Here is a 288,358-nt window from a genome sequence, read left to right on the forward strand (position 1 = left end):
TCTGATCTGACCAGATATAGTGGCTGTTCTCTTGGCAGACAGACTTTCAAGATATATATTGCATAGGTTCAGTGAAGAAAAGAGGAGTTAAAGCAGAAGTAGGAGTAGTGCAACTGCTCATCATGATGGTCACCATAGCCATGTTCCTCAGGCAAGTCCAAAAATGCAGGCAAGCTTTGCTGACTTCTATAATGTGTAATCAGCCACAGATGGTCTGCGGGGCACATCCACCCAATTTCGCCCCTTGCCAGTGTGATGTAGTGGTTTGAGAACTAGAGTTCAAATCCCTGCTCAGCCATGGAGACCCACTGGGTGATCTTGGGCAAGTCACACTATCTCAGCCTTAGAAGAAGCCAATGGCAAATCCTCTTAGGACAAATCTTTTCAAGGAAACCCCATGAGGAAGTTGCCTTAGGGTTGCCATAAGTTAGAAGCAACTTGAAGGCACGCAACAACAAAGTCACTGCACCTCTAGTGTCTAACAAAAATGGAAATGACTACTGTGGCTTGGAAATCCCCTTCCTTTTTACTAAAACTAATATCAGAAGAACAGGAAAACTTGAATGCACTGAGGTGTCAGATGCTCTACGTTCCTGCAAATCAAAAAGTCCCAGTGCTCCAGTTCTGCAAGACCTGCTTTCACTACACTGCTGTGGCTCATTTTTGAGATGACGATGCAGATGGTGGCAAGGGAGGAGATGTTGCACAGGAGGATGCAGAAGGCTGGACTGGGAAGTCATGTTAGACCTGCAGATTACAGTTTCTCCACCCAGGAGCAATATGGGTGCAGCTGCAACAACAGCTTCACGGAAAAAAATCAGAATTACATGATCACTGTCCTGGTAACACAAATGTAAGAACCAATGCAGGGCATCAATTGGGTCCAATGAATGTATGCACAGATTAAAAACGAGAGATTCTGGCATCTTTCTGGGTTGGGTAGAAGAGGGTTGTCATGCCACCAGGTATCCAGCAACACCTGTTGAAAGTCCCTCTTTTATACAGTCGTTAAAGGTACAAGATCTCTCTCCAGTTTTCACTCTAGCAGCCTTACACAGTAGTCTGTTTTGTGAAGCAAATGCAGTATGCAATCATAACCCGATATATAGAAGATAGACAAGCTAGACTGCTATTATCTGCATTGAGTTAGATTAGTCCCTTCCAGCTGTAGAATTCTATGACTGTGTGACTAACAGTGAATGAAATCCTTCCCAGCTGCATGCTAACTGTTGCACAAATAGACCATTATTTGTAGGGCCTTCTAGAATCTTCCGTGCTGCACATGGTTCTGTTACCCTTGCCAGTTAATTGGATCCCAAATACCCCCTTTCTGGTGTCAGGTTTCTCCCAGCCAGTTGGAATTGGCCCTTGTCCACAGCCTTGAACTGCCAGTGACCCTATCAATCATGCAAGCTTGACTCTGTCTACACAGATTAGTGGGGGGAAAACCATGAGTGGTTTGGATTTTATCCAAAAGGAGAAGCAAATAGCAGATTTCCACACTATTACAGTGAGAGAGTCTCAAGACTTACTCAAATATCTTGGAGCTGTTAAGGAAACAAAATCTTCTCAAACAAAGGGTAATGAGATGCCAGCCCATACTGCAAGCTCAGCAAATGCAAGGGGCCATATAGAAAAAAGTACATCCACATACCACAGTATCTTTTATTTCTAGTCTACACCCATCTTCAATAACAGTTCAGGCAGTGTTTATATATAGATGTACCCATTAATGCAGGCAACTTTTGAGTAAGCCTGCATAGAATTGCATTGCAAGACTTTCTTTTATTAAATGGTTACTCTGCGTATATGATGTTAGCATCCTTTTTTAAAAGAAACCTCAGGGCATACTCACTGCCACCCTGCTTAGCCCTTCCAGGATCAGACAGAATCTGGTGCCTTTAGGGTATTTAGGCAATACACTTTAGCACTATAACAATGTTAGCAAGCTCTGCATACTTAGCACTGTATTTCAGAGTCCCCATATTTCATATGTCATATCTGAAGACAGCACGTTCTTGAGAGATCGATGCCCTTTCAGGAACACTAGGTCAGGTTCCCAGGAGAAAAGGAGTGTGATCCCAGACATGCGCACATCCAGGTCTTAAGATAATCAAACCTAAATGATTGTACTCAAGGTTCCTTCCTTCCCCCAAGTCCTCTGCATTTCCTTGAAACAAAAAGGATCTCCTTACACTCTAAACAGTAAACCAGCCTCTCTGCCCTGTTGTGCTTCCAGCCAAACTTCCCTATGCATCCATCTTGGGGATGTTCTGATCCAATCATTGTTTTTGTCACACTAAAATTTAAGCCATCAACCAGTCTGGAATCCCATTGTTGGCTCCTAGGAAAGAACATCCAGCCTTTGTTACCCGATAAGACAGCCCACGTTTGGGACAAGATTTTAGGTACATGTATGGGTCTCAGAAACTTAGCTTCTGTATGCTCACAGAACACATATAGTCATCCCAGACTGCCCTCTGTGTATGCAGCTGAGCAGCCCTCAGACCTCCCAGTCAGAGCCACTCCAGCTATCTGTGGTCTACTCATTGGACAGGTCATTATCATCTTCCTGCAAACCCCTCAAACTCTAGTTTCCATATGTCCATCTAGTTTCCATATTTTGGTTAGCTCTGAATGCTGTGTGAACTGCTATTGTCTCTGTGTGATTGCACTCGGCATTTTTCTAAATAAAACCCTCTTAATTCATCCCAGATCTGGAGTTCATTCCAGTTATTATTGGTACAGTGCACCTGCGTCATATGTGGGCATGCCTTACGCATATGCTGGAAGCCACGCTGGAAAAAACCCTGGCATGAAGAAGTAATGGGGTGTGTGCTATGCTGTGGGCATGAGCACCATTACTTCTAATTTACACAGGTGGTGGTGGTCCAGAACGGATCCCCCGCGTAAGGGAGGGGCCCACTGTATAAAGAGGTACAAATGGTTTTAAGGTGTACACAGCCTCTTGCAAAGCTAATTTTGAAGTAACACTGATGGTTGGTGGAGACCCCACTATCTCCCTCTCACTTTTCTTTGGGAAACAAACCCCAAAAGGAGGGGGGGACCACTTAACTTGGTAACTGGAAACTCAAAAGAAGAGAAATGATAGCTGGGGGGAAAAGATAGAACTTGAAACTGGCAGGAGTTAGATAGCAAGATACCAACCCCTCCTCCTCGACCTTCAGGCCGGCTAGGGTGGGTGAAGGGGAGATCACCAAGAGAAAGGGCAGCGGAGGTAGCAGTATCATGGGCTGGGAGCCAGGTTTCTGTGAGAGCGAGGAGACTGAAGGATTTGGAGAGAAAAAGTCATGAATTGCTGCTGCTTTAGGGGCAGCAGAACGACAGTTCCAGAGGGAACAGAAGAATGGAAACAGGGAGACACTGTAAGTTGACAGACAGCATGAAGATACACACACATCAGCCTACATCTTGAATCTTTCAATTGTATCCAGGAAAACAGCCATGTTGATCGATATTCCCTGAACTACAATTGGCCCTTTGACTTTTGCGGACTGGATTATTCACAGATTTGATAAACACATTCTCTCTGGGAATCTCTAGGTCCTCCAGGACAATTCTGCAGAAAGTTGACCACAAAGTCATGCTGGAGGACCTAGAAATTACTTTAAAAAACATTATTCTAGTCATTTGTAGATCCACCAGATCAACTGTACGGGCAATTATTGCTGGATGTTGACCACAGAGTTGCACTGGAGGGCCTAAAGATTCCTAGAGGTTAAAGGGGGGGGGTTATTTGTGGGGTTTCCTCCCACTTTCATTGGGTCCTGTGCCCCTAACCTCAGCAAATGTGGAGGGCCCACCGTACAGAGAACCAGACCCCAAGCTGCTTAGGGCTTGGCATATAAAGGGCAGTACATTGCCTTCAGTAAAGCATCGTAAGAGCCGCATCGTTGGCAGTGTGAATAAGCTTCCAAATCTGTATCGTTCAAACGGAGTGAGGTGGCTCCATTTTATCCAGAAACGATGGCATGTGTGAATAACACAAGGGTTACAATGACTTGAAGAGATTTGCGAACCCAAAACAAAATGGGAACAACAAACCTGACATGCATCAGCGTGGCAATCCACATCTCCTCAGGGCAAATAATGAGTGTGGATGTCCCCTTGGAAATTCAGAGGAAACCTTTGCTTGAAAAAGAAGTGGGGGGCAAAGGAGGTCCTTTCATGCAGGTAGAAGACAACTTGGTGCCGACATGGTTGGAAGGTCCCTCTCTGTGTTTCCCCAGCTGTGGTTCTAAAATGGTATTTTACTTTAATATTTTTTAAAAGCAGGGAGTGACAAAACACACTCTTCTTTGTCAGGGCCCTGACGCTCCTGGGCTGACAGTCATCCCAGCTCCATTGTGGCTTCTCCTCAAACAGCTCCTGGGAGCCAATCTGCATTGCTATGCAAGGTGCCATCCTGTCAGCCATCAACACACACCAGCTTTCATTCCCCAAACTGGATGGACAATGGCAAACAGCAGGAGGACAAAAGCTCTCAGGGAGGGAGGGAAAGGAGGGAGAGAGGCAAACTGCTGGAAAGCAGCAGCTGCAATTGCCATTGAGAGAGAGAGAGAGAGAAACCAGCTTCATTCCTTAGGGCCTTTTCAACTTGGGTTTCTTACAGGCTCCACTTTTCGCCATCCCTCCCTCCACAGCCATAGTTTCTCAGCCTCTGCCCTTAAATCTCCTTGATGCACAAACTGGGAATGGCTTGGGATTGAGCTGCTGCTGTGTGACAGTTAACAGGCCGTCCTTTGAGACACAACAAAAGTTAGAGACACAACAAAACTTAACCCATTTTGAGTCTGACGATTTTGGACTTTTGGGGGGCTGGGATGTAGAGGAGAGGGGGAGAAGCAGGAGTTTCCAAGAGTGGTAAGCAGGCAAGAGGCCTACTTTCAAGGTGAAGAAAGTTGAGAAAAGTGGGTGATTTCCAGCCCAAATCTAGCCTGGCTGTTTCCTTCTCTCGAAATACATCAAAGTGTGGGAAATTCACTAAGTCTGGCTGGGAGGTGGGGTTTTGCACAGACAAATGAAAGAAATGTTTTTCAGCTTGGAAAGAGAACAGAAAGCTATTGTGCTTATTAGAGTCTAACTTATTAGAGTCAGCAAACAAAATAGTTTGTTTAGGCTACCATCTGTAATTTTGTTCTGGAAGGTAGCTCCTTCCTTCACTTGTCCTTGGATTTATCTGCCCCCCCCCCCCCCCCGGCCCATTTGCACACTTAATTTTTCTCACATTACAATCTGGTATCTGCTTGGAGGGAAGAGCCCAATTATCCCTGGCTAAAATGCTCCAAGTGTCAGCTGTTGTTGTGCTGAATCTAAACTCCTCCTAACCTAGGTGTCTTAGAAATTACTCAGGTCTCTCTCTCACCTTGGTCTAATTTTATGTTGTCATTGGAGCTGTAACATGGCAAAACTCACCTCCTCCCCCATCCCTTTTCTGTCCTCTTTTCTCCCTTCTCTTTTGGTTCTTCTGCCGGCAGCTTTTAGCCAACAGATCCATTCTGCTAGCCTGTCACTCTGTCAACAATCCCTGAGATCTGGCAGAAGATGCAGTTTATACTTAATCATAAACTTCTATAGCCATCGCATAGAGTTAGGACTTCAGTCTTGTCCTTTAACTCATTTTCAGACAAACAGATATAGGATTGCAATATTTGGTGGTTGTTTTTTTTGTTTAGTTTGGTTTGCTTCTGGTTCTCTCGGTCAATATTTTAAATAAAGTATTTTCCAAGCTTGGGGGGGGGGGGGAGGCTGCACCCACACAGCAGAATTAATGCAGTTTGACACCCTTTGAATTCCATGGCTCGGTGCTATGAAATTCTGGCATTGATAGTTTTGTGAGATATTTAGCTTTCTCTGTCAGAGAGCTCTGGAGCCACAACAAAGCAGTGGCCTCACTAGGGGTCTGTGTGTGTGTGTGGGGGGGTGCGGACTACACCAGGTGACACCTGAGAAAAGGGGTGACACCCAGTTGGGCCCTCCTCCTGCTTTGGAGGGTGCGGTGCTGCGGCCAGTGCCTACCCCTTCTCTTCTGCCCTGGTTCTCTTGGCCAAGGGAGACAAGGCAGCAGAGAAGGAGGGGAGTGTGTCCTTTGCCTGCCCCTCACACTTTCATTGGTGCTGTGGCTACTTGTCGCTGGTCTTGGCAGGTTGGTGGCTGGGCAGGGCAGGCCACCATCACCCACCCGGCACCCAGTTGGGTGACACCAGCTCTAGGAATGCCACTGCAACAAACTAAGATCCTGTAGAATGAAGCCATGACAATTAAAGCAGTGTCATGCTGCATTAACTCTGCAGTGCGGCACTAGTTTAGGTTTATAGAAATAATGCATTGCACTGCTATTAATACAGTGCCTTAACAATGCAAACTGTTGGCAGATACAATAACAGCTGGGGAAAATAATGCTTTTTTATTACAGCTCCTAGAAAAATAACTTTCTCAACCTCTGAAGAAGTGATCCTAATCTTCCATAGGACTCAAACAGGGCCCATGACAGAGGTAGCCCAGTTAAAGCTGGCCAAGATGTTCAAGGGTCAGCTGAAGTTGTGCCGCCAACAGGGATTCTAAACTTTCCCTTTATAGCTCATTTTCCACCCTAGGAGCCTGAGAGACAATCCTTGCCTACATTGTGATCCTTACAAAAACCCTGGGAGGTAGGTTAGTTTGAGGAAGAGTGATTGGCCCAAGATCACTTTCATTGCTGGGGAGAGTCTCCCCAGTCCTTGTGCCAAACTAGATGTTATTCATGTTGTCAGTTTTTCAGGGTTGTTTTTTTTTTGGGGGGGAGGGCAAAATGGAATGGGGCTATCAAGGATGGAGATGAGGGCATTAATCCCTACTTCCCATTGTAAATAGCAAAAATACTGCTTCAATTTTGACTGGGTTAACTGCCCCCTCAAGCCAGCTCCCTTCAAGGCACACAAGATGAAATGACTTGATACCAAGTCTGGTTTGGCTCCTTGTCTGACAATCTAACTACTGCATTTCGCTGCCAGACTTAGGGAAGATAAAAATGGATGAGACATATACTGCTCTTGAAGCAAAAATGGAGATAAATGATCACAGCTGTAATATAGGTCATTTGGAATGATGGTAGTCCAACACATCCAGAAGACACTGGGTGGAAGAAAGTCCGTTTGGCATTCTGTGAAGACTTTTAACTGTGACCCTTACTGATCAATGAGCAGATCTTTAAAAAAGTAAAATCACTTCTAAAAGCTTGTGAGCATCATCACAAGTGGCTTTCCATTTGGAGAGAAAGGACACATGGAATACACCAGCAAAGGGAATGCCTGCTGTGACATTATCTAAAAGATGATTATGTGTGTTGTCTAAAAAATCAAGTTTTTTTTAAACATGAAAGAAAATTAAAAAGTTCTCATGATGGAATTTATTCAAGTTTAATAAAATATGCTGCCACCTGTTGACTGTGTTGACCTATACCAACAGTCAACATAAACTTTCTTGAAAGGCATGGCATAAACCTAACAAGTAACCAGAGAGTTACTGTATTGTCATACAATGGTCAGGTATAGTCTCACTGGGGGTTCATGGAAGGGTTAACAAGCTCTGCTACCTAACAATGAAATAAGTTAAAAAACCGAAAGCAGTTTTGTGCATTTTGCAAATGAAGTAACATAATGGAGCTGAATAATCTCTGAGCACATGCAGAATGTGTTCTTCTTTTCCTTCTGCCTTTTTTTTAGGGAGGAGGGAAGGGGATGCACTTGGACACAGGATATGAAAGGAACACATTTGCCATCCTTCTCAGAACAATGGGTCCAGATGGTAGGAGATGTAATTGATTTTGAAGAGCATGAACATCTGTAGAGCGTGTGTGTCCCCCTTATCCTAACAGGTCACTCATTGGAAAAGAATACCCTCTCCTCCTGGTGTGTACTGCATGCAGAAACCAACAGACAAGCCAGTCATTTACTGTACAGATAAGGGCACCCCAAACTTGGCTTTCACAGATCGGGGGAGAAAGCAGGACAAACTGCAAATATCCAGTGAATCTGTTGTTAAGGAAAGACTGTGGCTCAGGATATATATCATTTGAACTACTGGTAGTTTGAGAAAGAAAGCCTATATATATATATAGTGAAACTCAGTCTGTTACATCTCATTTATAGATGGAGAAGTTTCAGAAATTAGATATTTAAAGCGCTTTTCTTCAAAAAACGTGACTCAACAATTGGTAAGTAAAATTCAGTCACACATGAAGGAGACCAAATTCTGACATGGTAAAACAAAAGAAGTGAAAAGCTTTTGGGAAGATGAAAAGACTACCTTTTACCAGCTCTGCAACACATTTGTAGAAGGCAGGAGCTATATGAGACTTTTAAGAACTTTGCATTTCTAGAAGCAAAGACAGTTGATGCTGAACCCAAAACCACAGCCTTCCAAACAAACGAGCAAACACAAAGCAAATCTCCACAAAACAGAAAACTGCTGGTAAACTCAATTCATTTAGACAACACAACTTTTTACCTGATTTGTTGTTGTTAACTGCCCTTGAGTCGACCTCCACTCACAGCAACCCTGTGGATGACACATGCCCAAGATCCCCGTCCTCCGCTGCTCTATTCAGGTCCTGCAAGCTTGGGCCTGTGGCCTCTTTAACTGAATCTATCGGGTGTGTGGTCCTCCTCTCTTTGTACTGCCCTCTACCTTTCCTAGCATCATTGTCTTTTCCAATGATGCCTTCTCATGATGTAGCCAACGTACAATAGCCTCAATTTAAACATATAGCCGTGTCAGTCTGTAAAATCAGTATGTAGAGAGACCTTGTAGCGCCTTTGAGACTAACTGAAAGAAGTTGGCAGCATGAGCTTTCAAAGATTTAAGTCTACTTCTTCAGATGCACTCCTTGGTGGAGTGAAAAGCAAGTAGCAAGTAGCAAATGAAGTGGACTTACTACTTCATTTCCATACACAAAGGATTTTGAATTTGAATTGAAATTCTCACATACCAATATATGTCTGTCCTTGGTTTCTACTCCCGTATATACATCTGAGGAAGTAGACTGAAGTCTACGAAATCTCATGCTGCCAACTTCTTTATTTCAGCTAGTCTCAAAGGAGCTACAAGATCTCTCTATTTATTTCCTCCATCCATGGCAGAGATGGCGACGGGGGAAAGAGAGACAGGTGGCATTTGGTGGCTCTGATGGGCAGACAGCTTGGAGTCCTGTCCTTCTACCTTCCCAACCAGCCCAGCTATATGATTTTTCTTGCCTGGTATAAAAGTAATTTGATTTTAGTAACTGAACCAATCTGGGAGCAGAATTAATGGAATCAAGTGTTTGCAACTGATGAACTAGAAAATTTCATAGAAAAACAAAGGAGAAATAGGAAACAATTTTGTGTCATCCAGAGAGAACAAAGGCACTCAACACAGGGCATGTAAACTGTTTTTCACTTCTCCACCAATGAGGTAAACCCAGTCCAATTTGTTTTGCTTTGTAATCTAAATTCTTCTTCAAAGAGCTCAGGAAAGCACATCAATTTTCCTATATTTACTCCACAACAGATGTATTTGGTAGATTAATTTGAGACCCATAGACACTCAATAAGGGACTTCACTGCTTAACAGAAATGCTCTTCAAACCATTCTTGGTTCTTGCCATACATTAGCAATAGTCTGGGTTCTCATTGTTTTCCCAAGTCTTGACTGTGCTCACCATCCCATGCCTTCTTCTGCACAAAACAAACCTGGAAGTGGGACTCCAGCCATATCCAGTTTGAATGTTTCCCTTTCTCCCACTTTTCAGGCTAATCATAGGAAGAATTGGCTTCCAGATTCACAGAACTTATCCATCTCTGCTTTAAGGGATTAGTGTGTTTCGTGGAAGCAAGCAATACTCAACCTTTATAGTATCTAAGTAGTCAGGGATGGGTGGATGATCCTTTGAAAAGGGTACTTTAGCATTAGCCCTTAGAAGGCCTAAACAGGTGGACAGGATACCACAGACAAACCTCATGGTATCCCGCCTGTGCTTCCAACCTGGGTCAATCCCTTGGCAAGCACAGCGACAGGCAGGTGTACACAAATTTGCTTGCCACCATGCCGTGGATCTGCTGCCACCATATGGCCCTTATCTGCCACCATCATTGTGTCCACTCCAAAGGCCCCTGCTGTGGCCTATAAGGGTGTCTGGCTATACCCATGTGGCCAGGCACCCCCTTCCAATGTCATTGGCTGTGGCAGTGGCCTTCAGAGTGGATGTGATGGCAGCAGCAGGTTAAAGGCATGTAGGCCTATGGGGTCAGCTGGCCATCACAGTGTTTTCAGAAACTCCACCCCAAATGCCTGGTCTTTTTGGCCTGCATTAATGGCCCTTTGGGCTGGGGTTGGTCTAGGGCTGTTGGATTGACATGTGAACTTGCTGATCCTGGTCCAGGGAGGAAAATGCCAGGCTAGGGTGAACACAGACAGGCCTTTTGGACTGTGTACAGCCCCAAATATTTAACATATGTGATTCATAGTTTCAATTGAGCATATGAAGGTAATTAACCAATCTTTTGGTTTGACATCCCTTGGAGATCTGACAATCTAACATGTGGCACACGTTTTATTCTGTTGCCCCAGAGATATTCAATTTTGGAAACTAGGACATTTTTAATATTTGTAGTCCATTGTGTCCCCAGACAGCTCTGGACATTTTCCTGTCCTTGCCAACAGTGTGCTTGGCATATCAAATCAGACAATGCAATTTTCCATTGATTTAACATTAGGTGCATTTAAACATTGTCACAGAAAAATACCAATATTTGAAGGCTTTCAATTGTCTGACTATGGGAACCAAAGTTTTATGTTGACAACACTCTGTGATGTTGGAGTTCTAATCTGTGTGAAAATGTAAAACCAGAAAAATAATTTACTATGGATTTGTTCATTAGAGGAGCCGTGACCTTAAGAATGTGGTCTGAAATTAATAATCTGAAATTATTACTATTAAATACATATCACCCAGGAAAGAAGCAGCAATCTTTAAATTGAGTCAGCTTAATTGTAAGATCACACTTCTGCTTTTAGACATGGAAAATGTCACAAGGTAGAGGGGCAAGTGGGGGAGGCTTCTGATTCAGCTAGATCCTTATCTCTGGGTAATACGCTTGATGCTCTGATTCTATTCTCAGTTGAAGGTGGAGTGGAGATGCACTTTACTGCTACTGCCTTCTTCTTTGAACTTTATGAAATGGAAGATAAAGTCCTCATCCATTTCTAGTGCAATTAAAAAACCTTCCCTGCTCAAGGAAATGCCATCCACACAATTGCTTAAGAACATCAACATTTATTTATAACATGATATAAAAGAAATGAGATATGAACATTTGCATTTGAACAATAGTAAGTGGCTTCTTATAGTTACACTGGTTGTGCTCATTGTATAATATATACACAATGAACATAATTACATTTGTACACAAAATTAACTGGGAACTGAATACCTGCTTATTGCTGTACACACCCTATTCCAACAGATGAAGAGCCCAGTACCTCAATATCCCTAACCCTTCATTTAGTTTAAAGAGGAAAAAAGTAAACACTAACCTTTATGTTTATGTGGGGAACAGTATGGCAGTAACTGACATTGCAATTTGACCAAGAAATAATTACGGAGTAGAAATAGGGCACACATGAACTGAGAAACAGCAAAAAATGGCACATTTTAAATAGAATAAAACATTTACAAATCAAAAGGTGAAGACAATACATGATCCATTTTAAAACCAGAAATGAGGTTTAAGTGATCTGTAAAATAACCAATGAAGAAATCTAATAAGGAAGCAAACTTAATTGATGTCATAATTGAAAACCTTACACCAGGGAAAGTCCACAAGTGAAGGTACTGATTGTAGGCCGCACATTAAAACAAACTCTTAAGCTATATTGATGGCATTCATAGCAACAGCAGACTGGTGTCAGAAGAACAAATTCCAAGTTGTTGAGGGTACCATGGGGGTATTTAAAGCTCTCTTGGAATAAACATTTTCCATGAAGTGATAAAAACGATGCTCTGTGGCCAAAAGCATCAGAACTATGAATTTCATAGATTTCATAAAATTGACTGTACACATCTCATTCCCATAGGCCCACGGTGTAAGTCAGCCATGAATTGTTTCCGCAGAAGCTGGGAGAGCTGAAAAATATGAATAGATGTTTCTGTTTATTTCAAAGAAGCCACTGGAAGAGTCACATTATTCTTTGTAACAGGTGAGAAGTAAGAATAAGAACTTTCTGCATACTCTGATTTACAAATAGCTGGGTAAGCCAAGACTAATAGGGAAAGGAAGGAATTCACCATTTCAATTACAGGGAGAACAATATAGAGAATAAAATACAGCAGAGAATTAGACATTTCAAACCAAATAAGCTAATAAAAATGCAGGTCACTTAAAGAATATTGCAAATGTGAAGACAAAGGAAGCTGCTACAGCAAAACCTGAGGCTCTCTCAGTTTACGGATGAAGTTTAACTGTGATACAGGAAGGTGCCCAATTACTCTACATTGGGCTTTGCTGCTCTTCTCAATCTAATGATCACTCAGGTGCAAAACCTGTTAAAGAGCTGTACTACTTGAGACTCTCTAGACAGAATGCTCCTTCTTTTAGCACACACCAAAAGCCCCCAAACCAAAAATCTTTATACACATCAATAACTAGAAAGTAAAAATTAACATACAAGCCGTCCTGCTCAGCATCTCATTTCCAAAGGGTCTGCCATTGAGCAGGGATATTCCTAGTCTTGTTGTCACCTGCTGCTGGTGCAAGCAGGGGGAGAGGCCTGCCCTGCCCTGCCCCCAGCCACCCAAGGCACTGAAGGGGGGGGGGCAAGTGTGCATGCAATCCCCCTTCTTTGCCTTGTCTTTTCTAGATTGCTTTAGCCAGCCAAGGCAATGAGGAAGTAGAGGGGTAGGCACACACACACTTCCCCCCCCTTTCCCACGCCAGACTTGGTTAGCTTGCACAAGCCAGCCAATGCAACAGGGAAGGTGGGAGGGGCAGATGTGTATACGCAGTCCCCCCCTCCTTCTCTGCTGCCTTCCTCCCTCTGCAGAAAGACACAGGGCAGCACAGAAGGAGTGTGTATTGGCACCACACCCTCCCACAACTGGAGGATTGAACCAGGTGTCACCCCTCCTCTCATGTGTCACCTGATGCAGTCTGCATCCCCCATACCCCCTAGTGATGCCACTCTCGCTGGGAGACTAATATTCAAAGCATTTGTTTCATCTCAATTTGAAAGCCCGCAAACATCTTCATGGCTTGTGCAATTCCATATTAATATGTAACAGGAGGAAATGCTCACTTAATTGTGCTGAATCTAAAGCCAATGTCACTGAATGACTCCCAGATTAAGGCATCAGGGTACTGACATGTGAGGAACAGAAGTTTGCACAATATCCCAAATTCAGTCAGATCAATAACAGCAATGGTCAAAGCACAATTCCTGGAAACACACTACTACTTACTTCTCTCCACAGTAACAATTTCCTGATTCTTGCTTTTAACTTTGTTTTACTATGATGTCAAAGTCTGGTGCCCCTCCAAGAGCAAATTGACCTCTGCTTTCATCAAGCCTCAGTTAAACTATGTGCGATCCTTTTCTCAATCCTAGCTATTATAGAAGCAACTAAATGACATTTGTCTAGTTCTACTAGAAAATGTCACCATTCCTTCAAAGAGTTATTTTTTAATGTCTGACTCAATTTAAACCTTTACATTCTTTAGAAAAATACCATGAAATCTATAAGTAATTCAGTGTTTCACTAACTGCATTCTCATTTCAGTTTACAACAGTTAACCATTTTAAGTATAGAAAGATGGTGGCTTTTTGTATTATAGAGTATTCTAGCGATCTTGAACTAGCCAACAGACCTGTTGTATGACCCAGGTTTAGTCTCTGGAACCTTGTTCTAAAATGCTCAAACAGGAAATGATAGGACAATCTTGAGATGGAACAGTAGCTTCTTGCTAAGAGTGCCTGAGCATTCCAAATTTTACTTGGACACAAACTGATCCATTACTTTAGATGTCTGGTTATTGGCCTCACACTGGCACATGTGACATTACTGGTCTTAAGAACATTCTTAAGGAAACTTCTTTCCATCAAAAGTTTTTTTTAAATAAAATCAGAGATGTAGCTATTCATCACAAGAAAAAATAAATTTAAATGAAAGAATACTAAATCAAACCTGCTGCTGTTGAGTTTCCCCTTGAAGTTTGTGCAGGCATCTCAAAGGAAGAAAGAGTATCCTCTGGAAGCTCCTGAAGGCTAGTTTCTTCACTCTCCTCTGTGCTGCTTTCAGGTTTGTCATTTACAACTGGGGCCTCACTCTTTAGGCTAAGGGGAAATATTGAAGTTTAATGTTTCCTCTAACTGCTACTGGGTGAACTGATACAGCATAAAGAATTGAATGGAACCTAAGTAATGTCAAGTGGTGTTTGGCACATAATAGGTGGAATTCACAATCTCAGTTATGAATGAGTATCCTAGAGTTATGCATCCATAACTGATTCATATTCATGATTTCTATGTATTTACAATTGTGAAAATAGTGTAGGGATTATAAAGGTTCCTCAATGCTCTTTTACTGAGCAGCAGCCACTATGAGTGACAGAGGTCTATTCTCCTGTCAATCAGGATTTCTACTCTTCTCCTACAAGTGATCTTTGGTGTCAGAAAGACCTGTAACAGGTGTCCTGCTTCTGATTGTCACACCAGAGATCACTGGTAGGAGGGAGTGGGAATATCAAATGTTACATCCTGACTGAAAGGAGAAGGGACCTCTGTTGTTCATAGTGGCTGCTGCCCGGCAAGCCAGGGCTTGGGATGATAGGGTTGAGATAGGAGATGCCAGTGATTTATTGAAGTCTTTTACTCCAAGTTTCAAGTCAAGTCTCAAGTCCTTGCAAGATACTTTCAAGTCAAATCTCAATTCAAGTCTCAAATCTGGGAGCCAATCTCAACAGTAATAAAGGAGGTGGTGGAAGTGTGTGGGGATGGGGCCACTGTAGCAACTAGAGTCTGAGTCAATTGACTCATGTCTACATGATGAATAAGCCAGCAAGTCCGGTCATTGCAGTGACTTGAATCCGAGCCAAATGGCATGAGTCTACACCAATGGGAGATGCTAAGTAGCTGATCTAGAATGAACTAAATAGCTGATTTAGAATTTTGGCCAAAAGCATTAGCAATGATTTATTTGGGACATTTGTGCCATCTTCCTGCACTTCTAGTCCTGCAGACTGACATGTACAGTCCTCCCTCCATATTCGTGGGGGTTAGGTGAATGAGACCCCCTCAAATATGGAAAAATCGTGAATAACTCCACCCCCCACTCAGAAGCCAATTAAAGGGATGGGTGAATGAGGAAGAGGAGCAGGGCTGCACACACCTTTTTCCCCCACCCTCTGATCCCTTTAATTGGCTCCCTGCCCCTTCTTCTCCCCGATCCTTTCCTTTGGCATCGCAGGGAGAGGATGGGAAAAAGAAGGCAAGAGGTGCCTTGGCCCCTCTGAGACCCTTCTTCTCCCCGATCCTCTCCTTAGGCATCCCAAGGAGAGGATCGAGGAGGAGAAGGCAAGAGGTGCCTTGGCCCTTCTGAGACCCTTCTCCTCCCTGATCCTTTCCCTGAGCAGCCCAAGGAGAGGATTGAACAGGAGAAGGCAAGAGGTGCCTTGGCCCCTGAGACTCTTCTCCTCCCCATCCTCTCCTTGGATTGTCCATGGACCTGATCAGGGAGGAGAAGGGTCTTGGGGGGGTGGGAAGGTTGCCCAAGGAGAGATCGGGCAGGGAAACGGAGGAGGAATGCCCACATTAGTGGCTTTGACCTCACAAATAAATCAAAACCGTGAGTTTCAAGACCAAGAATATGGAGGGCTCACTGTAATCATATTACAACAATGTAATAAAATCAAAATACATTTTTTAAAAAGCAGACAAAACACAGTGACACTGGCAAAACTTCAAAGGCTGGTAAAAACCTGGGAAGTAAGAAATTTTTTGATAAGCACCAGAAAGCCAGTAATTCAGATAGCTGGTGGACATGCCTCAGTAAAGTTTTCTGTCTCCTTTTTTTCTATGGGATCACTTGGCAATTTCCTCTATACCATCTTAAAGTCAAATTTACATAGGAATTCTTTCTACAGAACTTTTTCATAACACAGGCTAGAATAGTCTGTTTTCTTTCATGGACCAGATAAATGGTGTGTAACAGACTAATAATAATAATAATAATAATAATAATAATAAATTTTATTTATATACCGCCCTGTGGCGAACCAATCCGGGCGGTTTACAACATTAAAATAACATACAGCATAAAAACAATATATTTCCCTCCCCCCTTAAAAAGTTATTAAACAACATATCTAATTTAAAACCACAATAACTAGTTAAAATAACAGTAAATTAAACAAATAATACCAACCTATAAACCACTGCAACTTCAGTTCTAAAGAAAAGGGGGCTTTGGAGACATTACTGAGGAGGGGGAAATCTTGAGATCCTGAGGCCGGGATATTTCAGTCTGGGAAGGCCTGCCTGAAGAGATCCGTCTTGACAGCCTTTTTGAAGCTGTCCAAAGATGTTAATTGACGGATCTCATCCGGCAGGCCGTTCCAGAGCCTAGGGGCGACAACAGAGAAAGCCCTCCGGGAGGTCGCCGCAAACCTTGACTAAACTGTTGTTCAATTTTTGTGAAACCATTTTAACTGTTCTCTTTGGGAAAAAAACCACACAAAATAGTTAATAATTTAGTTACTGGGTCAAAAACAACTTGGACAATTTTAAAATAAATGAAGTGTATTTGAAAGCTGTTATGCAATACATTTTAGGCCTATCTGTAATACTTAGTAGCTACATTCCCAGCCCATCACTTGTTTTTTAGTAGATCCCAGAAACACCTGCTCCAAACAGTAAAACAGACAGGATCCTTGCTACCATCTGTGTGAAGGCACAGCAAAGATGCGGGAACTGATGGTTTGATAATTCTCTGCTATGAAATGAAAAGGGATGATGGATTCAGGAAAGGACTAAATCACCTTCCTAAATTTGAAAAGGTGGAATCAATGTTAGATTAACTACAGGTTAGACTACAAATCTCCAATATCTTCTGCTGCTAATATGCCAGGCTTATTTTACCTGCTGTTAGCATCTTGTGTCTCTTCTGTTTCCATTTGCTTTTCAGCAGCTTCCTCAGTATTCTCCTCCTTTTGGTCTACCATATCTGGGGACAGCTGATCATCACTTTTTGATAACTGGAATGTGATAGAAATTAATTAAAATACAAATGACCACTGTTAATTACTCATGTTACTAAGTGAAAGAAGGCAAATACTGTATATAGAACAGTTTTGTTCATAAAAATATATTGATTGTAGATTTACTTTGCATTGATATTTTAATTTACCACCGATTAAGTTAACACAGTTTTAGAGGTACCAGTAGGTTCTATTGAACCATCCCAGTTAATTCTGGAGGGGGAAAAGTGCAGAGAAAGCAAGCTGCTGAGGAGGGGGGAACCTTCTTCATGGGCAGTTAAAACAATACCCTTGTGATAGTTTCATGTCTTTTCCTCAAAATAAATAAATAAATAAATAAATCATGACAATGATCACCATCAATATAATATATAGTCCCAACTGTAAATTAAAGTATGTTTGTGTATTTAGTTTGCTTTTCCGCATTTTTCCCAACTTAGTTTTGGCCAACTTTGTATTGCCTTTCCAACCCCATTAATATATACATATTCAAACAAAACTTGTGAAGCCGTGACCAGCAGTTTGAAAGTTTACTACTCAATAAGAACAATACAATAAAGGAAGAATTTTAGAAAAAGAACTATGAAATTGTTTATAATTGCTCAAGTCAAATCATAATTCTGGTTGCAGTGCCTGAAATCTATCTTGATATTTTGTTCTGCTAAGGAAAAGGCAGTACCTGAGTAATAAAGCCAGCATTATGTTCATTTGAATGATCATTTTCTTTCAGCCAAGGTGTGTTTTCTGCACAGTTGTGATGATTTTGGTCTACATCATTCACTCTAAGAGCATACTCTAATTCATTGGTAATGAATACAAAATCATCCTTCCTTTGGTTCTGCAAAAAAGATTTTGTGCACTGTGAACAAAAAGATGATCCGCAGTACTATAATGAAGACAGATATAGGTTGGTTAGAAGAGATGTACAGGTTGTTAACATCCTTGTAAAAATGAGCAAGGAAACCAAGCCCTCCCTCCAGTCCATCGGCCTTGGTCCAGGCCTCGGAGGTAGAGAAGGAACTGCTGGACCTCTTACCCTTTCCCGCCACCACTCCCTTCTCCTTCTGTGTCATGTCTTTTTAGATTGTAAGCCTGAGGGCAGGGAACCGTCTAACTAAAAAGATTGCATGTACAGCGCTGTGTAAATTTACAGCGCTTCATAAATAAAGGTTAATAATAATAATAATAATAATAACAACATTTTGCATCAGAATATTTCTATGCATGAGGATAGCCACTGCAAACACCATACCTACAGCACAGAAAAGTATAATGATGAAACTTTTCTATGCTCCAAACAAATGAGACTTTCCTAATTTTTTTAGAGGAGGCCCACAATGATTAATGTGAACATATTAAAGGTTTGTTTCAGGCAAACAATAGGTCCTCCCTAACTTTTATCATAGTCATGTTGACAGGATGCTCAGAATCCTCCAAAAAGTCTGAAGGAGCAGAGGGGGAAGATTCTTACGTGGGGCGCAAGGACTGGTCTCTAGGACTCCTCATCCATCTAAGATTAATGAAGTATTGCCAGAAATAATTCAGTTATACTCTATGCATAAACTCAGAGCCAAGCTGTTCCACACTGATACAACACAAATGATACAACACCAGATACAACACTATTGATCAGTTCCTTGGACAATGCATTGTACAGGAATCTATCATCAGCTGCTACCTCACTTTAATATAGCTTTTCTCTTGTCAAGAATTTTGCTATGAAAGAACGCAAACATATAGTGTACCTGGGAGAACTTAAAAGGATTCTCTCTGACAAGGGATGGGCTTTGTGATGGAGACAGATCTGTGACACCAATGATATTCAGTCCTCTCTTCTTTTCTTTCAGACAAGCCTGTTGGTGTCTCTTTATTCTTTCCATCTGCTCCTCCACAGTCATTCGCGGGCGAGTGCTCTCTGCCAAGCACAACTGTTCCACTGCACTTCTAGGCCTTTCCTTGAAAGGAAATAAAATGTATTGTAAAAACTCATTTTCAAAAAGAAGCAGTATTTGGGGAATAGGCCTGTGCTGCTGTTAAAACCTTACAAACTGGTACAACCTGAAGTACTTAAAACTAGTTACTCAGAGGGTAAGGCTGTGACATTTATGTCATGAAAATTATCCATCCATATGTTACACTGGACTGTGAGAAATCCCATAAACATTACTGCCTCTACTCACAATGCATCAATTAAAATACTGATTTCATTGGAGAACTACAACTTGATCACTATAATAATGCTAAAATAATTCTCATTCAGATCTCCAATACTGTACAGAAGAGGTTGCACTGATATCACAAAAACATTATATTTTGCTTGCCATTTCTCCCTGTCTATCACATCAGACTAGACAATTTCTAGTCAGATGTCTTGCATGTTAACATTGTACCTGTGTAGTTCTAACATGGAGGGTGAAATACCACTAAAGCTGCTAGGCTTGGGCAGCAGGTAGAAAGGGTGTGGTGAACTTTCTGAGGATCCTCTCTGCTCTGATATTTAGTATTCCAAAGGTTCAGCTACACCCTTTTCTGTAAGATTTCAAATGCAGTCAAATGATAACAGGGAACCAAGAGCTTCTGATGATCCAGAGACCAGGGCTTTCTAAATTTTATGTCTTTAATTATATAATCAGCAAAATGCAAATTCACACAGAACATTACAGAAAACATTAACCCATAATAGTAATTTAAGAACAAATCCTCTTTTAAAATAGCATTAGGTCTTCCCATTCCTGCAATCATCAAACTCCTTGTGAATTCTATGCAAAGAAGAGGTTTCCATGATGTTCTTACACAGTACTAAATACTGGTGGTGTAAGGAACACACTTTGCTGCACTGGTGTGATATGCTATGCTGGTGGGGCATCAGTGATAGGAAGGAACTCAGTTTAATAGTTTCAAATACCATTCTTGTATCAATCTTCTTTGTTTTCCTTAAAGTCACATATGATGCTATCGTTGAAGATTCTGGAGTTGGAGACTTTGTTCTGGGAGGCACAACTCCAATAGGAAAATGCGAGCCTATAAAACAATATCATGAAATTAAAAGTATATTTATTTATAAGGTCATAATACAATTATTATATTATTAATTTTATTTTCTTATATCCCACTTTTCTTCCAACATAGGGACTCAAAGCGGCTAACAGCAAATTTTAAAACAATACAATTTTTAAAAGTACAACATATAAATATAAAATTAAAAAAACAATTAAACCATTTTAAAAGCTAAAACAGTAACGTTGAAAATACAAAAATAAATTTAAAATACACAACATTTAAATCCAAGCCCTTATCAGCTTGAAAAGGCCTGACAGCATAAGAATGTTTTATCTGCCACCAAAAGGATAGCAGGCATGCAGCCGTCCTGGTCTCTCTAGGGAGAGAGCAGTCACTGAGAAGGCCCTCTCTCTGGTTCCCACCAAACAAGACTGAGAGAGTGGTGGGACAAAGAGAAGGGCCTCTCCGGATGATCTCAAAACTCTAGTGGATTCTAAAAGGGAGATATGGTCCCTCAAATAACCCAAATACTAAATGCAATTAATGAGAAAAGCATATTTTGCAGTTATGTTAGAATCTTGTTAGTATTCTACCAGATAGTGTTTAGTGTTGTAGTATAGTAGTTGGGGATGATGGGGCTTTAGCTGCAGTTAGAATAGTAGATAGTGATGTTTAGTGCATAGCAGGGCCAGGTGTCTTATCTGGTGGCCTTGAGGGCCTGGCTCTCAGAGCTGGGAAGGTGCTTTCAGTTCTGTGGGAACCAGGAGGGGCTTTGCTTGGAGGGGATTTTGGCTTTTGGGAATTCTGTTACTTTGTCTATGGGAGGGGCGTGGTTAGTCTCAGCTAAGAAGCTGAGTGAGGCACATGTCTGATTCTGGATCTATCAATAAAGTGCTGTTGATTATATCAATCAAGCTGACTGGTTGATTGTCTGGGATTCTGGGTGCTAACTCTGACAAGTTATCAGATTTCACTACCTGTCCAGTAGAGTCACTGGTAACACCGTATTTTTATAATATTTTAGCCTGCCATCTAAAAATCATAGCTGGTTAGTAAACCATGATTCTGGATTGATGACGCTCTCTGTTAGTGCTGCTGCAGAGTACTGGTGCAACCCCTCTCTTTTAGATCAAAATGTAAATAGCACAAGGTTGATGCCAAGGAGCATTAGATTTCAGTTTCTGTAACATTCAGTTTCAGTATTTGATGCTGTCTTACTGACCTTGCTCTGCCAGCAGAGTAACAGGAAAGACAGATGGTGATGGATTCGCTGTAGTAGTTGCTGAAACTGGGGCAAGCATATGGATTAAGCAGTGACTATGCAACTACAATGGTTTGGGGGTTTAGATGGATTAACTATAAAGTAAAAGCGTCACTTTTCTATCATGCTGTTAGGCAATTATTTGCTGACAGTTACACCGGTTTTCTTGTTCCTGTTTTAAAGAATATTTTCTGTGATTTTAAACCTCTGAATTGTGATATACAGTTTGTGTTATCAATGTTACAAGCTCTTATCAGAACAGTTGAAGCAGGACAAATATTAAAAATATACACTGTATACTATCTAGCCACCCCCTCCCCCATGAAGATGTTGGACATTTTTTTGTTTCAGAGTAGTATTTTCAAATAATTTTAAAAGTCCTTTTTGAACAGGTGTCTTTGTAGCACACCTCACTATAACATCTTAAGAGTGCTTTTCACAGTATTTTCATTTTAAAGAGTGTCTTGTGTCTTATGGCATGAAGCAGAGCTACCATTCAAAGAACACAAGCTTAGAGACCACCTTTCAGGCAGACTGAACTCTTTGTACAATTCTTTGGTTCTGAATATAGATAAAATGAAATCTACTGGTCATTTACAGTAGAGTCTCGATTATCCAACCTTCGATTATCCAACATTCCGGATTACCCAACGTCGCTGCTCAGTGATTTCTTTACATTTTCAGAGGACTGAACTGTTTATACAGTACATATTGTACATCATAATGTTGATCAGTGATTTCTTTACATTTTTAGAGGATTGTTTATACATTACAATGTTATTCCTATAACGTTACTGCAACGTTACTTTTACTGTTACTGCAATAAAACTTCAATACGTTTGCAATTCATAGTGATTTCAAGGCTTTTCTTGGACCCTCCGGATTATCCAACATTTTCGGCTATCCAACTATCAGCCCGCCCATTTATGTCGGATAATCGAGACTCTACTGTATTTCTAATGCCTTGCCCTAAAGAAAAGCTCATTTGACAATGACAGTTTTGCATTTCTTGTATCACTGAAGCAAATGAAAAGTCTACAACAAGGTTGGGCAAAATGACCCCTAGCACCCTTTTGACCCACCATGGCACCTCCAACATTCAGAAAAACAAAACAGTCCCAAAACTGCAAATATCCTTCTGAAGCTTCTAGGGGAACAGTTGCCCTATAAATAGGATTTTCCCCCAGGGCTTTTTTTTTTGCTCCCAAAGACCTCTTTTTAAAAAAAACAAATTAAAGAAATCAGAAGAGAGTGAATAGGTGTGGGTGCTGCCTGTGAAGGTCCATGGCTCTGGAACCTCAGAAGCTGCCAATGGTTCAAAACACACTGCAGAAATAATCCAGTTTGAGACCGCTTTAACTACCCTGGCTCAATGCTAAGGAATTTGGGGAGATGTAATTTTGTGAGACATTTAGCCTTCTGTGTCAGAAAGAGTTCTGGTGTCACAATAAACAACAGTTTCTAGGATTCCCTAGCATTGAGCCAGGGCAGTTAAAGCGGCAGTGTGTTTTGGACCAACCTCTATCCTACAAAGTACATGAGATTTAATGTTTCTCCCTCACACTTTTAAACCAACTTCTGATGCACCCAAAAGGGCCATCAGTCATGTACTCATGATAGATACCTAGCTGGTGCTGCTACAAAGGCAAAAATCACTGGAATTATACTGGAAAAGTAGCCAGTTTATTCCTTCCATTTATGCAAACAGCATACAAAAACTGGGCCCAGGGACTATTAGCAAGGCACTACTAAAATCTTAGTTTTAGTGGAATTCCTAAATGAGTAAATCAATGGGCAAAAAAAGATTTCTTGCTATAAACTATTAACCCACAAAGAAATTTATCTGCAGTATCCCTACATAGTGCTTTCATAGTAAAGATAGTGTGGAGACGATAGGTAGGAACAATTCACATTAAAAATAAATCACTATATATTATAGCAAGAATACAGCAAAGGAAGGGAAGAAATCCAATTTCATACTTAGAAATGAGTTTTAGAGGTACTGAAGCTCATTCCTTTTTAAATCAACAGCACTCACCTATGTTTTACAAAGTAAAAGAGAGGAATGCAGCAAAATAAACAAAGAAAAAAACATAACAATGTATTTATAATTTATACAATTCTACATTGCCTTTCTCACAGTATAATAGATACAGTACAAAGATCCATTACAATAAAGCAAACCAAGCCCCTTCATCCTACAGTAAAAATATTAACACACCTTGAAGAATTCTGTATAAAGCTATTTTTTATTCCTTGTAAAATCCTTTGGTCATGACCAAAGTCTTGTTTCATGCCAGTTTTTTTTTTCTTAAACAGTGCTATTTTGCCCATGCTTAAGGCAGTGGCAAAATCAGCAAGGGTGATTGTGAGTAGTGCTTTCTGCATCGTGATGCTCAGCCACCTTTCCCTTGTTCACTGATCCTCTTTCCTTCCCCTAAGAACACATCTTGGCAAGCAGAAAAAGACAAGTTTTGGACTGCACAAAGAACACTGAGAGGGGAGAAGGCAGTGCATATTTTAAGAAGAAGAGAAGACTCATTGCTCATCAAACATGTAACACAGTCACTATGTCTAAATTGTCACTATGGAAAGAAATAGAAATAAGATTTATCTCTTGTCTGTAAACTGTGGCTATAACTGTAAACAAAACAAAACAAAACAAAAGCTGGTTGTGGATTCCCCCAGGGTCCAGAATGTGGAGAGCTGAGAGAGAAGAGCTACTAGAAATAAAATTCTAAACAATAGTTTTAAGAGTCTGCACTGCTTTACATTAAACATCTCTCAATCTTCCTGCACAACACTTGCAATAGCTTTGCTGAAGTGTATGCACACAATCTGTTGATAACTGTTGGGGTATGAAGGTGATTAGCAGAGTAAGCATACAGACTAATGTTTCCTACATGACCATCAACATCTTTCAAAATAAGCTAATAGGATTTATTCTGAGCATTCTGAGCATTCAGCTCGCTGCTTCTTCTGCCACAGGCTGATGGAAAGACAATCGTGTTATTAAAGTATCAATTCTGTTTCATTATATTGTTGAAACACATTGCATCCATTGGCCTAAACTGACTGTATCCTCTAGGTCAGGAGTGCACAGAGATCTGACATAATCAAAATCAAAATAGTGAGTTTCATTCCCCACCCCCAAAGAGTGTGCTGTAAAATGCACTTGTTTCAGAAGGTTATACCAAAGTAGTTGGAGTGATGCAAAGTGATGCGGAGTGATGCTTCATTATAGGCTTCCATCCTTTTTGAGATTAAGATCTCATTCAGTCCAAATCCCTGCTCTGACAATTGTATACTGTACAATTTAGTTTAAAGAAAACTTCAGTTGAAGGGATGCAACAACATTTTTGGACACTTGCTCTGCTGCTGAGATAGCCTTACTGCAACATGTTCCTTCCAGAGTTTAGTCTACTCCTCCCCTCCTTAAAACTGCTTCCTAATGAATTACAAACCCTTCAAATGTACATGCACCTCAACAAGTTTTGAAAAATCAAATAGCAATCATTTGTGCCAAACTGAAAGGCATAAAGAAAACCAATTAGTTATCTGAAATAAATTGGACTCAGGCTTGACTCAAACAATGAAGCTACTGAAATGACAAATCATTTGAAACTTGTCCTACATGAGAAGTTCTTTTGGCTCTTTTACTGCATCCCCCTTCATATATTTGGAAATTATCACACCGGGCTTTTGCTTTTGCTCAAATGGCTACAATTCTGATAGCATGGTAAACAAAACAGGATCTGCATGAGAATTGTTCCACATAAACAATATTCCATACAGAGCAATCTCAGTATGCTCTGAGTGACTTGGTATGCTAGTTGTATGTACTGGTCAAAGACCGAATAAATTTATATTACTATTACTATATTACTAGTTGTATGAGTCAACTGAACTAAAAGAGAAGACTCTCAAGATGTGTCCCACAGAACCTCTAAATGTATTATCTGTGGCCAAAACGCTAGTGGAAGGTCAGAGTACAAACTTCAGCCATGAAGCAGAATACTTCAGCCATGAGATGCAAGAGATGACAGTGAGCAACCAAGTGAAAGAAAAATGATTTAACTAAATGAATAAATATGGTTCAATCATTTTCTATCATACTTGTTCTAAGGACTTTTGAGACTTTTATTTCTGTTAGGAAAAGGCTTACCCCCTCCCCCTCCCCCAGCAAGATTACTCCAGTACTAAATGATTTTGTCATTAAGACATTAAGTTTTTGGATTGTGTAGTGCTATACAACAGTTATATTTTTAATCTATAACTGTTTTAACTCTTATAATTGTTTAACTGTTTTTTAAATTTAATATTTATATAGTTTAATATTGTACTGTTTTTAAGTGTATTGTTTTACACTTGTTGTTCACTGCCTTGAGTCCCTAAACTGGGAGAAAGGTGGGATGTAAGAAAATAGTAACAATAACAATAACAACATACTTCTAAAGTAACAATTTACACCTCTTTTAATTTGGTCATCAAAATATGTTCAAAAGTAAGCAGCAGAACTCTGTCTTTGAACTAAATTTTCTTTCAGTATTGCTCAACAAAGGAAAGACTTTGCTGTATATACCTATGTATAAGTCAACCTTATACATAAATCAAGGGAAGATTTTTGAGGCCAAAATGGATTTTGATATGACCCATGGATATGTCAAGGGTAAAACTTAGGGGCTAACACCATTTTCCTGACTGGGCATTCAAAAAGGCCTTTCACCTTTACACAGAGAAGGGGGTGGTTCCTTTTTTGATAGCAGTTAAGGTCCAGTACAGGTGTCCCACCTTTTTGACAATCCACTCTGTCAACTATTCTAAATTACTACCCAGTACCATATATTCCATGTTTAGTCTGCCCTTTCGACCACATGTCAAACTAAGGGGTTTGGCAGCTCTTTGGCAACAACTTTTATTTGCTGTAAATTTGAATCCACTCATATGAGAAACAGTGAGAAGCTGCTGCACACTCTAACCAAGGAGCAGTCAAACACACACCCAGAGCAAGGAAGAATGTAAGGAGAAGCAGTGTCTCAGAGAGAACATGACACCCCATGCAGCTGCTGCTTGGGTTGGTCCCTTGCTTGGGTTGTCCTTGCTGTTCATTGGTGCTGCTGCAGCTGCCCAGGTACCAGATCACAGGTACCAGTACTACCAGTGGAAGAATATCCATCCCATTCAAAACAGGCTGTTGTCACTTCCCTCTCTCCTCTTTTACATTTGTTGTTCTCTGTGGATCCCATTCAGCAGCTCTTTTTGGCACATCCCTGCAGCAGTGCCTCCTTCTGCTAAACACTTTTCCCCACTTGGTGTGTTTGAACTTGTTTGTCCATGTGTGCCACAAACAAGTGCTGCTCTTCCTGCCTCTATTTCCCCCACAGTGTCATCTCCTTGGGGCTCAAGACAGTGTGCACTCATAGTAGTAACTTCCTCCAGTTCCTCCTATCACTTCTCACCCAATCCCAACCCCCCATGAAACATAGGTTGTTGTGCCCAGACCCTCTCTAGCTTCAGAACCGCTCTTTTGAACCCTTTTAATCAGAACCCATTAACTGGCCCATGGATAAGTCAACCCAGGTTCTTTGGGTCAATCTTTTGATTAAAATTTATAATTAAAATGTCTCAGCATACACTAATACATACAGTAGGTAAAATGCTTCCAACAAAGGCTTGCAATAGCCAGTTGACAGGATTTCAATGAACTGGTAATAACCTCAGGGTAAAGAATATCATTTGCCTAAAAGGCAGAGAAAACTTGACAGTTATAACATTTTTTTTAAAGGATGCATTGTTTTCCAGTTTTCTGACAAATCTAAAAATTCTCTGGGGTTGCCTTTAAGGATGTTCTAGCAAAATAATTCAAGAAGCTATATGAACAAAGACAAGGACAAGGACAGAAGATGAACAATTGTTTGAAGGAATGATGTACGCAGAACATGAGAGTTACAATTAGACACAGCGTCAATATGGACTTCAGGGCTGATTCTCAGTTATCTGTGCTTTTCTTTCTTATTGTGAGTAACTGAATGCCTTCTCTGGTCACAAATTAAATTAAATTTTACTGTTGTAGCCATTTCCTTTTTGATAAGGAAAAAGTTATTCTATTTGTAAAACTATAACTAATTGTGTCATCTCTCAGAGTGATTTCAGAACTTCACACTGAAAAATAAAAACAAATGATTTTGTGGCAAAAAAGCTTCTTACTAACCTTTAGTTGCAGAAGTTTCTGACTCAGAAACTGCCTCTGCCTTTTCTTCCCCATTGGATTCATCAACTTCTGCTACAGTTGTTAACTCAGGCTCACTTTTATAAAGGCGGTAATCAGGACCCTAAAAGTTGACCATACCAAAGCGTACATTAAATCATCTCAGCAAGGTATACCAAAACGGAACAGTAAAATGGTTGTCCACAATATACAACAAAAATGATGTGAGGTTCCAAAACACCTTTTTTATTTTAAGGGTCCATGAAAACTCAGATTGCCTACATTCTGTGTGCAATTATTCCTGATTACTTTTCTTTTTCAAGTCAAAAAGGTTCTCCTGATGTGTGTCCACAATGTCAGTATATATTTAGAAAGACAATGTATTAACTCACTCTACAATTTTACCCTCTGATTGTCACATGGTTTAAATCTAACCCTAGATTGGATTAGAAGAAACATTATAAAACAAATCTTGTTCTTTCTGTTTACAAATTACAGGGCAAATGCATGCCAAGAGGCTGGATTACTCCAGACAAATCATTATCCAGAACCCATTTTCAAAGCTTTGCAAATTACCCTCAGATTATAAGTGAAAACCTAACGACTTGTTTTCTCTTATTACATAATTTAGAAACATTGGAAAAGTATGTTCTTCCCATTCCCTTTTCTCCCAATTAAATATGAAGTATTAAATGCTGGATGGAATGACCTGTTCTTGATTGCTTAATTCTGTTAAGTAATATGTAAAATATTGCTCTAAATAAAAAAAATGATTTTGAAGATTGTTTCAGAAAATGCTTTTTAAAAAGCATTTCAACCACATTCAATGCAGCAAAACCTCAAACTACTTCTGCACTAAAGATATATGAGGTCACAAAGACACTGACATTTTATTTGAACCTAACACAAAGTGCAATCAAATCTGAGTAGCTGGGATCACAGACATTCACAGATGAAAACTGATGAAAACAGAAATGGCGAACACTAATAATACAGCGAAAAATAACAGCTGTATTAAGAAAAAAAAATACCATAACATAAACATAGCTAAATGTCAAAATAAAATGGAAACTGTGCAGGGGGAGGAAAGCTTGATGAACACTGTGGCAGTTGTGGCCACTTACACAGTGAGCTCCGTTTCTTTGGTATCCTTGAACTTGGTGAATCTTCCTTTCTTCGGGTAGATGTACTGGGCCCCTGCTATAACAGAGCAAGGAGCTGCTATCACTGGGCAGAGGGGGGATTATGGGAGGATGCTCTGCAAAGTCATAGGACCGAGGGAGTGGAGGACGAGGTGGGACTACTTCCTCTTCCTAAAGATTGCAGAACAGTCACCTTATTTAGACATGTTCATCCATCACAAGAATTATAATTTCTTTCAAATATTTCACAGCAGCTATATTACATTTGGAATTAAAGGGACACTGCTGTTGTGAGAGGGACAGAATGAAATCTGAACCAATACTAACTTGCACAAAGACTAAATATTTTCCACCATGTAAATGTTTTCACTTTCCCTTCAAATATGTACCAGGCCACCTCAGCAAACCAAGGCACTTTATTTAGCAAAGAGTCAACTTTCTGTATAAACATTTCTCTATCATATTTTTTTCTGGCCAATGATCGACTCTTTCCTTATACTTTATGTACTTGTACACCACTGTTCATATCCATTTTTATAATAACTATTTACCCAGTTCTTATGAAATAGTTAAAACATGTAATTGCTTAACTTGTACCCAATTTCTTTATACACTGGCCCATATGTGTAGTAGACAGTGTCCCTTTAAAACTGCAATTTCTTGATGTTATTACAGGCCCAGAGATAATGAGCACTCTCAATTCCAAGTATTTTCAAGCTGGCATTCAGACTTTACTTAACTTGAGGCTGTTTGTACAAACACATGTGTAAAACAGCATTTCTTCCTATGTGAAATATGTGTAATGGGGTGGGAGGAGTGAAAAGTTCACATTTATGGGGTAAGAGCCTGGATAAAGGGAAAATCAGAAATGAGAAGATATTATGAATTCATAAGAATGAAAGATCAAAAAACAAACACAGAAATTGTCACTTAGGTCTCAGCCTTTAAAAGAAACTCAAGTTATACAATTTTCTTATCTAAATTTATCTAAACTTCACTTACCTATTTAGTAATTATCTTATTTAAATTAAGTAAATACAAATATAAAGAAACTTTTTAAAAACTGACAAATAAGAGCTTCAACCAGAAAATGATTCTTTAAATAGAATCTTTAAAATCCTAAAAACCTACCTCATTTTTATACTTTGATGAAAAGGCCTTTGATGTTACAATACCTGTTTAAAAACAAGAACATGCATTTTACAGTGAACACTGAATTATATCCCTGCTGATAACATGCAATTTTGCAGTGATTAGCAGATCATATACTTCATTTTCAACCAGTCAGAAAGCAACAGCAACCACTGCAAATTTAATCAAAGCAAGAACTAATATATTTATTCCTCATACTCTTCACCAACCCCCTTCTTTTCCACTTCTAGTGAGGTCAACATATTAATTTACCTGCTTCTGTGGTGCTGTTTCTTTGCTGTTTATGTTTACTCAGACCTTCCATGACATCCTGAATTCGCCAAAGCTCCTTCTGAATCTGAGCGCGCTGTATACCGGCTGACTCACTCTGCCAAAGATCAGTGTTAGAACTGAGAGTGGGTATCTTCAATAAGTTTTTGAAAAGGTATCAAGATTCACTATCTTTAACTAGAAAATGGTACACTTGGTTCTAGACCCACCTGAACTTCCCCAAGCTGCTCCAGCTGTTCCTGCATGTGGTTCTTTGTGACTGTTACATCATACTCCAGTTTGTCATATTCCCGCCAAGCCCTTTCAAGCTCCTAAAGATATATATATATATAAAATATATTAATGTAGTTCTAAGGCTCCAATGATTGTAGGAAATCTTTGTTGGGGTACAAAAGACTGGGATGATATGGAGGAAGCTTGGAGCACTTCTCCTTTCATAAATGTACTTGTACTCATGGTGCCACTGACATGGGAAGTAAAACTTTATAAACTCCTTTAGAGGCCAGTGAAGTTTGGCCTCCCACTGAAGTGGAATAATGATTTTGTGATCCCTGTGAATAAAAAGCAAGTAACTGCAGTGTGAATACTTTGCATTCTTATTTTATTTGAATACTAGGCACCCTCTTTCAATAAATGAAACTATGATCACCTCCCAGCTTTATGACATTTTTCAGCATGTTAGTGAAAAAAACAGCAGTAAACAGATAGAAGTGGCAGATGGAAAGGCTAGTGATCAGACCTATTCAGATAAGAAAGAGCAACATGATTTGGTGATTTAAATGTTTCTGTGCCTCCTTAGTGGTGAGGAAGGATCAGTTTAATGCCCCCTCATGACATGGAAGAACTATGAAAAGTCCAGTCCCTATACATCTTTTCAGATATTTGCAAATTTATAAGTGATGAAGGTTTGAGCAGTTGTTATGCAGATTTCTCACTGTTAGCCATTTTCCAGAATAAAGACATTTTGTTTTTCCATGGTACTAGGCTTCCCATATCCCGCCTGGGGGCGGGACTTTCCCGATTTGGGGCGGGTCCACATGGTCCCGCCCCGGTTTGGCCCCGCCCCCGGGACTCCCCCCCCCCAGCGAGTCCTGCAGGCTTGGCTGGGGCTTGTAGGACATCTGTCTTCCAAGCCCCAGCCATGCCCTGGGGGCTCCTCCGCAATCACGGAGTCCTCCAGGCTTGGCTGGGGCTTGGAGGACGTCTGTCTTCCAAGCCCCAGCCATGCCCAGGGGGCTCCTCCGTGATCGCGGAGTCCTCCAGGCTTGGCTGGGGCTTGGAGGACGGCTGTCTTCCAAGCCCCAGCCATGCCCTGGGGGCTCCTCCGTGATCGCGGAGTCCTCCAGGCTTGGCTGGGGCTTGGAGGACGTCTGTCTTCCAAGCCCCAGCCATGCCCTGGGGGCTCCTCCGCGATCGTGGAGTCCTCCAGGCTTGGCTGGGGCTTGGAGGACGGCTGAAGCCAAGCCCCAAACTTCTGCCTGGCTGCCTCCGTCTCGGGGGGGGGGGGAATCCCGGGGGTGGGGGCAAAACGGCGACGGAGGCAGCCAGGCAGGGGTTTGGGGCTTGGCTTCAGCGAGGCCCCATTCCCTTGCCTGGCTTCCTCCGTTGGCGACAGAGGCAGCCAGGCAGAGGAAAGAGCCTTTCCTCTTTCTCCTCCTCCTCTTCTTCTGCCTCCTTTTCTTCCTCCCCTTCTTCCTCCTCCTCTTCTTCTTCTTTCTCCTCCTCTTCCTCCCCTTCTTCTTCATCTTTTTCCTCCTCTTCTTCTTCCTCCTCTCCTCCTCCTTCTCCTCCTCTTCTTCCTCCCTTCTTCCTCTTCCTCCTTCTTCCTTTTCCTCCTCTTCTTCATCTTCTTCCTCCTCCTCTTCTTCTCCATCTCTTCTTCTCCTCCTCCTCTTCCTCCCCTTCTTCCTCCCCTTCTTCCTCTTCCTTCTTCCTCCCTTTCCTCCTCTTCTTCATCTTCTTTCTCCTCCTCTTCTTCTCCATCTCTTCTTCTCCTCCTCCCCTTCTTCCTCCCCTTCTTCCTCTTCCTTCTTCCTCCTCTTCTTCATCTTCTTCCTCCTCCTCTTCTTCTACTCCTCCTCTTCCTCCCCTTCTTCCTCTTCCTTCTTCCTCCTTTTCCTCCTCTTCTTCATCTTCTTTCTCCTCTTCTTCTCCATCTCTTCTTCTCCTCCTCCTCTTCCTCCCCTTCTTCCTCCTCCTCTTCTTCTTCTCCTCTTCCTCCTTCTCTGCCTTTTCCACTCTTCGTCCTCTTCAATGCCCAAATATGCTGTTTGGAATGGGCGGGGGGAGGTTAGCCAGAAAGGGAAGTACATTTCTGCCATCTGTCTAGGAACAATGCCAAAATGTCCTCCATTTTGATCATGCATAAGAAACATGCATTTATATTAACATTTTTTAAAAAAATCATCAATTTTTTGCGTGTCCTCCATTTTTAAAAAATGTGTCCTACATTTGAGAAAATTTTGTCCTACTTTTGTCCTACATTTGTCCCAGTTTGGAGGTCCAGAATTATGGCAACCCTACATGGTACTGTACCAAATGACCAAAATGACCCCTGCTTCTTCCCAATGCACACTAGTAAATCATGGCAAGTTGAAGTAGGCTAGGTTGCAATAAAGAATAAACCTGTAGACAGCCAATTTAAAAAAAATACCTGCACAAAGAACTGCCACTTAACACACCACTGAGTTTTATTAGCTGATAAAAATTGCATTACTTACTGCAGTAGCTCGAGACACTTCTCGACAAGTGCTAAGGAGTCCATTCTGTAAATCATCCCTCTGTAAGATGACATTTTGTATGGCAGCTGGATTTTCTGCATTCATTTCTATCTCTTGACTGGCCGATAGCAAAGCTTGCTCAAGCGTGTACTAGGGTAATAAAAGGAATAATTTTTAATGTTCTGCACGAACGAACCGATTTTCCTTTTACTTCACTTATCAGTGTTCTGATAATAAAGCGTGCAAAATAACATCCAACTGGGATAATAAATATAATTATCCTACTTTTTCTTTGTGCAGCTGCTGAAGTTTCTCTTCAAGGGCTTGTACCACTTTGTCTTGTTCACATAATCGGCTAAGCTTAGTCTAGTGAGGAGGAGAAGATGGTGATAATTAGAGCCAGTGCTTTGCATATTGACAATAGTGGTGCAGTTTGTTTATTTTAACCACACAGAGACACACCAATATATCTAATGCCCAAATTATGCATACATCATACACAAATTATAGACAGAAATCAGAGTAAGGCACCTTGTTTGACACTCTGAGCCAGCAGGGGCCTATGTGCATGTAATGACTTGCTTGCCCATTCTCCATGATGTGTAGAGAGCATTAGGTTCCTTACATCTAATGAAGGATCTACAGTACCTGTACAGTGCTTCTCTGAGAAGGAGCAAATTCTCTATGAAGGGAAATATATGCACACATAGGAACTCTGCAGAAGGCCAGATAATGCCTAGTGTGGGGCCATACAAGAGACTGTAGAAATAAACTTTCACTTTAAGCTCACTTATTTACAAAAGTCTTCTGCAATAGCTTATTTATAAAGAAAACAGGGAAATCATTCTGGTAAATCAAGTGAGTGGGTAGCTATATATAATACAAAACTGTGCACTACTGGCACACTTGCCATGAATGTCAATTATTGAACACGTTACAAAACTCTGTGTAATATTGTTATTGAAGATCTTATGGGCTAAAATGCTGTTCAGTACTAGGAGCAAGCAGTTATTCCAAGTTGTGGAGCAACACATCCTCATACAAAGATTACTTCATATGCGTTTGCTACTGTTTACAAATGAAATAATTTATTTTTAAGTAAGGGTCTGGCCACCTAGTCACATAAATATGTGCCTCAGAACAGTTTATTTTTTGTGCCCTATTCTTGAAAAGCAGGGTTCAAAAGTTTCTGATCTCTCATGGGTAGCTGTGGATGAGACTCTACATATTTTACAGCCTTTCAAACACAGACAACTCGGAGTACATTTCAACTCGGCTTCAAAAAGTCAGAAAAATGTGACAAACCAATGTCATCTTGATCTGCAGCTATTTTTAAAAAAGTAAAACATAACAGTTTAAATAAAACATACCAATCCAGCAGACAGCAATATAAAAGTACTTACATCAATATCCAGCTCTTCTGATCTGTATTTGTACAGAGTACCCCTACATTCATCTTGTGAGAGCTATAACAAGGAAGAACACTGCCATCAAACTTCTTCACTAAAAACATGCAGTACAATGTATAGTCTAAAGTTAATATTTAATTAAGTATAAATGATTTCACATTGATATGCTAAGTCTGAATGCATTTAATTGACAAACCATATTAAACTCAGTTTATAATGGAATGCCAAATATGGATTGCCAGATGGGAATATACATCCATAACTATTTGTCTTACAAGGAAGTTAACCAAAGCTGAGACTGGAATCACAGTCCATTTGTTATCTTCAGAATTCATAAAAATTATATAAATATAGTTCTGAGAATAGTCCAAACATGCAAGAACCAAATCAAGCAAACAAGGAGTGGATAAATCAGCTTCACTGATAACAAACAATTTGGCACCATACAGGTGGAGAATAATGAATTCATCTCCATGTGAGAATTCTGAAGACAGAGCCCCATCTTTCATTTTTTTAATTTTTCAGAAACACTCCACAGGAGTTACTTGAGACCCCCCCCCCCAAAAAAAAAAAAAAAAAGGATGTTATCTGTTCAGAGTCACAAGAATGGAAAACATGAACACACTGGCCTTGATATGCAGCTTCAGTTACTTTACTGCACCCCTCTCAGCTTTGTTTCAAATAAAATTTAAACACAACAGAAATAGCTCTATACTACAAACTAATTTATCCAAATGGCTGGAAGATACAGATTATTTCTACAAATTATTGGACAGAGAAGTAACATTTATGCAAAGTTACACTGAAAGCTGTGTGAGGGAGATACAGCCAACTTAGACAGTGGATATTTGGGCAATTGTGGTTCTGCTGTGGCCTGGAGAAATCATTTCTGATTTCTAAACACCTTAGGAACTTTAGATTTATTAGATTTGCCAACCTTGTTTCACTTTGTATAGCTCTGCTTTTGTTTATACCTTTCTCCTTATAAATTTGTGCTAAACGGAACAGCAGATAACACAATCATACTGGAGTTGTGAAGACAAGAGATTGTCAACACATTAAATTCATACCACCTCTAGCTTTTAGACTGCCTGTTAGCAAGAGTTTTAAAAAAATATGACACAACTATTTGAACAATTTTCAGAAGCATAGCTGTGTAAAAGCAAACCTGTCTTATCACACTACAGAGGCACAGTGTTATGATTTCACTTTAACTGCTATAGCAACATCCTATAAAATTCTGGGGTTTGTATTTTGATGAAGCACTAGAGCTCTCTGACTGAGAATTCTAAATATTTGTTCCTAAACTGCAAATCCCAGGATTCCACAAGAAGTTGCCATGACAGTTATAATGGAGTCATAGCGCTATAACTATGTAGTGTGAAAGGATCTTTGTAGTGTGCTCATGAATGGGAAATTGGCTGCATACAGTTGTGGTATCCCCAATCTCTTAAGCATGGTGAGAAGATTGGGAACAAGGTGCAAGGTTTTCTCTGCCCTGTTGTTTAACCAAAATGTACTAGATCTGCATCAACAGAAAAGATATGCTATAGTGAAAAGGAGCACCCGAGTAAACAATTTAAGCCCAATGTGTGCAAACTCTAGTCAAGAGACAACCTGTTTAGTGCCACTAATATGCCAATGCAGACATAACATTACAACATGTTTAAAGCAGACATGGAAGGTCAGAAAGGAGAGGAAGAATGGAAAACCCGCTCCCAATTGTTACCTTTGTACTGGGCCACTGTAACGAACATTTTAAACTTTTTCACATTAAAATATACTTGTTCACTACTCACACATTAATCTCTCTCTCTCTCTCTCACACACACACACACTGTTGTATACAAAATAAGATTTTACACTGTATTTTTGCTTTTAAGGGAGAACTACAAATGAGAGGATGAGGGAAAGGTTTAGCCATACAAGCATTCCAACTGCAGAAGAGACCCTAAGAAAACTTTTTAAGTGTTTCATTTCAAGGCATATCCTCATGCAAATGCATTGGGTGATAATCTGAAAGTATGCACAGTGTATTAAAGCCATAAAAGTAGCCTTGCTTTGAAATGAACATTTAATGGGATGAATATCAGAGGATGAAAAAGCCACAGCACTTTTTGCACGTCATGAAGTTTATAAATTTTAATTTGGTATGACGTTTAGTACCTAACAGGACTTTCTCATTTTGAAACTCACTTGAATATGTACTATAGATTCCATCTTGATAGGAGAAAGAATTGAAGAATGGAAATATCTTTTTAAAAAATAATTAAAAAACCATATATGCTCAAACATGGCCTATGTAAACCTGGCCAAGGAAAAGATGAGAAGAATGTAGTTATTTTTAAGAATCTCACAGTCGATGTGTAACATTTCTGAAGTTGCTTAGGCCCCCAGTTCTCAGGTTCAATGTGGTTATAAGCAATTCTGTAAACTTTACCAAATTTCTCACATTTCAGCTAAAAAAACTATTTTTACATTGAAATATCTGCTGATCAACTACATTCCTTGAGACAAATTAGAATCTGCTTATTTAAAACTGAATTTGTCTTAAGCACAAATGTAGAGACATGTTCCTTCTAATCTTATTTTTTTCTGTGAAAGATTGTCTGACAGAATAATGATTTCATCCACAGCTGATTCACAATGTAACACCAAAGCACAGCTTAATGTTACTTAAGAAACCTAAAGTTTTTAACTCTATTGGAGCCCTGGTGGCGTAGTGATTAAATGCCTGTACTGCAGCCACTCACTCACAAACCATAAGTTTGCGAGTTCAATACCAGCGAAAGGGCTCAAGCTTGACTCAGGCTTGCATCCTTCCGAGGTTGCTAAAATGAGTACTCAGCTTCTTGGGGGCAATTATAGCTTACACTAAACCGCTTAGGGAGTGCTTAAGTGCACTGATAAGCGTTATGGATACTTGCTATTGCTATAGTAAGTTTCTAGTAGCGTAAACCCAATGAATCGATGGGAGTTTGGAAAGTCAATATAAATCCCATTGATTCATTATGAGTCAATTGTTTGCATGCTTGTTACTCTCTCTCACTTCAATTCACCTTTCTGGTTTACAAAAAAAACACAGTTTTCACTTATACTCAAAACAGCAAGCCACATGGTTCGATGCTATATGTGAACTGAACTAGGGTGAAAGAAGTCAATTTTTCAATTCCTTTGTATGCCTGGAGTCACAAGAGGTTACTATTGGCTCTAGAACTGCAGACTGAATAAGCAGTTAGTTTGTAGAATATGACAAGAGACCAAAACTTTCAATCACTCTCAGTAATTTATAGACTCTTCAATGGGGAACTATGGTGTGCCTCTGAAAAGTTATTAGGTTTCTCAGTTTACAAGATCAGTAATGAAAGACATGTATTTTTGTGTTGGTAGCCATATACCGATCTTGCTCAGGTATGGAATAGTATCTAATTAATTCACATTCCCAGTTCATATGGTTGGCACATTTTCTTATTAAATCAAAGTATGTCCTACAAAATGCCCCAGGAACCTCTATGATGACAAAGAGACTCTGCTGCTGATGGTTCATAAGGTCCATGGCATAGAAGCAACATAAAAAAAAGTCTTACCTTCTAGGAAAAACTATGTATTAAAAGACAGAACGGAACTCTTTCAATTGAAAATAGCAGTGAAGATATAATTTAATTTCAAGATCCTAAATTTTTAAAAACAGACAGACTGGAATGTTTACAGGGTAATCATGGCAGACTGTCACTGAAACTATAGCAATGAATGGCTCAACTGACTTAAAGTACCCAAGACAGTTTCTTAAACAAACAAACAAAAAACAAAAAACAGGCAAAGCAAAAACTCAACACTATGAAAGATGAAGAAGAAAGCACTTAAGATATCTCATAGATATCCCATAGCAGAATCGAACCAATAGACAGGCCAAAGATTTTATCCTATGATTCCCAAATGCTCTAGGATCAAGATAGCTGAAGGCTTGATTCATTTCAAATCACACTGTAATAAAAATGTATTTAAAATACTGAACATCAGGGCACTGACTCAAGAAACAGTGCCACCTGGTGCCAACACAGTAGCACTGACTATCAGAACTTACATTTTAATTCAAGAATTTCTCATCTATAATTGTGGAAGATTTTGTTAGGACACAGGAAGCCTCCAGATACAGAATCAGCCTGCTGGTCCCTTCAGCTATAGAATTGTCCACACTGCCAGCAATGCTCTGGAGTTTCTGATGGTGTTTTTCCCAACCCTACATGGAGATGGTGAAGACTGAATCTAGGAACTTTTGCATGCCAAGTGAAGTACTCTGCCACTGAGTGAAGCTGGATCTTCACAAGGTATGGACAGCTGCAGTACTTGGGGACACAGGAAATTAGGCCTGATAGTGAGTCAGATCACTGGTCTATCTAGCCCAGTAACATCAACTCTGACTGGCAGTGGCTTGACTGGGTTTCAGGCAGGATTACCTCCTAGCCCTATTTGGAGATCTAGGTATTACCTGCTGGTCTCCCATCCAAGTTTTAATGAGGTGCGATCATACTTAGCTTCTGAAATCAGACAACAATGTTTCACAGAGGTATGGTGGCATATTTCTAATTACTGTACATTATTTTTTTAAAACCAGAGCTTGCATATGCTATTGGGGTGAACTACAACTCCTAGAATATCCTCAGCTAGAATTTTTCCATTCTAAGCTTTGATTAAAACAATTTGGACAGAGGGAGTAATGAGACAACAATACAAAACTCTGTGCAGCTGAAGTATGTGTTACAACTATTATGTAACTCCCACAATTCTGATGCAAAGCTACAAGTGCTTGCTGTTTACAAGAAAAACCAACTCTTCATCACCTTGAATTAAATATATCTAATTTAATGTTTATGCAATAGAATTATATGGACTGAGACTCAGGATCAGGCTAAGTGGCCTTGCAGCTCATAGTAATTTGCTATCATAAAGGTCTCAAAGATACAGAAAAGGTGGTGGTAAAATGTCTTACTTCAAAGTGATGTCGAAAATCTATTACCTATCTCATTTTGGTAAGATGACTGCCTCTAGCTTCAATGAAAGAGAACACAACAAGATCTTTAATGCATTTTCAAAAGAAAATCTGACAACACTGAAACGGGACTGGTAAAGGGACAACACTCTAATCTTCTTTGCAGCCCTCCAGAAGTGTCTATCCTTCCATTAGGAGTCCATATTGACATAAGCATGTATGTGGCATCCAGAGAGGTGTTTTTAACATAAACACAACTCCTTGGTTTATAGTTAATAATGATGGACAATGACAGGCACTTCCTGTGGTGGCTGCTTGAAAGTATCCCCATGCAGTGGCTCTGCCTGCATGTGGGGCTGATCCTCTGTAGGCTCTAGCCATGCAGAGAGCACAGTGCTACCATGCACCTCCCCATTTTCATGATTTTCCAAGCAGTTGCGGGAGTATGATACTGGTAACGTCAGGCTCACCATCAGGCTGGGGCTTCCACACATTATAGGCGTCCACCATGTGGCAAGCTGCTGCCTGTTACCAAATTTAAAAATAAGTTATTTGTGTTTTGCAACCCACATAAAGTTTAAGTATCTAGCAATCCAAAACATGCAATGCAACTCAAGTAAGGAAGCTTCATGAATTCATGAACAAAGATTTGAAAAATCTTTTAAATCATTTAGCTCAGAACCTTAAAAGCCACCAAAAGCTCTGACTTGTGAAGAGTGAATTATTTGTGGATTCAAACTTGTGATAAATATGCAAATATTTGCCTTAATTTTTTTGTTTTAAAGCACAAAATGTTCTGGCATTGACCCTCCTACACAATTTACATACCTGTTTTCACCTGCCTCCCCTTTAACTGACTGTCTGAATTGTTCAGAGGGCATTTTTGAGCTGTTTTCTATCTCCTGGGAAATTTCAGAATGGAAGTTAGTGACTCAGGAAAAATGGCAAATCCTGCAAATATGCTTTACCAATCTATATTTAATGCTGATGAAGATGATTTGCTGGAAGGCTTTTTCTTCAAGAGTTTGGAGGGCAAAAGTGGTAAACACCTGTGCTTTCAGTTCAATTAAGACTCTAAGTCTTTCTCTAGAGGTAATGTGCATTCAAAAATTATCAAGCAGTAGCACTGAAGACCTTTCCAGAGTTAAACAATTAAATACAGTGGGCCCTTAGTATCCACTGGGGCTTGGTTCCAGGATTCCTTGTGGATACCAAAATCCATGGATGTTCAAGTCCCATTAAATACAGTGGCATAGTAAAATGGTGTCCCTTATATAAAATGGCAAAATCAAGCTTTGCTTTCTGGAAGTTATTACTTTAAAAATATTTTCAAGCAGTGGATGCTTGAATCCAAGGATAAAAAGTCTATGGATACTGTAAAATGATGACAAAATTTCACCTTTTCCAACCTATGAAATATGAAACCAGATAGCTAAAGAAAATGAGAACAGTATGGGCTCAATCCATTTGTTAACTGCCCTTGATTTATAGAAGCAATGAAATTTACTAATTAAGTAAGTTACACTAAGTTCCCATTGGTTCAATGTATTTACTCTCGTTGGAACTAACAACTGGATTTGGGCCTATTTAGACCTATATAAGTGTTTTTTATGTTTTTCATTGCAACTTGAAGAACCTTTTTACTAGAGAGTTTAACTTTTATTTTGGTCAATTGAATGGTACAAGTTTGGCTGTAACTTGTAGATGGGATCTTTAGCATCTCAGTGAAGTTTCCTCCATCTTAATAATACTGCACACTATTGCTGTTGTTTTAATTTGTGTGAATTATTCACTATGGAAAGCAAGGAAAAACATGCTAACCTAAAAGTTAACAAAGCACATGTTTGAGCAAAGTTGTAATGGCAGCGAGATCATTTCATCACAAAATTATTATGCAAAGGAGACATCCATTTGCTAATACTGTGGACATTTTTTGCCCATGCTGGAAAGATTACCAAGTCTTGTCCCAAGAGTGTGTCTTTTATATTTAACAGCTTGCTTAGTGTAGAAAAATCTGGCAGATCTAGGTTCTCTCATCACAGCTGCAATGACAGAAGTTACATCTGCCTAGTTCTCTGTGTCATGCATCAATTACCAGGACAAGGAAAACTTCTCCAGGGACAGACATCAGTGACCTTACATGCTGCTCAAAGCTGGAGTGAAGAGATTCACTTGGGTTAGGAGCTGGAGAGCTCTTCGGTGAAAAAAAAATGCCATTACTAAAAAGGGGTAAAAATTAACATCATGACAGCATTTTATTTCACATAGAGTAAAATCTGTTGACATTGCTACAGTGTTCAGGATAAATTATACTAATGGATTTCTAACATACATGTTGATGTTATATTTCCATTCAGCACATTTCCCCTCTGCACATTTTAATCATGACTTGAGACTGACTTTGTTTGCTGTGACTTTCTGAACACGCTGCCCTTAGGAGCTATAACCCCAGATCAATATTGTGATCCTTTTTAACTCCCAAGGGCAAAAAAGCAACTGTCCAGGGACCTACAATTAGTAAATTCATTCCTAAAATGAGAAGCTGCCAGAAATGACAAGGTAACACTGCTGGCATGCTTTTGCAATACACTCATAATGAAGACGTTCCTTTAAAGAAAAAAGAAAGAAAGAAAGAAAGAAAGAAAGAAAGAGAAAAAGCGGATTGCATAAATCCATGCTAAAACATATTGTTGGAAGCTTGTTGGCGTTTTTATGAATTTACTAGATTAACCTGCGAAAAACAACAATTTCCCACATATTGTGAAACAGATAAAAACTTATTGAAAGGGGTACACTGAATATTCAATGACAAGTACGTTCAGCAAAGCCATGCTAGCAATACTGCAACATTTTATCAAGCACAGATGACTTGTGGTTTTCCAAAACAAATAGGAGGAACACTAATGTTATGGGTAAATTGGAGGGGACAACCAAAAACTGTCACTTGAGGAAAAATTTTGCAATGATAAAAAGCAATTTCATTCACTATCCAAGACCTTACTTGATGGTACAGTTGTGGTCTAAGCGCCGAGTTCTCAATCATAGTGTGAACCATGATGATTAAAGGTTCATTCTCTTTCATCTATTTCAAATCAGGAGGAGCATACAGCAAACATCAGTTTACAGCACGGCTAGATTTGAAAGACGACACTGTAAATATAGCCTCTACTTTAACTGTTTTTTGTAAGTGTAGCAGTTAATACTTCCTCTCATGGTTAGAAACTCAACATTTGAAAAAGGATGATAAGGCCAAACTTGGAAATCGATGCCTTTAAACCAAAATGGCCTACAACCCACAGTAGGTTTAGAGCAATTCATATCACTAAACATTTTAGAAATGGTAGTTAGAATTATTAAAACATCACTAGGAAATGGATAAAATGCACAAAGTGCTAGCTAGCTTCATTAAATTATTCCCACCAACCAAATAAACATATACAATGTAAAAAAACAAAACAAAAACAAAATTGTCTTGAGGTAGCTACTGGGTAAAACCAGTTGTTTTTGGAGCCAATCCAATGAGAAATAAGAACAAACAGCAGCCTATCAATGTACTGGACAGATGGTTGAATTCTGTACAATTTTTTTCTCAATATGAAACCATTTTTTCCTCTGAAAACTTGTGGCCTGTTACAGACAGCCAAAATAAAGCTGCTTCGGGTCTCTTTGGAGGTATGCTATTTAAATGATGCATGGGTCCTAAGAGTCTGGAGGTCACGCCAAAGCCACACTCCATTCCTAAGCACTGGAGTGCAGCTTTGGTGCAGCTTCTGGATTCTTAGGATGCATGCATCATTTAAACAGCATACCTCCAAAGAGACCTGAAGCAGCTTTATTTTGGCAGTCTGTAACAGGCCTGTGTTGGGTCAGGCTAGAGCAGTGATTCCCAAACTCTAGCCTTCTAGGTTTTTGGACTTCAGCTCCCAGAATCCCAGACCATTGGTCAAGATGACTGAGGCTTTTGGGTGCTAAAGTCCAAAATACCCAGAAGACCTGAGTTTGAGAATCACTGGATTAGAGCTATGGGGTAGCATGCAAGAAATATGAATATTGCATAACTAGAGTATTAGCCCAGACTCGAATCCAACAGAAACCCAACAAAACTGTTTCTATCAGCAGAAATTACAACAGCTATTTCCTTTCCTCACTGCAGCCCCCCATGTCCCCTGAAAAACTGCTCCAATGAACTTGGCAACTCCATGAAGACAGGTTTTAGACAGTGCTGAGGGCTGCAAGGGGGAAAGGAAGTAAGTTCTACTGCACTGATATTGTAATGCGAGCCCAATGTTGGATTTAATTCCAAGAATTGTGCTTATTACATATTTTCAGTGTGACCTGACATGGATCTATGCTTGTATAGTTCATGAATGCTCATCTGTTAATAGTTTTCTGAAATATTTTATGACTTGCAACATAACACTGTAATGCAAGAAAACAGCGTAACATTAAATTTGCTGAGAATATACAGCTACTATATGCACTTGGCTCCAAAATCCATCTTTTTGCATATCTCTCACAACTAATTTTCACAATTGCATTATAATTATTTGTATCAATTGCTTCTAAAGACTATGTTTAGAATGGCTATCTGCTGATAAAAAGAAGCCAAGGACAGATCTGAGAAGCAACTACCAAAGTTCATTGCTGAAAACCTCCCATTCACTTAAATAGGGTTTGTAAACTCCATTAAAATGAAAGGCACACATATGTGTGGGCCTTTAAGATAGGCTTATGGATGTAGAGCTTTCCAGATGCTGTTGGACTGCAACTCCTATGATCTCTGATCACTGAATTTGTTGGTTAGATCTGATGGGAGTTTTAAACCATCATTTGAAGGGCCACTTTTTTTCCTTACTCCTGCTTTAAGGCTTCAGAGCAATAGGAAGGATCTATATACATTTAAATCATTTCAGTGAAATTTCACTAATTTACATTTAGTCATGTACTGTGGATTGCGAACAGCTTTTGCAAGTTGCTCTTCCCACAACCCACTAACGTACCAATTTATGGAGCAAGAGGCTAATCCTAGCTTTTTATAGAAGCCTCATCACGAAATATTATAAAAACAAAATAAACTTTCAGATGCAATATGACGGGGACAAAACTGTGGAAACAGGAATTACCCTGCAGGTTCCCATTTTGCCATGGATTCATTTACAGCCATGATGTCATAGCCTAGTGGACCTGTAGCTCTTGCCAGGACGCACATGTGTAGCCCATTTTTTCCTTGTATTCACTAATCATGAATGGAGAATTATCTAATTGCTAGTTCACTAATTATGAATTGGAGGAATTTCTTCTACATGAGAGGTCTGACAGAAATGACTGGCTACCATTTCAAAACCATGTTAAGCATCTTGCAGGCAGCAGCACAGTGTAAATATAAATTCCTGAATAACAAAGGTTGTCCCACAAAATTTATCTAGTGTCAATTATAATCCACATGCTTTTCAGAAATAAATGATATACATTCAGTCAAGTGCCTGACATTTTATCCATACAGTGGATTTCCAAAATTATTATTAGTAGAAGTGGAGAAAGATTAGTTTTAGAAAAACCTTTAATCATTTACATCAGTTACAGCTACTCTACTATACACAACAGGAAAATTAAGATTCTAGCTGTCAAACAGAAACAGAAACAACAATAACTATACTATTATTTGAAAGACAGGCTTTTTCTGTTTCTACAATTTATTAGTTTCAATAGGGATTCTGTGAGATAATTTTGGGGATAGTGAAACAATGTGGCACAGAGGCATGTGTGAAGATAAATGCATCACTGCAATAAACTTTGCAGGGAGCAGGAAGCCTTTAATACAGCCCCGTATGTTCTGTATTTCCATGCATAAGCAGGGTGCCTGTTTAACTTTATGAACTACTGTAAAAATGTCTGTATACCAAGATTAACATTTTCTTCTTGTGGCTATAAGTAGCAACAACAGAGTAAGAGATCTTTCTCAGGATTATACTGAGTTGGTCTTACAATTAATCATAGGCCAAAAAAACACTGCAGAAATAATCCAGTTTGAGACCACTTTAACTCTCCTGGCTCAATGCTAGGGAATTCTGGGAATTCTGTGTAGTTCTGTGAGACATTTAGCCTTCTCTGTCAGAGAGCTCTAGTGCCACAACAAACTACAGTTCCCAGAATTCCCTAGCATTGAGCCAAGGCAGTTAAAGCAGTGTCAAACTGGATTATTTCTGCAGTGTATTTTGGCCCATAATTATAATTTACTCAAGGATACTTTTCATTTGCTTACAATTACCTGGCACCCAAAAAAGGTAGAAGCTGTAGTATCAGATTTAAACATTTAGTCTACCCAAAGATTAACATGAATCCAGCCTCATAAACTATTATACAACAAATATAATAATCTAACTGATTCAGATCAAACTCTGAGCATGAAAACTAAAACTTTAAAAGTTTGGGTAATACATAGAATAAACTGGTTAAGGACACTTTCAGAGAAAAGGAGACTAAAGCATGGCTTATCATTATATGTGACTATTGTAACCCGTGGTTAAAATAATCCAGGGCATTTGTGAACTTCATTTCACAATATGTGTTTATGTTCACAGCCCATTCCCAATGTCTTATAGAGTCCCACATTCCCTATTTCAAAACATGTGCTTCACATAGTGACTCACGCAATGCTCAACTATCTTTAGGACAATATTAAATTAAAATGTAAAAGATCTGGTGTTTGCAGCAATTAAAAAGCATGAGCTTCCTCATAAGGCAGCAAAAACAGGCAATAAACACAACTTTGTGCTACTATTTGATGGACAAATATCCCATCCTCTGCACATTTGCCATGGATGGCGTGTAACATTATGAATATTACGTGAAGTAAAATTATGTATTCTTAACTTCAGGATGGAGATAATGGAAAAAGGCAAGTGTAGAAAGCACTCTCAACCCATCTGTTAAGAACTGGGTAGGTATACAAGATAGTAGCCAGATACTGCATTTTTAAGGCTTAATTTTCTGCAGTTTTTTCTGTGATGGAAACAAGTATTTTCTGAAAAAGATTACTATGATAAGAAGTATATTGTTAGTATTTTATTTAGAATGTGGTGACAAGGTGAGCAAAATCTAGATGTTAACTATTGTGATGGAACTGATCTTTTTCTAAAACTCGTGTTTTAAAATCCAGTTTGTATTTCAAATTAAAAGCACCATGTATTGTAAATGACTGAACCTATTCAAATATGGGATCTCAAATAGCACATTATTTTTATCAGACTGCCTATAGCAGTAGGACAAGATCAGTAAGAAATATCAATTTTCTTAGTAACTAAAACCATACAATTAAAAATTGTAAAAAAAAACCTCACACTCTTATTAACTCATTATAATATTTTAGTCAGAGAATTAAAATATAAAAGATTAATGATGAAAATCAGAATCAAATTGTAATTAGACATACATCATACAAGAATAAGCTATGAATCCCACCTGATGATCCAAATATATGGCATTTCTTTGAAGGTGATGAGAAAGAATCTCATTCTACGAATCAGCATTCAAAGAGAAAGGAGGGAAGAAAAAGACAGATACAAAGTTGTGGAAAAGTCAGTCAGAAAAGAGAAAGAACTAAATATTTTAAATTCAATCAATTTTAGATTATACTTGCACATATTTTCACACGCACACACACAAGCAGTTGTGAAAATGATCGGAATTCAAGAAAGGATTAAATCACATTTTGCATCTTCCTTGAATTTAAATTAACAGTTTGAAGAGCTAATTACTACTTCAGTACTACAAGCAAAAATGCAACCGAAGATCCATTTGGTTTAATAAAGCATTAGTTTGTAGTTGCAGATTTAGAAATTTTAGGAACAAAGGCTATTTCTTAAAATTCCAAAAATGAACAAAAACCATAATGGTCATACTGAATTTACACAGACAACTATAAACCCTTTGATACACCTGTGCACATCTCCTGCTTTTCAATACTGATTGAAAGTTACTTCAAAAATGAGAAAATGAAATTTGTATGGTTGATCACAGTTATTACTGCTCTTACCTACTCTGTATTTCTTTGTAATCTGTGCAATTCACAAAATTTAGACTCAGCTAAAGTGAACTGTATTTGAATGCATTCCTGTCTGAGTCACTGACTGTAATGCATTCTCATAGCCACATCAGAACTCAAAGGGTTAATAGTAGACCACCACAAATGCCAGGAAAGAATGATACTCTAAAACGCTACATTAGAGGAAGTCAGCACCACTGATACAATGCAAGCTTGGATTAATGAATGGCTAAAAATTAGTGAAGATGGCATATGACAAACATTACTTCATAGCTGACCTTTGGGCTGCTGGCCTCAAGTTTTAGTTGCATGAGTTGTGCTAAAGTGTGTTCCCGGATACTACTCAGTTCGGCTTGCTGCCTTCTCAGCTTTATAAGCAGCAGCGTGAGCTCCTCTGGCTGAAGGATTATCGTGTGAGAAGCCAAAGAGTGGAAAATAGGTTAATCCTTGTCCTTAACAAGACTTCATATTTATACTCGCATTTGTTAAGGCTGCTGATATGGTTAATCCTAGTTCTGATCAAGACTTCATATCTACACTCGCATTTGTTAATGCTGCCTGTTATGCTACATCCAAATTGCATTCAATGCTTTGAAGAAAGGGATCCCACAACACTTCTGTTTAGAATTTGACTAAATTAAGATGGGAGCAATAAGAATCTTAAAAATTACAAAGTTTTTGATGCTCAGATGGCATGGTAAGAACTTTATGTGTACATCATGGTAAGCCAATGCTTAGTGTGACACATGAGCAGGACAAAATTACTGAAAGCCTTGGTCTCATGTGTCCATCCCTTCCTTCTGTACATAGATGGAAGGAATAGTTTATAAGTTTTTGCTTTTGCCTAGCTGTGATTTGTCTTGCGGTCCTGAATGAAAAACTATGGTTAACATGAACTCTGGCTATTTTCAAAGCAGGTCAACTTCCATCCATGATTTTTGATGGAAAATTGTTTGAAATTGATCATATTAGTCTTGGCCTATGAGTGAGTAAAAGTAAAAGCTGCGGTGGGCTCCAGTAACAGCTACAGGGTTATTAATGTTACAGCTGTGTGGCTGTAAAAGCCAAGGCTTGCTACTCATTACTGCTCCTGCATAGCATATTAACCCATAGATTAGCATGATGCATGTGTGGAAGGAGGATTCAGTACACTCATTTCTCAAGTTTCACAGAGGTTGGGGTGCAGGGCGCCCTTGCAAGTAGAAAAATGAATAATAAGTTGAAGCTCCCTCAACTCTAACACACACAAAAGTACCTTATTGACGGGGTGGCTGGGCCTGGCTTTGCACACATTCTCTTGGTTGTTCACTCACTTGCTTGAGTGACAGGGGAGAGGAGATGGGACGGGGGCAGGAGGAGGGAGAAAGGGGGCACTTTTGTTCATTTGCTTCCATGAGAAAAGGAACACGTGCACCCTCCCTCTTTGCATCCCATGTCAATGCAAACAAGTGAATGTGCAACCATGCACAGCCTTTCTCCTCATGCTCTCCCATCCCATCCCCTTGCTTGCATGGGTGAGGAAGGGAACATGTGCTCCCTCCTTCCTCACACTACTCCTGTCCCATCCACCCTTCCCGCTTCATGTGAAAAAAACACACAAGTGGCTGGGCCCAGCCACCCCACCAGTTTGATTTCCTCTCAGAAACATTGGTGTTACCCAAATCCCTGATAAAAAGACAGGAACAGAGGTGGCAGCAAATACAGTAATCTGAAAGCTGAGAAGTGCATCCCCAAATTTGACTGACATGTTGTAAGAGAACTAGAAAATATATAAATTAATTCTGATATCTGGGAAATCTAATCAAACTCAAGATTTTTTTTTTGTTGTAAAAACAATAAAATGTCAGCACTGCAGAAATACATTATTAAAGCTGGTAAATACAAAACTCAACCCACTTTTTATTTTCTCTGTAATAAAACAAGTACAGTAGATATTTCTAAAGGATTATTTCAAAGATAAATCTCAATTTATTTTTCTAGACTAATTAATTAGTTGTCCTAATAAACTTATAGGTATCTTATAGGTACAAAAAGCAAAAGCTACAGTATTGATACTTGAAAACCAAACATGAATTAAATTAAATGAATAGCTCAAGCTGCTTAAGAACCAAGTTATGGCCCGGGGCATGTCCTATCATGAGCCTACACACAAAGATAGGAAATTGGGTCCCTTCTGCTCTTGAACTAATTGAACTACATATTTTAAAAACAGGAAAACAGTAAGTGTTCCACAATAAGCTATGCTCTTTGGTCATGGCTGGCCCAGTACCATCAGGTTAGCCTGAAGAAGAAGAGCCCTCCCTCCGGTCCATCTGCCTTGGTCCAGGCCTCAGAGGGAGAGAAGAATGCTGGACCTGATTCCCTCCCCCCCTCACCATTCCCTTCTCCTTTTGTGTCGTGTCTTTTAGATTGTAAGCCTGTGGGCAGGGAACTGTCTGTTATCCCCTCTATTGTAAACCGCTCGGATTCCCAGTGATTGGGCGGTATATAAATAAAGCCTATTATTATTATTATTATTATTATTATTATTATTATTATGTAACTATTTATCAAGAAGTCTAAGTAGGACATAGAGTAAACAACCAACTAGAACTTTCTCATCAGCATCCATTAGAGAGACCCATCCTAGCTTCTTGAAAGTTTCAAGAATCACTCTCTTACTTTAGCATTCTTTACTTGGCTTTATGCTCAATTTAGACATGCTCTGGCTTGCAAGTGTTCTCTCTGTTTACAGACACATACACACATCTTTCCCAGTCCACAGGCAAGCCCCTTCCACTCTAAACTTACATTTTTATCTTTGCAATAAAACTCTCAATTTCTACTGCTTCGTTTATGTTCCCACAGATTACTCACTGTAATCACACTTCTTTTCTTAATCCTCATGATCTTCTGAAACTTGATTTTAAACTAAATAGCTTGCAAATCAGATAGAACACACAGTGGGCCCTTGCTATCCGCTAGGGTTTGGTTCCAGGACCCCTTATGCATACCAAAATCGCAGATGCTCAAGCACCATTAAATACAATGGCATAGTAAAATGGCATTTTTTAAATAAAATGGCAAAAGCAAGGCTTGTTTTTTGGAATTTGTATTTTTTGGGGAACATTTTCACGCTGCGGATGTTGAATCCACGGATAAAAAATTTGTGGATATGGAAGGATGACTGTATATCAAAATGTTCCAAATGAATTTGATTATCAAAACAGTTAAAGTTTGCTGTGGTACAGATAAAAGGTATCTGCACTGCACATGTAATTCTAAGCATCCTTTTTAACTGTTATTTAAAAAAAGTTTTTAATTGTACTGTATTTTTAGACTGTAAGCCACTTTGAATCCCAATTTTTTGGGGAAAGTGAGGTACAAACAAATATAACAACAACAAAAGCAAATAGACTGATCCATGTGTATAAATGCCATATTGTTCACATGATGCATTCTGTAGCATCCAAAAAATGATGTTCATGATCCACCAAATCTACTGGAACCCAGGGAGGTTTAAAATAGACCTCCAAGTGTGATATTTATAGCTGAGCTACATGAGTTCCTGAATAACGTAGTACAAACAATGAGTGGAATGCATTCTTGAGCCAAAAATAGACAATTTTAGTGACTGTGACTGTGTTTGATAAAATCCAGCAGAGGGAGCAAGATGTATCTTCAAGAGTAACAGGTTTTATAATGATTAATGTATATCCCACTTATAGATTTATCCACTGACATTTCACTTGGAGAAACCTTATTTATGTATAAACAGAAAAACACCGCATAGAAGAAATTAAGGTTTCACTTAACAGAAGTAGTCAGTTGCATAAAAGGCCTTTTTTTTTTTAAAGAATGCTAGATCTTAGATAGTAAACTGTAAAATACTTTTAATGATATGGATACAAATGTGCAATTAATAGACAGTTACTTTTCATAAGATAGCACAGTGTATAACAAACTGCCTACAGCACTAATTTTCTAACAGTAACTTCCATTTTATAACAGTGAAAAACTCTTGTAACTGGCAGTTCCCCGCCACAACTGAATTAACAACTGAATGATAGGTCAATTTGTGAAATGAGAAGTAAAATTTCAAAAGCCTCAGTGTTGTCCTAGAGGTAACTAGAATGAAGGGCTAATGTGGGTCAAATAACAACTATTACAAATAATGTTTAAAGTAAAAAGCAGAAGATTACACCCTTGCAGAATTCAGAATGCAATGTTTTGAAATAAATTTGACTGTTTGGAAAGAAACCCTTTACTTATTCAAGCAAGCAAAAGAAGGTGCTGCATTTAATGCAGGCTCTACTATCAAAATAGCTGTTGTGTGCTATGTTTTATAGATTGTTCTTAAATAAAAAATGATGGGCTAAATATAAAAATGCCATTCACCGTTTTGCCTTGCAAGCTCTGGGGACTAATAGGCTGTACACTCAGACCTGCTGGCATCGACCTTCTGTCAGGCACAAAGACGTGTTGCTATGGGGAGAAAAAGGAGACCATGCACATTATAATTCAGGATGCTTGTCAAAGCCTTTTGAATCAAAGGTTAAGTATGATATTTTAAATATGATTTCCCAAGATTTAGTGAAAGGTGTCCAAAGTGAAGGTATCAGTTAATAACCTGTCAGTACAAATATACTGAATCAACATTACTTTTATCTTGAATCTCACAAATGTCAAGAAGTCTCAGTGTCTGGAAAGCTTTCTGGCTACAACAAATAATGAACTGCTTGTTTATGTATTTTAAAAAAACCCAATAACCAATCATATATTCCACTTCATTTTAGGAGGAACTCAAAAAGGCTGACATGGGGGATATTAACATATACATTGTATATAATATTCTTCATTCCTAATAAGATAACAAGGCACTATATTAAGAATGCACATAAAACATAGGACTTCTAATTAATTACAGTATGAACAAGCCAATTAAGTTTGCTCCTTTTAACCATTGCATCTAGAAACTAAAGTGGGACAAAGTTTATGCCCACTTTACAGTTTTAACAGATGTTTTCTGGACCTTTCTTTGAGAGAGGTAAGCTACTCTTGATGCAGGTTTATTTTTTAAAAAAATCAGGAACCAATCTCAGTTCTTGTGATTTCAAAACAATATGGGACATAGACTTAAGGCCTGGGGAGGCAAATGAGGTAGTTCTGAAAACCAATCCACTGCCCCTGGGACTATCATGGGGCCACAAGGACTGTCAAAAACAAATATAAACTGGAAGTAGACAGAAATGCACTGCTGGTATTAAAAAACAGGACTCTTTTTTACAGTTGAACACTGACTGGGTTTTGGGGCGTAGGCGTTGTCATGTATTTAAACATTCAATTGCCATTCTGGAGGCTTCCAAGAAAGGCAATTTGTTATTTCTTTCTTGGACAGAAAAAATGGGAGTGGAAAATCAGGAGGGGTCAATAACATCTTCAGGGGCCCACTTTGTCCATTTCTGCCTTAAAGTGTCAAAGGGAACTGGAATATATATGTTCATAGAGGGAACATTTTAAATGCAGTTTTCTCAAGCACCAGCACTTTGCTCAAACACAAAACATATGAATACTATTATACATTGGGAAGGGCAGATACATGTACTGTACTACCTGCTGTTTGTGCCATTCTTATACCCAGAAGCAGTGGCTGGGAAAAGACCAGATTCTCATTCTGACCCATTTTAACAGGTAAGCAGTTAATCTACAAACCTTTCACAAAAAGCTATATGATTTTCCCTCAGGTATCTGTGAATAACTATAAAACATACAAGGTCTTAAATACAAAACTGAAATATAAATTCAAGCTCCCACTATGCCAACAGAAACATTAAATTAAATTTTTATCATATTTTAATTGCTTCTCTCAATCTTCAAACAACTATCTATGACCACTGGGAAGAGAATAAAGTGAAATTTGTCCAGATAAGTCTTCTTCAATCCTCACTCAAATATGCCTATCCTTGAGCCAAAATAACATCCATGATAACTGTCATCCTTCAGCCTGTGAGGGAGTGAACAGGCAGGCCCAGCTCCATCAGGGCTAGCCGGAAAATAGAGAGCCCTCCCTCCATGATAACTGTCATCTTCTGGCCTGAGAGGGAGTGACCAGGCAGACCCAGCTCCATCAGGGATAGCCTGAAGAAAGAGCCCTCCCTCCATAACTGCCATACTCTGGCCTGCGAGGGAGTGAACAGGCAGGCCCAGCTCCATCAGGGCTAGCCTTAGGAAAGAGAGCCCTCCCTCCATGATAACTGTCATCCTTCACCTGTGAGAGCGTGAACAGGCAGGCCCAGCTCCATCAGGGCTAGCCAGAAGAAAGAGAGCCCTCCCTCCATGATGTCATCCTTCGGCCTGTGAGGGAGTGATCAGGCAGGCCCAGCTCCAACAGGGCTAGCCTTAAGAAAGAGAACCTTCCCACCATGATAACTGTCATCCTTCAGCCTGTGAGAGCATGAACAGGCAGGCCCAGCTCCATCAGGGCTAGCCTTAAGAAAGAGAGCTCTCCCTCCATGATAACTGTCATCCTTCGGCCTGTGAGAGAGTGAACAGGCAGGCCTAGCTCCATCAGGGCTAGCCAGAAGAAAGAGAGCCCTCCCTCCAGTCCATCTGCCTTTGTCCAGGCCTCAGAGGAAGAGAATAACCACTGGACCTCATCTCCTTTCCCACCACCATTCCCTTCTTCTTTTGTGTCATGTCTTTTAGATTGTAAGCCTGAGGGCAGCAAACCGTCTAATTAAAAATAATAATTGTAAACCGCTCTGACAGCCTTCAGGGCTGAAGGGCGGGGTATAAATACCATAAATAAATAAATAAATAAATAAATAATAAACATATGTGTGTTTTCACAAGTGTTTTCTAATTACTTCTTCTTAAATGGTTACATTACATTTAGGCATTTCTTTTCTAAGCCATGTGGCATCAAAATGGCATGGAGACAATGGTTCCAATTACATACTGCATCTCACTGAAGCAAAACATACGGCAGTAAAAGATTTGCAGGAAAACCAATCTCTCACCTTTGTATGATGTGGCCGATGTCTGCGATCAATTGTTACATCTCCTCTTTGCACCGGTGAAGACACTTCTGACCTGTAGTTCCTCTGAGGGGAGTATCCTTGGAAACCTGCTATTGAACCATGGGAAGGTGATGTGGGAATCAAATGCATTGATTGATCAGATATATTAATCATGGTTTTGGGACTACTTAAAGTACCGTGTCTAGTAAGAGTTGATTGCTTATTGTAAAACTGTCGTTGTTGCCATTCGTAGAGTTGCCACATGGTGTCATCTCGCATAGATCTCCTTTTGTCATCAGCTGGTAGTGACCCAAGGCTTTTGTCATAAATAGATGGAGTTACACTGCAGATGCTTTCTGGCCTGGATTTGGTGTTCCTTGGTAGGGTTCTATACCCTTCAGGATACCGAGGTACAACTTGGGCTCGGTGGCTTGGCATGTTTCTTGGTAATGTCTGATATGAAATTATGCTGAAAGAAAAAAAATGATTTTCAGTTATTCAAAATTTAAGTAGCCATGGAAGTAGGCAGGGCAAATGTTTTCTACTTCCTTCATCAGTCTCTATGGTTAATAAGCATCTCTAGTCTATTTGGGTACATTACTCACTGTATCAAAAAATAAAATGTAGTCCTTGTTCCCAACATACAAATGTTAAGTACTGGCAGAAGCAATGGTTTTCTAACTGTTGTGGCTCTCACAATGATAAAACAATCTAGAGTAGTGATCCCCAAACTGTGCCCTTTAAGGGATTTTGGACTTCAGCTCCCAGAACCCCAGACTATTGGCCAACATGGCTGAGGTTTCTGGGAGCTGAAGTCCAAAATCTCTTAAAGCCACAGTTTGGGGGCCACTGGTCTAGAGTATAAATAAACTACATACAGTGATTCAATGAGGGATGAAACATAAACTTCTACAGAGCAAGGCTCTACCTGCAAGAAAATTGTGAAGAGTCGATAGATCTAAATTTCATTTTTAAGATGGAAATGACTGCTTAAGAGAAAAGGTCTCTTTCTGATATTGGAGAATTATAAACTGTAAAAACAATAATAGGAGAAAAACTCAGGTGACCTTCAAGCACAGCTAGACAGTTAAAATCCTGTAACTGAAATCTAACAAAACAGTTTTTAAAATGTGAATAGAGAGAATGTTTTGCTGTAGAGACTGGAAGAAGCTGAACTGGATCGCCTGTTTAACAATTTATTCCATTAAATCAGCAACAAGGCTCCCAGTGCTGCTTGTTCTGACAACAGTCCCTATTTTTCCACTGCATCATGGAGGAGGCAAGGAGAGGAATATTTGGAATTGGCCATCTAAATGTCTTAAAGGCACCAGACCATGTCTGGTTGGAAGATAAGCAGGGTCAGCTTTGCTTAGTACTTTGTTGGGAGACCACCAATGAATACTAGGTGCTGTAGGCTATATTTAAGAGGAAGAAACTGGCCACACCACTTCTAATAATAATAATAAATGGTTTATTTATATACCGCCCTTCCAAAGATCAGGGCGGTTCACAATAGTTAAAATTACATAAAATTCCATTATACAATATTAAAATACAAACAGTACAAAAGCAAAAAAACAACAACAACAGATGCCCCCGGGTTAGCAAACCATTGCCTGTGCGGCCTTATGGCGGGGGGGTCTATGAGGACTAATCGGGGAATGCGATATTAAACAGGTGGGTCTTCAACTCCCGTTTAAATTGGGCCAGGGAGGTGACTGAGCGGAGCTCTATGGGCAGCGTGTTCCAAAGGGCCGGGGCGGCGATGGAGAAAGACCTCCTAGAAGTGGAGGATAACCTCGCCCCGGGAACCCTAAGGAGTTGCTGCCCAGATGTTCTGAGGGTGCGAGGCGGAATGTATGGGGAGAGGCGGTCCTTCAGGTAACCTGGGCCCAAGCCATTTAGGACTTCTGAGTATTCCTTGTCAAAGAAAATCCTATGAAATGCACGGGGATGCCATAAGTTGACAGGGGACTTGAAGGTACATACACGTACATCTGTAAAAAAGGAGAACAGTATTTGCACTTATCTCTGACAGTAGTAACTGTGAAACACTTGCAAACTTAGCGCCATTTATTTAAACAGCAGCGAGGATAAAATAGGAGCCCTTGGCATCCACAGTGGATCCATTCTGAACCCCTCCTCCTCATGTTCTTAAATGAAAACAGCATTATGTTTTTAAAATGTAAGAGGGAGATGATGACAATAATGTTGATAATGAAGAAGCTGGATTAGAGAGAGAAGAAAACTCTTTGCCTAGACCCCTTTAACATCTTTTTGGCTGTAGCAAATTATTTGCTTATAGGTTATTGTTTTTGTCTTTCTCCAAAGAAAACTTGCTCCTATAGCAGTTCAAATGCAGGCAAATTCATGTTCATGGTCTGGATACAGTGAATGGCTATTGAAGGAAGGGAGGCAGTGTGAAATGTGACAGGTTGTCATCACACGGCTGAACAAAGACCCAATGGTCATGTTTGCTGAGGAACCTGGATCTCTGAAAGACACCTCGGATATTTAAAAATGTATCAGTTTTAAACCCATTATTTTCAAATTTACAAGCTAACTTTACGGTCCAAAACACACTGCAGAAATAATACCGTTTGAGAAAATTTTCACTGGCCTGGCTTAATGCTAGAGAATTTGGGGAACTGTAGTTTTGTGAGACATTTAGCCTTCTGTCAGAGCGCTCTGGTGCCACAATAAACTACAATTCCCATGGCCCCTAGTACTGAGCCAGGGCAGTTAAAGTGGATTATTCCTGCAATGTGTTTTGGACCTATGGTAAAAGACAAGAAATATTGTAGGAAAATACACACACGAATGAGGCATCCTTAACATACCTACAACCAATTGCTAAACATTTTTGAGAATCAGATGTAAGTGGCAATTGATATTTTTTGGCACAGACAGTGGCTAGGTAGAGGGGAGGGGGTAGGTTTTCACAATTTGTATTTACTGGCTTTCCTGAAATTACCACCCTTTCTTTACATTGTCTTTAGCATAATTTTACTTTAGTTTAATATACCAACATTATGTACAGAAAAAAAAATCCTCATTTATCCCAATGCACTAAACAGTGGCATAAGCACCATCCTTTTCTTTAACAAATTAGCTTTAAGCAAAGCCATCATTTCCAAGTATGTGGCTTGTGTTAACAATTTCATCCATATTTAACTAACAAGATGTTCTCCATGATCAAGAGGATTTGGATCCTGCCAGTTAATGTTTTGTTAATAGCTCTGGCCATTATAAAACTCCTAGAATGGAATGAGTTTGTTTTGGAACACAGCCAATGTAATAATGCTGTGACAAAAGCTAAAAAAGAATTCAAATGGGATACATTCACAGTTCCTATCCTCCTTCAAATTGAAAACATAAGCCATTTAATGCAAATATAATGTGATGAAATTTTCTATTGCAGTACCCAAATTAGTCATTTCTATGTGATGTATTTTATTACATACCATAAGTTGGAGGCATCTAATACTGTATAATGACAAGAATGGGATGGAACTGTGACCATTTCCCTCCTCCCCTCCTATATACAATTTCTTCTTTTTTTTCTGGTGAAATGTGGTTCAGTATTATTGCACAGATGTTAATGTTAAAGATGTTTTACATAAAGGGTGTGTACTTCAAATTCTGGTTAAAGGTAATCATGACTAGTGTCCAATATCAATGTGGATATAATCCACAGTTAACTATGAAAAGGAAAGGGAAGGGATTTTGTTTAAGGTGGAGGAAAGGGATGTAAGCCTTTATACACATCCTAACTTTTAGACATTTATGAAATGCAAAAACTGGTACTTCATAAAATACATACCTGCCCTTTCATGGCACTCTTATATTCTCATAACATGACTACTGTATTTAGAACATCTTCCATGCTAGAAACTGTTCAGCCTCTCTTTTTTCACCCCATCAGGCTTTTAATTTTTCAGTGCTTATAAAGTTTTTAGCAAACTTAATCAATACAGCTGATTTTCAAGCCATGCTTCTTTTAACTACAGCTGCTAACAGATGCTAACACGTGAATAGGGTAATATGCCGTAATTGCACAAGCAGCTTATCTTGTTTATGTGCATGTATACTCTTCTCTATCACAAGTATTTTAACTTATAATCCCCCTCCTCCCACACACTAAAACTGGAAAAAGGGCCAAGGAAGTGGATAAAAGCTTGGATGTAGTCAAGTTTTCATGCTGCATTAAAAACAAAGATGGTGCTAGAGAGGTCTACAAGACACTTCTGTTTGCATGAGTTTAACATAAATATAAACCTCAGATCAGTCTGTGGCTACCTGATTTTCAGCATGACTATGTCCCATGATTTGCCTGAGAACAAGAACTACATGCCAAAGATCTGAAATGTACAAGTCAAAACAAAACAAAACAAAACAAAACAAAATAAAATTCAAAGAAATTTAATGATACTAATTCACCTGTATCTTCTTTTTGCATTTTAAGGCTTTTGACAGGGTTTCCCATAACATTCTTGCAAACAAGTTAGTGAAATGTGGACTAGACAACGTAACTTACATGGATTTGTAATTGGTTGACTGGCCAAACCGAAGGGGTGCTCAACAATGGCTCCTTTTCATCCTGGAGAGAAGTGACCAGTGGGGTGCCACATGGTTCTGTCCTGGGCCCAGTGCTATTCAACATCTTTATCAATGACTTGGATGTCAGAATTGGGGGCGTACTTAACAAATTTGCAGATGACACCAAATTAGGAAGAGTAGCTAATACCCCAGAGGACAGGATCAAAATTCAAAATGACTTTAATAGATTAGAAACCTGGGCCAAAGCTAACAAAATGAATTTTAACAAGGAGAAATGTAAGGTACTGCAACTAGGTTGAAAAAATGAAATGAACAGATATAGGATGGGTGACACCTGGCTGAACGAGATTATGTGTGAAAGGGATCTGGGAGCCCAAGTAGACCACAAATTGAACCTGAGTCAACAGTGCGATGCGGCAGCTAACAAGGCCAATGCAATTTTAGGCTGCATCAATAGAAGTATATTGTCTAGATCAAGGGAAGTAATAGTGCCACTCTATTCTGCTTTGGGCAGACCCCACCTGGAATATTGCCACCCAGTTCCTATCTGACTTTGAATCATGGCTGACATTCTTTCTTTCAGACTCAGTCCCCACTTTGATCCTAGGTGACTTTAATATCCACGTTGACGGTTCCAATAACCCTACAACATCTCGCTTTAACTCTCTGCTAGCTTCTTTTGGCCTCCAACCACACTCCAACTCTTCAACTCATTCTCTTGGTCACTGTCTTGACCTAGTTCTTGCTACAAACTGCGCCATTTCTGACTACCTGGCAATTGACTTTCCACTATCTGATCATCATTTAATCTCCTTTGCTCTCACTTATACTCCTCCTCGCCATACTATTCAACGCCATTTTCGTGATCTTCAATCTGTTGACTCTAACCATCTTGGTCTGACCCTGGATTCATCTCTCTTTTCCCTAAATCTCGGGGAGTCTGCTGATTCAGCAATGTCTTTATTTAACTCCACTCTTTCCTCGACTCTTGACCATTTTGCCCCTGTCTCTGTACGCACTTCTTCCTCTAAGACTAGACCTCAGCCCTGGCTTACCCCAACATTAAGTTTCTCCGGTCCTGCTCTAGAGCGGCCGAACGTCTTTGGAGAAAGTCCAAAGAGTGGGCTGATTTTATCGATTTCTAATTTGTTCTTTCTTCCTTCTCACGCGCCCTGTCTATAGCAAAACAGAATTATTACAAATCATTGATCTCCGCCAATGAGAGGCGCCCGCAGCGTTTGTTCTCCATCTTCAACTCGTTGCTTAAACCTCCCTCTCCTCCTGTCACTTCATCATTCTCTCCTAATGACTTTGCTAACTATTTCATCTCTAAGATTACCACTATTCGCTCTGAGATAGTCCCTCCTGATTCTTCTTCTGCTCTTAATCTTCTATTGCCTTCGCCTAACAAATTTTCTGTCTTTCCTCCTGCCTCTTTGGATGAACTCTCTACACTTCTGAACTCTTCCAAACCTGCAACTTGTCCTCTTGATCCAATTCCTACTCGTCTTCTAATCTCTTTAGCTCCCTCCTTTCTGCCCTCGCTTCTCCATATCTTCAATCTCTCTCTCTCTACAGGCTCCTTCCCGTTGGACTTCAAACATGCTCCCAATTCTGAAAAAACCTTCTCTTGACCCCTCCTCTTTGGCTAGCTATCGTCCGATTTCTCTTCTCCCCTTTCTTTCTAAGGTTTTGGAACGGGTTGTTTATTCGCACTGTCTTACGTTTCTTGAAACCAACCCCATCCTTGATCCCTTTCAGTCTGGTTTCCGCCCAAGGCATTCCACAGAGACAGCTCTCACTAAGATCTCGAATGACCTTTTACAGGCCAAGGCTAATGGCCTTTACTCTGTTCTCATTCTTCTCGATTTTTCTGCGGCCTTTGACACTGTTGATCACTGTCTCCTAATTGACATACTCTCTGACCTTGGGTTCTCAGACTCTGTTCTCGACTGGTTTAGATCTTACTTGTCTGGCAGATCGTTTGCAGTAGTTGCAGGGGGTCAGACTTCTTCTCCTGTTCCCTTATCTGTTGGAGTTCCCCAGGGCTCTGTTCTGGGTCCCCTTCTGTTTTCTCTCTACACACTGTCCTTAGGAAAACTCATCAGCTCTTTTGGCTTTTCCTACCATCTGTATCTTTCTGCCCCTGACCTTTCTCCAAGGCTTCAACAGCAAGTCTCGTCTTGCCTTACAGCTGTCTCGCAGTGGATGCGCCATCGGCGTTTGAAGCTCAACATGTCCAAGACAGAGCTTCTTGTCTTTCCTCCTAAGCCCACCCTTCAACTCTCCTTTTCTGTCTCTGTGGACAACATTTCCATTCAACCAGTCCAGCAAGCCCGCAGTCTTGGTTTTATCTTTGACTCTTCTCTGTCGTGTATCCCTCAGATCCAGACCACACCCAAGGCTTGTAGATTCTTTTTGTACAATATTGCCAAAATCCGACCATATCTCTCCGCCTCTACTGCCAAGATCCTGGTCCATGCCCTAGTGATCTCACGACTGGATTACTGTAACATCCTCCTGGCTGGGCTTCCTCTTTCTCACCTCCGTCCTTTAATCTCTGTCCAGCATTCAGCTGCACGCATTATCACTTCCACCCACCACTCTGACCACATCTCTCCTGTGTTGGCATCCCTTCACTGGCTCCCTCTCCCTTTCCGCATTCAGTATAAGCTCCTGCTGTCGACATTCAAAGCCCTCCATGGAATGGCCCCTCCTTACTTATCAGACCTTCTTTCTCCTCACCTTCCCACCAGGGCCCTCCGTTCTGGTAGTCAAGGGTTCCTGTCTCAGCCCAGGATTTCCTCTGCCCCATCCTGGATTCGCCCCTTTTCACTTGCTGCCCCTCACTCCTGGAACCTTCTTCCCCCACAAGCAAGAGCCATCACTTCTTTAACCAGCTTCAAAACAGAGTTAAAAACCATCCTGTTCAGAGAAGCCTTCCCAGGCATTGCATAATTGTCGCTTACTATTTGATGTTCTTTTGGTGCCTGTTTATCAAACCATTTCCTGTATTGCTATGTACTGTATATGTATTATCCTACTTGAGAGTATGTATTTTCCCTGGAAAATGATTAACCATCCATTATGAAGCCAAGCCCTCCCTCCAGTCCATCTGCCTTGGTCCAGGCCTTGGAGGTAGAGAGGAACTGCTGGACCTCTTACCCTTTTCCTCCACCACTCCTTTCTCCTTCTGTGTCATGTCTTTTTAGATTGTAATCCTGAGGGCAGGGAACCGTCTAACTAAAAAGATTGCATGTACAGCGCTGTGTAAATTTACAGCGCTTCATAAATAAAGGTTAATAATAATAATAATAATAATAATAATAATAATAATAATAATGTTCTGAGCACCACAGTTCAAAAAGGATGTTGAGAAACTGGAGTATGTTCAAAGGAGGGCGACTAAAATGGTGAAGGGTCTGGAAACCATGTCCTATGAGGAATGACTTAGGGCGCTGGGGATGTTTAGCCCGGAGAAGAGAAAGTTAAAGGGTGATATGACAGCCCTGTTTAAATCCTTGAATGGATGTCATATTGAGGAGGGAGCTAGCTTGTTTTCTGCTGCTCCAGAGACTAGGACCCGGAGCAATGGATGCAAGCTCCAGGAAAAGAGATTTCACCTCAACATTAGGAGGAACATCCTGACAGTAAGGACTGTTCGACAGTGGAACAAATTCCCTTGGAGTGTAGTGTACTTCCTTAGAGGTCTTTAAACAGAGGCTGGATGACCATCTGTCGGGGATGCTTTGATTAAGATTTCTTGCAAGGCAGGAGGTTGGACTGGATGGCCCTTGCAGTCTCTTCCAATTCTATGATTCTATGATCTTGCATTGAAATTTTATGACTCTTTGTTTCCCAGAACCCGCACATCCAAAGTGAGGGATGTCCTCTGCCTGTACTGATATGTCTCTAGATCATCTTAAATGACAACCAAAATAGCATCTTGATAAAATGTAGGTCTGTGACTTTAACACTATTGTTTTTTCTTTTCCTCCTGTACTGTATGATTTTTAACATCTTTGATTGATGAAGCCAGTGGAACTTCGAAAGATTGCATGGTGTGTTTTGTGCCTTTTTGGTTTGCCCGATGAAGGTGTATCTGTTTTGTGGATTCTGGATATTATTGTATTCAGCAAGGGTGGAAATACCTTCATCTTTCATGGAAAGTTAGTGGTGGAACTACACTATTGGATTTTACTGTTAGAAGTGGGGAGTCTGACAGATACTTAGGGGAAGAGTCCACCTTAGCCTCTTAATGAAAAGCTGTCTACTTAGAAAGGAGAGCTGGGTGATACAGTAGATAAATATGGAACAGTCTTTCTAGGAGACAGAATTCATGTATAATTGTTACACCATTTACTTGTAAATATTTAGGGTAAGGAGTCATAAGTCAAAATAAATGTTAGTTTTAGTTAGTATCTGAAACTTGCTTACAGTCTTTTTTTCTTGGCAACCAAGGTAATACACATACATTTCAAAAGCCCTTTAAAGCTCCAACTTAGATTTTAGAGTAAAAATGAAACTGAAGCACAGTATGAAACCCACTAGGCGACCTTGGACAAGTCAATGCTCTCAGCCTCAGAAGGAAAAGTCAAACCACCTCTGAACAAGCCTTTTCACGAAAACCCCATGATAGGTTTGCCTTAGGGTCACCATGTGGTGGAAATGACTTGAACGCAGAGAGAATAGCATACACTGAGACTAAGATGGAAGGATTGTGAAATAGTGAAGTCAAACTACTCACCCTCTTGTTTCTTCATCATGCCCTTTTCCTCTCTGTATTTTAATCCACTGTTCCAACTGCAACATTGAATTAGTTCTCTGTATAACACGTTCAGATTCTATGTGTGAGTGAATGGCATTGTGATGGAACCCATCTCCAGAGTCTCCCAGAATAAGGTTGACAGCTTTCTCTGATCCATTTAAATGAACGGGCCTGTAGTGTCCTGATGGAATTGTGCTTGTCGGCAAAGTCCCATACTCTGACCCCAGAGAATTCAGTTTTACACTGTTGATTTTTGTTAAGGGTCTATCACACCCAACTTTTTGAAATCCATACTTTTCTGCCTCTAAAGTCTTTTTATCTTCCACTTTGCTCACTTCTTTGTTCCGCTGATTATTCTGTGCCTCTGGTTTTATTAACACTCGGTGGTTTGCAATATTATTCACTTCACGAGGGGGTGTGTTTTCAACAGTTATTTTGTCTGTTCTAAAAAATAAAAAGGAAGAAACACACACAGGAAAACAATTTGCTTAAACAAGTACGATTTCATTGTCTGAAGAGTATGCCATCTCTTCAATCTTGCAGGTCACACAGCACTGAACATGGGACACAACAATATCAAATATACAGTACATTACAGGCCTCAGCAAAAGTGCTGACCTCTGAATGCACTGGTTGTAATTATAGCCAGACCAAAAAGATGCCTTTGGCACAGCCTGATCTCACTGCTTTAATAAACCCTGAATCATACTGCCTTAAAAACAGAAGATGTGAAAAGTGAGGACTGAATCTGGCAAACCTGTTGCTTACACATAGTGGGGGAAGCAGGACTGTGTCTACATGTTTTACTAACCACTGAGCTCCTACCTCACCTTTGTGCTTGTTGGATGTCCAAACATACTGGCATATAATTTCCATAGCATATATACCCCTCTTTGCAGTTTAACTATTTCAAGGCTCAATGGGTGCAAAAAGCAATATTAGGCTGCCACCACACTCTGAATCATTCTTTGAAGTTTATGCATTAAATATAGATGCAAAGGGTAAGACAGATTTCAGTGCATACGCATTTCCCTGGGACCTGGAACCCTGATTGACTGGAGTTCCAGAATCCATGGAAGCCTATGGGCACAGATAACTTTGCGATAATGTTGGAGCATAAGAAAACACACATCACTGGGGAAGGGCCAGCAGTGCAGCCCCACTGCCTCTTTTTACACAAGTTGCTCTTCTGTACATGTAATGTGAGAAAAGGGCTTATAAATGAAACATCCAACACATTTAAATTCATACTGCACACCCAATATCACACATATAATATAGGAACTGAGTATATAATCGAGGCCTATGTGCTTTGGTTTTTTCATATGTAAGTGCCATGGAAGCAAAATGTTCAAATGTGGCAGTCCAGTGGGCCTGGAAAGCATTCCCATCATATGTGGGTGCCAAATTTGTCCAAATATGTTCAGAAGGACTCCTAAATAATACTCCATACACTGAACTTGCATTTCAAGAAGGAGGAAGCTTTTTCTGTTTGAATGTATTACATTTGCATCATACATATTTAACCCTATTGCCTTCCCAGTACAGCTTAGAGCGAGCATAAAAATGCAATATAATACAATGAAATAAAAACAGAATGTTTGAACAAATTACAGTAGTAGAATATGCAACAATAAGTCAAATGAGGATAGCAGAGGAAAAAGACAATGGCTGGTTTACTGTTTGGGAATTGCGGCTTTGTAAATGGCCTTATATGTGTGCAAAATTAGTAGTTTTGCAATGTCCATATTCCCATAGTGCCATGATATTACAACATACAGCCAATGGCAGCAAATAAAATAACTGATGGACTATTGCCTGATGTGCACTGAGAACCAATGCACATTGGGGCACTCCCCAATATACATAAAAACATTGGCTAAGAGATATATATCCACTGGTATGATGAATACACCATTATTAAGATTCACTACCTTCTTTAACCAACATTAGTTTCTACAGAAAAAGTATGAATCACATGCTTCATTATCTATATCTCAAATCCTTAATTAGTTACCTCTCTTTGACAGTCTTTCAGAGAATCTCTATAAAGGGCCACCATGCTTCTAAAAATTATTGTAGTCCCTTTAATAAAGTTTGTTAGTTTTTCTATTTCTGCAATTTCTACTGATTTGTGTATATTAAATATTTGTAAAGGAATTCCTTTATATAGAATCTGACAACTGTAGAAGAGGACAAATTTTTTTAGAGGAAATATCTTAAGACTGTATGAAGCTGGAAAAGCACACTTTGTAATTTCTTTTTTGTAATCACAGCCTTTGGAATCTTGCTTCATTTCAAGCCAAAGTCTTTTGTAACACACACACACACACACACACACACACACACACACACACACACACGAGAGAGAGAGAGAGAGAGAGAGAGAACTGTCAAGCTCACAGACGGCTTATACCAAGCGTTTTAGCATATAAAGGGGAATGTTATTCTATTTTACACTTCACATGGTCATTGACATCATCAATTGACTTCATTTTGTGGGTGTTCATGTCAGTTATCATTTATCTTTTGAAAAACACTTGCGGCTTCTGTAATTACAGCAGTTGAAATATGTGCTGACTTGAACTGTGGTGTAACATAATTGTATCCTTTCAGAAGCTGTAACAGCTGCACAGTTAGCATATTACCCATAAGAAATTCAGATGCTGACAGATCCACCAATTTTTATAGTAAATTTCTGATTCCTTCTCTGTCGTGTTCCATTTTTTATGTCATTCTCCTCTTCTGGCTCAACTCCTAGCCAGAACCTCAACACTCCTCTCCAGATTGAGATCAATCATATAATCTACTGCATAGCCCTCTTCTCATACTGATCCTTGTTGTGAGATCCCAAACACTGGGGCAAAACAAACCGGCCAACAAAGCTAACTTCCAGCTGGCTTGGGATTGTGGTGTGCAGGCGTGGGCTAGCTTTCAGACACTCAGGCAGTGTGGCATTTACACATCGCATGCTGCAGGAGCACCGTAAAATTGTGGTGGGGCAGGAAAAGTCGGCTTTTTGCTGGTGCAAAAAGGTGAGGCAATTTGCTGCTTCTTTTTGGGACAGCAAAAAGGTGGATTGGGGCCGCAGTGTGTGGTTGCCACAGCCCCAATCTTGCTTTCTTAGGGGTGGTTTCAAGATGCCCCTTTGGGGCAGTCTGTTCCACCCCATTGTCATCTAGTTCCTACTCCTCCACTTTTAATTACCATTTGTTTTGCCCAGTCTTGAAACATTCATCTTCCTCCAATGTTCAGCATTTTTTTAGTGCCCCATGTAAACCAGTTGCTTGCCTTCCATGTCTCCTGATAGTTTAAGTGTAGCATACATAGAAAGTATTTCTTCCAGGGACGCCAAAGATCTTTTCTGCCAAAACTAAGGGCCACTTTCTCCTTTTTTTCCTCTAGCAGCTGAAAACTTAGTTTTACCAATGTAAATGTTGGTATGCATGTCTAATGTCTTTTATGTACAGCCTTCCCCAACAGCATGGAATTGTTACAAGAGGTGTTGTGGATTCTAACTTGACACCGAATTTTTAGCTTCCTCCTTACTATTGTTAAAATGATAAGCATGTTGCAAGATAACTTTTCTCTTTTTGCCAGGATAATAGAGAAAAGAAAACCCAGGGGGGAAAGGCTGGAAGAACTCACGTTGTAATTTTATCAGCTACCCATGTGTATAATGGGAATATTCTGATTTTTGTTTAAAACAAATACAATTACAGACACAGAAAAAAACCCTAGAAGATAAACAATAAAATAATTCAAATCTATACAAGAAGAAATAAAAAATGTTCCTTATGAAACATAAATCCTCAATGTTCTTCCCATCACTTCAGAAAAGTTATATATAAAAGGTAGGTGTCCATGTACTGAATCTTTCCATAAATATACACAAGAAGTAGATATGCTAATTTAATCTGAACTGCTTTCAGCAGTTCAGCAAATGGTTGCTATTACTGTTTTATTTTTATCTACTTCTTGGGTAACAGAACCTAAAATATATAGTAGGTGCATATATTCCTAACAATTGGTGTATTTACAATATTACTTGTGCAGAATTAGAGCATTCATGTTTTTGAGTAGTGTCAACAACCTCTGGTGCTCCAGATATCCTCAGATTGCAACTCCTATTATCTCATTTCAGTACAGCCAATAGCGAGACATGTTGGGGATTGTATTCTAACAACATCTGGAGGACCATAAACTGCTCACTCAATATTTGAAGATGTAATCCTTATTTTACTTCTATTGTATTATCCAATTGTAAAATAAACATGTTAGTCCTTTATATAAAATGATTTAGATATCTATGGAACCTGAGGATCTATAGAAAGGATAGTAATTCCTACCATATATGGCTGGGTTTGCATATGTGTATCTGCATTTGTTGACATTCTTAGAAATATGATGGGGCAAAGGCAGGAGGCTAGTGAGTCCTGCCTACACTGCACTTTTATGACTGTTTTTGAATATGCCATTGTACCTCAACACTTTGTAGAGGTCTTGGACATGCTTTGGTTGACCTGCCTTGCATGAGATTAGCCTGATATGCAGCCAAAATTTTTCTATAGCTACAAAGTATAGGGGGAAGATCTGCAACAACAACAACAAAGTTATCTTTAACAGAGGGCTTGCTGACATTAGGAATATTCTCACTGAGGGATCCTTGGATCCCCAAAAGCAAATCTGAAAATTACTGGTCTAGATATAACTTGGGTGTATTATTATTATTATTATTAACCTTTATTTATAAAGCGCTATAAATTTACACAGTGCTGTACATACAATCTTTTTAATTGGACGGTTCCCTGCCCTCAGGCTTACAATCTAGAAAGACACGACACAAAGGGAGTGGTGGTGGGGAAGGGGCATCTCTAGTAGGATAATACATATAAAATACATAGTATTGGTCTTTTCTCTTCCCATCATCTTTTCCTTCAAACAAATTTGAAACTTGTTTCCTAAAATCTTTTTTTCTGCTCATTCCATTCCTTAGCTTTAATCTCTGTACATTTAAGCTTAACAATAAAAAAAATCTATATTTTCAATTTTCTTCCTTTAACTTGTGTCTCCTTATATCTCATTTCACTCTTAGTTTGATTTTAACTAGATATTACATAGATACCACATTCTTCAAGTATCAGTTTGTATGAATATTGAATAAACTATAAAATTTAAGTATGGAGCCAAAATAAGAAAACAGTGAGATTCTACTAATAATTTAAGGCATACCACTAATCAATTGCATATAATAGAACACAATTATTCTACCATAACTCTGCTTCATGAAAATTTTCTGCTGACAGTACTTTGATGAAAGTGTCAAGAGTTATATGCAATAAATACATGCATAATTGATTTCTCAATACAGAACCAGATTTTTGCTTTGGGGAAGTAAAATTTAATAAGGAAGAAAAACATATTTTAAGATTTTATTATATAATGTGGAATGAGACAACTCATTCTATGGAATTATCTAAAACTGGGTAGAGCCATAAGCATAAATGAAACCACATAGCAATAGCAGGTACATTTCTATACGACTTATCAGTGCATATAAGCACCCCCTAAGCAGTTTACTATCTGTAAGTTAATTGCCCCCAACAAGCTGGGTACTTATTTTAGCGACCTATGGAAGGATGCAAGGCTGACTGGACCCTGGAACCCTGCCTGGCATCGAATTCACAACCCTGTGGCTGTGAATGGCTGCAGTACCAGCCTTTAATCACCAGGGCTTCCATAAAAGACTCATATAAAAGCTTGCTTCATTCTTTGAGAGACTATTTTAAATGACTGTTTAAATGACCGTTTGCTTATTTAAAACAGTTAGGATTAATTATTCTCACTAGAACCCCTCATGACATTATTAAAATTTGGTAGGTGTGTGCACGCATTTGTATAACACCTCCAAAAGACATCATTGTGTGAGAGCACTTACAATCAGGTCTCTAAGGTAAAATAACTAGTTAAATGTGTAAAATGAAAACCCAGAAAATATGAGACAGAATCAGAAAAGGCAATTAAGTTACTGATTCTAAAAAACAAGATATAGAGATTGCTTGTCCCTGGTGAAGATATATTTGCTTCAAAATGGTTTGATAAAAGGGAAAGTGAAGTGGTTTCATGTGGATTTACTGGATATAATGTTAATAGAGTATTTCTAAACCATCTAATTCAGCAGGTGAATCAATATCCACGGGCTTGCCATCTGTGGATTTAATCATCTGTGGTTGGCAAGCCTCATTGCTATGAATGGGGGTGCATGTGTGTTAGTGGCCGCACACATGTTGCACATGGCACTGAAATCAATGGGACTTGAGGTCTTGCATTTTTCTTTATCTGCTGGGGGAGAGGGGTTCCAGAATGAATCCCTCGTGGATACAAAGGGTGGACTGTATCACAAAAGCTTTGCATCCTGAATCCATAGAAAATTAAATAGAATGTACGTCAGCCCACAGATTTCTATTTTATGTTAAAATGTTTTGCTTTTCACAGATTTCTTAGCTAAAATGATGGGAACAGTTACAGATGAGTGCTAATGTATTGATTATTATGGGAAAATCACATTAAGTTGCAGTTTACTGTACAGTATCACTGTTATATAAAACCATTTTATAAAATAGGATAATTGGCCACTAAGATATTCTTATCACATTTACAATTCATCATCCCATTACTGACAAACTGGGATCAAGGTCTAGCCACAAACGTCACAGACTGTGCACTGATAATGGACATATACTTGTCTTCTTCTCCAGCTCCAGGAGACCACAATGAAAGTCACTTCCCTGAAAATAACTGAACCTTCACAGAGAGGGAGTGAAATCCAATGAAAAGTTTGAATAAACAGAGAGAAATGTAGCAATTTACTTCTGTGACATAAATGCTGTTTTAAAATGCAACTTTATTTAAGTATCCATCTTGTTGGGGCTTTACAAAACAGAGATGTGTTGTCATGTTTTAATATGAAAATTAAAAAATACACACACAAACAAACAATAAAACAGAAGTACTTCAAAGCATATCTCCTCCAGATAATACAATGAAGGCTGAGACTATAAGCTGAAAAAGATTTTATGGAATTGCTATATTGCATTACCTTTTCACAGGCTCTGTCTGTACAAGAGCTGCATCTATCATGGCTTTCATCCACAACTCCATTTCCTTCCCTGTATCTGTGCAGAAATAATAGGTCCTCATATTTGGATGAGCTGCCTAATTGGAAATGACATGGTAATTTTGGTGGGAAAGTAGTTAACAAGAGCCTGTAAAAAAAAAAGAGAGAAATATATATTACACCATGTTACTTGTATCCTTACTCAGTAATTCACTGATTTCAAGATGCAGGTTGGTTCTAGACTAGAACAATGTTATTCATCATCATGCTAATCATTCATGGCAATTATACCAGGAAAAACCACATTATTATTAAATGTGTAAGGCCTGTTATTTCCCAATGCACCAGCTGTGCTTCTAAATGATTTTTATGAATTTTTTTTTTTTTTGGGGGGGGGGGAGAGTAACTACTGTGCTGGCACAAAGTTTATAGAAATATTGTCAGGTATTTAGGAGCAGGACAGAATGGGAAGTTGTAAAACAAATACTCACCCATTAAAATTTGCAGTGTGATTCAGCTTACTCATCGTCAAAAACAGCACAGTAAAGTTCAAATTGGAAAAAAAAAGAGTGAGGAATATTTAACAGAAGAGGAGCTTTAATTCATTATGCATACATTTTTTAAAATCCTGACAAACTGATGCTAGCATTAAAGGGCTCAGTTTAAAGACTATTATTTTGTGCTTGTTGAAGTCAACAGAAAAGTCTTTAGACTTCTAGACAACAGAATGGTAGTTTCCCCCTATCTTGCAGTCTACAAAATAGTTTACAATTAAAGCTTGTTCGACTAAATTCCACAAACCTGAGGATTAATAATATCCTTACCTTAAAAGCATATTTACGGTTGATGTGATCTTCAGAAGAAAGCATGGCTATCTGAAAGCTGGGAAGAAGTATGCTCCCCAAAATTCCTTCTTCTTTTTCATCTGGGGACAACATACAATTGGTTGATGACAGTATGATGCTATAGTAGTAGCTTGATCTGCCTTATGCAACATTGTAGTAGATAGCTGTATTTAAACCTTAGTCAAGACACACGAATTTTTAAAATTAAAAATCAGTACAAAATATTACATCCATTACTTTCAGTTAACTTCCATATTTCCTAGCAGTATGCTTATAACAGCTTTTTAAAAAATGTCCTTGCCTTTAGACTAGGGATCCACAAGTGGAGGACATGCTTATAATTCTAACATCCACCTGTTGCCAAAATGAGACAGATGTGTGGAAAAAGCAGTGGGTGTGGCAGTAGGGATTGCTGAAAGTCTTCTTTGTGAGGAAGGCCTAGTTCACCACTTTCTCAAGTCATATAGGCCCATTCCGCACGGGCGGAAAGTACATGCACAGCATGTACTAGGATTAGAAAGGGGCGTCCTTTCCGGATGCTCCTAACCCTAGTACGCGCAGAGCGCATACAAAATGGCAGCGCCTGTTCTACATGGGCACCACTATTTTGACATAGCAGATGCTTAGCGTCTGCATGTCTCGGCGCCATTATGACGCCACAAGTGCACCATTGGCACCTTGCAGCATCATAAGGGTGCCGCAAGAAGAAGCTGCATTTAGAAGAAGCTGCATTTTGCAGCTTCTTTTTGTTGCGCGGAGGAGTCGCGCGGTTTGGCCGCTGGGGCTCCTCCCCGCAGCAAATGACGGCACCGGCAGACCGCCCTTTTTGGGCGGTCTGTAAAGCACCATAGATTTTCTTCAAGCAGTCTATAGAACCAGTTGCTAGTTAGGGCAAAGACTGAATGCTAGACCTTCAGACTGTAATATTAAAAATATGTGGTTGTACTTATGCACTGGGAAGCTCATTTAAACCATATCCAGTATTCCTGAGGCAGAGGCAATCTGAAGCAATGCTATGGAGATCAGGAAGAACCACTTCACGCCTCTAGTCTCATTTTTCTTCTGTGGTGCCCTCTGAGCTGCCACCTATCAATCTTTCACTCAGCATCAACAGAGAACATCTCAGATATAGCCTTTATGAGCTTAGATTGCCAAAGGCTCTCTTCCTGCAAACCAGTTGAAAGTATATCAGCAGAGTGTGATGGCTAGAATTTTTCCCCCTGCCCAACAAGAAATATTTCACTCCATAAATATTATGAATTATTCAGCTGTCCCTGAACAGCTGAATTAAATCTGGATATTATAGTTAATCACTGGAGAGGAGAAGAGGGTTTTAATCCTGCTTTAACTCTGCCTAAAGGCAGCATTAAGGTGGAGTGGTTAATGATGCCACTTCAGTAGAAGGACTCTGTGATACATGAAAGCAAACATGCAATTCATAGTCCATATGCCTGCCAAAGACCCTGGTATGAATGTTACAATCACTGTCACAGAATGAATGCCTGGCCCCAAACAAATCTACCATGTGCAACATCAGAATGTTGAGTATTCAGATAGTGTTTGCTATGTCTGCCTTTAATGACAACTATGAAGTAAAATGATGCTGCTTTTCTAAAGCGAGCATGGAGACTGTAAGACAGGCTATAAAAGAGCCATGCCATTAATGCCTAAGCATTACCTAAACCTTCTGTAATACAGAAAGTACAAGTCATCTAACCATGTATACTTTGGGGTTCAATATATGCAGAATTTTCAGTATGCCAGAGGCCATGGGGGAAAATCCATTTGTCCAAATGTTGCATGAAATACAGCAACATAATCTCAGAAGGTTTTTACTGTCCTTTAAAACATTTTGCTCAAATGCTTCAGTTTCTCTTTTTAAAAACAGTTCTATCTGGAGGCAAGTATTTTATTTTATGCATTATCTCTATGTATTATCTTCCTTGTCGTGCTGGAAGCATGGAATCCATATAAAGGGTGTGTGTGTATTATATTTATCAACATCATCATTTCATATTCTATGTACAGTTCATCAGTTATGTGACAGTCCTGTGAAAATCAGTGGGATTCATATGGACACACAGGCGGGTTACACACCGCCATTAAAGTACGTGCAGAGCGCGTACTAGGGTTAGGGAGGTGCAGTGCTTCCGCACCTCCCTAACCCTAATACGTGCTCCGTGCGTAAAAAATGACGGCAGCCGTAACGGCCGCGCTACCTCTATACGGGGCGGTGCGGACGTGACGTCCTCGCTCCGCGCCAGGGCGCCTAGTGCGCCCTTAGCGCGGACCAGGAAGGAGCTCCATTTCAGAGCTCCTTCCTGGTTTGCGGCGCCACTTTGCGTCGCTGGGCGCAGCCTTCAGATGGCTGCGCCCAGCAAAGCAAGGGAGAAAGGGGCCAAGTGGCCCCTTTCTCCTCCTCCCCGCCGCCGCGGGGTGTCCTTGGGGCTTGAAGCCCCAAGGACACTTCTTTTCAGGCTGCGGGGAAGCGGCGTTTTGCCGCTTCCCCGCAGCCTGAAAAGCGGCGGATCGGGGCCTCAGCGGCTGCCGTTCTGGCAGCTGAGGCCCCGATACACCGGGGAAAGGGGCGGGTACAGCCCGCCCCAAATGGGCGGTCTGTAACCCGCCAATATGATCAATCCTGGAATACAACTGGCAATGGCAGTGGTTAAGATTTAGAAACAAAGAAGACACAAATCAGAACCTGGCAGAAATACATCCAAATTCAACAACTGACAATGGCAGTGGCTCAATGCAGAGCAGATGTAATGCTTGTGTCTTGAAAACCATCATTTTCTACATCATTTTTGTGTGAGAATGTTCCTTTTCCTACTATTGCTGATATTAACAGAGGTTCAGAGGCAGAAAACATTTAAATCAAGTCAGACCACTAACCAATCTAGGAAATAATAAAAGAAACAATAATAAATAATAATAAAGAAAATAATATCAAATCTTAAGCAGGAATTCAAATTTAAAAACGTACTTGCACTATCCCCACTTTTAAAACTACTAAGGCTCTTGCATGACACTCGTCTGCCACCATTTACCAATGCTTTTGCTTGATCCTTGAACCACAACATTCAGTGAGTTATTTCAGTATGGTAGATCCATCGTGCAGTTTGGCTGCCTCAAAGCAATGCTCAAGGCAGGCATCTGTAAATGATATACAATTGCTAACAATTTTTTTTTTTTACCATAGGTAATGCAGTAATCAAGGATCAGAGTTCCACATCTACCTATTAATCATACCACTGAGTGGACAAATAGGGCAAGCTGTACGACCTATAATATTTTGTCATTAATCCACCATTTCTTAATATAATACTGGTTGTATGTTGCAATGCTGTGTCTGCTAGCTTTAAAAGGAATCACTGTCCAATACGGCACTGTCCAATACAGCACTATTGACCCAGGAAGCCATGCTTCTGGATTAGATTAATTAGTTTAAATCTAATTAGATTAATTATGGATTAGATTAATCAAGGAAAGAGCAAACCAGTTTATCCTCAAGAAAGAAGAGTAGACTAGCTGTACCCTCCAACTGGAGCTAGAACAAGATGAAAACAAAATAGACGCTGACTCTATAGAAAGTACAAAGTAGAGTGAGGCTGATGACTGGGTCCCATCTCTCACATTGAAAAGGTTTTGAGATTTCTCTAGGTCAGTGATTTCCAAATTCTGGCCTTCCAGATGTTTTGGACTTCAGCTCCCAGAATGCCAGACCATTGGCCAAGATGGCTGATGCTTCTGGATCCAAAATATCTGAAGGACAGGAGTTTGAGAATCCCTCTTCTAGTTGGTGGATACTTGGTAAAAGTGTATAATCCTCTATCCTAGCTGAAAAACTCATGCCATTCTTCATCTGAAATCAAACTACCTAATTTAATGTTAATGACTGGAATGGTTAGATCAATATATAACCTCAGGTATATAAGATGCTAGAAATTCTTATATAATCTCAGGAGAATCGCTAGGATACACACACACACTCTCTCTCTCTAATGGGCCCTTGTTATCCACTGGCTTTAATTCCAGGAGTCCCTGTAGATACCAAAATCCATGTACAGTGGGACCTTGTTATCCACTGGGGTTTGGTTCCAGGACCGACCGTGGATAACAAAATCCGTGGATGCTCAAGTCCCATTAAATATAATGGCAGAGCAAAATGATGTCCCTTATATAAAATGGAAAATCAAAGCCTGCTATTTGGAATTTATACTTTCCAAGCTGTGGATGCTTGAATCAGTGGATAAAAAAAATCTGTGGATAAGGAGGGTTGACTATATGTTCAAGTTTCTATTAAATACAATGGCACAGTAAAATGTCCCTTATATAAAATAGCAAAATCAAGATGTGCTTTTGGAATTTTTTTTGAATATTTTCAAGCTGGGGACGGTTGAATCCATGGATAAAAAATTCATGGATATGGAGGGCTGACTGTACTCAGTCTGAACGTATTTTTATTTGCTCAGAGAATATGAACAGGGAAAAATACAAATAAAAGATAATTTTTTATCACAGGACTTCAATTTGAATGTTTATTCAATTAAATTGTTCTATTGTTTGAAACAAAGGTAAAATTAATCTTTTATACTATAGCAAAAGTAATTAAGAAATGATGAAAAGCAGAAGTTTCACAACATTAGAATAGTAAACCCTTGTCAGGAACAGAAAAACAACTTAAAACATCTTAAGCATAATGAAGGTTGTGTGTGTTTGGACTGAGATGGCTTAACGTTCTGAATAATGGTTCTGATCTGCACAGCTCCATGATAAACATATGGGATCTGTACTGCAGAACAAGATATAAGCCAAGAAATCTAAGGCCTGTTACAGACTGCCAAAATAAAGCTGCTTTGGGTCTCTTTGGAGGTATGCTGTTTAAATGATGCATGCATCCTAAGAATCCGGAAGCTGCACCAAAGCTGCACTCCTTTGCTTAGGAATGGAGTGTGGCTTTTGTGCGACCTCCGGACTCTTAGGACCCAGGCATCATTTAAATAGCATACCTCCAAAGAGACCCGAAGCAGCTTTATTTTGGCAGTCTGGAACAGGCCTAAGCTTCAAAAACTAACACCAGCCAGGAATTCACCAGGAAAAGGCAAGTCAGCATCTCTCACAACTCTCTCCATAGGAGGATAAGAACAATGGCTTAGCTTACTCAAGTATATAAAGTTTACCAATAGATGTATACATGATTTGAATATTTCAGGATACATGCTACTAAATTAAGTCTGGATACTGCCTTTCTGCCTTCACCAGTGCCTGAGGAGGTATACTAAAACACATTTAATAATTGTAACAAATCTGGATAACCTGTACAACCTTTTGCAAATGATGTTGCAAAGGAACACACTGTGGACAATGTTTAAAGCTTTGTAATACTGTATAACAATTTGAGACAGTGAGGGTTAACATGTTTGGTGTGTTCTAATAACAATTTCTAACACTTGCAAATGATTACTAGAACATCTGGTTAACTTACTCCATCTGTTTCGATTCCTTCCCAGAGGAAGGGTATATAAATAGCTTTGGTTTATTTATTTATGAAGTCTAAGCAAGTCAGCTTTTATATTTCTTATCTAGCCTAAAACTAATAATTCAATCAAGTGGAAAACATCAAGTAAATTAGCAACACAGATAAATAAAACCTTTGAGCTTTGTTATGATTAATATTCTCAGCACACACAATGTGATGTTTCTCAAGGAATCTAAAATGGCTCCGAAGGAGTTGTATACTTGGACAAAGATAACTGTGCTAATTTTTTCCTCTAAACTGGAAAACCCACCAACAATCTGGCCAGCTCTCTAATTATAGTGTAATTTTAGCTCAACCAAAGTCTCCATGTCTAAAATTATAGCACTATAGTTACAGTAATTTTGAATCTACAGTGGCTTGGCTTTTCCAACAATCTGTAGTCTTTATGAATAGTTCTGAATTTGTAAAGTGAATACAAAATTAGAACTTTGCACTTCAAATTCTGTTGATAAACCTTCAAATATGATTAAAAATTTAAAAAGAAGTGTTAACATTTTAAAACTGCTGCCATGGTTATCTTGGAAATTCTTAGTTTGCACCTCATTACATTGCCTGGAATTCTGTATTAGTTTTCTTCATTTTAATTTCATCACCACTAGCACCTAAATTTGAGGATTATACACAGTTTTGCTATAGCTTGAAGATACTTTCATTCCAGCATGGCTCTGGTCTGCTGGATGTTCAATTTACATTCTTGGCCAATTTTCTTTAAAGGTATGTTTATTCCTGGTACTGGTACTGTATTATCTTTTTTTTAAAAAGCGTTTTATTAAATATATTTTCATAGAATCATAGAGTTAGAAGGGGACATATGGGTTATCAGGTCAAAACCTCCCCCCCCCCCCCCCGAAGGATCTCCGGCATTTTATTTTTTTCATTGAATTGATCAGTTGGAAATCATCTTTTTCTCATGCTGAGGATGAAATGGAAGTCAAAACTATTTTAAATTAATAAAAATAAGAAAACCAACAATGTGACTACTGTTATTCCATGTTTGTTCCAACTCTTTCTTCCCATATGATAAACAAATTGCCAACACTCAATTATTGGCTTTTTGGCCTCTTCTAGACAACTCTCCCCAAAGTACTGTCAAATCATTTTATTTCAGCTGTTTTTTTCTGTTTATTTCAACAGAAACTCTCCTAGAACATGGCCACATAGCCTGAAAAACCCAGCAAAATCTATGGATGCCGGCCATGAAAGTCTTTGACTTCATATCTCAATAATGGAAAAAATATAGCTTTCTACAAGTCTACACACCTTCTTCTTCTTAAAGCATGTTTGAACACAGAGTGCTTAAAAATTGTAATATTTTCTAGAAATCTATCATGATCTTAAGAGATTCTAAATGTTTTAGGGCTGGGATTACTTTGAAAATCAGCTAGGTCTTGCCCTCCAAAATGTGTATATTTAATGTACAGTGCGCCCGTATTATACGCGAGTGCGTTATACACGACTTTGAGTATATGCTCAAAGCGGTGTGGGAGCCCATGGGGCGATGCATCCCATTCACATGAATGAGGCGTGCTCCCATGGTGTGCGCCCTGTGTGCCGTCGCCGCAAGCACAAGCCCCATTCATTTGAATGGGACTTGAGCATCCGCGTATTTTCTCTTATGCGGGGGGGTGGGTGGGTCCGGAATGGATCCCCCGCATAAGAGAAGGGCAGACTGTACATTACATTGGAACAACAATGCTAATTTCATGCCAACTTCCATCTTGTAAAAAATGTGACCCCTGATGATGAATAAAATGCCTACTTATCCTGTAATTAATATGATTAATCTACTGGTAATAAAACAGTATTGCTTACAATATCAAAAGGCTAAGTTAGTGAGCATGTGTTTTGCAAGAATGTTATGCAGACCCTGTATCTGTCAGTAATTTAGCTTTTTGTAAATCTACCTGTTCCATCATCACTGTGATTAAAAAAAACCCTAAGCATTTTCCCATGCCTTTCCAGAGCTGGACCTCACCCTTGTCTGTCTGTCCATTATCTATCTATCTATCTATCTATCTATCTATCTATCTATCTATCTATCTATTATATGTTTTACTAACATCGTCACCCATTCCCACCCCCCCACCCCCCAAAAAACCCACCTTCAAAATATCTGTATTTCATGCTTTGTACAGAAACCTTCTCCAGGGAACTTCAGTCTTTAACTCCCTTAATTCTTTGCAGGAAGCTACAATGACTGAAATGTTTAAGTGGCATGCCTTTGTAGAGTACAACTTTCACCTTCACATGAAACACTCAGATGTTCCCTCTCATTACAGGGAAGTGTCACAGGCAGTAGACAGGAGGACGCCTTTGGTCTCATGCCAAGCTTGTGGATGTTATAAAGTTCCAGTTAGTGCCACTTTTCTTTTGGGCAAAATCCCAATTATTGCCCACCAATTTGGTAACAAGCAAAACAATATTGGATTAGAGCAGTGGGTCCCCAGACTTTTTCCATCTGCCACCCCTTTCCTCTTTGGCAACAACCCTAGCACCCCGTGTATTTCTTGATATAAGGTCCACAGTTTTACTGCAAATTCAAAACAATCAATCTCGGCTGCTGCTGTCTTTGCACCCAGTGATCTTGGCAGCAGCAACTGAGCAGCTGGCTAAGCAGCAGCTGAGAAGCTCTAGCCCATGCCAGGCTTGAGACAAAGGCCAGCCTGGGTGACAGGCTTCTCGGTTGCTGCTCGACTGGCTGCTAATTCGCTTCTCCCTTTGCACCCAGTCACTCAGAAACTGAGCAGCTGAAAGATCAGCAAATGAGAAGCCTCTCACACATGCCACCCCTCCAGCAAAGGCCAGTGCAAGAAAGAGGCCTCTCGTTCATTGCTCAGCCAGCTGCTTGGCTGTTGCTCCCAAGGTGACTAGGTCCAAAGGGACAAGCTTCTCTTTGGTGAGGATAGACTCTCAATCCTTCTTTGTTGGGACAGAAAGCAGCACAGTCAATATGTGTACATGGGTTTACAGAGGCTACATGCTGTGGACTGGAGACTGGACAGGGAAAGGGAGAGATTTTAACTACAGGAGCTACTCCAAGATGAAGGACTCTTTTCAAACAATAACCCCAGATAATCCTCCCTCTCATTCTCCAGAGATGTCTTCCCACATGGTGTCTACTGTTTCTGTTATACATACATACATACATACATACATACATACATAATCAGTGTGTATAGAACCATTTTACTGTCTATTCTCCTCTATGGGTCTGAAACATGGGTCACCTATCGCCAACACCTACGACTCCTTGAACGCTTTCATCAGCGCTGTTTATGCACAATTCTAAATATACACTGGACTAACTATGTGACAAATGTTGCTGTCCTTGAGCAAGCAGGGATCACCAGCATTGAGGCCACGCTATTGAGGACACAGCTGCGCTGGGCAGGATACGTTTCTAGGATGGAGGACCATCGCCTCCCAAAAACAGTATTCTACGGTGAACTCACCACGGGTCAGCGTAAGAGGGGCGCCCCAAAGAAGAGATACAAGGACTCCCTGAAACAACATCTCAGGCTTGGCCAAATTGATCACCAACAATGGTCTGCCCAGGCCTCGCATCGGGAGGCATGGAGACGCACTATCCACGATGCTGCAGCCTTTTTCGAAAGCTCACGGCGAACGAGCCTCGAAGAGAAACGACAACGCAGAAAGAACCGCAACCCAGAAACATCACCCAAGGAGACTTTCTGCTGTGCTTTCTGCAACCGTACCTGTTTGTCCTGGATTGGCCTTTTTAGTCACCAACGCGCTTGTACAAAGCGCAGGATGAGTCCTTGAATCTTCGTTCGCGAAGCAAAGCCAGAGAGAGAGAGACATACAGAAACACTGTTTCTTTTGTTACCTCTTCTCTCAGCCTGTTCTATGAAAGAACACAAGAGCAGCAGAGCAGCCCCACCTTGCCAGCCAAGTCTCAGAAAAGCTCACAAAGCTTAAGCAGGGTCCCAAATGTGAAACCTCCTTTTCACCGCCACTTCTCCCCCACTGCCATGTACTCTAACTCCTTGCTCCAGTCAGTCAGTCTGTCCCAGAATGGTGCTGCTCTGAGCCACAGTAGCAATATCCTATGCTAAGCTTCATGAGAGTTTCCCAACCATCACTACCACCATGAGTGAAAGACACAGCTAAGAGAGTGAGCTGGACAGGCAAAGAGCAGGAGACACCACCACACAATATGATTGGCGAGGCCATGTTGTGGTTTTAAGGGACCCTGACAAGATATTTCATGCAACCCCCACCTCTAACATGTTTCTAAAGGCTGCTGCTTCTCCTTGTCTTACTTGCACATCAACAATTTGATTTAAGTCTCCTCTGCCACCTTCTTTCCTTCTCACAGCCCCCCTGGATTTTGCCACCAACCCGGGGGGGGGGGGTATCACCCATTTTTGGAATCAATGAGTTAGAGATTTAACTCTAACCCATTGTGGTGAATGTTCTGCAATTAAAAAGAAAAAAGTCCCCGTGAGCTCATGAAGGTTTTACAAATCAACTCAAATAATCTTGGCCTGTTACTGACTGCCCAAGAGGGGCGGTCTCAGGCCACTGCCGGTTGCAGCGCAGAGGAGTCGCAGTAGCCAAACTGCACGACTCCTCCGCGCTGCAAAAAAGGAGCGCGAAAATCGCGCTCCTTCCGGAAACCTGGAAGAGCCGCCGCAAGTGCCAATGCGCGCACTCGCAGCGTCTCTTCCGGGGTGCGACATCAGGACGCTGCGCGTCCGCAATGTCAAAATGGCGGTGCCCATCTGTATAGGGCACCGCCATTTTAACACACTCATTACGCGCGAAGGGCAAGGCACGTCAGGAAGCACCGCCCCTCGCGCATAATCACGGCGTGACAACGACACCTCTTGGGCCTGTCTGTAACGCGCCCTTATCTGCTAATTTCCAGTAAGACTCCTTCTGGTGGCAAGGCTATTTGACAATATTTTTTCACTCCTCAGTTGTGCTGTGGCCAATTTTACCTTTCTAAAATGCTTAATTCAGCTTCCCCACAGGTTCACTGTTTTAAGTGGTCATCTATCAAGTAAACAAACAAAGAAAAAGTTTTTGACAAATGGACTGAATTAAGCAACAAGAACCAGCACTAGAGCTAATTTTGAGCTGTACATCAGATGAGTGGAAGGGGGGAAGTCATAAAAGCACTGTGGTTTAAGCTTCAATTCAGGAAGCCACTTTAGCCGCATGGAATGATTTCATCTTTTTTAGGCTATGAACACCTACCATATACTACACAGCTTTTGCAGTTGTTTAATTTTAAAAGAAGCTTGTATTGTAGCACAAAATGACTCCAGTTAGAAGCAAAAATACTTGGAAGGTAAACAGACATTGCCATGTCCCACGATTTGGATAGTAACCTACATGTTCAGTAAAGGAAATTCAGTTTACCTATGAAATCTACTCTTTTAAAAGCTTTTAAAAATAAGAGAACAGCTTTCATTTATTTCAATATCTTTATTTAACACATACACACACAAAAGAATACAATTTTGGTCAAATGCTAAAAAAAACTTACCTCGATAGTAGAAGAGGCACAAATCCGAAAGAACAAACCAACGTTTCTTCCAGAGCTTCATGCCTGTGCTATCCTGAATGAAATCAAATACACAATCCATAGTCACTGACAATATAAACACTTTTGTGTACTAACAAAATTGGCAATATAGCAGAACATGTTCCTCTTCTCCTTCTGTAATTCCTGGAAAGATATCTCTGCCTTTCCCATCAGCATCAGCCTATCTTCTGAATGGGAGGCCATCATGTTATGGTAAGTGTTTGTTACCGTAATGGGATCTTGTACACTATATTGTATGTAAATACAAGTAAGGAGAATATAGGAAAGTGCTAATGCTGAGCAGCTCAGGAGACAGTGTTGCTTGTCCTATGTCCAAGACTCAACCTGAGCTATCACACAGTCTCACCTTTAAAAGCCAGAGGTCAGCTGTGCAACCTGTGGAGTTCTTACATAACTCATTGATTTCACACAAGTGCAAATTCACCCTCCTTATTGAATAATACAGTTATGACTTGAATATTAGTGTGAACCAGCAACAAACAGAACTCTGTTCCATAATCAGAACTCCATCCCTCTGAAGGCCAATTGCTATGGAACAGCCTCTCTCAGCACAATCACAATTGTGAAGGGGTCTATGCTACTATGTAAGTAATTTTTGTCTCTCTTGAGGAGGCTCCTAAAAGCAAAAAGCACTGGGCTAGATGAAAATATGGTTGGTTTTGTAGAAGGCAACTTCATACATGACAACTAGAATGAGTAACAAATAGGATACTGAAATGGGAAAAGCCAGATTAAAATTTCTAGTCATTAAACTCCTAAAACTGGTCTAGTCACTCTTTTTTGTAGCCCAGATCCACCTCAAAAGGCTCTTGTGAGGATAAAATGAAGGGAGGGGACATTCCTGTTTATTTGAGGGTAGACAACCAGCTACATCCCCCCAGGACACCAGAGCTTCAATTCCATAATCTCTGACCACTGGCTATTTTGAGTGGGGTTTGTGCCAGCGTGGAGAAGAAGGGAGGATATAAATAAAACATAATCAATAAAAGTATGGGGAGGGAAAAAAACATTTGAAGAAGCTACGCAAGCCATCTTTCGTCTCATGTCTTAAGTCTTGTTACTGGTAGCATTGTTACTGCCTGTAAATGCCTCTAAATATAAAAACTTTATCCCTAAAGTAATTTTATTTGCTTTTATGTCTATAACCAATTTGCAATGCATTTCTGAAAATGAATGGCTACCACCACTACAGCAGTGTGTGTACCCTTAGATAATAAAATTTAATAAATATGTTAATCTGCTGAAAGAAGAAAGGGTATTAGTGAATTTTAAGTACGCTCCTGGTGAATGGGCTTGAGATGATATCCAGGAGCGAGAGAATGCCAAATCCCTGAATATTTTTAAACAGAAAAGAGCAGCTGATAATTATTTTGCTAAGTTCACTCAGCAGATGTATTGACTGTCTTGTTTTCAAGATAAGCACGGCAGGTAGAAAAACAAATATTCAAACTCTGTTTTTACTGAGTAACTTTCTAGTGTCTTAGATGCAAATGCTATTCAAGCTACCAGGTTCCCACAAATCTGATTCTGAGCAGATCATTTATACAAATATGCTAAGTTTACAAAAAGTTCAAACTGGAGTCTCTGACAATATTTTCTCTTCTGTTGTCAGATCCCTGTTCCTCAATTTTTCATTTGTTGAAAATGGCACAAAACAGTTGGTAGGGACAGTCAAGAAAACTCCCCTCCCACTGAAAAGGAAGAAAATGTGAGCTCCTCAGGCATTTTATGCATTGCTATAATACATGTAGCACCTTTACTCCAAGTGAGATCACTGGTACAATTTGCACTACACTGCCTGCTCTACTTGAGGTCCCGAGAGCAGCTGACAACCACATGTTTCTTCCTTAGCCCTCTCACTTTAATATATTCAAAAACTGAATCTACTAGACAAAAAGCATACGTTCTACCACTGAATGCTTGTAATCTTGCTTAATCCCCGTGCACAACTTGCATCAAATGGATGCAGACATCTGGAAGAAGATGTATTTCTGAGAAGACCAGCTGCCTAGAAATGCATGAGAGGAAAAGCAAATCATACTAGTTAGACAAATAAAAAAAAGCTTGGTGACTACATGCATGCCCACATTATGAATCTGGGTGTTTTGCTGTTTGGGAATCCCATTGAGCTGTAAAAGAAGAATGCAACTGCTGAGAACCTTAATTCTTAACCTGCATTGTTATAATTGTGAAAGCACATTATACAAGGTGTTGAACAAATTTTCAAATACATTTGTTTTCAGCTCTCATTAATTCCAAATTGATACCTCAAATATTTTAAGGACTTACATGTTTTGCCATGCCTCATATAACAACTGCTCTTCATGGACACTATATAGTTTGTTGCTAGCTTCACTCTTTAAGACATGAAACTACATATACATGCATGATACAGCATTACAGAAATGGAATACAAAGAATGTAACATTTACCAACAGGTAAATACAAATAAAATGGCTAAGCAGCAGGCTATCCTTTGCCCATTTCTATAGTTTGAATAGGATGCCTGTTTTTATAAACGGTTTTATCTCACCCAATAACAGTTCATGTTTATGCTAGTTTACAAAAGATCAAAAGGATACAAGATACAGTATTTTCTGGGGAAAGGTTAACTTAAGCATCTTTGTCAGGATAGTTTTAGGTCTGCAATAAATTTCTGGTACAGAGTTCAAAACAAGCAACCTCCCACATATGGCTAAGGTTTATGAAGGCTATATCTAGTGCCCTGCTTAACATCTTAAGTAGCGCTCTGAGAGCAGTACTGAGAAATAACCTAATAAAAAGAGTCATTGGCCTGCCACTCATGGGAACTATATTATAAACAGGCCAGGGTATTCAGCTTTCTGAAGGTGACTTTTCTGCACCAAAGTTTAAGTTGGTTGGCTAAGCAGAAAAGGATTAAATAATAATAATAATTTTTATTTTTCTATTTCACGCCTCTCCCTGCGGATCGAGGCGGGATTACATCAATGTCACAAATACATGATACATGACAGTTTAAAACAGCAAATTTAAAACAGCGTTATATAACAACCTTACATAATAAATACAATAACATCAATATCAACAGTGCCAGTCAGCCAGGGTGTCGCAATATGGGAAACAGCGCATCTGGAGCATCTGTTTTTCCATATTATCAGACCAGGTCGGATGGGTACACTCGCTGGAAGAGATCCGTCTTTAATGCCTTCTTAAAGGAGTCTAATGATGTAATTAGGCGGATCTCTTCCGGTAAGCTGTTCCATAATTTTTGTGTTAGACAGCAAAAACATAAATAACACTTATCTTGTCACTGTTGCTTTGACAACACTTAAAAACTAGTTCTAGTTTAACTGTTATTTAACTGTAAGATTATCTTTTGTAATGACATGCCAATAGTGGTTTAACAACTTATAACCCTATGATATCTGAAAACCATATCATGTAGTGAATTCTGATTTGTTCAAGATACCTCAAACTTTAGTCATTTAAATAAAGAGGATGGGTATACATGATTTACAGGTACAAAGAGCTGTCTAATTTGTATATTGTAATGATTACCTCCAATGAACTCCACACTCAAGACCTATATGGTCACTATTTTCTTTCAATAATTAACATCATACATAAAGAGATTAGGGACACATGTGCTGGCCTCATCCCTATGCTGTCAATACACTGGAAGTTTATCTATAACAAGAAAGTCTGCTGCAGGCCTGGAACCATGTCTAAATATGTTTCTCACATGGAGACATCAACACACTCATCAGGCTTCTTCCTCACAAACAAGTGTGTAGACACTATGTGGGTATGATCTGATGGGACCACAGGGGACCTGCAGGGACAAAGGTTAATGACCATCTGTACTACATTAATCTCTTTCCACTGGATGTTAAATGTGTGGAGAAACAAATGCATAAACAGAGTTTAAAATGGCTTGGTTCAGAGAATAAGAAAATAACAAATATTGAAATTTTGGGCTGTAACAGCTACTGATGCATTCTGACTGGCATTGTTGTATATCTTACCATCAAACTTTCACCATGAACTAAAGATTCAAGCAAGATATCAGTGTGTGTGTGTTTTTAAAATCAATGTACAGGGTTTATTATGTGTGCTTTTGTGCCTTCAAAGTGCCTGTTGATGTATGATGACCTCAAGAATTCTTAGGGTGTTATAAGACACAAAGCTGGTTTGGCTCTGCCTTCCTCTGTGATATAGCCTATGGCAACTGGTATTTTTCCCCAGTCCCCTATCCAGGTACTACAACCTTTGAAATGTGATATACAAAGCATCAGGATTACACAAGCCAAATAGTTTGATTAATGCTTACACATAGAAATCTTACAAATTACTGCTTTGTCTCGAATGATATACTCCCTTTAGAATATCAGTTATTTAAGTTCAGCAAGCATGAAGAATAGAACTATGCTTTACATTTTTTTTGGATTTCTGAATCCAAAAATAAATTGAACAAAGAATTATAGTTTGTCCTGCCCATTCATAGGGATTCAGTCCCCCCATCACCTGTGGATGGAAAAAAAAAGTGGGAACTCAACCTCATATTTTTCAATGGGTGGTGATGTGTGCTGCCCACATTGGTGCAGCTATTGACTAATATGGGATGAGGTGATCTGTGGGAGCTCCAATCCACAGATTGTTAGTCCACCATTACAGCAGGCCCACTGTACAAGAGTTACTTATCTGGCATTGCACAGAATCATAGAGTTGGAAGAGACGAGATGGGCCATCCAGTCCAAACCCCAGCAATGCAGAACACAGAATAAACGCACCCTGAACAGATGGCCATCCAGCCTCTGTATGAAAACCTCCAAAAAAGGAGACTCCACTACACTCCAAGGGAGTGTGTTCCACTGTCAAACAGCTCTTACTATCAGGAAATTCCTCCTAAAGTTTAGGTGGAATCTCTTTTCCTGTAGCTTGCATCCATTGTTCTGGGTCCTGTTCTCTGGAGCAGCAGAAAACAAGCTTGCTCCATCCTCAATATGAGAACCCTTCAAATTACTTATATAGGGCTATCATAACACTACTTAACCATCTCTTTTCTAGGCTAACCATACCTAGCTCCCTAGGTCACTCCTCACAGGGCATGGTTTCCAGACCCTTCACCATTTTGGTTGCCCTCTTCTGGACACGTCCAGCTTGTTAACATCCTTTTTGAACTATGGTGCCCAGAGCTGGACACAGTGTTCCAGGTGAGGTCTGACCAAAGCAGAATAGATTGGCACTATTACTTCCCTTGAGCTAGATACTATACTTCTGTTGATGCAGCCTAGAATCACATTGGATTTTTAGGTGCTGGAGCACACTGCTGATTCATGTTTGCTTATAAAGCAGAAGTTTGTTTATAAAGAAGTATTATTAAAACACACCATTACAGTAGTGTGCATGATTCAAAGAGAATATGTAAGTGTCCGTCCTATTTCAGGGGATAAAATAAGTATAATAATAATGAAGTATCAAACTCATAACTAAAGTACAGGCATTACAGTCTGCCCTTGACATTCATGGGGGTTAGTGGTGCATGACCCTTGTGAAAGTTAAAGAAAAAAAGAGTAAATACAGGGAAAAGCCCAGGATAGAGGAGGAGAAGCAAGTACACTCTTTCAAACTGCTCTGGTCCTGGGCTTGGCTTTCCCCCCTTCCTGTTGGGAGGGGAGGGGAAAGCCCAGGCCAGAAGGAGGAGGAGGAGGATGGTGCGTGTGTCCTTCCAAATTGCTCCTTTCCTGGGCTTTTCCCCATTCCTACTGGAAAGGGGGAAAGGCCCAGGACAGGAGGAGGATGCAGGTGCCCTTCCAAATTGCTCCCATCCTGGGCTTTTTTCCCCTCCTGCCAAAAATCCGCAAAAAAATAAAAATAAAAAAAAATTCAAATCCATGAATGTTAAACCTGTGGATATGGAGGACTGATTGTGCTTGCAAATTATTAAATGATTAAATGCTTTATGAAGCAATCTACCTTCCAGTCCCATCCTGCTAGGGACAGTAAGCCTTGCAGCACTGCACCTCATCAACTCCCACAAGAAATACAGAAGGCAAAATCACTTTATTTGTAAGTGCCAGGTTTTCTTGGGCACTAACAAATTTGCCTTGTCATACAACTCTGTGCAATGGAAGAGAGTTGTTCTTTTTTTCTTCTGGTCATTTCAATACTGTATTTCACATTAAATAGCTGTGAATATTGCATTCAGCAAGATGACAGACAATACCTGCTTATAAAGCCATCCTCGTCTAACAACAGGCGCATTGGGGTTCCTTTTTATGGAATTTGACCTCTTTCCAAAATTATGAACTTTCTTTGAAGAGCGTGATGTCTAAAAAGTAGAATGAAAAAACATGTGAAAATGCAACATCAGTATCTATTATATGAAGGGAATACAAATGCATGAGTATCCACAGAGAAACATAGCCATTCCTCATCATATGCTCCCCTCTGGACTTATTAACAAACAGCTTTCTTCCTTTTTTAGGTAAGTAATTTAGTTGCAGGTTATGCTGGCTCAGGCATTTCTTCATGTTTTCTGAAGAGGTACAGAGACAATTCCCAAGACTTATCTGGATCAAAACACTTAAAACTGGGATGTAATAGGATATTGTGTAACCATAGCACTACTTTTTTTTGTAAAAGGGGCTAGAACAAAGCTCAACATTTAGCAAGAGAACTGGGGAAAAAAGCAGGAACACACACAACTGAAATTTTAAAGATTTTCTGTTTCTTTTGCTTTCTTTTTTGCGGGTGAGTTTAAATAACAAAGAGCTAAAACCAGTATGAGAGTTAGTTCTTCATTGCTGGAATGTTATCACATACAAATGTCTTCCACAAGCTATGTGTTCTATCATGTTGGAGTTTCCTGAGGAGGCACAATTTCCTGAGGTTCCTGAGGTTCCACTGTATAAGTGCGTTACAAATCTCACCGAACAACAGTTCAAGTTTAGCATGAGGAAGGTGTATTAAATCCACTTCTTCCCTGCTAGAATGGAACATTGGTACTTACCACGAAGGGTGCATTTCTGCAGCAGTGGGAGTGAATCCTTACAAGATCCTTATGATGGGTCTTGCTCCTCCCACACACTTCCAAGGCAAGGCTTAATAACCATCAATTTCTCCACCCTAAGTGTGAAAGCTAGTCCCTACTCCCAGTGATGACATAAGAAGCTCCACTGAGGCTCCAGACACCCCCCCCCCCAATAGTATCAAACACAACAGAACACAACCTGCAGAAAAACCAAGATGGATCCCACTAATGCAGATTGAGGACACACCCCTTTGCATCTACACTATCTACAGACGGACTAATACTGATGCTTTATGGAAGATCTCCTAGCTGACAGAATGCTCTGAATAACATACCACTCATATCCTTCAGTCACTAACATTTCCCACATAATCTCCATGCATACAGCTGTAACTAGCCTGGGTTGACATTAAGGAGCCCTCTTTGATTCAGATCTGGCCAAGCAGGTAGCACCCAACTTTCCTGTATCTGCATGCTATTTCTGAAAACCACACTCGCCAAGGCAACTGAGGTGCTATGAAATTCACCTCTGCCTTCTCCATATTTTATTTTCCTTATCACCATGGACAACAACACAACTGGAGAAAAAGTGCAAGACAGTACCTTTGGCCAACTTATCTTCAGTGCATTGAAGGCTAGAGCAACCTTTCTCCAAAACCTTGAAATGAAATAAGGGAACATGTGGTTCTCCCCTGATTCAAAGAAATCCACCCACAGGATGCCACACCTTCATTTTGAAAAAGACCAGTGTGTTCAAAGCCACTCTCCCTGGTCCAAACTCTCCCGGCTCAGCCGGTCAGCCTGAGAATCCAGCTGCTCGGCTCTGCCCAGTGAATCATCACTGCAGAATTTCACTCAAAAAGGGCACCAATAATGCAATAAGGGTAAACTGGTTCATCGGCTGGATGCACGTCACAGAAAATGTCTTTGCCACCAGCCAGGCATCCCATGATACCTCATCTGAGGATAGAATCATAGAGTTGGAAGAGACCACAAGGGCCATCCAGTCCAACCCCCTGCCAAGCAGGAACTCACAATCAAAGCATCCCTGACAGATAGCCATCCAGCCTCTGCTTAAAGACCTCTAAGGAAGGAAACTCCACTACACTCCATCCTTAGAGGTCTTTAAGCAGAGGCTGGATGGCCATCTGTCAGGGATGTTTTGAAATCAGGACTGTGGGCTAAATCCATTCAACTGTTTCCAGCTATCCCCTTTAGGATGGAAAAGCACTGGGAGGAAAAGGAGTTCTCAGCTACAGGGCCTCCAAATTTTTTTATACATGGCTGGTAGTTGGAGTGGAGCAGCATCTTTATCATGATCTATGTAAGGCAGGAGGAAACTGGGGGAGGGGCTAGCTCTCTCACTTAGGCTGGAGAAACTGATTGATGGTTATTAAACCCTGCATTGCAAGTGTGTAGGAGGAGCAAGACCAGTCGTAAGGATCCCGTCATAAGGCTCCAGCCTCACAATGCAAGAAAGTGGCAGGATTTATAAGGAGTGATGCCTATTTCATTCTGCTGTTCATCTGATTATCAGCCATTTGCAACTCTTTAAAAGTGGTTAAAAAATTTAATACCAAGCTGAGTTGCAGCTAAATGAATCAAGGCACCTACAGGGCAACAATTTGGAAATATGTAAAAGATTATATACAGAATCTCTCATTTTGCACTTGCAGCAAAGAACAGTGTATACATCATGTACTCTCAGCCACAAAACTGATACACTGAATTCATATTTTACTAGGTGTTTACCAGTGAAGTACTATCTAGGGAAAGCTTGGAATACATGTGCCTACTGGCAAATAGCCAATATTCTATACAGATATTTTATATTTCAAAAATCATTTTAATTTTTGTTCTATGGTTAAAGGTACAACAAACAGTGAAGGGGGGGTCCTACCTCAGCCCATTGTAATTGATACTGTGTATCAGAGAAATGAGAAACCTAAAAGCATTCGCTGATGCCTTATTTTCAAAACTATAGAAGTAGTTTTCTGAGAGTGACTAGGACTCATTACTTTTATACGGAACCAAAGCAACTGGAAAATGTTTATTTTGTCTTAATAAGCTCACTCAGGTGTTTTCTGCCTCTAGGATCATCCTTGAAGAGATTTGGCAAGGACTCTAAGATCACTCCCTTCCCCAGTCACTGTGAGAAATAAAATCTTAGTGGAATCAAATTAGTGCAAGGTCTCCCTCACTTGGTTGTTTGTTCACTTGTCTTTGTAATGAGGGGAGGAGGTAGGGTAGGAATAAACCATGCTGAGATCTACCACCATTCCCTTTGTAAATATTATTAGGGATGCAGCAAAGAGGGGTATGTCTTAGCAGCAGATATTACAGTCGCCTCTCTGTTTTTGTGGGAGATCCGTTCCAGACCCCCCCCCCCCATGAAAACAAAAACTGCCAATATTCAAGCCCCATTGTCCTGAATGGTAGGGCATGCCCATGGGCACACCCCCATTTTATCTGCCTTTATTTGCTGCTCCCGCATAAGCGAGGGATATGGATCCCAAGTCTGCAAAAACAGAGGGGTGACTGTATATCACAAATATGTAGTGAATTGGAAGTTAAAAGTAAACAATTTTGAGGGTAAAGCTCTTCTAGGTGAAACTGATTAAGACTTCAAGATGGATTCTGACAGTTAGGTCACATATCCAGAATTTACTAATATCCTGGAATTATTAAATACCCATTATCTGACCCATCCAGGAACTTCATATATTTTATATCTTGCCTTCCCACTGCTCCATTGGATAACTATGTTCAGTTGTGCACAATTAGGCTCCATTAACTTTTACAGCTACTGTAGATACTTTGACATATGGTCCATTAGAGAGTTATTAGCAATCAATGAGGTGAAGCATATCTTTAAGTTAAAAGTGATTTTACCAAACAAGCCTGCTCATTAAAGAGAAAAAGGTGCAAGAGTAATGGTGACACCCACTGTCTTTCTTATCTACCAGATATAACAGGCAACTAAAAATTAAGGAATAAATAATAAATGATCATGACAACCAAAAATCTGTCAGGTTGAGTTATTTTGAACAAAGATTCACTTTCATAGAAGGAGCAGTATGTAAGTCTTATTATCAATGCACATCATAGGAACAATTAGAAATATCCATTATGGTTAATGCAAAGCACTGTTAAGTTTTCTATGCCTCACTACAATATAATAATAGCAAAGGTATTTAATGAACTTATCAAAATATTACACTATCATTTATATGTTAGGCCCCCCACTCCCCATAAAAATAGGCCCATTTTAAAAAAAAAAATGAAATAGTGCAAGCATTGTTTTTTAACCAATGTCTTACTTAAAGCTGATATTTTCAACGTATAAGCATCCTGTATTTAGCTCTCTTTTTTAAAAAAGGAATTGAAATAATGGGTATTTTAAAGCAGTTTAATATCATTAGGCTTTGTAAAAGATGTCTTTCCTTCTTTTACTGAATTTATCAACTGTAAAATTGGGATTATTTTGTTTTGTTTCAGCACATTTTCTGCAATTAAGGAAAAGAAAAGGCACTAGGGATCATGTTGCAAATGTATGCTGGATAATGGAGTGCACTGGGGAATTCCAGAAGAAAATGTGCATGCACTTTACTGACTACAGCAAAGTCTTTAACTGTCACAAAAAGCTATGCCTTGTGCTTAGAGCAGCGGTTCCCAACCTTTGTTGGGCCGCGGCCCCCATTGGGGATGAAAGTCCCACCCGTGGCCCCCCTAATGGGTTGGGAGGCCAGGAAGGGGCGGGAATTTTTGGCTGCATACAAGCCCCAGCAGGCTTTGCGGCCGGACGTCCTGCCCCTTCCCAGCCTCCCAACCAATTAGGGAGGCCACCAGGGGAGAAGGGGTGGGACTTCTGGCCGCAAAGGCCTCTGGGGCTTGTAGTCCCGTCTCCTTCTCCCCATGGTTGCCTGGCAACTGCAGGGAGAAGAGGAGGAGGCAGCCCCCACCGTCCCTTCCTCCCCGCGGCTGTCTGGCAACCGCGGGAAGGGAGGGAAAGAGGAGGAAGGACCCCCGCCCCCGTTCCCTGCCTCCCCGCGGGTGCCTGCACCCGGGAGAAGGCAGGGAGAGGAGGAGGGACCCCTGCCCCCATTCCCTGCCTCCCCCTGGATGCCTGCACCCGAGAGAAGGCAGGGAGAGGAGGAGGGACCCCCGCCCCCGTTCCCTGCCTCCTTGCGCGTGCCTGTGTCAGGGCGACCCCCAGGTTGGGAACCCCTGGCTTAGAGTAATGGGAGTGCCACAATATCTGACTGTCTCATATATAACCTATACTCAGGACAAGAGGTGGCCGTCAGAACATAATACAGAGAAACAGAATTGTACAGCTATATTACTGTATGACAAAAACTAAAGAAGGGATAACTTTCCTGTTTTTATAGTGCAATTGTTACTTTCTTGGGTGCTTTTATAGTCCATAGAATCATACAGTTGGAAGAGACATCCAGTCCAACCCCATTCTGCCATGCAGGAAATCACAATCAAAGCACCCCTGACAGAAGGTCATCCAGCCTCTGCTTAAAGACCTCCAAGGAAGGAGACTCCACTACACTCCGAGGGAGTGTGTTCCACTGTCAAACAGCCCTTACTGTCAGGAAGTTCCTCCTAACACTGAGGTGAAATCTCTTTTCCTGGAGCTTGCATCCATTGTTTCAGGTCCTGTTCTCTGGAGCAGCAGAAAAAAAGCTTGCTCCCTCCTCAATATGACATCCCTTCAAATATTTAGACAGGGCTATCATATCACCTCTTAACCATCTCTTCTCCAGGCTAAACATCCCAGCTCACTAAGTTGTTTCTCATAGGGCATGGTTTCCAGACCATGCCCAATTTTAGTCGCTCTCCTTTGGACATGCTCCAGTTTCTCCACATCCTTTTTGAATTGTGGTGCCCAGAACTGGACACAGTATTCCAGGTGGGGCCTGACCAAAGCAGAATACAGTGGCACTATTACTTCTCTTGATCTAGACACTATACTTTTATTGATGCAGCCTAAAATTGCATTGGCCTTTTAGCTGCCGCATCACACTGTTGACTCATGTTCAACTTGTGGTCTACTTGGACTCCTAGATCCCTTTCAAACGTAGTTTCATTCAGCCAGGTGTCTCCCATCCTATATCTTTGCATTTCATTTTTCTGCCCTAAGTGCAGTACCTTACATTTCTCTGTTGAAGTTCACTTTGTTAGCTTTGGCCCAGCTTTTTAGTCTATTCAGGTCATTTTTAATTTTGATCCTGTCCTCTGGAGTTATGAGGAAGTGGTCTTTCTACATGTTGTTTTTGTGTGTCTTCAAGCCATTTCAAACTTAAGGTGACCCTAAGATGAATCTATCACAGGGGTTTCTTGGCAAGATTTGTTCAGAGGTGGTTTGCTATTCCCTTTCCCTTAGGCTGAGAGCATATGACTCACTCAAAGTCAACCAGTGGGTTTCATGGCCAAGCTGAGAATAGAACCATGGTCTCCAGAGTCATACTCCAGCACCAAAAACACTTTACCATGCTGATTCTAAATAACTTTCTAAATTCTACAAATGAAAAATCACATGGTTCAAGTGCTGTCTTACGTTGTACGATGTGCTATTGCTATCTGCTCTGCTCTTGTTGTGGTGACAACTACTACAAGGTGGATGAGAGAGTGTTTCAAAGGACAACCCAGGAGTCTGTGGCATCCAGAGTGGATTTTTAAAAAAAACTTACAAAAAGAATTAAATGTATTTACTTTTGAGAGACAGGAAATTAAAGGCTTACTTTTAAAAACTTTAAAGTAACTTCTGAGTTCTGGATTATGCAAATTCACACATTTAATTAGGTGTGGAACTGAAACAGTGATCTCCCGAATCACAAAGAGATCCTCTGATGCATGGGGATAATCATGTAAAATAGGTGTTTAGGAAGAAGGCCCAATTCATATAAGCAAGGAAGGGCTTACTTAACATCTCCATCACATTATTTCAGCATTAGAGTATGAAATGTGAGGAAGCAGATAGAAGCTAGAAAGCATGATACAATGTATCTAGATGTAAATTTCTTATTCTTTGCAGAGACTGCAAGTCATACTTATAATCTTAATGCATTTCATATGAACATATTTTTGAACTGTGGTCAGAATAATTTCCCTAGATATCACCTTCATAAACTATTTTGATTAATTCCAAAGGGAGGCTAATACTGTAAGGCTATACACTGTAGCACACTCTCCCCCCTTTAGGCTTTGTTTAATTACTATTGTTGCCAACTCTCATCAACTTGATGAGATTTAAATTCTGGTGAACTAATGAAAACTATTCCCACTAGGTTGCACTTCAGATGTAGGTTTCATTTCATGCTTGACCTACTTGACAGTATGTTGTTGCTGTTATGGGCCCAACACTCATAACAGAAGTAAGGAAGATGAAAATGCTAATTGGCCTAATTTTTCATTGTTAAAACGACAAAGTTCAGATTATTGCCAATTCAGCTGTCTTTTTGAAAAAGTAATGAAAAATCTAAACCTCACTGTCAAGAATCAGAAGCCCACCCTATAATTCTGAAGGCCAAGGATGCATTTATAGTGTAGAATCTAATTTTACACCATTTCAACTGCCATGGCTCCATTTTATGTAATCCTAGGATTTGCAGTTTTGTGAAGCACTGATACTCTTGGGCAGAGGAGGCTAAAGGCCTTGTGAAACTTCTAATTCCAGGATTCCACAGGATGGCACTACATCACTTAAAGTGGTGTTAAACTTCATTATTTTTATAGTATAGATGCACCCTACATTTTCCACCTGTTTGCTGGAAAACATAGTTGTGAAGAATACAACAAAATTGAAAAACCACAAAAGAGCAACACCTTTAATAATAATAATAAAAAAATTATTTATATCCCATGTCTCCCTACAGATCGAGGCAGGTTACAGAATACAGTGCAATACATAATACAATACATAATGCAATAAAATACACATTGAAAACAGAAACAACAGATCATAATCTCCCATTCCCTCCCACTGAGAAAAAAACCCCAACTAAAATAATTAAAAAGGCGGATTCAAAAAAGATAGTTTGGGTAGGGAGGGCAGTCGATACCGGAGTAAGGGGAGGTCAGTCTGAGGAGGCCTGCTGGAAGAGCTACATATTTATAGCCCTTTCAAAGGCATGTAGGGTGGTAATGTGACGGATCTCATCCAGCAGGTCATTCCACTCTTTAGGAGTGACAGATGAGAAGGCCCTCTGGGAAGCAGCCAAAAACCTGGTCTTCACTGGCGGCAATAAGTTCCTCCCAGAGGACCTGAGTGTGCGGGCTGGACTATAAGGAGGAAGGCGCTCCTGCAAGTAAGCTGGACCCAAACCATGTACGGCTTTAAAGGTGATAACCAACACCTTGTACCATGCCTGGAAATTGATTGGCAGCCAGTGAAGGGATTTTAAGATTGGTGTTACGTGGTCAAGATCATGATTTACCGGCGACCAATCTGACATGTTTTGCACCAGTTGAAGTTTCCGGACTTGGCACGAGGGTAGCCCCATGTAGAGCACACTGCAGAAGTCGAGATGAGAGGTTACCTGCACATGTACCGCCGTTTCTAGGTCCCCCGATTCCAGGAAGGACCGCAACTGGCATATCAGCCGAAGCTGATAACAAGTGCTCCTGGCCGTCACATCTATCTGGATTGACAAATGAAGTGACGAGTCCAGGAGCACCCCCAAGCTGCAAACATAGTCCTTTAGGGGAAGTGTGACCACATCTAGAACTGGCTGACATATTTCCAATTTTGGATTGGGGGTACCTATAGCAAGTACTTCTGTCTTATCAAGATTCAGCTTGAGTCTGTTTTTCCTCATCCAGTCCATTACTGCCCTAAGACATTCATTCAGAGGAGAGATGCCATCCTTAGTTGCTGAGACATAGAGAAATATATTTGGGTGTTATCAGTGTACTGATAGCGCCCCGCCCCAATATCTACGGATGATCTCACCCAGTGGCTTCATGTAAATGTTGAACAGCATTGGAGACAGGATGGCACCCTGGGAGACACCAGACTTTAGCTCCTTTTTAGAATAGCAATTGTCTCCAAGCAACACCATCTGGAATCTGCCTGAGAGATAGGAATGGAACTACTGCAGTGCAGTGCCCCAAATTCCTAAATATCTCAAGTGTTCCAGAAGGATATCGTGGTCAATGGTACTGAAGGCCGCTGAGAGGTCCAAGAGCACCAACAAGGTCACATTTCCCCTTTCAATGCCCAGACGCAGATCATCGACTTCGGCAACCATGGCAGTCTCCACTCTGTATCCTGTCCTAAAACTGGTTTCAAATGGATCTAGGTTGGTCAATCAAAATGCACAAAATACACCATGCAACTTTTGAAGCACCACTGGCTTCTATGTGAGGAAAACGTGTTAAAAAATCATACAGGAAAAGAAAGATGATGATGGTTCCAGGCCTACATTCTGTATCAGATGCTATTTCTTTCCTAGTTTAATTGGTCTGGAGAGCAATTCTCTGCTTGGCCATGTGGGGACCAGGGACAAAGGGCAATAAAAGACAGGTAATAATAATGTTGCTCTGAGGCATTTAGGGGATAAAATGTCACCAAATAATTTTGTTTACCAGGGGGGGAATCTTCCTTCCTAGTTTTTTTCTACAAGGACCACTATTCTGAGGTCTGAAAAGGAATGTCCAGGAAAACCAGCTTTTTGGGGATTCCCTTTCCTAAAGTCTGATTTATGTCCATTTATCCTCTGGTGCAGGGACTAGCTTGTTTGCCCAGTAGAGTGCTCTGAAGGGCATTGCTGACAGTCTGGCATAAATCACATTAGAGGATGAACGAATGAAAGTCCCTCTAATATTGTAGGTGATGACATTTCCTGAACAGATGTGTAGGCTGAATTGGCATCTGGGTGTGTGCCAAGGCTTTGTACCCATGTAGGGATGCCATAACCCGGTGGCCGCCGGGAAAAACCCGCTTTCGGGGGCCCCTCCTGGTCACGGAACGGTTTGGCCCTCAGCCATGCCTTGGTCCTGGTTTGGGGCCCGCTCCTGCGGCCATTGCCGCTGCCGCTAATGCGGCCGGCCACGGCGCCAACCCACCTCCTCCTGCTCTTCCTGGAGTGGTGGGGGACCATGGGCAGCGCCAACCCACCGCCTCCTCCAGCTCCGCCTTCCTCCTCCTCCTCAGCAGCAGTCGCGCCACTGCCGCCGCGCCTTCTGCGCCAAGGCCAGGGCTTTCCTGCCCGTGCGCGCAGGGGGCTCTCAAGCAGGAGCTCATCCCCTGCTTTGGCCAGCCAGCCAATGGCCGGCTGGCCAAAGGGGACGGGCTCCTCGGCGCGCGCTGCCCGGGCCTCAGCAGGGGTCAGCGGCAGCGCGCGCGCCTGTCCCACTTCCTTCCTTCCGCGCGCGCCTGCCCCGCTTCCTTCCCCCCCGCGCGCGCGCCTTTCTTCTCACTGCGCACGCGCGCCTGCCCTGTTTTTCTCCGCGCACGCCAGCGCCAGCCTGATAAAAAGGAGGAGGAGGAGGGGGAGCAGATGGAGGGGGGAGCAGCAGGAGGAGGAGGAGGAAGGAGCCGGAGGAAGGGTTCCTTGAAGGGCAGAATAGGAGCGGAGGAAGAGGAGGAGGAGGAGGAAAGCTGAGTCAGTGGCCATTAGGTCTGCCTTGGTTTTTTAAATTATTTTTTAAAAATATAAAATACTTATTTTATTTTATTTTATTAATTTTTATTATTTCTTGGTTTTATTTTATTAATTTTTTATTATTTCTTGGTATTATTTATTAATTTTGTATTATTTCTTGTTTTTATTTTATTAATTTTTATTATTTCTTGGTTTTATGTTATTAATTTTTATTATTTCTTGGTTTTATGTTATTAATTTTTATTATTTCTTGGTTTTATTTTATTAATTTTTTATTATTTCGTGTTTTTTATTTTATTAATTTTTTATTATTTCTTGGTTTTATTTTATTAATTTTAATATTGCTTTTTTTCTCATTATTTTTATTATTAATTATATACACCCCCGTCTTGATTTTTATTTATTTTTTCATTATTTTTATTTTTAAATATATACACCCCTGTCTTGATTTTTATTTTTTTGTCTAGGAATAATGCCAAAATGTCCTCCATTTTGATCATGCCTTAGAAACATGCATTTAGAAACATGCGTTTGGAGGCTTTCAGTAGGTGAGTAAAGGCCTGCCACCAAGAGTCCTTGAAAGGGCAGTATTATTATGCAGAACAGGTTGTAGTTCATTGATGATACATCTGAATGGTATCCCTGGGCATTCCATCTCAGACCTCAGAACAGCAGTTCCATAGGCAGACTTCTATAGAGGTCTGTCCATGGACTTCCTACTATACACCATGAATATGAGGAAGCAGGCTCAAGTCTATGAAAGCTCATGCTAACAACTTTTCTCTTTCAATTTGGCTCAAGGGTGCTACAAGATTCTGTTGCATACTATTTTTTTAAATCATTTACTGATATACATATTTTCCTTTGGAAAGCAACTTGAGAAGGTTTTTACTCTTAAAAGTGGCAGGTATATTAATGATGACAGAGATGACAAGGATCCTGATAATAACAACATCAACATCACCACCAACAACACAGAGCTAGTGCCTTCACATTTGGAAATGAGATGACTTGCATCAAACTGTCGATGTAATTCTTTTTCAGTGCCATACTGCACTGACTAGCTGAATAATTTTGTATTAATAAATAATGCATACTAGATATAACAACTCACTCTGCCCAGAGGACTCACTGGATGCGCAGCATAATCTGATGTCAAATTATAGTGTGCAGCTTCACTTATCATGTTTACTGGCCGGTCTTTCTTTTCTTCAGATGTCATAGTTGCTGCAGTCCTGGAAATAGAATATGCAATAAAGCTAGAACCTGCTGTTTATGCAAACTACTATGAAAAAGTATCCCTAGCTGTTCTTTAATAAATGCTGGATATGCTTACTTGTTCAATTTCCCAGCAAGCAACTTAGGGCAAAAACAAAAGTGCAATTAAAAGCAAACATCTAGAAGAATTTTCCTAGCAGATTTCAACGTATCACATGAAAGATCTCTCACAATGCTTTCCTTCCATTCAACCGCCACCCCTCTTCCTCAGGCCTGGTGGTGCTGGAAAAAATTAAGTGCTTGATGGTGTGTATAAATCTGATGAGTACACTCTTCTGGAACATTCTGTAAGCAAGTGTTACAGGCAAATCCAGATTAGCAGAACAAATGTAAGGTGCTTGCATTCAAATGGGAAGAAAGCATATGTAAACAAGTTATGGGCTGATTCCTGGTAGCAGTAAGACTCAGGAATGAAGTCAGGCATACCTACAGCAATCAAGAGCTTGACAAGACTCCCATTTTCCCTGAAGTCTTTGAATGGAGAACTTATGTACTTCTACTTTTCCTTTAGACAGAGAAAGCCGGTAGGTGATATTGTCAGAACCACACTACTATGCTTCCTTCCAAGATGTTAATCCTTTGGACTGATAGCAAATTTATCATAGCCAGATAAGGAGATGGAGGAACTGAAAGAAAAAACTGGAAAGTTGATAGTGAAATTTTTGATAGAAGTTAAGTGCATCAGGGAGGATGCTGAACATGTAAAAACTAAAGATAAATCAAGCTAGGGGAATAGACCTGGGTGAAATGAAAATGAACGCATGAGTATGAGGGATATAACCTCCAACAGGAAGAACAAGAATTGGTACATGAGAGGAATGACCAGGAAGAAACCTATTGCTTCAGATATCTGGATAACTGGACAGTGAATTTCTGGCATCCATAAGGGCAGGTTGTGCCATCAACAAGAGCTGAACAGAGGATGAACTGGTACAAGCATATATTTTCATATGACATGAGGCATGGGATCATCTGGATGCTCTCTTTAATCTCCATGGTCAGGATGATATTTAAGAAAGATTACAAAGGAATGCTGTAGTGAACACCAAGAATTTTCACACGGCGGTACTCATTTTAGCAATTAAATATCTTTGCTTACCCCAGTAGAGCAGTATGTTATGTATGCAGTAAATTTGTATTTGTATCAAGTATTCGTATTTGTATCTAAATTTTTCAGACATTAAAGCCTGTCCAGACAGTATATTTTTGTTTTGTTTTGCCATTTATACCCTTTTTCATTGGAACTTTGAGATAATGGTAAGGACATCAGCAACCACAAGAAGAAATCTGCTGAATCAGACTAAAGGCCTTTGTATAAAGTGCAACATTCTGTCCTCATAACGGCCAACTAGATCACCTCCATCTTGCTAATGCACTCCAGCAACCAGTATTGAGATGAATATTGCCAATGACACTAACCAGAGTTCCCTTTATAGTCATCATGGCTAATAGACACTGACAGCTTTAATCTCCATGAATTAATATAAACCCCCAAAGTTTTAAAGTCATCACCACATCTGCAAACACAGTGCAGTAAGAATAGATTGCCTATGACCACGTATTTATTTAAAGGGCTAATGAAAGTCCAACTTTGATAAATGGATAGAGGAGAGAATCAAATGCTGCAAGAGACAATGAATAATGTTTCCCATACCATGTTCTCATGCATTATTGCATCTCATTAAATTTGGTTCAACTTGTACACAGAAAATATTATATGATGAGTAGGAACAGAAGTAGAAGTGAACATAGGAAGAAAGAATATCAACACTCTAAGATATGAGAACAACACCATACTACTAGCAGAAGACATCACCGAGCTAGAACAGCTACTAAGAAAGAGCAAGGAATAAAGTGCAAAGGCTTGCTGCTGAACATAAAGAAAACAAAAATGATGGCCACGGAGGATCTACACAAATTCAATCTAGACAATAAAGAAACTGAAACAGTAAAATAGTTCCTGTACCTTGGATCAAACATTGATCAGAATGGGGACTGGAGTCTAGAAACCAGATGAAGACTAGGAATGGGGAGGGCAGCTATGGAAGAAGTAGAAAAGATCCTAAAGTGTAAAGATATACAACTGAGCACAAAAGTTACAATTGTACAAGTCATGTATTCCCTATTGCTATGCATGGATGTGAGAGCTGGACAGTTAATAAAGCAGATAAGAAGGAAATCAATTCATTTGAGTGTTGAGGATACTATGGAGAGACAAAAAGACAAACAAATGAGTCCCAGAACACATCAAGCTGCAAATTTCCCTGGATGCCAAGATGTACTTTGGCCACATCATGAAAAGCCACAACACACTAGAAAAGACAATAATGCTAGGGAAGGCAGAATGCAGTAGAAAAAGAGGAAGAGCATGTGCTAGATGTAATGACTCTATTAAGGAGGTCACAGGTATGAATTTACAGGACTTAAGCAGAGCAGTGGAGGATAGGGCTTCTTGGAGATGTCTCATCAATAGGGTTGAGATGAGTCAGGATTAACTTGAAGGTGGTAAACAACAACAAATCTGCTTTGCTTGTTCTCTGCGCAAACATAATGAGACAAAATAAACCTATACCTAAAATTCTTATCCACCAATGTTTATGTGAAAATTGCTTGCTTTGTGTTAGCACACAGGATAGTATAACATAAACCCCAAAAGAAAAGAGAATATGAAATAAGAATAAGACCAATTTGGGCACATGTTCCTGTGAGGTAATCTCAATTTTAAAAAGCTTGTGTGCCACTTTTAACAGTCAAGTTCATGTAAAGCTTTTAGTAGAAATGCAAATGATAGGTGAAATGTGTAAATAAAGCAATTTTTGCTGGATTTACAAACTATGCAACTGTCTTCTAAAATGTGTATACTGTATATGTATGCGTGCAGACTGGCTCCTGAAGGTCAGGCAATCAAGAAACCTTCCTTCCAGTTTTTGTTATGAGATCATACTGCTATGCAATTTAAAAATGTGAACTAACTTATATAAGGGCAGTTTTTACTACATGAAATATTTGACAGAAGTCAGATAATACTTCGTCAACTGCATGGTCAAGTGACATGGCCAATGTTAATATGAATAGCTATAGAATCCTGTAATTATTGAGCAAAATAATAACTTACTGTTCATTCACAACAAAAATGCAGTTGTCCTGTGATGGCTGCCCAGTAACTGGATGCTTGCAAGTCACTTTTCGTTCATTATGACTGTGAGGAAATAGAGGGGAAAAACATAAGCCCACAAGTTCTTTTCTATACATAACTACAAGGTGCAGGAGGCAACAAGAAGCCAAATTAATCACAGTTTTAATTAGTGCCTACGTGCAGCTTCTCACAGGATACAGTAACACCAACTAATGATTCTTAAAGCAGGATATTTTAAACTCCAGTGTTGAGCAATCCTTTAAAGCTTAGCATAAAACATTTGTTCTGAACAATCATTCTATCCACACTAAGCCTGGTTATCCTGCTAGAATGTTTTTTAAAAGCAGCAGGCAAATGTATTAGGTCAAGGCTGAGTATAGACATCAGTGTGAGGCACTGGCTATCAACACAAATTTTGACTAGTGGTACTCTAGGCAACATGTAAAGGAAGAAAGAAAAACATGTAAGTGATATGACAACTCAGTACACATACCTGGTCTGTCATGGAATCTATTAACTTCTTTGTGAATACATTCTTTACATAGATTTGATAAATCACTTCTTATATACATATGTACTAGGAGTATACACAAGAAAGTGCATGTGTGTGTTTTCAAAGGAGAAACCTCCAGTAATGTAAAAGTCATGAAGTTGTTCTTGTACAGTTGTTAAGGAAGTGCATCAACTGGATGACCTGATTCAAGCCTAGGTTTAGCAAAGACAGAGGCCAATTTCTCCCTTTTAAAATGTTAATAAAATATCATTTTAAAAATGCTTAAAACAAAGCTGCCTTTTATTTCAGATGATAAACACACATCACAAAAACTCAACCTAACAGTAAAAATTTGCTGAAGTTCTGTACTGTTGAACATGATGCTTTAAAAGAGTGTTACCAACTTTTCTTCCATATTGTTCAGCAATATACAGTAGTGGCAAAAATGAAATCCTGCATTTGATATGCTGCTCACCCCAAGAGTCTTAACTTCAGCAAGATAATCCTAACAATTCCACGGTTAGTACTTTTGTTAAAACTCTTAGATCTTAATCACTTTGCAATTTCACACAGCCATGCTCTAATCGTAAGTCCCCTTCCACACAAAAAACTACAGTACAAAATTAAAAGCTTTGTTTCTCAGCAAGAAGCATGATAAATACACCCACACTAACTGAAGACAGATGAACATTCTGAGCCCTCTCTCTTATCAAGCAAAGCAACATTTTGTGATTTTAAAGGACTTGCTTCTACCTACTGTGATACACAAAAAATTGAAATGAACAAGCCCTAAAATATTAAACTTGACTAAACAAGAATAATTGTAATTGTTTATCCAGGAAATAAAGGAGAGATTAATGTCTATCACAGTTTCTTTCAGTAAACTGCTTCTATAGCCTGGGTGAATTCATTTTGTCTAAATCCAAGAGACAAAACAAAATACAATCCACTGTTGGATTAAAATAACCAGCTAACACTAGGGGTATATGTCTTACTTTCTCACTGATGATACAAGTTAGTTGAGCTGGGTATTGGAGTTGTTAAGGGAGGGGTGGGTAAACGGAAGCTCTGGGACAAAATGAAGCCCCCATCTCCAGCCCTGGCTGCTTTTGAAGGCCTTGATCAGTTCAGATTCCTTGGATCACTCTTTTTCTGCCTAACCCCAAAAGATGAACTGCCTATCATGAAAACCCCACTGAGATATAATTCACCTTTTAAATAGGTTCACATCCCCACTCCCAAACTGTTCAACATTAAAAAGTATGATCTTGCTAGAAAATTGGATTTCCTGCAATTTCTGTTTTTGTTTTGTCATTCTGAGAGTCTATATGGCATTCAAGAGGGCCCATGACAGAAAATTAGCCCTTAGTCCTACCACAGGTTCCCATTTCTGTACAAGAGAATACAAATGCTTTTTGAACATATGTTTCATATATTGACTTTTATTTTTATTAATCTCAGAATGCTAAAATCTTATTCCTTGAGAATCCCAGTGTGCCGCCAAGAAATAGGGAAGTATATTATTTCTGTACATCACTGCCTTCTTTTTTCAAGGATACTTTCTGCCTTCTTTTTTTCTAATGGAACTTCATTTTCGATGACTTCACTTTCTTGGATGCAATCTCTTAAAGGCCATGTGTCAGCAGTATTCCAGCAACCAATGGAACCACTCCTTTTCTTTTTGTGTCTCTTCTTCTTGTGTCCCCTCTCTTTTGAGAATCTCCCCTCTCTCTTTCGGGCCAAGTAAATTCCCTTCTCAGGTGAACCTGAGTAATGTGGAGTGTTTTTGTTTGTCTTCCCCAATTGTTCATGAAAGACTATTTCTAATTTTCTCTCTGGCAGAGGTGTCAGATGTTGCTATGCAGATTTGTAATAGGCAACCCAGCAAAAGTTTACAGATCAAGACGTGAGCCTCCCACCACTGCAAAATGTAGAAATGTGCCAGTAGAAGTACAAAAGGCTATATATTTGGCCTGAATTTTGGCATTTTTAAATTAAAAGAACTATACTTTCTAAATGTTTCCTTTGTAACAAGAGACACACTCCTATGCTTTTCTATCATGCCCCCTCCCCCGCCATTTCTGACAGCTTTGCATACAGATGAAATGGCGGCAGGGAAGGGGCATGATAAGAAAAAGCATCTGTAACAGGAGAACAATGTATATACTCCTGTAAGAAAACTGTTGGTAAGAGATTGTGAATTTATGATTAGAGAAAATAGTTTGCTTGTTTGGTTACATCTGACAGTACCATTTGAAAAGGGAGGAATGTAGGGTAGAATGGAACAGAAGACAACAAAAACTGATTGATTGCTTAGTTGCTATGGACATTTTCAAGACGAGAAATATAAATGTTTAATATACAGTCGGCCCTTCTTATACATGGATTTTTAATACACGGATCCAAGTATCCATGGTTTGAAAATGTAAAATATATATATATATAAATTTCAAAAATCAAACCTTGATTTTGCATTTTTTAAAAGGGACATCATTTTACTATGTCACTATATTTAATGGGACTTGAGCTTACACAGATTGTGTTATCCATGGGGATCTTGGAACCAAACCCCAGTGTATAACAAAGGTCCACTGTACAGTGTGCCCTTGCCATACATGGGGGATCTGTTCTGGACCCTCCCTCCCCGCATAAGGCAAATTTCACGTATGTTGGAGTCCCACTGATTTCAATGGCAGCCTGCTCCCACCATTATACATTTATGATCATTACAGAAGTCAGAGTATATAATGCCCACATTCCTTCCTCATAATGGAAGAAAACTATTTGTTTGTAGTTAGAATAGTTTGTACACTAGCAAAATCAATATTAACAAATATTAACACCTTGTACCAATGATCCACAAATAATGTCACTGTATGGCTACAGAGGGATGATTTTCACTAATTAAAATTACCATTCCTTTTTACATTTTAATACATTTAGGTTCCACTTGCACAATGACATAGAACTATAACTCCCTATTTTGTTATGCTGCTAGGCTAGCCTGGCAGTTGTTAAACTGTACACTGCAGACCCCTGGGCACCACAATGCTCTCAAAGGAGATCCATGAAGGAAAGAAAGGAAGACTCCCTAGATTCTAGGTAACTACATTCTGAACAGATAGCAAGAGCCTAAGCACACTCCCAGCTCTGCTGTGTGGTGTCAATGACAGGGTATGCCAGTTTGCATACCAAGTGACTGGATGAGGGTGTAGCAGAGTGACAGGTGAAGTCCATGATGATAAGCCTGCACTGGCAATTAGGCCAGGTGGTTATGATAGTCACTTAGCAGAGTATAACTGCTTTGGGAATCTGCTTGGATTTTTGAGAGTGTATTGCTCTCCATGCTGGCCAGGAGCCTGTTGTTTTCCATGTTGCTGGGAAGTATGTTTTTTTCTCCTTGCTAGGGAGTTGTAGTACTGCTAGCATGCAGGAAGTTATGCTATGCTGATTTATTTTTGCAGTGTGTGTATTTGTACTTAGCCACATTGCTATATTTTTTGCTTTGTTTATTTTGTTCTACACTCTGCTGAGTAAAGCTCTATTTTTGTTGACATTCTGCTATGACTCTGCTGTGATCTTTTTCAACACACCCCAACAGTCAATGGCCTTGGCTCCCTATCTTGGTTGCTGGGAAGCAAACCAATTAACAAAGATGCCAGGAGCCTGCTCCCCCCCCCCCCCCAGCACTCTCACAGCTCCTCTCTGCTGGTGTTCTAGTCTCAGGACGCATGCAACATTTAAATAGCATACCTCCAAAGATACCCGAAGCAGTTTTATTTTGGTCTGTCTGTATGGAGCCTATATCACACTGGCTCGCCTTCTCATTAATTAACTAATTACAATTAACAAGTAATATTAGGCTGTGGTTTGGCACTCAGAAATTGTTATTGTTATTGTTACTGGAATTATTCCAATAAAAATATAATAGGAGTGTGCACTTACTTATTTCTCTCTACTGTCTAAATCTGAAGACCCATAATTAACAACTTTACAGAAATATTTGATCCACTTTAGGCTCTTAAAACGTGAGTTAGGTCTTTGTGGTCCACAGCAACAAACAATATTTTTTTTTTTTTAAAAAAGGGGGGGTTGGTAAAGAAAAGGTTAAGAATCACTGGTCTAGGCAGTTGTCTCTGAAGCTTGCTAGGGAAAAAAATTGGGAAACTTTCTCAAGCAGTTAGTTTATTTGCTGAACTGCTATCTGATTCTATGGTCTACTGCAGAGCACATAATTTTAGTACATTCTCTTGCAGGTTAATTAATTATACCTGCTTGGAATTTTTACTCACTTTTGATTGTCTTCTTTCAAGTAGTAAGCATTGATTTTTTGATATTCTTTTAATTAATAGCTGCCAGTATGTTACCTAGGAAGACATCTATTCTCTGGAATAAATAGTTAATCAACTAACACTATTAGATCTCTTACACTAGATTTTATTTTTAAAATACAGAGTTAGATAAAAACAGAAATGTACTTTAATATCTTGTGTTACCAGCATTCCTTTCTTTGCTCTGTTTACTGTACTTTGTTTACTGTATTTTGCCCTCAAATCAGTCTCGACTCATGGCGACTCTACTGATGAGACATCTCCAAGACATTCTATTCTCCACTGCTTTGCTTAATTCCTGCAAACCCATACCTGGGACCTGCTTAAGAGTGTCCAACATGCAGCCTTCCTCTCTTTCTATTTCCTTTCACCTTTCCTGGCATTATTTTTTCCCCAATGAGTCCTCCCTTCTCATGATGTGTCCAAAGTATGACAGCCTCAGTTTTGTCATCTTGGCTTCCAGGGAGATTTCTGGCTTGATCTATTCTAGGACCTATTTGTTTGTCCTTCTGGCTGTCCACAGGATCCTCAACACCTTCTCCAGCACCATGTCTCAAATGAATTGATTTTCTTCCTATCTTCTTTCTTACCTGTCTAGCTCTCACATCTATACATGGTAGCAGGAAATACGATGGCTTGTATGATTCTAATTTTTGTGCTCAATTGTATATCTTTGCATTTGGGGATCATTTCTACTTCTTTCATAGCTGTCCTTCCCATTCTTAACCTTCTTCTGATTTCGTGGCTGCAGTCCCTGTTCCTATCAATGTTTGATACAAGGTATGAGAATTCTTTTACTATTTCTATTTCCTCATTGTTTAGGTTGAACTTGTGAAGGTCCTCGGTGGTCATTATTTTTGTTTTCTTTACGTTCAACAGTAGGCCTGCCTTTGCACTTTCTTCCTTGATCTTCCTTAGTAGATGTTCCAGGTCTGTGAGGTTTTCTGCTAGTACTATGGTGTCATCTGCATACCTTCGGTTGATATTCCTTCTTCCTGTTTTCACTGCTTCTTCTGTGTCCAGGCCTGCTTTACTTATAATATGTTCTGCATATAAGTTGAACAGATAGGGCGAAAGGATACAGTCTTGTCTTACCCCTTTGCCCACTGGGAACCATTCTGTTTCTCTGTGTTCTGTTCTGACAGTAGCCTCTATCCTGAGTATCGTACTACATATGAGTATATCACAGTATCAACTTTTTAAAAATAAAGGGTGAGCCGAAATTCCTTTAGGTTTTTCATTGGTATGCAAGGCTAATCCTCTTTTCAAAACCATATGTAACCCATATACACATTCCCATCACACACACACACACAAATGGACAAGAAACCTTCAAAATTGGGCACAGTTGGCTGAGACACATTTTCACCAGAAACGAAGGCCTGTTACAGACTGCCAAAATAAAGCTGCTTCGGGTCTCTTTGGAGGTATGCTGTTTAAATGATGCATGCATCCTGAGAATCCAGAAGCTGCACCAAAGCTGCACTCCAGTGCTTAGGAATGGAGTGTGGCTTTGGCGCGACCTCCGGACTCTTAGGACCCATGCATCATTTAAATAGTATACCTCCAAAGAGACCCGAAGCAGCTTTATTTTGGCAGTCTGTAACAGGCCTGAGACAGCACACATTCTAAATCCTCTTACTTGTAGGCTCTTAGTTACAAAGCTGCAGACTCAATATTACATTTCAGCACAAGGCACTGGAGTCCAAAGTCTTTCTAACTGCATCTTGGTAAAAGTGACTGGGTACACTTAACAGAAACATCTGACTTTAATTTTTTATATCTGTGATCAGACATAACTGTGTTCTTACAACTCCTGACAAGAAAGTTTTGTCTATGCTGGACAGCTGGACATTCTCCTCTCATCTGACAGTTGCTTGTGAAATAGAGGAGAGGACCTAATATGCGGAGTTAAGCTACTTGGAAGCTGAACCTGAAAATCTGTGTGCAGGCCTTCTGGATCAAACCAAAGGTCCACTTTATTCAGGACCTTACAACTGCTATTCAGAGGCAGACTGCCTCTGAAAAACGGAAGCTCATAATAGTTAACAGTTACTGATATACTTACTAGATTGTTCTAGAACATTTCAAATCCAAATTCGCTAGAGGCTATAATCTCATCCTGTTCTGCAGATAATTATGGTTATTAAGTAGTATTTTCTTATGCCTATGCTGTATCAACTGCCCTCAACAATGGTTTCCGTTACTGAGAACATTGAGAAATGCAAGGTACTACACAAAGGCAGGCAAAAAATGAAATGAACAGACTGACAACTGTACAGGTTATTGACAACAGCACAGGTGAAATGGATCTAGGAGTCTTATTAGACTGCAAGCTGAACACCAGTGATGTAGCAGCTAAAAAACATCAATGTGATCCTAGGCTTCATCAATAGGAGTAGTGTCTAGATCAGGGGAAGTAGTAGTGTCATTCTATTCTGCTTTGGTCAGACCTCATATGAAATATTCTGTCCAGTTCTGGGCACTCTGGTTCAGGAGGGATAGGAGAAGCTCAGACTCATAGTTTAAGGGCAACAGTCATCTGCAAAGTAGAGGGTTGACTGCAGTTATGGCTGTAGCAAAGGGGCCAAGTTTTCCTGGTTATATTTATACTTTGAAACTAGCCTCAAGCCTAGACTTTCTCCATAATGCCTCTTCCTCATTGTTTTCAGCCTTCCACTTGTCCAGAGTCTACGTGTTATATTCACAATACTACCTTTTCTGGAGCTTCGTAAATCATTGCAGCCTATGCAGCCCATGCTGACCTCTAGCAATTTGTTATCAAAATATAGCTGGTTTATGAGGATATCAGGGCACTTACAACGTCTTTTGGGGATGTGATGATTGTGTATTTCTGCATGGCATGAAGTTGGGCTGGACGGCCCTTGCAGTCACTTCACTGTTTATGATTCCATGATTCTTTGAGAAATAAACTTCTTCCTATCTTCATAGCCCTGTCTCATCAAAGTAGGTAATGTGTTTTATTTTACAGGGCAGAATGGTCTGTTCGAGGGGCTATCCAGTTTAAGTACAGTTTAAAGATGAGGAATTACAGGAAGTGAAAGCAGGGCCTTGAGATTGCCCATCTAAAGTTAGCATCTGAAAGTAGGCTAAACAGGCACACCAGTCACCCAGTTTCTATCTTCCCTGTGCTGTGAAACTTCTGAATTATGGAAATTATTTGTGAAATTTAATCTTTGCATATAAATAATGTTCTCATTTTACAAGTGCATTTTCTCTTTTCCAGTGATGCATACATTAACACCACCTTATGCATACACTGGCATTATCTGTACAGCCCTTTATTTATTTATTTATTTATTTATTTATTTATTTATTTATGGTATGTATACCCTCCCCTTCAGCCCTGTTTCTTGATATATACAGTTATATAATGCTGGAAAAGAGAAAAAAGTATGCACAATGCCAGCATCTTCCATTTGCTTATCTCCTGTAAGCCTACTTTAAATTTTAATGAATTCTACACTACTGTACCAAGTTTAATTCATTAAACAGACAACATTCATTATTGAATTTTTAATTCATCTTAAAATTTTAATTTATATTATTTTTAAATTACCTTAAATTAAAATATCTTAAAACATTTATTATTATTCCAAATAACACAAAGGCATTTGCTTTACTGCTTTAACAGTAATTTAATATATGATGAAACGGGTAGACCTTTAATTTTTTGCAAATGCATGAGGAAACATGAGCCCTAAAATTACAGGGAGAACACAATCAAGCCTGTCCAACTAAACTTCAAAATAAAGAATTTTCCATTCCTAAAGAGCAAAAAGTCAGCAATATTTTTGTTATCTTTGTGCTATGATTTATTTACTTTTCAGTAAGGAAAATATAATACATTAAAGTTAGTAAAATATTGCATGACTGTGGAGGAAAATGTATTAAAAGCATAATCCTATTTGTAACTAGAAAGGATGTGGTCTGTGGCTATACATGCTCCTGCCATTTTCCAAAAAATGTCATTCTTAATTGCATGCATAAGCCCTTTTGTACATCCAAACATATAAACTTTCCCCTCAATTAATCTGTTTAAGAGAACTGTTTGAAAGCTTTGTACAGAAAAGATTTTCCTGGAACCCAGATGACTATACAGCTTTACGATCAGAATACTTAACTAGAAAGGGAACAAAAGAATATTATAGTGAACACCAAGTAATTGAATTCTCACACAAAGGTATTCATTTTAACTGTTAAACATCAGGTTTGAAATCCGCATTAATCATCTCTCCTGCTCCCACACAATTTGATATGCAATCATGATCACACTTTTTTAGTTTGCTGGAAAGATCTGAGGATAATCTAAGGGGGTGGGAGTTTGCCACTAGATCTAGATTGGGCGTGTTTTGTCACACAAGGAATCAGTTTGCCTAATGTTAACTCCTGAAGTTAAGAAAGACATTTGGGGCAGCCTAATCTTTAGAAAAATAAGTGTTGGCACATCAGGAAGTAGAATTAAATGCCCAGGTGTCAACACTTTTTTTTCCTGATGTGTAATGTGTCACCCAGGTTTCTCATATTTCAAAAAGTACCATGAAAGTACACTGTGGCCCGTTACAAACGTCCCCAGGATGTACAAAATCGCGGCGCCCTATACACATAGGGGCCGCCATTACGACATCACGAATGCATCGCCTCCAAATGCATAGAGCGCCCTTTCCGCGGAGCTAGAAGGAGCTCCAAAACGGAGCTCTTTCCACGATTTGTGTCGCCAGAGCAGCCTTTAGACGGCTGCACCAGCGACGCAAGGGAGAAAGGGGCCGAGTGGCCCCTTTCTCCTCCTCCCCGCCGCCGTCGAGTGTCCTTGGGACATGAAGCCTCAAGGACACCCCTTTCCAGGCCGCGAGGAAGCGGCCTTTTGCCGCTTCCCTGCATCGTGGAAAGCAGTGGATTGGGGCCTCAGAGGCTGCGGTTCTGGCAGCTGAGGCCCTGATCCGGCAGGGAAAGGAGCGCCTACAGGCCGCCCCAAAGGGGCGGTTTGTAACGCGCCTATGTATATCTTAAGCCCTCCATCCTGAGTCAGCACATGCATAAATTAAAGCAATGTGTGTGGGGAGTGAGTTAGAAAAGAAGGAGAGGGACATGCAGTAACAAGGAAATCTCTCCAGCTCAGGTAGGCCACATACAAACAGAACACCAACAATCAGCTGTTCAAAGGCTGCATATACATTTTTAGCACTGTCTCTTTCCCAAATAGAGTTTTTGAACATTGGGAACGATCCAACTGGATGCTTCCATTGACATAAACTCCTTCTGCCAGTTGAAGGACCCAATTCATTCCAATTCATTGGGCTTTCATGGAGACAGCATCTTTCTTTTTTTTTTCTTTTCCTACTTGCAGACCAAACAAAAAAACCCACCTTGGCTCTTCCTCTATTTGGAGACTGTAGAGGAAGGATCGCATAGGCCCGTTCCGCACGGGCGTAAAGTGTGTCCTGGGGATGTACTAGGGTTAGGGAAAGTGCGTGCCTTATGCACGCACCTAACCCTAGTACGTCCCCAGGAAGTACAAAATGGCGGCGCCCTATACACATGGGCGCCGCCATGACTACTTCACGACTGCACCGCCTCCAAATGGGGCGGCGTGGAAGTGACGTAGTGGGGCCGTGCAAGGGCACTGGGGTTCCCTTTCCGCGGCCCCGGAAGGAGCTCCGTTTCAGAGCTCCTTCCACAATTTGTGTCGCTGGCACAGCCTCTACACAACTGCGCCAGCGACACAAATGAGAAAGGGGCCGAATGGCCCCTTTCTCCACGTCCCTGCCGCTGTTGGATGTCCTTGGGGCATGAAGCCCCAAGGACACCCCTTTCCAGGCCGCGGGGAAGTGGCCTTTTGCTGCTTCCCCACAGCTTGGAAAGCGGCGGATCGGGGCCTCAGAGGCTGCCGTTGTGGCAGTTGAGGCCCTGATCTGGTGGGGAAAGGGCCAGTTACAGGCCGCCCCAAACGGGCGGTCTGTAACGCGCCATAGATTCCTTTCCTTCTTACTGGGCTTTTGCAGTTTGTCTCAAGAATCAGCAAAGGAGAAGTGTATGCATAATATATTTGGCTAGTAAGGAAACAAATCTGGCATTTATCCTGGATAAGCTATCCTAGCAGATAGCTCACAAGTTTAGCTGATTGCTGTGTGATTCATTTAACATAGAGCACTTGCAATATCTGCTTGCATTACAACAGGCCGTGAGACCTAAGATATTCTTCATGAACATACAAATGGTATTTCTTCTATTGGTACTTCTTCATATAGACTCAAAAATATTTTTTTGTAACACACATGTTAATCTATTAATCAAATTCAAAGTTACGCTTACTGGTCTCATAGTTGCAGAAAGGACATTATGATAGCATTGAGAGTTTAAGTCATGTTAAGGTAACCAGTATCAGTAGCCTTAATTGCAAGGACTTCAGTCAATACAGAGGACTAAATACTATTCTTACTCCAATCCAAAGTAGACCCATTGACTCAACAATAACATGGTATGTCCACATTTATACTAGCAATACGATTCAGGCACAAAGACACTAGTTTTCTCTTCGGGATTTATCTGTATGTCTATGAGCAATATTATTCTATTACTGAACCTTCCAGAATATAAACTGAGAACTCCACACATTTTCATCTACAGTTATAATGAGATCTGCTACTTCTAAACTTTCACTGAAAGGCACATAATAAGGAAACCAGCATCACCAGCTTTCTAACTTCTGGGAGATTTCCTTGACAGGTATGACATTTTTTATTTACATAACTGAGAATGCTGAAGAGAAAAAAAATGATGACTCAAGAAAAGAAAAGAAAGACTATGACAGACATAGCATATGCAGACAGATACTCAATGATGATTAATGGCTTGTCATTCCAATGGAGATACTTCAGATTTGCAGTTCCCCAAACAGTTTTTTTGGTAAACATTGAAAATCTCTGGTGATCATTTGGATCACAATTTTCTGAAGAGTCAAACAACAATTTTGTTCAATCCAAAAAAATAAAAATGCAATAAACCATACTAAATTGTATTAAAACAAGCCAAATATTATAGCTCTTAACCCCATCTTTCCCCAATGGGCACAAATGAAATGTACTGGAATTATTCCCTAAATGCTCCACATTTTACAACTGCCACAGTTCCATATTTCATGCTCATACAACACACATTTCAAAATCATAAATGCCCTGCTGCCAAGTAATTTAAACATGTGTAAAACATGGGTACACACAGATAATCCTAACTTGTTGTGGTCCCCTGTAGCATGTGTGTGTATAAAGAAACTCTTATTCCTCTACTACAGTTTAAAATGGCTCTTAAAAATCATGTTGGGGCATAGGATTAACTGTTGCTTCAATGTAGGACAACTTTTTAAACCTAAAAGATCCAGTTTCAAGAAGAATATACTGTACAATCAAACCTTCCACGGGTTTAATGTTCACAGATTTAATTATTTGAGAGTTTCCATCAATAATTAAATGGGATGTATTTTCTTCTAGACTAGACCACTTCTGCCTTTACGACGAATGAGCAGAAGTACTTTTAAGGCCCTACTGTGGCACGTGTGCTCTTTTCTTTCAAAGGCAAAAGGGGCAGCTGCTGTTCTTCCAAAGAGGCAGGAGAGCCCATCAGCCATCAATTTCTGCTCTTGGAAGAAGTGAGGAGAAATGCCTTTCCCTTGTCATTACTCCTTCCAAAGGCAGAAGTGGGTGGCTAGTGGGTTCCCTGATCTCTAGGGAACACACCTTTCCTTTCTCCTCGCTTATTCTAAAGGCAAAAGGGCAGCTGATGTGCTCCCCAGAGGCAGAGCCTGCCAGCCACTGGTTTCTGCCTTTAGGAGGAGTGAGAAGCACTTTTCTGTTCTCCTTGCTTACTCCAAAGATGGGGAAGGAGATGTGGGAGCCCACCAGCCATCACCTTCTGGAATGAAGAAGCACAACTTGAAGGTGCTTGTGCTCATTTGTTCCAAAGGGACTGGCTGGCCTTAAACATTAAGCATTAAGGTGTGTGTGTGGGGGGGGGGGGGGGTTCATAGTTCTGCCAGTTCCTTCCTCTGAAATATAACCTACAACACCTGGTATTGATTGGCAGTCTCCCATCCAAGTACACCAGGGCTGAGCCTGCTTAGCTTTCAAGATCAGACAGGATCTAGTGCCAAGTTCTACATTACTCCAAACTTGAAAAATAAAATCAACTCTTTCCTCATTCTCAGGATGAAGGCTAGGGATAAAAATAGTTGAAATCATGTAAGAGAAAGCATCTGGCTCTTACGCAAATCACTCCACTCACCAAACGAAATCCTCCCACACTGGAAGGAATATAGAGCAGCTTTTTAGTAATATTAACACTACTGAACAGTTCAATTTGGAAGAGTTAAAGGTATTTAAGTAGGTTGGCAAGAGGCTTAAATCCAAGCTTTATTACAGTAACTCATTTTAGACTATTTAAGGTGTGCACTGCAGTTCTAGACACACACAGACTTTTTTCTAAATATAAAATGTAGATAACAGTATATTTTAACTCAAAATCTCTTTGAGTGGAGTTTGCCAAATGCTTGAAAATTTCCTTGCAGACTCATTGTCCAGACTCATACTCTCTGCGTGAGCAGGATGTTAGTCACACAAAGTCACATTTTCTCAGCTTAACTAAAAATGTTGCAGTTTTATTCATTTACAAGATAGGAGTTAACATGTTTTTGATAAATAACTTTCAGGAAAAGCATACAAAGTACTAGCATTGTAGTGACGTCTGTTCTGCCTAGTTTAGCTGAAGGCCTTAGTTTTCACCTATGAAAACTGGGCCCCATATCAAAACTGCTGATGCCTCATAGTGCTTCAGAATCAAGCACACTTCCATTATCATCTATGGAACAAATGTGAACAAAAAAGTCACATTTGGTGACTGCCCTCCAACAGGTTCCATTAGAGACTTTTCCGGTCTTTTTTGGTAGGAAAAGCCCAGGGTTCGCATGGCTTGACGCTCAAGGCGACAACTGATTCCAGATGTTTTCCAAGTAAAGTACCCAAATGCTGTTCCTGATGAGGCAGCTGTACCCCATACAAAACAGAAGACATAATTAAATTTAATGCTCTATGATGTTCTCTACAGACAATCCAAGTGACTGAATGTGAAGAGTTAAGCATGACAGACATAAATTCCCAAAGCACAATTGTTTCTGCTTTTGTACTGACAACCCCAAATTAATTTTTGTTTTCTATAACATGCTGCATAGTTGATTTACACCCAAGTGTGAATTCACTGTTCAAGTTTGTTTACAGACTGTCTGCTTACTGGCAGAAAAAAAGAACTGAGCTTCATTTGTTGGGGATAGATAGAAGCAGGAGTGAGTGAAGGCTACTAAGATAAGAGCACTATAACATAATTTGTTTAAAGACCATAGCACAAGTATAAATGATCACAACACAGGTTTAATGGGTTTCTGTTAACAAAAGACAGAGAACATGTTCAGCTAAACCAGGCATTCTATCATACCTAAGTGGACAGAATTGTTTTATAGCTTATGTAATATAAAGTACAGCACTGTAAGCTAATTTGGCTAATGCCCTACTACTAAAATAGTAACTGCTTAAATGGAAAAGTCTATATACATCATATTGGTTTTAGCAGAATTTATAACTAACTTCATGATGTCTGCTTACCATAATTCATAATCTTACATTCTATCTTGATTCAACTAGGACATCTGTACACTTAACAAAGATGATAGGATATGATATATCTCAACTGAGAGTGACAAATACTGGATACATTTTAGACATAAGAAAGCAGGATCACTCCCAACATACAGACATGCATCTCTGAAGCACAGCACCAAAACCCAATCCCCCCTCTCAACCAGTGGAACGATGGATATTTAGAACTGGAAAGATATTTCTACCACAGGATCATTTTTTTTAGTCCCTGTTGAGAGCATAACTCATAAACCCAGCAACTATGGTTCATTTGAACCAGCTTAAAAAACAGAATAGAATCATAGAGTTGGAAGAGACCGCAAGGGCCATCCAGTCCAACCCCCTGCCATGCAGGAAATCCAATCAAAGCATCCCCAATAGATGGCCATCTAGCCTCTGCTTAAAGACCTCCAAGGAAGAAGACTCCACTACACTCCGAGGGAGTGTGTTCCACTGTCGAACAGCCCTTACTGTCAGGAAATAGTAATGGTGTTTGTGCGTGGTGATGGGATTTTGATGGTTAAATCAGAAAAACAATATGGGGTAAAGAAAGGAATTTAAAACAAAAATACTATGGCAAAACCTCAAATACAAGCATCCCATAGGAGAGGACAATTAAAGCAGTATCAAATCACATTAATTCTACTGTGTGGCAACAGCCCAGATTAGAAATTGGAAATTACTCTGATTCATTCAGGTGTTTCAAAGGACTGATCAAAGAAAGCTGGCTTATCACACAAAGACCAATTAGGTCAACAAAGGTCACTCATTTTTATGAAAAGGTCACTTTTCATGAAACCCTTAAACTAGAAATTTATCCTAAAAGTTTGCTTCAGATTTACAAGGTCTATCTAGTTTTGAGGCTTACTTCATAACATTACTGAAACCTTCAATGGCTTCATTGCAGTAAATCAATATTTTATTCCTCATGCAAAATACACAAGGAGATCACTCCCCTCCAAGATAAAATAAACAACAAAACAGTTGAGATTAAGCAAGCCATCTACACCAGTAATGTTAAATAAATACATCTAGAAATATTAGGCATCCTCCTTCCTCACCTTTTTCCTTAGTGAGCTGAAAGTGAAAAAGATTTTACTGTGTCTGCTACAAGAAACTTTTGTTTTGTCATTCTGTGATTTTAAATCTGCACATAGTCATAGCTCTCCACATCTGTAAACATTTAACTATGTAATTCTAAGCCTACTATTTTGAAATAGGAATCTATCCAAATGCATTTACCAGAATGGAAGCCACACTGTAGATAGCAATTACAGAATTCATTACTCTGCAAAATATATGCATACAGGGAGAAGCAGACTATGGCGGATTACAGACCGCCGAAATGTGGCGGTCTGCCGCCGCCGCCAGTTGCTGAGTCTGGGAACCGCAGCAGCCAAACGGCGCGGTTCCTGGACGCAGCAAAGAAGGAGCGCGAAAATCGCACTCCTTCTTGCTCCCCGGAAGAGATGCCGCGAGGCGCTAGCTGCGCACTCGCGGCCTCACTTCCGGGGCGCGATGTGCTGATGCAGAGCGTCCGCTACGTCAATATGGCGGCGGCCGTGTGGAACGGCCGCCGCCATTTGTTATGGACTCTGTCTGTAATAGGAGTAGGGGCGTCTGGAAGAGACGTCCCTTATGGCGGTGTGTAACACGCCTATGTTCCACTTTTTCTCCAAGTCTCAATACATTCAGTATATTTCCAAAAGCTTACAAAATATTGCCATTAGCATAAAAAATTAAAAATTCTCTTTAGCTATTAAAATGTAAGAGAATAGCATCATTTAAATTAATGTTATTTAAAGCACTGATTAAATCTCAAGGGGGAAATGATTTTAAAAACTGATATAAATAAAAAACCCAATTGTTTATTCCAGTGGTTTTCAATTTAGGGTCTTCTATATGTTTTGGATGTCAACTTCCAGAACCCTGCTGCCCACAGCCTCTGGGAGTGAAGGTCCAAAACTTTTGTAGGACCAGGGGTTGAGAATTACTGGTTTAATCCATTTGGTCTAGAAAATCAAATGTGTACTTTCTCCTCTTCCTCACTTGTCAATTTCCTCTTCTATTTCTAGGATATTTCAATTTAGCTATGTCATTGCAACCACACAATTACCATTAGCGGTTAGTCTTCAAACCATGGTTTCAAAGCTATAATTTGAGGCTAGTCCAATTTGGAAATCACAACAAATTGTATGTTGAGCAAGATGATAATGGAAGAGGGTAATGGAATAAGTGCATTTCTAGCACTAGAATTCATGGGGATGAATCTTGAGTTGTGTATTCAAGTAGATTCATTGAAATAATTTAGCTCCTCACAACTAATTTAAGTTCCAATGAGTTCTGTAATTCTACTCTAAGTATGACTATGGCCTGTTACAGACTGCCAAAATAAAGCTGCTTCGGGTCTCTTTGGAGGTATGCTATTTAAATGATGCGTGGGGTCCTAAGAGTCCGGAGGTCGCGCCAAAGCCACACTCCATTCCTAAGCACTGGAGGGCAGCTTTGGTGCAGCTTCTGGATTCTTAGGATGCATGTATCATTTAAACAGCATACCTCCAAAGAGACCCAAAGCAGCGTTATTTTGGCAGTCTGTAACAGGCCTATGTTTGAATCCAGCCCATGTTCTGGAAGTTCATTTGAATCCAGCCATTACTAAATTATTTAAACAGAGGGTCACAGGTGTAGGGTGAGTGTAGGCAAGGATTGGGAAGCCTAGCTGTTGTTGGATTTCAACTCTTGTCAGTACAACCAGCATGGCCAATGGTAAGGGTTGATGATGAGAACTGTGGTACAACATCATCCAAAGGTAAATATTTTCCCTCTACATTTGCCCTGAATTCAAATTTCATTACCAGACATTTTTCTTCCAAAAAGCTGAAACTTTTATTTAAATTCTGATTAAAATCTAATTTTTAACTTAAGCTGTTGTATTCAACATTCCTTACTGAAGGGACTACCAAATTCCTAGAGGGAAAAGGGCTTTCTCTCTAATAAAATATATTTATTCTAAACTTGGCAACTTAGAGGGGGGGGGGGGAACATTTCACAGACAAGTTTAAAGTTTAAAGTAGTAATTATTAAAATTCAGGACTGTTGCATTCATTTAAATGTGCCCACTGTTGGCACTACTTCTGAAACCAATCCTACCCTAAACCTCAATGTAGTTATTTAGCAAGTTCTTTAATAAGGCAGGGACAGTCTCATTGTATACTGACGGGACTGATCTAAATTGAATATGGTGTGGCAACAGCAGTACAACAGAATTTCCTTTTCTTCCTCATCTTCAGCCTTTTGAATGGTTGAAAAACTAGCTCCTAGGTTTTCTCAGACCCCACAAAGCATTTTGGGCATGCATGGGAAGGGACAGCAATGGGAAGGAAATCTCACTCTCCTCGTGCTTCAGGGGTCAGCAATTCTGTCAGCAGAAGTTCAGCATTGGATCTTGTCCATTTCATAAAAAGGGATGCCACTTAACATGGCTGGTTTAATGATATGCAGTCCGTTACTAAGTGGGCAGTACAGGATATATATAAAATAACATGATAGCCTCAGTAAGCAATGAAATAATGTTAGCCTTATGATTTAATGGCTCTTTTCCTGGGATGGGGAACATATGGCCCTCCAGCTGTAATTGGGATTCAATTTTCATCAGCCCTAGCCAACATAGCCAGTGGTAACATATGAAAGAAGCTGCATTCAACTAGTACCTGAATGACCAGCCTGCATCTCTGAATCTCACCAGCTCTCTTGCTTTTGTACTGGTTTTACCAAATAAGGCCCTGAGTTATCTGCCTCAGAATTTTGCCCTAAATGCAACACTACACCTAGATTATAGCTGGCCGTGTCATTACTGTGCAAGACCTCTTAAAATATACTGAGAAATTATTGTGTGAGCTGAAACTTGAATGTTGAAGATGATCATACTGTTAACAGTAAACACTGGCATACTTGAAAACCCACACTGTGAAATGCTCAAGTAGTATTAACAACCATCCTAGTGGGACCAGACCACAAGATTTAAACTAGTTAACGATAAATGAGAAAGAAAAACATTGGATGTATTTAGAATAGGATGATGGGTGATATATAAATGTGTCCATTACATTTCCCCCCATCAAAATGTAGAAAAATACTGTGTTTTAAGCAAATGCTAATGTAAGTGGCATGTGTGATTACTGCATATGTAGACAGCTTCATAGCTACAGTTTAAAACAGCATATGGTAGAGTTTATACTGTTGTCCATATTCAGAAGCAGTAATCCTTAAAGCATGTGCTTCTTTTAAATTAAAATGCTCACTGCAGATATTGGTTTCAGTGGTCCCAAACCACCAATCTGGAACTGTAGCCTTTGGTTTTTCAGTATGAGGATACTACTTCCATTCCCAAGGAATATATGCTACATACTCACTCACACACACACACAAACATTAAATCTTATAATTGTATTTTTTTTTTTTTTGCATATTTACACCTCTATTTAATTCTTCTCTATCAGAGAGCTCTGGTGCCATAACAAACTACAAATTCCAGGAATCCATAGCGTGGAGCCATGATAGTTAAAGTGGTGTCAAACTGCATTACTTCTGCAGCGTGGCAGCAGCCTAACTTTGTAGTACTGTATATACTCATGTATAAGTATAGAAATTTTCATCAAAAAATTGACCCCAAAAACCTGAGTTGCCTTTTCCACAGGTCAATGTAAGTACTGTCCATCAACTCTTATTTTTTAAACGGGAATCATTCCCTTGGTGAAAGGCAACAGTGTAATCTGTCCTCAAAGCAGTGACCCCCTATACTCTCTCATCAATCAAGTCTTTTGGATGAGCACAGAGTTATGCCTGCTGGAATTTTTTAAGTTCTTTGGCATTGTTTTCTTTTGCTTCATCCTTTAGATCCTTTGTTAGATGCCCCTAAATTTTGCCCTAACTTATCCACAGGGCATATAAAAATCCCACTTTTGGCCTCAAACCTACCCTAGTTTTATACATGAGATACACTTATAGTCGTGTATATATGGTAACTGTTTTCAATGATTTATTACAAGTCATATGCTGCCCTTCTTTGAAACAACTTCATTAAAGGTGCAGCTATCCCATTCATTATCCAAACAAAAATCCTGTGAGATAGATTAAACCAGGAGTTATTCAGAATGCATCCACACCGCAGAATTAAGGCAGTTTGACAACACACCAACTGTCAAGGTGCCATCCTAGAATCTGGTGAGGTATTCAGCTTGGTCAAAGACCAAACTACAAATCCCAGGATTCTGTAGGATAGCAATAGCAGTTAAAGTAGTGTCAAACTGCTTTATTTCTGCAGTGTGGATACACACTCAGTGAGCTCTATGAGTATTATTGTAGTTATTGTGGGCTTTCTAGTAGCTTCTGGCTTATGGCAACCCTATCACAGGGGTAGTTAAAAAAAAAATTTTAAATCTAGAACTGCTCACTGTAGGCAGCACTGTTGTATCTGAGGATAGCTTATGGTAACTTGAAGAGAAAGATTTTGAGCCTGGAGTTACTACTGCTGATAAGAAAGAAAGAAAAATAACCCTGAATATTTAATATTCTATGAGAACAAATTTCTGTCATCAATTCAAATAAAATATCTATAATTGTAAAGAACTAAAATGAAGCTTACTCATTTCTTTTCTGAAGAAACTGCTTCAGATTTTCTGTGGGAGTCTTATGTGTGAGAGTTTTAGTCCAGTGGCAAAGAAGAAATGAGTAATGGCAACATATGGTAGAATGCAATTAATTTGAAATGTTACATGCAAATTACTAATCGCTTAGAAGTCAGTGAAAAGACATTTCAGCAGAAAACAAATTAGCATTTCTGGATCAGCTTTTATTCAATAGTACATGCAATAATTTCTACAGAAAGAACAGAAAAACAGAATTGAAAAATTACTGCGAGTTGTTCATGCCAATATTTTATGGCAGAGGTGGGTCACTGCCAAGGGTTGGGTGTTCACATTACTCTCCAGGACCCCGAAGAGCTGAAATTCCATTTTTGCCCACATTCTAAATTTTCATTTTCTTTTTTTAAAAGTACCTTCCAAATGGACATTAGAATTCACCAAAGCCCCTGGGGGGACGATACCAGCTATTTAGCTATACCTGGCACCTCATTTATCCTTTAATTAATGAGCCTTTCTCTCATTATGAGACCCAAGATGGGTTTTGATTTGAACAGGTCATATTTCCAAAAAGGAAGTAGCCATACTGTCATTTCATGATGGGAGAGGAGAAGTCCCATCCAGATCTTTAAAAAGGCAAGTAGGCCATAAGCCCTTCCTCGAAGGGGGAGGCTTCATTTTTAGGAGATGGAAAAATGGCACAATTCTTGGGATTTCAAGCAGCCTACAAGCTGCTGCCTCCTCACTCCTGTTTCAAGTATATTCTTGCCAAATGGATGCTGTTCTTGGTCATTTTTAGATACTGACATTTTTACTTCCTCCTAATTCCAAATGTATGCATGATTTTACTGTGAGAGAAGACACTTTGGATTGTGTTTGCCTTCTAAGATCAGGTCAAGAAACATGAAGAATTTAAAAGCATGTCATTCTAAAGACTTTGTAGTTGTACTGTAGACAGTTGTTGACTATAACAGATAATAAATGCACTTGGTATTACATACATATACCCAACAGTACAAAATTATCTTGAAACTAGGTCTGGGCAAAGCTCAGAGCAGAGTTTCATTAATTGTGGATGGGGAACTGGTGCCCTCCCCATCTCTTATACCCTCCCCACAATGGGGTTTTATTGGAAAGATTTGTTCAGAGGAGGTTTGTCAATGCTTTCCCATGAGGCTGACAGCATACAACTTGCCCAGGATCACCTTGTGGTGTTCATGAATTGAACCCTGGTTTCCAGAGTCACTGTCCAACACTCAAACCACTATGTCACGCTGGTTCACTGAATTCCAATAACCCCCCCCCCCAAAAAAAAAACAGTTAATTTTTCATCCACAGAAGTTATGCACCACAGACAAAACTGTCCTACAAAAATCATATTTTAAAGGGATTTGTGGGACATGTTAAAATAATTCATATATTACAAGTAAAATACAAAGCCAGAAGCAAGGATTTTATTCATAAATATTGAAATCTTAAGAGGACTCCTGATAACTACATGTTCCACCTCAGTGCATTTTAACAGAAATCACTGATCTATCTGAAAATATATTTCCATACACATTTTGTTCTACTGTTTTAAAGAGAAAAGGCTATAGAACTTGCAACATTAGATTGGGAGTTTACAGTACTGCCCCATCAATGTTATTGTATCAGAGTAATTCAATTCTAGCTCCAGAATAAATACCAATTCAATACAAAATGCACTGAATGAGTCTTAAATTCCAGTCACAGTTTCTCCTCCTACGAGAAATGAATATCTATCATTTGCAGAATGCTGGGGCTTAACACTACAAGGATCCTAGAAAAGATGGATTAGATGCTCTTAGTATTATAATTATCCATGAAGTCCTGACATTCTCACTGTCAGGATAAACTGAAATATTTCACTACAAACAATTTTTAAATGTTCTTAAATAACTGTTAAACTTTATATGAAAGCAAAAACAGCTTTGATATTGCATGAATGATATTATCCATGTTTTGAATGGACAACTACTCTGGCAACTATAATTACAAGGAGGATTTTCATATCAGGCAAAAATGAAATGACCTGAATTCTAATGTTCCCAGCTCAACTAAATCAACTGAATCAATATTTACCCATGTGGTAACTCACTAGTCAACAAATTATTCCATCGGTATACACTGCTTGGGATTAACCAATAAGATTCAGTTTAGTGTATTTGGTTATTTCACGAAGCTTGAGAAAGCAGTTTAAAAGCAGAAAAGGGGGGGGGTGTCATACATGTAATTCAGTTGTCAAATTCTTGCAAGCCTAAAAATAATTTACTTTATTACAGCATTGAAGCACATTTTAAATTCTGATATACAACACTGATTTTGTATGGTAATGTTCAAACAGGTCTGGGAAACAATTTCATAATAACTGTCATTATATTATTCAACCAATTAAAAATAGGACAGGTAGGATTCTCAGTATGTGCACTTATTAAAAGAGTATGGGGTGGAAATGGGAGTAAGTGAAGCCTCACTGGAACCTGTTAATAAAGGTTTATACAAGCATCTGTTATGGGTGATACTGCTACAGCCAAACATATGCAAAGGTGGACGAATGCTGGTTAAAGATCTTCCAAAGAATCTTAAATTAGCTTATCATATTCTACCACTATATTAATTCTGTGCCTTCACTGAGAACTGATATCATCTATGAAAGCAGTCTTTTTCCCCCTTCACTTGAACATACCCTGCTTTTCATGTAACAATAACCAAATTAGTTAATTTCTATAATATCACCACCCTGCTGTGTCATATCACCATCCCTGGTTATTTATTCTTTGAAGTTATTTTTGTAATGTAAAACAGTAAGTATAATTCAACAATCAACAGAAAATGTCAAAGCACCATTAATAATTTCTATTGCATCAGAGCCTTGCACCCTTATCTAATCTACCTAACAATTAAGGGTAAGAGCACTGTTTAAATAGCTGTTGTTGTTCTTCCTTCTGTCTCACTGAGCCATTTAATTTAATATTGCTTTTACACACAGGATGCAAATTCTATAACTTGTTATTCATTTTTTAAAGTACACAGCAATCTGTTTTAACAAAAGCCTTGTAGTTATGTGCAATTAATGGTGACCACAAATGATAAAATAAAGCTAAAGAACAAAAAACCCGAAACACACACTAAACCATCTTTTCAAAATGTAAAGTGCAGCTCAAGCACTTTATAGTTGAACACATTTAAAAGATGGAATTGTTTATGAAAGTAAAGAAGAATCTCTTGCTGGAGAAAGCAAATGCGGGCACATACACACAAAAATAGAGACTTACCAACTTTCAGATAAATTAATTCTTCCCAAGGCCTTAATACAAACAGTGCTTGAAAAGCTAAAGAAGAACAATCCTTTTGTCTTGAAGCTGCTTGCCAAATGAGCTGTACACAGCCCTGACACTAAGAAAAAGCATCCTGGCTGTACAAGTTGCTAGCTTGGCTGGAAAACCGATACTGGAGTGATGTCACACAGCTTCTGAAACATTACCAAACCTCAGAATTATCAGCACTGTTCTCTCAAGTAAAACACTGTTGGCAAACAGAGACATTAAGAGGATGAACACACACATACAGTTTTCACTGAGACACATCCTTCATCTCCTTCTACTAACATCAAAGGATTTGATTACATTTAGTTTTGCTTCTTTCCAGTATATAAAGAGCAGGCTGTATGTGAATATGTTTTAAATGTACTCATCTTCTTACAACTGAATGTAAATCTGTCAGATCTGTTAAAGAATGTATCATTTTGCAATTTGTGAACAGAAAGATGATCACAACATCCACAATTTATGTTGCTTATTGTGAACATGGCATTTCTTGTCTTCTTAAGGAAGATGCATTGATTCTTGAACTCTCAATTTATTTTTATAGGATTTATATCCCACACCTTTCTCCAAAAATAGGATTAATTCATAAAATCAGCCCTCCCCACCAAAGACAGTTAACAGTGGAGGACTTAATGTTTAAATGGATTGTCGGGAGTACAATTTCTGTCATGTAAACACATTTCTTAGTTCTGCTCAGTTTAAGAATTGATTACATTCAACATATTTTAAAGGTCACTCCTTCAAAGGTTGTTTTTACAATCTATTGTTAAGTTTAATTCTGCTACTTCGCTTTTGATTGTGTGGTAGGAGAGAGTACAAACTGAAAGGATGAACATCCCATCCCCAAAATAAAACAGTGTACTCTAGACAATAGTGTCAGGTGAATTTGAGTAACCAAATTATGTGCCATGTGCCTAAATTACTGATAAAGAAAAGACTCCATTTTCCATTGCTGCTGGCACCTCCCCTGGCTTTACTATTCTGAAAACAGAACCTACATTGTATTTTTTAAAAAGAGAGAAGGAGAGATATACATTCTTAACAAAATGTTCTAGCCTTTCTAAGCTTATTTTGTTACTTTCAAGGAATGGTAGAAATAAACTGAAGAAGAAAAAGTTTCTGTAACAAGAGGAACAATGTGCAAGGAGAATAAATGGCATTCCCAACACATAACGTGCATCTCCAACACTTACATACACAGAACAACCATTAGTGCTGGTGGAGAAAAACACTACATTTTAACCATAATTAAGCAGCAATAAGGAAGATGCAGGACATGTTTTCCCCTTTCCCTGATAAAATTTTCCTCAATGGCCCTAATCAGGATCATTAAATTAAATATTAAATTATATTTATGATGTCCACCTTGGCCATAAAATCATTAATACAAATAACAACAACAACATAGACAGACTTGGGACAAGGCATTGACACAACCATATGCAGCTCCTGCAGTTTTGCACCTACTAGTATCATGCTCTTTCAAAAATTTCCTCCTGATGAATATAAGCATCTTATAGTTGTATACTAGTACCACTCAAAATATCTTCCACCTACCCATTATTTCATAGATTACCTTCCTCCCCTCACTTAAATTCCGATGTAATTGGATCCACACTAGTTACGTATTTAAACATAAGGAGTTGGATCCAGCTTTAGTCACAAGGCTATTGGGCTTACAGTAGAAGGTATCCTCTCCCTAACCTCCTTATGTTAGCTCCTCTATTTTCCCCTTAATATTTAGTGGGGCAATTCTGAAAGGGGATTCCCCAAAATCTGGCAGAGGAATTATCTGAAAGTAGACTTTTGCTCACAGAAGGTAAATCCAAAGATACCTTGCCAAGAATTTCCTCATCATACTGCACATTATCCACCCTTCTCAGGAACATCACCCAAACCTATGTAGCGGTGTGTATGTGGGTGGGTGTGCCTTGAGGGGCCTGTTATTGGGAGAAAAAGAAGAATGTTTGCTTTTACCAACCCAGAGCACAGACCTAAAGCTAGATCCAATGCAATGGAATTATCAAGCACAGCCAAGGTCTGTTGGATCAGAACAAAGACACATCTCGCTCAGCACTTTGTGTATTTAACATCCCACCAGATACCTACAGAAAGCAAATGAAAGAAAGGGCTCTGTATAACAGTTGCTAGCACTCTACATACCAGCTGCCAGGGGAAACTATTGAAAGGTGTACTCCATTCATGTCCCCCTTACCAGAAATGAAAGCAATACACCTTTTCTATAAGTGTCTCCTTATACACAACTGATACTCAACTGATACACAAATGCATGCCTTCAGGGTTGGAGATAATATAAAGCCCTTGTGACTAATAATAGTCCCATCCACAATTTGTCCAATCCTCTTTTAAAGTAATCCAAACTGGAGGACATCACTACCCCTTGCAACTGCAAATTCTGTAGCAAATATGGCTACCAACATTTATTACTGTCAACGACCAGCACAATTTCACAAGCAACAATACTGTACACAATGTTCTACAATAAAATATACATCTACATAGATAAAACAAATTAAACACACATGCATGTATCCATGCATGCATACTAAAATCTCCAGTACAGTAAAAGAAGAAAAAAAAATACATTGTACATTATGCCAATTATTTACCATTCATAATTACTTTCCCACAAATAATAGCAGATTCATAAAATTTTGCCATTTTATATGTAACCTGAGAGTTCAGGTATAATCCAGATAAAGTGTGTTAGACTTCCCTGGATACTTTAGGAGATCTGGGTAATGATATCAAGTCGCAAATCTTGATAGAAAGAGCAGTACAACAAAATGTGTGACAATTTCAATAGACACTTTTCAATGGGGATCTTGCAAACACTTCCTTCCAACAGAATGGAAGGTCAGACATTAAGCCTAATTAATGTAAAAGCGCTTTTATATTTAAGAATTGATTGATCTGATATATAGTTTGGGATTTTAAATGCCCCCCCCCCCCCCGTGATCTCTGTAATAGGGGTAATGTGCGATTGCACTCCAATGATTTTGTACTTCAATACCCTTGGCAATAGCTAGACAATACCTTTCTTAGTGTTTATGTAATGCATGGCGAGAATATCACCCAGAGAAACCCAGATTTGGCAACTTTGTGGATACACTGATATTCAATTAAAACTGAAACGAGTTAATCAGTGTTACAGGGGCTACGCTCACTGAAAAGAACATCATTTTTAGCCACTAATTTATCTTGTATGTTTGCACACAGGCCTCTATAGGGACTTGGCCTGTTTCTAGCTTCCGGATAGTACTGGGAACACATGTTGGTAATCCAAATAAGCGTGTCAAAAATGATGTTTGTACAACTTCAAAGGGTACAAAACTGGTATATTCACATCACTGACAACTGTACCGTTTGTGCTAATACCTGCTAAGACAGTAAAGATTTGAATGGCTGCAGGAATAAACTGTCTACCATTAGTGAAAAAATGGAAAGGAGAGCTGAAGTATTCCTCTGTGTATTTGCAATAGCACTAATTATCTGGGCTTCCTGTGACCCAGCTGAGTTAAAAACTACACCCAAATATTTAAAAAAGGTAACTTTTTCAATTTGATGGCCAGTCATTTGCCTTTTATGTGTGGTCTGTCTCCTGCTGAAAATTAGAACCGTAGTCTTAGACTAATTTACAGGCAACAATTCTACATTATAGCAAGCAGTTAAACTACTTGAATCATGCTTAAGACTAATTACTGATAATGATAAAAGTACAGTATCATCTTCATAGAGAAGGATCTGATAAAGATCTGTTTACTAATTTGGATGAGTGAGAGTTTACACTGGCCAAATGTTGGATCAAAAGGAATTGAAATAGAAATTGAACAATTAGAAGCCAAGATGCACCCTTGCTTAAATCCACTGAAAGTTGGAACAGGATCTGTTAGATGCCAGAATGATCAAATATCACCTTTAACCAAGTGTTCACATAAAGGGTGTACATACATATGTGCAGTCTTCTGTCAATATTAGTAGCCTCCAATTTCTGCCCTAATCTGAATCTTCAAATTAAATCAAAAATTATTTAAAGTCAATAAAAACTAGCTGAAGGCCTGCTCTAGTTGTTGAGGCATATTTTTCAAGATGATGTTGAAGAATACAGCCTTAGTCAACTGTAGATCATCCTGCTCTGAATCTGGCCTGCTCTTCTATAATAATGGCTAATCAAGGATGCACATTGTGCAATCATTACATTTAAACAGGGCTTCTAAAATGGGAGGACCTTGGGTTAAGATGAGAGTGGCAGTTATCCAAGGTTAGCAACTGTGGGATCAGTCTTGGGAAGGCCAACGCCACACATGTTGTTCCCCAAATATACCCAAAATTTGAAACTTTTCTTCAGAGGGTAGTTGTTCCTGCTCAACTGATTTGTCCCTTTCTGCATCTTCACCACCTCTACAATGTCATTTTGTGACCAGAACTACATATAATGTTTCAACCACCAAAGATCTATATAAAGATCTATGCAAATTCTTGGGAATCCCTAAATTAGGATTCTTATTCATATGTCATACTCTCTAACTGACCTTCATTACTGTGTTATAAACTGGGCATTTTCTCTATATTATTATCATAAGCAGAAACTTACAACTACAGACCAGGTGAGGGAATGTAAACACAGCTGATTGTCTGTCTGCAAGCCACCAAGCCCCTAAGAAGGTTGATACAACTGGGCCTACCCTTTCATTCACTTCAGAAGCAAGTCAGATGATAATGCTCATCTACAACATCTCTCCAGATCCTGAGACTTATTTTTGGCAGAGGATAACTTTCAGTGATTTGAAAACTTGTAGCAGTAAGTTTTGTATCAATGACCCCGTGCAAAATCAGCTAATAATGCTGTTAGATAGAAGATTATTAGTTTGCTTTTAAGATGAGGTCCTTTGAGTTTACTTTGGCTTTAAATCCAGACAAAGTAAAGTAGCCACAGGCTTCTTCAATATTTACAGTGTATCTGTTCACAGAAAGGTAGCATGAGATTAACTAGGGATGTTTGGCAGATGGCTTTGAAAATTGTTTCTGGTCTCCATTGACACTCATTGCTTCCCAAACTTCAGCATTTTTCTTCTCTTCCATTTTTAGAGCATACATCATGACTCATAATCTAATTATAAAGAGCAAATATGACTTTTCTTCTCCTAAAAAAAGCAACTATGAAATCTAATTAAATCTAATTAAGTTTTATTTACCAAAAATCAGTTATTCAAACATTAATACCAAGAGCAACAAAGCATAATATCCCCAGTAGTTTTATATGCTTTATGTTTTCAGAAACGTTTGCTCCATCTTGTGGTGAAAATCGATCCCTGGTTTGCCAGCTTTCAAGAAATAAAGCAATGAAACTGCAATGTTTTGTTACTCTCTTTGAAGTTCTCAAAAGTCATTACTAAAGAAACACCTTATTTTGTTCCATACAGTATATAAGTAGGATTTAATCACATAAATCTTCCTGCCAATAATTACTGTGTATGTAAATGGATCTATTCACGTGTGGATTATTCCTCTGAAAGACCATGGGGCCATTTGAGTGCAATTTGGCTACAGCAATTCAGATTGCAAAGGAATGTTCAAAAACTTTTGCAATTTAAATATATCTGCACAGTTTAAGAACCAAAAATAAGCATGTAATGTTACAATTGCCCAAACACATGCTGCAGGTAGAGTAAAATGTAAATGGACATGAGGTTTGTGTACATCAGTATAGAAATATCCAATAAGCCTATAGCACCTTAAAAGGTTGTTGTGAGAGAAGACCTGGCCAACAGGAGCACCTAACAGCATTCTCAAAAATGGTAATACACAGCTCAAAGAAGCAAAAAAGGGTTATTTTACATTTAGCACAGCTGGGTAGAATTTATTCTAACTCCAAATTCAAGTGATAACAGCTTAAGATCACCTGCTTTCTTTTAAAACAGGGTCCACCTGCCCCATCCTCACCGTAGTTGTGAGGGCTGTGTTGGAATGAATTCTTCATTAGCTGTATTTTTCTTTTCTTTTTTTTAAATACTGTTCTCAGTTTCTAGAATATTGGGATGAACTTGCATGAGTAGTAAGGATCTGTATAGATGTTGATTATTTAAATCTTGGTTTAGGTAACAAATGTGCACTAATCTAGGTGAAACAAATCAATGGTCACTGGGATGAGTCTGATAGAGTTGGTAAGCCACTCTATTGCCAGGGTGAGTAAAGGTCAGCTCCCTATTGGCTGAAGGACCATTAGATATTTTACTTTGCTGTTAAGACATATTCTCCACCCATTTATAACCAATAAAGCCTGCTTTATATCAGGGGTACATACATGTCAATATTGTGAATACAGTACGCCCGTGTTATACGTGGCTTTGAGCATATGCTCAAAGCCGTGCGGGAGCGTATGGGGTGCAAGGGGCGGTGCGTCCCATTCATATGAATGGGGTGCACTCCCGTTGTGTGTGCCCACGCGCCACCGCCATGGGCACAAGCCCCATTCATTTGAATGGAGCTTGAGCATCCGTGTATTTTCTCTTATGCGGTGGTGGTGGTGGTCCAGAGCGGATCCCCCGTGTAAGAGAAGGGTGGACTGTAATGTGAGATGCCTGGGTGTTGGTCTAGCCTCAGTATAGAGCAGCAGTTCTCAACCTGTGGACCGCGACCCCTTTGGGGATTGAACAACCCTTTCACAGGGGTCACCTAAGGCCATCGGAAAACACATTGGTTGGGGGGTCACCACAACATGAGGAACTGTATTAAAGGGTCGCGGCATTAGAAAGGTTGAGAACCACTGGTATAGAGCAAAGGTCCTAATAAACTGGAGCACAGCTATTAGCAAAAGGTATGGACAAGAAAGCTACAGGTATTGAAAAGACAACAGCTGATATATTGGTACTTTTTTGTGATGTGCTGAAAAGATGCCAGTGTTCAGATTAACATTCTGATGACCTTATTTCCTCAATTGCACATGGTAGAAATAAGCACCCAAATTAACAATGGAAAAAAATCATGTATATTTGGTGGGACAGAAGGGAAGACCTCACGAAAGAATGGAGCCTTCCACTTCATTCAGCATGGGACTAGAAAAACAAACAACATTATGAGTTAAACTCATGGTATATCATGACGTCCATGAGGCATTGTTGTTACCAAGTCACTGCAGTGGTTTGAATCAGTTTTTGTTACAGCAGAAGATGAAAGCAGCTACTTAAGAAGTCTACACTTTCTGAAGTTTTCACAAATGGCCCTCCCATGAGCCCCATGGCTGGGACAGCAAAGTGAAAAGCGCTATTTTGATGTGTGTATAAACTCCTAATTTTTTATGGGTGGATTTAGATGCAACACTAAACTACAGCTCAACAATTATGATAATAACACTAGCCAAACCTACCAGGTGTGCAAGAAGGAGTTCAGAACCTTTCACTTTAAATCAACCACCTCTTATCATGTTATCAAAAGCCGGGTCACTTATGACTACAGTGGGCCCTTGTTATCCACTGAGGTTTGATTCCAGGACTCTCCATGTATATCAAAATCTGTGGATGCTGAAATCCGATTAAATACAGTGGCATAGTGAAATTGTGTCCATTACATAAAATGGCAAAATCAAGGTTTACTATTTGGAATTTATACTTTTTTGGAATATTTTCAAACCATGGATGCTTGAATCCATGGATAAAGAATCCGTTGATATGTAGGACCAACTGTAATTTTAACCTTCAAACCAAAACCTACATTTATTAGGTTTTTTATTACCTAGTTATTAGCAGTCACAGCATAAGGTTCAGACAATACACTGAACTGTATACTAATCTGAAAGAGAAGCAGAAAGCAAAAGCTTTTGAACTCCTCGTAGCTGAGGTGAGGAAAACTGGAAAGCACAAATGGGGGGGGGGGGGGGGCTTTTTCTCACTATACATAGCCAGACGTCATTGTTAAGCCCAAAAGCAGACACAAAAATAGAACAAAAGAATTACACTAGCCAAAAATAGGTGCTTACACAATTAATGTATGTGCTTGGCAGGAACAGAAACATTTTTGTTTTGAAAAACACTATGAAACCAAGACTTCTCCTCTGACTCAAGTCTTCAACTGCTAGTAAGGTTGGGCAATAATAAAACTATTCTCAACTCTTTATTATCCAACAAGGACATTCCTCTGGGAAACATTAGTAAAGTGTGGGGAAAACATTCAGAAAAAAACTAACTTTTTTGTGTGGATAAGGCCTAGAGCTACTTGAAGCCACAGGTAAAATATGGAACGTGATGCTCCTCACAATACTTTGAAAATGCACCGTAGGGTCTCTATAAAAGACAGTGTACTCCCAAATCTCTTACAGAACCATGAATTCAATTTTCTTTTAAGCGCAGCAGCTGTCCTCTTTTTCCTCTCCTCCCCCAAGCCATATTCTTCTCATCCTGGTTCCAGTCCATCACAGATGAACAGTTACAAGCTATAGACAAAAACAGAAAAGGTACAGGTGGCAAGTAAGGGAAACATCAGTACCAACTCTGAAGGGAAAAGTCCCCGTCAACAAGCAACTCAAAAAGTGAGTGAAGGGCTGATGAAGAACATTTATTTGACATTTTCAGCCGTATCATGCAAAAAACAAAACAAAACAAAACAAAACAAAACAAAAAAGCCTATCCTAATGGAGTGGGATGATAGGCAGCTTTTTTTTGGGGGGGGGGGGTTTGTTTTGCTAACATGTTTAAGGCTCTGTCTAAATCTCATATTTTTTAAAATACAATTTATTAAATTTTATATAATCATCCCAAATCATGGTACGATAGTAATAAAAATAATAGTTAATAAAAAGCAAATCAATAAACATATGGCAGGGCATATACAGAGTTTAAAAGTTGATTTACAAAATGCAGTACAGTCCGCCCTTTTCTTACGTGGGGGATCCGTTCTGGACCCCCCCCCCCCCATGTAAGAGAAAATACACAAATGCTCAAGCCCCATTCAAACGAATGGGGCTTGTGCCCACAGCGGCGCAGTGGTGGCGCGCATGCCACAGGAGTGCGCCCCATTCATGTGAATGGCATGCGCCGCCCCTTGTGCCCCTGTGCAGCTTTGAGCGTATGCTCAAAGCTGCATATAACGCAGGCACACTGTAATGCAGATTAAACCAAAAGCTTTGGTGAATATGTAGATCTCCAAGGGACACTGACATCTTGTAGGACCTGCTGCCAATTTTCTACTTTAACATTAAACTGACAAGTTTCCACAGGAACAAGGAAGAAATAAAAACAAACTGTTGATTATTGAAGTGATTGTTTAACTGGATATAAAACTAGAAAGGACAGTAAAGTCCTTCATGTCTCATGTTCAGACTTGAAAAAAAATTCTAAAAGAACTATTACTACTAATCCATTGCAATTTGCTTTTCAACATACCATTAGAGAAATTGATGAATAATTAAGGAATGTATTCCTAATTAAGCCCCTTGTCTGCTTTCAGAGCTGCAGTGGTGTTTTGGGAAATACATTTATCGTACTTCTTGTGGTGATTACTGGAACAGCTTTCACTCAAGTTTATCCTCAGAGTTATCTTCTATGGGGAAGGAAAGATAAACACAAGCGGTTTACTTCTTGGTCACAAGTCCATCATAATTTTGCATAAAGATTAATCTTCAAATGTTAGTACAGTGGTTAAGAACAGTGGATAGGGACTTGGGAGATGCAGATTCTAGTCCACACAGCCGTCTTAAAAATCACTGTATGACTTTGAGTCTGTTACTGGCCTGTTACAGACTGCCAAAATAAAGCTGCTTTGGGTCTCTTTGGAGGTATGCTATTTAAATGATGCACGGGTCCTAAGAGTCCGGAGGTCACACCAAAGCCACACTCCATTCCAAAGCATTGGAGTGCAGCTTTTGGTGCAGCTTCCGGATTCTTAGGCTGCATGCATCATTTAAATAGCATACCTCCAAAGAGACCCAAAGCAGCTTTATTTTGGCAGTCTGTAACAGGCCAATGTCTCTCACCTTCTTTATTTTACAGAGCTGTTGTGAACACTGCCTTGCATTCATCAGAGGAAATCTAGGATATTCCTATTTACAATAACAGTAAATGTTATAGTAATAGTTATGCTGGTAGCAAGATAACACAATGGAGCAGTTCAAGACCTTGACCTCCAACCAAGGCCTCTGGTGTAAATCCAGTGACCTATGCAAGTACATACCTTCTCACATTTTTTTTTTTAGAGGAAAGGAACACACACTCCTAAATATGGCCTTGTCTTAAGAGTACAGGCCCTGTGATGGGCTTGTGCCACTGCACACCCGGCTGTTTCAGCCACTATCCCATTGTGAATGGATGAACTAGGTGTCCCAACATTTGTACACAATACTGGAATACAGGTTCATAGAACTACTGCAAAAGGGAATTTGAACATGAAAACTGCCAATCTTTAGTACTCTAATGAATTCCACAAATTCTATTGCATGAAAGACCTTCAGCAGAATAAAATATTGATTGGATTAGTTAAAATCTACACACATTCTTGTTCCATCACTAACTTCAGGCAAGAATTCTGAGGAGGCTCATTCTGTACTTCCAAACTAAATATATTTTACTCCGTTGAGGATTCCGTCTCCCCCTTTCCCTATAATGTATATAGACCTTTTAATTCAAAGCCATACATAAAATTAATGGATTTTTATCAGATACTTGGTCATTTTATTTATCATTCTTAGTAATAATTTTGCTTTTGCTTTTGTGTAAGAGCTACATGCTATTCAGTCAAATAGATTTTATAAAATCCATTATTTCTTCGGGCAGAAATTGCTTTACTTTTGTATCAGTGTGTTCACTCCTATACCCTTCTTTTTGGCTGATCTTTGATTATGTGGCATTCATTACACTGTCTTTATTCTTGCTTAAAGTAACTACAACACATGCTAAAGCAATAATTAATTAATTAATTAATTAAAACTTAACTAAAGTATTTTTGTGGGGTTTTGTGGCCATGTTCTGGAAGAATTTTCTTCCTCACGTTTCGCCAGCATCTGTGGCTGGCACCTTCCACTTTCCTCGGAATTTCTTCTCCAGAGAAAGAAAAAGAAAAAGAAAAAAAGAAAAGAAAGAGATAATGTTCTCCTCACAATTCCCTATAGTGGATACTCAGGGGCAAAAAGGGTACAATCATGTTGTAAGAGGCGGTATTTCATATGCAATGCTAAACCATTATTTGGTGTTACTATGACAAGCTCACCTACACCCTTATCCTTCCATGTCCTGGCACAAATATAAGATTAATGATTCAAGACAGCTTAGGATATCATTTGTATCCTAGAATCAGAATTGGAAGAGACCATCTAAACCCCTGTCACAGAAGAAATCCTAAAGTATGACGGATGACACTTAAGTGATGAAAAATCTAAGCCATTATTCCTATTGTAATAAAAATGCTGGAATTAAATTTCTTTTTCTTTGTTTTCCCACCTATGCCGTATTTTGGTAAACCCGATTAAAACAAATACTATCTGAGAAGACTATTCTGCATTCTGAGAGTTGTAAAAGCTATTTTAGTAAACCTAGCATCTGGGCACAATACAGATAATTGCACAAGTGACCAGGTGCATTAAGAAGGGCTTTTCTGTCTTCTTTTGAAGCACTCACTGACTATTGCCTCAGCCAAAGGCAAGATATAAGGTTTGACGAATTAATGAGCTGATTCAGGATGGCATCTTTTATTTTACCAATCTATACACAATCAGTATAACTGTGCTCCATCATTATGTTATCTACTGATAGTACACTCAGTACAACAAGCACATGGGAAAGACTACCAAAACACAGCTTGATTCCAGTGGAAATATAAGGCCCTTTCATTGCAATTCATGTTAAATGCTTTTAATTTATGTATCCTATTCCCTCTTGTGATTCTTAGATAATGACTATATGTCAACATACATAAACAGATTATGGATTTTCATTCAACAGGAACTCAAGCATTATGCTTGAATAACATATAGTCTGATCAGTTTAATTGTAGGAGGTTATACTATCAGATACATATTCCTGAAATGCATATTGCAGAAACTGAAATTAATTTGCATGTTTCAATCTGCATGTAAGTGACCTTAAAGGCATTATTTAAGCAGAAAGACAGCTCAAAATGTACATGTTTTAAACCTTTAATGATATGAAGAGAACTATGATTTATGGTCAGTAAATGGTGATGTTTTTGATCACCCTTGATATCTTGCAGAAGTAAAAACCATGATAAACACATATAGTACATGGGATACATGCAGTTAATAACATCTATATAGCATCTACGCAAGGAACATCTGACAAGTATTTGGGTGCTATCAACAGCTATATTTGAACTGCCACCTGTCATGAGAACTGTGACAAGCACTGCCTATTCTGATTTCACTGTAGCGGAAAAGACCATTTAGTTAGAAAAATATGGCTGCATGACACAAATTATTTTGTTCTTTTCAGAAACGAACTGAGAAGCCCAAGAAAACTAAGTCTTCTGTAACACTGGAAAGCACAATTCCTTTCCAGTAGCTGCCAAAGATAGTAACTGCAAGCATGTTATGGCATTCAATATTTCTTTGAATATCATATGAACCCTGATTAAAGAGCTTAGAAAGATGTTTCATCAACTCCTGATGTCTCAGAATTTCAGGAGTTGGGAGAGGGGGAATGGTTACATTTTAACATTGGTCTAATTGCAACTGCTAGGTCTAACTGGAATAGAGGATTTCCATATGGACTGACAATGTTCAGCAACTGAATCAATGGATTTGCTCTAACATGTTTCAGCAATTGGGTTTAGGCCAATGTATCAAACTCTCCTCCCTAGCCAATTCCACCTGTACCGTAGAACTCACTAGTAATCAAGCAGTTCAAAGCAACACATTTTACTACTGTCAATATCCAAATAACTACTTTAGGTGACACCAAGGACTGAAGTACACCAGGCAGAATGTTTGCTATTCCTTTAGCAAATCCTTGGGACAAACTACAAATGTCTTCTAGATCCTAAAGTGTCACCTGCAGCTTAGCAGATGGCAAGGAGGCTCACTGCTTTTCCCTCTGCTCAGTACTATTAATTTTCTTTAATGGAAGAGGTCTTTCCCAGCTTCTCTACCTTTTTAATTTTAAGAATTTGTGCATGAACCTGGAATCTTTGAGGAAAGGAATATTCTCACTAGATTTTTTCACTGCCCAAAATGAACTGTAGGTTTTTTATTTTCATTATCATTTTAGGCATGTCTCTAGATCCATAAGCTGCAAGAAGCCTCAGATCTTTGAAGCAAAGATTTGCAACACTCTAATAGGGAGGTAAAACAAAATGTTCCATATTCATGTATTCTTGCAAACCCAGCCTTTTCTCAAACCCAAGTGAGTAAAAAAACAAACAAGCCCCAAAACAATAACTCTGTCCATAGAATGCATAATCTATTCATAAGATCCTCCCTCCACCTCATAGGGCAAGCTTCACATTATTCAGCAAACAGCCTATATTTCATAGAAGCATTTACACTGGAGAGCACACTGGGTATGTGAAAATAAATTTCCTACAAAAGTGTTCGTCATGTGGTTCTAGTGGGAGCAACAGCCTCTCAGCCTTGCTTCATGTATCTTTTACATTTAAGTATTCTGAACATTATGGCTTTAACATATATGAAATTTCTGAATAGCAGCCTACACGTGATGCTCATATGATTATTAAAATTGACTTTTCCAGCTTTTATTAATTAAGAGTTCTTGAAGTATAAACATGGCATCCCACGTATGGACACCTGGGCTATGGAGTTGGTATGCCAAACCTTCCATTCTCCCTCGGCATCCAACTTTTGTATTTTACTACTGTCTGACTCTTGACACCTTCATAAATGGCAGATGTACATTAATTAGTAATAACAAATTTACTATAGTAAAATAGTAGCACAAGGGATTTCAGCACCTTCACATAAATCATCAAGTTACTTAGAATGACAAAACATAAAATATATTTATTTAAGTGTAAATGTAAATATAAACTGATGTTATAGTGTTCTTTTAAGTCATTTTCAACTTATGGCAACCCTAAGACAAACTTAACATGAGGTTTTCAGAGGCTGAGAATGTGTGACTCGTCCAAGGTCACCTAGTGGGTTTCCATGACCGAATGGAGAATTGAACCCTGGTATCTAATGTTGTAGTCCAGTGTGCAAACCACTACACCACGCTGGGTTTCATAATATGATCTATTCTCCAAATATTGTTATAATATTGTTAGTTTTTATTTTGAAGCTGGAGTCAGAGTCAGTATATTCTATCAACTCTGGCTCCACCCAAAATTGCTTCTAATCCAAGACTCCGACTCCACAGCCATGATGGAAACAATCCTCTAGATTTCCATAGTTTTATATAACTAATAAATCAATGTTTATAGAGGCAACCATGTTTGCCACTATTTTGGTAAATGTTCTGTTACTATAATTATTTTAAGTTCTATGAGCCTTTTTCTTACAAACATAACAGTGAATATCAGCAGTACAGTCTTCATAACTTGGTCAGTATCCTCAGTTTTAAACTAGTACTTATTACCATCATTACCACTTGTTTGGCTGCAACTAAAGGCTAGAACAGATTGCCAAGAAGGAGTGGCTTGAAGCCATCCCTGCTGAAAATGCCTTGGAACTGCAGCAAACACATGCCATGGTCCAGAAGGCACTCTCCACCAAATAGGAAAAGAAAGAACTGCTCCTATTCGGATTGGGTTTGGACCACTTTAGGCAGCCTCGACACAACTTCCAGGTGCTCCAGTGGCGTGCAGCATCTAAATGCCACACCCTTGAGCATCTTGAAGCCACCCTCGAGTGGTTGGCTGAGCAGTTTCCAGGTGTCTTGGAGGCACGTGACATCTAAACACCACTCGACACAGGCGCCCAGAAGCTGGCTTTTATGGCCGGTGTGTTCCGGTCCTAAGAAAGAAACTTCTATCCTCCCAATTTTTTACATCTCACTCGTTTCTCTGAATATTTATCAATTGTGCTTCTTCCAACAGTAAGCTAAAATATGACTGTTCAAAGTCTGAAGTATCCATAACCTATAGTTCTGAAATACCACAAGCATCTGATTTTAAATCAGAGGGTTTATAATTCTGGAGTCATGTTATCTGATTTGAATTATTATTAGGTAGCCCTCTTAGAATCTATGATTCTAAGAGGGCTACCTAATATTTATATCAAGTGTATTCCCAAATATTTACTCCTATGTACTGATAATGTATTCAGATCTACAATTTTATTTAAAAGTCTTATTTTATGTTAAGTAGAGAATATTAAGATCCAACAAATACCTTAAAGTTTACAAAGGTGCTTTTTCTAAGAACTATACCCATGCAATGAACAGAATCTGATCTACTTCTGTAATTATTTTTAAAAGATTTCACATCATGCTTGCAATGAACTCTAACAGGCAATGGCAATTTCCATTCAAATAGATTTAAATAGTGCTGATAAAGATGACCCCACTTTCCCCAAAAAATGGGACTCAAAGCGGCTCACAATTTAAAAGAACAATACAATTAAAACATACAAAATAAAAAGCATTAAAACTATTTACAGTATTAAAACAATTCACATTCAGTAAAAGAACATGCAGACAATTTCAGATTTAAAGTCAGTATTGTCATATTACACAGGGCAATTAAGCATGTACAGCTCATTGACCATAAATCTCCCATGATTTGATTTTCATACAGTTAGAAATATCCCCTACAGGAAACTCTCTTATAAAAAAATACTCTTTTTCACCTAACACTGTTGGTAATAGCCACATGCAAGAATTAAATTACATTCTTGCTACTGCCAGTATGAAAGCTCAGTTTACACAAAATCAATCTGTTATTTTTCAAATAGCTAGAAAGGAAATTATTTTTCCTTTCCTTAGCAACACTGGGGCTAAAGCTTGGAAAAGGAAAAGCATCTATCATCAAACATAAGACACAAGGGAGAAGAAATGCAACCCTTATTAACTTACCTGGAACAGCTTGCTGCTGAATCCGTGCTCTTTCCAAAGTGAGGCTTATCTCCAACTTAAGCCTTTAGTTTCTACCAATAAATCATGTACTCTCAAATATAACAATGACAAAAGAACATGCTGTGTTGTTTTCCTCTCCACTCCAACAACTATTCTACCGACAGAACTGAGAGACACTGCAGAGTAAATATTCAATAGGAGCATGCTCTGTAACTACTTGAGAAAAACAGCCTGATGGTAGGCATCTCTGCATGTGATGGCCTACTTACAAACCAAATCAGGGCTGTAAATCAAATCGAAAAATCAGTAACTGCAATAAGCAAGTCAGAAATACCATGAAATATTGATTTTTCCCTTCTTTCACAGCCTCCCCATTACCCTGCCCCAAATTAATTGGGGGGCATTGTTGTGTACAGCCACTATTTGAGATACATTTACTGAAATGTATATCCAGGTTTCCATATTATCATTGGATATGTCAATGCAAGTATATGATGCAACTTTAACAGACCAGAAAAGTATTTACTTGGTTACTGTTTGACCTCAAATTCTAGTACAATTAAACTGACCCAAAAAGCTTTTGTCAAAAGGTTTCTAGTTAATGTTATGTGTTCATACACCTAGTACATTTTTATATAAAGCTTAAGTGACTTATCACAGGTCACAGAAAAAAAAGCTTGTCTGAAAAAGCAACTAAGATTTTTCGTAAGATGACATTCAGTACACTTCAATATTGCCATAACTAAAAATATATATTTGTGTTTAAAACCAACAAAGCATTACCTTCAGTATTTTACAATAATACGAAATGAAATAACACAGATCCATTTGCATTACTTCAGCAGGACATCCAGTCCTCACTCATCTTTTCTCAATTTTCCTTTCTGTTTATAAAACAGTTGAGAAGGAAATACCCTTTGTAAGCCTCAACTTGTCCACTTAGTGCTATTAACTAGTATTTCATATGTCACTGAGCTTGACACTCCTTTGTTGTTATTGTTGAAACTAAAGGAAAGGCTTCAGGTGGCTGAGTGGAAAGAAGTAAAAGCCAGTAAAATGCCTGCAACCAGACTGAAGAATCGTTTCATGTTGCACTCTATCCACACTCCATAATTCCATTGCTGATCTATACAAGAATTAAGTATCTGTCCATCAAAGCTACTTCTAAATATGCAAAATCTTAGCTTTAAGTATTTTCACAACTGTCTCAATATTGATACCTCATTGAAATAGAAAAAAAATCTGGCTCTTATTTATTAAATCATACTTAAAATTCTGTTCATCATTTATAAATTAAGAACATTTTTGGTCATAAAAGTACAAAGAATATAGCAAAATCTTTTATCAAATCTTAACAGTTGCTAGTAACATCCAATGCTTGTAAATGCCTTATTTCAAAAACATATATGGCACTTTTTTTTAAAAAAGAAAGAGACATATTAGCCACAATGCTGCCTGAAAATAACAAAAGAGAAAAAAAAGGGGGGGCGGGGATCTTTGCAAATGAACATATCAATAAACTAACAAAAACATATCTGCAGGGTAGGTCCAAGAATGTATTTAATGAAAACAGAATTTTAACCTTGATATAATCATAATGGGTATAGTTTCTCATGCTGCACTTCACTTATCTAAACCTTCCTCATCGTATTCTTTTCTCCCTCCTATTCCGAAAATATAGAAATGGAGCAAAGGAACTGCTATCACACATGTACTCTGCATGCTACCCTCTCAGTTCCAAGAGAGTGTTGCTAAGAGGAGCAGCTTGGAGGGCAAATGAAAATCAGCTCACAGAGAATATGCATAGCATTGCTATGGAGACTTCGCACCGATTTCTCTTTCCTTGGAAAGGAGACAAGGAATAGATGTGAGAAAGAAGGGAGCTAATCCCACTCCAATTTCCAGGCAATCACACCACAGGTTAGATCTTAGTCTTCTATGTTCCAAGAGAGAAAGGAGCCAATGCCAATGCTTCCCAAGTAAGCTCTATACATGGAGGATTACTTCATTTATGAAGAGAGTACACAATCATTTCTCTCACGCGTCAGGAAGGAGGTAGGAAAAACCTTAGAGGTTTGGAGATCTGCTCTGGAGGCACAGGATGTATCCTCCTCATTTCATTCCACAAATACTACCACCAGAAAATGGAAAACTGAAAGCACACAGCTCTCACTTAACAACCTTATTTCACATGCAGGCCAGGAGAAGATCCTTACCCAAATAAAAGGGACAGGCAAAATAAAGTGGTTTCCAGCTGCTTTGAAGGCAGGTCATTTATATGATGCACACCTCCAGGGGGAAACCAAAATGAAGCCATGATCCTGGGCTAAAAACTGGAGCAAAAAGTAACCGGAATACGCTGGCTTCGCTCAGAAAATGCACATCTTCTATAAAACATAAAAAATAAAATGTGCATCTCATATATATGTGTGTGTGTGTGCACACACACACACACACACACACACACGGGCCCTTGATCAGACCTTTACTTGCTTACAGACAGCCTCTAAACCTCCAATAGGTACTAACCTACAAGGCGACACATGACATAGATGGTGATGCAGGTACTAAGCCTTGCCACAAACCAAGATGCCAACTCTGCCCACACATTTATCCAAGAAATGTTATCACAAGACCTAATGGTATCACCCACAATATTAGGGGTTGCCTTCACATGCTCATCCTCCAATGTGATCTATGCTATACTGTGTCAGCAATGCCCTTCAGCACTTTACATTAGGCAAACAGGTCAATCCCTGTGCCAGAGGATAAATGGACATAAATCAGATATTAGGAATGGGAATACACAAAAATCAGTGGCAGAACTTTTCAACCTCCCTGGGCATTCCACCTCAGACTCCAGAACAGCCATCATTGAACAAAAGAACTACAGTGGTACCCCGGGATACGAATGCGCCGCCTTACGAAATTTCCGGGTTACGAAAAAAATTCAATTAATTAATTATTTCCGGGTTACGAAGGTTATTCCGGGTTGCGAAAGAAATTTTGGTGCTTTTCGGCGCGATTTCACCCGGAATCGCGGCTTTCGCTATTAAAGCCTATGGGCTTTTTCGGCTAGCGAAAGTTTCCGGGTTACGAAGGGCTCCGCGGAACGGATTACTTTCGTAACCCGGGGTACCACTGTACAAAGGTAGATTGGAAAGAGAAACAGCAGAACTGGAATTCATCCACAAACGAGAGTCTCTCAGCAATGGATTGAACAAAGACAATAGTTTCCTGACACACTACATGCACTCCAATACTATCTGACCCCATCCTTATGGGGGTGCCCTACATACATGTTTTTTCCTCACCGCAGGCTAGTACCATTGCAAAACTGGATCTGCCAGTTCATCTCCATGCACAAAGACCAGCTTCCTACGTCTTTGTGCACTAACAATCATTGTTAGAATTGGACTTGCAACTTCATTTTCATACACAAAGGATTTGTAATTTGAACTGACATCCTCACATACCAATTGCATATATATGTCTGTGCCTGGCTTCCACTCCACCAAATGCATCTGAGGAAGTAGACTGAAGTCTATGAAAGCTCACGCTGCCAATTTCTTTCTTTCAGTTAGTCTCAAAGGTGCTACAAGATCTCTCTACAATATGTTTACTACATAATCCCTAGTGCCTCTTCCTTTCCTGAATCTTGCTTGCACCTCTGGAATTTCTGTCTCCATGTATGAGTGGAGTCTGTGCTGCAGAATTTTGAGCATAATTTTGCTTGTGTGGGAGATTAAAGCTATGGTTCTTTAGTTGCTACAATCTTTTGCATCTTCTTTTTTTGTGGATAGGGATGTATAGTAATCATTTCCAGTCTGTAGGCCACCATTTTGTTTTCCATATTTGCTGATAGATATTACAGTAGTTACCACTAGAATTGCTTCTATCTGTATGCACTGTACCAGTTCAACTGGAATATCATCTCTTCCTGGTAATTTATTTTGCCCATTTTCTCATATTGCAGCTTCCATCTTGCTTTTTAGAATTTTGGGTTCATCTTCATATGGTTCTTTGCTCCATGAGTCATTCATTTTTTCATCTCTTTTATGTAACTCTTCTGTGTACTGCATCCAGTATCTTTTTATTTCTTGATCTTGTAGTATGTCCTTTTACTTGTCATAGAGCATTCGAGCTCTTGGCTTCATAGCCACTCGGTGAGAGCCACTCCTTGTATAGTCAGTAAAATAATGACACCACACTTATACGGGAATATGTTCTGTTCATTATTTATTCTAATGAATCTAAGCATTATCTATTTTTAATACAAATGAATACACTAAAATCAGAGAAACCTGAGTATTTCAGTGTAAATACTGGCACCATCAGATACAATGATAATTCTGAATAACAGTGGATGCAACAGAACTCTAGTTTGCAATTTTGTCAGCCTGTGTCCATTTAAGACTTCTTGCATTGTGTTCTAAACATAATCAGAATTCTCAGATTAATACAAAATCTGAGCCCAAAGGAAAGAAAGAAATGTTGGGTCAGAATAAAGGCCAAACTAGTCCAACATTCTGCTTCCCCAGTAGGCAACCTAATGCCTATGGTATACTTCTGGGGTAGATCCTAATGAAATATGGTGTACAGATACAGGGCAGCATTCAATGATATTTATATCAGAATTCACTGCTCTGGCCAAAATTGGTGATTTTCCTCACTATTGCAATTCCCCTCCCATCACTATGGAAAGCTGCAGTAGAAAACCCCCGTTCCATTGTTACTGGATACCGAAGTGCAACAGTGTACATTAGACGTAATTAAAACATTTAATGAAACAATAAAAATGCTGACAATTACACCAAGACAAAGACAAAATGAAAGGACAGGTTGCTCACCTGTAACTGTGTTTCTTCGAGTGGTCATCTGCGAATTCACAGCAAAGCTTGGAAACTTCCAGAATCTCTGAGCAGAATGTAATGTATCTTTCTGCAACTTTTTGGCGGTAACTCCGCCCATCCCTATAAAAGGCCTCTGGTGGTCTGCTCTCCTTCAGTTCCGAATGAGCCGCAAGCAGCGCGGTAACAACGTTATAAGCAAGAGAGACACTGTGGTGAAGGATGGGCGGGTTTTGTGTGAATTCGCAGATGACCACTCGAAGAAACACAGTTACAGGTGAGCAACCTGTCCTTCTTCGTGGTCTCTGCGAATCACACAAATGGGTTAGACTAGCAAGCTTAAGTCAAGGAGGAGGGAGTGTCTGTGAAGTGCAAAACATCAACTTCATTAACACATAACATTGAATAAATCACTCAAAGTCCTGAGCAAGAACTTAGTGCAAACCAGAGAGTAACACTGCCCTCCCAAAGGCTGCATCTTGCCTGGCCCTGGCATCCAACCTGTAGTGTCTCACAAATGTCAAAGGTTGAGACCACACTGGAGCCTTGCAGACATCCTCTAGGGGGACCCCATTAAAAAAGCAGAGGATGTCGCTACCGCCCGAGTTGCATGAGCCCGAACCTGTTCAGGACAGGGTTTCCCAGATAACTCATAACACAAGTGAACGGCATTTACTACCCATTTGGAGAACCTCTGAGGGGAAACCGGCATCCCTTTCTTAGCCTCAGAATAACATACAAAGAGTCGATTAGAGGCTCTCGAACCCGAGGTCCTGTCAAGGTAAAAAGCAAGAGCCCTTCTAACATCTAAGGCATGAATCCGACGTTCTTCGTCAGAAGACGGGTTCAGGGCAAGCGTTGGTAACACAATGTCCTGGTTGATGTGGAAGGCCGACACCACCTTAGGTAAGAAGGAGATGTCGGTACGGAGAACCACCTTATCCCTGTGGAACCGAAGGTAAGGTTGGTCTGCCCGCAAGGCACAGAGCTCACCAGCCCGGCGGGCGGATGTTAAGGCCACTAGGAATGCTGTTTTCCAAGTTACTAGTCTCAAGTCCACAGTCGCCATAGGCTCAAAGGTCTTGACTGATAGCCAAGACAACACAAGATCCAGGCTCCAGGCCGGCACAGGACTAGAGCAAGGTGGATGCAAATGATTAAACCCTTTCAAAAACCTCTTTATGAGAGGGTCTCTAAACAAAGATGGTTTATCATTAAACAGATAATGGGAGCAAATGGCCGCCAAATAGCCCTTAATGGAGCTTAAAGAGAGGCCAGCATCCGCAAGTGACACGAGGAATTCTAGAACCACTGGAATGGATACCTGTGCAGGAAAGACACCTTTTTCCCCAAGGAAGGTCCTAAACTTGTCCCATTTGTAACAGTAGGACCTCTGTGTGGAGGGCCTCTGAGCAGCCCGCAGAACCTCTTGTACATTTGTCGGTAGCGACGTCAGTACCGAATCCTCCATGCTACCAATGGAAGAGACATCACATCGGGGTGGAGGATCCGTCCGTCACGCATCAACAGGAGGTCGGGCCGGGGATCGAGTCGGAGAAAGTCTTCATTGGAGAGTTGCAGGAGCAGAGCGAACCAAGGTTGTCTGGGCCACAAGGGGTGCCCAGAATCGCATTGGTCCCGTCCAACATTATCTTGGCCAGGACTCTCGTGATGAGAGGAAAGGGGGGAAAGGCGTAGGCCAACCCTTGAGTCCATCTGAACTGGAAGGCATCCCCCAGTGAACCCGAGCCTCGGACCCGAGAGCTAAACGCCGGGACTTGCGCATTCAGGGGTGAGGCAAAGAGATCCACTGTAGGTGTACCCCAACGACGAAACAAGGAGGCGACCACCTCCGGGTGGAGCCTTCATTCGTGGCATGTAGATGGAGACCTGCTCAGCTTGTCCGCCAGGTTGTTTTGGTCCCCGGGGAGGTGAATGCACTGCAGTAGGACGTTGTGCGTTATACACCAGTCCCAGACGCGGAGGGTGATGTCTAGCAGAGTCTTTGACTTTGTGCCACCTTGCTTGTTGAGGTAGTACATCATGGTGGTATTGTCGGTGAGTAAAAGGACAACCTTGTTGGAAAGGAGCATTTGGAACGCTCTGAGCGCCTTCTGGACCGCCAGCAATTCCAGTGCGTTGATGTGCAGGTCGGCCTCTGTCTGTGTCCACTTGTCTTTGATGGCCATGATGACTCATGATGACCCAAAATTATTAAAAGTATAGACTTGGGTTCCATATACAAGATATCTCATTAAGGATATGCAAATTTTCCATATCTTTTTCCAAAAATTGCCAAAATTTGAAAAACTACAAAATCCAAAACACTATTGGTCTCAAGCATTTTGAGTAATGCAGACTTAATCTGTATCTAGCATTCCTCTTTTCATCTTGAACCCAATGCTTGTCCCATTTCATTTTGTAGATTTTCAGTACACAGATCAGATTTTAGCAACACACTTCTTTGAGCAAAACTAAGTCCCGTTGTTCCCAAAGTAACTTAACACTGGATTTCTTTGGGGGGGGGGGAGAAAGGAGAGAAAATAACTAGTTAGCCTTCTGTATCCACAGATTCTGCATCCATGGATTCAGTCATACATAGTTTGAAAATATTTTTTTTAAAAAAAAGGTGCCCCCCCCCAAAAAAAAACCCTTGATTTTGCATTTTATATAAGGGATCCAATTTTACTATGTCATTATCAGCACTGCCAATTTCCGGGGAATTCTCCGGAATCCGGGAAATTTAATTAATGTATTTCCAGGGATTTTGACTGAATTTTCTGGTAAATATTGGGGAATTCTGGGGATTTTGGTAAAACATTCCGAGGAATATCTTTGAGGCTTGTTGGCAACACTGGTCATTATATATAATGGGAATTGACCATCCACAGTTTTGATCCTGGAACCAAATCCCAGTAGATACCAAGGGTTCTCGGTATAAAGGGAGCTCTAAATTAATCTGAACTTCAACAGAACCTGCTGAAGTGGAACATGAGCTCAAAATACCCGAAAGAAACATGAAAATCTAAAAAGCATTTTTTGAATCAGGTCACCTGAATGGAGATATTTTTTCCTTCTTTTTTAGATACTTTCAAGGATTATTTATGTTGTATAAAATCCTGAAAAAAAATCAATTTCATTTCAGAAATATTAATGGTCACTATTGTCAGTAGCCTTGACAGGAGCAGGGAGCAATTCGTTGCATTAATGTTTGTCAAAATTCTACATCAGCTTCTTAGTTACATATGTGCATATACTCGACTATAAGTCAATCTCATGTATAAGTCGAGGGCAGGTTTTTGGTCCAAAATGATGGATTTTGTTATGACCTGTAGGGGCATGTAACAAATTACCTAAAGGATAAAGCAAAGAAAGCAATGCCAAACAACTTCCAAAATTTTAAGGAGGTTTAACTGTTTGTGTTCATACTGAAGGATGGATGGATGGATGAAAGAGTAGAGAGGGGGCCAGTGCTTCCAGGACAGATTACATTCTCGCATTTCACCAGGTTGTATTTTTATAAGAGTTAAGGTACAGTACATACAATGACCCATGGATAAGTCAATTTAGATTTTTGGGTCAATTTTCTGACTAAAATTTCTAGACTTATTCATGAGTATATACAATAAATGTCTCCTGGCCTGACTCTTCAGCCCACATTAACAGTCAGCTACCATATCAGGTGCAAGGAAGATGACATGTCCCAGCAGTCTTCTGATTGTGACAGCTTCACTTACTGGTTGGAGGGAGCTAAAAACATCCTGATCAACAGCTGAACAACCTCCTTTGCCTGATGAGGCTGATGATTGTTAAGGTGAGCAGAAAAGGGAATTTATGTAGTCTTACTGAATACAGAGCTGTTACAGATATGTGATTCTAGGTAACATATCTGTAAGTACAATAAAAAATGCTAGCAATTGTTTATACTGTATAGAAGGGGGGAAAGGTGGCAAAATTTAAATATTTTACGTTCTGATTTCCTTAAAAACAATTGTTCCAAACTAGATTAGAAATAGATTTACTTCTATTTCTCCCCCTGAAACACAGAAGCAACACATACAAACCGTGAACCACAGTCATGGGCAAAGGGAATTTAAAGGAAATCCCGGCTACAAAATTATTTCTTTACTAAACTTCCTGCATAAACTGCAAGTTCATAAAGCAGTAATGTTTCATAAATGCTGGAGCAGAATTCTGATGCTGCTCAAAATGCAAGCCAGGAAGGCAGAAGGAGCTTGATGCTTGTAAACACCAAAATCAAAAAATGTAATGAGAAAGAAGGTGGTGCCCTCAACTGGTCAGAACAAATTCTGCAGCTCCACAAAATTTATTTTTCTAACCACAGCTTCAAAAATAGTATCCAACATCACCTCAAGGATATCCAGGGGAAAGGGTAGTAGTGTTGGCAACTAACCTCTTATCCAAAAAATTCTAGTAACACAATGAAAAATGCTAAACCATTAATAGTCACAGTGTGCATTACTAAAGTGGTAACACAGAGACATTTTACAGAATTATAAATATTTTACTAACTTAACTGCTCAGCTCCAACAACAGGAATTAAAATATGTTGTGTCCTCATCAGCAAACTGTGCTTTTTATATAATTTCTCAAAATAAAGACTATTCCAGATGTTTATAAACTATGCATTTCATACTAAAACAACTTTTCAATGTCAGCTGAAAATCAGGGGGGAAAGGCTACATGCAAAACCTCATTCATATATACCTTGTGCATAAACATGCTAACCCTAAAGAAGGCGGCTGAGGTAAATTATTCCAGTTTTAGCAACAGAACACTTAGCCTGGGGGCAGGGGTGGACAGGAAGGGCAGTGAACCTTAATCCAGATTCCAAGGCCCAACCCAGAAGGCAAGACTAGGGGAAAATCAATCCCATTATACCAACTATGGACATGCAACAGAGATTTGATTTTCCACATGAAATGTACAAACTGCACAAAGATTCTGCTTCCCCCCATTCATAATAATAATAATAATAATAATAATAAATAAAATATTTATTTATATCCCACCTCTTCCGTTTTGAGGATCGAGGTAACAACAAAGTTTGTACAATATACAACAATAAAAACAACAAGCCTCACAAGACCCTGGCCCAACCCTCCCTCCCAAGTATAAGATTAAACAATAAAACATGGTTTAAAAATATGTAACAATATGTCAAAATTAATAAACAAGCCACGAATGAGAAAAATAATAAGAGGAGGGGGATTCAATAGGTTCTGGACATTATCAATCGGGGAAGACCTACCAGAAGAGAAAGTTTTTTGTCGCCTTTCTATAAGCCTCAGGCGAGGATAATTGGCGAATCTCTTCTGGCAGGTCATTCCAAGTATTTGGAGTGGTGACTTTATGAAGAGGTTCACAAGAGAATGTTCTGCACAATATTCCAACACTTCAACTTTTCCGTCTGATTCCTATAGTAGTGCTGAATTTAGAATCATAGAGTTGGAAGAGACCACAAGAGCCATCCAGTCCAACCGCCTACCATGCAAGAACTCACAATAACCTCAGCATATATTAGGAAATGACATATACTCATGTGGAAGTCTAGACATTTTAGATAAAAAAAATGACCTGCAAAATATTGATTGACCTATCGATGTATGTACTGCACCTTACTTCATCCCAGAATCTAAAAAGGGGGGGGGGGGATGGTTCCTTTTCTGGTAAGAGTTAATGCTGTACCTTAATTCTTACCTTTACGCCCTTTTTAAATGTGTGCATGTTTTCTTGCCTATATCCCATCACCTCCACCACACATTGAATAGCCACACATTTACCATAATTTCCTCTTTACAGTGAGCACAACAGTTGTACTTGCCAGAATTTTTCTAACTTCTTTGACATCATTTACCTTTGCTTCTCTCTTTACATCCTTTTTTACATGCCCTTAGGTTTTAGCCTTGATTTATCCATGTGTCATATCACAATCCATCACAATCCATCAATTTTGACCCCAAAATGTGACCTTAACTTATACATGAAATAATAAGTAAACAGTTCGTTAAAGCATACATAACATAATCATCCAAGAGTGTTCTCCAACCACGTATAAGGATGCTACACTTGAGATCCCAGCACATTAACCTTCCAGTCATAAGATTGCTGGCCAGGATGTCCTGATCATGTTAACATGGTCAGACAAACAACAGCAGATTAAAATAGTTTGGACCTCTGTCCGCTAAGGTTGTTATTGAAATCTTTCTTTAAAAAAAAAAAAGAAGAAAAAGAAAAAAATATTTTGAAGATTACTACTGTTTGAAATACCTGTTGAAAGCAGTTATTGTTTCATTCCAAACTGAACTGCTCATTTCTGCCACGCTCTCAACCAGCTAGGGCTGACAGGTCCTTTGTTATCTAACAAAAAGTTTCTCCAACTGGGTCTTTTTTATTTTCATCATTATGCTACAGTACACATCTCCCTTCATATCACTACTAAGATGAATAACACTGAATTTCTTGTATATGGATTCAGAAAGTGACTCACTGTGCAGAATGACTGATGGGAGCCTCTGACTCCCTGCTGGGTCTTCAAAAATTTCCGAAAATGAGACTGCCCTTAGTTGTTGTATTTTGACCTACTATTTCAGAAAGAGAAATTTAAAACACCAAACACATGGTGATTTAAAAGGCAGAATTCAGCAGCTCAGTTCTTTTGGACAAAAGAAACAAACTAAAAAATGAATGACAGTGGTATGTTTGTACTTAACCTCACCACCTTCAGATAATACAGTTGTCTCAAAGTTTATTAGGATATTAATCAATTATATAAAGCCACCAAAGAATGTTATCATCAAAAATGATGAAGCACTGTAAAGAATTAAATTAAAGCAGCATTTTAAAAATTTTATTTGTCATTAAACAATACTTTAACTTGGTCTGGGCAAAGTATTACTCAAGTATGTTGTGTGTACACAGCAAGGTAGGTGGACACAAATCTCTGTGTTTCAGTACTTAATTTCTCCCCTGAAACTGTATCTGTGTTGGAAATAAACAATGATCCATCAAAAGCTAATACTGAAGAATGGTAAACAAATTTCAATACTGATCTTGTATAGTTTTCATCTATGTATCCCTAGATCCCAGTAACTCCTTATTGTGCAAATAAAACACAAATAAAAAGCCCAAATTTCTACTAAGAAGAGTAGACAAATCCCTAATCCAGACAACATATGCTTTAATCCTGTTAAAAAAGGTGGGGTTACTCTTGGGAGGTTGAAGATTAACCATGACTCAGCAGGTAATTTACAACTTGCCATTTCCAGGACCTATTCACATCAGTAAAGTACAGATGGCAATTTTTCAGTCTCATCTCTGTTTGAGCTTGAAATAATATGAAACCTGTCCATGACCACAGAAGCATAAGATGCTGTATGACACCCTTCTTCAGAAAGTAAATTCTGTCAACACAGTTGCTGAACTCTTTCAACCCCTATTGTGTACTTTTGTAGTTCTACAAATTAAACATTGCTCTTTGAGTTCAATCACCACATGACAGGAGAAGTGTCAGGACATGGAATACTGTGTTTCTATTAAATTCATGAGGTCACCATAAACCAAAAGGAGACTTGAAGGCACATACACAAGATAAATTATTAATTTTGACTCTAAATAAGCTCTTAAAAGTCAGCATGGTGTAGTGGATGGTGACTCTGGAGACCAGCGTTAGATTCTCCGCTTAGCCATGGAAACCCACTGGGTGACCTTAGGGGAGACACACTCTCAGACCAGAAACTTGAAGGCCAACAACAACAACAACAGCAGCAGCAGCAACAAGCTTATATAATTACTCCTCAAACTGGTAGAAATTTAAATTATCTTAAGGCTGAATAGGTGGGCTGCCACAGAAGTCTGATGATATAAAATCTCTTATGCACCTGAAAACTGTTAGATATGACAGGTTTTATATGCTGAATCAATATGAGGATATGAGTGTCAGAAAATAAAGGTATTAGCACGGAAAGTAATTTGGCATTAGGAACAATACCAAGAATAAAAGCCGTAAACTATTCTTTGGCATAATTCAACTCTTAGGAGCTGAACTATCTCCCCCTTCACAGTATAACTTGAGAATTTAAAAGAAGCGAGGCAATTTGCATGTTGTAAATTAGAACTAAAAGATACTTGGGTAACATATTTGACAAATTTTTGTTCTTAATTCAATAACCAAATTACATGTTGTATCACAGTAACAATTATGGACTCCTCAACAGAGGACAAACTGTAAGATCTGGAAACTGTTGGCATCTCAACAATTTCAACCTCTCTCCCTCTCTCCTTCTGCTCCAGCACATGGTTATGGGCCTGTGATAGCCATGGGGAACTGTGGGTGATATCTAATTAAACAGCAGAATCAGTCTATATGCAGAAAATTTCATATGCAGAGTGGGCTTACACTCAGAGGCAAAAATAATGACCAGGGAAGATGTAGAAGCCGTGGTGGCACAGTAGTTAAATGCCTGTACTTCACCACTCACTCACAAACCATAAGGTTGTAAATTCAATCTCAGCCAGAGAGCTCAAGCTCAACTCTGGCTTGCATCTTTCCAAGGTTGCTAAAACGAGTACCCAGATTGTTGGGGGCAATTAGATTACACTTTGTAAACCACTTAGGGAATGCTTAAGTGCACTGATAAGCGGTATAGAAATGTACTTGCTATTGCTATAAGAATTTCCTCCTAGACACTGAGAAAATTGAAATAGTGAAAGAGTTCCCATAACTTGGTTCCTCTGAGGCTGAAAGGTGACTTTCCCAAGGTCACCCAACAGGTTTCCATCGCTGAGTGAGGGGTCCAGGCCTGTTCTCATGGAGTCCTTGTCCAAGACTCAAACCACTACACTGCACTGTCTCTTGCTGTTTCAACACCAGTGCCATTTTGTTTGTTTTTAATTTCTTTAAAAATATGATTCTAATGTGAAAGAGAGGATAATTTTGCAAGTAGCAGAAATTATTTCATCTCACTTCATTAATACATTTGCTTCAGTTTCAAGTCAAAAATTCAAGCAGCAGATTAATCTTTTGTTTTGTTTCTTGTGTAAGGAATGGAGTGATATGCCTGCCCATTAACTGAAGGGCTATTTTTACATATCCAAAATGTAGTCACAGTTTGCCTCTCTCAAGTATACTCTCAAAGAAGACAAAAACACTGTGGTATCAAGAGTTGCAAATACTATATATCCTGTCATCCTGCATCAGTTATGTCAGATTCTTGTTTGAATCACAGGCTGGCAGTCATATAATCAACAACTGCACAAACATACCCCAAAATTCAAGTCAGGATACAGAAAAGCTGAAGTGTGGAAGGGGAGGGAGAGATTCAATAGACAATAGGGATAGGAGAGCAGTCGTCTTAGGAAGGCCTATCTCATATATTGTGATAACAACAAGTGTAGGATTGACACTAGTGGTATAAGGAAGAAAGCAATCATGTATGCTTATAATAGGTCCAAAACACACCGTAGAAATAATCCAGTTTGATGCTGCTTTAACTGCCCTGGCTCAATGTTAGCGGATTCTGGGAAATGTAGTTTTATGAGACACTTAGCCTTCTCTGTCAGAGAGCTCTTGTTGTGGCTCATGTGCTGCACCCATAACCCTTGTTGGGACCTATGGAAATGACGCGCAGTGTCCACCATGACCACATGCAGAGTTCAACCACGTTGACAGGACGCCAAGAAGAAGGAATCTGTGAAGATGTCTTCAACTAATAATGACTCTTACAAGTCTTCACTCTAAACGAGGGCTTTAATCTTCCTTGCAGTATTTACAACATAGATATACACAGTGTATTGGACATCCGTCTCCAATACACACTATTTACACCAGCCAACAATAACACAACCTCTGAGGCAACCACAGTAACACACAACCATCTCACTGCCTCTCAGTAACAGACACAGCCTACTCTTTGAGGCACCAACTGTCTCACTGTACTCTCAGTGACAGTTGAGAACTGACAGTTGACAGTTGCATCAACATTCCGATGATGCACTGTTTAAATGCTGACACATTAGCTGCCACTGGAACTGTAAATTATCTGCACAACAGCTCCCCCTAGTGGCCACACCAATGTCATTTCCTGACAGCTCTGGTGTCACAATAAACTACAATTCCCAGGATTAGCTAGCATTGAGCCAGGGCAGTTAAAGTGCTCTCAAACTGGATTATTTCTGCAGTGTGTTATGGATCAATAGTCATTCAATTTCAAGTTTATGTCAATCTGCAGAAAGGTGACATTTCAGGTCCTGTCCTATTAAGGCTATAGAAGGCAAGAGAAATTTTGGAAGCAACCCAGCAGCCCATCACTCCAAAACAGAGAAAAAGCAGGCACATTTTTGTAATGAGATTTCAAATAGCCAGTGCTTCCAGCAATCCATGTATCCTGTGCTAACTTTTGCTTATTTTGGAAAAAATACAAATCATTAGACTAGGCTTTGTTTTGTTTTTTATTCTCATAAACCTCCAGAAAAAAGAACCTTTGCTGCAAGTGAACTCAAGCCCAACTATCTTTTGCCAAAGATGACCAGCTATAAAAGAAGATCCAAGGCTTTCATCTGGCTCATTCCATTTTTTCAGCAGTTAATCCTCACTCCATTGTGACAACAAAAAAGCAAAAATCCCAAAGCAGTTTTGCTGGCCAGAAATAGCTTGACAGACTGGGGAAAATGTTGGCAAAAAAGCCTATGATGACACAAGAGCAAGAAAATGTCAGTCAGATTTTGTGCCACTTGCCTGATAAGATTTAATTTGTTAAAATATTTATAAACTACCTCTCTACCCTGAACAAGCTCTCTAAGGCAGCATACTTAGCACATTTAAAACAAATTTGCATTAACAAACCATACGAAGAAGAGAGTAGTCTCAAAACCATGTCTTACATAAGCAGTGGAACATTTTTTTTTTGCTTGTGTTCTCTTCATGACAAACTCTTTGCAAAGAGTATGCAAAAAGGTATCCTGTAGCACTTTTGAGAATGCAGTAGCTGTGAGAAAGAAGCTGTAGTATGAGCCTTCATAGACATGGAAGCAGATCGAGTCTATGAAAATTCATGTTATTTCTTTTTCACAGTTAATCTCAAAGGTGCTGTAAAATCCTTTTGTATACTGATATTCCAGACTAACACAGCTATGAGCACATCCACACTGATAATTTAATCCAGGGTCACCCCAGAGCATTATACTCTGGACTGGCAATGAACCAGCCATGACTGGCCACCTAGGCCAACACTACATCGACCCCACTGACCCATCCTCTATTTCTGAAGCAATCACTTTATCCCAGCCAGAAGTTCTGTGTAACGCTTGCTACTGAGGTCAGAAATGGCTGTCAGTGATCAACCAGTAGTCCAGGTACCCATTTCTGACCTCAGCAGAAGAAGTAGTGCATGAGGCAGGATTTACAAGAAACTCCTGCCCATGCGGAAGTGGCCGCAGTTCCAAAAACAGGCCATCCCCCCTTTCCTGTACTGATCAATGCAGAGAAGGGGGAATCACACAATTCTTAACAAGAGGATAACTGGATCAGGTCAAATCTGACCCAATCCAGCTGTCTGCACAACAAAAGAACACAAGGTCACTTTGTGGTTTCAGGGAAACACTGGAGCTTGCTTAGTTTGGAGTAAAGTTGGGTTAGGGGGAATGGATCATCCATGGAAGTAGCACTGGCTTTGGGGCAAGTACAGCTTTCCCCCCAGTGCAGGCAAGCCCTCTGTCTCTGAATTCTATCCCTTTGTAAAGAAGTAGAATTCCCATATGAACGGGTTCTTACAGAGCTTGTGTAGCAAGTATAAGAACACTAAATTAGTAAGTCCAAAATTCAAATCCCACTTCTGCCATGAGTCAGGATAGTGTATGCTGACCACTCTATCTACTAACTGCACTGTCTAAAACAAATATCTTCTAAATACTGTCTTCAAATTCTGTATGACAACTGTTAGTCATCTCTATATAGTCTCAGAAACCATATGTATGACACAGAGACCACAAATAACAAGAAGAATGTTTAGCAATGATCCAGATCAAGCCTAAGGTTACAACATGGCAGACTTTCTATCAGGACAACACAACTGGGGTACTCAAAAAGGGGCGGGGATAACTACTTACTACAGTTTGCTTCCTTTCTTCCATTCCACAAAACGAACATGTTTTCCCATAGTAGTGAATCCTCAAATGATTCTATGGTATTATAACAAGGGCAAATTGTGGAGTGGGTGGCTGCAGTGGCTCCCCATGGAACTTTTGTATCACACAAACACACATCCTCACCACAAAAGTATGGGGAGGAGGTTTTGAATGTTTTTACCCCCAAATATCAAATAGTGCCTGAAAGCCTGCAGGAATCTTTTTGGCTTCAACAAACCCTTTTATTAGTCCCGCAAAGACTTCCATGTGGCCTTTTTTTTTTTTTTTTCTTTTCCCCAAACCAGGAAAGGACTGGACATCTTCTCCAGGCACTTACAGGTTTGGAAAAAAAGTTGTACAGGCTTCAAAAAGGGAGCAAAACATCCCCCAAAGATGATGAAATGACCAGCACCAACCCTGAGTTAAATGTCATTCCCCTTTGGGGGGATAGAAATGTCTCCCTCTATTTGGGGGGTAGTTGGAAGGGGCATAGTGATCAGCAAAAACAGGCTTAATGGCTACACCTTGCCCAGTCCTCTATTAGAATCTCTCCATGTTGATATAAGAAGAGATACTTCACATACAGAACAGTTGAGGAAGTGACACACAGTTTGGTTGTATTTAAGCAGTGCTAAACTGAACCAGGCTAAACTTGCAGTTACAGAGAAAAATATAAAAATATGTATACAAACTTACTAAGTATTCAAAGAATAGCTGGCTTCTTATGCAATATAACTTGTTTCAACCTGTGCGCTGTGGTTTCTGCAGACAAGCATATTAATGGGTTGCACAACCAGTTCTCTTGACTAGTGAAACCTCTGGAAAGAGCTAGAAAACCAACAGCTGCCTAATGAACCACATGAAGCTTTGTGATAGCCGAAGCTTAAATTGTGCAGAATAAAGACCTGAACAACACACAAAGAGCAGGTACATTTTAAAATGTCGTGTCTGTCCCTCTCTAAAGATGAATGTCCCTATCTAGATAGCTGATGCTGAAAGAAGCCATTACTGAAATGTTGACACTTATTGTCCTTTCTTTTAATGGAGAAAAGCTGTTTTTAAAGGATATTTCATAAACTAAAGTTAGTCTCCTATGGTTAACAAAAACGAGAATACAGTCATCCCACCAAATTTGTGGAAGATCTGTTCTGGGACTCCCTGCAAATTTGAAAATTCATGGATATTCAAGTCCCTCCCTCCCCCCCTCCTTCTATTGCTCCCCACTGGGCCTAGCATGGCCTCGGGAGCTGGCCTTCCCTCAGTCCGGCGGAAGTGAGCCAAGGTGCAGGGGCCACCAAGACCTGTAATCTGCACCCCTGGCCAGCCACCATACCAATTTGCCTCCCCTCCGTGTGCATGCCCCACCCCCTCTAACACAGCCAATAGCTGCCCACTTGCTTCCTCTCTCTGCCCTGTTGCCCTGGCGCTGGATCAGCTGAGCCGGCTCTAAGGCAATGGGGCAAAGAGAGGAAGCAGAGGGTCCCCTCCACTGCTCCTTTCCTTTGCCCCATCACCCTGCAGCTGGATCAGCTGAGCCAGCTCCAATGCAATGGGGCAGAGAGAGGGAGCAGTCCACCCTTTGTATCTAGAGGGGATCCAATCTGGATCCCCCGCAGACAAAAAGTGTGAAATCTCGAGTCCCATTGATTTTAATGGCAGGCACGACATGTCGAGGGCCCATCGCACAACTACTTCATTGCACTGGTAATGGTCACTTTACCTATCCTTTGATCAGATCTCTCAATCTGCTCTATATAGCTTACACCTACAATATAAGCACAGCCAGATTTTGGACACGACAAACACCTCAAGAAATCTCTAGAGTCTAGAATATTCACCTGGAAAAATAAGGAAACAATCTCACAAGGCCAAGCGAGTAACTAACCACCACTTACTATGGGACAGCCTCAGTAAGAGGGGAATGAAAAGTATTTCACTTACAGCCCCCAGCTCAAGTTCTTCCAGTGCATCACTAAGGATATGCCATTTTTCCTGGAGGAGATTCCTTCTTTTACAAACGTTATGAGTAGATGGTTTTCCTTACAGATATCCCTCGAGTGGAACATTTTATTTACCAACAACAGATATAAAAACTCAGTAACTAGCCTCAGCAACAAATTCATGGTACCAACTTTTGAATCATTTGTGGTTTTGCACTCACATCATGGAATAATATATGGGAGAAATGACAGCATGAACATTTGAAGATACAAGGAGGAGGAACAGAACTATGTGGGACAACACAATATAGTTTTGTGTAAGCTCTCTTCTATATATTAAATATTTATTACACATTAGTACATATTGTTAGCACACCTTGCATATCTCACGTTGTATATGGGGTCTTCATATTTTCATATCTGGAGACAGGATGTTTTTAAGAGGTCATGGTGACCTTTGGAACACTAGGTGAAATTCCCACGAGGAAGGGAATTTCCCAAAGACCCGAGGACATGTATACGATCCAGATAATCAAAGCTCATGGGGATGTTGACTACTTCTTCACCCCAGGCCCTTTTGCATTTCCTCTTGCACCAAGAGACAAAGGAGGTTTCACTGCATTTAAGCCTCCTTTTTGCCTACCCTGTCACATGTTTCCAATTAACCTCCCTGTCCATCCACTTTGGGGTTGTCCTCATCCATTCACTCTTTATGTTACCCTAAAGTTGAAGCCACCAACCAGTCCAGAACCCCACTGTCAATTCCTGGGAAAGCCATCAGGTCTTTGTTACATTGTTAGAGATCATCAATCACACTTACACAGGCTATTTATCAGGTATAAATATTGGTCCAAAAACCTTGCCTCTGAGCACAATGTGCACAGAAGGTCATCCTTGCTCCCTGTGTCTCTCTCACATCTCGGTCATAGCCAGCCCCGCTCTCCATGGTCTACTCTTCAGACAAGTAATTATTATCCCTCTGCACTCCTCAAACTCAGTTATCCAATTTCTATATTTCCATTCTGGTCAGCTCTGAATACTGTATCTGAATTACTATTGTGTATGTGTGTTAACTGGACAATACAACTCTTTATTCACCTAAAACCTTGGGTTCCCTGACATTAGTACTGATATACACATGTGGAATCAGTCCTCAAGTTACACAGCCTCTTGCAAAGCATCACTGAGCTAAGCAATTCCTAAACTTTTAAAGATGCTGACACAGTTAGACCCCCAGTCACCCCACTTTTCTTTGGGCAACAATATACTAAGCCAAAGTATATACACTACATGAGAAGGTAAAAACTGCTTTCAGGGTTTCAAATCCATCAAGTCTTGAATGAGAAACCTTCTGCAATTGAAGAAGGTAATATCTACAATGTAAATGGCTTCCAATGTAAATGATTCTACTTCCAGAGAGAATTAAACTCTATCCTGCCATATCTATTGCCAAGCCATTAAATGGATGAGTGCGTGTATGGCTTTGCAAGGGCACCACAGGTAACGATTTACATTCTGTTTCCCTATTGTTTTTAGCTATAAAAATGAACCATGACCTGAGACAGCTTTGGAAATTCTGATATGAAACCAGTTCACAAATGTATTTAAAATGAAAAAAGAGAAAAGAAAGAAACGGCAGAGTCATGGAGCTGGAAGGTACTGCATGGGTCATGTAGCCCAATCCACTGCCTCAAGGATCCAAGTTGATACATGTGCAAATTTGGGATTTACTTTTTAAAAAATCATTGGATAAAATTATCTCTCTATGGTAGTGAACACAGGGATATCTGTTGGGGCCCAGTTCCAACAACCCCCCTCCCTATGGATACCAAAATCAATGAATGCTCAAATTCTATAAAATACAATGGTGTGGTGCTGGTGTCCCTTATATAAAATTGCAAAATTATGGTTTGATTTTTTTGGAATTTATCTTTTTTGGGAATATTTACAAGCCATGGATATGGAAGACCAACTGTATTTTTCATAACAACAATCCTATGAAAGAATATATCTTGCTGACGTACTCACTTAAATATATGACTTTTCTATATTTTGACACATATTAAATTTGTTTACCTTTTCTGCTGCAATAAAAATAGTTTGTACCTTCATAATGTTCAATACCATGTGTACATTAGGTAGGTACAATGTCAATTAAATCCATCTCAACTTTAGGCTGTAACATAACAAAACGTGAAAAGTCTTTCTCTCTCTTGCTCTGTGTGTGTGTACCTCTGCATGGCACTGTATAATGAGGAATACAAACAAGTCAGGGTTTTGTTTTGTTTTTATGGCTGAGAAGATATCTGAATCTAGGCTTCCTGAGTGTGATTCATTTATCTTGCCCACTTCATGAGAACAAATGGGGAGGGCAGGGCAGAAAGAATACTTCTGTATACTAAATCTGTCACAAGTAATCTTGGCAAGAAATTCTAATCTCATTTCCGAAGTACAAATTAAAAGTAGAAAAGCCAGATAATCTTCCTGCTGACTGAAACTTTGGTTTAAGACACTCCTACTGCATTCTTCTCTATACCTGAGGATTTTTGTTTTCCCCTGAAAGTGTAACTAGATCTCCAAGCTAAACAAGACAGGTATAATTAATTCCATAAACCCATGTGAGGTGGTGACTCCAGTCTAGATGCTCACTGATAGCTCTGCTCAGATACAAAACTCACACTGAATGTTAACTTGCTTTCTAAATCACCTCATAGAATGGTTGTAAGGATCTGTGAAGAACAAAGACGGAATAGCAGTACAATAAACATACTCTAACTGAACTAAAAACTTCAGTGTGAAATGTGGCTATAAAAATGTTAGGGCAAAACACTTTGTTTTAAAAGACAGAAAACATCACACAATACCTAAACCACCCTCTCCACACCCATTTTAGCTGTGAATGAACACTTATCTCCCCGTAGCATAAAGAATACTAATAACTATTGTAAGAGCCTGCTTCTTATATTTACTTCAAAAGAAGGGAACAATCCTTTGACAAAGGACAGAAAGTTGACTGAGTCTCAGCCCATACAGCCATCCTTTCATATTGTTACTTTTGCAAGTTTCTAATTCACTTTCCTCTATATTCTAAGCAAGTATAATTTATGCAACAGCTAAACATGAATATAACCATACATCTAGCATGTTGTTTACTTGAAAATCTTGGCCTATTCTCAGAAAGTGATAATATACTTTCCTAGTGCAAAAATCCTAGGCTTTATATGTTCATGCAGAGCCTGTTCCATGTGGACAACCAGTTACTGGAAGCATTCCTCTTTAAAAATGCACCCTTTACATTAGACACAAGGTGCTTGGTGACAGTCATGACCCTCATATTCATGGGGAATATCTTATTGAAATGAATGGCTTCCAGAAAAAGTTGACCATAGAATCATAGTGGAGGACCTAGAATTCCTAAAGAGAACGTTTCTTTTTTCTGATGTGGGTTAGTGAAACCGTGGGTACTGGTCTTGCAGATATGGGGGTCATACTCTACAGCTGAATGAACATGCTGCTGAAATTCCCATCTGCTGAGATTCTAAAGTTCCTTACTACATACAATTAGAGGGGCAGTTTAGGCATTTAAAAACACAGGTTAAACACTACACTTTCACAACTGATAGTATTTCCTTACCACTAGAATATAGTTCCTTGGCAAGTCTCCACCTTTTCCCACAGCCAAATGAATTCTCCCTCAAAATCTTTACTTAGCACTGACTGTTAGGTATCCAGCATGGCACCACAAGAACTAAAAGGGCTATTTGGAGTTCAATTTATAGAGGAAAGACAATGAAAAAGATCATGTCAGGCAGAAATAAGAAAGGGGAGGATTATATACTGAAATAGGTAGAAGGATGTGAAAGAGGGTAACTGAGAGATGTCAGCAAAGTCAGTAAGGTAAGTGAGACAAGCAAGATAGAAGATAAATACAGTGCACCCACATTTTATGCGGACACAGCATACGCAGCTTTCAGCATATGCTGGAAGCCACACCAGAAAAGCCCCTTGCACACCCCGGAAGAAGTAATGGGGCTCCAGCACGCACAGATTTCCCCTTATGCCGAGTGAACCAGAACGGATCCCCGCGTAAGGGGAGGGCCCACTGTACAAGTACAGTGCGCCCACACTATACCTGGGCACCCATACACGGCTTCCTGCTTACGCGGAAGCCGCACAATGGGAGAGTGATTGGCGCATGTGCCCGTGGCGCGCGCGTTCTCCCGCGCTGTGAGCACAAGCCCCATTCAATCGAATGGGACTCAAGCTTACGTGTTTTTTGGCTTATGCGGCGGGTCCAGAACGGATCCCCCATGTAAGCCAAGGGACCACTGTACTACCAACAGAGAGAAAGCAATGAACTGCAAAATAAGCAGAATGCCACCATACAAACAAATTTTAGCACCATTTTCCAAATGTCAACAGTCATGTTACATTCAGTTTGCATTATGAATTCACAAACGCTTGCAAACTGCCCTCATTACTTCTGTTGGACATTCTGAAACACAACACATGCAATGTGCAGATGCTATACCTAATGTGAAAGATGAAATTTTTACTTCCATGCTGGATAAGCAAATCAAACACTGGCTAATTGTATGCTTTTTCCAGACTACATTTCAACTCTGTGGGCTTCCAAATGATTTGCTTGAGTGACAAGTACAAATAGATAACACTGACAGTTAGTACCTTCTGTTCGAGTGAGAACGCAAACTCTCAAATCACACTGGACTGTACTTTAAATTACTGGGCCTTCTTATCCCTTTCTTTCTGCTGGGAAAAAAATTACTGAGCATACACACAGATCAAGGTTAACAAACTGTGCAAATACATTTATCAACTCTGGTAAATAGTGGCTTAGAACTAAGCACTTTATCAGACCAAGCATGTCTTAAAAACAAGGATTGTGAATGCTCAGGCAGTCAAGAACAATTTACTTCTACCAGAGTTTCTAAAAATTTGGCTTAAGGAAATCTCTCAAATGAAAAGCAAATCTGAGTTCCCTTAACCATAATGCAAGCATGAAGAGATTAAAATTGTGGAAGGTTGCAATCTGACTGGAAAAAAGAAAAGGAGAGCAAATGAACTTGCAACATCTTTAACAGCTTACTGAAGAACCAGCAGGAACAATTTAGTATAATAGGACAGCATAGAGCTTCCTATTTGATGGGAGAATACATGGGGAAGAGAACTTTGCCTCCTGATCCAACTGACATCAACTGAGCAAAAGAAATCACATTTTTCACGGTCAAAGCCTTGGATCCTTTCTATTTTGAGGAACATGGTTTCAAGGACCATTACATTGGCATCTGAAATTTTGGTTCACCCTTACTTACATTCCAGACAGGGGCCAAGAGGTGATGATGGGAAAAGCAACTTTAGAGGTTAGATTAGCACCCATTACGAAGAATTGCTAGTCAGAATGGTTCTCAAGCTGATAGGCATCTGGAAGTTTCACAGAGGGAAGAGTGTTCAACAAGCAAGGTATGTATGTATGTATGTATGTATGCTTCTGCTGCCTTCCTCTCTGGTTGCCCCAAGGAATCACTTTGAGATATCTGGAACTACAATTTGTGCACTGATTTGCTATTCCAAAAGAGGAAACTAAACATACTTAAAATCTGAGTTATAACTGGTAGAAAGTATCCCCTTGAAAATGGGGTTAAATGGAAGTAGAGAAACCATTACACTTGGAGAACACAACTAATTGTGATCTACTGGTAAACCTGGAGGTTCCCGTAATTTGATACCAAGTAAATTAGATTTCACACACACACCCAAAAGCCATAGCTAGTCTTAAAAAAACTAATGAATGACTCATCGCTTAGTCTCAACACAATTCACCTGAAAAATATATGTGTATGTACTGGCTGCCTTGGACTAAATTTTCATACAACTCTATTTTGAGTATTTTTGTTAAAATGCCTGATTTACAGCAATTTACCTTCAGATTTGTATTTGCATAGAGAGCTGCCTCTTCAAATTCGTGGGTGTTAGGAGTATAGGATCCCTGCAAACTGGAAATATCTCTAGGCTTTCCAAACCTTAATTCTTAAAATTTAACATCAGATGCTTTTAGAAGAAATGAGCACAAGCACCTCTGAAACTCTGCTGCAGCATTTGTGCTCACTCATTGTAGAGGCAGAACCAGATGGCTGGCAGGCTCTCCCACCTCCAGGGAACATTGGAACCACCCCCTTTTTGCCTTTGGAATAAGTGAGGAGAAAGGAAAGGGGTTTCTCTTCTTCCTTTCAACAGCAGAAGCCAATGGCTGGCAAGCTTCCCCACCTCCAAGGACATGGCAGCTGCACCTTTTGCCTTTAGAATGAACGAGAAAAGAAAGGTGCTTCTTTTCACTCCTTATAAAGGGAGGTGCTGATATCACCTCTTTTGCCTTTCGAACAAGTGAAGAAACAAAAAGGAAAAGAGTGAAGAGAAACACCTTTCCATTCTCATCACTCATTTAATTTTAATGCAATTTCATGCTAATGCAATTTAATCGAAAAGGAAAGGAAAGGAAGGGGAAAGGAAAGGAAGGGAAGGGACAGGGGGAGGAAAACAGCCTGCTTGGGAATAGCGAAGGAGAGAGATGAGAAAACACTGATATCACAATACTGTCAGTACTGGAACTGCCACAGCAGTGACATTTCACACCTTAGGACTAATGGGACTGCAGAACAATTGGGAACTTATTGACGAATTTTCCCTGTCAATGAAAAGGGATACTAATACCACTTCATGGGCTACATCATGCAATAAGTATTTTCAAAGATGCTATTCTCCAACTTTAATTGTGGTTTAAAAGCCTTGTACAGAAATGTTCTTGGTTAAATCTCTTTTTATGTTGTAAATAAAGAGACCAATTAAGCTTTATACCCTCCTTAAGGAGCATATGTATTTTATTAATCACAAGCCAGTCATGGCAGCTTTCCATTGAGCAGCTGCTCACCTTTCAAACAGGTGGTGGATTCTTCAGTCTTAGGGAAGAATATTACAAAGAGCTACTGGCTGACCTTCCAATACAAGTGGCACAAAAACACTTCAAAGACACTTGCAATGAGAAGGTTACATTTTAAGTACAATTAAGGTTGTATTTAGATGAGTGTAATTTAGTCACTGTAGCTTCAACAGGTGTTCTTTTGTATTTCAAACTGCCAATTTGCAAAATCATAGCTCTAATTTAGTTTCTTCAATTCAACAATAAAACCATGTCCAAAAAAAGTGTGAACTTTTTAAATACTGAACTCCAGGCCATATAAAGTTCCTGTTCCTGCAAAAGAAACTCCAAAATGATGCAAACATGGAGTGACAAGTGCCCATCATATTCACCTGTGAGGAAGTGTTGTGCCAACTTTCAATGTAGAAATTTTGAGACCAAAGATGTAGCAAGGTCTGGAAGGCCTTCAACAGTGTTAGCTTCTGAAATTGTTGATTGTGTTCATGATCTGACTTTGACAGATCAGTGAATCTCAGCTAAAACAAACTGCTGAAAAACTTGAGATATCCCATGAACATACTTCACTATGATCCAGAGACCAAACGACAGTCCTTGCAGTGGCAGCACCTGGGTTCTCCACAACCAAAGAAATTTAAGACTCAAATTTCATGGTCATGGCCACAGTCTTTTGGGATAAGGAAGGGATTTTCGTGACTATCTTCAGAAGGGCCAAACACTTAATGAATACTACTCTAACTTGCTGCACTGATGAAAGGGGGAACTGAAGGAAAAATAGAAAGGGAAGCTATAGAACGGTATTCTCTTTTTGCAGGACAAGGATCTGCTCACAGGGCTGACAAGACTATTGACATTTTGAAGAATTTGGGGTCTGAGTGCATAGACCATCTACCCTACTCACCAGATTTTGTTCCATCTGACTATTTTCTGTTTCCAAACTATTTCCAAACAAAAAAAAGAGTTTGACAATAAGGAAATTTTTGAATGATGCACAGGTGATGGCAGCAGCAGAGCAATATTTCAGCGACTAGGCATCAGAATTTGTTTTGGAAGGGTCAAAGATACTTGAGAAACTATGTGCCAAGTACACTGAACTTCAAGATGAATATGTGGAACAGAATCTAAGTTTCATGGCTCTAGGTCATTCCCTTCTTGGTCAGGCCAAGAACTTTTCAGCACCCCCTTGTAATAGCTGTTCACGTAACTCATCACATAGGACAGAATTGTAAATTAAGCAACACAGTCTGTTCAGCAGTTATACAGAACAAACTGACAGCTATAATTTTGCTGTACTCTTGGTAGTAGAGCATTGGGTCAGAAGCTTTCAGAAAATAAAGGATCATTACCTTGAACAGCTGAAATCCTAGGCAGTTGGCAGCAGATTAATAAGTCTCATTAAAACTGCAGCTTTCTTGAAATTATTTTCCAAATTACTACTGAATTAATTTTTTATATTTTGCAGATAAAGTCATTTCAAATATAAATGTCTGTAACTTTTAAAAAAATTAAGTGACTGTATTTATTATTCAATGTTCATATTATAGTCTTCAGCTCCCAAGATAGTTTGGTCATTCTTATAAAACTAACAGTTTAAAATATAGTAGCAGATTTGTTGGAATTTCAATTTATGCACCACTCTATGATTCTATGAAGCATTACTGAGTAATTCCATGCTATTTTCATGCAACAGGCTCAAGGCATACTGGCTTCAGTACTTGAAAATTATGAAACTGTTGGGATATAGAGTCACAAGGAAAATGTACAATGTGGGTTTTAATAGTAACCAGGCATAAAAGGGTTACTGTTAGCCATAATGATTAGGCATTTAAACAGGAAGTGGCATCAAAAAGATAGTCAACAAGTGCTGTAAAGTCCTGTAGAATGCTGCCAGCCTGAAAAGTCACTAAGGAGGAGGGTGGCTGGATCCTTTGTGGCACCAGAGGGAGAGGCAAGGCCTAGTAGGCCTCACGGAGCCTTTGCTAGAGGAGGGACGAGCATTTTAACTCAGAGGGGGTTGCTACTAGTGTGGATGGTGTCGATGTATATATTGTTGTACACAGTGGAACTTCTTCTAAGAATAAAAGCCTCATCTGAGAGAAGTTTACAGTGTCTCTTTGCTTATTAAGAAAGGGAGAGGTGTTTCTCCAGCTCACAAGCTGCTGACTACAGTCACGAAGGTGGAAAATCTGGTGCCAAACGTTGACGTCTTGCCTCACGCGCTGCGCAACATCAAAAGTGTTTTAACATAAACTCTACTAAAAATCTCAGAGAATTATTTCAAAGATCTGAAAAGTCTGCACGGATCCGTGTACACAGTACAGGGTCGCATAAGATTCATGAAACACAGCTAAAGATAAGAAAGAAGGATAGCTAGATTGTCATTTAGTCAAATACCAATCAGCAATACTCCTAGATCCGTTTCACTGGATGCACTGGTGCTAGCTTTGGCTTTTCCTAGACAAGAATGACCTGGCCCTAACAGGTCATGTATTGGTATCATCCTGATTAGACTACTATAATGCACTCTTTGTGGGGCTGCGCTTGAAGGTGACTCAGAAGTTGCAATTAGTGCAATATACAGCAGCTACAATGCTGATGGGAACACCTCACAGAAACAATATAAATTAAAGGAATTACACTTGCGGCCAATGCATTTCCAGTCTGAATTCAAAGAGTTTGGGACCTCAGCACATGAAAGAGCACCCCTACTATGCAAGGACTCAGGTCTTCTGGAGCGCCCCCCTTCTGTAACCTACCACTGGAAGCAAAACACTGTGTGAGGATTTAGAAGAGGGTCACCTCTGCTATGGTTCACTGGTTCTAAAATGTACCTCCCTTGTGGGTACTGATGTTGTGTCATTCTAGCACCAAGTTAAAACAATGATTTTCATCAAAACCACTGGGGTCTAATGTTTTTCCTCACACTGTACATATATTTTAACTTGCTTTATGTACTTTTAGAGTTAAATGATTCTTTATAGCTATACATTTTCAAATTGTTTTAAATTAATTTTATTTATTTGCTACCTTGAGATCTTAGATTGGGCAGGACATAAACATGTAAATAAAATAAGGAGAGTTCTTTCCAGTGATGGTGCCTCAATTATGGAATGCCTTCCTCAGATGACTACTGTGATGTTTGCCTGTCTTGGGCTTTGGAACTGCCGCCATATTGCTTTATACTTGGCTGGTTAAGTAATTCCCAACTCATTGCCCTGATTATAAAGACTTAATGTACACAACCAGCAACCGTCACACTTTTTTGTGCTCATGTGCAAGATGTAGTTATATCTCAATTACTCTGATGAAATACAGAGCACTGTCTCCTGCAATTAGTTTGTGAAAGTCTCTTCCATTTCAATGCAGCCTTTGCGTCATTCTCAAGGGAAAGACAACTGTACTGTACATGACACCCATCAACCCCCAGATAAGGTCTTAAGGTTCTAATTAGTTGTAATTCTAGGCTTCTGTTATACCAACACCTATGTTTAAACCAACTTACTCAATGGAAAGAACAATGCTAAAAAAAGGACCTAGTCTATTCACAGTCAAGTACACAAGTTATTCCCATGCCCTGCCCAAAGAAGCAAAAACTAAAGTTTGTACTCTAGCAATTCTGTCAACTATAGTAGATTCTCTTGCCCCTCACTCCCTTTCATTCAAAAACACGAGTCAGGAAAATTTCTATAGAAACATTTCCAAAATGGAAAATTTCACAGTGCTTTATTTTTTTGGTCAATAAAAATCAATGTCACAAGTTTTCAGGTGATTTAGCAAGTATGGAAGGAAAAACATGTATGTCAGTGCTATGTAAGTAGGGCTTGGAAATGGATAAAAACAACACATGTTTTAAAGTAATTCACTGAAAATGGTCATGAGAACTGCAACTGATAAACAGTGACATAAAAGCAAAGATCCTTCAACTAACTCAGCAAAGTAGAGTTCCTCTCTTGAAATAGATGAATAGTTGTTAGCAAATCATCTACAGTTCTGTTTCCTTAGCTGTTTTAGTATGCCTGGGGGGTAGTGTTTCTTAAACTTTAAAAAGGTAATGGAAATACTTAAATTTTACAAGTATTCCAATAAAATACTATTGTCTTGAATTTTTTTACAGCTATTTCAATAAAAATGTCTGCATGATGCACTATTAAGTGTGTTTTGAGTTCCATCCTCCCTCCAAATATTTCAAGCTCCAAACATGGTGAACAGAAGAAATATTCAATATATAATTCAATGGGCCTGCCATACTGGCTGGCTAGCCATCCAAGGACTGGTGCTTCTATGGCTCAACCTGCTCCATATTAACCAATGGCTGTGCAATGGGTTGCTACCCATTGACTAGGATGGGATTGATTGTGGGTGGGAGGAGCAGAACCAAGCTGCCACAGATGGGAAGGGCCTACTATATTGTATTTCAAGAACTAAATTACTATGGACTACTGTTTTGCTTACTACACAGAAGTGAAATAAACATGCTAAACTAGAATATTCAATAGAGCAGATGTTTTGAACTACAACTCCCATCAGCCTCAGCTACAACAACCAATGGTTAGAATAGCATGAATACAAGCAGGGAAATTTGACCAGAAGATGCACAGCAATTGAGCAAATCAGTACACAGGATTTAAACATGCTTTACTTCAATTATAAAATCTTCAAAGAGCTTTCAAACTGCCAGACACCCTCTTCATGTGGACATTTACGGGGAACATTCTGACTTACTTTTAGCCCCAAAGTAGGGAAGTGGAGAGAGCTTCACCATATAATATCAATGCTCACCATCCTTTTCATTTCAAGAATGGCTGTCTTCTTGTGTCCTGCATGGGAAGGCGAGAAATCAAGCACAAAAAGCTGCACCATGAGAAGAGAGCTGTTTCTCCCTTATTCCCTCAGATTGATTTCAGGACACAGTCAAGCACAACTCAAGTCTGGGATGATACTTCCTGTCCCACGCACAGAATAAACTACTGAAGTAAAATTGAAACGGTGTTGCAACAACTTATATATACTGTAAGCCATACCAGAAACCTGTTGCCTCCTTGTCAGACAGGGCTGGCCTGAACCGTTATGAAATCCTTCCCTTTAGGTATCATTATTGCTTTGAAAACTGTGCAAGTGAAAGTGGTTACTACAAAAGCTAAGGTTTCCCAGCCTGGAATTAGTTAAATACCTATTCTGAAGATGACAGTGAAAAGGTGTGAAGTGAGCATTTGAGCCAAGGAAAGCTTAACCTTTTATTTCCAATAGTTCTCATACTGAAAGTTCAGCTTAAATTTTTAACTAAACATAGTCTAACATTTTACAGAATGACAATCGAGTCAACAAAGTGTAAAAACACTCCACAGACTGGATTTAAAAGCAGCTCTATGTCCCAACTCACCTTTCCTGAATAATATGGATAGTTTAGGCTTAACAATGTGCCAATGTACTTAATATTTACAAATCTTTCATTTAAAACAAAAACGCCACTATTAGCTGGTAGAACACCTGATATATGACTAAGTAGTTTGAACTTCAGCTTGCTTCCTCCCCAGACCTAGAGACAAACCACTTTCACCCAAATTTACCAAGAAAATATTCTATATTCAAAACAGATCTTCTGCCCGTGTGAGTGCAGAATTTTGTAGGACAGCAGCAAAACTCAGATTTCCATTTAGATTACTTATTTAACAGTTTATTTCACTGTTTATTTTTGTTTGGAATCAAACAAAAACAACAAAAGCTAGATAGTATTTATTTATTTTGGGTGAGGAAATCTTCCAAGCCTCAGTTTAAAATAAAACAGAGACTTCTCCTCCTTTATGTATCTGAACAGAAATAATTGTTTAGCCAATGAAAGGCCATCTTTTAATTAAGGTATAGATACGAAACAGCAATATACTTTTATTTTATGTCTGAATGATAAAATCTAAGGCAATATCTTAATTCTTAATGCCCTATGTCATTCTCTCAACATACCAATTTACACTGGAAGCTCATTTAAAAAAACAAAAACCTGTATCTTCAAGTATCCATCAAATAGCCTCAGAGTAAAACAAAATTTCCCATAAAAGCAGCAGAGAGAAAAGAATACATTGATGATAAAACATTTAGTCAAGTAGAACAAAGCAAATCTACATTCCATCAAGGGAAAATCCAAAATGATATTAACCTTTCCCTTCTAAATTGGTTTATTGTTTTTATTGTGTATGTTTTATTCTAGAAATGTACTTTTGAAATCGGCACATGAGCACAGTATTTCAACACTCCCCTTGTGTAATTGGAATTACTAGACATGAAATCTTAGGACTCATGAAGTCACAATATGACTCATTAGACAGTTTGTGAAATAAGTAAATATTCCCACAAGGAAAGAAATTAACCTTTGGCCCTTTTAACAGCAACACTAGCTTTATTGTGTATAGCCTCAGTCTGAGGCAGTCACCTAATGCGCCTGCCAAACTCACTGAGGCATCTGACTGGCCCAGATGTTCTAGTAAAAGGCTAATTTCAGCATGCTGCACAAACCTAAGGCTCGTAAGTCCACAGTACATAAGAAGTAAGCCATATATATGGTTCCGGAAGCTTTCGTACTTAATACCATAGGATGATATTATAGATTCACACACCCAAGGTGATTTAAGCCTTCTCATCCCAACAACACTGTTGAACCTTGCAGTCTGGTGGAGTCTCCTTCTTTGGAGGTTTTTAAACAGAGCCTGGATGGCCATCTGCTTTGATCGTGTCTTCCTGTATGGCAGGGGCTTGAACTTGATGGCCCTTGAGGTCTCTTCCAACTCTATGATTCCATGTCTTCTAACAGCAGCAAATACCATTAAAAATTCCAACCAACCACCCAAAATTCACAAAAATATAACTTCATAAATATCCTCTAATATAGCACAATGAGCTGCTGTTTCAATTGTAGAAAGGAAAGCCCTCTAGCTATGAATAAGTAGCCACAAATTCACACATCATCTCACTGGGGAAGTGCTCCAGGGCCTCTAATAATGAGGACTTCCAGCAGTGTCCAACTGGCTCCTACTTGTATTATAGTTCAGAGAGAGACAAAGGAACATAGGGGAACACTGTTATTTAACATATCCATATCTCTGCATAAGGAAGTGATTCTAACTACTTCTTATCCAAATCTCCACACAGAAGCTCTACTCTCTCTTCTGCTTCCTCTGGTGCTTTACAGAAGATTTGGAAAAGAGAGAGAAAGTCTATTTTTCCTTTCATTGCAGTTTGGAGAAGATAAGAAACAGCAGGAAATCATTTTACTTTCATTATGACCCATCCTCACCCAAATCTCGAAGGTACCATACACAGGTAGGGTTGGTGGAAACATGAGAGAGGGCTTCTTCTCAACAGCTGCCCCTAGACTTTGGAGCTCCCTCCCTAGATAGGTGTGAGTGGCCCCTCCTTGATGTCAGCAAGTGAAGACTTTTTTATTCAGGCAGACTATTAGAACCAAAGGCTGACTATCTATCTATCTATCTATCTATCTATCTATCTATCTATCTATCTATCTATCTATCTCATTTGTATGCTGTCTTTCTCCCAGAAGGGACCAAGGCAGCTCACAGATAAAACACAATTAAAAAAACCCCAGTATAATAAAATAATTTAAAAACAGTATAAAACCACATAAAATATACAAAAGCCAAAAGACACAACCTAACCACACACACCTCACACAAAAGCCGCCCTGGCAAGATTACAGTCCCCCCTCCATTCTCGTGGACTTGTGATCTGTGCCCCTTGATTATCTGCGGGGGGGGGGGGGGCAAAGGGAGTTAAAATGGGCCGTGCCCCGTGCCTCCATTCAAGGCAATAGAGCTTGAATATGTGTGGTTTTCCTTTTTTGCGTGTGTGTGTATGTGTGTCCGGAACGGATCCCCCGAGAAAACGGAGGGAGGACTGTATATATTAAATGCCTGTTTAAATAAAAACATCTTAGCTTGCCAATGAAAGGCAAGTACGGAGGGGGCCAGCCTGGAAGGGCATTCCAGAAGGTAGGAGCTGCCACCAGGAAGGCTCTCTCTCATGTCCTCACCAAGCGAGCCTGCAACAGTGGCAGGACTGAGAGAAAGCCTTCCCCCAAAGATCTTAGTGTGTTTTAAATCATTTTAATTTAATTATATTTCAATACTGAATTTTTGTGTTTTTTCAATATAATCATCATTTTAATTTATAAGCCACCTTGAGTCCCATCTTGAAGAAAAGGCAGGATATAAACAAATTAAACAACAACAGCAACAACAATAAAACAAAAACCTGTACATAAAGCAAGCAAATGGAAATTGGCTAATATTTGATGTCCCCTAGCTATCAGCAAGTGTGTATATCTGTCACAATGGGCTGCTTCATCCCAGCTTACTTTTTATGATTTTGGGATCAGGTGGCATGTAATATTTTACATTTACAAAAATATAAAAATAAAGTCAATAGGATGTGCAGCACATACTCTCCCCTCACATGCCAATACCCATCACGAAAAAAAAAACCCTCAACTGAATCACTGCTCTTAATGAATACAGATGTAAAACATAACATTCATTATTCGTATTATGATATACTTGTGGCTTTAGGCAATACACAGTCTGCCCTCCCCATATGCAAGGGATCCATTCCAGACCCACCCACCCCTGCGTATGGGGACAAGAGTGTATACTCATGCCCCATGGAAAATAATGGGGCACATGCTCACGGCAGCGCACGGGGGTGCGGCGCAAGTACGCACCCCCATTATTTCTTTTGGGGCTTACTTTCCGCGTAAGCTCAAAGCCAGAAAATCAATATATTAAGTCATCCAAAGATGTTACCTCACACTATGTAAGTTATCACTGATAAATAGTCATTTCACAAGGCTGCCATTGTTGTGGAAAGTAGGTTTAGTATTTATACATAAGACTGCTATACCAAAGCGCACAAATGTTTTGGCACCAAGTACTAGACTTTGAATTGGAAATAATAAAATAATAAAATTTATTTATATTTCCCACCTCTCCCTGCAGATCGAGGCGAGATTACAACAGATAAAATCGAACAATACAGTTACAAAATGTCAATAAAAGCACACAAAAATACATGCAGAGTCATTAAAATAGCCAAATCGCCATCTGTTTCTGTACTATTGAATCAAGTGTGGAAGATTCTTTAAGATCAGTTATAGAAGATCAGAGGTGTAGGCCTTACTCTTCTGGTAAGTTGTTCCAAAGTGTGGGGGCCGTGGCTGTGAATGCTTTATTTTTTGCATTTGCATAACTCTTAGTGGGGTATTGTTACCCTTTTAGAAACTTTACTGGCTTTCCTGTTCCAGGGTCCGATTACTCTGGCCGTGAGTTTGAATATTTTATATATTCTTTGCAATTGCTCATTTTTCAGTGGGGTATTTATACCCTTTTTGAAATTATACTGGTCTCTCTACTCCAATGTTTATTTTATCCCTTATTTCTGTACAGAAGTGTCTTTTGGTAATTGGAAGTGGGTCATATTTCATTCAGTTATATTTTATATACAATATTTTCTTTGACAGAATCCTTTAGTTTGGGGGGTGGGGGTGGGTTGGCATTAAAATGCAACAGCATTGTACCTGAGTTAAATAGCAACCAAATGTTGTTATTAACTTCCATCAAGTCGACCTCGACTTGTGGCAACTCCATGGATGAGAGACCTCAAGTCCCGTTCTTCTGAACGGTGTGCATTAGTGTGCAGCCATGTGCATACGCCACCAATGGGGAGGGGCCATCCACAGATGTTCCAAGCTGCGGATGGTGAACCTGTGGATGGAAAGGGCCAACTGTATTTCAACGTCTTCATCATCTATTTAAAAGTTATGTAAATCATCTATAGTCATTATTTTTCTTTTCTTAATGTTCAAGGGTAAACTGGCTTTTGCACCTTTTTCCTTTCTTCAATAATCATTCCAAATCTTTGCTATTTTCTGTGAGTAGTACGGTGTCATCTGTATAATTTAAATTGTTGATGTTGCTTCCTCTAATTTTCATGCCTCCTTTCTTCAAGTCTAATCCTGCTTTGCATATATGTTCAGCATACAAGTTAAACAGATATGTAGCCTTGCTTGACCCCCTTGCCAACTAGAAACCATTCTGTTTCTCCATATTCTGTTCTAATAGTAGCCCCTTATCCTGAGTACAGGTTATGCATCAAGACAAACAAAAGTTGAGGCATGCTCATTTTAAGAGTGATACACAGTTTTTCATGGTAGGATGCAATCATTTGTCAAAAAATGTCATCAAGCATCCCACAGCCTTCCAAATTATAAACAATTCCAGACTGTCCTATATACAAACAGGATACACAGAGCCATTTTTTTCCTTGTAGCTCACAGCTGGTTCATCCAGAAAGTGGGAAAGTGCAGCACTTACATAGAAAGTTTAATGGCTGACAGTGTAGGTTCAAAACTACTTGAGCCAGAAGCTGTTCTCTAAATCAATTGCTCAATATTCAAAATGCAAAAACTAATTACCTTAAGTGATGACACAGTGTGAAGCATTAGCAGCTGATACATAAAATTTAAAACATTAATATAGGAATCCAGAAAATAGAGGAGAGAAAGTGTAATAAGGTCAGTTTAGCGTACATTAATCCTCAGATGTTTGTACTAATGGGAATAATGAGATTGTTTTTGTCATGTCCAGAACTGCAATGAAAGTGTGTATGTTTCAAATAAGGCAGTATCATTAGTAATGACACAACATGACTTGCTATTTCCTCACAACATTCTCCACTACCACAAGAAAATACCTCAGATTTCAATGAAAATCTTCAGAAGGTCATCTTCTGTCAAACTGTTATTTCTATACAATAAGACCCTAAAGTTATTGTACAATACAGAGCATGTTATGTTATAACTATAAGTTAAAACTAAAAAGAAGACAGAAGAGGGGAGAAAATGAAAATAACAGAAGAAGTAAGCAAGCATTGATCACTTGATAAGATAGCAACCACACAAAAGCTTATTACAAAATGGATCAACAACTTTAAGGATAAACACTCAAAACCAGAACATCTGTAGACACTCTGGTTCATCCAGTAAACTAGGTGTACAAAATTGTTCATTTCGCTGATGAACACTGATAATATTTTGCAGAATATAAAATATGAATTTCTGAATTAAAGATTTGTCCTATGCAACAATCTCCAGAAATGAGCACCTAATTGTTACCTATGAAAATCCAGTTTGACAATCAGGAAACACTATCCAACAAAAATGTCTTTAATCAAAAAAGTTTAAACAACAATGAAATCACATTTAAACACTACAGAGAACTGTTAGAAAGGTTTCCCCTTTGACATGATTGTCAGGTCGTGTCCAACTGTAGTGAATGGTGCTCACCTCTGCTTCTAAGCCAAGGGAGCCAGCATTATCAAAGACAACTTTGTGGTCACATGTGGCCAACATGACTGCATAGAATGCTGTTACCTTCCCACCAAAGTGGTACCTATTTATCTACTTGAACTTTTTACATGCTTTTCAACTGCTAGGTTGGCAGAAGCTGGGACTAGTGACAGGAGTTCATTCTGTCACACGGCACTTGGGTCTCAAACTGCTGACCTGCAAATGTAGTGATTGTCCAAGTCAGCATCTTAACCACTGAGCCACTGCATCTCTGTTACAACACCATAAATTCATTTAAATCTCCATTGCAACACAGTTTACATATGTTTAAAGAGAAAATTTTATTTCAGGTTTGTTCCTATGTCCCTGGATAGTTTTAAACATCCATTTATCCTCCTGAAGAAAACTGTTTCTTCTTCTTCTTCTCCTTCTTCTTCTTCTTCTTCTTCTTCTTCACATCTTATTTTAAATTAAGAAAAATGTATGTTACATTTTTCAAGTATTTCAAACATTTCCTTCCACTCAGTGATAATAAGCCAGTAGAAATATGACAAATTTGAATAAAATAATGGGAAAAAAAAGAGAATTTAAAGTGTCTGGAGACTCGTAAAAGGAGATGAAAAGAAATGTACATATTATTTTGCTGAACATAGAACATATACTAGAATAGATTATATTTTTGTTTCAAAAATATGATAAATAAAGTTTTAGATATGGAAATATCAAGTATAAAAGTAACGGACCATGCTTTGGTGAGTGAAGAAATTATTATTAAGAAAGATTATGAACAAATAAAGAGGTGGAGGTTAAATAGTAAGATTTTGAATTATAAGGATAGCGTAGATAAAATTGGAAAAGAATGGCAAGAAACATGGGATATAAATGACAAAGATGTGTCAAAAGGATTGTTATGGGATACTATGAAAGTAGTAACAAGAGGAATGTGCATAAAAGAATCATATAATCTTAAGAAGAAACAAGAAGAAAGAAAAAGGAAATTAGAAATAGATATAGGACAATTGGAGAATAGATATATAATTAATAGAGACAAACAGATTTATGTAGCATTAAGAGCAAAAAGGCAGGAATTGGATAAGATGGAAATAAATGAAATACAAGAGAATTTGATTTATTTAAGAAGAGAATATTTTGAATATGGTAATAAAAATTCAAAAATGTTGGCCAGGCCCATACAGAAAAATAAAATGGAAAGTATGAAAAATATAGTGAGGGATAAAGCGGGGAGGATGTGTAGATTGACGAAAGAAAAAATAAATTTTTTGAGGAATTTTATAAAGATTTATATCAAACAGGAAAAAAACCATTAGATCAAATAGAAAAATATGTAGAAGAAAATTGGGGACAAATATTAAAGGAAGAAAATAAGGAATTATTGGAAAAACCAACTGAAAGGGCAGAGATAATAGAAGTAATCAAGAAATTACAAAATGGGCAAACTCCAGGATTGGATGGTTTAGAATATTATAAGGTGTTTGAAAAAATATTAGTTCCAAAATTATTAGTTATATAATGGAATAAAAAATGGAGAGAAAATTCCGGCATCATGGCAACGATCATTAGTAATATCAATACCAAAAATAGACAAAGATTTAACAGATCCAGGATCATATAGACCTATATCATTAAAAAATCAGGATGGAAAGATATTAACAGTAATAATAGCAAATAGATTGAATAAATGTATGTATAAATATACACTCGTCCCCCGGGTTACGAAATTAATTCGTTCCGGCGCCATTTTCGTAACCCGGGGGACTTTCGTTAGCCGAATCCCCATAGGCGCTAATGGGGAAAAGCCGCGGCTCCGCCGCGGCTCCATTTAAAACAGCGCCGGCTTTTTTTCGCAAGCCGGGGAAACCTTCGTAACCCGGAAATAATTAATTAATTTTTTTTTTTTCGTATCCCGGGATTTTCGTATCGCGGCGCGTTCGTATCCCGGGGTACCAGTGTATAGGGAAAGAATAATGTGCATTTGTGAAAGGAAGACAGATGTCTAATTTAGTAGGTAGAGTTTTGAGTAAAATACATGTAATGGGGATAACAAAATCAAAAGCAGGGATTTTGGCATTAGATATATTTAAAGCATTTGACTGTGTGGAATGGCCAACATTAAAAATAATTATGAAAACATTTGGCATGGGGGAAAAAATAAAGGGTTTAAATAGATCAATTATATTGCAATAATTCAATTAAAGTAATAGTAAATGATGGAATAACAAATGAAATAAAAGTAACAAGAGGTACAAGACAAGGATGCCCGCTTTCACCAATATTATTTGCAATGGTGATAGAAATGCTAGCAAATGTTATAAGGAAGGACACAAATTTGGAAGGAATAGGACCGGGGGAAAACATAAAATTAGTATATTTTCTAATGATACCTTGGAAACCTTTAAGAAGGCTATTAAGACGGATCTCTTCCAGCAGGCCTGTCCAGACCAGGTCCACCTCTATTTTCCTGCCTCCCCCCCCCCCCACTTCTCTCCCCTTTTCTCCATCTCTTTTTCCATCCTATCTTGTCCCCACTATACATTTCCATTGATTTTAACTGTGATTTTATACTACTGTTTTAATATCTGTCTGGTTTAATCTCTTTTTAGTATTACTATGTTTTTATACTGGGGGGAGGGATAGGGGTTTTAGAATTTTAACTGTATTCTCTTTTATTGCTGTAATCCGCTTGGATTCCAAGAGATTAAGTGGAATATAAATAAATATTATTATTATTATTAACTATTGAAGATTTAAAAGAAAAAATGGGAAAAATAAAAGAACATTTGAATTTATTTGGTGAGATGACAGGACTTCAGATTAATTGAAATAAATCAGAAATGATGTTATTCAACTATACAAAAGAATAATTAGAGTTCGCAAAACAAAAAGATTTAGATATAAGAATAAAAACTAATATAAAATATTTAGGAATAAATATTACAAAAGATCTAAATGAAATGGAAGAGGAAAAATTTGATTGGATTATGGAAATAAATTGGGGGGAAAATGGTATAATATAAGGAAACCAAACTATCATGGTTTGGAAGAATAGCATTAGTCAAAATGAAAATTTTCTATTTAGAATGATATCATTAAAAATATCAGAAGCTGAATTAAATAAGTGGAAACAATAAGTAAACGTATATTGTAATGCAGAAAAAAGAACTAGAATAAATAAGCAATTATGGTATAGATCCCAGGGAAAGGGAGGATTAGGCCTCCCTAATATAAAGGGATATTATGAGGCTAATTAATTAAGATATATAATAGAAGGTATGTTAGGTATATCAGATCTGGACTGGTTAGAAACAGCAAAAGAAGAAATACATATGAAAATCGGGAATATTTTTATAAAGAATTTAGTAGGAAAGAAATTAAGGAAAAATATACTAGAAACAGGGAATAAATATAAAAAAGAATTATTGAATGAAATCCCATTGATAGTACCAATAATAATGGTAAAGTCATTCCCCCCCAAATTAAGAAATTTAGTAGATAAAGACATAAAAGGAAAGGAAGACAGATAAAGTAGAAAATTGGATGGAATTAAAAATAGGAAGAGAAAATATAAAAAAAACTAAAGGGAATAAAAATGTCATAGTTTCATTATATGCAAATAGAACAATTGTTCAAAAATTGGAAGAAAATGAATATAGAAAAGGAAAAATATATACAATTTGAACAAATAATTCAGAAAGGAAAAGAATGAGAGGAACATGAAAATATGAAAGGAATAATCAGCAAAATTTATAAAATATTAATGGAGAATAAAAGAAAAAAATCAATGTTTTTGGAAAACGATATGGAAAGAAGAATTAGGATGTAAATTTTGTGAAAATGAATAGAATAAATTTGGGAACAAAGACATCTAAAAAATCTATTGGTACAAATTAAGGAAAATTATTATAAGGTGATCTGAAAATGGTACTTAATGCCAGTGAGATTACATAATATAGATAAGAATAATTCAAAATATTGTTGGAGAGAATGTAATGAAGTGAGATCATATATACATATGTGGTGGCAATATAAATATGTAAAAAGATTTGGGAAATAGTAATATTAGAAATAGAAAATATTATGGATATAAGAATAGATAGAAAACCAAATATAGTATTGTTATCACTATACAATGATGTAGAATTAAAAAAGAAGAAAGAAATCTTGTAACAAATTTGCTTACAGCAGCGAGATTAATTATAGTGAGAAGTTGGAAAACGAAAATAAATGTGGAACTGGATAATTGGTATAAAGACTTCTGGCAAATAGTGATTAATAATAAATTAATATGTAAATTGAAAGTGAAGAAAGGATTATGGAAAAATGATTTTGATGAAATATGGGAAAAACTATTGAAAAAGTATTAAGAAAAGAAGAAGGAAAATTACCTTCACGAGATGAATTAAAATTTTGGTTGGAGTATATGGATGGGAATGTCTCTGAGGAAGGGGTGCACTGAGGTGATTTTTAGTATAAAATAAGTAAAGTGTTAAAGCATATATGTGTATGAAGAAAGTGTAACAATTTGTATTGTAAAATTTAAAAATATTAATAATAATAAAAAAACACCTCTCCATAAGGCTCGAGGCGGGGTATAACATAGATTAAAATACAATAGCTAACAAAACACATGAAACCATTTAAACACATAAACAGGTTAAAACACATAAACATAGGATATTGTTTTGCAGCAAAGTCAAATAGTTACATTTTGGTCTGATCAGATAAGAGGACACTCTCCCATATGTTTGCTGCATCCTCAAATGCCTTTCTACAAACTCCAAGTGGAATTTCACATGGATTTGTGTCATGGCTAACATCTTACAGCTTTTGTCACCACTCCTCCATAAAGACTAGCTTTATCAGGAGTGTTGGGGGCACAGTGGTTAAATGCCTGTACTGCAGCCACTCATTCAAAACCATAAGGTTGCGAATTCAATACTAGCCAGGGCTCAAGCTTGACTCAGATTTACATCCTTCCGAGGTCGCTAAAATGAGTACCCAGCTTGTTGGGGGCAATTAGTTTACAGTTGTAAACCGCTTAGACACTGCTAGTTCAGTATGAAGCGATATACAAGTGAAACTGCTTGATTGAAGTTGTTTGTATAGCACCTGAGCTATAGTTTTTCCACCAATGGTTTCTCCGATCTCAGTTGTGGATCTTCCAATTCCTTTAGAGTTACAGTCTCAAGAAATGTGGCTTGGTTTTGCTGGTTGGGTTTATTTAACATCTGTGCCAATTAAATCCATTTCAACTCAACACAACAAAATGTGGAAAAGTTGTCTGTATGTGCATGTTGATATGTAGACTTATGCAAGGCACTTTGTAGCACTCGAATCCAAGATGGTTTGTGTGGAATACTGCCATCTTCATGAGTGGAGCATTGCTTGTTAAAACGTATTTCAAGAGTTAACTGTTCTGGAAAAGACTCCTGTTGGGAAACTATATTAGCGTAAAACTACTTCCTCAGAGTTGCGTAACTGTAGTTCCTAGAGCAGCCAAGCCTATATCCAAACTATGCTCACAGATGAACAGTTTTTAAGACTGAGAAGGCTTCAGTCAGAATAACACTATTTCATTAAAAATGTATGATTTCTTTCCCTACTTCACAGATGACAAATACTTAGGATACATATGATTGGGTAGTATGGAGTTCAGGAGTTTGCATCTCTTCCATCAGTAAAGATTGAGGCTGACATTTTACTCAGTCAGTAAGCTGACCTTGTCATCTCGTAACTTTGGGAATTCACATTTATGGTTGTCAAGAACAAAATGTGACCCCTAATATCTAACTTTTTATCCAGGCAGAATGGATGCCAACCAGTTTTCAATACACTGCAGATTGGAGTGCTGGGAAATTATTTCTGTAGCAATCTCCTGATTGTGGGCTGTGTTGTGAGATGCAACTGTGGGAGGACCATGAGAGGTGTCTTCAGCTTCCTGTTCTCATTGTGTCCCATGACAAGGAGAGATACTGCAGGTTAATTTCCAAGCACCTACAAACAGTGTTTGAGAAACTCTTCAGTGTCCAAAGGTAGGGGTTTTTTGGGGGGGAGGGGCATTGTAAGACATAGGACTGAAGCAGGCAGGCCAAAAAGAGTCGCTTCTGGTCACTGGGGGTGTGGTGTTTAGACAATACACGCTCCCAAAGTGGCCGGAAGCAAAATAGACCAGGTGTTAAAAATCAGAAGACTTTGGAAATTCCATGCATTAGGGTGTTTGTAAAAACTGAAAAGAATAAGTGCTTCCCTACAACTATGTTTTAATAACATTAAAAGAAATTATTTCGGTCAGAAGCTATCAGCAATCAGGTTGTGAACAAAAGAAAAACCTGGAATATTTCAAACAATGTTCTTTCTCTACTTCTAGAGTAATACCTTTCAAGTACCAAGGGACACTCTATAGACGTTTGAATAAAAGTCACTCTATTCCAATTAAAATTGCAAGGGAGTTAAGGTAGCTAGAATGTAATTACCTATAATAAGAATTTGGCTAGGATACAGGAATTAACTCCACTAATCTTGCATAGTGCACCACTGGATCTTTAATATCCACAAGCATTCAAGATCTTCACTTTAAATCTTAGCCACACATACTTTGATTACTCATGCAGTTCCAATCCTTTAAGTTCCTACTGGTCAATTAAAACTCAGAAAACTGACTTAGAAGGTGAAGTAATTTTTATTCCTACTGTCTTGGACATTTTGAAAAGTCCCCCTCCCAGTAATACCTTAGAAGTCTCCAGTGTTGTTGTGGGGTTTTTTTTTTTGGTGGGGGGAGAGTTGTGTGTTTTTTTCCTCTTCACTCTTTAGTCCTTGCTTCTTAACATTACAAATTCATGTCTTGTCTGGGTTTTGACAATCTCATGGCAACTGAGAACACCTGAAATTGAGATTGCTGGCATCTGAAAGCTGAGCCATTGAGAAGCAAACAGATTTTCAAACACAGGTTTAAGAAACCTTTCAGAAAGCACCAACATTTAAGAGAAAACTTGGAGAAGATATATATCTCACATCCCAGAGGGGTTTAGCCAGGTTTTTAACATTTTTTTCATGGAATCTACATTTTCTTATCAAGAGAAAACCCTGTATAGCAGTACTCTTTTCCTTAGAGAATATGACTGGATGCCTATGCACCTCTATGTTACTATAATGTGCTGACACTATCTCCAGATACTCTACAGCTAAAGAATGGAGAAAACTGTACTTTTCTGATATCTCAGTGCTATTTTAACTGTACCAGTACCAACACTTTTGCTCTGATTCACAAATCTATGGTCATTTTGTTGAAATTTTTTTCACCCACCATTGAGAATTTTATCTTTCAAGATATTCTCACATTAATCATTTGTTGTCTCAGTAATGCCTTTGCCTTTCTTTTTCTTTTTTTCACCTGTGAAAAGGACTGTGCCCGGCTTGGCTATGGGAAAATATTTTAAAATATTGCTACTTAAATCTATTCAGCCTCACAAAATCCAACTGGGAAATAATTTTAAACTAGCCTGCAGAAACAAATCTCTTCAAAAATAGACCCAGGAAAACTCTTCTTGTTTTTGTTTTGACTTTTTCATATATCGGTTTAGCAAATGGCACTTAAATATAAGCCATATCCAGTGGAGATAATTCAATGTGCTGCTTCTAAGTAGTCCTCTATGGAAGACTTTATCCATTGACATCCACACAAGTAATTATAGGAAATCCCATAATGTTCCCAAATCAATTACAGCGGGCAAAGAATTTGAATTAGTTCTGGTTAAAATTACTTTAAATGCCATAATTAGAGATTTCCTTGTTGTTTACCAGTAGGTAAACATTTTTATGTTGTGTCAAGGGTAAAATAGGGAACATACCATAAATAAATAAATAAATAAATAAATAATATATGCGAGAAGGTACTGCACTTAGGGCAGAAAAATGAAATGCACAGATACAGGATGGGGGACACCTATCTGAATGAAACTACGTGTGAAAGGGATCTAGCAGTCCAAGTAGACCACAAGTTGAACATGAGTCAACAGTGTGATGCGGCAGCTAACAAGGCCAATGCGATTTTAGACTGCATCAATAGAAGTATAGTGTCATGATCAAGGGAAGTAATAGTTCCACTCTATTCTGCTTTGGTCAGGCCCCACCTGAAATACTGTGTTCAGTTCTGGGCACAATTCAAAAAGGATGTGGAGAAACTGGAGCATGTCCAAAGGAGGGCAACTAAAATGGTAAAGGGTGTGGAAACCATGCCCTATGAGGAACGAGTTAGGGAGCTGGGTATGTTTAGCCTGGAGAAGACAACCCTGTTTAAATATTTGAAGGGATGTCATATTGAGAAGGAAGCAAGCTTGTTTTCTGCTGCTCCAGAGATCAGGACCCGGAACAATGGATGCAAGCTACAGGAAAAGAGATTCCACCTCAACATTAGGAGGAACTTCCTGACGGTAAGGGCTGTTTGACAATGGAACAAACTCCCTTGGAGTGTAGTGGAGTCTCCTTCTTTGGGGGTCTTTAAACAAAGGCTGGATGGCCATCTGTCAGGGGATGCTTTTATTTAGTTTTCCTGAATGGCAGGGGATTGGACTGAATGGCCCTTGTGGCCACTTCCAACTCTATGATTCTAAAAACCAGGACTGAGGAAAGAGAGATACAATATTCATTTACTCCCTTCACAATAACTTCTTCTGGAGACTAGGCTCACTTCAACTTACTAGCATTCAAGTACAGTGCCTAACTTTACAACAGAAATTGATGGCAGCTGGAAGAATATAATGCTTTACTCAAGAGCAAGAGTGTATTTTTAAAAACCTTAAATCTGCTCCGCTGGGGATCCCAGCCATTTAGAATCAAGTCAGCATGCAGTCTGTGTTTTGGTCATGGCAGACTTGTGTGACAGAAAATGGGAATCATATTTTAAACAGCATTAGCCCCCCCCCCAAAAAAAAAATTCCCACAAAGGATAGTATGCTACAGTATAAATGTAGTCCAAGAGTGATACCAATGTTTATTTACTTCAATTAACATCTAAATTTAACAATAAAACACCTTCTTCAAGGCATTACAAAGCATAGAGCATGAGAAATGCAAACAAGTTTAACATGCATAATCACTTCAAAGTAACCTAATCCTACAATTAAAACCAAAACCAGTCAACTATTCTGAGATTTTGTACACATATGGAAACAAAGTTTAAACATGTCACTACTTGTCACTACTTCAATGTCTATGGGAAACATGCAAGCAGGAATTGAGTAGAACCAAACCGTTCTACTTGTATTCCTAATAACTGGTATTCAAAGACATGCTTACTCCAACGCTGGATGCAACATATATCATCTTGACTATCAAACACTGATAGATAAATTCTTGGAGGAAAAGGCTATTACATCTTCAAAAATTTCATGTTAGCAGCCATTACTACTACATCTTGTGGTGTTACACATTGTGAATTACATGTTTTAACTAAGTGCTGTATGAAGAACTTCCTGTACTTACTTCCATAGGTAACTGAGATGCTTCAACAATTATGAATGGACATCAACAGTGGGCACAATGCCAGACCAAAAGAAAATCATGATAAAAAAAAAGGTAGTACATCACTAGTTATGGGGGTTCACTATATAAAATATACTACTTATGTCCCTACATGAACAAGGCAAGAAAACTTACATGGATGAGGCAAGAAAGAAAAAGCTCTGACATGTTTGTTGCTGATATTTAAGTCATAGCACTTTCCCAGGAACTACACCCAGTTTTTGTTGTCACCCTCTTTAGAGGAGTCTATGTAACCCTCCCACCCTCATGAACCAGGATCATAATTTGGAGGTCACTGGAAGCACAAGTGGTCTCAGTGGCTTGAAGTCACTCTTATCAGCTTAAATGATTATCTTGACTAAAATTCTATGTGGACTGTAACAGTCTGCAACAGTTATGTATGCTCTGGAACCCACCTATTTGGGTCCCTAAAACTGTTTATGTTTGAGGCTGCAGCAAGGCTGGTCAATGCAACAAGATGATAAAACCATATTATATTAACACAATACCCTCTGCACTGATTCCTCGTCTATTTTTTTCGCCTAACTGAAAGGGCTATCTTTCAAGACCTAAACACTTTAGGCCATGATCACCTCAGATACATTCATACTACATATTCTGGTGCCCTTTTCCAGGTGCCTCTGACAAATAACTGGCAAATGCATAATAAGGGAATTTTCAGTGATGGTATCCAGTGGTGAAAGGTCTCTCCAAAGAAGTGCAGCTGGTGCGCTCTTCCCCTACTTTAAGAGTCTTCAAAAGTCTTGAAACTAATGTCCATGCACTGGGATTGTCAAAGGAGGCTCTTCATAAAGTCTCACTACTGAAAAAAGTATATAAGGTATTTAAACAAAAAGGTTCATACTGTGTGGTAGCACAGAGATAAGGAATGCCCTCACAAAGGATGTATGGCCATCACTAATTCATTCAGTCAAGACATTATTTGCTCAGGGATTCTAAAGTAACTATACTGTCCATCTCTGTTTTGCAATATTCTTGGAGTTTTTTACGTGCTATCTTGTGACTCCATGTAGATAAAAAACAGTTTATAATTTGTTGTTTTTTTATGCTGTTGCTGGGTTCATTCTAGTTTAGATTTTATTTTTATCATGTTAAAATTTTTATTATAAACTACCTAGAGAACTTAGCTTATCAGATCACACATACACATACATAAACAATACAGTCCTGTTGTGTTGTAGTACCCCATGATTCATGACAGTAAGTTCTATTCATAAAGAAAGTCACAACAAAAACATCTCTTTAAACTCTTTCATTATTAGGTCATGATTGGTACAAATATGCTTGTACCACCATGAAAACCAATTCTGGATCTGCATACAGTCTGAGAACTATACCTGAAGAATCATCCAGAGCATTACTAGAAACGACAGTCTCACGCCAATGGCCTGTTACAGACAGCCAAAATAAAGCTGCTTCGAGTCACAGTGGAGGTATGGTGTTTCAATGATGCATGCGTCCTAAGAGTCCAGAAGTTGCACCAAAGCCACGCTCCAGCCCTAAGGACTGGAGCATGGCTTTGGTGTGGCTTCTGGACTCTTAGGACGCATGCATCATTGAAACACCATACCTCCACTGTGACTCGAAGCAGCTTTATTTTGGCTGTCTGTAACAGGCCAATATAAGCAAGATATCCCCAATCGTCCCCAACTGTGGGATGAGACCCACATACCAGCATAAGTAGACTCCATCTGAGTTCATCCACTGTTTCATCAAGGCCCAACCTGCCATCTAACAATGCAAAACTAACATGGTTGCTACTAAAGCAGTTTTGCTAAATGGCTGACAAAGCATTACACATTATCCACAATGCTTGATATAACTTTATTACAAGTCAGAAAAAGAATGGGCTACACCCTCCTTGCTGTTTCCTGGACTCCTAAACTGAAATGTGTGTTGCTTAACAAATAGGTGTACTTAAGAATATCAGAATCTTGGTACTGACAACAAAGCTGTTGTGTGGGACTGGCATTCTCCCCCCCGCCACCCCAAAATGTGCTCATAAGCCTTCTTTCCCAGAAACTCTTTGCAGAACAAAATGCCTGATGGTGCTACCAGAGCATCAACACTTTATTTACCCTGTATGATATTTTACTTTATCTGCCAAATAAATAAATAAACAAAATCCTATGAAGTATCAAAAACTACAGCACTGTGTAAATTTACAGCACTTCATAAATAAAAGTTAATAATAATAATAATAATATGTCTAATGTATTTTATGCCTTCTAGTTGACCTAATAAAGCTACTATCACAGGATGGATTTTGAATCTTGTTTTGTTTTATGGTCAACACAGTTGCTATTGTTATATTATTTACCACTAACTCTTATGACATGATCATTGACTGATATAATTTAAATATAATTTAAAACAGAACAAGGTCCAAATATTTGAAAATCCACACAGAGATATTCAGAGCTGTTGATGGAAGTTTCTACATTTCACATGTGGGCTTGGGTTTTAAATACAAAACACATTTTAAAAACCAGGCATTGTTCTCTTCTTTGTTCCCATGTGGTTTGACCTCACCTGCATTACTGACATACAGCTCCAAAGCCTACTCCGCTGTCTACTGTTTTGCCTCTAGTGTACTGTTCATGGTCAAGTGACATTTAGATGTAATTTCCTCTAACTGAATAGAAACCTTAGCTTTCCTAAAGTGAATTGGGAATATGGTCAGACCACTTTAGTATTATAAAGCTGCAGGACTTAAAGTTGAATCAGAAGCTACTATCAATTATTGCTTGATCATTATTGTAGTTCATGTACCTACTCCAGAGGCTTTTTCACACTAACTAAGCTGGATATTAATCACTCAGTGACAATAAATGTAAGTAGAGACTGGAAATAATTACTTTTGTTATTAAAAACATAAAAGTATATAAAACATTGCATGTGACAAGCCTTGAGATTTACTATGGTGTTTTATTTCAAGAGCTTTCTCAAATAGCACATTTTATTCTGTTTGCGAGTTTTTATGCACTATAGTTGACAATGATATCTAAACAAGGCACCAGAATTCAAGGCAGCTGACTCAACACACATGATATATCACAGATTTATACTTCAATGTTATTTTACAGTCATTTCAAACTGTAAAGGCAATGAGATTCCAGTTCTGTAAATCAGGCTCTGATAGTGGAAACTGTGTTTCCTTTTGTACACAATGTGGAACTAGGTGTTCATGAGTGCAACATCACTTGATCTAGCAGAATTAAATTGTGCAATAGAATGGAACCTTGTTATACGCTGAGGTTTGGTTCCAAGATGATGATGATGATAATAATAATAATAATAACATTTATTTATATCCTGCCTCTCTACACAATGCAATCAGGGCGGCTTACAAAGTTAAAATATACAGTCCAAGGCCCCAACTCACCCCCCCCCCTTAAAATACAATTAAACAATGTGAAATTTAAAACATACTTTAAAAACAATTCAATAAACTGTGGTGAAGTCAGAGATCGGCATTTGATTTTCCTTCTGATGGCCAGGGGACTATTCAGGAATAGTGAATAACAAAATCCGTGTATGCTCAAGTCCCATTAAATATAATGGCATAGCAAAATGGTGTCCCTTATTAAAAAAAGGAAAATCAAGGTTTGATATTTGAAATTTATACTTTTTTTGAACATTTTCAAACCATGGATGCTCGAATCCATGTATAAGAAATCCATATATAAGAAGGTCCGACTGTACTAAACTAACTACCTGCCCAATTCCCAAAAATAACTAAGAATAATTAGTTATTGTTACCTTTAAAAGAAAATCTGAATGCTACAAATTACTGGTCTTTTATCCTCACATCAAAATCTGCAATGGAGAATGAGGCAACAGAAGATAGCAATTTAACCATGTGATATTCTTCCTACACCATTTAGTGAACTCATACCTCCTATTAACAAAGTAAATTTAAAAACTCAAAGGGGGAGTGTAATGTGCAACTGTAATGTAATGCCATCATGCCATATTTGTCTAGGAAAGCAACAAGTTACTTCCAAGCCCTAGCAAGAAGTCACCTATAGCCAAAAAGAGATTGATAAATCCACTGCTGCAAAACAAAGCAGTTTACTATATTGTTTGCTTCTCTTCACACTGTGATAGGAGATGACAGAGAATGTCAAATAGCTACAGAGGAAGATAAGCAGTATTTAAATTTAAGCAGAGCTCCTACTCATTTCGTAAACAAGAAACAAATGTTCAACTCAAGGTCTGGCACGTTTCAATGTGTTGCCCACAGCCATGTTGGAAGGTAGATTTAAAAAAACACCTTTTGAAATCCGTTTTTGCCCATGTGGCTCGGGCACTGTTGAAACCAATGAGCATGTTTTCCTTTATTGTCAATTCTATAGAGACATTCGTCACCAACTGATTAGCCCACTACTGTGTAAATTCCCAGGCAAACCTGACTCCTTTTATTTACGCCTCCTATTGGACAACAATGATCCTACAGTATCCCTTAAGGTGGCTAAATTCTGTTATATTGTTTGTAAACTGAGCCCTCAGCTGTCAAATGGCCATTTTATTACCGTGTAGAAAGAACTGTTTGATACCGTACATGTACAGTCTACTATCAGTTTATATTTTAATTTGTTATTGTTATATTGATATGTTGCTTGTGTGATTTGTTTTTATACTGGTCAACGACCGAATAAATTTTTATTACTATTATTACTCAAGGTCTTGCTTCCCAGTGATTTTTATTTGGAAATACAACAATTATAGCTTGTCAAAGGACATAACATCTAAAACTATAAGGAGGAAGTTCCCCTGGCTTAAAGGTCAGAAGAAAAAAATATAATAGGTGAATTGGTTACTGGAAAGCCAGACTTGTCGTCTAAATTCAAGCAGGAATGCTTCAATAGCTCTGCAAATCTAGCATTCCCAAACAGGTCTAGAAATCTTATACTTGACAGTGTAGAACCAAGTATCTGTAGGTTTTATTATCCAAGGTAATTATATATTCCCCCTCAGCAACCAATTTTGAATGCTTTCCCAGATATGGAATTCTACAATTCCCATTGGGAATGGTCATGGGAGACCTCATAGAGAGAGCAAAATACAGTGATCCCTTACCATTATCTTTAATAGAGCTTGAGCATCCGCAGAATTTACACGGGGGGGGGGGGGGGGGGCTAGAACAAATCCCCTGCATAAGGGAAATTATGCGGCTGTTCAAGCCCCATTAAAGATAATAGGGCTCGTGCCTGCGGTGGCACGCGATAGCATGCGCACCATTGCTTCTTCCGGCGCTGTTTCCAGCGTATGCTGGAAGTTGCGTATGACGCGGGCACTCTGTAATTTGTTTAGACCATCAGTTATTTATTTCAAGGCTATGTGTGTAAACTATAAAACAAATACTTTGAAAAAAGAGATAACAAAACACTTTCCAGTAAACTGTAGATGCTACTCCATCAACAGGGTCCTGTTTATTCAGAAAAAGAAAAAAAGGCTAACCTAGTTTGTCTGGTACTCGTTTCCCTTTACACAGCCAGCTAAAACTTGTGTGTGTAGTCCTCAAAACAATTCTAATTTCACAGCAATGTGCTTCTTTTCTATGGTACTACTGTATTTCTATGAGATGATTTAAAGCACGAAACCCTTTCAAACGTAGATTATTCATGGATCTTTTCAACCAGGCCAACACTAGATGGGATTAATAGCAAGAGAGTTCAAAGGTAAACATTTAACAGTCCTGACCAGTTCTGCAAGCAAGCATTATCCATGTGAATGTGTTGATAGCGGTACAGCTAAGCTGACATTATGCCAGTTTGGCTTAAGACTCCAGCCTTCTCCCAACCTCCTCTGTGCACACAAAAACATCTTGCTATTTTTGCACAGTTGGATGGTCTCAGTTGCACTCAGCCACTGATGGCAATGCTAGCAATCCTTCAGTCTCCTCAATGTACCTGCCTTATGCCCTTGAAGGGAGGACATAACCCTCAGTGTGAAATACTACTGTATTGGTTACATTTTGAAATTCTAACTTGTCCCAAATTATTTAAGAGGCTCTTTACCTGTTATTTTTCCTGCAATTTAAAAAAACAACAACCATTTACTTGCCAAAGCAATAATTAAGAGGGCTCACAAAACAGCTTCATATTAATTGTGCTTGAGCAACTTTGGTGGATGTCCTCAAGGTCTCCCAGTGACCAGTGCAATGCACAATATTAAAATCCACATGCCTTCTTTAAAGCTATGCACCTCTTTTTCCTACTGTTCCAGGGTACAGAACAAAAGAAAATCCAAATCAAATACAAGGAACAGGGAAAGAAAATGTATCACGTTCTGGTACGATTCAAAGATATAGCTGTGTTAATCTGTAGAATCTGTATGTAGAGAGATCTTATAGCACTTTTGAGACTAACTGCCAACTTCTTTCTTTCATTTTGGAACATGAAGACAGTGCAGAAACAGTAATTACATTCAAATATTGTTTGGGGATACTAGATAAGCATCCTGACAGGAAATCTCACAGGTCAGAACTAGCTGATTGCAGACAAAACTCACAATCAAAATTCCGTAAGTGTCCTCCCTCACAGGAACATATCAAATACAGCTGCCTAACCTGTTCTGCACCACAACATAGGTGCACATTGTGCCTTAGGTTTGACTAATTTATAATTTAACTATAATAATAAAGAAGCTAAAACACTCAACACGTCGCAGACACTCCTCAATGTACACACTTCACACCTCACTGTATATTGTTAAAATTCAGCAAGTAGGTATTCCAGGTAGTATTTTACGGATTTCTAAAACCAAATGTGATCTTCAGGTTTATCATAAAGATACCATCATGCTTGTTCAACATTTTTTATTTATTCCCATTGAGGTAGCACTTATTTTCAGCTATCACAGAGGATTGCAACAGGCAAAGGAGGGAACAGAAGTCAGTAAGACATCCTTCTGATCAGGAGCAATCGGGCTATAAACACATTAAGACTGCAATCCCATGTACATTCAGCTGGAAATAAAGCATAATGAACACAGGGGCTCCCTTTTGAGTACACACAGACAGGATTGTGATTTAAATAACTTTTTTTTTTACTCTACTTGTTGTATGCAAAAGTGTCTGCTATTCAGCCTATAAAAACCATCCCCTCAAGGCCATTGCTCTAAAAAACTTAAAATAAATTCCTTGCTATATTAAATATATCAGCCCATGTTAATTTCTAATTACAACAATTTCTTCAATCTTTCATAAACATCACATACCAAAGCTCATAAAATAAACTACTTCCCAGTGACAGCTTCTGAGCAGAAGTCACACTGAACTCATCTACTCTTATTAGAAATTCAATAACCAATTACAACTAAGCCCGAGAATGAAACATCAGCCTTAGAAAAACTATGGAGCAATTTAAAAATTAAGTGAGACTGTTAATTGGCTTCAGTGTCTTCAGCATCTTCCCAATTAATCCAATTTAATTTTAGTCTCATAAAATTAAGCAGCTTTAAATTAATTCAATTGACTATATAAAGAAGAGTTTAGTTTTCATATTATGGATGATTACATGAGATACTATATTACTTTTTACACATTAAAAGTTAAAGAAAAAGATTTTGCATATTCTCTGTGCAAAATATTTCAAGCTGAACATTATAGAGAGTAACATCTCAGTGAAGCAAGAGCAACAGCAGTTCTCCAAACTATGACCAGGGACATAGGGAAGGGGGGGTGTTGGGGGTCCAGACCCCCCCTTCAGGCCCTGGGGGCCTTCAAGTTCCTTCCTCCCCCCCCTCCTCCCCTCCATCAAAACCACGGAGAAAGCTCAGAGAGAGAGAGAGAGAGAGAGAGAGAGAGAGAGAGAGAGAGAGAGGAGGGGGAGGGAGGGGGTCCTTGTGATTTCTTTCTCTTTCGTTTCCCTCTGAGTCCGGCTTCCACTCCTCCTCCGCCTCCTCCCCCCTCCTCCCTTGTGCTTTTGCCAAAATAAAAACCTCTTCTTTCCTGCAGAAGGAGAGTAGGAAGAAGAAGGGAAGAGGAAGGAAGAATGATAGGGAGGGAGGGAGGGAGAACTGAAGAAAAGAAGGAAAAGAAAGGGAGGAAGAGGAAGGGGAGAAAGGAAGAAAGAAAAAGGAAGGAAGCTTCTAAAGGGAAATATAAAAGAAAGAAAAGGTGACTTTTAACTTTCCTTTCAGCAGTTATATCCATATACAATATAGTAAAATAATAATAATATCCCTTACCCCAAATGCTGAGGACTAGATGTATTTTGGATTTTGGAGTTTTTCAGAGTTTGGTATATTTATATACAGTATGTCTAATGGGATATAATGGGGCATGGGATCCATGTATGTTTCATATGCATCTCACATAGACTGAAGGTAATTTAATGCACAATATTTTTAAAATAATGTTCTGCTTCTGTACACTGAGCTTCCGCAAAACCCTGAGACCACTATTCCTTGTATAATTCAATAATTCAGTAATTGATCTAAACCTTCAGGATTCCCAGGTTTCCTTTTCTTGGGGTCAGACCAGATGCTCTCAGGGTCAGTTTGGGGTTTTGGAATAATTCAGGTTTCAGAAGTCCAGAGAAAGGAGACTCAAGCCTGTTACAGACTGCTTCGGGTCTCTTTGGAGGTATGCTATGATGCCTGGGTCCTAAGAGTCCAGAGGTCACGCCAAAGCCACACCCCATTCCTAAGCACTGGAGTGCAGCTTTGGTGCAGCTTCCAGATTCTTAGGGTGCATGCATCATTTAAATAGCATACCTCCAAAGAGACCCGAAGCAGCTTTATTTTGGCAGTCTGTAACAGGCCTCAGACTCTACTCTGGACATTTCTTCTGATAATGAACTCAGGTTTTCAAAAACAGTCATTCTGGATTTTTGCAACAACAAAAAAGAGGAGGGTCTGTGATGCAAAAAGGCAAGAGGCTTCCTTCCAGCCTTGTTTTTTCTCTTTTTTAAAAGACAATAGAATAAAATACACTTAGCTGACCCTTTTTCAGCATGTCAATGGGGATGCTTTGATGGAGAGTTCCTGCATGGCAGAATGGGGTTGGACTGGATGGCCCTTCTTGGGGTCTCTTCCAACTCTATGATTTTATGATTAATTAATTAATATATGGAATCAATCTAAGATGATGAATCGGGGCTGTGGAGTCCTATGGCCCTGCTCCAGGCAATGCTAGACTGCAGGCCCCATCATCCAGCAGCACTACAGACTGCTGGGAACCGCAGTCTAATAAGGCTGCACACTGCAGAAATAATCCAGTTCGACACTACTTTAATGCTATGGAAAATCCTGGGATTTGTAGTATGTTGTGCCACCAGAGCTCTCTGACAAAGAATGCTAAATGTCTCACAAAACTACAATACCCAGATGTTGTTGTTGTTATTTTCTTATATCCCGCCTTTCTCCCAATATATGGACTCAAGGTGGTGATTTTCCATAGCATTAATCTATAGTATATCTTTCTACAATGTAGATGGACACCTCCATTACATAATTTGTTGGGGATGCTTTGACTGGGAGTTCCTGCATGGCAGAATGGGCTGGATGGCCCTTGGGGTCTCTTCCAACTCTTATGATTCCATGATTCTATAGCACTCTGAGCCTACTGTAATTTTAATTGTTTTTAAATGTATAAAGGTATAAAGTCTTATAATGCAAGCCATGCACCGATGGACTATTGCACTATAATTTTTTATTGATTGTTTTTATACCCTGCCTTTCTCCCAAAATAGCATTCTCTTAAAGGGGTTTGTTTTTCATAAAAAGAAAGGAAGGTATAATGTCTTGGAATTTAAAATTTAGATAGATAGATAGATAGGTAGATAGATAGATAGATAGACAGACAGACAGACAGAGGAGTCTTGGAATTAAAAATCGTGTGTGTGTGTGTGTGTGTGTGTGTGTGTGTGTGTATGTCTTGGAATTAAAAATCCCTCTTGGAAGTGGGAATGAAATGTTGTGTGGATGCAGCCTGGGTTCTTAGCTCAGCTCAGAAGTTGGAATGCAGTGTCTCAAAGCATGAGCAGAGTGTCTCTGAGCATGAACAGAGTGGCTGCTGCTCATTGCGTGAGCAGCTGCACTTTGCTTTATCGAGCTGAATTTATCTGATGTAAACACCTTCAGAGGAAGGGCTCAGTTTGCATCTGCACTGAAAAAATAATCCAGTTTGATGCCACTTTAACTGCCCTTGGCTCCATGTTGTGAAATGCTGGGATTTGTAGTTTGTTGTGGCACCTGACAGATGACTCAACAGGTCCTCAAAACTACAGATCCCAAGATTCCATAGCACGAAGCCGTAACGGAAGTTAAAGTGGTGCCATCGAGGTGTCGAGGGTAAATGCTCTACCCTCTTTTTGTGTCTTGGGGGGGCTCTTAGCCTCTCAAAATGGTGGCACTTAGTCTTGACCCCCCCTTCCCAAAATCCTGGCTACATCCCTGCTATGACATAAGGCAACTAAAGTCTTTACCACAAACAACATTCAAGTAGTATTCCTATCTATATATGTAAATCAAAGAAGCACCGATTACTCAAGTGACACATACATGCATGCATGTACACACACATAAAAATGCTCTCCCTCACCAGCACGCGTGCACATACCCTCACACACACACACCACTGTGCTCCTATCCCTAACCATCTATCAGCAGCAGTTAAACAGATCATGAAAGCTAAGAACAGGGCTTTCTCCAATCAGCTATACCATACAGACACATGCAATGTGTTCCCATACATTCAGAAACAGTAAAAGGAGCAGCCAAGGGCTACATACAGATTTGGGGTCAAATGCCATGTGCCCCAAGATATGTCAGTGAGTCCTAAACTGTGCACCTCTACATGCCAATACCTGTTGGAGAACACTGAACCTATGCCAGTGATGGCGAACCTTTTAGAGACCGAGTGCCCAAACTCAGTGGCGTTCCTGCACCAGGTCTCACCAGGTACCATGTGCGGGACTTCTGGGGGTGGGACTTTCAGGGTGGGACTTCCAAGGATGGGCCTTCTGCCTTCCAAGGGTGGGACTTCCACCTTCTGGCAGTGGGATTTCCGCCTTCCAGGGACAGGATATCTGGGGGCAGGACTTCCAGGAGAAACCAAAGGCACACTCTCTCAGCCTCAGGCTAACAGCAGCACACACACACACCTACCGATAGAACTTGCCAAGAAAATTCCATGATAGTTCCACCTTAGGGTCACCATAAGTCAGAAACAACTTGGAGGCACCACAAATACAAGTCACTCTCTCTCAGCCTCAGAGGATAGCAATGGACCCCCCCCCCCCCCGACAGAGCTTGTCCCATGATAGGCCCCATACAGACAGGCCAAAATAAAGCTGTTTCGGGTCACTTTGGAGGTATGCTTTTTAAATGACGCATGCATCCTAAGAGTCCAGAAGTCCCTGATGAACTGGATTTATATTTCTGACTGTTTTTTGCTCTTATGTTGTCATTCTTCTTGAACGTCCCCCATTTTGACAACTGAAGCATTGATTTATATTTATAGCAGTATTTTTAGTGTTTATTTTGTAATGTTTATTTTGGTTTTTAGTGTTTATTTTATTATTTTGTAAAAAAAGTTTTTTATTATTAATGTCTTCCATTTTGAGCATGGCTAAGAAGCATGAATTGATGTTTCTAGGAGTGTTTTTAGCTTTTATTTGGTCAGGTCCTCCATTTTCCTTGACTATCCTGCATTTTTAGCATGACTAAGAAGCAAAAATTTATAGAAGTGTTTTTTAGTGTGTATTTGTTCATACCAAACACTTTCTTCGAATGTTCTACATAAAATAACCTACGCATACTGAAAATAATAATTGTAAGCCGCTATGATAGCCTTTAGGGCTGAAGGGTGGGGTATAAATACCACACACACACTCACACACACATTCCAGACTAACAGGGCTAGTTGTCTGAATTCATACCCACTGCAGAAATGTAGTCCCTGCTGGGTTATGAAACCCACTGGGAGAGAATCTTGGGCAGGACACAATCTCTCAGCCTCAGAGGAAGACAAATGGCAAACTGGAAGGCACACAAAACACACATCAGAAATGTAGTTCTCACTGAGCTATGAAACCCACTCCAGAGGAACCTTGGACAGGACACACTCTCTCAGACTCAGAAGATGGCAATAGCAAACCCCCTCTACAAAACATGCCAAGAAAACCACATGGTAGGTCGCCAGAAACAACTTAAAGGCACAAAACACACATTCACCCCCAAAATAACACTCTCTCAGCCTCAGAAAATGGCAATGGCAAACCCCTCTACAAAACACGCTAAGAAAATCCCATGGTGGGTCAACAGAAACCCTCAGGATAGAGCCCCCAGAAACTATTTGAAAGTGCACACACACACACACACACACACACACACACAAAGTCACACTCTCCCAGCCTCAGAGAATGACAATGGCAAACCTCCTTTGAAGAAAGGATACAGAGGAATTCCAATGCAATGGCACAAAACTACAAAGGAGAAATCCCCCAAAGTACCATAATACCATTGCCCAGAAAGCAGAGTTTCATCATTTCAGAATGTCTAATCTGTTTGCCAAAGGAACAGAAAGCTTGGAGGCAAATGTTAACTGATTCGGGAAGAAATCTGTTTCCAGATTATCAAAACTTCAAAAACCACAGCTACAATCTGAAACACCTATCATCAGCACAATGGCCAGCATATTCATATTAAACATTTAGACTAAAAACTGAATATGCTGTATGTTTTTATCTGTTTTCTATTTTATTTTAACAATATCCAAAGGCGGGTCATCCCAGAAAATCCGACTTCTCAGGAGGTTTGTGAAACCACACCAAAATGGTTTGCAGTGATGTGAACACATTTCACACATTGGGAATTTAGTCCAGGCACTGCTTGCATATTTTGAAAAGAAACTTTTGGCCAGTGTCAACATGAACTGCTTACACATTTTGAAAAGAATCTTTGGCCAACATGCACCATAAAGTAGCCAAGTAATTATCATTTATATTACTGTAGTGGTTAGAGACCCCAATCAGGACAGAAGACTTCTGGCCTCAGGCACTGCATTTAGCAAAGCAACAGGACTTGTCAAGAGGAGTTCATAATTAAATGTTTCCAAAGGATGTGTCTATCCTGCGAAAATATAAGGTGTTTGCACATTTTAATTAACAACCGACAACCGCCCGCAAAAAACAAGGGAGATGGCAAACATGAGGATATCAAATCTTGTCTCCTATGCCCTGCCTCATAGCTACCCTTAAACTAGGTGCAAAGTAGATGTTGGCATAACAAGCTGTTTTTAACTGCCCCTTTACAATTGTTTCATTGCATAAATTTATATTTATTCCTCTTCAAACATTCCTCAAAGTAAACTAGGCATACACACGCACACACATACAGAAATGCATACTCTTCATTTGAAATAGTTTATAAGGTTATCTTTTACATTAAATGTTCATTAGCTAATAAAGCTAAGCACCTGTTAAAAGAAAAACACCATCTGGAACTGTCTAGAATAGATTAAGTGATGCCAAAGTTAAGCCAATATGCATCATCCATCTTGGCCTTTGCCTTTTTTATTGATCTCTGCAAGCTCTCTAACTAGAAACCCTTATCCTTCAGGAGTACTCACCTGTCAATTTTTGTCTATATTTAAATTTCATCCACCAGCATATCTGCTTAGGAACAGCTCAGTTATGCTTCAGTAACTTTGGGTATAACAGTCCCAATGCCAATTATTGTTGCCAATATCTCATACTTATATCAATATCATATTTTTCATATGACTACAAACATTGCAACTTCAAACCATCACTCCTTTCTGGAATAAGATAGGCAGCTAACATAGCCAACAGGATTGGAAGTTTATAGATTTGTCTGGGACATTAGTAGGCCAAAAAGCAGCTTCCAAAACAGCATATTTTGATAAAGCTCAACCACCAGAAATACAGGTTAATTGCTTCCAAATGCTGGATGGATTTATGTTCACACAATTCACTGCTGTTGAATACAAACATCGTAACAAGGCTCAGGAGATCAACTTTAAAAATTCAACAGAAATTTAGCTCCAATATCCTAAATCAAAGACCAATGTTCCAGTAAATGAAATACTTTTACATCTCAAATCAAAGTAAGAGTACTACAGCTACAGCTATGCCTTGTCAATAAAATTGTACATGAAAGTAGTACATGATTTTAAAACGCTGAAAGTTCAGTAATGCAATGCTTCTAGTACAAATGCCATAGATATCAAGCCCTAGTAAAACGATTAAGGGAAAAGGTCAATATTGTAAGATGCAGGGAAACAGTGAAAAGATACTACAGCGCACTTCAACCTCCAATGTCTTTGAGAGGTCTTTAAACAGAGATTGGATGGGAACCTTTCATGAGTGCTTTAGTTGTATATTCCTGCATGGCAGGGAACTGGATTAGGGGACCCTTGCAGTCCTTTCCAGTTCTATTATTCTAACCTACAGTTTTGACAGCCAAGGCCCTGTTGAGATTGCAGTTGCTGCTAGAAGCAAGAGAGTTAACTTTTAACCTCCCTAAAGAAATCTGCATTTACATTCCATCTCTCCTCCAATGAGCTTGAGATGGCATATAGGTTGAGAGAGTATGGCTGGCTCAAGATCACCTAGCAAGTATCACATATAAGTACAGATCTGAAAACCAAACGAATGTTCTTTATGAAACTTTACACATTATGAAATAATTATTACCAGAGTACAGAACAGGAAGAGAATCATGCAGCTATACAGATGTTGTTGGAGTCCCAACTACCATCAGCCATAGCCAGCACAGTCAAGGATGAGGAAATCAGGGAACTGCTGCCTAGCAATATCTGCAGAGATACATGATTCCCACACCAGGTAGAACAAGCAAGTCCTCATGTACCATTATCACTCATTACATGGTCACAGGAGAAAAGGTAAACACATCCCCACTTGTGTTTTCATTGCTATGACAAGAAACCCATTGTCCATATTCAAGTAACCTCAGTGTCCTCGATGCTAGAGAACCATTTATACATTCAAAAATGAGAGGTTATTGCAGGGCTCCATTTTATAAACGCACATATTAAAACATAATCTATGCAGATCCAACCTAAGATTAAAGTGTTGTATTTATAACAAACACTGATGGAAGAGGCATAAATCAAACTATACTTTCATAATAAAATTTTCTCCATTAGTAGAGAATAAACGCCACCCACTTGAAAATAAGCTGGTGTTTTTAATTCTTCTACCATTCCCATTTGACACTAAAAATGAACAAATATAAAATTTCAAAGATTTAAATATTCTTTCTAACCTTACCTACTGACAAATATTTGGTTACACAAAGTATGTATGTATCTATGATTTTCAAAACACCATATTGTAAATAAAAGTGTTTTAACTCCCCACACCAGAGATATCTATTGTTTCAGTTAGAACTAATCAAGTGTTAAGGGTTCATAAAGCACTTTTATTTTAATTCATATTTATGTTCTACTAATCCAAATTATAATAAAAACTGAAATCTTCACTGAGCTCATTAAACACAAAATGCTATCTCAACCTTCAGACAAAACCTTATTATCCAAACTAAACAAAACTGTTTTAGGCTTCACCTCCTATTTGTAATTAATACAGAACTAACGCGAAGGAAAAAACATAAGAAAATGGACAATTGCCTCATGTCCTGAATATGCATAATTGTATGCTATTAAATGAGTGAAAATATTAACATATAATTTGAAGCACTTATTCAATATCTGCCCAAATATCATTCTTGATGTTCATTTCCCTAAGACTTCAATTATTCATCATGTTCTTTTACTAATTCAAAACCATGAAACTACAATACAAATATTAGCAACACACCCAGTGCAGCACACACAAAACTTGTTAACTAAGGAGCATTTTCAAAAGGCTTGATTTCAAACATGGATGAGCACAACATATTACTTTCACTGAAACCAAAATAATTAAATATTCTAATTCAAACAGCATGTTCAAATTATACTTAATACTGTAATCAAATTTCCTAACGATACACATATTTTCATCTGGTGCTCAAAAATTCTATGTGCATAAATAGTACTTAGCAAATTCATAGAGAAATAATACACTGAGAGTCCAATTAACAACCATTCACCCCATCGCTGAATATAAATTCAAGAATCATTGTAAAATGAAGAACTCAGTATCTTTAATTATATTCCCAACTGAAAGAATACCAATGTTTTGTCACAGCAGTTTGTGAAACATTAAACTATATGGGGTAACATCAAACTGCTTACTGATACATTTATTTATTTAATGTCACACTTCAAGGTGGCAGATTGCATTGGACATCAATCCAAGAAAGGGGAATTCTCTTTTTCTATGTAAGACTGCTATCTATTATAACTGTTACACTCATTCCAGCTTCTCAGGCCAAGTGAGAGACCTGATGGGTGCAGATGACCAAGGAGAACAAATAAAATAAATGTTCACTGTCATCCTTTCAAAACCAACCTCCTTTCCCCCACATAGCTCACCTCCATACTCTCTTCCCCAAAGTTGTGGCTTTCAGGAAATGCTGCAGATCATATTGCCATTATTGTTGTTACTGTTGTTGTTTTGTAGTTACAGACCAGCAATTATACCCCTCCCACTCAACATAAATGCTACTGGTAAAGAAGGCTGAAATATTGAAAACATTCACAGTGGCCTAGTGACATTCAGTTCTACATCATGAGATGGCTCCATGAAGGATTCATCATATATCTCTTGTCTGCTCTTGTGGCTAGTAATCTGCTCCTTAGAGAGGGAAATCTGCATCCAGTCTCTCCATTTTCTAATCTAATATTGTCAGCAGCAGAGCCTCAGAAACAGTCTATGTCAATATCGGGATTATGTGCATGTCCAATGGATATGACCGTAACCCAATGATTTGCATCTGATTGGTCTTCTCTGTCTAAAGTAGGTATTAAACAAACAGTCCAGTTCTTGCATGCATTTTCCATATAGTTTAAGTGTCTCCATTTACAGTGACAAAACAGAAAGATGTGATTAGCTATGTCACAGTTAACTTCTGCCTACTGTATATGAACTCTATACACAACCTTTGGTAGACAATAGAACTGTCCTTGCCATTTAATAAAGGATCTCATCATTCAGGCTGCAGAGCCAAAAACAATCTCCAGGTATCAGGGATTAAAAGGAACTCCTGTCAAGAGATATCATCTCACAGCCAACTATTAGGACATTCTTGTACCTGCCTGTGAAGAATGTGGCACTAAGCAGATGGATTGAAAGCCAAATACAGCACAACTCTGAAGCTTTTACTATGTATGCAGCAAGTATATGTTCCAGGTTCAGTCTATTTTCCAAAACATGGGCATTTTTTAAGTCAGAAATTTGAGCCAATACCACAATACTCCAATATGATGTCAAAATGCAGCAAAGAAGGAGACTGTATGCTTTCAGAACTTTGGCGCAATATTTAGATGATTATTTCAATGACAACGGAAGAAGTGGGTGTTCAAGTACCATCAGCAACATGTCGTTCAGCTAGCAGTTCTGATAATATCTTCTATTTAAAATGCCACAAAAGCTGTAGAATGGGAGATTACAAATTGTTCTTTTCTGCACAAGCAGAAAAGCTATATTTTCAACAGGTCTGTCATTCAGATCAGACTCGCTCATTCTCTTTTTGTATTACCTTATTTTGTTCCAATTTCCCAACAGCGGATGAATGGAACAAACTGCATTTTGTTTTAAGCAAATATTTACTTATAATAAAATCCAGTCACTAAAGACTACAACACAGTTTATTGATGGCAGGTTTTTTTCTTTCAGATACCAACAACTGATTTAGGAAACGATCCTTTTTAATATAAAAATGTGCATATTTTGACATGACAACGTGTTTTCTCAAGCAATGGTGAGAATAACATGCCTGCATGAATTCACTCCAGATCACTCCCTTCCATGAAACATGCTTAAAAGTTTGCTTTGGGCACTCTCCCTCAACAATAACTGTCCTTTAGCCCTAAAAGTGATCAGAATGATATGACATCGCTTCTATCTGCTCCAAATGATGGGCATGGCATCACAATACAGCCTTCCAGAACTTTGGAGACCTGTGATATTGGGTCGTGCACCTCTTTGAGTTCTGAAACATCCCACCTGCTCTACAGTAATTCCAAACATATGTTGATCAAGTAGGTCAGATTAATTTATAAATAGGTAGTAGACTTTCATTATTTGGATGATCTCAAATGTTTACACCATAAAGAAACTAGTACAGAGAAATAGGACATGGAATACAAGCCTTGCTCAAAATAGAGATACTTATTATCAGACCAGACTTAGAAATTGTAGAAGAGAACGGGATATATACCACAACATCCAACATAGCTTTGTGCAAGTTTACTTAGAAGTAAATTCCATGGTTTCTAGTAAAAATGAGTTCTAGAAAATGTGAACAGTATTGAAATTTTAGAGCAGCATTGTTGAAAAGCTGCTTCAATGCAAGCTCTCAGCAGGATCAGATGAAAAGAATATATATATATATATACACACACACACACACACACCTCCCCCAGAATCAAACATATCTGGTTTACTACTACTATAAGCTTGAATCTTGCCATTAAAAGTGCTTTAAAATATGTTTAGACATCACATATTCTTCACCTCATGAAACAACATAATAGTCATTGCATCAATTGCTATGTATTCATGTTTAGCTTACGAGTACATCTAACTTGCAAGACAAAGTGAACCTCTAGAATTAATTTTGTCCAACACAGTTCTGCAAGCATATTTCAAAGTAAGCCCAATTCATTTCAACTAGGATTGTATGCTTAAGGAAAAATTAATTGACTATTCAATTATGGTATAATTGCAATGACATTATTAGAGGACTACACAAACACATGCTATCTGAGATTCACCTAAGGCTTTGCAAATAAAGTATTCTGAACAAGTCTTTACACAAATGCTGAACACTTACACCTTCTTACCTCAATTGCAGTGATAAATCTAACTACACACTGTTAAGGAAAAAGCAACATGGGATATACAGTAAGTGAAATAAAACATGTATGTGAGAGTCAGAGTGACTCAGCAGAAGCCAATGGAGAACCACACAGGTGTGAATGGTAATACAATTAACAAGTACTGAGTGCCAAGGACAAGAAGTGCATAGTGAATAATTGAACACACCTGACAATTGTAAAGTGGTCAAGGCTGAGATGATGAAATCATCTAATCTGGATAGAAACAAGAGAGCCAATGGGAATGATGTACACGCCTACTGGGTGGAAACAGACAACAGTAGGTGGTACCTTGATTTGACTATAATAATGACTATAGATCCCAATGCATTTTGTGGGTAGTAGTTGTGGATAGTAGGAGTGAGGAGTATTGTTGTGTTGGATAGTTTGGAGCTGTGTATATATTAGAATAAAGTAGATCTTTTATATAAGACTACTGAGTTGTCTGGTGTCTTGGGTGAAGCTACAAGAACCAGCAGGACCCTGGTGAAGAAGGGTGAAGACTTCTGTGGAAGCAAGAGTGAGAAGGCTTGGAGAGTTTGTCGGGGTCTTCAGCCTGTTCTCTGCAACTCTTGCAAAGATATAGCAACTGGCCAAAACTGGTCAGCGTGGTGCACAACCAGGTGGTGAGTTCCAGGCCAGAGGTGAAGAGCCACAACTCCCATCATCCCTGACAAGGGTTACGGGCCCAGTCACTGCAGCACCCAGCATCCACAGAAGCTGAAAGTTCCAGAGAGTGGAAGACAGATCAGAGCAAGCTGTTTACGCTGCACTGAAAAGCTCCGTGAGTAACTCCTCCTGTGTTTTGATTAAGCCCGAAAGGGGTCAGCTGTGCATACTCAGAAGGACTGTGTCAATTGAGTCACTGCACAAATTAAAATGGAGATTTTGAAGTTTAGTAAATTGAATAGAAGCAACTACTCCATCTGGAAGATTTATGCCCAGTCTCTGCTAGTAAAAGAAAGTTTGTGGGACACTGTTCAAGCCGGGCTGCCTGCCGCTGCAAACGCAGCTACGAAAGAGAAAGATAGTAAAGCTAAGGCTTGTCTTTTCCTAATGCTGGAAGAAGACTTGATTAACGATGTTAGAGATAAGGAAACCGCCAAAGATGTGTGGGACACTCTGCAAAGACTGCACACTCCTTCGACTGCTTTTGCAAAAATGCTATGGTCAAAAAGAATATATAGGCAAAAGATGCAAAAGGGCCAGTGTGTCGTGGAGCATTTGAAAAAGATGCAAGATTTGTTTGTGCAAGCTGAGCTTAGAGGTGTGGAAATTAATAGAGAACAACAGTGTTACATATTGATTGAGTCACTAGACTCTACTTGGGGCAACATTACCAATGCTTTGCAAAACTTACCAACTGAAGAATTAACGAGAGACTTAGTTGTGGCCAGGATTCTGGAAGAAAATCAGAGGAGACAGTCTGAGAGGAATGACGCAGCAACTTCCAAGACTGTGCCAAGAGAGCAAGCCAAGCCTGATGTGTGTGGGCTGGACCAGGCAGCTTCTTCGAGGGAGCAACGGAGATGTTTTTACTGTAAAAAGATTGGACATTTGCAGAGGCAATGCAAGCTTTTGGCTGCTGATAGAAGCAAGCAAGAGAGCAGTTGGCAACCTCGACATGACCAGAGGCAGAAGCAATCCAAGCCACCATTTTTGAAGGACAATAGAAATAATAACAAGGTGTTTGCCACCATGATAAAAGAAAAACAAAAGGCAAACTCCAAGTGGCTTGTAGATTCTGTAGCTTCGTCCTCTATGTGTAACAACATTAACTTAATTAGTGAGAGAAAGTCAGCCAATGTTAATGCCGTAGTTTTGGCTGATGGGAATGAGCTCAGTACTGTGAATCAAATGGGAACAGTTTACATTCCAGGGCTGAAGGAAAACTTTAATGATGTTTTGCATGTTAAAGAGTTAGAGAACAATTTGTTATCAGTGAGCAGATTAACAGACAGAGACTATATAGTCACTTTTGAGAAGAACCTGTGTAAAATAACCTTGAATGGGGAACTGCGTGGCATAGGTTTGAAAAAGGATAAGCTTTATTTCCTGGAAGAAAATGTTGATAGTTATAAGATTGAGAATGCCAACAATATTGACAATGTGCCATTGCACAAAGACTGCATACATGAGCTCCATAGGAAGTTTGGCCATGCAAGTTTCAAGAGTTTGAAGAGTTTAATAAGCATGTGTCCAGATTTAAAAGTAGCAGAATGTAAAAATCATTTGGACTGTACTGTATGTAACCAAGTCAAGGTCAGAGCGTATCCAGTTGCTAAGAAGTCTAAAAGGATTGCTCAGAGACCATTTCAATATGTACATGCTGATGTAGCCCAAGCTAATTGTTTGTCACTAGGGGGAAGCAAATATTTTCTTGTTATTGTTGATAGATTTTCAAGATTTGCATATGTAAGAATACTGAAAAATAAGTCAGAAGCTGGGCAAAGTTTAAAAGCATGGGTCAGGATGATTGAGAGAAGGTTTGATAGTCAAGTTGGGACTATTGTTACAGACAGAGGTGGCGAATTTTTAAATAATCAACTGTATAATTGGTTTCAGAAGGTGGGGATAAGACATGAAACCACTAATCCTGCTTGTCCAAGTGAGGATGGGTTAGCAGAGAGAAAAATCCAAGATATAAAAAGGATTTCTGCTTGCATGATGGCAGATGCAGGAGTAAATGATAGCTTCTGGGGTGAAGCTACGCTGACTGCAATACATATAAGCAACAGATTGTACCATTCAGAAATTGAAGACATTCCCTACAGAGTTTTGTATGGGAGAGTGCCAAATTTCAAGTATTTAAGAGTGTTTGGTCAATTTGCACATGTGTACATACCTGCCTGTTTTAGGAGGAAAGGAGAACCCAAAAGCAAAAGGCTGATGTTCCTAGGGTATTCAGGAAACAGCTACAAGTTTCTAATGAGAGGAAAAGAGATACAGTACTCCAGGTCTGCAAATTTTGAAAGACATGCGGGCTGGGACAAGCTGCATGCCAACAAGGAAGTGTTTTTGAGATTAGGTAGCTCAAGTGAGCAGCAAGCACAGACTGAACCAACTTCAGGAAACGGAGGGGTATCAGTCAAGCCAGAAGCCTCTACTAGCAGTAGTGGTAGTACCTCAGACGAGGAGACACAAACAAGACCAGTGACCACTAGAATGACAGAGGACAAAAGATTTAGCAAAAAGACAACATCTACTAGTGCAGACAGTGATGAGGAAAGAGGCAGAACGACAGAATTCATACCCAGGCGAAGTCACAGAATTAGGAAGTCACCAGATAGGTTTGTTGTGACACAGGCAAGAGCTTGTACAGTAGTAGAAGAGCCTGAAAGTTTTGAAGAGTTAGAAACCTTTTCTAGGGAAGAACAGGAAAAATGGTGTGAAGCAATGGATAGTGAGTTTAGTTGCTTGGTGAACAAAAATGTTTTTGAAATTGTAGATAGACCCAAAGATAAGAAAGTGATTGGCTGTAAATGGGTGTATAAGAGAAAGGAAATGCCTGATGGAAGCATTAAGTACAAGGCAAGATTAGTAGCTAAGGGTTTTGCACAACAACAGCATGAGAATTATGACAAGACACATTCTCCAACAGCAAAGCCAGAAAGTTTGAGAATGGTGTTAGCTGTAGCAGCGAGAAGGAACTTGATAGTGGAGCATTTTGATTTTGAAACGGCTTACTTAAATGCAAACTTAGAAGAAGAAATTTTTATGGAACAGCCACAAGGTTTTGAGGAGAATGGAAGTCAGAAAGTTTATAGACTAAAGAAAGCATTGTATGGTTTAAAACAGAGTGCCAGAGCTTGGAATTTGTGCATCAATGATGAGTTGGTTAAGCTAGGATACAAGAGAAGCGTGGCAGATGCTTGTGTTTACACAAAAGGAGACATAGTGCTTGTGATTTATGTTGATGACTTGTGCGTGGCAGCAAAGTCAAAACAGGAAATAGAGTCAGTAAAGAGAGAATTGTCTGAAAAATTTGTTTTAAAGGACCTAGGTTTGTTGAAGTCTTATTTAGGCATTAATGTTGAGTGGACAGAAGAAGGACATTGTTTGTTAAGTCAGAGAAAGAAGATAGAAAACTTGATAGAAAAGTGTGGACTACAGAATGCTAAGACAGTTAAAGCTCCAATGACAACTGGTTTCGTTTCAGAACCAACATCCAGAGATTTTGAGGACAAGACATTTTTCAGGAGCGTAATAGGATCACTTCAGTTCATTTCTTGCCACACTAGACCAGACATTGCGTTTGCTGTGAACACGTTATCTAGAAGAGTTTCTAATCCTAAGGTTGAGGATTGGACAGCGGTGAAACACTTGTTGAGATACTTGAAAGGAACACTAGACAAGAAGTTGATCATAAGAAGCAGCAACGCAGATCTAGATTGTTTTGTAGATAGTTCATTTGCTTCAGAATCAGGAGACAAGAAGTCAGTTACAGGAATGCTAATCAAATATAGTGAGAGTCCCATAGTATGGAGAAGTAGAAAACAAACAAACGTAGCGCTAAGTACTTCTGAAGCAGAGTTTGCAGCACTGAACGAAATAATGAACGAGGTACAGTGGGTTGAACAACTGTTAATTGACCTAAACGAAAATTTCAGAGTTCCAGTAGAAATTCAAGAAGATTCGCAATCTTGTATAGCAATGGCTGAAACAGAAAGTTTGAAAAACAGAACCAAATATGTGGGTGTAAGGTACCAAAATGTAAGAGACATGGTTCAAAAAGGAGAAATAGAGTTGAGGTACATAGAAACACAATATAACATAGCGGATTTGTTTACAAAAGCACTAACAGTGGATAAACATGAAAGATTGACACAAATGGTTGGAATGACATTTTAAGCCACATACAATATTTTATTTCGGAGGGGATTGTTAAGGAAAAAGCAACATGGGATATACAGTAAGTGAAATAAAACATGTATGTGAGAGTCAGAGTGACTCAGCAGAAGCCAATGGAGAACCACACAGGTGTGAATGGTAATACAATTAACAAGTACTGAGTGCCAAGGACAAGAAGTGCATAGTGAATAATTGAACACACCTGACAATTGTAAAGTGGTCAAGGCTGAGATGATGAAATCATCTAATCTGGATAGAAACAAGAGAGCCAATGGGAATGATGTACACGCCTACTGGGTGGAAACAGACAACAGTAGGTGGTACCTTGATTTGACTATAATAATGACTATAGATCCCAATGCATTTTGTGGGTAGTAGTTGTGGATAGTAGGAGTGAGGAGTATTGTTGTGTTGGATAGTTTGGAGCTGTGTATATATTAGAATAAAGTAGATCTTTTATATAAGACTACTGAGTTGTCTGGTGTCTTGGGTGAAGCTACAAGAACCAGCAGGACCCTGGTGAAGAAGGGTGAAGACTTCTGTGGAAGCAAGAGTGAGAAGGCTTGGAGAGTTTGTCGGGGTCTTCAGCCTGTTCTCTGCAACTCTTGCAAAGATATAGCAACTGGCCAAAACTGGTCAGCGTGGTGCACAACCAGGTGGTGAGTTCCAGGCCAGAGGTGAAGAGCCACAACTCCCATCATCCCTGACACACACTTCCTATTGTACTGCACTTTTTTCTTTTTTGGTTGTCAGCCTGAGGGCAGGGACTGCCTTATTTTTATTGACCTTAAGTAAACCATTCAGGGAGGCTTTTCAGCTGAAGGCAGGGTACCCAGCTTGTTGGGAGCAACTAGCCTACATATTGTTAACCGCCTTAGGGAGTGCTTAAGTGCACTGATAAGCAGTATAGAAATGTATTTACTATTGCTATAAAACCACTGCATACAAAATTTGACCAGTTGTCCAAATAGCTCAGTACTAGATAATTATATGTATACAAACAACAGAAGACTTTCCTAGGCAAAACAAGAGACATTAGGGATTAATCATGGAACCTTCAAGTCATATTTAATGAACATTTTTCTAGCACCAAGGTATTAAACTTTTCCTAAACCTCTCATGCGTTGATAACATTTCACAAGAATATAAATACATCTACCTACATTATTACCATCCCATCATCTCAGAACTACAGATGGGACTTTGCAATCGGCATAATGATTAAATGGGGGTGAGCGGACAGAAATGCTGAGAAAAAAAATTGAAATTGTAGAATTTAAAAAGTCTGAAGGGGAAGGATGTAGAATCCCCATCGTTCCACGACTTTTAAAGATCTCACCAATCCAAAGATGTCTAGCTTCAACAACTCCCATCAAAACAAGTACGCTAAGACTTAAGCATAAAACAGTGATGTAAAAACTTCATTTGGAAGTGCACTGCAGGCTAAAACAAGGGTTAAATTGAGCCAAAGTAAAATTTAAAGCCTCACAAACTGTTTTTGTCCCAAGAGCAATGCTATGGACTTTGGGTGTAGTAAGGCCTCTGGCTCCTAGGAACACAGCCTGAACAAAAGACTTGTCCACAAATTTCTTAAGTTTTCAAAAGCTTTACTGGTTATAAACACAAAACAAACCAGTATCAAACTGATCTCCTTTTTCTCAATAGTCCTTCTTAAATACCTTGCTCTTTCTTTTTGGTGGGATTTATCTTTCTTCTTCTGTGGACTTATCTTTGTCAAAGGAAAATACTCTCTCCAGCTCTGACTTGGCTGAAATCTTACTACACAACTGAAACTAGCTAGAGGGAGACAGTATAAGACCCTGGGATGTCCCACAATCCTTGTCTTTCTTAAAGCTGTAGAACTCTATTTCCACTCCTAAACTATACATAGAAAGGCTAATATAATCTCAACTAAATATATGTCTCAAGAGCATCAAAGATGCTCTGGAGGCATGACACAAACATCAATTGATTTGCCATACAAATTTGGGAGGAAAATTTTTTTCCACCAATAGAGGTATAACACTGTATCTTGGACCTAAAGAACTAAAGAAGTAGACAAAATAAAACCACTAGCTGTAAAAGATAGTTTGTTGTTCTTCTGCAATGGGTTTGGACCCATTTATGGATCTGGACTCATTTAATTTTTCTTACAGAACTCTATAATATGTATTAAGACAGCCTTACAAAAGTTTGTCTTTCCATGAGCAAAATACCAAAAGTCGTTCCAACCTAATACTTGTAACCATTTAAAGTACATAGGGCCCTTACTTACGCAGGGATCCGTTCCGCCCGCTTGCCCCCCCCCCCCCACGTAAGGCAAAAAATGTGTATGCTCAAGCCCCATTGAATACAACGGGTCTCGGGCTCGCAGCATGCCACAGCATGCGTGCCATTCATTTTATTACAGTGTGGCTACAGCGTAAGCTGAAGGCCACGTATAGTGCTCCCACATATGGCATGGGTGCACTGCACTTTATTTGCTAAAGCATACCATGAGCACAAGTATGAAGTACATACAATGACAGCCTACCTTCTCAGACATTACCCTTAACTTTGATGTTTGAGATTCAATCCCTCAACTTTGGGGCCATACATATGTTTGTGTGTACACATGCATGTGCCTGCCTCTACCATAGCTTCAAGGTCATGACATCTAGATGTTAGAAACTTTGTGCAAATACTAAAGAAATATTGACAAAATGTTAATTAAAAAATGTACTACAGCCTGGATGAGCAACATACTATGACATTGACTCATTCAGCCACTAGGTGGCAAACATCAGGCTTTTCAAGAGTAAAACCATTGAAGCTGGCTTGGGGAAGGGTCCTAAAGGAATATTTAAGCTTCCAGTTCTTCTCATTTGGGGCACTTTTCACTGACAGAGAAGCATGGGTTTTACTTAGTTTTAATCAGCTGCCTGATGAGCCTAACACCAATGATACATATATGTGAGCATCAGTATCAATGTATATCAAAGGAACTATAAAAATTCCTGCTACCTGATATGCAATATGAGGAGTAGAAAATCTGAGTGAGCAAAGGGGGTGGCAGAAGAGAAAGAACAGTGAGAAAAAATTTTTCGTAAGGAATCCTCAGCTATACAGCTTGGTTAGGGACATACATATTCTGAGAAGAGAGGGACTGAAGAGTAAATCAACTTAGTTCTGTGATGAAGACGGCAGTCAGGTTACCTTGGGAACTCTAGTTTGAGAAATGGATTAGAAATCTTCTAGTACAAAATTCTAAGAATATCACCAAACCCCAAGATTAGTTAGGGAAGAGTCATCACAAATGATTGGACAAACTGATATGGTACACCCACACTATAGCAGACAAAGCAGCAGCTACAATCACTATTCTAGCCAAATGCAATATCTTGATCCTCACTATTGCCTTTCAGTGTGTTCAGTCATGGGTGAAGCCACAGCTGGATTCATATTACATTAGATCTAGAACTACAGAATGACTCACTGATCTCTGCACTGCACATACACATTGTGTGCACTCACACTAAACTACCGTGGGTATCAAAAGGTTAACATAATACAGTACAATGCCCAAATCCACAGAGGGTACATTTCTGGACTTACAGTGGGCCCTTGGTATCAGCTGGCGTTTGGTTCCAAACACCCTCATGGGTACCAATGAATACAAATCCCATTAAATACAATGGTGTAGTAAAATGGTGTCCCTTATATAAAATAGAAAAATCAAAGTTTTCTTTTCGGAATTTATACCTTTTTGGAATATTTTCAAGTCATGGATGGTTGGATCTGTGGATATGGAGGGCCAACTGTACTGTAGAAATGTGAAATGGCAGATAATAGTGAACCTTATTGAAATGAACAACTTCTGGCAGAAGCATACCATAGAACCAGGCTGGATAACCCGAAAATGCCTAGACAGAACACCTCTCCAGGAATCTCTATGTCCTCCAATGAGCCTCTATGGTCAACCTCCAGTGAAAGGATACCATAGAACTGCACAGGAAGACCATAAAAAATGGCTATAGAGAACATACTTTTTCAGACACAGGTAACTAAAACTGAGCGTACCAGACCAGCCAATATGGGGGTCATACTGTACTATGATTGCTAGAACTCCATCACCACATATTAAATGAAGATGGCTTTCTGTACATTGTAAAAGGATGTGTGAGAGCTAATAGAGTGATCACATCGTTTTTCAGGATGTGATGCAGCCTGTATCTACCTACTTAGGAATAAGTACCACTGAACTCAATGACACTTACTTCTGAGTAAACATGTATAGAATTCCACTGTTAAATGACTTTAAACAAAGCAAGGGGCGAAACAGACGGCCCCAATGGGGCAGCTTGGAGCTGCCCCATTTAAGGCCAGATTGTGGCGACAGCAAACTGATGCATGGCCCCAATCCAGCCAGCTTCCAGGGCAAATAGGAGTGGGGAAAAGTCACCCCTTTGCCTCTGGCACCAGTTTTTCGCTGCCTCCGGGGCATGTGGCCTCTAAACTCCATGCCCCCAAGTTACCCTGAAGCCATCTGGCGTGTAATTGCCAGCGTGACTTCCGAGTGTGTGTAAATGCCAGAGTCCCAAGCCAACTTTTAGCCAGTTGAAGCTGCTGGTCTGTTCCGGCCCAAAGTAAACTGTTTCAAAGATGTACAGGACCTTTGAGACTTGCTATCAGCTTCGGCTGACATACCAGCTGCACCCCTTCCTTGAGCTGAAGAGTCCTTGAAACAGTAGTACATGCACTGGTAACTTCTCGACTCTACTTCTGCAACACGCTCTATATGAGGATACCCTTGTGCCAAGTTTGGAAACTTCAATTGGTACAAAATATGGCAGGCGGGCTGGTCACAGACACATCCAGAACTGCCCATATTACACCGGTTCTAAAATCTCCCCACTGGCAGTTTCTGGGCAAGGTACAAGGTGTTGGTTCTAAGCTTTAAAGCCCTACATGGCTTGGGTCCTGACTACTTGCAGGAGCGCCTACTTCCATATAATCCTCCTCGCACACTTGGGTCCTCTGTGAAGAATCTGCTACAACCTAAGACCAGACTTTCAGCGGTGACCCAGAGGATCTCATCAGCTGCTCCAAGGCTCTGGAACGACCTGCCGGACGAGATCCGCCATATTACCACCTGGATGCCTTTAAAAAGGCTATTAAGACGGATCTCTTCTGGCAGGCCTTTCCAGACTAGGTTAGATCCATTAAATCCATTAGACTTGCCTCCCCCCTCTATTGATACCGATATCAAAATTGATTGATACCATTGCCCTCGTCCCTCCTCCTCTAAAGGAAAACTCATTTCTTGCACTAATCTGCCTGAAATTTTAGTGTATTCCTATTGGACAGTTTTAAATGTTTTGATGTTTAATCTCTTTTTATGGGTTGATCACTATTTTTATGATTGGGGAAGAGTTGGGGTTTGGGGGTTTTGAAATTGTAATTTTTAATTGTTTGGTGTTTTATTTATACTGTTGGAATCCACTTTGATTCCTTTGTGAAAAAGTGGACTACAAATAAATATTATTATTATTATTATTATTATTAAAGAAAGACATTGGTAGAATGAGCTTTTGTAGACTTAAGTCTATGAAACCTCATGCTGCTGACATCTTTCTTTATTTAGTCTCAAAGGTGTTACAAGATCTCTCTATGTATTGATTTTACAGATTAACATGGCTATATCTTCGAATTCTACCAAAGATGTACAGGTTAAGAGACAACTAGTCCCCATTTTTTTTGAAAACTGAAGTCACTTACTTCTCAGAGGACAGATAGACTGGATGAGACACTATTTAATTCTGTCATGGCTTTTATATATTATTGTTATTCTTTTCCCCAGAGCTTGGAAATGTTGCTATTGTACAATTCCCAAATACTGGACATTTAAGGAGTTTGCATTCAAAGGGTTTAGCATTCAAAGCACTTTCCCTACACTATCCTAGTAATGAATCAAGAGGACTGTTCCCAGTGTGAGAGAATGACACTGAGCATGCTCACAGAATCCTTGTTTCTGAAAAGATTATACCTGTTGACTATCTGTATCTCCTGTAACTAAAGGCACAAGAGCTCTGAGAAGAGGGTGCGGGCTGTTGGTTGCACACTCTTACTTTACCACAAAAAACACGTTGATAAACAGTGTACTTGATCACAGGTAAAACTGGGTAATTTTACTAGTATCTACATAATCAGTGATTTTCCATAAGCATTACATACACGAACATAAATATCTGAAACAGAAGGAGCAGAGGTCTCAGTGTAAAATCAGAGAGTGTTGGATTTTCTTATGTTAACAATGTTAACTACATTTCCCACTCATTCAGTCACAAAGCTTTACAAATATGGTATGCATCAAGGGTCTTGGATAAATTGCTGTTTACCAATCAAAGGATAATTTCAAAAACATTTTAAAAAAAAAATCCACTTCACATATGCTTTACCTTCCATAATCTCACTCCCTGTAATATTTTCACATGTACAAATTGCCAAAACAAAAAAGTGACCATAAGACATTGAATGCTCAGGCTGAGCAAAACATTCTTCATTCTTTGCCTTACTTACTTTATGTAGTATCTTGCACCTTCAAAAGTATAGGCTTCCTCCCAGCCTGTGGGTAGGTCTAGGGTGGAAAAGACAAATGGAGTCTGATCACATGACTGAAAAGCACACCACCGCACCAAGCATTCACAATAATGTTAAGTGTAATTTTCTACATTACAAGTTCATTAAAAGGAAGCTGTATTAGATTCTGCAGATCTAGATTATAGTACAGTATGACCAAACATAATAACCAACCTCCTTAAAATGGTCCAAGAAAAACACCTGCAGCACAATTCTAAATTCACTTACTCTTAAACAAACTATGCTTGAATAGTTTTTTGTGGGTTTTTTGGACTATGTGGCCATGTTCTAGAAGAGTTTATTCCTGAAGTTTCGCCAGCATCTGTGGCTGGCATCTTCAGAGAATGCTTGAATACTTTGGACTGCCACCTTAGACACATGTTCTTTAATATGTTTGTAGTTAACACTGTTTTATATACTACTACTACACAGAGAAACTAAAATACTTTCCCCAGAATCAGGAACAGGTTGTAACTGGTTTTAGTGAACATATTACTTTAGACACTACACATATTCATACAACTACTGTCCAACTCATAAGATATTTGAACAAAAATCCGTTGGAAAAAAGATTGCACTCGGTTACGTCTCATACACCCAAAATGGTAGCTAGTTAAGAATCACAACAGAAGCTATTTGTTGTGAAAACATTGGCCTGTTACAGACAGTCAAAATAAAGCTGCTTCGAGTCACAGTGGAGGTATGGTGTTTCAATGATGCATGCGTCCTAAGAGTCCAGAAGCTGCACCGAAGCCACGCTCCAGCCCTAAGGACTGGAGCGTGGCTTTGGTGTGACTTCTGGACTCTTAGGACGCATGCATCATTAAAACACCATACCTCCACTGTGACTCGAAGCAGCTTTATTTTGGCTGTCTGTAACAGGCCATAGTTACATCATCTTGCATGGCCTTTCAAGTTGCTCTTGCAAGTATTCATAAACAAGATGATACCTCACAGATTTAATTTTTATTATTAATCTAGTGGCAGGGGAAAGTGATATGGCATTTCTCTCTAGTCAGCAACTAGAAAGAAATTAGGAGTATTAATTGTCTCATACTCTTTTAGAAAAGGAATCAAATCTTGTCCTTTCTTGTGTGCAACGGGTACTAAAGAACGGGGGGGGGGGGGTGTTGCACCAATAAATATGTGTTCTTTTTTAAAACCCATAAACTTTGTTCCTTAAATATTAAAGTGATTTTTGTTGTTGTGTAAATATACCTTTATTTATTGTGATATGTAAAAATCTTTTTTATTTGAACACAAGTGTGCAGCATACAATAGAAATGTATCAGTATTTTTGCTAAAACGCTTAAAATCTTCTGGGGAGAAATTATGCTAATATGTGGTATTTCAAGAGTTAGACATAGTAAATGTATGTAGTGCAAATGTAATGTGGACAAAAAGTGCATCAATTCAGGGATACTTTATTCCACAGAACCAGTTCCAAAATACAATTGGGGGTACTATGCAAACCAAGTGAGAAAGCCTTCTACATTTATCCCCATGTAAGAAAAAACAGCAGATCTAGTTGGTGTGCTAGTACAATCTGTTATCCAAATATTTTTATAAAGCCATTCAGAATTCACCATGCCAACACTAAGAAGAAATTCCATTTGTCGAAAAACAAGCTTGGTTCATTACCTAAAATATTTTAACACCAACAAAAATGACTTTTTATGATAAGACGTTAACATATTTTGGCACAACTGGCAAGTAAGCAAGCCAAAGCAAAAATACATTATAGAAAGAAACAGAATACATTAAAAAATTATTAGGAAAAAAGGTTAGACCCAGCATAGGCACATGCTTAGAGTGATACTATGTTCAACAGCAATATTACTCTTTGCACATCTGTCACCCCCTTTCCTGCTTGACTTGCTAATTTAATACGAGCATTAATTATACAAATACCAGGGAATAGAATTAAGAAGCAATTCCTAACTCTGAAACAGATCTGGTAATTAAGAATTCCAAGCCATCCCCCACAAAAATAACTAGGAACCAAGATAAACAAAATGCAGGAACCTCACCTCCTAAATTGTTCTCATGCCACATAGAATAAAAGCAAGAGTGATGCAATATATGTAAACAACAAACACAGTGAACAAGGTCTTGTAATGCACCCTAAAGAGCACCTCTGGACTGCCCATCTCATTCTTTTCCCCCATACAAGCATTTTCTCTAAGCCAAGGGGAGGGGGGGATTGCAATGCTAAATACCCAACGGCTTGTGGCATCTGTAATCAATGTGCAGAACAAGCAAATAGGTTATATTTCCACAAAGCTTTGCTGTAAATCCTTTCCCCTCTACTAGCTCCTCTTTCCATAGTTTCCTCCTCTCCAGAGAAGCAAATGGCAAAGGAGACAGTTTCTACTTCTCACCTCACTCCAGTCATTATTCAAGCTCCTACCCTCTTTCTCCAAAGTATGTCACCTCTCCCTGTCACTTAGAAACCACCCATACTCTTATCCTGTGAGTGAGGGGGGAAGGTTTCGAGGTGAATATGCTTTAAGTATGATCTATGAATTTCTAATAGCAGCCAGCAAGCTCTCATGATTATGTTGCTGATATGGGCAGGCGGATTCATATTTTGCTCACAGAAAAATGTCTCTATGTACACTGTGAATCCAGAAGAGAATACAAAGGAAGAGGACTACATGGGGTGAAGTACAGTTACAGAACTGCACATTGGTTAGAATATCAAGGAATATAAAGGAAGGTGCATTGCACACCCACAAGACAACTAAAAACAACATTATACCTAAGTGTGCCTAAGACAAGCACAGGTCTTCCTGCACTGCACAGAGGCCTAAGCACTAACTCTATATTTTGGTGGCAGCAACTACGTGCAGTTTCTTTCCCAATAGCCCTATAAGTACCAGAGGGAAGCTGAATGTAATCTAATTAACTATCACATTGGATAATTTCTTATACCTTCAACAGTGAAGACACACAAATTCCTTGTAGCGTAAATTCTGTTATTTTTAAGGCTTATTTTGTTTTGATTACTTGTGCAACACACAAAGGAAACAAAAAAGAAAAAGTAATAACTTTTGGAAGCAAGTTGAGGAGAAGCAACTTCTGCTAAAGTAAGACTAGCTATGTTAAAGGCCTGCAAGCAGTTCAGAAAACTTGCACAGTGGGTGGAGAGCTGGCCACTGAAGAGGTATTAAGAGGACTGCAGAGGTCTCTGCAGCTCAGCAGTAGCAGCTGGATTTTAGAAAAACATAACTGAATTCAGAAGAAAACTGATAAAACGCTTGCTGAGCAAATGCAGAGACTGAAATCTAAGGAAAAAAGATTAGTGAAGAGGCAGAAGGTCTGAACAGACTGTGTATTGCAGAGTAGTGGAGACGGGTAAGAAAAAGAAGGGAGAGCCAGAATCAATGATGACAATAGTGATTAGGTGAACAAGAAGATCAGATCTGATCAGATCAGGTTGAATATGTGTGAGAATAAATACTAGTTAAGATATGAAGGCAATGAAGAACTAAAGGCTCAACGGAAATATAGCAAAGGAATCTGTCTATAATGGGCTGATGGGATAAAGAGTAAACTAGAATTATAGACCAGTGGGATTTAGTTAACTAGGTTAAGCATGACAATATAGAAACAGCAGCCAAAATAAGAAAAGGCTTAGGTATCAGCTTTGTTAGAGAATGTGGTACCAAAGCAGTTTACAAGTCATATGAGTTAGGGTGAAAATTACTGGGTACTATCACACATGTCACTTTAGAGTGCTAAGACTCCTGTGAGACATTTTTGCACAGTGCAAACATATGCATCCTTGTTAGAGGGGAAAAAAAGAAAGAAGTAGTACATCCTAGCAAGCGTAGGCTTTACATTCACACTACAGGCAAATTTATGCAGAGGTCAAAGTAAATTTTATGTGTGAAGGCAACCCTTACTCCCCTAGATGACTGGATGTGTGAAGCAATACAGCAAGGAACATCAGTGAATAGAGGATGCATCAGGTAAGAGATTAGGTGGCTAGAAGAATGCAATCACAATGAGAAGTAATTGGAAAGAACATGAAAATGTAAAGAATGTGTACAAAGTAAAGGGCCAAATGGCCAATAGCATAGGAGTTCATTAGAAGTGAAATGAGAGTATCAGTACAGTATAAGAGGACAAGTGACATCAAATATCAGTACATGATGGGAAAAGACTCTCTGTGAACTGGAAGACAGAAATACTGGAATGACAGGGTGTGTGAGGAAACATTTGCATGGTAACCAGCTGGTCCCATGGGGATGGTCAACATTCTGCAAAAAGGTACCAAAGTGCTATCAGATGCATATGATCTAAAATGTGTGCCACAGCATCCTTTGGAAGACTGCATGAGATTGTATGGCAAAATGAGGCAGGGCACAACACAGTATCTGGGCTACCCTGGGAATCAAGAGGACAGAATAGATAACAGGAAAATAAACACACAGTCAATGGGTTGACAACTGAGGAATCAGTGAGGAAAATGAGAGCAGAAAGTACAGCAAAGATGAATTTTGGCTAATGGTGTGTGAAAAAGGAGTGGGCAGGTTCACGTTCCAAGTGGCAGAGCTTGAGATAGAAGGGGAAGCAGGTATAGATGTGCAAGAAAAAGGAGAAATCAATCCTTCCCAGCAACTGGCATGTCAGTTTCAGCTATCAGATGGAGATGAACATAGAACTGTAGAGAAGGAAGTGGTAAGGGTCACCTAGTCCAACCCAATGCAAGAAATCCACAAATAAATCAGACCTTTAACAGGATTGGCAGAGAATGCAATGTTCAGGTTCAGGCCCAAATAAGAGTACAAAGTGGAAGGGGGCTGCCTTGAAACTGAGAGAGGAGGGAGCAAGGGCCATTTTACTTTCCAGTGTACCGCACCAATGAGTTTCAGCATGCCCAAAGTGACATGATGTCACTTCCAGTTGCCATTTGGGCTATTTCCCCCCTCTTTTTGGTATTTTGAAGAGGTTTGGGAGAACTTTGCAGGGTTATGGAAAGGAAAACACAGTTTTAGGCAGTTTTGTCCTATTTGAAAACAAACAAATTGCCCCAAAAATTAGCCCCCCAAAATATATTTTAAAAATCTTTTTGATGAGGCTAGGGAGGTCTTTCGGAGGCTCCCAAACACTACATGGGTCCCATGGGCTGCACTCTGCCCATTCCTGCAATGAACCAATAGAAACATGGAAGAGTAGGAGAGGAAGAATGGTAGAGCTATCAGCTGCACTGAAAGATGGAGGAGACAAGAAAGCAAGGGAGCATTCTGGAAACGTAGGTTTCAAAGGAGGAAGGGAAAAGAGATGGGATGCTCAGCACCAGATCTGAAGTGGCAGCTCTCTCCCCATTCCTGCCCCGCAAAAGAGGGCAAAACCAAGAGTTTTTGGTACAAGCATTTCTCTTCAAATGTGAGATGAAGCAGATCAAATGAGGAGATCAAAGAGGAGCATAAATGAGTCAAGCTGTAATAATGAAGGGAAGATAATAAAACTGAAGCAAGAGGATTCTGAGAGGGCTTTTTTTCAAAACTACAGAATCCTACAGAATTCTGAGATTTGTACTTTTGTCGGGTACCAGCACTCTTTGGCAGAGATAGCTAAAGACTTTGCAAAACTACACATCCCAGGATTTCATAAGATGGAGCTGCAACACTTAAAGCCATGTCAAACTGCTTTATTTCTACAGTGGAGATTCAACCCAAGTGGTCTACAAAGTGATGGAAGGACGCTAGATTATTTAGGAAGGGGCTGACGAAACATATTAAGAAAAGCCCTCCAAGTTAATAGGATGGAGCAAGTCAGGGCCATTTAAAGATTCCTTGGGGCAGGGGAGAGATAATTGCATCAGTGACTCTATGGTGGCTTTTCTTTGGAGGAGAGGTACACCAGCAAGTAGGACTGCCAGCGAAGTGTAGCCGTTTGAGCATCAGACTACAACTCTATAGCCCAGACTTTGAATCCCTGCTTGTCCATAAAACCCTCTGTGTGATCTTGGGCAAGTCGCAACCTCTCAGCCTCAGAAGAAGGCAATGGCAAACCCTCTTCTGAAGAAACTTGCCAAGAAAACCCTAAGACAGGGTCACCTTAGGGTCACCAAAGGTCAGAAACATCTCAAGGCACACAACATTACCACCACCACCAAATGCCAACCAGTGAGGAAAAGAGAGAAGGAAGGGGGGAATAAAGATAATAAAAGCATAGGTAGGGGAGGAAGGGAGAAAGAGATGGAAACCTATTCCCTCTGCCACCAATTACCCCCATCCGCAGCTGTCTGTCTGTCTGTCTCTCTTTTTAGTATTTGTAACCCAGAGAATTTAGGAGAGAGCCAGCCTGATGTAATGGTTTGAGCATTGGACTAAGACTCTGTAGACCAGGGTTTGGCTCCCCTCTCAGCCATGGCAACCCACTGGATGACCTTGGGCAAGTCACACTGTCTCAGCCTCAGGATGGCAATGGCAAACACCCTCTGAAACAATCATGCCAAGGAAACCCCATGACTGTGTGTGATGTGGGCCTTCAAGTTGTTTCTGACCTATGGCGACCCTTAGGCAAACCTATCACAGGGTTTTCTTGGCAAGATTTGTCCAGAGGTTTGCCATTGCTATTCTCTAAGGCTGAGAGAGTGTGACTTGCCCAAGGTCAGCCAGTGGGTTTCATGGCTGAACTGGGAATTGAACCCTGGTCTCCAAAGTCATAGTCCAACACTCAAACGACTATGACACACTGCACTCTACTTTGTTTTAAACAGTTGTGGGCTGCCTTGAATTCTATACCAGGAGAAAGATGGGATGTGCTATTAAATAAATAAAGATCACAAGCCAAATTCTCCACCGTACAAACCATGCCTGAATTCAGAAAACGGCTTCCCCTGAGGCTGAGAGGATGTGACTTGCCCCAGAATCCCATAAGTCAGAAACAACCAGAAGGCACATAACAACAACAACAACAACCACCAGAGAGTGAAAAAAGGGAGAAGGAGGGGGAATGAAAATAACAAAAACACAGGCAGGAGAGGAGGGGAGAAAGAGGGAAACCTACCCCCCAAAGTCACAAGGCTTGTCCAATCCCTCTTATTTTTGTATTGTAACCCTGAAAAATTCAGGAAGGAAGGAAAGGGGAGCACTCCCTCCCTCCTTTATTTATTCTTTTAACCTGGTTTGTACAGTTTCTCTCTCTCTCTCTCTCTCATAACCCTGGAGAATTTGGGAAGGAAAGAGGGGCACTTCTCCCCCTTCCCTTTTTATTTATTTATTTACTTATATTTAGCCTGGTTTGCAGTCTCTCTCTTTCTTCCATATATGTTTTACACCAGATAATTTGGGAAGGAAGGAAAAAAGAAGGAAGGAAGGGGCCCTTTCAAACCTCCTCCCGTTTTAAAAATCTTTTTTACCTGGCTTGTTGTCTCTCTTCCTTACTATCTTTACCCTGGAGAATTCAGGATGGTAGGAAGGAAGGAAGGAAAGAAAGGAGGAAAGAAGAAAGCAAGCCCCTCCTCCCCTCTCTTTTTACCTGCTTGGTACACTCTCTCTCTTCCTCGTGTATTTTTCATCCCAGAGAATTTGGGAAGGGAGAAAAGGAAGGAAAGAAGAAATGAAGCCCTCCCTTCCTTTTACCTTTTTACCTGCTTTGTACAATCTCTTTCTTTGTCGTATATATTTTAACCAGGAGAATTTGGGAAGGGAGAAAAGGAAGGAAGGAAGGAAGGAAGGAATAAAGGGAGGGAGGGAGGGAGGGAGGGAGGGAAGGAAGAAAAGAAAGAAAGAAGGAAAGAAGACCCTCCCCCCCTCAAATGTTTTACCTGCTTTGTTCAGTCTCTCTCTTTCCCATATATTTCTTACCCTGGAGCATTTGAGAAGAGAGAAAAGGAAGGAATGATGGAAAGAAGGATGGAAGGAAAGAAGGAAGGAAAGGAAGAAAGAGGAAAAGGAAGGAAGGAAAAAAAGAAGGAAGAAAAAAAAGGAAGAAGGGAAAAGGAAGGAAGGAAGAAAAAAAAGAAAGGAAGGAAGAAGAGAAAAGGAAGAAAAGAAATAAGGAAGGAAGGAAGGAAGCCAGGAAAGAAGGAGGGAAGGAAGGCGCATCCTCCTCATCGCCATGATCCTCCCCGGAGTTGCCCTCCCTACCTGGGCTGCGCCGGTGTCCGGTGATGACAGCCTCTCCGGTCCGCGGGTGCAGCCAGGTGGTGCTCTTGGCTTCCTCGCTGCCGGGGAAGAGAAGAAACACAAGGCAGAGGGTGAGCAAACGGAGGAGGTCGGCGACCCTTGCCCGAAGCAAAGGCGAGGCTGAGGGGGGGAGGGGAGGGGAGGCCGAAGGGCCGGTTGCCGCTTACTTGATGAAGAAGATGCGTCCTCCGCGGCTGACTCCGTAGCTCCAGCGGGACGGCAGCGAGCGCAGCCGCTCCGCGCTCAGGTCCGCCGCCATGTCCGAGCCAAAGCGCAGACCCGGGCCAGGAGGAGGAAGGGAGGGAGGGAGGAGGCGGACGCGCATGCGCGGGCCCGCGAGGAGGACACGCCAAGGGGAGGGGGAAAGGAGGAGGAGTGCGCGCGCTCTCAACCGTCACTCGCTCACTCAACACACAGCCCCGCCCCCCTCTCTCTCTCTCTCTCAGCCAGCAGAAGCTCCCACCACTGCGCGTGCGCTGGCTCTATCAAGAAAAAACAACAACACAGCTCAGCTCTAGGACTAAGGAGGGAACGGGAGGGGAGAGGTGACGCCCCGCCCTTAGAAACGGGGGTGGGGGTGGTGGTGGAGGAGGAGGCGCCCGCCAATCAAAACTCAGCTCTCCGGCTCTCCGCCCCGCCCCCGCCCATCAAGCCTCAGCCCCGCCCCCTTTCTCCTCCTTTTCTCCGCACCTCTCTTTATCTCCTTCGCCGTGACGGGAGCGCGCACAGACCGAGAAGCCACGCCCCTCGGAGGTCCGACTGATATACATACAGAGCAGTACGCCTCCTATCGGTGGGAAGTGGGATTGTTTCTTCTTTTCTGTTTTGCTGGAGCCTCTTGAAAGGGAGGGCACTGCAGTCAGAACTGTGTGTGATAATAAGTTTTGTGTATGTGTGTGTATATATACACACATATATATATATATATGTTTGTGTGTGTGTACATATTATATAAATTATTATCACATATAATAACCATTATATATACAGTAATATATAGTTCTCTCATATATATATATATATTGGTTACAATGTGTGATAATAATTGATTATATATATATATATATATATATATATACACACACACATATACATACACATATATATAACTTATTATCACACATAATAACCTATATATATATATATATATATAAAACATATATAATTCTCTATATATATTGGTTGCTATGTGTGATAAATGATAATATATATATATATACACACACGTATAACTTATTATTTCACATAATAACTATTATATATATATATATATATATAGTTATAACTTGTATATAGTTTTCTATATAGGTATAGGTTACTATGTGTGAAAATAAGTTATATATGTGTGTATATATTAAAATTATTATCACAGATAATATATATATATATATATATATATATATATATATCCCTCCCTCCCCCCGCTCTATATATATATTTACCAGTGTTGCCAACAAGCCTCGGAGATAATTCCCGGAAATGTTTGTCCAAAACCCGCTGAATCCCCCCAGATCACACGGAATATTCAGTCACAATTCCCGGAAAATTCCCATAATGTTAAAATGGCAGATGTTTTGCAAATAAACGTAAACATAATTGAATAAAAATAATTGTAACTTATTTCAACTCTCAAAATCACCATTGAACCAAACAAAGAATCTTTCAGTCCTTTTAAGATATTTATTTTGACATAAAGGGGGTTCAGGAAGCTTTGTGCCAAATAGAAATGTTTTAGGCTGCAACCGCACTGCAGAAATAAATCCAGTTTGACACCGTTTTAATTGCCATGGCTCAGTGCTAGGGAATCCTGGGAATTCTAGTTTTCGGAGACATTTAACCTTCTCTCTCAGCAAACTCTGGTGTGACAACAAACTACAATTCCCAGGATTTCATAGCACTGGGCCATGGCAGTAAAAACGGTATGAAACTGGATTGTCTCTGGAGTCTGGAGTGAAGATGCATCCTGAGATGGGTCCAAGACACACTGCAGAAATAATCCAGTTTGAGACTGCTTTAACTGCCCTGGCTCAGTGCTAGGGAACCCTGGGAATTGTAGTTTTGTGAGAAAGAGCTCTGGTGCCACAATGAACTACAATTCCCAGGATTCCCTAGCACTGAGCCAGGAGAGTTAAAGCGGTCACAAACTGGATTATTTCTGCAGTGTTTTGGACCTTCGTTATTAAAAATGCTCAAGGTCCAATCCATACTGCAGAAATAATCCAGTTTGAGACCGCTTTAACTGCCCTGGCTCAGTGCTAGGGAATCCTGGGAATTGTAGTTTTGTGAGAAAGAGTTCTGGTCCCACAATGAACTACAATTCCCATGCATCTGAGGAAATACGCTTAAGTCTAGGAAAGCTCATGCTGCCAACTTTTCTTTCAGTGAGACTCAAAGGTGCTACAAGATCTATCTCTCTATCATCATCACCATTATTATCATTATTAAATCCAAATGCAGCTGAAGAAGTGGACTTAAATCAGCAACACTGATATCCTATAGACTCATTCTTTGGGGCTGTGATCTGGAAGCGTGGAGGCAATTCCCTTATCAAACCAGGGAATCCTGGGAATTGTAGTTTGTTGTGACATGTTGAGACACTGCTTTTACCGGCAGCCAGGGCTCCATGCATGAAATTCTGGGCTTGGTGGTTTGTTGTGCCCAGAATCCCATCATCGCAGGGAGCCTTGCAGTTAGAAGCAGTGCCAAACTGGATTATTTCTGCAGTATGGATGGCAATGGAAAAGGGAATGAAAAGAGAGCCACAAAACAAAATTCTTGAAAGACAGGGTAGGGATGCCAACTTACCAGGTGCGCTGCCCATGCTCAGAGGCATATTTAATCACTAACACACACACACACACACACTCAAGGACATCACATTCACATCACACAACCCAAATGGTCTTGACAGTACAACAACGACCCTGAGAGGTAGGTTTGGGGCACTCTGCCCAAGCTCAGGAATTCATAAATTCAAATGTCACTCTCAGGCAGACACAGAAGTCCACAACATCAAGCCATGATACCATGATCAAGTATTGCCTTTGTGTGCCTTAAAACTTATGTCTTACTTGGAAATCCAAGGCAATTGGGAAGCCAGCCAAGATCCCCCACTCCCTGCCTCTCTCCAGCACTTTTACCCCTGGAGCCTGAGAATGCCTGGGGGGGGGGCAATCACTGTCCTCTCTCTGATTGGCTGAACTGTTCCTCCAAACAGTTGGGGTTGGTTGGGCTTGCTCCCTCCTGGCTCTCAGAGGGAGTCATTAGAGAGAGAGAGAGAGAGAGAGTTTTTTCTCCAGCCCTCTTGGCTGAAAACTGTTACACTCCAAAGGGTTGGTTGCTCTGAAGCAGTCTGGAGCTGAAATGGGCCAAAGTCGCGGAAAAGGCACTGAAATAGAGCCAGGCGCGAAAATCACACGAAAAGCTCTGAAAAGTCCCCGTTTTCGCGTGAAAGTCGCGAAATTGGCAACACTGATATTTACACCTCAGAAGAAGACTAGGAATGTTAAGGGCAGCTATGAAGGAACTAGACAAGATCCTTAGGAGCAAAGATATACAACTGAGCACTAAATTTAGTGTGTGTGTGTGTGTGTGTGTGTGTGTGTGTGTATATATATATATATATTCAAACAACTTTGATGAAGAAGCAACTGGAACTTCAAAAGCAAGATAACATATTTTGTGCATTTTTGGTTTGCCTAATAAAAGGCATAACTGTTTTTGTGAGTTTGGGGTGCTATCATATTCCCTTTCTTTCTTTTTTAAAAAAATATGTGACCAAAGTATGACAACCTCAGTTTCGCAAGTCTGTGACACACATTGTCTCATATATAATAACAATGCTTGCCACAGGCTTACATTTTCCCATGGTGTTGTTGTTGTGTTGTTCTGTGGAGGCATATCTATGGAGGCCAGCCCCAAAGAGAGAGCCCTTGTTCAGTTTTAAGGTGCATCTAAGAGTTTTAAGGTGCATCCATGTGACTTCAACATCTTTTGGATTGCAGCTCCCATTAGCCTCGGTCAGCATGGTGGGTTCAGCGTCCTGTTTTCCATGGCGGACGGCCAAATGCTTCTGGAGAACCCAAAATGAGACCTCCCCAAGGAGGAAAAAAACCTAATAATTTCCATGTCATTAATGGGGCATTCTGGGAGCTGTAATCCAAAAACCATAACAATTCTGAGCTCTAGATTCGAAAGGCTGTTACCTGGGGGCTTTCCTGATCTAAGGTGCGTCCGGTTGCAGCAGATTGTCAGTTTCCTGACCTGCTGCCAATTTTTTCTGGCAACCTGGGCTGAGGCCCAGGTAGAAGACTGCTTAAAGTTTCATAGCGTGTGGTTAATTTTTAAACAGCGTTTGCCTCTTCAGCAAAGCGAGCGACGCCACTCCCTGTGGTCATCTCCTCCAGTCCTGATGATATGCATGGAGCCTTCCTCAAAACAGGGATAGACAGGATATTTTTAATAATATTTTAAAAGGTGGTTCAAAATGGGATTTTGAGGTGTCGATTAACTATGCTGAGAAAAATCCCAGACAGGTGAGAATTGTCATAGTTTAGGACTTTGTACAAAAAAAGGGGGGGACGCACACGCATGCAAGCATTTGCTGTTTTTGTGTGTGAAGGAAGCTTCTTTTCTGTACTGAAAATGGTGTTGTTTTATCTAGAAAATGATGTTCGGTGCAGAACCGTATATCTCTACCTCAGAGTGAGGTATTGGATAAAGTCTTGGACAGTGTGCATGGTGCCATGCACCCTTTTGCCATAGTAAAAACAAGCGAGACTGCTTCTGCAACTTCCTAAATCCGACAGGAAGCTGGGAGTTGCAATCTTAAAAAGTAACTTTTGCAAATACCAAAGGAGTTGCATACAGCTAGCTGCAATAATAATAATAATTATTATTATTATTTATATACTGCCTTTCCAAAAGATTGAGAAGCAGTTTACAAAATTGCAAAAGCAAATACAGTAAAATACAATACAGTAATACAGTAATAAAAACCAATACACACATAAAATACAATACAACTCTTATAAAATACAAATAATTCCCTCCCCCCTTTACATATATAACAAAATGTCTAAATATAACAGTGATAAAATATAAAATAAATCATTAAAACCATTAGTTAAACAATCAAAACAGAAGGAAGAGGAGCTTAGATATTAGATTCTTTATATTTTAAAGATGAGTGGATATTAATTAATGTCATTGTTGATTCTAATGCCATTGCAGGTTTAGTAGCCATACAAGAGAGGAGTGTTTGTCCACCTCAGGCAGTAAAATACCTTGGGTTGGCCCTGAGAGTTTTGACATTATCTCTCAAGGTAGGGAATCTTTTGCCCTCCATATGTTCAACTCCTGTTCATCCCAGCCAGCATGAAAAATTGGACGTGATTCTGGAAACAGGCGTCCAGTACATCTGGCCGCCAAAAGTTCCCCACCCCTGCCTCCAAGGATTCTGTAAAAATTATGAATCTCCCCCTTCATGCATTTCACTTTCCCCCTTTGCACAAAATGATCTTAAATAATATTTCAAGTTAGAATATCTCATTAGTGCAAACTTTAAACCTGAAACGTTGTAAAATAAATAAATTGCATGTTGCCATTCTCACTGCTTTTTTAACACTGTGTAAGAAGCAGAAAGGGTACAGAATATGAACTAAATCCAATGTTAACTCCAACTAAAGCAGAGCTGATGAAATGAATAGGACTTGCTAGTTAGGACTCATTAGTTTCAATTGGTCTACTCTAGAAAGCCACCATAGTGTAGTGGTTTGGGTGTTGGACTAGGACTCTAGAGATGAGGTTCAAATCCCCACTTGGCCGTGGAACAAGTAGGTCTCACACCCTCAGTTTCAGAGGAAGGCAATGGCAAACTCCCTCTCAATAAATCTTGCCAAGAAAAGCCTATGATAGATTTGCCTTAGGGTTGCCACAAGTGGGAAATGACTTGGAAGGTACATAGCAACAGAAACACAATGAGGTCTACTTTAATTAGGACTACCTAATTGTTTGGGAATTGTTTGGCCCTTTAGATGTTATTGAACTGCACCTCACAGCATTGGTTATGCTGGCTAGGGGTGATGGGAGTTGCAGCTCAATAATATCAAGAGAGCCTCATGGGATCATCACTTGAGCAAAAGCATAGTTGGAAAACAGTGTAAACAGCCACTGATCTGATCTGGCCTACTCCATTTATTTGTGTAAGGCCAGGTTGAGACCACCAAAATTAGAGCCTGTTAAAATGAGCACAGTTGTAGCCTAGTACTGTATTGGTGTTGGCAGTTGTCTGGTTTTAAGGTTTTTAAATATCATTAAATACACATAGATGTAATTACATCAAACACATTTTACCTTCATCTTACCTAGCATTGAAGCTAAGAACAGAATCAAGCAGACCAGTTTTATGCACATAAAATTGTAATTCAGTCCAACTCTGTTCAGCTATCAGTAATTGTGCATAGAATTCAAACTTTAAATATGCATACTGGGAAATGTCTTCAGAAGAAATGAGGTTAGGGTTAGGCTGTAACTTGAAAATAAAATACGCATGACAGTATTTCGGATCAGTTTGCAATTTAAAATAAAATATTTCTAAAATTGGTGTTTGTGTTCAATAATTTGCATGTACACAGAGATGTTTTACCCTTTCCATTAATTTGCATGGAAAGGTAATCTTTATGAAGACTATTAAGCATTCGTTACATGACATATTGACTTTTTAAGGTGCAATTCTGAACACATTCATGAAGTATATCTCATTTAACAGTTTGGGGTTTACTTCCAATGAAACATGCACAGATATAGTTACAATTCTTTGCATACTTAATGTGAAAGTAAACTGTGTTGAGAATAGTACAGCCTTCGGATGAAAACCCCAATTCTATTGCCCTGTTGCTGGTACTGAGCAGAGCTTGGAAAGTTAATGTCAGCTACAACCCCCAGAATCCTCCAGCCATGCTGCCCAGAGGATTTTTAGTCCAATAAATAAATAAATAAAATTCAAGCTCTGGCATTGACATGGATGGATAGACATTTTTTGGAAAGTCCCCTTTAGCTGGGCTTGTAAAAGACATTAATCTGGGGCAATTAATAAATAATTGCTCTGCAAACTCTTGAAAACATAAACTGCTAATTCTCGCAAATCAAACTTCTGTTGAAATACAAGAATAGACCAGAATGGGTTTTCCAGGCAAGGTGTGCTAACAGTAAACTTAAGCTTTAGAAAACTAACTCACATGTGTTAATTTGTGTACATGCACATATTAATTTTTGCATTGACCTTTGATTAACACTGGGGAAGAAATATTCATAGAATCAAATAAGAGTTGGAAGAGACCAGAAGGGCCATCCAGTCCAACCCCCTGCCATGCAGGAATACACATCAAAGCATTCCCGGCAGATGGCCCCCAGCCTCTGTTTAAAAACCTCAGAAGAAGGAGACTCCACCACTCTCTGAGCGACTGAGTTCCACTGTCAAACAGCTCTTCCTATCAGGAAGTTCTTCCTAATGTTTTGATAGAATCTATTTTCCTGTAGTTTGGGGATGTACGGATTGCCCCTTTCTCCCCCAGATGGAGACCGCAGCAGACAAATGCTGCTGCTTCCACGAGGCCTAAAAAGAACCCGCTCCTGGCAAGTTCTTTTTGCGCTGCGCGTGGGGTGCCATTGATGCTCTTGTGCGCAATGATGACATCCATGCAGTGCGGTGCTGTTTGGGCTCTGTGCCATGTGGACGTCATCGTTGTGCGCCCCATATGGATGGGTGAGTGCAATCACGGCGCCCAGGCACCAATAGGTCTGGCCGCATGCAGACGCCCAGCCCTACAGAACCCTAATTTTGTCCCCAGGCCAGTGCAAAGCACTGATTTGTACTGGGCCTTTGAACCTATTGCTCCAGGTCCTAATCTCTGCAGTAGCAGAAAAGAAGCTTGCTCCAATCTCAGTATGACATATTTTTCAAAGCTTTAAACATGACTATCACATCACCTCTCAACCTTCTGTTCCCCAAGCTAAACATACCCAACTCCCCAAGCCTCTTCTCATGGGGAATAGTTTCCAGACTTTTCAACATTTTGGTTGTTCTCCTCTGAACACCCTCCAGCTTGTGAAGATCATTTTTGAATCGTGGTACCCAGAACTGGACATAGTATTCCAGGCAAAGCCTGACCAAAGTAGAATAGAGTGGCACTATTACGTCCCTCAGTCTAGACACTATACTCCTATTGATGCATCCTAGGATCCTATTGCCTTTTTTATTTACCACATCACACTGTTGACTCATGTTCAGCTTATGGTCTACTAAGACTCCTAGATCCCTTTCAGATGTACAGTGCCCTGCTTACACTGAAGCCGCACAGCAATAGGATTAATGGTGCACATGCACCGCCACACCATTGCGCCCGAGCCCCATTATATTCAATGGGACTCAAGTATAGGCGGTTTTTGCCTTATGCGGGGGGGGGGGGGGTCCAGAACGGATCCCCTGCATAAGGCAAGGGTCCACTGTACTTTTGCCAAGCTGTGGGGAGCTGCGAATGAGTAAGTAGTTCAGGGATAATGTAGGCCCTAATTGTGTATAAATTATTGTTTATGCTTTTTTACACCTGTTATCTGGCCATTTCTGTTTAGTTTTGATAAAGAGTTTGGTCATGGTTACCACCATGAACCTACTGAAGAACACATCCACTTGTCCATGTGGGATCATCTGGAGGCCCAAGTACCTGATCAAAGGAGTGACAGGAGGGGATCTGTCACAGCCATTTTGTTTAAAAGATATGACCATATTTTACAGCTGAATACAGTCAGGTGTGAAGGCCATTGCTATTGTTGTAAACGGGATGGTATTTACTGTTACCAGCAACCTCATTCAGCATCTTTCCTTTTTTTGCTCACACATGAAGTGTGCAAGACCCAATAATGTAGCTCCACACTATACTAGTTGGTGCACTACCAGAGCTGTTACTCTGTGTTATTACCAGAACAAAATACAGCTCTGCACTAATGCAAAGACATAGGATGTTAACAGACAAGGGAAATTGGAAGTATAATCCAATGGCAATCTGAACGAAATCATGGAGTTTAACGTTATTGCATGATAGACTACCACACACAATTTCGGGCAATGGGAAGTCAGTGCAAACGCAATCATGGGGTTTCACATTATTGTGTGAGAGGTGATCACATGCAATTTCAGGCAATGGCAAGCTATTTTCGGGCAATGGGAAGTCAGTTCAAACGCGATTCAAATTCATGTAAATTAGCTGAACTAGCGAATTCACGTGAATGCGTTCTGGCCCCACTTTCTTTTAATTCAAAATTAAGATATATTCCTCCTGTGTGATAAACTCCTTTGTGCCTCGTTCTGTCTGTCCCTTTTTAAACTGAACCATCACACCATAGAACCATGCAGCTGTCTGTGTGTTCTTTGGATGAAAATTTGATGTGTTTATTAAGAATGAGAAGAATATTTGAAAATATTTGAAAATTTGTAAAAAAAAAAAAAAAAAAGAAGAAGAAGAAGAAGAGGAAGGAAGGAAGGAAGGAAGGAAGGAAGGAAGGAAGGAAGGAAGGGGGAAAAAGGCATATTTCTTAAGTGTCAAGAAATCCTTAAAGAAGAATACTGGACTAACAAAAGGCTGTTTTCTACCCAAACCAACCACATGCAAATCTTGCACAGAATAAGTCCTCAAATAGTCTATGAAAACTGCAGCAGGGATAAATTGATAAAATAGTTATTGCTTCCTTCAAGAATTAGTGAAGAATTAGTCCTTGATCATTATTACCACATTTCAGTCTTTAAGGGACATTACTACAAATTGCCATGCACTGAGACAGGTTTGAAAAGAAGAAAGAAAGTGGTAGCATGGCTGAGATAAATGGCAGATATTTAAGAAGCTATCTTCGGTTTAAAAGGTCTTTAGTTTAAAAAGGTGTGCAAGCATCCAAAAGGAGTAGTGATCTCTCAGTCTGTAAAGAGCAGATGTTACACAGGAGGTGATGCTGAAAATAATCAATCTAGGTGCCAAATCTAAAGTACAACCTTCAGTTTCCTCTTTGCAACTAGAGCAGTAGTATGCCTTGTTAGCTGTGACAACTTATTTATCTCTACTGGCCTTGGTCAGAAATCGGCAGTAACCTATTACAAATAACAATGTACTTGTTATTAGTTCCTGTACAGTAAAGTTACAGTGGGATTGTAATTCAACAAGAATAATATCTTTCCTTTTGTAGTACAATATTTTTTTACAATCGGCCTTCCTTATCAACGGATTTTTTATCCATGGATTCAAGCACCCACAGCTTGAAAATGTTTTTTTAAAAAGCTATAAATTCCAAATATCAAACCTCGATTTTCCATTTTTATAAGGGACACCATTTTGCTTTGCCATTATATTTAAGGGGACTTGAGCATCCATAGATTTTGTTATCAACGGGGGATCCTGGAACCAAACCCCAGTGGATAACAAGGTCCCATGGTATAAGTGTTTACATACATTTACCTTTATAGAAATGGGGCCACAATCAGAGGTGGAGGAGGGATATCAAATAAAATTGATGTAATAGCCTTGTGGTGCTGCATTATTTAAAACAACAACAACAACAACAACAACACTTTAAATTATTAACATGTTGGTTACTTTTAAGAAATGGAAAGTAAAGAGTTAAAATATACTTATACTGCTATAACAGCTTTAAGACGACACTCCACTCGGAACATGTATGGGGAATCAGATATTGATATTGCACATGTATAGGTTTTTGATGTGTTTTAAATTTTTCTTTTTATTTTGAGAATGTATTTTAACTAATTGTAATTTTATACTTGTGTTGTTCTCCCATCTTAATCCGTAGGGAGAGGCGGGATATATATGTGTGTGTGTGTGTGCGGCGCACACACACACACACACACACACACACAATAATAATAATAATGGTATCTATGTAATTTGGCATGCTTGGAAAAGCAACTTCACAATTATTTTCTGACAAGCTCTGGATTAGCCCAGGTAATTCTATGTATCATAAACTCCATCTTTGTATTGTGAAACCTAAATCTGAAGAGCTAATTTCCCCTCCCTTTCTTTCTTTTCTCGTTTGCCTATGTACACATATGTGTGTGCCAAATGACACAAGGCTTCTGCACATCGTGTCTGGGAACTAGCCACCTTCAGTTCTCAACAAGATCATCTCCATCTATTACCCAGAAGGAATGCCTTTCCTTCACAAGAGCTCAAAAACTGACTGAAATTGAATAATTGCAGAGCTCATGTTGGAGGTCATGTGAAAAGGGAGGGGGGGGGTTAGAAAGTCAATTAAACACATACACATACACACACACAAGAATGTACCCATTGACAGTAAGTAACAATGCATTAATGAGTGCATTGCTGATGGGAAATGACAAGAACCATATGACATTTCAGCCACATCTCTACATGGCATGCTGCACGGTCATTGTAACACTCTCCTATCTCTTTCTTTCACCGTAGCTAAGCAGGTCTGGGCGTGTTCATTACCTGGAGGTGCCTAGTAGCTTGCTTGCGATATGCTGCTCTCTGTCTGGAAACAAATATCAGCAGAAGAACATAATTACATTTGGTTTGGGTTGTGCAAACAGGTTCTTAATGTCACTAGTATTCCAAAAAGAGAACTTCTACAATGAGGATTTGGTATCCATGGGGCTTGGTCCCTGTAGAGACCAAAATCCATGAATATTCAGGTCCAATTAAACACAATGGCACAGAGAAATGGTGTCCCTTATATAAAGTTCCAAAATCGAGGTTTGCTTTCTGGAATTTCTATCTTTTAAAAAATATTTTTGAGCTGTGGATGGTTAAATCTGTGGATAAAGAATCCATGGATATGTCTGTATTTAGAACAGCAGTGCAGCAACTGTACCCAATGAACCCAATATATATGTGTTGATCTGCCCATAGACACAGACCAGAGCATTCACTTTACTTCACAGATGGGGAAACATCTGGCCCTTCAAATCCTGAAGGAACAGAACTCCTCTGATTCCTCACCAATGACTGTGCTAATGGGAGATGTAACTGTTGATGAAAACTACAGTAGATTCTAGGGAGTCATACAATATATTCCCTGCCCCTGTTTTGCAGTGGTTTCCCCCAACCCTCGTGTCTTCCTGTCCACATGGGGAAGGCCCTGATTTGACTGTGGACTGTCTACATGTGGAAAGGGCATCTTCCTATGTTTGGGTGAGTCTGAGAGACAGCGACTTACCAATGCATTTCGTGCTTACAGTTGAGCCATAGTTTCTTTTACCTTGGCACATTTCATATGTGGACTACAAGTCCCATCATCCCTATAAGATGGGGTGGGTTAGAGTTCAAAAGCTGGAGGACAACATATTGGGGAAGTCTACTGTGACCATTAAGCTATTAAAGCACAAGTAGAGCAGAATGATGTGTATTTTAACAGTGTTCACCAAGAAACCAGTTTTCTTGCTGCCTTCTCCTGGATATGTGTGCCATAGTTAGCATTGTACGGGAAGCATGTACAATATAGCTAAAAATTTCCTCATCATCTCCTCGTTTTCCTACTGTACTCACACCTTCTCTCCCCTCCCATCTCTTCCTGTGCCTGAGACATCTGTTCCATCTCTGATCTGATTTCCATCACCCTTCATTATCTTAATCTATCAGCTGCACCTCCCTCTATTGCTGAAACCCAAATCCTTCCTTGCATCTGGACTGCTTTCCTTTCCTGAGCTTCAGCAGCCAGAACTTTCATTTTATTAACTTTTCTAGGAAGATCATTGTATTTGCAGACTGGGAGGGTGGTAGGAAATGGAGCTATTTATTTCCAAAACAGCAGGGAAAATAACAGCAAGCTGTCATTGAGAGATTAATACTGCTTTATGCCTGTTCAAAAGCCAAGTCCATTGAGCTCAATGAGGCTCACTCTTAGGTAAGTGGGCACAGAATTGTAATCCTAGAAAGGCGGTGTCCCTTGCCACCTACCCATAAACTTTCTGTTTCTAAGAGAATGACTTTCCACTCTGCAATTATGCAGCCAGTTTGGAGCAAAATGTATTTAAAATGTGTACTGGAAAAACACTTATATAGAAAGGCAGGTGTCCTGGTGAAATCTGAGCATCACCCACTGGGGTTTTCCACCACTGCCAAATGAAAGAGAATATTTGGTCATTTTAAAAACACTAGAAAATGTTTAAGAGGTGTATGCAATGGAGTTATCTCCATGTGACTTCTTTTAGACCTGCTTTAAAGATGTTATAAACCTGATCCGCAAATATTTCTGCTGGTAACTGAACTTAGAACTGAAAAGTTTTAAGAAAATACACCCTATTTCTACTGTTGTTCCTGTATTAATATCCTGATGTACATAAATTAAGACAGGCATAAAATGCTGTTTGAAAACTGAAATTCTGGACCATGCCAACAACAGGGAATGCACAGGGAAACCACTGAAATCCACAAGCACCTGGAAAACTTCAACAGGAATGAAGAAACCCTTACAGTTAGCAAAGTTTGGCTACCAGTCCTGAAAAACACTAAAATCAAGACCCAGCAAATGCAAATGAAAACCACCCAGGGTCAGGGGTTTTCCCACCAAACAATGGATCTCTAATTAAACAGACACAATGCCAGCATTCTCTGAAGATGCCAGCCACAGATGCTGGTGAAACGTCAGAAATAAACTATGGCCTGTTACAGACTGCCAAAATAAAGCTGCTTCGGGTCTCTTTGCAGGTATGCTATTTAAATGATGCATGCATCCTAAGAATCCAGAAGCTGCACCAAAGCTGCACTCCAGTGCTTAGGGATGGAGTGTGGCTTTGGCATGACCTCTGGACTCTTAGGACCCATGCATCATTTAAATAGCATACCTCCAAAGAGACCCGAAGCAGCTTTTTTTTGGGCAGTCTGTAACAGGCCCATATATAGTATAAACATAGCCTGAAAAACCCACAAAAACTACGACATCTTCTTGCTCTCCTAAATTAGCCTGCTGCCCTCAAGTGAAGTGGTGACACTGACCCATTGCCAGTGTGAAGACAACAAAAGCAAAATGCCAATTCAGTTTGCTTCTGTATATGAAAATTGCCAATGGTGGTGCCATCTCATTCTTTGCAAAATATCTTGGGCTGGCCCTGAAGGCAAAGGAGCATGAGTGAAAACAACAGCCTTATCCAGGTATTCCTGGAAAATGTTGCTTAAACACACAAGGAGGTGAGGACTCTAGATCTGCCCCCACTGTTGGCCATTGCTTTTCTTACATGAAAGCAGCATATCTGAAAATAGGTGCCCCTTCAGAACTTGTGGAGGCTCTTCATGGGAGCAAAACATGGGGAAGTCTGGATCTCTAATGATGTGGAGAAACTCCATGTGTAGAAAGGGCTTTCATCTTCAGACGTGTTGCTTTTGTGCAAGCAAAATAATCTGAGGGGTGGGAAGGCCACTCCCATGTCTATCCAACAAAGTTCAGGAAAACCAGAATACGGTTATTATTTCCAAATATTCTACTGATTGAGTTTTTGTTTTTGTTTTTGGAGTAATGATATTTTAATACAACCTTCTCCACTATGATGATCTTCAGTGTATTGGACCACCTCTCACAGCCAGCAACCCACTGTAAAACACAGCTGGCAGGAATGAGGTTGGAGGAAGCTATTTTTAAAAGTAGTTGCAAAGTAGTTCATTACAAAGATACTTCAGCTCATTAAAACTGTGAACCCGGGTCTCTCAGTGCATCATAGTAATATATCATGGTGTGATTTCTTAATGGGACTTATTTTTCTAACAGTGGAGATTTAAAAAGGGAAAAGGGACCCAGAATATTTTATTTTATCATTCTCATTCTCTTGGCAGCTTGCAAGACATGCCCTCCCTAAACTTTCTTAACTAAGGTCAGAATGCAGGCATCTCACTAACATCTCCAATTTTTATCCTCTTTGGTTTGTACCATGTTGCCTGATGAAGAAACCAGTGGAGCTTGAAAGCTTTCAACAAGTATATTGCGCATTTCGGTTGGCCAAGAAAGGCATCACTGTTTGGTGGATTTTTGTCTGAATTTGCTAAATGGCCAACACAGCTACCCCTGCATATTTTCATCTTTAGTTACAGCAGGTGGAAGAGGAACAGAAATTTTTAAAAACTAAAATCTTGCACCAGGCTGCAATGCAAGTTCTATGCTTATGCCTGAGTAGAGTCAGAAGAACCGGTATGTGTTGCTCTGAATCCTAATGCAGAGATGTCTGTGGCTTGGATACAGCTTTAGTGCATAAAACTTCACTGTGAATAATTATTTTTCAAAAGATAGCTAATTGATACTTTAAAGAATGAGCACAGAAACATTTTGGTATAGCTCGCTCTAACTTGTAGAGGCCAAGAAGCCTTGGGAAGCGAAGCATAAATAACTAATTAAAGCAAGCTTAGGTTCCAAGTCTACTATCGGAAGAGCAACAACTCCAATGCTAAGGAAGTTCAAAAGAATGCCACCCACGCAGTTTGCATGGCAGGTAGAACAGGTTGTGCAGACATCTGTTTTAAAGAGTGACCAGATGCAACACTGGATATGGTACCTGTTTCTTCAACAAGTGAATAATAGCAGGAATTTGTTAGAGTGCTGCAAAAAGAGAGGTGGAACTTTCTTCTCATGTATATATTTTATAACATCTGTCTCAGGTCCAAAACACACTGCAAAAATAATCCAGTTTGAGACCACCTTAACTGCCCTGGCTCAGTGCTAGGGAATTATTTGAACTGTAATTTTGTGAGACATTTAACCTTCTCTCTCAGAGAGCTCTAGTGCCACAACAAACTACAGTTCCCAGAATTCTATAGCATTGAGCCATGCTACTTAAAGTTGTGTCAGACTAGATTATTTCTCCAGTGTGGATTGGGCCTCACTGCTTTGAACTGAACTAACTTCCAGAATATCCCAACTAGCATGGCCTGTGCCCTGCTGGCTGGGAGATACTGGGAGTCACAGTTTAAAAAATAACTTTTACAAGCTCTGGTCACAATGGCTTCATAAAGTGCTCAGGGAAGCTTAAAAATATAGGCCAAAAGTAGTAAGTCACAAAAATACATAAATGGAACACCAAAGCAAACTTCTTAACTGGGGCATGGCTCTCTCTCTCACACACATCCTTTTTTGTAGTATAGTCATCCAGATAGTTTGGAGCATGACATTTAGTTCTTATTAGATAATGCTGAGAGTTTGTCTCTGAAGTACCTGGAGTTGCTAGATTTGGTGCAGCAGAAGTAGTGGATGGAACATCATGCCACTCTGAACAAAGTTATTGGTCTTTGAATTTGATGAATGTTGTAAAATGGTTTGATACTGGAAAAAAATTTTGTTCCTTTTTGGGCACCTCTTTGTGCAGTAACCATTGAACTATTTATCATTGTGATTTGATATGCTACAGGAAAGGTACTGAGAGTTTGTTCTGAAGCTGTTTCTTTAATAAGGCTTTCAGTGGGACTCCTCTGGCTTGCCTCTATTGAACACTATGCTCTTGCATTATAAACTTAGCTCTGTCATCACACTGTTGCAATGATGAATCCCTGAGTGGAAAACTGATACGAGGTGACTTTTTCTGTACCTACATTTCAATTTGTTGTTGCTTTGTGCCTTCATTTTCAACTTATGGCAGACCTAAAGCAGTGGCGTCACTAACTAAAGTGTCATCCGGTGTATAGGGTTTCAACTGGGCAGGACATGCATTTGCCCCTCCTGTTGCTCCATTGTCAGGCTTACTCCCCGGGGAGAAAGCCTGGTGATGGAGCAATGGAGAAGGGCATGTGTTTGCCCCCTCTGTGCTGAAGAAAGAGGAGAGCCCAACCAGGTGTCACCCCTCTTCTGTGCTGTCTTCTGGTTTGGCCCACACCCCTGCAACTCCATGTGATGCCACTGCCCAAAGCAAACCTATCATGGGGTTTCCTGGCAAGATTTATTCAGTGTGGGTTTGCCTTTGCCTTCCTCTGAGACCGAGAATGTGTGACTTGCCAAAGGTCACCCAATGAGTTTCCATGCTTGAGCATGGATTCAAACTCTGTTTTCCAGAGCTGTAGGCTAATGCTCTAACCACTACATCATGCTGACTCTCTAACAAACATTACAGTATAGCAAAATTTGAGAGGTTCTTCTGACCATTCCCATGGGTGATCTTTTTGTGCAACATCGTGACAGATTCTGATGCAGAGATTGTGGCTAATCTTGGTATAAATCAGTCACAGTAATTTGCAAGGTTAAGAAGCTGTGATCTATACAGCATATTATATGCAAAATCAGCATTATTTATGGCCACAACTTTTTCAGAATCAACCAAAATCATCTTTGGAAAGAATTCTAAAGTGGGTTTTCCAACTCATATTTGTAATATCAGTTTTTCATTTTCAAATCATTTTAACAACTTCAAGCCAAATATAATGTTGTTCTGATGTGGTCTCAATACCTAAGGTATCACTCTTAAATGAAGAATTTCCAGGACCAGTTCTGAAAATATTTTTGTAGATGGGAAAATGCCATCATTAAGATAGGTAGTATCTTGTAATTGATCAGTAATGTCAGTAATGTCAAGCTCTTCATAAACAGTAGCTGCCTCCAGCATCCCTTACTGAGCATGCACGAAAGCAGAAAGGAAAGTGGAGAAAGTTCAAATGTACCGTGTGCTAAAGTGATGACTGTAGAGGGGATACATCATATACATACTGAACAATCACAGTCATAGATGCATTAATATCAATGAAAACAACATTCTTGCATCCCTGTATAAAGGTGTGCCACTGTTTGGAAACACTTGTGTATAAATGTATCAACATATGCATAGTCTTCTGGGTGATTAGCCAGAAGATAATTTGGCTTCATCTTTAGTTGTGAATGCTTGATGTGAATGCTGTGATAAGCTGCAGATTGTTTTATAGTGGTTTCCTTTTCCACATTTGTGGCAAATTGTGCCTCTGGTAAGGTTATTGACCATGTGAAAATAAGATCATTCACAGCTGTAGCAAGTTGCTTGTGTAGTCTTAAAGGGGACCACCAGACTCACCCGGGCTGGTCCTGTTGCTGAGGGGGTGGGGGTGCTCTCTAGGGTCGCCCTCCAGGGCGGCAAGCTGGTGCGGGGCCCCACCATGGCGGCGGCGCCTTTGTCCTGCCCTCATGGGCAAGGACTACTGCTCCCAGACTCCTCTGGGAGCAGAAATGAGGCGCCGCACATCCGGGCGGCTTCCGCGGCTAGGAACTATGGTTCCCAGCCTCCCTTGCGGCCGGAAGCGGCCCGGATTGGCTGAGGGCCCCAGGTGCCTGGGATACGATTGGCTGGGAGGCGGGACCAACCCGTTTCCCAGCCAGTCATTGGCTGGGGCGGCTATAAAGGCTTGTGAGAGAGCTGTGAGAGAGCTCACTCAACTGGCTCCCCCCCTGAACCCACTATTGGAGTCATCTAAAACCTGCTGTGACGAATTTAATAACTTCTTCGCGGATAAAATCTCTTGGCTAAGGCTAGATCTCGACGCTGTTATTGGATCAGAATCAAGAGTAGAGGTGTCCGGTGCTTCCGTGGACTCAGTTATACTGGATCAGTTTGAGTCTGTTAGTACTGAGGATGTGGACAGGGTCCTCAATAGTGTGAAGAAGATGACCTGCTCTCTCGATCCCTGCCCTTCTTGGCTGGCAGTTCAAGGGGGAACGGCGACAACAGAAATGTTGCGCCGTATTATCAATTCATCTTTCAGGGAGGGCTGTTTTCCATCTAATCTTAAAACGGCCATTGTCAAACCTTTGTTAAAAAAGCCCTCCCTAGACCCCCTAATTCGGAACAATTATCGGCCTGTGTCACTGCTGCCATTTCTAGGGAAGGTGATTAAGAGGGCGGTTGCCTTCCAGCTTCAGAGGGTCTTGGAGGATACGGATTATCTAGACCCATTTCAAACCGTCTTCCGGGTGGGCTATGGGGTTGAGACTGCCATGGTCGCCTTAGTCGATGATCTCCGTCTGGGCATGGACAGGGGGAGCGTGTCCCTGTTAGTGCTCTTGGACATCTCAGCGGCCTTCGATACCATCGACCATGGTATCCTTCTGGAGCGCCTGGGGGAGTTGGGTATCGGGGGCACTGCTTTGCAGTGGTTCCGTTCCTACCTCTCGGTCGATTCCAGATGGTGGAGCTGGGGGACTGTCGCTCTGACAAGAGGGCCCTTACATCTGGGGTCCCTCAGGGAGTGATCTTGTCCTCTATGCTATTTAACATTTACATGAAGCCGCTGGGAGAGATCATCCGGAGACACGGGGCGCGGTGTTATCAGTACGCTGATGACACCCAAATAGTTTTCTCTGTGTCTCCGACTGTTGCAGTGACTAGGGATGGCATCTCTCCGCTCAATGCCTGTCTGGAGTTGGTAATGGGCTGGATGAGGGAAAACAGACTCAGCCTGAATCCAGAGAAAACGGAAGTACTAGTGATAAGTTCCCCTGGTCCTGGGAAGGAGGTTTGTCCACCTGTCCTGAACAGGGTCACGCTCCCCGTGAAGGACACAGTTCGCAGCTTGGGGGTGCTTCTTGACTCGTCGCTTCACCTGACTTCTCAGGTGGATGCGACAGTTAAGGGCACCTGCTACCAGCTTCGGCTGATACGCCAGCTGCGACCCTACCTGGACCGGGGGAGCCTTGAAACAGTGGTACACGCACTGGTAACCTCTTGACTTGATTTCTGTAATGCGCTCTACATGGGGCAACCCTTGTACCAAACCCGGAAGCTTCAGTTGGTTCAGAATATGGCAGCCAGGCTGGTCACTGGTTCTTCCAGGGTCAGCCACATAACACCTATCTTGAAAGATCTGCATTGGCTGCCTATTCGCTTCCGGGCGCAATACAAGGTGTTGGTCGCAACCTATAAAGCCCTAAATGGCTTGGGCCCAGAGTACTTGGAGGACCGCCTCTCCCCATATAATCCGCCCCGCACTCTTAGGTCAGGAGGGAGACAACTTCTGAAAGTTCCTGTGACAAGATTTGTAATAACTGCGCAGAGGGCTTTTTCGGTCGCTGCCCCGCAGTCCTGGAACTCTCTCCCTTTCGAGCTCCGCTCAGCCCTTTCCCTTGAGTCCTTTAAGAAGAATTTGAAGACCCATTTGTTTCGGCAAGCTTTCCCTACCATGTCTTGAATTGTTATCTGCTCCTGTTATGCTGTTGATCGTGTTTTAGCTAGTGGCTTTTATTGATGTTTTTATTGGTTTTAAGTTAGGAATGAATGATGGCTTTTATGATGTTGTATGGTGTTATCTTGGGGGGTTCCTATGTTATATAATGTATTGTTATTGTTTCTGTTATTATTGTTAACCGCCGTGATCATTGGAACGGCGGTATATAAATAAACCTTCATTCATTCATTCATTCAAAAAATAAGATCCTTCACAGCTGTAGCAAGTTGCTTGTGTAGTCTTAATGGGCATTTGCTAGGCTTTGAGAGACTGCTTTCCAGTGTGTTAGTTAGTTCTTGGAAAACTTCTCAAGAACATTTGCAGTTTCAATTTGTGTTGAGAGGTTTCATTGGTCTATTAGCTGAGTTTGTCTTTCTGACATTCCATTTGCTCAAGCAGTATTTTTGTGAGTCATCTCTCCATAGTTCTTGTAAAAATTGCCTCTGGAGTTTAGATGAAGAATTTTTAAAATTATCCATGCTGTGCGTATATGATTTTTCTTTGACAATTCACATGACTAGGCAAGGTGGACTAAATGGGGATGATATCCATCACTAATCTCCTTCTTTTTAATGTACTTGCTGAAAAGTGTTGTATTTAAAATGTATGGTTTTTGTATGATTTAAAGTTCTTAGTGAGCATTCTTTTTTACTTTTTCATGCTCATGACTATCTGCACATATTCTAAAATTTGGGGTAGTTCACTCCATTGGAAGTTAGTGGCTCCAATGACAGTGGGATGGTGAATCTATGCCAGTTTTTAATCTAATATTTAACAGACCTATTCGGGATGTTGGACCAATTTTAAGGATAGGTTTCAGCACTAAACATAGCATCTTTCAGGTCTGGAGTAAAATTTTGCATGGAACCCCTCCTCCACTGATTATCAGAGCCACTAACAAAATGTATTAGCATTGCCCATTTGACAGTAGAGTTGTTATCCTTCATCTCATTCTCTAGACATTCAAGACAGAGTTCCCATATAGGCTCCAATGTACAATAAGATTCACGTGTAATTAAGACACGGTAGGTCATATGTTCAAGAGGGTATCCCTATTCCCTCAATTGTCTCAACTTGGCAGGCACAGTCTTGAGTAATCCTCTGTTGTCCCACTCTTTCAGCTACTTGTAAAGTATTCGAGTCTTGCTCTCCTCCTCCCACTTGTTTCCTTTGTCCTCAGCTTACCTTAGTTGCTGCAAATTGAGTTCAAAATGCAAAAATGGTTTGTATTCAATTAACTCAGCAGAGGGGAAGAGGAGAGGAGGGAGCAGAATGTTCCCTGTAGACCAGTGGTTCCCAAACCTTGGTCCTCCAGATGTTATGAAGTTCAGCTCCCAGAATTCCTGACTGTTGGCCAAGATGACTGGGGCTTCTGGGAGTTGAAGTCCAAAACTTCTGGAGGACCAAAGTTTGGGAACAATTGCTGTAGACTCAGGCAAGAACAAACTCCTGAAGCTTCTCCTAGTTTATGTGTTCTTCCTCCTTAATAAATGCTACTATCTTGATCACGCTCAGATTGTGAAATGCCGGTATGAGAATCCCAAATTGGCAGGCTTGTGAAGAATTGTCAAAATATCCTTTACTGAGTGAAGGATTTTTATTCTGGCTTTGAGTTTTTGTTTTTGTTCTGTCCCCTTTCATTTTGAAAGAAGAAAATGCTCAAAAATGGTTGCTGCCATACCTCTTCATGCAGGACTGGACTTATACAATACACAAAATAATTGTGCAGTGTCAGATGAAAACTTTGTATGCAACACTTCAAATAATTCAGCCAAGATAAACTTCTACTTACCATGTGTTGCAAACTAGACTGAAAATTGCCCCCTGAGCAACTGTAATTTTGCCTCTGGCCTTTTCTGCACTGGCCAGGATACTCCAGGGGCAGCCCATAGTATCCTGGCCCCACACATTCCCCAGTTGCCCCCCATTAACTGGCCCTCCATTCCTATGCAATAACAGCTATCTGCATCAGTATCCAGTTGAGCTGCCCAGTATGTCCACTGCTGCTGTGGGTCACTTGCTTTTGAGATTAGAATGAGGTGCTCAGTGATAAGCACATGGCAGAATGAGCGACCCATGGCAGTGGTAATAATGATGGGCAGCTCAGCAGGATGCTCATGCAGACAGTCACTGAGGCACAGAAACAGAGGGCTCCATATCCTCCTGGAAGACCAGGAGTAACAAGTCAAATTTAGTTTAAGGCTGTTATAACCCAGTTCTTGTGCAGAACATGCCAGATGTGGTCCAGACTACTTACACCAGAAGCAGAGTTTCAAAATCATGGAAGACTAGGAGTAACAAGTAAATTTTTTAAAATGTGTTTTAAGGGTGTTATAACCTTGTTCTGGTGCAGAACATGCCAGATGTTGTCTGAACTACTTGCACCAGAAGCAGGATTTGGGATGTGCATCATGCAAATAGATTGATGCCAGAATGGAGGCAAGGGGGAGAATGGGTGTTTTTCTCCGTGCAGACAAGGCCTCTTTTTCCAGCTGGAAGAAGATGGATTTTTTTTAAAAAAATCCTTCTTCTCTTTTCTTGGGAAAAGAAAATAAGCAAATTGTGACCCTTTGTGGAATGGTGAACTGCTCAAATAGTCTCAAAAGCTATAAGCCCACCATATTTGCCTTCCCAGGCCCTGCTATAGAACCTGAGATTGATTACCTGTATTTAGTCTCAAACTTTCTAACAAATCTAGGGCCCCTCAACACATCTTTACAGTACAGCATTCCACTTTAATGGTCATGGCAACATCCAATGGGATCTTGAGATATGCGGTTTAGTGAAGAGCCTTTAAAATCCTCATCCAGTTATGTTGCCTCACTGGAAAACAAATGGCAGGACACCGAAGGATACTGCCATGGCATTTAAAGTGGAATGTGGCACTATAATTGTGTAGTGTCAATGTAACCCTGACCTGGATCAAGGAAAGGATCTGCCTCAAACATTTACAGATGCCACCAAGCATTAATTGCTGTACCACTGAGATGGCTGGGTCTACTATTAGGCGGAGTGAGATGACTGCTGTAGGCAGAATATAGTGTGTGGGTCGGGGAGTAACAACAACAACAAAATGCACCATGCCCTTCCAGTTAGCTTGCTGGCCTATGGTGCAGTAGAGACGTGAAGTCCTTTGTGTGTGGTGAGGGGGATAAGAAAAAATGGGGAGTGAAATGAGATTTTCAGAGTTTTTTTCTGAGACTATTTTCCCTCAGAAAAATTGGGGGCAGGAGGAAGACTGTGGGACATTTTCTTACAGAATGATGAATAGAATGTCGTAGGGCCGGTACAGTCAGGCCAAAATAAAGCAGCTTCGGGTCTCTTTGGAGGAATGCTGTTTAAATGACACACGCATCGTAAGAGGCCAGAAGCTACGCCAAAGCTGCAATCCAGTCCTTAGGACTGAAGCATGGCTTTGGCGTGGCTTCCAGCATCTTAGGACACATGCATCATTTAAATAGCATTCCTCCAAAGAGGCCCAAAGCAGCTTTATTTGGCCTGTCTGTAAGGGCCCTAAGACAAGTTTTTTGTATACTGATCATTTATAAAAACTAGTTAGAGAAAGATTTTTACCTAAGACTACATATAGTATCATTTCATTACAACTCCTGGGGAGATTATCAGATGGGGTGGGTGAGTAATGACAGGAGAAGGAACAGAGCAAAGCACCATGTTCCCATCCTTATTGCATGACCAGGTGAAGATTATCAGACACATGGTGCTTATTCCGTGATTATCCTGTCAATGAAGAGGAACTGTCCTGTCACTTCAGGACAGGACAGTTATTAAGAAATGGAGATAAATGACAGGGCAATTCTTCTTCATTGACGGGATAATCATGGAATAATAGCAACATCATCTTATAATCTTGTGCAATCACAGGATAAGGACGGGAGCATCACGCGTCGCTCTCATCTTTCTCATGTCATTACCCCCCATCTGATAATCTCCTGGGTCTTGATTGTCTTTTCTCAGTTCTTTCTGAGTTGTGTTCTGTCTCTTTGATACTCAGGAGAACAAGTGAGACAAAATAATAATCTCTGTTTCACTAATGTAGATATCTTATTTGATTTATTTATTAAATTTATATCCCACTTTTCTCTGATATGGGACCCAAATAAGTGCCTCTCTCTCCCGCATTCTCTTCCTTCCTTCCTGCTCATTACAAACCAAAGAGGACTCTTAGAATTCAAGGTCTTTATCACACCAGGCTCCTGAGGTGCCATAGGCGGGGTACAGACTGCCCCAAAAGGGTGGCCTGCCCGTGCCTTGTTTTGCTGTGCGAGGAAGCTGCAGCAGACAAACTGCATGGCTTCCTCGCACAGCAAAAAGAACCTGCAAAAAGCGGGTTCTTTTTGTGGCACCATTGTGATGCTGCAATGCGCCAATGGCGCACCTGCGACATCACAATACATTGCGACGTGCGGACGCTAAGCGTACGTTGTGTCAAAATGGTGGCGCCCATCTGTACATTTTGACACTCTTGTCACATGTGAGGGGCGAGGGGCATCTGGAAGCGCTGCCCCTCGCACGTGACGACGGCGCTCCATTGCACCTGTCTGTATAGCCTCATAGTTCTGTTAGCCTACCAAATGCAAACATACTGGGATGGGACAATCATTATCTTCCAAAGCACCATGGTCTGCTTCTGTCCCAGCCTCTGTCTCCCACATACCAGTATCCATAGTGCCACCTCTCAGCCCTAACCTTTGCTCAGCATGCCTTTTGGACTGTATTTATTTTTATTTTTAATGTAATAGCAAAATCATAGCAATCTATTAAGTAAAAGGGGAAAAAAGAAATTGGGAAGAAATAAAAAATAACAAAGGGGAGGGGGAAGAGGAAGAGAGGAGCACACTCATGCCCCCTTGTCTCATGTGACTGCCTACATACTGGAACTGCTTTGGGAGGAATTTATCACACATGTATCAACAGTGGAAAACCAGCATGTTTAGGGGGTATTAATGGGTTTTGCCCATTGATGAATAGGATGTAGCAGTGGATGGACACACACGGTTTGAAAAGTGGACCACAGTGTCATGTGATAAGGTATGGTGACAGGCACTGCTATCCTGCTCTAATTCCACTTTTCAACCCTCATCTGCTAAAGTCTCAAGTGCCCCTTACAATTCAAAGCCTTGTAGCTGCATTTGTAACTGAGAGGCAAAAAAGACTGCCCAGAAAATGCATATCGGGGCTGCCCCAGAGCCACAGCAACTGCACACATGCTTTGTGGCTTTGACTTTGCAGATTTGATTATTGGTGGAATTGATCAATATGTTCTCTCTAGGAATCTCTAGGTCCTCCAGCATGACTCTCCCAGATGTTGACCATCGCTAGGACCTAGCGATGCCTAGAGAAAACACTTCTCTAGGCATTTGTAGGTCCTCCAGAGTGATTGTATGGTCAGCATCCACCAGATGTTGACCATGGAGTTGTACCGGAGGACCTGGAAATTCCTAAAGAAATGTTCTCTCAGGTAAAAACAGGTTTTTTTTTTTTTAATTTGCAGCTTTTCACCTTTCACAGAAGTCCTGTACTCCTAAATCCAGTGAATCTGGAGAGCCCATTGTAGTTTTACCTTTCCTCCCCACACATCCAGATACAGTCAGTATATTTTATACTGCTGAAATAGTTCTTTTTTTAAAAAATTGTGCAGGCAGCAAAATTAAAGTTGCTTCTCAAGATGCAAAGTCACAAATAATTATACCACAGCAGGGGTTCCAATTTAGCTCAGGTTGAACAAAAGTACTTTATATCAGGCAACAGTAGGCTGGGTCCTTGCTAATTAACACAGGCATGAATTATTCCTATTAAATAGAGGAATCCATAGAATTAAGTAACTTCAGTTGCATGTGTGGAGTTGTTCCTTTGACAGGGTGTAGGGTGACCAGATGCAAAAAAGAACAGAGCTTCTTCACTTTTAATATTTGAGTGAAAGCGGGGAATTTCTGTTGAGGTACAAAACTACATTTGCTTAAATCCCCCCTTCTGAACAAGCTTAAACTATGGGGATCCACAGTGTTGGATTGGGGTCACAGCAACTGCATGCCATGCCCTGATCTGGCGCTTTGCCAGCTCTAAAAAAGAATGGCAAAATGCCGCTCTTTTTAGATCTGTCCAAAAGCCGGCCTTGCTGCCACGGTGGCAGCTTTTCATCATTTCTTTGGCACAGAAATACCAGATGTGCAGATGATTTTTCTTTGTCCCAACAACAGATTTGGTACTTAGAACATCAGTATGGGATGCTGGAGAGGATGTTGAGCTAAAGGATATACAGTGGAGCCTCGGGTTACGAAAATAATTCGTTCCGCGGCCGCTTTCGTAACCCGAACGGCTTTCGCAAGCCGAATCCCCATAGCCGCTAATGGGGAAAAGCCGCGATTTGGTGTAAAATCGCGGCAAAAAGCACCAAAAGTTTTTTCGGGACCCGAAAAAACGTTCGTAACCCGGAACAATTATTTCCAATTGGATTTTTTCGGGTCCCGAAAAATTCGTAACCCGGGTATTTCGTATCCCGAGGTTCCACTGTAACTTAACACCTCTACCTAGATTTTTTTAAAAATGGAGAAAAGCTAGATTTGCCAAACTTTCCCCAAACCTCCATTTAATGAAAGTCCCATCCGGATCAATTACTAACTTCAAATTCTCGTTAGAGATTTCCTGTTCACCTTCCCATTTGTACATCAGGACTCCACAGGAGGCTGTGCTTGATTTGAGAGAGACAGAGCTGAGCTTATTACAGAAAATTCAGCAGCAAATATTCACATTTGTCTAGGAAGAATTTTCAAATGTCTTTGTGTGGTCAACTGGGATTAACACCAAGAGATTTTTGTTGGGTTTTTTTTTAAAAGAAAAATTTGTTACAGCTTGGTTGAAGCACTACAATTTAATGCTTGTAAGGAGGATGAGGGAGAAATAGTTAACTTTGCTGCAACTGTCCAAAAATAGCAACCAGTCCAGATCTCAGTTGTGTAAACTAGCCCACAGTGCCAAATTAAGCAAAAATGTCCTAGTAAACAAATCATATTTAAGCTTCTGTGCTTGTGATAGAGACTGGGTGTGCCTGTGTATGCACACAGAAAAAGTAATAACAACAATATTTACGAGTTCCTGTAATTGCATAATGAAAGCAGTGTCTCTCCAAAACTTGGGTCTGACCTTCCTGACTCCACAGCACTTTTGATCTTGACAGAACTTGGAAATGGAGTAACCTCCAGTTATTTGCTTCCCAGTAACAGATGTATATTACATTATAATTATTTAGTTCCCAAAGTTTAATTCCACCTTTTTTTTCTTTGCAGCATAAGTTGTTTTTCCCCCATCATCTCCACCTTTTTGGAAGTGTGACCTCATCAAAGGTTGGATGAGAAAGAACACATGGTATAAGTACTGGCTCATACTCTGGTGCTGTGTTGTGCATGAGAAGACAACAACAAAGTGGAGAGGAGCAGATGGTGTTTTGTACCATTGGCCAGTAGCTTGTTAACATTCAGAGTAGGTTTTAAGTAACTAAAAGCAATTAATTACTTTCAAGAAATGGGGAGGTAAATAGTCGCTTTTTGACATTCTAACCAAGGACTTTATTGCACATGCCTTTTAAATCAGAATTAAAGCTAGATAGTGACTTTGGTTATACTTATGCTATGACTTTGCCTCCAATTTGTTATTGCTGTGCCTCCAAAGTGTGATTAGGATGTTCCTTGCCATTGATGGGAAACACCATCAATAAGCTCCTCATTGCACTATGGCTGCATTAGTCCTCTGGTGTCATAAATTTCTCCAGCTAGTCTCAAAATTGGGCAATTACATGGTGTCAGTTTTCTTCTCTCTCCCTTTCCCCACTCCCCATCACTTGGTTTTCTCGCATTTCCTTTGTTTCACTAAATTGCAATGTCATAATTGCTATACTGCATTAAAAATAAAAATTTTAAAAAATCACAAAAGGCATGCTGGGTAGGGCAATAGGGCAAGGAGGCAGGGTTAAAGGGGAGTCCGAAAGAGAGTCAAGGGACAGTCAATGGTTGAAATAGTCCCAGTCATATTATTGAAGGGACGTGCAATACTGAGGAGTCCCAAACCGGTGTGTATCCATTTATTTTTGCTAACACAAATGCAGCTTGTGTGATAATGTCCCATTACAGTAACAATGTTTATAGTCCCTAAAACTATAATTTCAAGTTCTGAATCATTAATAATTTCTAACTTCAGACCTTTGATTCCCTGTGTGCATGACTATCCCAATCAATGTCGCTGCATCAGCTGTATCAACAGAAGTAGGGCAAGCAGAATCTGAGTTGCTTCCTCGGTAAAGGTTCACATAAGCTCAAGATAGGAGTAACATAGAGAGACAGAGTGGCATAGTTGTTTGAATGTTGGACTACGACTCTGGATGCCAGGGTTCGATTTCCTACTTGGCCATGAAACCCACTGGATGACCTTGAGCGAGTCCCATACTCTCAGCCTCAGGGGAAGGCAATGCCAAAACTCATCTGAACAAATCTTGCCAAGAAAAATTCATGATAGCTTTATGGCCTTAAGGTCAACTTGAAAGCACACAACAACAACAACAACAAATATTAAAACACAAGCAAATTGAAAGCATTAAACAAAATACATTTCAGTAGTAAAAAACAGCACCACTTTCAAAAGCTCTTTCTTCGGTTAGTTGCCAAAAGCAGTCCTAAATAAAATGGCCACCAGTGGAATGATGGCAGGGGATGGGACACATTTCCACCCTTGGAAAAGAATTTCCGCAGTCTGGGAGCTGCCATGAGGAAGGCTTTGTCTCACATTTCTTACAAGCAAGGCTCTCTCAGCAAGACTGAGAGATGGACCCCCTGTGATAATTTATTTATTTTACTTAAAGTATTTCTATATCGCCTCCCAGCCTGCAAGGGCTCCTGAAGAGATGAACAAATAAAAACCAATTCAAACAATGCAAAGATAAAAATATTTAAAAAACACATTAAAGTACTCTTTAAAACCTTCTAAAAGCAGTCTAAAAACAATACTGGAAACCAGTTTTAAAACAATTAAAAGAGCCATTTCAAACTCTGAATCACTGTTTTGGCTGCCTGCTGGAAGCTTAAAAGAGATGGGCCATGCTAACTTCTTTGGAAGTTGAGAAACTGCTACAGAGAAAGCCATGTTTTGTGTATCCACCAACCTAACTTTACAAGGTGCTGGGAAACACAACAGCCCTCCTCAGAAGATCTCAAATTTCTGGCAGGCTAATATGGGAGGAGACGGTCTTTCGGATATCCTATTTCCAAGTAGTTTAGGACTTTGTAGCTCAACACCAGCACCCTAAATTTTGCTTAGAAGCAAATTGTAAGGCAGTGCCATTCTTGCAAAACCAGTTTTATATGGTCTCTAAAATGACACCAAATTCTGGCTGCTGCATTTTGCAGTAGCTGCAGCATCCAAACAATTTTCAAGGGCAGCCCCACATAGAGTGCATTACAGTTGTCTAACTGGGAGGTAACTAATGTATAAAGCACTGTGACCAGACCTGCCTTCCCTAAAAAATGGTGCAGCTGGTGCACCAGCCAAACTGGGCAAAAGGTGCTCCTGGCCACCATAGCAACCAGGTTGGCTCATATGGGAGAATGTGGTCTTTCAAATAGTCTAGATCCACTGCAATGCCACATATCTATGCCCTTATATTTCAGCCTAAATATAATATAGGAAAATGAACCTAACTGCTAGCAGGAGTATTTAAAAAATCCCAGTGCGCCAGGGACCTTCTGTAAAAACCCTGCATTACTTAGTAAACACAGGAGATTACCGCACTGCGTTCTGAGAACGTTCTCAGAACGTGATGAGAACGGAACACATTTAAGAATACCGCACGTATATGTTCCAATCGGGTTCTGAGAACGTTCTAAATGTGTTCTACATGTGTTCCAGGAGGGGACGGATTGAATGTGTTCCCAGAGAGCTGTAACATGATGAGAACGTTCCAACAGAGGTCTGTGCGGTATTCTTATCCGTTCTCAAATCTGTTCTCTCATTCCTCCATCTCCTGATTAGCTGAAAGAATGACAGGCAGGGAGGCAGGCAGGCAGTGAGGGAAGGGGTGTGTGTTTGTGTGTGTGTGTGTGTGTGTGAGAGAGAAAGAGAGAGGGGGGAAGAAGGAGGGAGGGAAGGAAGGAAAAAGGGAGGAAAGGTGGGACAAGGAAGAGAAGAGGAAAGCAGGGAAAGAGAGAGAAAGAGAGAGGGAAAGAGGAGACCAGAGCAGAGAGCAAGAGGGAGAGGGTCTGGCTGCTTCTGCGGGGGCCTCTAGTGTCATGTCCAGTGGGGCTCCTGTGCTGTCACAATGCAGGAGGCAGGGATGCCCAGGACCTTCTCCTCCTTCCCTCCAGGAGGGAACCCACAAAAGCTCCTCTGTTTGGAGCACCACACAAAAGCAAGCAAACAACTCCCAGAATTCCATAGCAAAGAGCCAGACAAGAGTTAAAGCGGGGAGGAAAGCTCACAACCTGAAGGCACACATTAATTACATGCACACACACAGGAGCAAAAGGGTGTCAAGCTGCCAAAAAGGGGAAATGGGATGACAGCAGAGGACTCTTCTTTTCTAACCGGTTTAAAGAGCTGCAATGGCTGCCGGGGCTCTGCCCTTGGTCCAGTCCCCTCCCTTTCCCTCCGCTTGAAGGGACCTCCATGGAGCTCTCTTAAAGCCCAGGCTGCCAAGGAGGGGACTCTGCCCTTGGCCCATCAAGTTACATAGGTTTTATCCTATTTTCTTCAAACATATGCCACCATATGAAGCCCCAACGTTTTATAGGGGCTTGCCTTCCTTCCCTCCCAAGAGAATCCTCGGACTCCCTTCGGACGGAAGACAAGCTGGGGGGGGGGGCACTTGCCTTCCTTCCCTCCCAAGGGAATCTTCGGAGGGAAGACTTCTCAGTGAGGCTGAGAAGCACTCTCCTGGCCATAGTCCCTAGGCTTACTGAAATCCCCCACCTCCCTTCCCCATAGAAATCAATCCAAAAACTGAGTTTAAAAGGAGCAGAGGAGAGCCCTTTGGGTCTGCATCTGGGAGAGATTTTAAACTCCATTTTTGGATTGATTCCTATGGGGAAAGAGGGGAGAGAGAGAGATGGCAGGACATCCCCATAGCCAGGCAACCTCTGCCTCCCCAGATGAAGACCCATAGGGCTCTCTGCTCCTTTTAAACTCAGTTTTTGGATTGATTCCTATGGGGAAGGGAGGTGAGGGATTTCAGTAAGCCGAGGGACTCAGGAGAGGCGAGCTCCATGCCCCAAGCCTCCCTTTTTCCTCTTTCCTGGGAGCAGCGCCTCTCCCGAGCCGTCCAACCACTGAGTGGCGACGTCATCAGTACACAGCCCACAAAATGTAATACAGCAAACCGTTCTGAGAACGGTTTCAAGAAAAAGGAAGCGCTGTGCGGTAAAATGCGTTCCAATCACGTTCTGATCATGTTCCAGTTTACTCAATGCGGTAATATCCGTTCCAGGAACGTTCTCATCACGTTACGTGCAGAACGTTCTGAGAACGATATGCGGTAATCTCCACAGTGAGCAACAAATCAGTTCTTACTGAGTGCACCTAAATGCACTTTAATGCAGTAATTAAGAGGCACTGTCCAAGATTGTCTTTACTTAAATATATTAAATGGCTTCAAACAATTTGTTACTCCCTTGAAGTTTCTTTCACTGCAAGCCTTGTTCATCTCAGGTATTCTTGAATTTGTTTACAGGTAGCATTTGCTAAACATGTATTTTGCAGATGTTATCAGCTTCTTCCCATTTACGGCAAGACAGGCTTTGCTGGAATGACCTGTACTTTGAGGAGTGTTGTGTTCAGCTTTATTAGCTATTCCATCTCCCACATAACATCTGCATAGGGAAGTACTTCTGAGATGATCTTATCACAGTGCTCTTACTTGAAAATGTTCCAGAGTTTAAGGTATGCCAAACAGGAATGAATGGAAATGCAACTTGTTCAGCAGACTGGGGAGTAACATCTTGCAAGCAGGTTATGCAAGGAGACTGCAGAATCATCAGGATTCAAATGAAGCCTTAACACAGTTTTCTGATCAGCCAAAGAACACTTTCTTATTCTGTCAGAAATGTTTGTGGAATGACACAGATGAATGTGAGATTTTCAGTATGAGAGATGTAAGTATTTACCACATGAGCCCTGCTCTCACCACAATCATGTACGTTTTTATATATATATATATATATATATATATATATATATATATATTTACTTTATACACCTTTCTTCCAGGCTGGGCCCCAAGGGGGGGTTCCATAAGAACACTTTTAAAAAGTTTACAAAAAGTTTAAAACCAAATTTAACAACCACATTAAAAGACTATAAAACTGATTAAAAATCAAACAAAAGTTAAAAACAGATAAAACAATCACCTGTATTAAAATGAGCATTATTCATAAAAAAAACATGCTTAAATAAGAATGTTTTTGCTTGCCGGCGAAAGGAAAGCAGAGAGGGAGCTAGGCTAGCCTCATTGCATGTCTTTGGAATTGCACAGCTGGGGCTGCCGCCACCATTGCACTCTATTCTTGACTTTCCCTTAACTCCAGATCCCTGCCCAGCATGCCTTTCAGTTTTTTAATTTAATTTAAAGTTCATTTTTAAATGCAGTTCCAGAGTTCTGCCTGAATGAGTTACTGAGAGTTAAGCTTAAAAAAAGAAAAGAAAAAAAAAAGAAAATGAATAATAATAATAATAATAATAATAATAATAATAATAATAGGGAACCAGGCTGCTTGGGTATAGCAAGGGCGGGGGGACGGGGAAAAGGAGGATACATTGATACCACCTGACTGCCGATCACACAACTGCCCCAGCAGTGATGTTTCTCACCTGAGGACTAGCACGTTTCCCCATGAATGAAAAGCAATCCAGGAGCTACAGGCTGGGGATGAAGCAGCTATGGGTCAGAGGCATTGTCATGAGAGAAGTATTGCCAAATCTGCTTTTTTTTTCCTGATGTAATCGCAGTTTAAAAGCTACGGATAATAACCTCATATTCTGTGCCTACCAAGCTGTTTCTTCTATGCTGCTTTGACAATACTACCCTTAACTTCTATCACTTTCAAAAGTGATTAGAACACTGAAAAATGCACAATATAACCATTGTAACAAATGTTGTAACAATAACATTAAAATAATAGAAATAACCATAATTAATAATTATAATGACATTACGGATGTGCTTCTCCTTATGTTGTTGGATTGCACTTCATATCATTGCTTGCCCTTGACTATGCTGGCTAGGATTTCTAGGAGTTGCAATGCAACCATATCTGGATTTATGCACTGTCTCTTCTCAGTGAATACCACCCCTCTATATCCAATGCTGTCACCACAAAGCCCTTGTCTGAATCCAAGCTCTCAGACAGATAGCATTTCCAAAGAGTGAAAGTGTATAAAAACAAAAGCAAATCTTTATTTACAGAAGCTAAACATATAAAAGCAGAATAAATATTTATCACATTTAAAACTCCAGTCTCTCTCACACTCATCTGAGGCTAACTCAGACTCTTATCAGTGACCCAGTTCAAACTGTCTTCTCTCACTCCAGCCCTAGTCTAAGTCAAACCCCTCTGAAAGTCTCTTCTAACTGCACCCTCTCAAACCCCAGGCAAACTAAAATTTCCCACTTAAATTGAACTCCCAGCTGTCATTCACCATACCCACTTCATACCCAAATATATCCAATAACATTTTCAAATACAAACTATTGCCATCACACTCCCCTCTTAAAAATTGTACTTGAGTGCCACCAAATATGGTAATACTTCTTTCTTCAGGATGGTACCATTTTAGGATCTACACTGAAAAATCTGTTCGCTATTAGCATATTGAATTGTTTTGTTTTATTTTTAGTAGGATCTGCATCATCAAGAGCCTATGGGATTAAAAATGAACTGTCTTAAATCTTTTGTTGCTGTTTATATCCCATTCTGTTTTGAGGCTTAGGTAGGGTTACAGAGTTACATATATCCCACTCCCACTCCTGCAATATTTCTTGTCTCCATAATAGGGTGAACCAACCAAATGGGATTAACAAAGATTTTGCAACACTTTTCTCAGGTTTTATTTCAGTGTCGTGGGCTTGGTCAAACACTCCTTTTTAATGCAACTTAACAAAAATGTTTAGCCCTGACAGTTCACCCACATGTTGTCTTCTTCTCTAACATGGTTTTGTAAAAATAATAATAATCCTATTTACTTTTATGATTTCGTAGATTTTGATCTGAAGCTGTGGCTTCTCCTTTAGTGTGAGAACTGACCCAGTCCAGCTGAAAGATCTTGTCCATTTCATAAACACAGCTGACTTCCTAATAAGGAGGAGGTTTGTCTGTGCAAATCAGGAACTCTTTCATTCTTCCCTTAAGTATTTGAGGTGCAGTGGGGAAACAAAAGGCAGCACCAAAAGGAATTGAAGCCTTATCTATAAATGCATATTTTTTGTCATTACAGTGGGTCTTTGGTATCCACTGAGGTTTAGTTCCCAGGACCCACCCACTGATGAATACCACAATCTGTGGGTGCTCACGTCCCATTGTGTACAGAGGCATAGCAAAATACTGTCCCTTAAATAAAATGGCAAAATCAAAGTTTGTTTATTGGAATTTATATTTTGGGGAATATTTTCAAGCCATGGATGCTTGGATAAAAAAGAATTGATATATGTTTGTAGAATCATAGAGTTGGAACAGACCACAGGGGCCATCCAGTCCAACTCCTGCCATGCAGGAACTCACAATCAAAGCAGACCTGACTGATGGCCATCCAGCCTCTGTTTAAAGTTCTCCAAAGAAGGAGACTCCACCACTCTCCAAGGGAGTGTGTACCACTGTCAAACACCTCTTATTTTTAGGATGTTCTTCCTAATGCTGGTGGAATCTCTTTTCCTGTAGTTTGAATCTATTGCTCTGAGTCCTATTCTCTAGAGCAGCAGAAAATAAGCTTGCTCCATCCTCAGTATGACACCTCTTCAAATATTTAAACAAGGCTATCATATCACCGCTTAATTTTCTCTTCTCCAGGCTAAACGTACCCAGCTTCCTAAGCGTCTCATCATAGGGTATGGTTTCAGACCTTTCAGCATTTTGGTTGCCTTCCTCTGGACATGCTCCAGCTTTTCAACATCCTTTTTGAATTATGGTGCCCAGAACTGAACACAGTATTCCAGGTGAGGCCTGACCAAAGCAGAATATGGAGGGCCACTGCATTTCTTTCACTTTCTTTGCCTCAGTCTTCTCAGAAAAGGCAAAGGGTGCTCAACCTGAGGATAATGGAGTAGAGGACAGAATAGGGGAATTTCAGCACAAAATAAGTAAAGAGATAGTACAGGAATACCTGTTTAACCTAAATGAATTTAAGTCTCCAGGACCAGATGAACTACATCCAAGGGTATTAAAAGAACTGGCAAATGTAATATCGGAGCCATTGGCAATAATCTTTGAAAACTCCTGGAAAACAGGAGAAATCCCAGAAGACTGGAGGAGGGCAAACGTTGTCCCCATCTTCAAAAAGGGGAAGAAAGAGGATCCAAACAATTATCGTCCAGTCAGTCTGACATCAATACCAGGAAAGATTCTGGAGCAGATCATTAAACAGAGAGTCTGTGAACATCTAGAAGGCAATGCCATAATCACAAAAAGTCAACATGGGTTTCAGAGAAACAAATCATGCCAGACAAACCTGATCTCTTTCTTTGATAAAATTACCAGCTTGGTAGATGAAGGGAATGCTGTGGATATAGTATATCTTGATTTCAGTAAGGCCTTTGACAAGGTTCCCCATGACATTCTTGCAAACAAGCTTGTAAAATGTGGGCTAGACAAGGCAACTGTTATGTGGATTTGTAATTGATTGACTGACCGAAAGCCAAAGGGTGCTCAACAATGGCACCTTTTCATCCTAGAGAGAAGTGACCAGTGGGGTCCCATAGGGCTCTGTCCTGGGCCCAGTACTGTTCAACATCTTTATCAATGACTTGGAGGAAAAAATTGGGGGAATACTTATCAAATTTGCAGATGACACCAAATTAGGAGGAATAGCTAATACCCCAGAGGACAGGATCAAAATTCAAAATGACCTGAATAGACTAGAAAGCTGGGCCACAGCTAACAAAATGAACTTCAACAGGGAGAAATGTAAGGTACTGCACTTAGAGCGAAAAAATGAAATGCACAGATATAGGATGGGGGACACCTGGCTTAAGGCAACAACATGTGAAAGGGATCTAGGAGTCCAAGTAGACCACAAGTTGAACATGAGTGAACAGTGTGATGCGGCAGCTAAAAAGGCCAATGCAATTTTAGGTTGCATCAATAGAAGTATAGTGTCTAGATCAAGGGAAGTAATAGTGCCACTATATTCTGCTTTGGTCAGGCCCCACCTGGAATATTGTATCCAGTTCTGGGCACCACAATTCAATTCCATCTCAACATTAGGAGGAACTTCCTGACAGTAAGGGCTGTTCGACAGTGGAACACACTTCTTCGGAGTGTAGTGGATTCTCCCTCCTTGGAGGTCTTCAAACACAGGCTGGATGGCCATCTGTCAGGGATGCTTTGATCTGGATTTCCTGCATGGCAGGGGGTTGGACTGGATGGCCCTTGTGGTCTCTTCCAACTCTATGAGTCTATGATTCTATGATTGTATGATTCTATGATTTGTCTTTACATTTTTAGTATATCATTGAATAGCTAAGTCATGATTGTTCATACCAAAGATTTACTGATTTCTATGTATGTCTGTGAAATGGGCAAGTATAATTACCACAGGAATGTGAAGAGTCCTAGGTGTGAACTATTTTCATTGCTTCCCTCTCTGTGCAACTAGAAATTTGAGGACAGGGGAAAATTTCAGTGGGAGATGAGAAACTCTTGTTTGGTGGGCAATGTCCTCATTTTGTCCTCCCCAATAACTATACCCCTGGATTAAGTAAGACTTCCAGGGTGTAGATTTTAGGTGGTATGTGAGTCCTTACCTATTTCCCCCTCCTTTGAATTTAACCTTGGAGTTGTGGATAAGGACAGTGTGCCAGACAGCTGGTGAACGTATGAATGGGCCAGGAGGAAAAGCATTCTTTTTGCAATCGCTGGTCTCTCTCAATTAATACATCAAAGCTACAATTAAAATTATCGGAGGTATACAGACATTCCTCTGTAGCTTAGCTGTCACAATGGATTTTGGTGCTGTAAATTAGGAGCCTCCCCCCCCCCCTCCGAAATCAGGACTTAAAACAGCTACCACAAAGCGGTTATTGATTCAGTTCTGTGTACTGATGGAAGAAGACAAAGCCACTGTAAATATTGCCAAATCAATAGTTCTGGAGGAATAATTGAGTGCAATCACGAGATCCCATTGTAGAGAAAAACAAAGCTGTGGTGGCTTATTACCAAGATGTGGTTGGCAGCTGCTGCTGCAGCAGTAAGGAATGGTTTCATGATTATGCCTGCTAACTCAGTGCGCGAGGGACATTTTCTCACAAAATTCCCACCCAAGTCTCTTCCAGGATGGAATTCACTTTGATCTGAAATATAGATGATAACGTATGTTGTTCTTACAGACATTACAATGGTAATCATCTCCTAATTTGGGTACAGAACTGGGTGCCCATGTGCAGGATTACTATCCTATGGATTATATCAGAAGTGGACAAGCTTCTTCCTACATGAAGCAGGGAGCAGCATGCCAAAGGTTTCATACCAGGAATGGATGTTTCTGATTCTCACTTCTTCTCCCTTTCTTCTGTTAAAACACATATGGAGAGATCTTGTTCCACCTTTGCCCTGAGTGATACTAGCCATGATACTGTTCCCTTCACAGTGAACCATAGTGAACCATAGTAAACCATAGTGCACCAACAGAAATTTGGGATGCATCAAGATTGAGACTTGGAAAGCTTCCTTGGATTTCAATACCTAGAATCCCCCCAGCCAGTGTGGCCAGTGTGGATTCTGGGAGTTGTAGTTTAAAAAGTAAATTTTTTGAAGCTTTGGTCAGGATTGCTGGTGAGTGAAGGCTTTAAGAACCCTTACTGAAATTCAGTGTGTTGTAGTGGGTTGAGTGTTGGACTAGGATTCTGGAAGACCTGGGTTCAAATCCCCATTTAGCCATGGGAATCCATAGGGTGACCTTGGGCAAGTCACACTTTCAGCCTCAGAGGAAGGCAGTGGCAACATCCCTCTGAATAAGAAATATTACACAATACACTTGTGATGGGTTCACCTTAGGGTCATCATAAGTCAGAACCTACTTGATCTCACACAACAAAAAAAAAATGCAAGTTTTAAAGAAAAGCTCAGAAAGTTACTTAGAAGAGTGAATATAATGACATGTTGGAGTTATTGGTAACTGAGCAAGATGATTTTTTAAAAACCAAATCATCATTCCCCCCATCCTGAAGCTCATTGATACAATCATCAATACGACCACTCCTAAATGCCCAGTGTTGTGGAGTGTGGAATTCACCTTGGTTTACAGAAGACCTGAGCGCAATGAAACAGGCTGGATGATGGCTAGAATGCAGGTGGTATAGATCTTGGAGTGAATGTGATCAGAAATCATCAAAGACAAGAGTTGTGCTACTATACAGCAGTAAAACAAGTAAAAAATCATATTACACCACTAGGATTGCAACCTCAGCCTCCCACCCAGTAGGAATATTTCAAGTGGTGAGAGGTCTTTTGGGTATAGGCTCAGAGAGTTTAAGTATGCATGTAGCATCAAGAATAAATTGCTTGTATGTGCTCAGAACTTGACACCACACTTGTTACAGAGCCTAGGGAGATGTCCAGTGTATCAAATGATACACTGGACATCTGATCAGTGTTCATGGGATCAGTTTCAGTTATTGAGGCCTAATGATGTAATAAAATATTAATAAATTATTTATTTATATCTAGACAAAACACTTGAAGCAGTTTGGCCCATTACATGGAAGCTTCACCCTTGTTCATCTTTGCTGATAACATCTAGCTGGGGTGAACCAACCAGGTGGGTCCAGGGGTGGTAAACATCTCATTATATAAGGGAGAGGTATCTGCTGCCTTGAAGGAGGTGGTGGTGTGCCCTCTCCTGAAGAGGGCCTGCCTGGACCCAAAGGCATATGAGAACTACCATCCTATTGTAAATATCCCCTTCTGGGGCATGGTGCTTGAGTATGTGGTATCTGGGCGACTCCAGGCATTCTTGGAAGAAACAGATTATCAAAGTCCATTTCAGTCTGGTTTCAGGCCAGACTGGCTTACTCTAGGGGAAGGACAGGGAGAATACTATCCTGTTGAACTTCTTGGCTCTCTCAGTGACTTTTGATACCATTGATCATGGTATCATACTGGACTGGCTCCGTGGGATGGGAATAGGAGGCATGGTTCTGCAAGAGTCCCATGCCTATCTAGGGGGGCAGTTCCAGGGAGTAGCATGGGGGCATTCCTGTACAGCCCCATGGCTATTAAGCTGTAGGTTGCCACAGGATCCCATTTTATCCCCCATGCTGTTAAATATCTACATGAAGCTGCTGGGGGAGGTCATAAGTGGGTTGGGAGTGGGGTACCAACAGTATGCTGATCTACTCAGCTCTATTGCTTCTTGTCTTCAGAGTTATCTGGGACTGTGAAAGTGCAGAAGTAGTGCCTGGATGCTGTAATGAGGTGGATGAGGGTCAATAAACTGAAGCTGAATCCTGGTAAGATAGAGGCTCTGTGGACTAGTGGTTCTCAAGTCTGGGAACTGGATGGTGTTGCACTGCCCCTGAAGGAACAGGAGTCTAGCTTGAGAGTGCTCCTAGATCCAACCTTGTTACTGGAGGCCCAAGTGGACTCTGGCACAGAGTTTTCGGCACCAGCTTTAACTGGTGAACCAGCTATGGCCTTTCAGGGACAGAGATAATGTAGGTCTGAAACACACTGCAGAAACAATCCAGTCTGAGACTGCTTTCACTGCCCTGGCTCAGTGGGGCAGCCAGAAGTTCAGATGGGCTCAGTTGTGCTTATCAAAGAATCCCCCCAGAAGCTTCCCCTATAGTTAGGGAAAGCTGGAAAGATTTTGGGAAGTTGGAAACATATCTTCTAAATCACTGCTGTTTCCACTTTCATGGGGAGATGGGACAAGAGATCTAAAATAAATAAATACTTAGTTGGCCTTTAAGAGTGGTATCAAATAACCTCAGTAGTTTATTTGATATAGCTCATGAAGATATTATTTCCAAAGAAAGGAATATTGGGCTGTGATATAAATTAATATATGAAGATCAGTACAAAACATCTGGTACCACAGAATTTAAGGAAAAGCCTCTTTGATCTTTTAAATAAGGGCAATAAATGCCTTACCTTAATTGTATCTGAACACTTCCAGGTACCTTGTAAGTAGCAAAGACAGGGAATTTCACAGCACTGGAATTTGCACAGAGCCAATTAGCATTTCAAAGGGAGAGCCACAAATTTTAAATGCAGGAGCGAGATGCATTCATATGACCAGCAAAGGCATTAGGTTTGCATTTGTTCTAGGTAGAGTAATAAAGTAACACACCTAAATGCAGTCATATCAGATCGGACAAAGAGGATAAAAGGATTGGCTGGTTACAGGGGGGATGCATTTTAGCTTTTTAACAAAGGAATGTTTTCCCGAAATATGTCTATATATATTTATTCTGCTCTTTGACTCCATTAATGGAATTAAAGGGTTCTAATTTATATTCAAGGCATTTAAACCTGTAATAACCAGGAAAGAGAACAACTTTGTGGTCTGCCTACATCTTTGTTAAGTCAGGCAACTGATTTAGAGCACAGGCTGAAAAACGCTTCTTCTTTTGCTACATGGTTTATATGGCAAATTTTGAAGAAGGATCCAGAGGTCTTCCCCTAAATTTGAAGGCAGTAGTAATGACATGACACATAGGTGTTGGCCTTAAGAGAAATACACAAATAATGTTCTATGAAGCTGGTAGATAAAAACTAGAGCTTTAGGAGTTCACAAGTATGAGCAACTCAGGGTGCATCTGCACCGGAGAAATAATGCCATCTGACACCACTTTAAGTCCTGTAGCAATTTTTTTCCACAGACAGTCAAATCTGCACATTGCCAGCCCACTGGCATGAAGGGTCAGCTGTAACTTCATAAACCATTTCTATGAGAGTAAAGAACTAGGGCCAGCCCCAAGCATTTTGCTGCCTGAAATGAAACATGAGAGGGTGCCTCTTCCATGTTAACACCACAGTTAAATCTTATTTCAGTACTAGTGCCAGGAGAGTACAGATCCCTGTACCCAAGGACTGCAAAAGCTTGGGGGCGCAGAACAGATAAATGTGCCATGTACAAAGCCTTCTCCATTTTGTAACTGTCTGCATGTGCTGCTCAAGGCAACTGCCTCTCTCTGCCTAAAAATAAAGCTAATCCTGCAAATTGCATGACAAAAGTGAGCTATAGTTTGGGCCTAGGTCCAGAGCTTGGAAAAATTACTTTTTGGGCACTCTAATGTCCACAATATGCCAGTCCTATATGGCCAGTGGAGTTTGGGGGAGGTGTCCAAAAAAATATTTCCTAAACTCTTCCTAGGACTAGCTTCTCAAGTGTTAGGAGGGGGGAGGGACTCATTGAACTGAGAGTACTTTTCTCCTAAAAGTTGTAGCTGCTGCAATAGCTCAATAGCTATTATATTGTAATGGACATTGTTGTTGTTAGCTGCCCTCGAGTCGACCTCAACTCATGGGGCCTCTGTGTATGAGATATCTCCAAGCCCCTCTATCCTCAACTGCTCTGCTTGGGTCTCCTCTATTTCTACTGCCTTCTGTCTTTCCTGGCATTATTGTCTTTTCTAATGGGTTGTGCCCTTTCATGATGTGGCCAAAGAATTACAGCCTCAGTTTAATTGATTAATCAGTCTTGCTCTGTTCTAAATAATAAATAAATAAAATTTTTATTTATATCCCGCCCTTCTAAAAATCAGGGCGGCTTACAACATGAGTTAAAATGCAATCAATATACACATCAAGACAAAAGTTAAAATACAATACAATAATCATACAAAAAAATAACCAACAAAAGCCCCATAGCCCAACCTCTTGGCCACGGAAGAGGAGGGAGGCCCACAGGATTTTATTCGGGGAATGCCTGTTGGAACAGGAAGGTCTTTAAATCCTTCCTGAATTGGGCCAGGGTGGTAGACGAGCGGAGCTCGGTGGGCAGCGTATTCCAAAGGGCTGGGGCAGCTGTGGAGAATGACCTCCGTGTAGTGGAGGCCAACCTAGCCCCAGGCACCTTCAGTAATTGCTGCCCAGACGTTCTGAGGGTGCGAGGCGGAATGTACGGGGAGAGGCGGTCCTTCAGGTATCCTGGGCCCAAGCCATTTAGGGCTTTATAGGTGATTACCAACGCCTTATATTGGGCTCGGAAGCGAATGGGCAGCCAATGGAGGTCTTTCAGAACCGGTGTTATATGGCTGGTCCTGGGAGCACCAGTGACCAGCCGGGCTGCCATGTTCTGCACCATTTGCAGCTTCCGAGTTTGGTATAAGGGTTGCCCCATGTAGAGTACATTGCAGAAATCCAGTCTCGAAGTTACCAGAGCATGTACAACAGTTTCTAGGTCCCTCTGGGCCAGGTATGGGCGCAGCTGGCGAATCAGCCGAAGCTGATAACAGGTGCTCTTGACCGTCGCATTCACCTGAGCAGTCAGGTGAAGCGACGAGTCAAGAAGCACCCCCAGACTGCGCACGGAGTCCTTCACAGGGAGCGTGACCCCGTTCAGGACAGGTGGAACCACCGCCATTCCTGGACCAGGGGAACCTATCACTAGTACCTCCGTTTTCTCTGGATTCAATTTGAGTCGGTTTTCCCTCATCCAGCCCATTACTGACTCTAGACAGGCCACGAGAGGAGAGACGCCATCCCCGGTCACTGCATCAGTCGGAGACATAGAGAAAATAATTTGGGTGTCATCAGCATACTGATAACCCCGCGCCCCATGTCTCCGGATGATCTCTCCCAGCGGTTTCATGTAGGACCCATTTGCTTTTCCTTTTTGCTGTCCATGGTATTCTCATCACTCTTCTCCAGCACCACATCTCAAAAGAGTTGATTTTTTTAAAAAAAAAAATCTGATTTCTTCACTGTCCAACTCTCACATCTATATTTGGCGATGGAGAATGCAATAGCTTGTATGACTCTAACTTTAGTGCTCAGCTGTATATCTTTACAGTTTAGCACCTTGTGTAGTTCTGCAATAGCTGCCCTTCACATTCCTAGTCTTCCTCTAAGTTCTTGATTGCTGTCTCCTTTCTGATCAATATTTGATCCAAGATGCGGGAAATCTTTAACTATTCAATTTCTTCATCGTCTAGGTTGAATTTATGTAGATCCTCTGTGGTCATTACAGTCATCCCTCGACATTTGTGGCTTTCAGACTCACAGTTTCGATTATTCACGAGGTCAAGGCTGCTATGCACCCTCCTCCTCCTCCTCCTCCTCCTCCTCCTTCCCAGGCTTTTCCCCTGGGGAGGGAAAAGCCCAGGATGGAGAAGCCGGGAAGGTTTCATGTGCCAATCCCACACCATTCCAGGACAGAGAGCTGCATCTTTGCCCAAGCAGCTGTCTGCCTTGGGAAGGGGTTTGGGGGAAATAATCCCTCACCCTTTTCCAGGATGGAAAGCTGCCTCTTTCCCCAAGGAGCCACAAATGCATGCTCTCCTGCCCTTCCAGAGCCTCAGAGAGCTTGCTAGAGCTGTTTGAGGCTTTGGAAGGGAGCTGGGCGTGTGTACGCACACACTGGTCTTACTCCCCCACTTTATTTGCAAATTTTGACTTTCACAGAGGTTTTGTACCCCTAACCCCAGTGAATGTCAAGGGTCAACTATATTTTTGTTTTCTTTATGTTAAGCAACAAGCCTGCTTTTGCACTTTCTTCCTTGATCTTCCTTAGTAATAGTCCCAAGTACATGAAGTTTTCCACTAGTAGTATGGTGTCATCTGCAAATCTTAGATTGTTGATGTTCCTTCCTCCTATCTTCACTCCTCCTCCTTAAGGAATTCTGGTTATATGTTACTGAATTTTTCACCACCACCAGCAGCAACAACAACTTATCACATTTTCTTCTGTTTGATTCTGCTGCAAACAGAAGCTCATTGGTAACTGCGGTGAATACTGTAACTGGCACTTCAGATCCAATGCCCTCCTGATGTATGGAAATATAGCCCCTTTACGACAGTCTCCAACCATCAGGTTATGCTGGTAGTGGGATGATGAGCAATATAGGTAACAGGTTGGGGAAGGTTTTGGAAGGAATTTTGTCTGGTAATCTCAAAATTCAGGATTTATTCTGTGTGAAATTCACACACAGTTCTTTTGTACAGAAAACAGCTCTGTCTGCACAGTATATAGTTTTTTTCTGGGCAGAAAATTTCTGTGGAGAATTATTATTTCTGTAGAGAAATATTTTCTTTGCAGGAAAGTCTGCATTCTATGCAAATCGACCCTTTGTGAATTTTGTGCAGAATAATTGTAGTGCAAAATAATTACATCCCAAATTATAGTGTTTTCTGTGCAGAAAATAATATTCCCATACAGAAGGTTTCCAAAGCAACAGGGCCCCTGCTTGAGGTACAACACTTTGAATAATGACAGGGCTGGTCATTCCCAGTCTCAGGGTGAAGGTTTTGAGAGATGGAACCCCTTGCTATCTATGGACATTGCAAGACATGAGGGTAACAAATGCAGAGGTAAGGAAAGATCATTTCCAGTTACTCATCTGGATCTTATTTTTGTGCACTTGAAAGAGCCAAGGCCCTGAAGGAAGGTAGATGTTGTTGTGCCTGCCACACTGCTGTTCCATCTTTTACACCCTGCTCTTTGCTCAAATTCCTCATCTCCTGGGACCAACCTAAAATATTGTGTTGCCTGAAGAAGAAAAAACAAGTGTTAGCTTCTCTTCCCATTACACATGGCTGTTGTTTCTGCTGTATGCTGCACTTTGTTTGCTCTACAAAATTCAGTTGTTTGGATATATAAGCCAGGATGCAGCATTTGTTCTTTTGACCAAAGACACTTCAAAACCAAAGAAAGCACATAACTGTACTGCATTTCCAGCAGTTAAAAATATATCTTGGCCACTGCAGAATGTGCAACAACATGATGTGTACCACATGGTAGCTTAGCGTGAGCATGTGTACGATGAAGTAATAGCAATGTTCGGATAAAAGTGTAGTGGAGAGTGCTCCTTCACCCTGCCTCACTCTGAGGGTATTCAGGACCTTTAGGAGGAGTACAGGAATTCAAGGCTGACCCAAGACACTTTCCTGATTGAGATAATGGTCAAGGTAGGACCCCTCCTTATCCCATTTGCCCTTGCAAATGAAACATATTTGTCCTGTTCTTGTTGTTTTTGTCACTGTGTACATTCAAGTCACCACCACCATGGGTACCCTGTATTATCTGGATTTGTACGCCACTTTGATCTGAATTGGAAAAGTGGGATAGAAATAAACTTTTTATTATTATTATTATTATTATTATTATCATTAGGGTTTTCTTGGCAAAATGCATTCAGAGGTTTTCCTCTAAGGTTGAGAAAGTGTGATATGGGGTGTAGCTATCAGGGAGGCAAAATAAGGGTACTCCCCCACAATAAGAAATCTGACCCCAAATTAAATTTTCATTCAGTCCATATATTTCTAGCATTGCAGAGAGCGAGACACTGAAAATCATTCACATTATTTGCAGTGTTCATTTTATTACCTTGGTCAGTTTGCTTGCTTCTTTTCTTGGGATGTCTAAAATCTATTTTTAAATGCTCAGTTGATGTTTTAATTACTGCAATGCAAGAAATCTGGGAACTAAAGGAAATTTCATTTTAGGGACAGAATTCTTAGGGGGGCATGTTCCAATTCCCCCCTCCTTCCCACTACACCTCAGACTGAATTGCCCTACATTATGCAGTGGATTTCCAGAGATGAGTAGATTTAATCCCTGGTCTCCCAAGTCCTAGTCCAACATTACACCATCCTTGTTCTCAGAGGATTTTCTAAGGCAACGAACACTGAGAGATGATGTGCCATTGCCTTCCTATGAAATATAGTCTACAGCAACAGGTATTTTTTCACAGTTCCCCATTCAAGTACTAACAAGGCTTGTCCCTCTTTAGCTGCCAAGATCAAATAGGATCTTGTGCCTTCAGGGTATTTATGCCTATGTGCCCTTTCCTTTGCTCTTTGTTGTTGTTAACTGCCATCAAGGTGACTTCTACTTTTGGTGACTCAGTAAATGAGAGACCTCTAAGTCCTCCTATCATCAACAGCCCTGCTTAGGTTTTGCAGACTCAGGACCATGGCTTCGTTGATTGAATCTATCCATCCAGAAATAGTATCCTGCCCTCTACAACTTAAGACACATCAGGCTAATTTAAGGAGGACAGAGCAGGCTTCAACAGAAAGGAACAGCCATAGCATACCACCACTGATCCCTGCCATATGCCATCTGAGGCAATTGTCTAATCTGCTGGCCCTACAGGAGTTGACAACAATAGCCCCCATAGCTATACCTGCAAGGAAAATACAGCCACGTACCTAGGAGTTTATGCACTTTCATACTAAAACAGGAATGTTTTCCCCGCCATTATATCTTTATTGAAGCACTGAAGGTTTATTGTGTCATGCCTGTCAATCAGTATTGAACTGCAGTTCCTTAGTCATCCAAATCACCTTAGATCACCTAAGCACCCAAGGTTGTAAACATCACCTTAAGGATCTTGTCTGGTTTGGCTTCCCTATATGCTCTTATTTTGGTCACAATCCCGTATGTACGGCTTCCTGTTTTTTCCTTACTTACACTGGGTGCGTCACATGATCTGGCACCTGTTTATTATCATTCCCAGCTGTTCTTCTTATCTATTGTTTTGAATTTTAGCTGGGTGAATGCCCAGAATCTAAAAGCCTGCACATTTAACCTTAATAGATCTTTGTTACAGAGACAGCATCGTTTAAACTGATGTGTTCAAACACATTTTAAACTCTTAAGTTCAATATGCAGGGTGCATTGGCAAAAATCACAATTATTATTAACAGAATTCCTATCACAATACCTTCATTTTTCTCTAGCTAACTAGTTATCTGATAGAACAAAAGCAGAAGATATTGTTACTCAGAGGAGCTAACACTGGTACTTAAAATGTCATTCTAAAAAACAGAGCTCAAAACAAACCAACCAACCAGGAATGAAATATCAAATTTAATCTAACAGGATATGACTCCCAACCTATGCATAGTCACTGGGGAATAAACTCCATCAAACTCAGTGATGCTTTCTTATGACTGCAGAGGTTCAGGCTACAAACACACTGGTCTTTAACAAAATATTTTCAGCTGGCTGAAAACCAAGTATTCAATCAGAAATGCATACAATTTGGCAAAGAAGAGTTCTAATTTGAGCTGATAGCATGAAGTAGGAATCCCATTAAAGTAAACATAAAGTATTCAGGCTCTGTTTAATTATTTTTGTGGTTTTTCTAATTTTTGCTAATTGGTCACACACAATAACTTTGAAAGCCTTATAATCATCCCATTGCCAGCGCAAGGAGGGTCTGACGGTTATCCTGGTGCTATGGCACATGACATATAGTTCTGTTGTGGGAGGAAAAGTCTTTTTAGATACATTTTCCATGAATTTTTCTTAAAATATAATTATCTGTCATACAGACACAGATATCCCCAACTCAGGAATGCAGAATCATAGAATCTTAGTTGGAAGGAACCACAAGGCTTTCTAGTCCAAACCCCTGCCATTTAGGAGTACTTCTAAAAGATGCCCATCCAACCTTTGCTTAAAAACCTCCAAAGATGAAGAATATACCACCCTTCGAGGCAGCTGAACAGCTATTACAGTAAAAAAAAAAGTTCTTCCCATATTTAGGTGGAATCTCTTTTCTTGTAATTTGAATCCACTGGTTCGTGTTCTTGTCTCTGGATCAGTAGCAAACAAGCTTGTTCCATCCTTAATGTGGCATCCCTTCAGATATTTAAAGATTGCTGCCATGTCACTTCTCCAGGCTAAACATATGCAGCCCCTGCAGTTGTTCCTTACAAAGCTTAGTTGCTCTTCTCTGGACACCTACCAGCTTGTGGATTTTGTTCTTCAATGGTGATGGAATGGTCTGGGATCCCAGAACTGAACCTTGAAGAACAACACTTCTAGCCACCTACACTAAGAAGATTTTAACAAGGATGGCCAGTGGACTTAGAAAGCAAATAATAGCCTGAGATTCAACAGCCAGTGTAAGCTAGCTTGACAAAACTTAAATTAACCATAGGGATTCTAAGCAAATAATAGCCTTAGATTCAAAATATTACAGAACCATTTTAAGAACTACAAGCTCTTAGTTGCCTTGAATAGATAGGTAAAGGCTCTGCACAGCAGCACCTGCTTTCTGCTATACAATGTATTCCATTTGGTTTAAGCTTTGTGCGCTTTCTAAGTCCATTGGCCACACCTGCACTTGGCAGAATTCTGTGTCAGAGAGCTCTAGTACCTCACCAGATTACAACCTCCAGGACTCCATAGGGTACAGTCATGTCAGTTAAAATGGAATCACAGTGCTACCATTCTGTATTTTGAAATGGCCACAGTTCTGTTTTAGAACTGAAAGGTGTCCAGGGGAGGGCCATCGAGATGATAAGAGGTCTAGAAGCCAAACTCTTTGAGGAGTGGTAAAGGGAATTGGGTATGTTTAGATTAGAGAAGATAAAGAAGTAATGTGCTAGAAATCTTAAAATATATGAAAGACTGTCATGTGAGGAATGGAATGTGTGTGTCTTCCGCTGCTTCAGAGGATAGGGGCAAACAAATGGACTCAAGTTACAAGAATGCAGATTCTGACTAAGCACTTCCTGATTGTATGATTTTTTCCCCTATGGTAGAAAAGACTGCCTCAGAAGCTGGTGATCTCCCCTTTATTGGATGTTATTAAACAGAAGTTTTGTATTTACCTCTTGGTGCAGTTTAGTGCTAGACTCCTACATTGGCAGGGAGTTGGACTAAGTGGCCTTTGGGATCCCTTCCAATACAATGATTTGATTAGATGTTTACTTCAAGCAGCAGAATGTTTTTGAGACTTCCATCCCCCTAAAAGTAAAAAAAGAAAAGAATAAGTAAACATGGTTTGTTAAGGGATAGGAGTCAGAATCCTGACAAATTGGGAATCTTATATTTTTGTTCTGAGGCTTTTTGGCCTTGTGGGAGAAATGTAAGACACTGTATGGTTCTTTAAAATCAAATGTTATCCTCTGTTTCAGATGGTTTTAAATAAACATTAAAGATTGTGCTTCCTACAAACAAAAAAATGTACACTGTAACCCACACAATTCTGGCACAGAGGCTGTCATAATCTCTTCAAAGGCCCTTCGGCTCTGAGTCCAAGTCTCAGTGAAGCCAGTGCTAGGTCTGTTCCATTGCTTGGGTACGCTGTGTAGTTGTGTGTGAATGGAATCAAATGACAAGTGGGGAGAACAGAGTGACTTAAGTGGAGGCCACATGTCTGCATAGACCACAGCTTAATTTAATTATCCTTGTACTTCTCTTCGAAAAACAGTTGTTTATGGTAATCATGCTGTGCGCCAGGATTACTGGACTGGTGGCAGAAGTACTTTGATATCATTAGGAACGTGGGAACAGCAGAACTGAAGGAACAAAGCTTGGGAAAATTATTTTTGTGAACCTACAAGAAGACATGAATCACTGAAAAAAACAAGGTGGAGGGAAGTAGAAAGCAAGCAGGGCTGCATGATAGATGGATGGACTGTATTAAAGAGATCATGAGTATGAGTTTGCAGGAGTTGGACAGAGCAGTAGAGGACAGGGGGTCTTGGAGAGGTCTCATCAACAAGGTCGCTGTGGGAGATCAATGTGAAGGCAGTTAACAACAGCAACAACAAAAACAACCCCAGCATACTAACTAAGGGATCCTGGGAGGTAGAAGTAGGTCCAGAAAATGTAACATTTCCAAGTTCAGCAAAAACATTACTGTTCCTTACAATGTGAGCCACTGTGGAGGCATGGAGTGCTATCACTGTATTTCTGCCTTTGGTTAAATGCAAAATGCTGAAAAACTACTACTATTTCTCCCTTTCATACCTGGGTCTTAAAATTTCAAAAGTTGGGCTGGGTCTGCAACTTTTATTGTAGTTTTCTGATGTCTGGAAAAAACTCATTTTGGATGCAGGGCAGGTTTGCTTTTAAATAGGCTTTTAATTTTGGTTGCAATTAACTTCTCTTTGTGCTTGGAACAAGGGAACAAGGGAAATGCATTGGAATGTATGTATTTAATCTGCAAACAAGGGTCAATGGGAGCTTAATTCTGCATCTCTTGGCTATGTATACACAAAGTTGTTCTGAGAACACATTTTAACATAGGCCAAAAGAGGTGACAGGTAGCTTATATATGGAATTGCTCATGATACTTGTTCAGCTTCTACCCTGATTTGAGCTAAGACTTAAACTCTTTAAACCTGCCTATCAAATAAACCAGAATTATTTTTCCTGTGTTGCTCTCAAACTATGGAATGCCCTTTCATTAGGGAGGGGTGAGAAAAAGTGGTCTTCCACATTTTGGTTGTCCTCTCAACTCCCATCAGCTCCAGGCAGTATACCAAACTCTCCAACTTTTCACAGATTAAAACCAGGAAACATGTAGCCAAGCAATATCTGAATGTGATCAAAATAGCAAAATTTATTAAAGGGAAGAACAGACAAGCTAGGAAGAGGCTGCAGCAGTTTGCTTTTGACTGAATCCGCTGGGAAAGGCAAGATTTCAATCCCTCTTCTCCCCCCTGTTGAGTTTTATGCAAACCACTTTTGCACTTTGAATTCAGTTTTTAGCAATCGTAGTAGGCTGAGTACAAAGAGGGAAAGTGGAAAGAGAAGAGAGAACCTGGGGCATTTAAAAAGTAGCTGAAAAGGAAGGGTGACATTGGATTAATTGGGGCTGTCCCTGCAAAATCCAGACATTAGGAGGGCACAACATAGTCAATGTCGAGGCATTATTGAAGCTGCAATCCAATATTGCCTGGAGGACCTCAACTTACTCTCCCTGCTTTAGACTTAACAGTTATCCATTCACCTTCCAATTTTTAGAAAAGGTTCTGAGATACATTTTGAAAAACATATCTTGTGAACTACGTTTGGTACTCTGCTGTGGTTTTAATCTCTTAAACTGAAGTTGCTGCTTTGATTTCTGTTGCCACCACCTTGGTATAAATGAACAAAAAGTAAATAATTCTTTCTTGCATTGAGGATTGATCAATTGACTTTGTAAAGCATTCATCAGTCTCCTATTAATTTCACCCCTCCACATGTTTGTTTTCTTTCTTTCATTCCTCACATGCTTTATTTGCTTATGAAAGGCACAACAGTTTAAAATAAGTAGCAACCTGCTTGTGCAGCAGGTAAATTCTAAAGAGAGTGGGAGGGAGGAAGAGCGAGAGAGAAAAAGAGACTCCCCGTCTGTACTTAGCCATTAAGTAAATACACAGTAATAGCTAGGAAATTTTCCTCAACCCATTTCAGACCAAGATACTGTGAGACATGGTTGCCAGCATGACCAAGTCAGCCACGATCTGGGTTAATGCGTACAGTATGTTCCAGCTCCCTCCTACATGTTTGGATTTAGAGGAATTAATTCAGGGCTTAGAAATATTACAGCTCCCAGTTTCCCCCAACAATCATAGTAAGCACCATTTTGATGGCTGTATTATACCAATCTTATGTCAAATCTTATGTTTGTTTCCAGGCACAAAGGGTATCTGAATGACTGGAGACAGAGCTTAGCTGCCATTTAAGATCAGAAGCCTGCTGGATGTCCAACGGTTAGAAGAGGTGAGGCTGATGTGAACACAGGACAGGGCCTTTTCTATAGTGGCACACCAATTATGCAACTCCCTCCCTAGGGACTGTGAAACTTCCTCCTTAAGGTTGTTATTGTTATAATGTGCTTTCCAGCCAGTTTTTACTTATGCTGACCCTGTGAATGAGTGACCTCTAAGAGGCTCCATTTTCAACAGCTCTGGTCAGGTCTCGCAGACTCAGGGCTGAGGCTTCCTTGATTGAATCTATCCATCTGGATCCCACTCCATTGCAAGCTTTAATCTGTTGTAGCATTTCTTGCCTTCTCTAGAAAAAAGGGAGGATTCTGCAAAATGAGGTGGAACTCTTTAGCAGAGAATTTTCTACATGTACAGTTCTCAGAATTCCTTGGGGAGACCCATGATTTTTAAAGTGGTATAAAACTGACATATATCCATAGCCTAGCTATCCCAATGGAGTAAACATACATCCAAGGAGAATTAAAGTTTACCCATGCATTTGTAATCCTGGCTGCTTGAAAGCCAGTCTAAAAACAAAAGTTTTGCAACTTTTCCAGGATATATTCTCTGCTGTGCTTTGACTAGTCTCTTGAGAGAAAAGGAATTCTATATTGAGAATGTAGGTAGCTACCTCTCAGCACCTCATTGCTTTTCAAACGTGGTTGAGATGGCGTTTTCAGCTGATCTTAGCAACTGTCATGGTATGATGGAGTAGAGGCAAATATCGAAGTCAGGTGGAGGCTAAAGAACATGATGACCAGATTTAAAGGAGACTAGGGCTCCTGTAGTTGTGTACTAGAGAATTTTGGTGGATTCTGCTTTTCTAGTCTCTTTGTGATAGTGTTGTTTTTGTGTGACTTCAAGTCATTTCCAGCTTACAGCAACCCTAAAGCAACCCTGACAATATTTGTTTAGAGGGAGTTTGCCTTTGCCTTCTTGTGAGGCTGAGAGGGTGTGATGTGCGACTAAAATGGTGAAGGGTCTGGAAACCATGCCCTATGAGGAATGACTTAAGGAGCTGGGGATGTTTAGCCTGGAGAAAAGAAGATTAAGAGGTGATATGATTGCCCTGTTTAAATATTTAAAGGGATGTCATATTGAGGAGGGAGCAAGCTTGTTTTCTGCAGCTTCAGAGAAAAGGACCTGGAGCAATGGATGCAAGCTCCAGGAAAAGAGATTCCACCTCAACATTAGGAGGAACCTCCTGACAGTAAGGTCTGTTCGACAGTGGAACAAACTTCCTCGGAGTGTAGTGGAATCTCCTTCCATGGAGGTCTTTAAACAGAGGCTGGATGTGGTCTCTTCTAACTCTATGATTCTATGATTCTAGGTCACCCAGTGAATTTCCATGGCTGAGGGAGGATTTGAACTCTAGTCTCCAGAGTCACAGTCCAACACTCAAATCATTAGACCACACTGGCTTTCTGCACTCTACCCTCCAACATTTCAGAGATGAAAAATGGGACCCATGGCCAAGCAGTAGCAGAGTGTGATCAAGATGCAAATGTTATTAAAGTGGAAGAATACGCAAAGTAGGAATGGGCTCTAACAATTTCCTTTTGCAAATGAGTCTGCTGAGAAAAGCAGGAGTTTCTCCCCTCTGGTCCTTTCCACTTGCTGAGTTTATTGAATGCAAACAACTTTTAATAATAATAATAAATAATAAAATTTTTATTTTTGCACTCTGAACTCAGTTTGCAGCAACAGAAGTAAGCAGAGGACAAACAGGGAAAGTGGGAGGAGGAGTGAGAAACTGGGATATCTTAAAAGCAGATGAGAAAATGAGGTGACAGAGCATTAATTGGGACTGTTCATGCCACACTGAGACAGCTGGAGGGTGAAAATGCAGTTGTTTATAGTACAAGGCCCTTGCTCATTTTTTGTGTATGTGCATTTGAGTTCACTCTGTTCTGCAAACCCAACTGCTAATTGTATTTATTCCTAGCAATTAAGAAGCCAAACCAAGCCAAGCCAGGAAGCTTGAGCTCTTGTTATCTTTCCCCAAAGACATCTTACTTGAAAGTAAGTCTCACTGTTGTCACAAAGACATCATTTCTTGTAAACACACCCAGCCATCTAACTACAAAGGAGATGCCTATAGCCTCCTCTCTATCCTTCTGCACTAACTGTAGCCCTAAAGTGTCTGTTTAAATTCAGTTTTGTAAAATGCAACAGTCTTTAAAGCTTGTTTGGAGTTGTATGGCAAGCGACACACAGAAAGGACAACTTTTGCCCCAGACAAATTGGCAGATAGATACTTGGTTTGGGCAAGGACAGCAGTAATTTGCTCCTTGTCTGCGGATGCCTCCTCTGTAGTTGGTTCCTTGTAAGGAGAGATTGTTAGACAATAACAGCTGGCAGGCCGGCTAGCCCCACACAGCAGAATTGGCAGCTGTACGGAGAGGCACTGTTTCAAAACAATTGTACGCGTGCTGTGTTTTCTTGGAAGCTGATGGAGGCCTTGGCACCAAAGCAAGTTCCATTGCCTCTTGCATCCTGAAAGCGTCTTGACACATAATGAAGCTAGTGCCTGCCTGAAGGACTTTAAAAGAGCCTTTTCCAGCAGAGTATGATAATGTGTGCACCAGAACTGCATAGGAGAGAAAATCCTGGTCTACATTGAAGGGGTGGCTGAGGACTCCTATACTGTTCCACAGTTTAATCTGAACTATAACAGAGGCATCCAAAATGTGGAACCTCACATCCTGCAAATTGGTTCAGCACTTTGGATAGCACCTTTAAAATCTGGACTTAAATCTGGAGGGGACTTAAATTGCATCTACACCGTAGAAATAATGCAGTTTTACACCACTTTAACTACCATGGCTCATTTTACAGGATCTTGGGATTTGTAGTTTTGTGAGGCACCAGCATTCTTTGGTAGAGAAGGCTAAAGACCTTATAAAACTACAAATCTCAGGATTCCATAGGAGTTCAGACTGATATTACGTTTTTGGCTCACTAACAGCAAGCAAGCTTCTTTTAAAAGTTTTATTCACTGCTGCTACAAGTCTTACCTTGTAATTATTGCTTCAGGTCTCAGTTGGCTATGGTCTGGAGTAGGCTTCTCCAACCCAGTGCCGTATAGGTATTTTGAACGTTAGTTCCCATCAGCTCCATCCAGTTTGATCAATGGGCAGAAGTATTGAGAGCTGTTGTCTAAAACCTGAGCAAGCATGGCTGAAACCATCTGGCACAGGTCTACCCTCCAACAGAAATGAACATAAAAAAACAAAACAAAACAAACAAACCTGGAAGGAATAAGCACCATTTACTCCCAGTAGGTGGCCTCTGGGACAGTTGCCTCCCTCTGCCTAATGATAGAGCTGGGGAAGGTTGTTCTTAGTGTACAGTATAGTACAGGTTGACAATGGAGCTAAGCAAAGCCATTGAGCATCACTTTGTGTGAACTGACTGCACATTCCAAAACAGGGGTGGGGAGACTTCAGGCATGTGCAGTCTGCTGGGGTATGTTTGCTCAGAGAACAGTGAAATCCACCAAATTGGGGGGAGGGGGGCATAGTGCTGAATAAGATGGCTTTAATAATGTTTTATAGACAGATGCCATATTTTGGACTCCTTTGTCATAGGTGAAAATGTTAAGAAATTAGAGTCCAAGCTTTCATGGATCTTTCTTTCCTGCCTGGCCAGGACCCTTTATTTTCTGTTAGCAAGACAGATTAGCACCATTGTGTTTTTTTTTGTTGTTGTTGTTTTTAAATTTCTCAGTATCTAAGCCTTGTCACAGGATCTACTCTGGCCTATCTATATTCTGGGGAGTTCTTGCTGTTGCTTCATGAACAATAGGCAGCTGTGAGAACAGAGTCAGGAGCTGGAAACTGGATGCCTGGAGCTGTGCCAGGGGACCAGACAGGCAACTTTACCATTTGGCGGAGTGAACCAAATGTTTCAAGCAGCAGATGCAGTTGCTCCTGGCCTGTTCTGCCAAATCTTTCTAGGTGTTTTCTTCTATCAGAAGCAATATCTGCATATGTCACATGGTCTGTCTTGAGTTCTGTAAAGGAGTGTCCCATACCCTGCCGCATTTCACAGATGAACTGGGAGACATGGGCCAAGCAGCATCAGGGTATGATCAAAATTGCAAAGTTATTAAATGAGGGAAAATGTACAAGATCAGAAAGGCTGTGGCAGTTGGCTTTTGCCCGAGTCTGCTCGGAAGGGAAAGAATTTCTCTCCTCTTCCCCTGCTGAGTTAACTGACTACAAACTACTTTTGCACTCTGAATTCACTTTGCAGCAACTGAAGTAAGCTTAAGATAATGGGGGAAAGTGGGTAGAGGACTGAGAAAGTGGGATGTTTTAAAAACAGCTTTATAAACTGGGATGACAAGAGGATTAATTGGGACTATTCCAGCCCAAAATGGGCGACAAAGACTGGTTCAGAACCTGAAAACATTTTACAGCCAAGAAAGAAACTTCAAAACACAGTGCTAATAACTCACCACAAGGGCCAGCACAGACACAGAGCTGAAACTTCCAGATTCTAGCTACAGTGGCTCCTAACCACAGTGACCCCTGGAAGTCAAAATAGCATAGAATCTAAACCACTACACTGTTCAGCACCCATTGCAGGTTCGCATCTAGGAGCTATTTAAATAAATAACAGACAAAAAAAAAAGCATGCAGGTTCACAGAAGGTAGCAGGGAAAGTTCCAGAGATAAGTGAATAAGTTAGATTCCTAAATTTACATTTGATCTAAAATGAAGGTGGCATACTGTATCTTTGAAAACTACTGAACACACTCAGTTCCCAGAAATATCAAAGAGCCCTCATTACCTGCATATAGGTTCAGAAAGTTCTTCATCCACAAATGCAGTGAAATCACTTTGGGAAGGAACACAGCAGGGATCTTCCTGGTGGTCCTGCACAAAAATTTGGACATGAAGTAGAGCACAAACCTTTATTCCTTAAACTTTGGTGGTGACTTTGAGTCGTTTAATGGCTATCTATCTTCTGATTCTTTGTAAGAGGACATGTGGCCTTGTCAAGGATTTGAAAGTAAGGTAAATGAGATTTTTTTTAAACCCAACCCAGATTGGTAAAAAGATAATAGAAATGGACCTAGGTTGCAAGGACAGCAACATCCCATGCCCTGAGATTTCAGAGTCCAAAACCTAGTTTAGGGAGCAGATCCTGAGAATATCAGAGATGAGACAATGGTGGAAAGGGATGGGACTAGGGCTGTGATTGCTCCTGGGACAGCTCATTGTGAGAATGAATTAAAGGACAATCTGGATAAATGGACCCAGAATTTTGTAGACTCATAGATTTGGAAAGCACTACAAGGGCCACCTAATCCAATTTTCTGTCATGCAGGACTACATGACTAAAGCACTTCCAAAAGATGACTTTGTTTAAAGACTTCCAAAGAAGGAGTGTCCATCACCCTCAGAAGCAGTCTACTTATTATTATCGTTTATTTATATAGCTCCATTGATGTACATGGAGCTTTACAACAGAATAAAACATTTATAACTACTTCAGTATAAGATACTAAAATACAATACTAGAATACATTACTAAAATGCAATAGTAAAAATGCAATAGTAAAATAGAATAGTAAACTACAATGCAAAAAAAAAAAAAAAAGGCTACACACAAACACAATATGCAGAATAAAACAATACTTTGGTAAAACCTAGCTAACCAGACAGTATGGGAGCCCACATCCTGGGGTGGCTGGGGAGGGGCAATGGGACCCAAAATATTCTTTTTGTAGCAGGGCTTATTAAAAACAATGCACCCAGGAACTCCATATTTCTCCTATTCCTGCTGGGCCATGCATCCAACATGGCTTTTTCTATAGCACACATGACACCCATTGAGTTTTCCCAGCCCCTACACTCTTGTTTCCATCACTCTTGCTGGGGCTCGTGGAAGATTCATCTACATCCCTTTGGAATCACCCCTCTCCAAGTCCTGCCCCAATGCTGACAGGACATGAAGAACAAGAAGTCACAGTGGTAGTCCAAGTGAGTACACCTACCATCTATATCTCCCATCCTGTCCTCTTACTCCTGGCTTTTTGCGTCAATGCTGTGGCAACATTCAGATAACTTCATGCAGACCTAAAAGGCCCTGACACCAGCTGGGAATTGGCAGAGATGGCTGCCTACACTTTAAAGCCACCTCCCTTAGGGCTGTTCACCCTTGCCTACCTACTAGAGACCTGTAGCAGTGTACCAGTTCCTGAAACTTTAGTTGTTAGTTTTTTGTGGGTTTTTTGGGTTATGTGGCCATGTTCTAGAAGAGTTTCAGAGAAGATGCCAGCCACAGATGCAGGCAAAATGTCAGGAAGCGTTCCCAGGCATTGCATAATTATCACTTGCTATTTGATGATCTTTTCTTCCCTGTTTTATTGAATCATTTCCTGTATTACTATGTATTTTATATGTATTATCCTACTAGAGATGCCCCCTCCCCACCCCCACTCCCTTTGTGTCGTGTCTTTTTAGATTGTAAGCCTGAGGGCAGGGATCCGTCCAATTAAAAAGATTGTATGTACAGCGCTGTGTAAATTTGGCGAAAATGCAGGACTAAAAATTAATAAAGATAAATCAGCGATGATTACCTGTAATATGACAAAAAAGAGACAGGAGATATTATATGAGAAAACAGGGATAAAAATTCAACAAAAAGTCAAATACTTAGGGATTTATATAACAAAGAAAAATAGTGATTTGTTTGATAATAATTATAAAAAGAGCTGGCAGGATATAAAAAATAATTTGGAAAAATGGAACAAATTACAATTATCATTATTAGGAAGAATTGCTCTAATAAAAATGAGTGTTTTACCAAAAATCCTATTTCTATTTCAAAATCTACCAGTAATTCATAATGAGGGGATCTTCACCACATGGGACAGGGATCTAAAAAGATTTGTGTGGGCGAGAAGGAAAGCCAGAATCAATTGGACAATATTAACGGACAGCAAAGAAAGAGGAGGATTAGGGATGCCAAATTTGAAATTATATTTTCATGCATGTTGCCTGGAATGGATCACAAAATGGGTGGAACTAAAGGATGAGCAATTACTAGATTTAGAGGGATTTAATTTAAGATACGGGTGGCACGCCTACATGTGGTGGAATAAAGTTGAATTAAACAAGGAATTCAAAGAACATATTGTAAGGAAAGCATTATATAAAGTATGGACAAAATACAAGGAAAAATATTATACAAAGTTACCAGAGTGGGCTTCTCCTCACGAAGCAATATTAAAGAAGGGCAGGATTGAGGGAAGAGATTGGCTAAGATATAAAGATTATGTAAAGATAATAGAGGGAGAAATTACAATGAAATCTAGGGAAGAAATGCTAAAAGAGGGAATTAAAATAGACTGGTACTTATATTACCAATTAACAGAAAAATATAAAGCAGACAGAAAAAATGTAGGTATAACGTTAAAAAAGACAGAACTGGATGTTATATGGATGGATAAGGATAAGAAAAAAATAACAAA

At 39.9% G+C, this 288,358-nt stretch overlaps 1 protein-coding gene across 28 annotated transcripts; it reads right to left on the bottom strand.

The window, feature by feature from the left end:
• Window positions 1-11,339: 11,339 nt before the first annotated feature.
• Window positions 11,340-229,220, bottom strand: PLEKHA5 (pleckstrin homology domain containing A5). Of its 28 annotated transcripts, none has more exons than XM_089527648.1 (33): window positions 228,992-229,219; window positions 228,786-228,862; window positions 220,621-220,678; window positions 103,915-103,998; window positions 100,636-100,756; window positions 89,098-89,202; window positions 82,830-82,902; window positions 71,752-71,852; window positions 70,910-71,025; window positions 63,790-64,254; window positions 54,680-54,951; window positions 54,483-54,589; window positions 51,862-51,948; window positions 47,763-47,882; window positions 46,902-46,955; window positions 42,442-42,522; window positions 40,269-40,342; window positions 39,911-39,965; window positions 34,445-34,507; window positions 33,327-33,407; window positions 33,042-33,191; window positions 30,531-30,632; window positions 30,304-30,418; window positions 30,031-30,074; window positions 28,882-29,070; window positions 27,761-27,881; window positions 21,511-21,576; window positions 20,194-20,309; window positions 19,034-19,243; window positions 17,968-18,126; window positions 17,170-17,285; window positions 14,219-14,367; window positions 11,340-12,163 (listed from the first exon to the last, which is right to left on the bottom strand). In XM_089527648.1, exons 1-33 carry the CDS (start codon window positions 229,147-229,149, stop codon window positions 12,129-12,131), a joined length of 3,924 nt encoding a protein of 1,307 aa, XP_089383774.1. In that variant the 5' UTR covers window positions 229,150-229,219; the 3' UTR covers window positions 11,340-12,128. The 28 variants fall into 28 exon arrangements, with proteins under 28 accessions (XP_089383774.1, XP_089383773.1, XP_089383771.1 ...); XM_089527647.1 differs by having other exon boundaries at window positions 54,483-54,592; XM_089527645.1 differs by having other exon boundaries at window positions 54,483-54,951; window positions 100,654-100,756; window positions 228,992-229,220.
• Window positions 229,221-288,358: the final 59,138 nt, after the last annotated feature.

The sequence above is a fragment of the Sceloporus occidentalis genome, unplaced genomic scaffold (assembly GCF_023333645.1).
Source record: "Sceloporus occidentalis isolate IW3139 unplaced genomic scaffold, rSceOcc1.0.p SCAF_5, whole genome shotgun sequence".
NCBI lineage: Eukaryota > Metazoa > Chordata > Lepidosauria > Squamata > Phrynosomatidae > Sceloporus > Sceloporus occidentalis.

Bases quoted from the DNA above. Each gene is read 5' to 3' on its own strand.
- PLEKHA5 (XM_089527643.1), bottom strand. From the start codon at position 229,149: ATGCGCGTCCGCCTCCTCCCTCCCTCCCTTCCTCCTCCTGGCCCGGGT. The intron at 103,999-220,620 runs GTAAGTAAGGCA...ATTTCCTCACAG, and splicing joins GGTGCAAGATACTACATAAA to TCATAATGAACGAAAAGTGA. The intron at 39,966-40,268 runs GTATGTAAATTG...ATTTGGTAACAG, and splicing joins GGGGAGGCAGGTGAAAACAG to GCAGCAGCTTGCCACATGGT.